This window comes from Carcharodon carcharias, chromosome 9 (genome assembly GCF_017639515.1).
Source record: "Carcharodon carcharias isolate sCarCar2 chromosome 9, sCarCar2.pri, whole genome shotgun sequence".
Lineage (NCBI taxonomy): Eukaryota > Metazoa > Chordata > Chondrichthyes > Lamniformes > Lamnidae > Carcharodon > Carcharodon carcharias.
The window spans coordinates 90819631-91107988 of record NC_054475.1 but is presented as its reverse complement, the minus strand read 5'-3'; the positions used below and the strand labels follow the sequence as shown (position 1 = coordinate 91107988).

Here is a 288358-nt window from a genome sequence, read left to right as displayed (position 1 = left end):
AATCAGGTTCCTACCCTACGGTGGCGGGAAACACAGCCCCCATTGGCAGGTGGAGCGGACGATCACAACCCCGTTTCATGATGGCATAACACTGATTTTTGGCCTTCTCACACCCACCAAAGCGCCCACCGCCAACGGGACCAAAATCACAGGTCCCTAGGTGGGATAATTTTGACCTAGATAGGATGGGAAATCGATAAACTGTTGTCAAACTTCAGAGATGGGTTTATCCTTATCCTTTTCCATAACTATGCTAATTCTAACCAAATTATGATCACTACCACCAAAACCCTGTCCCACTGATACTCACCCCCCACTGAAGGAAAAAACAGTAAAAATTGGGAAATAAGAATACTGGTCCAAACTGGTCTTGTATATCTTAAAATGGAACACCAGGTAAACTGGTCTGAACTGTTTTTTCCTTCTGGACCTTCCCTAAATCTAAGTCCAAAACTGTCCCCTTTCTTTGTGACCTTTCTACATATTGGCTAACATAGTTCTCCTCCAGGCATTTTTAGAATTCTATGCTTTACACATCTTTAACACTGATTGATTTCTGGAGATGAAACTTTCTGGTCTCAGACCTCTGAGAGAAAAGTAGTGTACTGTTGCTAACAATTTAAGTTATGGGATGGTGCAAAATTGCAAACTTTGACTATCCACCAATTTTTTCTGACTCTGAACCTTATCAGCAATGGAAGGCTGAAGTTGAAATGTGGACCCAGGTTACTGCTATACCCTGGAAGAAGCAAGGTATGGCTTTGGCTTTATCATTACCAGCCAAAAGCAAGATAAAGAGTCAAGTATTTTCAGAGTGAAAAGTGGATGATTTGGATTATGAAGAGGGATTGAACCGTTTGATACAATTTTTGGATGTTTTACAAAAAAGCTGAGTTATTGGAAGCGTATGAAACTTGGACGATTCTATCCCAGTTCATATTAGGATAGTTAAAATCAATTACTATTGTTTTTGCATTTCTCGCAATTTGCCTACATATTTGCTCTTCTGTCTCCCTCTGGCTGTTTGGAGTTCTATAGCACACACCCAGCAGTGTGATTGTCCCTTTTTCATTCTTTGATAGGTTTAGGAAATCAGATGATCAGTCCATGGAAGAATATATCATGGATTTTGCTAAATGGTACAGGAGACTACAGCGATTTGAACTTGAAATTCCAGAATCGACATTGGCATTTAAATTACTGGACTGTGCTCACATTTCCCATGTTGATAGTCTTTTAGTACTAACAGGGGTTCAATTCTGGGGGAAAGAATCTCTCTTAAATCAAATGGCTGCTGCCCTAAAAAATATTTCTGAGGAAACAGTCATTCCCTGTCACTTTTTTAGCAAATGTGAACAACTATGCTGTAAGACAAAGGATGGAGGATTCAATGGTGATTGAATTTTGCAGCCGACCAAATATTAGACGAGGATTCCAATACAAAGATGGGGTTAATGACAAGAGGTCTGAAAATGGTCGTAACTCTAGCCAATTTGAGAGTCAGGACAAAGTGTTTCTGGGATGGTGACCGGAGATATTTAAACCCAAAAAATGCACGGGGAATGGTTAATTGGTGTTTTTGGTGTGCTTCCCAGTACCATTATGCAATGAACTGCCCACAGCAAAGGAATTGTGTTTTTGAAGTGACCCATGAGATGGATTCATCTGAAACTGAAAATGGTGATGGTGACTGCCATGATGGAATTATATTGATCACTGAGAGTTTGAATCTGGTGATGAATATCTTGATGGTAGATTCCTTCAACTGTGCAGTTCTGGACAGTGGTTGCACTTCTACAGTGTGCGGCATGGACTGGCTTGACTGCTATCTGGAATCTCTCGATGCGGCAGACCAGCAGAAGGCCAAGGAGTGTGGAAGCTCCACCTGCTTCAGGTTCAGACTTGACAATACATTAACATCTTCCAAATGGTTGGTCCTCCCTTGTAAGATAGCAGGGATCAATCTGTTCATCAGTACTTATGTGGTTTCTAGCAAGATACCGCTATTGTTGAGCTGATCTGCAATGAAGGCTCAGATGGTGCTGAATATGAAGAATGATAGAGCAGTCAGGTTTGGGGAAAAATATGGGTCTACATTTTACTCAGTCAGGCCATTAATGCTTGCCACTAAGGAAGCCAGAGATTTCTCATCAAAAAGTTCATGAAGTTTTGTTAACTGCTGACAATAAGAATTTGATGGACAAAAGGATCTTGGCGCCACAGAAACTGAAGACTCTACTTCGAGATGCGGTAGTGGTTGATAAGGGATATGATGATCTTATTGAATAAATCACTGCTCCGTGTGAAATTTGCCTTAAATATCGCAAGACACCACTGTGACCTGTTGTGAGCTGCCACTAGCCAGGGAGTGTAACGATGCAGTGGCAATCAACTTGAAAGTTTGGGACAAGGAAAGGGGTATTTTTTTACTACACTTCATAGATATGGCAACCAGTCCACTGTGATACATGGTAAAGACAAAAGAACCATTGTTGATAAGGTCATGGAGAAATGAGTAGGAACAGGATTAGGAACACCAATGAAATTCCTCACAGATAATGGTGAGGATTTCGCCAATGAGGAATTTTGAGATATGTGTGAAAATTTAAACATCATAGTTAAGCACACTGCAGTTGAGAGCCCATTTAGTAATGGTCTTTGTAAAAGAAACCGTGCAGTAATAGATGTTACATAAAATATTAGCTGATCGACCAGGTTGTAAACTGCAAACAGTGCTAGCATGGGCGGTGCACACAAAGAACTCTCTGCAAATCGTTGGGGGGTATAGTCCATATCAGTTGATGTACAGAAGAAATCCGAAGTTACCTTCGGTGTTGTCAGGTGCTTCCCCTGCTCTAGAAGGGATAAGCATTAACTCTGCTTTTTCTGCTCATCTGAACACTTTGCATGCAGGCAGAAAAGCTTTCATTAAAGCTGAGGTTTCGGAGAAAATTCGGCGGGCCCAACGGCACCACAAGACCATCAAAAATACAGTTTAGACAAGGAGACATGGTATATTGGAAGAGGGAAGGCCAGAAAGAGTGGAAAGGACCTGGCAAGGTTACATGGATTGATGGGAAAGTAGTAATTGTGCAACAAGGTAATCAAACTGTTAGGGTACATTCTTCACAGTTAATTGGTACTGACTATACCTTTACAGGTTCTGGATAGGACATAGAGTGCAAGGAGGCACCATGCACTTAACATACACATACACTGGGTAGTTATGAGGAGCAGATGACGGTAGATACAGGGTTGACTGACTACAAACAAAGTAAAAAAAAAATCTAAAAACAAAAAACTGCGGATGCTGGAAATCCAAAACAAAAACAGAATTACCTGGAAAAACTCAGCAAGTCTGGCAGCGTCGGCGGAGAAGAAAAGAGTTGATGTTTCAAGTCCTCATGACCCTTCAACAGAACTGAGTGAATATTAGGACAGGGGTGAAATATAAGCTGGTTTAAGACGGGGGGTGGGTGGGAGGAGAGAAGGGGGGTGGTGGTGTGATTGTAGGGACAAGCAAGCAGTGATAGGAGCAGATAATCAAAAGATGTCACAGACAAAGGAACAAAGAGGTGTTGAAGGTGGTGATATTATCTAAACGAATGTGCTAATTAAGAATGGATGGCAGGACACTCAAGGTACAGCTCTAGTGGGGGTGGGGTGGAAAGACTAGCAGGGACAAAGTAATACTGACGTACAGGACAACGCTATTCATCCAAAAGGGATATTACCCCAATTAGGAACAAAGGTAACATACATGCCAGAAGGGACCAGTGTGTGGAGGGATGGCACCATCATTGGCAGAGCAGGAATGGCCACTCACTGCTAAATACAAACATTGGTTAAATGTGCAGGATGAAGGACAAGAGACAAGACCTATTAATTGGCAAACCAAGGTAAAGATGTGGAAACCCAGAAAGCGCAATATGAGTTCTGACAGTGGACCAGAAAGTGGTTATGACCCTAGAAAAAGATCACGGACTTTCGAACAGAGTTCTGCTTGCATTGGAGGATGATCATATAGTAGCTGGGACCAGTGTCCTTGCGGGGGCTTTTGCTGGTTCTGTTGGGGAGTATTTAAACTAGTGTGGCAGGGGAATGGGATCCCAGGAATAGGTTCAGATAGGTCAGATTCAGATCAGAAAAATGGAGGTAGAACATTAGCTAGGGACGTTGTGATAGAAATAGAGTTACAGGAGAAGCAAAGTTTAAAAAGTGTCCAGCAAGGGAAATTGACTGAGTTAAACTGTTTATACTTCAATGCAAGGAGTATTACAAACAAGATAGATGAGTTAAGGGCACAGGCAGACACATGGCAGCAAGATGTCATTGCTATAATGGAGACCTGGCTAAAGGAGGGACAAAACTGGCAACTAAATATCCTTGGTTATAGAGTCTTCAGACACAAAAGAGTAGGAGATAAAAAGAGGGGGTAGCACTAATGGTTAAAGAATCAATTCCAGTTGTGAGAAGGGATGATATATTAAATGAGTCAACAAACGAGGCTTTATGGATTGAGCTTAGAAATAAAAAAAGGGGCAGTCACACTACTGGGAGTATAATACAGACCCCCAAATAGTGAAAGGGAGATAGAAGAACAAATTTGTAGGCAAATTTCTGCTTGTAAGAACAATAGGGCAATAATAGTAGGAGACTTCAGCTATCCTAATATCAACTGGGATTCAAACAATAGAAGGGGCATTGAGGGAGAAAAATTCATGCAGTTTGTCCAGGAGAATTTTTTCAACCAATTAGTGACAAACCCAACAAGAGGAGATGCAATTCTAGACCTAGTATTGAGGAACGAAGAAGGGCAAGTGGGTGAAGTGACAGTTGGCGACCATATCAGGGACAGTGATCACAATTCAGTTAGATTTAGCATTACCATGGAAAAGGACAGAGATAAGGTAGGAGTAAAAGTCTTGAACTGGGGGAAGGCAAATTTTGCAGAAATGAGAAGGGACTTGGCTGAGGTGGACTGGACAGCACTGCTGGAGGATAAAACAGTGGAAAACCAGTGGGAAGCACTAAAAAGCGAGAACCTAATTGTACAAAGTAGACATGTCCCCAACAAAAATAAGAGTGGTACTGCCAAATCTAGACCTCCCTGGTTGTCTAGAGGAATACAGGGGAAGATCAAACAGAAAACGAAAGTGTACGATAGGCACAAAGAACTAAGCACTGCAGATAGCCTAGACAAATATAGGAAGTGCAGGGATGTAGTAAAAAAGGAAATAAGGAAATCAAAGAGAGGGCATGAAAAAAGGTTAGCAAGTAAAGTTAAAGATAACCCAAAGATGTCTTACCAATACATTAATGCTAAAAGGTTAGTTAAGGAAAATGTGGGATCTATCAGAGATGAAGATGGGAACTTGTCTGTAGATGCAGAGGTTGTGGGAAGGGTTTTGAATGAATATTTTTTCTCCGTGTTTACAAAGCAAAGGGAGGATGTAGATATAGTAGTCCAGGAGGAACACTGTGAGATATTGGACGGGATAGTCATAAAGAAAGAGTAAGTACTCGAAGGGCTAAAATCCTTGAAAGTGGATAAGTCACCAGGGCCAAATGGATTGTTTCTGAGGCTGCTGAAGGAATCAGGGAGGAGATGGCAGATGCTCTGAAGATGATTTTCCAATCTTCGCTAGATACAGGGGAGGTACCGGAGGACTGGAGAAATGCCAACGTAGTTCCATTGTTTAAAAAGGGATCAAAGGAAATGCCAAACAATTATAGGCCAGTTAGTCTTACATCGGTGGTGAGCAGGATCAATCCTGAGAGATAGAATTAACTTTCATGTGGAAAGGCATGGACTAGTCAGGGTTGGTCAGCATGGATTTGTTAAAGGAAGGTCTTGCCTCACAAATTTGATTGAATTCTTTGAGGAAGTGACAAGAAGGGTTGATGAAGGTAGTGCAGTGGATGTTGTGTACATGGATTTTAGCAAGGCATTTGACAATTTGACATGGCAGATTGGTCAGGAAAGCAAAAGCCCATGGGATTCAGGGGAATGTGGCAAACTGCATAAAAGGTTGGCTTTGTAACAGGAAACAAAGGGTAATGGTCGATGGATGCCCTTGCGAATGGAAAGTTGTCTCAAGTGGTGTTCCACAGGGCTCGGTGTTGGGACCCTTGCTGTTTGTGTTATATATTAATGATTTGGACGTGAAAGTGGGGGGCACGATTGGGAAATTTGCAGATGACACAAAGATTGGCCGAGTAGTAGATAGTGTAAAAGGATAGCCATAATCTCCAAAACAATATAGATGGATTGGCAGAGTGGGCGGTAAAGTGGCAGATGGATTTTAACATGGAGAAGTGCGAGGTCATACATTTAGGAAGGTCAAACATTTACAGGGATTACACAATAAATGGGAATATACTAAGATGGGTAGATGAAGTGAGAAATCTTGGCGTACAAGTACACAGGTCCCTGAAGGCAGCAGTTCAAGGAGACAAGGTTGTAAAGAAGGCATATCAAATGCTCTCCTTCACTGGCAGAGGTATAGAATATAAAAGTAAGGATATAATGTTGGAATTGTATAAAACACTGGTCAGGCCACAGCTGGAATATTGTGTGCAGTTCTAGTCACCACATTACAGGAAGGACGTAATAGCTCTGGGGAGAGTGCAGAGGAGGTTTACAAGAATGTTGCCAGGGTTAGAAAAGTGTAGCTACAAGGAGAGATTGGATAGGTTGGGGTTAATTTCCTTGGAACAAAGAAGGCTGAGAGGTGACTTGATTGAGGTGTACAAAAATATGAGGGGAATAGATAGAGTGGACAGGATAAAATTGTTTCCCTTGATGGAGAATTCTAGAACCAGGGGACATAGATTCAAGATAAGTGGCAGAAGGTATAGGGGGGACATGAGGAAGAACTTTTTTATGCAGAGGGTAGTGGGTGTCTACCGAGGAAGAAATGGAACAGTTAAGAAGTTTGACTGGGCAGTTGAACTGGTTGTGCACTCAGACTAGGCCTGACGCTAGTTATGATGTGTTGGAGCTGAGTACCATGATGAAACATGCTACAGTTGAGCAAGTTCTGAGAGCAAATAAAACACTTAAAATTAAATTCTGAGAGATGTGTGCTCAAGTTTCCAGCCTTGGGTGATCCAGAAGATATGAGGTTGGTCATTTTTAGTGATGCTTCACATGCCAATCTTCCAGATTGGTACTCTAGCACAGCAGGGTTCATCATATTCTTGGTGGGAAAGAACGATAAATGTTGCCCACTGCCTTTAGAGGCCAAGAAAATAAAAAGGGTAGTGAAAGCACCTTAGCTGCTGAAACGTTACCCTTAGTAGAAGCATTAGATATGGGGGTTTACTTATCCAATATACTTACAGAAATATTATATCAGGGCAATGTGGGAAATGTTTGCCCATAGAATGTTATGTTAATAATTGGTCTCTTTAGGACAATGTTCATTCCATGAAAAGTATCACAGAAAAAAGACTACAAATAGACCTAGCCAGCATAAGGGAGATGTTAGAGAAAAGAGAACTCTAAGATAAAATGGGTTGACACAAGTCACCAAGAAGAGGGGAATCCATTAGTATGGCAATCATCTTGTTAAAACCAATTGGTAGTTAAAGAGGTGATGGGCATTAATTATCCCAGCTGAATAGAATAAAAAGGTACAGCTGGAACAATTTTGTGTGGAAGCTACTGGTAAGTTAGTAGCACTGAGGGGTTGTCTTGGAAATAAACAGCTTGAACCAAGAGATGAGCCTGTATTAATTCTTCCACCACAACCTCTTATTGTGAATAACACATATGGTCTCATTTGATTATCCTTTTACCATATTATCCCTCCTCCTCAGTTGTTTCTTTAACCAATATTGTGACCCTTCCTCTCCTTTTCTATCTCCCTCTCTACCTCACCTGAAAGCCGCATAATCAGGAATGTTGAGCTGCCATTCCTACCCTTTAGGCCAAGTTTCAGTAATAGCTAGGATGTCATACTTCCAAATGTCTCTCCGTGCCCTCAGCTCATCTGCCTTATTCTCTAGACTCTTTGCATTGAAGTACATACCACCCAAGCACTGTCAAACTCCTTTTGTTTTTATTTTTTCTAGCCTTTGTTTCTCTGCCTTCCACACTCATCTCCTTATTTTCTGCATGCGAGTTCCAGCTTTGCTTCTCTCCTTTAAGAATCTATGTGCAGGTTCTCACCACCCACCCATCCCCCCACCCCTGCTAAGCTAGATTCACCAACAGCACTAGCAAACCCCTCCATGACAATATTGATCCTGCCCCTGTTGGGATGCAACCTGCCTGGCATGTACAGGTCCTACCTCCCTGCAGACTCAGTCCCAATGCCTCAAGAATTTAAAGCCCCTTAGTACTTTCGCAAGTGGCCATCCTTCACAAAAAGACTGATGGCAAGTGAGTCCAAGTTATTGAACCATGGGGGCCATCATAGCTAGGTCTGATGCTGTCCTCACCACGTTTTTACACATATACATTTTTCAGCAGGATCCATGGAATAACAAATAGAAACTTTTGTAGATTATTTCCTTTCGATTTTTGGCCTTCTCACATATGGTCCACTCACGCCCACCATAATGCCCTAAATTCTGATAATGGTAAATTACTGTCACTGCATGTGATAAGCTAATTCAGCACAAATAGCAGATCAAACCTAGGGATCTTCCTACCTGGCCTATTTCCATTCATTACATTTTACTACTGAGCAATGACTCTGATTTTTAAAAAGAAATTCTTGTACTGGGAGAAGACGACAATAACACAATGTCTAAGTACTGCCAATGATAATCAATGGTAAATAATTATCAAATTGAACTACTTACAATAAATGGCCGCAATGAATCTCTGCTGAGTATCTGCCAATGTAATTTTACAATTGAGTGCAAGCACAACCATCAGTGGAATGGTCTGAAAATCGCACTGTCTCAATTATTATGCATTGAGCCAACACATTTCTGGAGTCAACACAATTTGAATAATGTTAGTGAGCTCCTTACATGCAAATTCACATGTGATTGGGAGGTCATTCACTGGTATGTGGTGAATTGCACGCTGCAGCAGAATTTGATCTTCAAAGAGTTGTTATGACATGGCAGATGATGTGTGCCAGGTGGACCAAATCGACAAGGGAAGCCTGGTTGCACTATTGCATTTATTGTATTGTATTTATTATGAGATGTGTGCATTGAATTCAGAAGTAGTGAGTCTACCAAGAGCTTTGGAGATTTTTTTAAATATTTAACAAAACATTTCAAGCACAAGACTACCATTACTTACTACCACAACATATCCTAAAATTCCTAATTGACCTGACTCCCAGTTACCACCCCCTCCCCCCTTTAAGGCAACAGTCCAAAATAGATTTTATATTTAAAACAAAACCAGCAAGCTAACACAATACCCACTTGACAGTGGAATTTCAAATGGCTTTTCTCCAACTTCAGTTACTTTACATAGCAGACTTATGCACAAATGGCTGGAAGTTTCTTGAAAGCTGTTTCACACACTCCTGTTAGATCTTACATGGCCTTCTCCACATAGCCTTTCATTCTCCTTTATATATGTTTCTCTCTTTTTAATATGTAAATTCTATTGTTCCATATGTTTTTGAAACTGTATCTTCCTCATAATATAAAAACTTTCATGTTGCCAATATTGTCAGTAGCCTTTGGGAAAAATAAACACACTCCTTAGCCTTGCTTACCTGTCTAGTTATAAACAGACTAACATCCCTTTGAAATCCAACAATCCCTTCATTTAATCTAAAAATGCAAATTCCCTTTACACCTTATATCCTAAGCCAGCATCCATGTTTACTTATTAGTACGTCAAGCACATTTCTATAACTAGCTTCTTTTGATGATTTCAAGCTTGCAGTCTACTTGACTCCGAATGTAATATAATCACACCGACAGAACCACCTGTATTTACCCCTACAAGCCTATTTCACAATAAACCAGAAAAAATATTATGAAAATTATTATACTTTCATCACAGAGGATACTTCATGATTTATCAAATATGGACAATCGTATCAAGAAAAATCCAATGTGGAAGAAATCCACCAAAACAGAGTGCCCATTTTCACTGAAAAGCGAAGGACATAATGAGTGAGAAATCAAGCCAGATGTGCTTGTAAGAATTTTATCAACCGCCAAAATTTTAAAAAGAATGATCAAGAAACTAAGGTGAAGGGTCAAAGACAATGATGCTGGACACTGCAAAGGTTGAAAAGAGTAAAATAGAAGATGAGGCAAATCAGAAGTCAGTCTTTAGATCACACCAAACTTTGGTTTTGAAAACCTGAAAATGATGGGCTGAAAAGGATGGAGGGAAGTAAGGAGTTCTACAGTTTTGTTGGGAAAGAATTAAGAGAGGAAGACCATACAATCAACTTAAATAGTGAAGATATTGGAGTAATTCATACAAGATTTGGATGACTGTGAGCTCAAGTGAATCCTATTCGAAAACTTGCAAAAAGGGACTGGAAATGATTGTTTGCAATGTTAATGTAGGAACTTAACACTTTTTTGACATCATTCAGCCCTACTATAATGGATATAATAATCCATAGGTTTTTAATAGACTAGTATCTTCAAAATAACAGATAAGGGAATATAATACAATCACAAACAGTGGCCTCATGGTTGATGAAGTCAGTTTTAAGTCCCGGGTAGAAATGTGACCTAGAGAGCAACCAGATGGCCTTGGAATGCCTCAGCCAATTTTAACAGCAAGGCCTCATTAGCAAACTGCTTGCTGTCTATACAAAAGGGGAAGTTGGTGGAATGCAACAGCCCTGCCATTAATAAAGGGCAGCAGGAGATTGTCACCAGGGACTGGTCAAAACGGTTCCCAGCGCATGATAAATTATCAGGAGTGGGTTTAAATAAGTATTGCCTTCAGGGGAGAGGCGGGGAAGCCTGGGCAATGGAGACCTCTGATTAATATTGCAATTGATCCCCAATTATACCATTGGAACCCAGTGTGCATATTTAAAGAAAGATCCCACCAATTTTGGGTGAGTGTAGGGTGCATTTTTGGTGTCTGATATGTAAAATTACTGTTGGCCAGATCAAAGTGGAAAGTCATTGGGTAAGTCTCTCGATCCATTTTTAACTGATCCTTTATATTTCTAAATTCAATGTGATCCCACGACCTGGTCAAACCAAACTCCTTTCACAATGAAAATATTGTCAAGGTAAATATTTCAAATGTATGAAGGGCAATCAAAGAAATAATCCAAACAAATATTTCATTATGACGCTGGTTTCAAATACTAGGAGAGAAATGAAAAATTAGGAAAATAGGAGTAAGAATAACAACAATATGTTGCATCTATATATCACCATTAACATAGTAAAATGTCCTAAGAATCTTCACAGGAGCTTTATCAAACAAATTTGACAGTGCACCACATAAGGAGATATTAAGATGGATGACCAAAAGCTTGGTCAAAGAGAAGTTTTATGTAGTATCTTAAAAGAGGAGGTTTAGACTTAGGAAAGAAATTCCAGAGCTTAAGGTCTCAGCAGTTCAAGGAATTGCCGCCACATGTAAAACAGTTAAAATTGGAAATATGCAAGGCCAGAATTGGAGGAACATGGAGATCTCAGAGGGTTGTAAGGCTGGGGGTGATAACAGGCAAGGCCATGGAGAGATTTGAAAACAAAAGTGTTACATTTAAATTGGAGGTTTGCTGAACCAGGGACCAATGTAGGGCAGTGAGCACATGCATGAATGGAAGTTATTTATGTAGGGTGGAAAATGGAAGGCTGGCTAGGAGAGCATTGGATAAGTCAAGTATTTAGGGGAAACCTATTTTAACCCAAAGGATACAGATTTATGGCACACAATTTTAACTTCGTGCAAGTGAGCGGGTTAGCTAAAATCTTGTCCACGGAGACAATTAAAATCGGTTGCCAGAAGTAATAGTCATGGCCAAGATATAGGACTTATGTAAAAAAAACAGCTAAGTATTGCAATGTCTACATAGTAGAGTTGGTGTGGAGGTCTTGTGTTACAACCCCTGAGCCAGAAGCTCTGGGTTTGAGTCCTACTCTGGCTCTTGATGACCATGGAAGTTATGTTCATAATGTGGCCCAACAAATTGACCATCAATCTACAAGTACTTCCAATACATCCAGTGGTGGGCGGTAAGAGCGGGAGAGTTTCCTGGTCTGCTAGAAAATGCAGAAGGCAAAGACAAACCATGTAGTACCTTGCCAAGCATAACCATGGACCAACACATGGAAGTCCATGGTTGCCAAGGACCTCTTAGGGCAGGTACCTAAAGAGAGGAACAGTAGAATTGGTATTCTGGAAGAATGGCAGCAAATGGGCTGAAAGGCCTATTTCATCCAGACCATTCTTGGATTGGCTTGTGTCATGTTATAGATTTAAAAGAATGTTGAGAAATGGCAATATTTCAAGGTCAATCGAAAATTGTCATAAAATCTGCTATAATTTTCATAATAATTTCAAATAATTTGAGAAATTCTTGTTTTCATTGTTAATGCAGTAACCAAGGGGTTGAAATCGTGTTCTTATGCAATGGTGACACAGGCATGGAGAGAGGTGGGAATTCTGGGACAGAGACCTCATACTGTGACAGTACTGTTGAGGTCTCTGTCCCTTGCCCAGGAACTTTCCATCCCAGCAGCATTGGAGAACAGGAGGATTTTTCTGCTAAATGGCATGTATCTCATCATAGGACTGAAAAATTTGATAATGGGGGTCAAGACAACCTGCTCTGTCTTTTCCACTGTTTTAGACTGGGAACAAGTCATTGTCACAAATTTTGTTTTCTACTCTTAGGGTAGAATCTTCGGCTCGGCGAGCGGGGTGGGGCCTGCTCGCCGAGGCGTAAAATGACGCGCAGTGACATTGGGCGTGCATCCTGATGTCACCGCGCATCATTTAGATTTTCAGTTCGGCAGGCGCGCAGCTGTGTCGGCTGTGCACCCGCTGAACTGTCAAAGGCCTATTAAGGCCATTTAAAAAGCCAATAAAGCAATTAGCTGAGCTGCCCATGGTTGGCGGGTGAAGAGCCCAGGCGGCCTTCGCATTTTTCATTGAAGCTCATCCACAGGCTGGTTGAGGTTTCATGAACGTTTTTAAAGTGTTTGAAAAATTTTTAATAATATTAATGGACATGTCCCAGCACATGTAAGTTTCACATGAGGGGACATGTCCTTAAATTTTTTTTTAACCTTTATTCAATGTTTTATAAGTGAATGTAATCTCCCTGAGGCGCGACATGCTGGGCGGGCCTTAATTGGCCCACCCACATAAAATGGCAGCGCCAACCACCTGCATGCAATTAATGCACAATAAATATACAATGAACACCCAGTATGTAATTGTCACAATGTGCTTACTCCTATCAGAAAGCTTCACATATTTCTAACGCCTCAAGCAGGCATTCACCCTCTTAACAAAGGACCAAATGCCTGTTTCAGGTGTGAGTACGAGTTGAAAGGTTTTGGGGAGAGGGCGGGAAATTGGAATTGAGGCCGAAATGAGATCAGCCAAGATCATATTGAATGATGGGGCAGGCTCGAGGGGCTGAATTGCCTACTCCTGCTCCTAGTTCTTATGTTCTTATGTTTTTTGTTAAAGGTGCATTCAGGCAGCTTACATTCAGCCAGAAATGTGCACATTAGTTGCTTTTATTTCCAAGCCATCTAGAATAACAAAAGCAAATAAGAGGGACCCTGGTGCTAATCTCCAGGCAGCCAGTTGGTGAGGGATAGTTCTGGAGCCAATATTTGCTCAGTTCTATGTTTATTTACAGAGTTAAACATCACAAGGTTAAACCTTCGAACTCTTCAATAACTGTCTCTTTATATGTACTCAAGTGAATCCTGGTAAATGCTCACCACCTGCATGCGATTAATGAACAATAAATATACAGTGAACACCAGTGTGTAATTGCCACAATGTGCGTAGTCCTATCAGAAAGCTTCACATATTTCTTCTCTTCGCACAGTAACAAACCAAACACCTCCCAGGACGATATTTGTGCTTTTAATTTCCATGAAGAAAGTTGTGAAATTTGACACAATTAAAACCAAACTTGAGAAGTTGCCATCTCTTACACCTGTTGTTTGTCAATTGCTAATACTTCTTTAAAAAATTCAAGGAAGCTAGCGATTTATTTGGATTTATAGATAGGTCTGAGTGCAGTGGTTTTCAATTGTGGATCTAGTGTTTGAGTTTAGCTGTTAATCAGGCTGATTCCTCAAGATTTTTATTTTCATCTTGTAATTCTGAAGGCAATAAAAATGATATGTATAGTGCTAACTGGAATAATCCTCCTGGTCCCACGAGGAAAGCTTGTCCCCGCCCCAGGCACCTTCCAGCCCTCCACTCACAATCATGATGTCCTCCCAAATCCCATGTCTGTTACATAGCCGAGTACCCGGCAACCATTTGTCTCCTGCCACAACTCCCATCAGATAACTGCCGTTTCTCAGCAGTTTTAGGCAAACAACTGGCCAGAGGGATTGCAGGTGAGGCCTAGGAGTTAAAATCATCCATGCCTCATGCTCTGAGGTTAAGAAGATTTGCTGCTCATCTAGGCCCCCAGTTGCCCAAATCCAGCCTGAGTTGCAATCAGGGCAAATGTGTCTAATTTATCAATTGGATCTTCTGAACCAAATAGAGGGGGAGCTCTAGTTCTGATGGATGAGATTCTCAGAGCAATAGTGCAATGATACATTTACTCTGAACATTCCAGTTATCATTTTATTCCTATGTGCACATATTCTGATCTCTACCAGAGGGCCCTTAGGAGTGGATTGGATGAATACTGAACAACAAAGATATTGAATGAGAGAATCACAGAGATGAAGTAAAGCAATCAAAAGAAAACACAAAATATTTTTGTAATAAAAATTATTCTAAGCGCATGAATAAGAACCAAGACTGGATAGAAACAATCAATGGGTGGAATTTTCTGTGCCCGCTGGTGTTGGGCATCATGGCGGGCGTGAGTAGACAATATGGCGGGAAGCCCAAAAATTGGTTTCACAACTTCATGAAACCAGTTTGCAATTGTCTACTCTGCCCATCAATCATCCTCCCATGCTGGATCATCTGAATCACGCCAACGTGTTTCACTACAGCATTTATAAGGCGTGCACCTGGCAAGCTGCACTTTTGAGGGGAACTCAAAGGTGAGTGCATAGTAATGATGTGCAGCAATCGCGAAGCTCACCTGCTGGACCTCAAGAGTGAAGCGCTGCATTCAGCTGAGGGCACAGGCAAGTCACATTTTCCCGGCAGGCTGACAGTGCAACGCCAGGGCAAGGGCTGCACTGTGATTAATAATAGTGCACGAGCACATGCGGGGATGGGGGGTTTGAGGGAAGCGGCGATGCATTAGGGAAACCTTGTATAAGGCAACCATTCCTCCACAGCTGAGACAGTTCAGGCGCAGCCACATTGACATGCATGGAGTCAGGCCTCTAGCTTATCTGCCCACTTGAGCAACGCAGAGGCCTGAAAGTGCCACCAAGTGCTCCAGAGATTTTCACAATTCGGGCACAGACTGCAAACTAATGAGTGTTTTAGTGCACTGCAGGACAGTTGGACAACTGGGCACATTGTAAAATCTCCTTGCAAAAGCTGCCCATGGAGCAGTCACTGGTGGAGGTGATCACAGCCCCTTGCAATGTCATCATTTATATTTGGACCAGTCTCCCCTATGATTCAAGCTAACAGAGCAGCCTTGCAGCACGGGTTAGGAGAAAACCTGCACCTGAGCTGAGCGCACAGCATGCAGTCCAATGGGCAAAGCTGCTGCCAGTCGGTCAGGTGGAGTGGGGCGGAGGTGGGTGGAGTATTGGGCAGTCATGCAGTGCACTAAACTGTGGCCATCCAAGTGGTGGCCAGCACTATCTGGGATTCATTGAGGGGCCTTCATCAAGATAGGTTCTTAGTACACCCAAGCTAACCCACACATCTCTCTTTCATCCTACAGGAGGAGTACATCAGGCGCATGGAGCCTGGTAACCTTGCTAGGTGCCTCATGGCTTACAGGGAGCAGAGACAACGGAGAAGAGAGTGATTGGAGGCACCTGGCTGGGCAATGGAAGGAGCAGCACCCTCAAGAAGAAGGGACGGCTGGGTTTCCCGCCCACACCGCTGATGAGCCACAGCGAACATTCGCTGGTCGGCACCTAGCTCGACCCAGGGTCTGTAGATACCGCCTTTCATTCCTGCAGATGACCAAGAACCAGTGTTGCCAAAGACTGCGCATGTCGAAGAGAATTGGTCTATCACGTCAGCCAGCTACTGCAGGATTTGGCACCTTGGGGACAAGGAGGGTATCCACTGCCAGTGGCCCTAAAAATGACATTGACACTCAATTTTTACACCAGTGGCTCCTTTCAGGGCTCCACAGGTGACCTCTGAGATATCACAAGCCTCCATCTACAACTGTATCCATGAGGCCACAGGTGCCATCTTCATGAAGGCACACAACTTTGTGCATTTCGCCCAGGACCAGGAAAGCCAGGATGCAAGAGTGATTGGATTTGCCCAGTTCTCGGGTTTCCCATTGGCGTAGGGTGCGATCGACTGCACTCATGTGGAGCTCAGATCTCGGTGGCCAAAAGCGGTCAACTACTTCAACCACAAAGGCTTCCACTTGCTGAATGTTCATCTGGTGTGCAACCACCACAAACACATCCTGCAGGTCTGCACACGGTTTCCAGGGAGTGTCCACAATTCCTACATTCTCAGTCTGTCATAGATCCCTGATGTCTTCCAGGGTACAGGGAGGCTGCAGGGATGGCTCTTCAGGGTCATGGGCTACCCACAGAGGACTTGGCTGATCACACCCGTGCAATGGCCGCAGACTGCAACAGAGTGAAGGTATAACAAGGCTCATGCTGTAACTTGCACCTTGGTGAAGCAAACCATCAAAATGTTGAAAATGAGGTTCCTGTGCCTGCATCATCGTTACCTGCTGTGTCTTTCACAAACTGGTGCTGCAATGGGAAGAGGACCTGGCTGAGGAGATGCAAGATGAGGAGGACGTCAACGTTGATGAGGGTAAGGAGGTCTTTGAAGATGAAGATGATGGCGATGAGGCCACCGCACTGGCCATATAAGACAGGTGCACCCGGGTGGTCTCGTGCCTGCTAGATTCCTGGAGGATGATGATGACATGCAGTGAGGAGACACCATAGATCCTCACATTGCATCTGTAAATGTTTGACTCCTGTCTGGCTGATGGCAACACTGTGATAGGCTCCTTTCATGGAGACACAGCAGATGGCCATGGTCCCTACATTCCTGGAGGATGATGACAACATGCAATGGGGTCACGCCGTTGATCCTCACATAGATTATGCGAATGTCCGACTCCTGTCTGACTGATAGCACCTCGCTTGCGCTCTGTTAACAGGGTCATATCGTGGAGATGCAGCGGGGAATCTCTAACTTCTCCTAATCCCATGGCATCCTGTATGAGCTGCACCCTTCAGGACCACACTGTCACGGGACACACACATGCTGATGAGATAGGGGACCAGCCGCACCTCAAGCACACAGAATGATGGAACTCTGCCACAAGAATGTCCTGGGCTAGCAGCACAATGATAAACCCCATCGAGGCGCAGGCATGACTGATGTGTCCAGTAATTATCAGTGTACTGGGAAAGGTTGCACAAAGCACAGGAAAGAGGGCCTGAGCCGAGACACCTGGCTTTATCTTGTGCAGAGATCAAGGTTGTACATCTGAGTGACACAAACACTGCTGATCAGAACAAAGAGCCATAGGCAAGGAGACATTTTTGGGAGTTTATTAACAAAGTGAACATTTATGTACAAGTGATTAACAACCGTGCCCAGGCTGTGCAACTACATCTTCTTAACCTTCCTAACCCTGCGTTGGTGCTCCCCAGACAGCCATAGTGGAGATGGAGGCAGCCTGCTGTCTGCCATGCCCTGTCTGCGATGGCCTTGGCAGGTATCCTCTGGAAGGACAAGACCTGGAGGGCCCCGGCCTGCTTTCGGAATCCTACTGTGTGACAGCAGCACCCTCCTCTGCCTGTGAAGCTGGATTTGCCAGGGTTACAGGAGAAGGGGATTCATGGAGCCGGACACTCCTGGAGTCACCTGGGTGTATGACCCTGGGGTGTGCGCCTGCTGATCCTCCTCCCTTTGGGTATCCAAGGGCCCCTGATTGACTCCTTAAGGAGAAGGGGAAGCTGGAGTGAGATCAGGCTGCCTCGCACTGCTCTCGTACTGACACCATTGGAGGCCAACTATAGCATCAGCGATGGAGTTCAGCCTGCGCAGCAGCGCAGGACCAATGTCCTGGAAAGAGGTCTCCATGGCAGCTGCCATCCATCCAATAATCATGCCTTACAATCTGAGGATTGCAGGGAAGGTCTGTTCCTGATGTTCCCGAGCTTGCCTTAGCAACTGAGGTATGACCAAGTCCAGAGGCTCATCTGACTTGGGCTCAGCAGATTTCTGGTCTCCAGCAATACTGAGGTGGAAGTCCCTGCCTCTGCCTGCTGTGGATCAGTGTGCGATGTGCTCACCAGATTGTGACCCTGAGGTTACTCTAAAGCTGGGTCTCAGCGAGGTGTGTGTCTCTGCGTTGGCGGAGGATGTGGGTGAGCGCTATGACGGGTCTTCACTGAGTTTCAGCAGATTCCTCTTCTGAGGTGCTTTTTGGGCTTGATTCAAGGACCCGGGTTGTGGACTCCCTTGGCTGCTTCCCAGATATGCCTGCAAAAGCAAGGAGAGAATTAGTTCATGGCAGTGGCCTGTGAAAGAGGACACATCACTCAACACAGTTGTTTGATGGATGTTGCATTGCTGGATCCTCACTTGGTAGAGCACCGCCGACCTCACCATCAGCACAGGGATGATCCAGATCTTCACTGGCTGTGATTTCAGGCATTTCTTCACCTATCTGCAACCTCTCCCTGTTTTGTGTGCCAACTTGTCCTGCATGAATACAGATGGAGAGTGTAAGCAGGCACATACCTGGCCAAATAAGTATGCCTGGCATGTGTGGCTGCCATGGATGGGATAAGGACAATGAAGAGTGTAAATGGTGATGTCCCTGTGGATGTGTGATGCATTTGTGAGTTGAGTGTGATGAGAAGAGTGACTTACTCTGGCGGAACAGAGGAGATCATTCATCCTCTTGCGGCACTGGGTGGCTGTCCTCTTTTGCTGATGTTGGTGCTGGCCACCACTGCCACTGCCTCCCAAGCCAGATTGGTGACATTGCTGCCCCTCCTGTGGCCAGAGCAGGGGTACAGGACATCACAGCAGGCCTCCATTGCATCCAAAAGGCATTCCAGGGACACGACAGGGGCGCTGCAGTCTTTTGGGGACATGTCCTCTGTGCAGCAGGACTGGTCTGGAAGCACAGATTTCCTCGTGGTTGTACTTCAAATATTGTGCCCGGCGTGAGGAAGCGACGAGGTGACCATGTGGTGGACAGATCAGAGGCCGCGCGCCAGCAACATGGTGTGTTTCCCAGGAATGAATGATTTAATGAGATGGGATTGGGATGATACAGTGTAAAAAGCTGCCATTGCGGCCGGCGGGTAAAATGTTCTTTGTCCTGCCCGGACCACATTTAGGGCAAATCTGGGACAATTCCACCCAATGTTTTGTTGTTAAACTGTCTAATTATTTGCTACAATCTTAAAATTATGAGGGAAGTACTAATAGCCAAATGGCATTTGAAGAAGAGTAGAGGAGTTTTCCCTTTTGTCCTGTCCAATATTTATCCCTCAATCAACATCACTGGAAAACTGATTATCTGGTCATTATCACATTAGGTTTTGAGGAAGCTTGCTGCATACAAATTGGTTACTGCATTTAATACATTACAACAGTGACCATACATCAAAAGTATTTCATTGACGTAATGTACTTTAGGACTCTGAGGTCTTGACAGGCACTATATAAATGCAATTCTTTCTTTTAGACTTGTATTTCCCTTGAAATTAGAAAGTTATGGGGTGATCTACTTGAGGTGTTTAAAAAGATTCAAGGCTTTGACTTGGTTGGTAGATTGAAGCAATTTGTGCTGGGAGGAGAGTCCAGCACAAAGGGGTAGAACCTTAAAATTAGAGCGATGCCATTCAGGGTTGGGGTCAAAGGGGTAGTGGAAATCTGAAGCTATGCCCTCAAAGGCTGTGGATGTTAAATCAATTAAATTTCAAACTGAGATTGATATACTTTTGTTAGGTAAGGGTGTTAAAACTTATGGCATCAAGGCAGGTTGATGGAGTTAATCAACAATCAGCCATGTTGGAACAGGTTCAAAGAGCTAAATGGCCCACTCCTATTCCTACATTCCTTTGTATCTTAGCATATTCAATACAAAGAGGTATATTGAGAAATATTTGTGAGAAGTTTGGTCCAGATCTGTTGTGAAAACATAGAAGTCTCCAATTTATATGGTTTTTATTCTTAAAACTGCCAGTTCCAGGCAGCAGGATGATGAAAGAAGCTCCAGGATGTAGCATATTCGGCAGTTCCAATTTGCACAAGTTGAATATGGCATGACAAAACCTCACTGAGGCATCCCAAATTAAACTGAAAATTACAATATGAACATTGACTAGCTAGGCATTTCAGTTCTGGGGTTGTGCTTTCTATTTACTGATTATAAATACATTAAGTGAAACATTGAGGTATTCTAAGAAGAAATACGTATATGCGATTGTAGGTATTATTATCTCCACCCCACATTTTGATACCAATGCCCATCCAGGACCCTCCACCCCTTCCAGCCCTGGCCGTGTATTCGCCATACCCCCTGACCTTCCCCTCTCTGATGCTGAACGTTCAGTGCTCAGCAAAGGACTCAGTTTCGTACCTTTACGCCCTCATCTCAATGAATTCCGAGCTCGGCACGATGCTGAACTTTTCTTCCTCTGTCTCCGTGCTCACTTCTTTCGGCAGGAGTCCTCCTCCACCCCCCCCACCCCGTTCCATGGATCCTTTTACCACCTCCAGTATTCTCCCTCCACTTGGACCCCTCCCTCTGGCCTCTTACCTGCTCTTGATCTTTTCATTGAGAACTGTCGGTGTGACATCGGCCATCTCAATTTCTCTGCTCCTCTCACCCACTCTAACCTATCTCCTTCTGAACTTGCCGCACTCAGTTCTCTCAGGTCCAACCCTGACTTTGTTATCAAACCTGCTGACAAGGGTGGTGCTGTTGTTGTCTGGCTTACTGACCTCTACCTCACAGAGGCTGAGCAACAACTCTCAGACACTTCCTCCTACCTCCCCCTGGACCATGAACCCACCACCGAACATCAAGCCATTGTTTCCAGGACTGTCACTGACCTCATCTCCTCTGGAGATCTTCCTTCCACAGCTTCCAACCTCATAGTCTCCCAACCTCAGATGGCCCGCTTCTACCTCCTCCCCAAAATCCACAAACAGGACTGTCCCGGCAGACCGATCGTGTCAGCCTGTTCCTGCCCCACGGAACTCATTTCTTCCTATCTTGACTCCGTTCTTTCTCCCCTTGTCCAGTCTCTTCCCACCTACATCTGCGATTCCTCTAATGCCCTACATCATATCAACAATTTCCAGTTCCCTGGCCCCAACTGCCACCTCTTCACCATGGACGTCCAATCCCTCTACACCTCCATCCCCCACCAGGATGGTCTAATGGCTCTTTGCTGCTTCCTTGAACAGAGGCCTGAACAATCCCCATCCACCATCGCTCTCTGTCTGTTGAACTTGTGTTCTCACTGAACAATTCCTCCTTTAAACTTGTCTCGCTTCCTCCAAATAAAAGGTATGGCTATGGGTACCCACATGGGCCCTAGTTATGCCTGTCTCTTTATGGGGTATGTGGAACATTCCTTGTTCCAGTCCTACTCAGGCCCCCTCCCACAACTCTTTCGCCAATACATCGATGACTGTTTCAGTGCTGCTTCATGCTCTCATCTGGACCTGGAAAAATTTATTAATTTTGCTTCCAATTTCCACCCCTCCATCACTTTCACATGTTCCATCTCTGACACTTCCCTTCCTTGACCTCTCTGTCTCAATTTATGGTGATAGACTGTCCACCAATATTCATTACAAGCCCACCGACTCCCACAGCTACCTCGACTATAACACCTCAAATCCTGCTTCCTGTAAGGACTCCATCCCATTCTCTTAGTTCCTTCTCCTCTGTTGCATCTGTTCCGATGATGCCATTTTCCTAAACAGTGCTTCTGACACCCACAGTGGTTGACAGGGCCCTCAACCGTATCCGACCCATTTCCCACACTTTTGCCCTTTCATCTTCCTCTCCCACCCAGAAACATGATAGGATCCCCCTTTGTCCTCACTTTTCACCCCACCAGCCTCCGTATTCAAAGGATCATTCACTGCCATTTCTAGCATGATGCCACCACCAAACACATCTTCCCTTCATCTACCACCCCCCCCCACCCCATCAGCATTCCATAGGGACCGTTCCCTCCGGGACATCCTGGTCCACTCCTCCATCACCCCCAACACCTCAACACCCTCCCGAGGCACCTTCCCATGCAATTGCAGAAGATGTAACACCTGCCCCTTTACTCTCTCCCCTGCCATCCTCCTTCTGCATTGGATGGCCAACCTCTTCTGAAAGGCATTGGCATTGATCAGCACTGCCTTCACCTACCAAGCCAGAATGGTGAGATTGCTGGATCACCTGTGGCCAGAGCTGGGGCAGAGGACATCATGGTGGGCCTCCATGGTGTCCAAAAGGCATTCCGGGCATGAGTCACTAAATCGATTCATCTGAATCAGTCTTCTTGCCTTTCGGGGCCATGTTTTCTGTGCAACAGTCCTGGGCTGGAAGCTGAGGTGTGTGTGCGGCTGCACTTTAAATATGACACCTGGCATGTGAAGCAGCGTGGTCATGGTATGGTGGGTAAATGAGAGCCCGCCTGCCATTGAAACGGCATGTTTCCTGGGAAAGCATGATTAATGAGATGGGATTTAGGATGAAAAGTCACCATTACAGCCAGCAGGTAAAACGGTCTTTTCCCGACCCCTACCACACTTAGTGCAAATCTGGGATGATTCCACCCTAAGTCCTATGTTTGTTTCTATGTAAATGCAAAGTAATGCACTGGAGCAGCAATTAGTAAATGTATATCATAAATAAATCTTATTTTGAGATAGGCCAGTGTACAGACGATTGAATATTAACTGGGAGTATTATGGCACTTTCTCCATTGGAAAAGCACTGTAATACAGGTGAACAAATACACAAGGCTGGTCAATGTCAACTTGCCTTTAAAGCACAGATCCCTATGATGAATCATTATACTTAAAATATATCTACATTACAATACAGCACTTACTAGGGACATTTGAAGGTGTGAAAACTCTTTACACTTACCTTTCAGAATGTTCCAGACTCCTCAGGAGCCTTTTCCATTTTCTTCGCAAGTTCTCAAGCCTAGTATGCTTTTAGTGGACTTCCAAAACCCTATACCACATTCCCGACCCACAAGAAGGCCAGAGGAAAATGGCATGGGGTCAGGAATGTAGATGAAAATTGTATTTCCTCTGAAAAAAACTATGGGCAGTATTTTTTGGATGGCGGGGTTTCCTGCCCCACCAACCAAAGAATCAGTGGGGATCACAGCAGCCCCAGAGCCAGTGGCAGCAGTGGCCAGGACTGCCTCAAGCACTCCCTTGATTCTAAGGGCAGCATCTTCTGGTTGGCAAGCAGGGGTGGGGCCCGCTCGCCAATGCGTAAAATGACTCAGGGATATATCGGGCATGTGTCCCAACATCACCCCGCGTCATTTAGATTTGCAAAACGGCCTATTAAGGCCATTAAAAAATTAATTAAGGAGATTAATGGACCTGCCCGTCCAACCTTAAGGTTGGCGGGCAGGCCGGGAGCCCAGGCAGGAGGAGGTTTCATGAGAGTATTTAAATTTTTATGAAATGTTTCAATAAAAGTTATGGACATGTCCCAACTCATGTGACAGTATCACATGAGGGAATACAGCAGGGAAATGTTTTTATCATTTTTTATTTGAAGTTTTCAGTTGGAACCAATCTCCCTGAGGCAGCACTTAGCCTCAGGGAGATCTGTGCGCTCTTTCACACGCATGCTCCCGGCTGAGGGAATCCCCGCCCACCCGCACAGGGAGCACACAGCGCTCCCTGGCGCACATCACGCTGGGTGGGCCTTAATTGGCCCAGCCATGTAAAATGGCTGTGCCCCACCCCCCAACCAGGGGTGCCAACCGGAAGGCCACCCACCAGCATTTACTCCCGCACTTCCGCACTACCCGTTCTCCACACTACCCCTCCCCTGCCCCCCCCCCCCCCCCCCCCCCCCCACCACCACCCCCCCCCCCCCCCCCGCCAAGGTGGGGGAAAATGTTGTCCTAAGTCCGGGAGTCCAGATAAGTACAGTGGACTTCCTCATGACGGGAAGGGGAGGTGAAGGAGTGGGGTGTGGGGTGCCTTGGAGTGGTCAGGTTGGGGGGAAGCAGATCTTGAGGGAGATGCCATCCTAACCACCTTGCCCAAGGCCTGAGCAGGGTGACCTGCCGGCCATCCCCCTGCCCCTGAACTCCTCCCACCAGCCTCAAAATTGAAGCTGGTACAGGAAGCAACTCTCAAGTGATCAATAATTGGAAGGCTGCCTAGACCTCGCACACCCACATACACTTGGAGATAGCTCGAGGCCAGGTGGGAGGATGGCGGCAAGGCCACTCGGGTAATTTTATGGGCCCCCTGTCTGCAAACCCACCAGCAGGGAATTGTAAAATTCTGCTCTGAGTGTGGCCATCCACACACTGGAATGCATCCCCCAAATCCAGACAAAAATTCAGCCCCAAGAACAGTATTCAGGGTTCAAGGACAGGGGTAATTGAACTGTTTGCAGTGCAACACACGAAACATGGCTGAAATCAAGACACATGCCTCTTCTGGGTTGCAAATCACCATATAAAATATAGTTCCTCCTGTTCATGTGCAGTAGCAGGCCTTTAAATCTGGTGCTATGTCAGGTATCCACAAAGGGCTCAATGCATACAGGAAATGTAGCCTTTACAATTTGACGATCTAACACTGAGTTCGCCCTGTACTATTTTCCTGTGAAAAGAGCATGCATGTCAGCAGTCCAGGTTCCACTGCAGGAAAATCCAAAAAAAAACCGCCTCACATTTTTTAGAGGCTGAATGGTAGGACTGAGGGGCACGATGCGCTTCTTCCAGTGAAGTTCATTGGGATTTAATAGGTTTCATCTGGTAAGACAGCCATCCTACTTCACAATCTATAGGTCATCATTTGAAGTGCCAGAATTGTCTTTTGCACCAATCTATTAGGTTTCAGCATTTCTCAGCCATCATTAGGATGGAGCATCTTAGTAACATTGGAGGGCAGTCTCACACTGTTACGTAAAGCTCCAGAGTAGAATTTTCAATGCCCACAGCGAATTGATTGACTGGGACATCCTGCCATTCCAGTATTACTGTATCATTATGAATGAAGTGTTTGAGTAATAAATTCTGTATGTTTCTGCAATATGGAAAGCTCTTCGTACAACAGGGGCAGGTGGGTAAAAAGCAAATTGTCACTAGTACATACTGTTTGAAATGCAACACAAAAAATATTAAGGTCCAATGCAGTCGCATATGGATTATCCCAATAGCACTGAAAATTGCAAATATTCTAAAGCTGTTCCAAAGAGCTATTTGTACCAACTATGTCTGTCTCTTGACTGTATATTATATGGTGTATAGTCTATGTGATACCTCTTTTAATTCAGCTTCAGGACCATGTCTGTCAGCTGTGAGGATCTACCAAGAATTCCAGAAGACTTTTAAAACTTCCCATACTGGTGATGGCACAAGATCAAGATGGATACAAAAGACAAGACAGGTAGGATGAAGGTGTGTTCATGGATCAAGAAGTATTAACTGAAAGAAATATCAACTGATCAAAGAATGCTCGTCGATACAGGGGAACTATCTAATAAAGGAGTATTAACAGACTAAGGATTATTAATAGACACAAGAGCACAAACAAAGAGTACAAACAGATCGCATGTACAAGTGACAAAGCAGTCCTAATGAATAAAGCAAAGCCAATGGATAAAGAGGCACTACCTAACGCAGGTGACAAGAACACTTAAACCATAAAGGAGTATATTAAAAGTGCATCACATGATAAAGACATGTTAACTGATAAAGCAGTCTCAATGGATTTGTAATAAGTACTAATACGTTAAGTAACATAATGAACAATAATGGGTGGGAAAGGACCCTTTAGCTAATGCAGCTGGCATTGCACAATTTTGAAACGTTGGGTATCACAATATATTCACTCCTCATCTCATCTAAAATAATGGGCTAGATTTTACACTCCCCCACCGGCAGGCTTGAATTCCTCAAGGGCAGGGGGACCTCCTTTGGGGATCCTCTGTGTCCATCGGGGGCCACACCCACAAGATCACATTCTCCTCCCCCCACCCAACCCCTTACCCTCTACTCAAGCCTCTCAAGCCCAGCCCTCACCCCTCACTCGGGCTGCCAGCCTGACCCTGGTGAATTTCACGCCCCCCCCAACTTATATTGGTATCCAACTCCAGTGACAATCTCCACTGGGCACTGCCTGTAGCCCAAGCAGTGGACACCACTCCCACCTGGCACTGCGGGGACCACAGAGCTGGCAGCCATGCAATTGGCCAACAGCTCTCTGAAGCAGGATATCCTGTCCTTGAAGGCAGAGATCCCGTTTCCAGCCTATTAATGGCCAACTGACTGCTAAATGACAGAGGGGCAGCTGTTCTTTCCTTGGGCGGGCTCCCCGCTGACGTTTTAGCAGGGGCGGATGCTGTACAGGGTATCTGGCATAGCAAGGATTAATGTGGGACTGGGAAACAATACCGCCCACAGTGTGATGTAAATAGACACATGACCTGAGACTAGAGTTAGTTGTGGACTCGACAGAGACTTTGTAGAAGCAAGCATTGAGTTAGTTCATGGAATAAAAACAGAAAATGCTGGAAAAACCTGACAGATCTGACAGCATCTGTGGAGAGAGCAACAGAGTTAACGTTTTGAGCTGCCTCAGAGCTCTGAAGAAGGGTCATACAGACACAAAACGTTAAATACCTTTCTCTCTCAATAGATACTGTTGGACCTGCTGAGTTCTTCCAGCGTTTTCTGTTTTTATTTCAGATTTCCAGCATCCGCAATATTTTGCTTTTATTTGAGTTAGCTCATGGCTTGGGTGATGCCTTGTATACATGTACATAGTCTCGTTTTATCAATAAACACTTAATGTTCAACCATAAAAGACTCAATCTTTTCATGAGACCAAGTGAATATACAATATGGTATATTGGAAAAATATCCAGCAAATGGAAAAACCCAGAACCTCAGAGAAGCCGGAGCAGAAATTCAAGAGCTGGAACATTTAAAAGAGCAGCATTCTGAAATGACTTAAAGCAGCTGAAGTGAAGACATGGAGGGAGAAGAAAAAACTTCACTGTGCAGTAAAGGACTCGACAAAATCTCGGTGACATACATTACGAATGCTCACAGAGGGCAATGTCAAAGGAACAAGCAAAGGTGAGCAAAAAAAATTCAGTTCTAAGCCAGGGCTAGTTTAAAAAGCTTCAGTGCTGTAAAAACAAGTCAGAGCAGCTTATTTCTGAAAGCACCAGAGCCAGCACGGGTTCAGAATCGGCACCATAACACATCACAGCCGAGCTCATTGTAAGGGCATTTTTAAAAAAGCAGAAGGTTTAAAAACCTCAGCCAAAGCCGGAAATCAATAGTAAAATACCTGTAAATCCTCTGATATTGCAGGAAAGACCCCAAATTGTTGATTTAACAAGTCGCTACAAAAATCTAAACTGCAAAGAGGTCAGGATTGCCATCGCAGCGAGAGCCCAGCAAAACACGACAAGCGAAGACTATTTGGCTACAACAGTGCCAGCTTTAAAACCTGCACAGCATTTAAAGCTGTACTCCCCTGAACTTTAAAGCAACCATGGACACCAAATCATTACCAGACCAATCTGGACTGATCCAAGGGCCAGACAAAATTGGGGACTTGGCAAAAAAGATTCCGAAGAAACATGATAGCTTAAGAATAGATAAAAAGACAGAAGCTGAACAAGTGAATACATAACTTTATTTGGTAGGTCCAACAGCCAATGATATTATTACAAGGCAAGGAATAAATGAATCCTCAAATAAATTTGATACAGTTCTGAAATGCTTCGATACATATTTTAATCTAAGAAGCAGCAAAATTTTAGAGAGAGCGAAAATCATCAAACATGCCCAGCAGCCTGGAGAACCGGTTGACTCTTTTATAAATGAATTATATAGATTGGCTGATGGCTGTGACTATAGTGACCTTAAGTTAGAACTCATGAGGTACGGAATTGCTGTCGGAGTGGCTGATGATGTGCTTTCAAAACAAGGAAGATCTGACCCTAGAAAAGGCAATCCAAATAATCAGACAGACAATCCACCAAAGTACCAATCTATTTTATGTAGAGAAAGCAAGGTACATACCTAGCCCAACTCTCCAGCCAGTAAAGCAACAAAGAGCAGGGAGACTCCAGGCCAAGAAAGGCAATATCCAAACTGACCACAAGAGGGTGGGCAACCATGTAGCATTGGGGAGCCAAATGACCTCACAGTCAAGAGCAATGTCCAGCAACCTCAGCGCAGTGTTTCAGCTGCAACCACCTAGATCACTTCGGAAAGCTATGCAAAGCTAAATCACCCAGACCAGCAGAGGATCCCAATGCAATCTATGAGACTGGAGTACCACACTAACCATGCTTATTGGGTGAGGTCAAGGATCCTGGATTCTCTTTTTGGAATGCGGACATCTCAGTAAATGGTCGCCTCATCAACTTCTGATTGGACCCGGGAGCCAGTGTTATGGTCCTCTCGGATAGGGAACCATGGCAGAGAGACTTCTTGCTATGAACGACAGACACACCAGTCTACAGGCTTGGAGGAATCCGACTTCTATTCAAAGATATAATCCGAGAACCACTAAGGTATGGCAACAAGCAGATATTCAAAGCCATGTGCATCCTCTGAAATGAATCTTTTTCTCTCCTGAGCAGAGATGCCTGTGTTGCCCTTAACCTTCTTAAAATGGCAGAAGACATTAAGACAACCTCTGTCATCAATTACACAGAACTACAAGTTCCCACGGGGACCACCAGTAAAGAGATACTTGACTGGGACTCCAGCTCCGAATTGTCTTCGCTCTTTGCAGAGCTGGTTTGTCCAATTTCTTTGCAGGCAACAGAAGCTCTGTCGTCAGACCTGCCAAACCTTCAGATAATTACCACTGTACCTCGAGTGGAAGACACACAGGAAAATTACCAGCAACAGAAGAATGATCTCCAACCTCAGGCTCCAATGGTTGCTATCACACCACCTGTAAACACCAAGGCACAGACACTGCAGCCTCCAGCCAACCTGCAAAACTGCAAGACGATGCTGGAACAAGGAACTAGCGACCATCAACTCACCAGAGCACACCTCAGTGAGGCACAGAGACACAGAAAAACACAGCATTGCAATAAAATTTAAATTGCAAGGTGAGCCCACCAATGAGGAACATCCAAATGACAGAGAGTGACATCTTCAACTCCCACAAAGAACATGATGACCACATGGGAAAAGAAAACCATGTTCGTACCACAAATGCACGGAGTGAGCACTGTCTCCGGAAAGAAGGGTCAAGCTGGTGGTGCCCGAGCAGAGCAGATGGGGAATTGACAAAGAGAAGTTCAACTCCAAGGGGTGGAAAAATTGCATCAGAAGAAGTCAACAAAGTGCCAGAAACACAGGCTACAACTCAAACTCTGAATCAAAAAAAGGTTGTCCAAATCAGCAGGAGTCCACCATTCCTCTGAATGTGACCAGAAGGAGATCTGAAAGAATTGACAAGGCTCCAGACAATCTCAATTTATAAAAACAGAGAACTGAGGCAGTGGGAGGGGGCTGCGGATGATTGGGGAGAAGGGGTAGCATGATCATAATGTAAATACATTGAGTAAAGACTTGGGGGGGGGACGGACGGTGTAGTATAAGGGTATTTGGCATAGCAAAGGTTAATGTGGGACTGGGAAACAGTACCCCCACAGTGTGATCTAAAGAGACACATGACTTGATACTGCAGTCAGTTGTAGACTGCACAAGAGATCTGTATAAAAACAAGCATGGAGTTAGCTCATAGCTTGGGCTATACCCTGTATATATGTACATAGTTATGTGTTCTCAATAAACACTTAATGTTCAACCATACAGGACTCAGAACCTCTTCAAGACACTTACTGAATATACAACATACAACGGTGAGGTCCATAGCACCCTGTAAAATCCAGCCCCATGTGATTTCCTGGGAGATGCAAGGAAACAGATTTAAAAAAAACCCAGGGCACTTTGGGGAGAAATAATCTGGAAAATTCCTTTCCACTCACCATCCCTCCCATTGCCCCAGGCAAATGAAACAAATCCAGGAAATCAGTCTGATCCTGATAATTCCTTTCACTATCAAACTTTTACAAGAGATGCAGAGGGATCTGGGTGTCCTAGTGCATGAATTGCAAAAGGCTAGGAAGCATGTGCAGCAAGCAATTAGGAAAGCTAATAGAATGTTATTGTTTATTACAAGAGGAATTGAATACAAAAGTTGGGAGGTTATGCTTCAGTTATACAGGCCACTGGTGAGACCACATTTGGAGTATTGTGTACAGTATCGGTCTCCTTATTTAAGGAAGGATGTAAATGCGTTGGAAGCAGTTCAGAAAAGGTTTCTAGACTAATACCTGGAATGGGCAGGTTGCCTTATGAGGAAAGGTTGGACAGACTAGGCTTGTATCCACTGGAGTTTAGAAGAATAAGAGGCAATTTGAATGAAATATATAAGATCCTGAGGGGTCTTGACAGGGTGGATGTGCAAAGGATGTTTCCTTTTGTGGGAAAATCTAGAACTAGGGGTCATTGTTTTAAAATAAGGGTCACCCATTTAAAACAGAGATGAGGAATTTTTTTTCTTTCAGAGGGTCATGAATCTTTGGAACATCAAAAGACAGTGGAATCAGAGTCTTCAAGTATTTTTAAGGCAGAGGTAGAGCATGGGGGTGAAGAGTTATTAGGGTAGTTGGGAAGTTACAATCAGATCAGCCATGATCTTACTGAATGGCAGAGCAGGTTCAAAGGGCCGGCCTACTCCTGCTCCTAATTTGTATGTTCATATGTATGTATGTAGGTGATTCCACCCCAGCCAGAAACGGGCCTAGTTCTTGTTTGATGGAATTCAGTGAATTGCTGTCAATTGCATGAGCTGGTAGCCTGTCCAGAGAATCACCACTTTTCCAGGTAACCACCTTCTGGCGTCTAACTCAAATCTCACCTTGTGAAAATTAAAATGGTCTTTCCTAACCTATTTAATTGAAATAAACTGTCAACTTGAACACAATCCCTTCATCATTTTATAAACCTCAATCAGGTCACCCCTAAAACTAAAGTGTATTAACCTGACCTGATAAGTAAGATGCCTTAAGCTCGGAATAAGTCCAGCGGCCCTCCTCTGCACCCAATCCAAAGTCACCCACCATGTGAGGAGACCAAAACTGAACACAGTATTCCAACTCAAAATCAAAATACTGTGGCTGCTGGAAATCTGAAAGAAAAATAGAAAATGCTAGAAATACTCAGCAGGTTTGACAGCATCTGTGGAGAGAAAAACAGCATTAATGTCTCAGGAAGATGATCTTTCCAGCATTTTCTGTTTTTATTATGGTATCTTAACTGAGTAACATTAATTGATGTAGGAGCACTAATTGATGAAACAGAGCCCCAGTTATGGGGGACTGATAAATTGCTGTTAATCAACTGTTCGAAATTTGAATCTCGATAGATACGCCCTGGGGTGGAGTGGCCTGAGCATTTTACATTTGTGGGTGTTGATTGACCATAAAAGTGTCGGTAAGACAGTGTTATGTGGATAATGTTAATAGTAGTACCCACTTGTGACCAGCACTGAATATTCATGTTTTTCACAAATATACCTCTTCAATCTCTCTGACGGCAGCTCGGACAAACATGAATGAAAATGAAAACAAAGATGACAAACAAACAAAACTGCAATGGATGTTGTCGACAAGGATTTTAGTAAGGCATTTGACAAGGTTCCACATGGCAGACTGGTCAGAAAAGTGAGATCCCATAGGATATAGGTGATATGGGCAAGTTGAGCCAATTTTGGATCCAGTGACAGGAAATAAAAGCTAATGAATGATGGATGTTTTTGCGAATGGAAAACAGTTTCCAGTGGTGTTCCTCAGGGTTCAGTGTTGGGGCCCTTGCTGTTCATTATATATATTAATGATTTAGACATAAATGTGGGAGGTACGATTGGAAAATTTGCAGATGACACAAAAATTGGCCGAGTAGTTGATAGTGAAAAGGATAGCTGTCAACTTCAGATTGATATCAATGGTTTGGTTGAGTGGTCAGAAAAATGGCAAATGGAATTCAATCTGGATAAGTGTGAGGTAATGCATTTGGGGAGGGCAAAAAAGAAAGGGAACACTCAGTAAACGGGAGGGTACTGAGAGGGGTTGAGGAAGTGAGAGACCTTGGAGTGCATGTCCACAGGTCCTTGAAGGTGACAGGGCTATAGACAAAGTGGTAAAGAAAGCATGTGGAATGTTTTCCTTTATTGGACGAGGTATTTAATATAAAAGCAGGGATGTAATAATGGCACTATATAAAACACTGGTTAGGCCACAGCTGGGATTTTATGTACAATTCTGGTCACCACATCATAGGAAGGACATCATTGCTTTGGAGAGAATACAGAGGAGATTTACAAGAATGCTGCCAAGGCTTGAAAATTGCAGCTATGAACAAAGATTGGATAGGCTAGGGTTGTTTTCCTTAGAACAGAAGAGGCTGAGGAGTGACCTAACTGAGGTGTACAAAATTATGAGGGGACTAGATAGGGTGGATAGTAAAGACTTGTTTCCCCTAGCTGAGGGGTCAATTACCAGGGGTCATAGATTTAAGGTGATTAGTAGAAGGATTAGAGGGGACATGAGGAAAAATTTTTTCATGGGGAGGGTGGCGGGCATCTGGAATTCACTGCCTAAGTTGGTGATTGGGGCTGAAATGCTCAATTCACTTAAAAGGTACCTGGATCTGTATCTGTAACCCGCAAGGCTGTGGGCCAGATGCTGGAAAGCGGGATTAAAATGAGCGGAAGTTTCTTTTTCATCTTTTTCTGGCCGGCACAGACATGATGGACTGAATGGCCTCTTTCTGCACTGTAACCTTTTTCTATTGTTTCTATGGAGTTTTTTTCTACGAATTCTAATTCTACCTCATAGTCCCAACAAAAGCTCTTGCAGCTATCTCTTTAAAAGTATGACAGCACATTCCTTTCATTTGTTCATGAAATGTGAGTGTCTGTAGCAAGATCAGCATCTCTTGCCCAATTCAAATTGCCCTTGAGAAGGTGGTGGTGAACTGTCTCCTTGAACCACATACATCCATATGGTGTAGGTACAGCCATAGCTGTCAGGTATGGAATGCTAAGCTTTTAATCAAGGTGATCCTACATTCAAATAACAGATATCACGGATGTCAGAGCTATTACAGCTCTCAATGAAGAGAGGGACTCCTCCATCTTGAGCACAAGGGTGCACACTGTGTCTGGAAATTCTGACAGATGCCCACACATTTCTCTTTGCAGCCCCACAAGGACACTCTTTGTATATGACTCGTGAGGCTCAGCATCTGTGTCCAGGTGAGCTTAGGTGGAGATGTCCTCTGCCCTCAGATGGAGACTCCCCACAGCTGATCCTGCCTCCAGCATCTGATTTTGCTCACAGGTGAAGTGTTGCTCACCTTATGCCACCCTGTGATCGTGGGCTCCACTGATATGTATGTGTGTGTCTGCACTGGTGGAGGGTGTGCATGTGTCATGTCAAAGTGCTTCCTCAGAGTGCTGTTCCTCCTCGGAAGACTGAAACACCTCCTCATTCCACTCTTGTTCTACCAATGGCAATAGTCCTTTGGCAGCTGGAATATATCAGTTAGTCTGCACATGTGTAGCATTGCATTCATATCCTTGCACCTTGATGACCATACAATACCTTGTAATGGTGCCAAATGGACAGCTGGAGGTATAGTTCTATGCCACTTGGATGATTATTTCAATCACCTGATCTTGATCCTACCCCATCGCTCCTTAAGCTACCACCTGGACTACAGCCACCCTGCCAATTTGCAGGGTTTCCTTCTTTGTTGGCATTAGGATTGCCCAGGATGGCACTCCATCCCTGCTTTCCTCCTTTTCTCGTGGTTTGTGCTCTCTTCACCTTCAATGATAAAAGGAAGAGTGTTAGTAGTATGAAGGGTCACACCTGTGGTCCAAAAGGCAAATCTACATTTGAGAGGCATCACTGTGGGATGGGGAGCGCTCCATCAGAATGTTAGGATAAGTGAGCATGCTTTCTGCTTAGATGCTGTGTTGTGGTGGAGCCTTGGAACTCCTTCATCTGTTTGATGATAAATATCATGGCTCAGAGGATATCTGTGCAGGAGAATGCTAAAGAGATGAGAGCTTAATGGTCACAAGCTGGGACTTGTATGACACTCCCCTTGCCAGCCCTTAAGAGGTAATTGAAGTGCTCCCTGCACTGGATCCAGCTCCTCTGCACCATACTCCAGCTGTGTACCTCCTCTGCTCCCTCCAGCCATGCCTGTTTGATCAAAGGGGCTGACCTCCTCTTGCCACCATCAAGGAACAGCACCAGCCTCCATGCCTCGACTGCTTCCAACATGATGTCCAGGGATAAAAGCAAAATACTGCAGATGCTGGAAATCTGAAACAAAAACAAAAATAGCTGGAAAAACTCAGCAGGTTTGACAGCATCTGCGGAGAGGAACACAGTTAACATTTCGAGTCCAAATGACATGTTCTGATGAAGAGTCATTCGGACTCGAAACGTTACCCATGATGTCCAGAGAGCTGTCCATAAAAGTAGCAGCAGTCATTCCCTGCTGCCCTTTCATTTCCCTCTAAGTTCTTGCAGAACTGTTAGCACTGCAGAACTCTCTGTGCTGCCAATGTGAAGCCTGCAAGTGGCCCTTTAAATCCAGGTTGCAAAATCATGTTTCCAATGCATATTCCTGCCTGCTATCCTTAATTGGACAGCACTTTTGCAGGGGGGTTCCTAATTACTCGCTTTCTCGAATATGAGCCAGAAATCCAGCCACACTCTCAATCAGGTGTGTGACCCAAAATTGGGCCTGACCCAGCATGTGAAACTAAGGCAGTAAGATTCATGCTATGTCATCTTTCCAGAGCTATAGATTACTAGTCCAATAGTGTAACCCCTATGCTAATGTATCTTGCTGCAACCCATCTCTCACTCTTTACTTGAGATTGTTTTGTTCACAGCTAAAATAGGGTCAAAAATATTCTGCTGCAATGGGTAGAGGTGTTTTTACTTTCAAATCATTGCAGCATCCTTCCATCTATGTGAGCTGCTGGGTACACAGCAAATCCATTGGCAACAGGATGGTTTCACATGATGCAGTTTTGTTGATGGCTGAAGAGGCCAACCCATGAAAGACAGGTTCTGCAACAAGTGCCACACATGATGTTATCAAGTAGCATTATAGGGTATTGGCACCTGCTGTCAAGCTGCTGTAGCCAATGATCATGGCACATATTGACCCACAAATTAAATTACCATTTCCCTCTATTGTTGGCTAGCGTCTCCCATGTGCAGATTTTAACTTACATTCTGTGCAACCATAAGAGCCATATCAAGATGAATTGCTAGGCTAAAGCAGCAAGTATACAGCCTAAGTTCATACATGGATAAAGCTCCAGTACCTGTGGAAGCTAGGACACAGTGAGTCAGCATGCAGTGATTTTGAAATAAAAGGAGGAATTTTACGGTCCCTTGCCAGCGGTTATGCAGGTTGCGGGGGAGTATAAAATTCCTCAAATGGCCTTCCCACCTGCACCTACCTCTCTGCAATTTTAAGGTGGGACAGGTAAGACCAAGGCCAGCCCACCCTTGCTTCAATTGAGCTGCTTTAGGTGGGAATTATTGACCACTTAAGGGCCGATTCCTGCCTGGCCTCAATTTTGCAACAGGTGGAAGGAGAGTCACCCTGAGTCATCTGCTCAGACCTCAGATGGGAAGTTGGGAGGTGGGAGGTGAAGGGGAGAAGGGGGGGGGTGTCTCCATCAACAGCCTCCTTTCAACGTGGGGTGCCCTGGTCCCCTTCCCTCTCCTGATAAGGTCTAACCCCCACAGGTGCTCCCTCCGTCCTGTCCCTCCTGGCCTTTCCATCAAAATCCCCACACCCTCTCCACCATCTCCAAGGCACAGGTCAGGAGTGTGATGGAATTCTCTCCACTTGCCTGGATGAATGCTTCCCTAATAACACTCAGGAAGCATGACACAATCCAGATCAAAGCAGCCCACTTGATTGGTACCCCATCCACAAACATTCACTCCTTCCACCACCGATGCACAGTAGCCGTAGTGTGTACTAACTACAAGATGCAGTGCAGGAATTGACCAAGGCTCCTTAGACAGCACCTTTCAAACCCACGACCGCCACTATCTAGAAGGACAAGGGCAGCAGACACATGGGAACACCACCACTTGGAAGTTCCCCTCCAAGCCACTCACCATCCTGACTTGGAAATATATCGCCTTTCCTTCAGTGTCACTAGATCAAAATCTTGGAACTCCCTCCCTAACAGCACTGTGGATGTACATACACCACAGGGACTGCAGCGGTTCAAGAAGGCTCACCACCACCTTCTCAAGGGCAATTAGGGATGGGCAATAAATGCTGGCCCAGCCAGTGAGACCCACATCCCATGAATGAATTTAAAAAATACAGAATAAGCCGTATGGCAAATACAGTACAGCAATACACAACTGGCCAATTACAAAGTGCCTTACCATATGATGCCTACTAATTGATCCAAAAAAATAATTATGGGGTGACTCAGTTGTCAAAACTTTAAAAGAATTTAGAATACTGATCTTCATTCAATAATACGTGAATAAGACAAATCTTCACCCATTTCTTTCTTCAGAATTGTATGAAAAATTTCTGAAAGCCAGTAAATAAAACAATAGAATGCAAAACTGATATGTGTCGGAACTGTTGAGTTGGCCTACATTAAATAGCTTCTAAACTGCTTTCTAAGCAAATTGGTTTCCTCATCCGTTCAGATTTTTGTGCTATTTATTAGCTCATAAACTTTGTCATTTGCAGGCAACTCACTCAGACCTCTCTTGCAAGTCTTGCTCCATTAATCAAGGCAATAGCAATGTATTAGTTTTTGAAAGACTGAATGTCAAAAATGTGCATTGTTAAAGAGACAGTATTCAAAGAGGGTAAGAAGCACTGACTTGAGTAAAAAAGCCTGAAGTCTTACCATTGTGTAATCATTCTGCATTGATTGCAATAAATTACCAAAATAAGATGGAGTGATGTACTTGGCTTTTAATCAGTTAGAATCTGCCAAAAGATGCATTATGAGGGCTGTAGTATTTCACTGAGGAAAATGAAATTTGACTGAGAATTCCCAGAGGTGATGTAGCATTGTTGTGCTTTTTTCTGCTGATTAAGTTTTTCCATTCCTCCAAGTACTCTGTAGCTTTCAATTCATTGCTGATACCTAGGGAAAAAAAAATAGATTGGGCTTTACTCAACTCATGGCAGAGACGTTACATTTCTTACCATTTTGACCCCTTCCCTGTTTATTGTTTTTAACACTTGGAGCATAGTGTCCAGGGTTTGTATGTGATCAAGAGAAAATGCATCCTCAAAGCATTTAGACTTAGAAGATTGTGCTTGCCACAGTTTCTTGTTGTGATAAAGAATGCAATCTCACAGTATGGCTCAGATTTTGCTGCCAAAATAACAATAGTTTAATGGAACTGGCCATTATTAATGTGCAAATCATCTAAGACTAAACAGGCCATGAATTAGACCAATCTCTCATTAGCTTCGCAAAAATGGCAGTTCACCCTTAATCTCCCTGTGAGTTTCATGAAGTTGCTATATTTGCATATTAATTTCCAGGGCCGTTACTTAACAGCATGTGCCTTTAATGGGAAGGTTTGTGTCCCTGCAATCCCAATTAACCTCTCTGACCAAGAGAACAATTTAAACTGTGGAGTCTCATTCCTAAAGGTTATAAATGGTTGTTGGCATTTTTTTAAAATGTAAAATGTAGAATCTTTTTCATACTTTTACTTTATTTTTCTTTTTTTCCTTCTCAGTCTAATCTTCCTATCTCTCTCTTTATTCCTCTTCCCGTACCTGATTTGATTCTAATTCACCTTCATTCTTCATTGTTCCTCTGTTCCTTTTTCAATATCTAAATCTCATTGCTTAAGGAGATGCACTTTTGGTCCCATCCTACCATTCACTAAACTCCCACATGCCTCATAACCCTGTGCCATTATCAGCTCACACTTCCACAACTTACAGGACAAAAATATGGAGCTAAAGTGTGAGGGGAAAAAGCCCTGCAAGACACCCTGCCCGAGAAAGATCTAAGCTAATAAATGTAAAAGATTATTATTTATGTTAAACTGTAACTCCAATAACCAAGCTACAGCTCATTATGTGGAAGTAAGAATAGTTCTAGATTCCCAGGCTGATAATTACAGTTTGCACAATTTTCCAAAAATGAATTCCCATATAGCACTCCCATGGTAGCCAGAGAAGAAGATAAATATATCAGGCTCTTTGAACATTATTGTCTACTATGCACTGCTGCCATTCTGTCAACTGGAAGAGAATTCAATCCTCTGTGTCAGCAATTTACCTCAATCAACAACATACTTTATTCATCTAGCAATGAATGCAGTCTTTATTAAGAGAGGGTACAAAAGTCCAATCAGTCATTTAATTTTTTTTCCAGAAGTAATCTTCTACTTTTCTACCATGAGCTATTCCACTGGATGATGTAAGTTACTGAATAAAGCAAGGAAGACCCTAGGATTCGATTACATTGGAACGGATCACTGATACCAGAGAATCAATAACATTCAAGGTTTATTATCCATTTTTTCTTGACTTATGAAGTTTTTTATGTTCCCTTTGCTTGCCAGAATTTTAACTTATTGATAACTGTTGATTTGGAATTTCACTTTAACTTTATTGAAATAAGCAGCAAACATATCAGGTGGTCATTCATTGTTTAGCTTTCTGTAACATTTTCATCCTACCTAAAAGTAGATAAATGTTGTTTTACTAGTGCAGTGATTTATGGGTACTCTACCTCTAAATTAACAGAGGCACGTAGAGTTCATTGGCTGATAGGTTTTAAAGAATGAATTCAGTAAGTCCAATGCCTAAAAATGGATCCAGCCATATTGAAGATGTTCACGCCAGTCTTTATTAACTACAGTGTGAAATGATTTGTGTTCATTGCAGAGTGACCAACAGCATTCGAATTTATTCATGATTTTGGTCACCTGAAATTCAGCTTATCTAATTTCCAACTTGTGAAAAATTACTGATATCTAGCAGGGAAGTCCCCGATTCGCATACTATTGGACATACTATTCCTCAAAAACATTAGGGAATGAGAGGCGTAAGGTGGAATTTAATTTGGCGACTGGGGTCCTGCTTATCGATTGGAGAACCGATGGGAAAGTGGCGTCAATTTTCTTCGGGAGGCCTGATGCCATTTAAGTGCAATCAGGCACTTACCCGAACAGCATTGGGCCTCTCACTCAATCAAGGGTCCAGTCAGGTGGGAATCCTGCCTCTGAGAGCTGGTGGCTGGCCTCTCTCCATTATAGTCAGTGCCATTGGGAGCGGTGGTTGCTTCCAGTAATGCAATGAGACCTTCACTAGGGATCGACGCTGAATCCCAGGAGACAGGTAAGTGTGGACAGGATGGGGGGCTTCGCCGATGAAGGGAGGAAGTGGGTAGCGGATGTATAAGTGATGGCTTCAACAATTAAGTTTAATCCTTCATGGGGGGATCCCTCATTCACAGGGAGTTGTTACTCATTCATGCTTTGATATTGGCTAGGCTGTCTGGCAGCAGAAGGGAGGTTGTGGGGTCATGGGATGTGGATGAAGAGATATAGCCGAGTGTCATCATCATACATACAGAATTCAATTCTGTGATGACATCACTGAGGGGTAACATGTAAACAACTAAAAGAAGCTGGTCAAGGATAGATTCTGCAGGTGATGGTGTAGGGCAGGACGAGAAGCCTTTGTTCAGTCAGATAGGAATGCAATCAAACAAGGGTAACGCCATGAAGCTGAACAACTGAAGAAGAGGAAAATAACACGGTTAAGTCCCTCATAAATAGACATTGAAGAAGGCAATGGAGTATGGTTATAGTCATCAAGGATGTCACTTGAGACTTTGACCAGGATTCTTGGTTTTGTGAGAACTGCCAAAGAATGCTGGAAAAGCATTCTGAAAAGGGAATATTGACCTTTCATTGTTTGGTCAAACTATTATTCAATTTAATATCTTTGCTTTGCTTCTGGGAAATATTTTTAGTTGTTAATAGTGGCTAAACTACTGTAAAATGTATTAAGTAGTTTAACAATGTGAAATTTTGTCATCTCAATTGGCAGGGGACATCCTGGTGCATCTGACATATTCTCCAGTAAGCAGTTTACTGCTACCATATCTAGTGGGTCTATCTCTCCAATATCCTAGAGGGTCTACACACAGAACTTACCAGAGCCTGCTGGTGTGGCCAGGATAGCACATGGGCTGGAAGAATCAGACAGTAGGCCCCGCATCTGATTCCCAGCAGCAGGTAAACTGCCCCACGTTTAGTGGGGCAGGAAGGGCCCAATGCAGAAATACTGCCCACTGGTGGCAGGATGTCAATTAGGCTCATTAACAAGCCACTTCAGTGCAATTATCCCTGAGCTCACCAGGATTTAATGATGGCTCAGGGATTTAATGGTACTCTCATGGATCTCCCACACTTCTCGAAAGCCGCCCAGCAAACCCTGTCGCATTTTCCTGTGGCTTCATGGGGGGATCCCTCATTCATAGGCACTCAGTGCCCAATCGAGGGACCTGGCATCAGGTAGGGGGGGGTCCACTGAAAGCCACTCCTCGATCATTCCCTTCACCTTCTCTCCTTCCCATAGCACCTTTCCATGCAACACCTACCATTTTACCTCCTCTCTCCTAACTTTGTAAGACCCTAATACCCCTTCCAGGTAAAGCAGTGATTTACTTGTACTTCTTTCAATTTAGTACACTGAATATGCTGGTTGCCTCTAAATTGGGGAGGACAACACAGATTGGGTGATCGCTTTGCGGAACATCTTCGCTCAATCCTCAAGCATGATCCCAAGCTTCTGGTCGCTTGGCATTTTAATTTACCACCTTGCTCTCATGATCACGTTCCTTAGCCTGCTGCAATGTTCCATTGAAGCTCAAAGCAAGCACGAGGAACAACACCTCTTTAGGCATTTAACAGCCTTCTGGATTCAACATTGAGTTTGTTCCGAACTCTGATACTTACCTTAGGCTTGAATTGAAGTCGCAGTTTGGGAACTACAGTTCCTGGCAGGACTTTGGACTATTGCACATGCGCCAGCTGGGAAGTGGTCAGAAATGTGCAGTTGGTGTCTTTTACCGTCTTTCGTCAGGAACACGGGTCTTCTGTGCATGCACCAGCCAAGAAGTGACCAGACATGCGCGGATTGTTTATTTTCACATCTTTAGGTCGGGAACCAGCTCAGCACACATGCACAGAAGTAAAGGAAGCATGGAAGTGAAACAACATAAAACCTCATGTCAGGTAACCTGAACCAGACAGCCATTGTGCTGAAAGTATCCAGGGAGCAGGAAACAGTAGAAGGACAGGGAGAAGATCCCAAACCAAGAGGGAGATCCAGAACCATGGAGTGGGACAGAAAGAGGTCCCAGAAGAAAGTCCCAGGCAGGGGCAAAATCAGGGATCGGAGATAGATCCCATTGAGTCAAGAAAAATGACAGAAGCAGAGGAAAAGGCTCCAAGTTAAAGAAATAGCTGCAGGGAGCAGACTTGAAGTGAAGCAGGCTTGAGAAAAGTCTGAAGATCCAAAAGGGCACCCTAAGGTTGGTGACTCTGTGCTGTGGGCTATAAAGGCAAAGGGACCATTTTAACCAGTGGTGTTCTGTATGGCATGGCCAAAGACCTGAAAGTGTGAGTATACCTAGAGATCTAAGGGAAAGGAATTTCAGTAGGCAAGATTGAAACCCTGGAAGTGGATCTTTGTTGAAGCTGTCCAAGTGGGAGGAACGTTTGGAAGAATTCCAAGGCTTCAAACGTGGAGATTGGGAGCCCTTGTGAGAAAAACAGAATCTCAGTGAAACTGGTTGGCTCAAGGTGTGACAAGCATCTGGATGGGTTGTTCAGAAATCCACAGAATCTGCTTTGGTCATATCTGTCATTTACTTTGGACTCTGGTGTGTCTGCCCACAGTTCACCAATTGGTTCACATGTATTGCATACTTACCCTGAATATTAGAGCATAAGATAGATATAGTAAATTGTTATATCTTTCTGAATTTGTATGTAACTGTGAAGATAGCTGGGGTGAAGAAATAATGAATATTTGAATCATATTCTTGTGTTTGTATTGATATCTTTCCAAAATTTTTATCTGGTGTAATAAGTTCTTTTTTCTTGTTTAATAAATATTCTATTCCTTGTGTTAAAAGTTCATCAGCAGACTCCTGTGAATTTATTCAGTAACTTTCCTCCATGGTTTCAAAGAAAAAGTTAGGATCTATCTAATTAGGTTTCACTCCAAGATCTGATTTGCCCAGTATTAACATCACAAGTTCAACAACTTCAGACCGTGAACTCTGTCCCCCATTTTCTTTTTTTTTGCCATGTGTTAGTTTGAATCTTATTTATCACATTTTTGCTTTCGAACAGAACTGTTCATTATTCTGATGTTTACATTCACTCTGGACAAATATTTTGTCTCTTTACTACAACCATTACCACGTTACCTTTTGCTCCATGACATCTTTGTCATTTAATCTCTCTCACTTTCTACCCTATCCCAGACCTTCCCTTTTGTTCTTCCACCCCTCAGCTCTCCTGGCTGCATATAATCCATCATATTTCTACCCTCCTTCAGTTTTGAAGAAGAGCCATATTCAACTTGAAACATTAACTCTGTTTCTCTCTCCACAGATGCTGTATATTTCCAGCACCTGTTGTGTATTTCCAGCACTTTCTGTCTTCATTTCAGAATTCTAGCATCTGCAGTATTTTATTTCTAATAAAGGTAGAGACGTTGACTGGCTATCTCTGCTCCTATGCTCCAATCCATTCTGGCCACTCAGTCAGGCTGAAGCTGACTATCCATAACCTTGCCATTCTGTTCAACCTAGAGCTGAGGAATCTTATCTATCACCAAGATTGCTTACTTCTACTTCCATAACATCTACAGCTCTCTCAGCCTACTTCACAACAATTTCAATCCTCAATAAATTAATTTGTCACCTCTCTACTCAATTATTCCAATTATGTCTCTTGCCAGTCTCCCATTCTATATTAGCTCCAATTATTCCAAGCCTTATTCATTTTACCTGGCCAGATGATGAAATGTTCACGGGTTCCTCTGGGCTTTCCTTTATAAATGATTATATATGCATTTTTCGTTTTAAATATTGGCATAAAATATGACTCAAAATCATGACCAGAAAGTAGGTCTTATTGACAGGACATGTGTATATATACACACAGGCATTTTAATGCTGTGTGTTAATCTCCTATATCATTGTACAGATAGGGCCAGATTTACATGGTGTCAGGAAGGCTCTGCGGACCTTTTAAAAATGGCAGGCGGTACCCAGCTGCAGAAGTCCATCCCCATTTCCAACAGATCCAACTTTTGCTGGCAGGGGAAGGGGGTGGGGCATGATTCACATTGGAGGGAAAGCCGAACTCAGCAGGGCCATTTGAACTAATTGCTGAGTTCAGATACTTCTGGCTGTTGCAAACCACAGTGTGGGAGTCACAAGTTTATGGAGTAGACATAAACGCTCTTGAAGAGTGGCTAAGATCTTTATAACTGTCATGATCTGACATTTTTTAAATCCCCTGCTCTTTAACCTTAAAAAAAGGATACAGCTGTCAGAGAATTAAACCTCTGTTTGGCTGCTTTGATTGAAGAGCCATCTGGTACAGGTTATGCAGTTTCAGTATAGTTCTTTGTTGACATTTCCCACAGGGTTATTATTATATCAATGCTTGGCTGAGTTTCAAAAGCTACAATTATCTCAGCAGGGTATTCTGAATTAATAGTCTGATTGAGAGCTTAAATGTGCTATGAAAGAATTATCTGTTTTGAGATGCAGTTTGAATAGAAGTTTGTTTTTATAACAAGAGATTTAAAAGCTTTGAATGGGTTTTATGAATGGGAGGCTTGTTTGACGATCAGTTGTGTAGAAATTAGAGTTGTATTAGATTGTTAGAAGTTTATATTTTTCTCATCTCCACGCATCTCCTGACATCTGCCCATGGTGGATACTGGGTGTTTGTGGAATTGACATGGGTGGGTATGAGAGGCCATGGGGCAGGGTGATGACTAGCGGGCCTAACAATTTCTAAAACAACTAGGATGGATTTCCAGAGAACTGAGGCAGGCCTTCCAACCAACCCACCTCGGCCATTGCCTGACACCCCTCCTCCCCCCTGCCCCTTGCCACCTATATGCTGCTTCTGGGGTCAGCAGGCCTGAATCCCACAACCACAACTCCAATTGCAAAAATCATTCAGTTCAGAGCACTTTATAATCCAGGAGGGTCCGACAAGTCACCAAGTTTCCTGACTCGATCTACTCACCACAGTAGCCAAAATCGGACCCAGAAAATCAAGACCAGGCAAAGTATTTTTAAAAAGCAGTTTCAGAGGGCAGGGGATAGTTGGGCCAAGGCACTGAGACATTTAATTCAGCCTCTATTTCAAAGTCATACATTCTATCCTTATTTTTATATAATACTTTGATTTTATGTTATTATTTAAATATAAACAGCAAAATTTGGGGAAATTTTGGAAGCAGAGAATTCAAATTGCTTAGAGCCTTGCAATTATTCTGCAGCACAGACTAACAAGCTTGGAGATACAAAATTGAGGTATTTCAGCATTACCACGCAAGGGAGATTGTAATTATAGTGTGACATGCTTGCATAGGTAGTTTCCATTTTAATGTGGATTTATAATGGGGAAAAGTTGACATGAAGAAATAAGGTTTTATGGACAGGGAGTGCACACAGACCAGGAGTTTTTACATATTAGGGAAAGATAAATTTCAGCCTTTACAAGGGCAATTTGTGTAATGCAAATGCCTAGGGAAACCATATGAATATCACAATGAACGTTCAGATAAAAGGCAGCATTTGCGACCAAAAGATAAAGTGGCACCACACATCTGCCTGATCGCTGATGAAATTGAGGTGATGCAGATTGAGCTGGTAATGGGCGTGACCCTGCTTGCCTGCCATTCTTGTACACCCTCGCAGGACAGTTTTATCATCCCTTGAAAGAAGTGACAGAAGAGCACTTTAGCATAAAGCTGACTATTATGCCAGCAGTACAGCCAGCTGCTGCAGTTCTTACAACAGGTGGTGCAGCTATATAACTGAGTCTGAGGTTATATATCCAGTTCCACATGATCATTGCCAATTAGACATGCCTTTGTCTTTAAATGTAGTTGGAGGGTACTGGAGTGAGTTCAGTTTGTTTATGGTTCAACCAGGGGTGGAATTTTCCATGCCCACTGGCATCAGGCATCATGGCAGGTTTAAGCGGACAACATGGCTGGAAGGCCAAAAATTGGTTTCATGACATTGTGATGGCAGTTTGCAATCATCTGCTCTGCCCATCACTGGCAGGCCACGTTTCAGATGTTGGGAACTTCATTGTAATACATCTGCATATCATTATAAGGCCAGCTCACCGGAATCGACCTCCAAGCTGGATCATCCAAGTACGTTGGCCTGGTTGCACAACAACATACATAAGGGGTGCATCAGGTGAGCTGCACTTCGAGGGGAACTCCGAGGTGAGTGCACAGTAACATTGTGCAGTGTTGGACTTCAAGGTTGAGGTACCACATATTCAGGCGAGGGCACAGGCAATTCGCTCTTTCCCGGTGACGGAAGCACCTGGCTGGGCAAAGGGAGGAGCAGCACCCTCAGGAAGAAGGGATGGCTAGGGCTCCCGCACACGCCACTGAAGAGCTATAGCAAGCCATTGCTGGTCGGCGCCTAGCTAGACTCAAGGTGTATAGATGCCGCCTTTCATTCCGGTAGTATGATACCAGGGCAAGGACTACCCTGCAGTTGAGATGACTTGGCGGGAAGGGCAAGAGCTGCACTGCAATTGATGGTGGTAAACAAACACGAGTGGGGGATGGGGGAGGGAAGTGGCCACGCATTTGAGTAACCTTCTATATAGCGACCATTCTTCCACAGCCACATTGATATGTTTGGAGTCGGGCCTCTAGCTTGATTGCCCGCTCAAGCAACACAAAAGCATGAAGATACTATCAAACGCTCCAGAGCTTTTCACCCCTCAGGCACAGACTGCAAAATAATAATCATTTTAGTGGACTGCAGAACAATTGGATGATTAGGCACATTGTACAAACTCCTTGCTAAAGCTGGCCATGGAACAGTCACTGGTGGAGGCGCTCACAGCCTCTTGCAATGTCATCATTCAGATTTGGACCAGTCTCCCCCATGGTTCAAGCTAACAGTGCAGCCTTGCAGTGCCGGTTAGGAGAATGCCTGTGCCTGAGCTGAGAACACAGCATGCAGCCCAATGGGCAAAGCTGCCACCAGTCAGGTGGAGTGGGGCGGAGGTGGGTGGGGTCTCAGGTCAGCCATGCAGCGCACTAAACTCTGGCCATCCAAGTGGTGGCCAGCACTCTCTGGAGTGCATTAAAGAGCCTTCACACTCAACCAAGAGTGGTTCTTAGAACACCTATGCTAACCCGCAACATCTCTCTCTTCAGGAGGAGTACATCAGATGCATGGAGCCTGGTGACCTAGCTATACGCTTCATGGCTTATAGACAACAGAAGCGATGGAGAAGAGAGTGACGGAGGCACCTGGCTGGGCAGAGGGAGGAGCAGCACCCTCAGGAAGAAGGAACAGCTGGGGCTCCTGCACACACCCCTGAAGAGCTATAGCAAGCCCTTGCTGGTCAGTGCCTAGCTAGACTCAGGGTCTATAGACGCCACCTTTCATTCTTGCAGATGACCAAGAGCTAGTGTTGCCAAAGACTGCACATGTCCATGGAACTGGTCAGTCACATGTGCCACTTGCTGCAGGATTTGGCACCACAGGGACATGGAGGGCATCCATTGCCAGTGGCTGTGAAAGTGACCGCAGCGCTCAATTTTTACACCAGTGGCTCCTTTCAGGGCTTCACAGGTGACCTCTGTGGGATATTGCAAGTCTCCACCCACAAATGCATCCATGAGGTTATGGATGCCATCTTCTCCATGGCACACAACTTTGTACATTTCACCCGGGACCAGGAAGGCTAAGATGCAAGAGTGATGGGATTTGGCCAGGTGTCAGGTTTCCCCACAGGTTCAGGGTGCCAATCACTGCACTCACGTGGCACTCAGATCTCTGTTGCAACAAGGGGTCAACTATGTCAACCGCAAGGGCTTCCACTTGCTGAATGTGCAACTCGTGTGTGACCACCACAATTGCGTCCTGCAAATGTGCGCATGGTTTCCAGGGAGTGTCCATGATTCCTACATTCTCAGTCACAGATCCCTGACACCTTCCCTGGTCCACAAAGGCTGCAGGGTTGGCTCCTTGGGGACAAGGGCTACATGCAGACAACGTGGCTGATGACACCCACGCAGCAGCCTCAGACTGCAGCAGAACAAAAGAATAATGAAGTTCATGCTGAACTTGCACCTTAAGTGGCAAACTATCAGGATGCTGAAAATGAGGTTCCGGCACCTGGACTTGTCTGGTGAAGCCCTGCGATATAGTCTACAGAGGGTGTCATGCATCATCGTCTTTCAGCCTTTGAGTCCTTTCCAAACTGGTGCTGCAACAGGGCAGGGAGCTGGCTGAGGAGGAGATGAAGGAACTGGACATCTCTGATGATGATGAGGATATCAATGAGGATGAGGGTGAGGAGGTCCTCAAAGATGAGGATGACAGCAATGAGGCCATCGCACTGGCCAGACGAGTCAGGCGTGCTCTGGAGGCCCTCGTATCTGCAAGATTGGTGGAGGATGATGATGACATGCAGTGAGGAGACTCCACAGATCCTCACATTGCATCTGTGAATGTTTGACACTTGTCTGACTGAGCACACACACCCTCTATGATAAGGCTCCCGACATGGAGATGCAGCAGAGGCCCTAGTAGTCACTCGATTCTAGGAGAATAATGATGACATGCAGTGAGGCCATTCCATAGTTCCTTATGTAGCCTTTGTGAATGGTTGGCTCCTGTCTGGCTCAGGGCAGCCTGCTTGCATTCTGTTAAGACCTTGATGTCGGGCATTCCTCCACCAGTCTGCGACCTCTCCTACTTATTGTGTGCCAGCTTGTTCTGTATGAATACAGATGTAGAGAGTGTAAGCAGGACACGTGCCAGGCCAGGCCTGGCATTTGTGGGTGGTGAGTGGTCCCTTGGACGGGATGAGGACAATGAAGGTGTGTGTGAAAGAGTGAATGGTGATGTCCTTTGAACTGGCAGTGAATGAGATCCCCGTGGATGTGTGACGGATTTCCGAGTTGGTGATTTAAGAATGATGAGAAGAGTGACTTACCCTGGCGGAATGGAGGGGATCATTCATCGTCTTGCAGCACTGGGTGGCTGTCCTCTTTTGCAGGGTGTTTGTTGTGATCACCGCTGCCACCACCTCCCATGCTGGATTGGTAATGTTGCTGCCCCTCCTGCAGCCAGGGCACGGGTAGGGGACATCACAGCGGGCCTCCACAGTGTACAAAAGACACTCGATGGACACATGACTAAACCAAGGGGCTGCAGGCTTCTTGCCTTTCAGGGCCATGTCTTCTTTGCAGCTGGGCTGGGAGCACTAAGAGGTGTGGCAAGCGGCTGCACTTTAAATATGGCGCCCAGTGTGTTGAAGCAGTGAGATAATGGCATGGCGGGCAAATCAGAGGCCACCCACCATGGAAACAGTGTGTTTTCTGGGAATGCATGATTAATAGGTGATACTGAGACAATACAGTGTGAAAAGCCGCCATCGTGGCCGACAGCTAAAACTATCTTTATCTTAGTGCCCACTACCCGCACTTCGTGCAAATCTGGGACGATTCTGCCCCTGGTCTGCTTAGCATCCCTTTACGCTTTCCCTTTAAAAAGCATAAGTGAAGTAGCAATTCATATTCAGAAACACAATCATCAAAAAATGTCCATTTAATCAACTAAGTGGACACGGAAAACAAACAAAATAAATAGCAAAAAAAATTCAGAAATTGTGTGAAAATGTTGCTAGAAATCTTACTTTGGAATTCTTTAAATACATTTTTATTAACTGCAACCTGGAACTTGCAGGCGGTGGTGTTCCCAAGTACCTGCTGCTTTTGACATTCTAGATGGTAGTGGTCATGGGTTTGGAAGGTGCTGTCGAAGGAACCTTGATGAATTCCTGCAGTGCATCTTGTAGATGGTACACACTGCTGCTACTGTGTGTCGGTTGCGGAGGGAGTGAATGTTTGTGGGTGTGGTGCCAATCAAGTGGGCTTTGTCCGGGACAGTGTCAAGCTACTTCAGTGTTGTGGGAGATGCACTCATCCAGGCAAGTGGGGAGTATTCCATCACACTCCTGACCTGTGCCATGTAGCTGGTGGAAAGGCTTTGGGGAGTCAGGAGGTGAGTTGCTCGTTACACGATTCCTAGCCTCTGACCTGCTCTTGTAGCCACAGTATTTATATGGCTAGTCCAGTTCAGTTTCTAGTCAATGGTAACCCCCAGAATGTTGATAGTGGGGGTTTCAGTGATGGTAACACCATTGAGCATCAAGGGGTGATGGCGGATATTCTCTTGTTGGAGATGATCTTTGCCTGACATTTGTGTGGCATGAATGTTACTTGACTTGGACAATATCCAGGCTTGGGCTGACAAGTGGCAAATCTTGCTGCATTTGGACATGGACTGCTTCAGTACCTGAGGAGTCGTGAATGGTGCTGAACACTGTCAGCGACCCACAACACATCAGCGAACATCCCCACTTCTGACCTTATGATGGAAGGAAGGTCATTGATGAAGAAGCTGAAGATGGTTGGGCCTAGGAAACTAGCCTGAGGAGCTCCTGCAGTGATGTCCTGGAGCTGAGGTGACTGACCTCTAACAACCACAACCATCTTCCTTTGTACTAGGTATGACTCCAATCAGCGGAGAGTTTTCCCCCCGATTCCCATTGGCTCCAGTTTCGCTAGGACTCCTTTATGCCACATTCTGTCAAATACAGCCTTGATGTCAAGAGCAGTCACTTTCACCTTATCTCGGGAGCTCAGCTCTTTTGTCCATGTTTGAACCAAGGTTGGAATGAGGTCAGGAGCTGACTGGCTCTGGCAGAAGCCAAACTGGGCATCAGTGAGCAGGTTATTGCTAACCAAGTGCCACTTGATAGCACTGTTGATTACCCCTTCCATTACTTTACTGATGGTCAAGAGTAGACTGATGGAGCTGTAATTGGCCGGGTTGGATTTGTCCTGCTTTTTGTGTACAGGACATACCTCAGCAATTTTCCACATAGCCGGGTAGATGCCAGTGGTGCAACTGCACTGGAACAGCTTGGCTAGGGGTGCAGCAAGTTCTGGAGCACAAGTCTTCAGTACTATTGTGGAATATTGTCAGGGCCCATAACCTTTGCAGTATCCAGTGCCTTCAGCCATTTCTTGATATCACATCAAGCGAATTGAATTGGCTTAAGACTGGCATCTGTGATGCTGGATGATACGGTGGAGGCCGAGATGGATCATCCACTGGGCACTTTGGGCTGAAGATTGTAGCAAATGCTTCAGCCTTATCTTTTGCATTGATGTACTGGGCTCCCCCATCATTGAGGATGGGGATATTTGTGGAGCCACCTCCTCCAGTGAGTTGTTTAATTGTCCACCACCATTCACGACTGGGTGTAAAAGGACTGCAGAGGTTAGATCTGAACTATTGGTTGCAGGATCGCTTAGCCCTGTCTATCACTTGCTGCTTGGCATACAAGTAGTCCTGTGTTATAGCTTCACCAGATTGACACCTCATATTTAGGTATGCCTGGTGCTGCCCCACTCAGAGTACATTAAGCACCCTTGCCACCCTCAGTGCTCCCTCCAAGTGTTGTTCAACATGGAGGAGTACTGATTCATCAGCTAAGGCAGGGCAGTACGTGGTAATCAGCAGGAGGTTTCCTTGCTCTGCCTGATGCTATGAGACTACATGGGGTCCGGAGTCAATGTTGAGGACTCCCAGGGCAACTCCCTCACGACTGTGCCACCACCTCTGCTGGGCCTGTCCTGCTAATGGGACAGGACATACCCAGGTGTAGTGATGTTGGTGCCTGGGACATTTTCTGTAAGGTATGATTCCATGCAAATGACTATGTCAGGCTGTTGCTTGACTAGTCTGTGAGACAGCTCTCCCAATTTTGGCACTAGCCCCCAGATATTAGTAAGGAGGACTTTACAGGGTTGACAGAGCTGAGATTGCTGTTGTCATTTCCAGTGCCTAGGTCGATGCCAGGTGGTCTGTCCAGTTTCATTCCTTTTTTGTGACTTTGTAGCGGTTTGCTAGGCCATTTCAGAAGGCAGTTAAGAGCAACCACATTGCTGTGGGTCTGGAGTCACATACAGGCAAAACCAGGTAAGGACGACAGATCTCCTTCTCTAAAGGACATTAGTGAACCAGGTGGGTTTTTATACCAATCGTTTCGTGGTCATCATTAGACTTTTAATTCAGATTTTTTATTGAATTCAAATTCCACCATCTGCTGTGGCAGGATTCAAACCCAGGTCCCGAGAGCATTACCCTGGGTCTCTGGATTACTAGTCTAGCGACAATACCACTACGCCATCGCCTCTCCCCAAGTTTAGAGATGGAACAACAGGTTTGCATCCAACATCCCACAGAAGGTACATGGCAACCACCCGAGGTGACAAGGATTTGTTCGGAACCAAGATCCTCTGACGTCATTACACACAAAGGCACAACAGTGAGGGATAACTTAGGACAAATCAGATCCATTCCAGCTCCTCAACCACCATACAGATCCCAAATGCGACCAGGAACAACATTCAAGAATTACAACCTCACAAATCGCTGCGAACAATTGAAAAAACCTCCAGTCGAGGTTACCATTACAAGGTCTGGACATGCCAGCAGATTACCCATACACTTTAGAGGCTCATAGATTCAAGAGTTCTATACAGTTATGTAACTGTGACTAAGCATGAACATGTATTGTAAATAGTTATACTTCTCTGGAAGTGTGGGGGGGGGGTGTTGTATTTTTTTAAAAAGGGGATGTTGGAATATGCCTTTAAAGGGATAGCAGCATGCCATCACTAGAAAGGAAGTGTGTTCATGTGAGCCAGCCTCAGTTTCACTTTGGCCTGTGAGCAGAACACCACACACACAGCTCTGTTGCTGATGTCTTCAAGTTTTATACCTTTATATAAATGTTCTTAAGTGCCAAGTCTAAATAAATTTAGGGAAGGTGGTGGCATAGTGGTGTCACTGAGCTAGTATTCCAGAGACCCAGGGTAATGCTCTGGGCACCTGATAGGTGGTGGAATTTGAATTCAATAAAACTCTGGAATTATAAGTCTTATGATGACCATGAAACCATTATCGATTGTCATTAAAAAAAACTTTAAGAAAGGATATCTGCTGTCCTTATCTGGTCTGATCTACATGTGACTCCAGACCCACAGCAATGTGCATGACTCTTACGTGCCCTCTGAACAAGGGCAATTAGGGATGGGCAATAAATGCTGGCCTAGCCAGTGATGCCCATATCCCATGAATAAATTAAAAAATTGAACCCAGAACATGTTTACCCAATCTCTTTTGAGTGATTGGTGCCTTTATATCATTATAACAACAAAACAATATTCAGGTATAACAAATTGGAAACATTTATTTTAAGCAGTCAAATTTGGGTGAAATTTAGAAAACATGAATCTCGAAAAACAGGCATCTCACCTCTGTTTCTTACACCAATTACCTCAAATGTGTGTGTTCTGGTTACCAAACCTTCTGCCACTGGAAGCAATTTCTCCTTACTTACTCTTCCAAAAATTTTCATGAACCCAGGATTGCAATTCTATAAAAATTAAACAGTTTTTTCTTAATTGTCTAACGACATGTCTTGAGTCCAAGGTATGTAAAGTTTCTGTGTTTTCTGAATACAAATATATCATCTTTAAATGAGCCTAAGACCAAGAAGTGGAAGATAATTTCAAGAGGAAGTAATTCTTAAGCTGCCACCTGTTTTGAGTAATAAATGGTGGCGTGAAGCATTATTGACTATTAATCTCTTCATTTGCAGTCATGTGATGCAAGCAGTATCTCTCAATGACATGGAATGTGACCACCTATCTGCCTTAGCCACTCGACAAGTGAAGATTAAACGGGACCCTGTCTACGGTTTTGGATTTGTGGCTGGTAGTGAGAAACCTGTGATAGTGCGAGCTGTGTCACCAGGTGAGATATGAAAGATTTTTGAGAATTCTGTTTTTATGCTCAAATGTTTAATCAGTCTTTGTCTAGCTTACATCCTCAGCTATCAATGAGGATTTACTTGTTCCTCATCTTATTGAGTCAAACTGTGTTAAAAGGCCAGCAGTTATTCTTACTACATGTTCTCCATTTCTTTTACCAATGGCTCATGATATAGTGGAATCACATAGTCAATAGCTGCCCTCAAGTACTTTCCTCTAGTGGATGATGTTCATGAGTGAACCAAGTGAACGTTAGCATGATATTAAACCATGGGGAAACCACAAGCTCCAACTTGCCCTACCCATAATCAACAGTGGGAAACTTGACTTTTTCACACTAATATTTCCATTTACGGATTTAAATTAATGAGGTTTGGGATACTTTGCAAAGTATAACAGAACTTTATTAGATTTCAAAACTGAGTTCTACTGGTTGAGACAACTGTTGTATTCCTGCTGTTCTTTAAAAATCAAAGCTTTGATGCATGTTGAAAGATGGTTTACAGTGAAATTAAATAATAGAGCACAAAAGCTGAGTCTTTGTTATATTTGAACAGCCATGTTCTATTTTTCAGTAACTTCCTTCAATTTATTTTCAAACTTTGCTGACCTGTGGTATCGATTCCTTGCTGAAATACAGTTGCCTTATTCCAGTGCCAACATGTAACTATGTGAGCCTTGGCAGTGAGTGCTGCCAGGCGATTTCATCACAAGGGCTAGCACAAAGGAGTCCAACCCTGACATCACATAACATCCATAAACATACAATTGAAAGAGGAGTCATTGGGAGGTATGGTAACATATTGAGGATGTTATTGGACTTGTAATTCAGATGCCTGGACTAATAATCTAGCAACATGAGTACAAATCCCACCATGGTAGTTGGGGCTTTAAATTCAATTATTTAAATAAAATCTGGAATAAGCATGGTGACCATGAAACTACTAGATTATTGTATAAACCCAACTGATCCACTAACCTTGTTTGCAGAAGGAAATCTGCCGTCCTTATCTGGTTTGACCTATATGTGACTCAAGACCCACAGCAATGTGGTTGACCCTTAACTTCCCTATGAAATGGTCTCTGTTATATTCTGCTCACCGCCACCTTCTGGAGGGCAATTTGCAATGGACAATAAATGTTGGCCAGTGATGCCCACATCCCATAAATGAATAAAAAAAGTGGAATCAGGAGCTGGAATCCTGATCACTTTACTCCTTTATAATCCAAGTACACTTAAGTCAATTATAGCACCTTTATTGGCAGCAATAGTTAAATTGAGCCCGAGATCACCATGGTTCAATTAAATAAAAACAAAAAAACTGCGGATGCTGGAAATCCAAAACAAAAACAGAATTACCTGGAAAAACTCAGCAGGTCTGGCAGCATCGGCGGAGAAGAAAAGAGTTGACGTTTCGAGTCCTCATGACCCTTCGACAGAACTTGAGTTCGAGTCCAGGAAAGAGCTGAAATATAAGCTGGTTTAAGGTGTGTGTGTGGGGGGCGGAGAGATAGAGAGACAGAGAGGTGGAGGGGGTTGGTGTGGTTGTAGCGACAAACAAGCAGTGATAGAAGCAGAATATCAAAAGATGTCAACAACAATAGTACAATAGAACACATAGGTGTTAAAGATAAAGTTGGTGATATTATCTAAACGAATGTGCTAATTAAGAATGGATGGTAGGGCACTCAAGGTATAGCTCTAGTGGGTTTTTTTTTTTATTTTATATAATGGAAATAGGTGGGAAAAGGAAAATCTTTATAATTTATTGGGAAAAAAAAAAAGAGAAGGGGGAAACAGAAAGGGGGTGAGGATGGGGGAGGGGACTCACGACCTAAAGTTGTTGAATTCAATATTCAGTCCGGAAGGCTGTAAAGTCCCTAGTCGGAAGATGAGGTGTTGTTCCTCCAGTTTGCGTTGGGCTTCACTGGAACAATGCAGCAAGCCAAGGACAGACATGTGGGCAAGAGAGCAGGGTGGAGTGTTAAAATGGCAAGCGACAGGGAGGTTTGGGTCATTCTTGCGGACAGACCGCAGGTGTTCTGCAAAGCGGTCGCCCAGTTTACGTTTGGTCTCTCCAATGTAGAGGAGACCACATTGGGAGCAACGAATGCAGTAGACTAAGTTGGGGGAAATGCAAGTGAAATGCTGCTTCACTTGAAAGGAGTGTTTGGGTCCTTGGACGGTGAGGAGAGAGGAAGTGAAGGGGCAGGTGTTGCATCTTTTGCGTGGGCAAGGGGTTGTGCCATAGGAGGGGGTTGAGGAGTAGGGGGTGATGGAGGAGTGGACCAGGGTGTCCCGGAGGGAGCGATCCCTACGGAATGCCGATAAGGGGGGTGAAGGGAAGATGTGTTTGGTAGTGGCATCATGCTGGAGTTGGCGGAAATGGCGGAGGATGATCCTTTGAATGCGGAGGCTGGTGGGGTGATAAGTGAGGACAAGGGGGACCCTATCATGTTTCTGGGAGGGAGGAGAAGGAGTGAGGGCGGATGCGCGGGAGATGGGCCGGACACGGTTGAGGGCCCTGTCAACGACCGTGGGTGGAAAACCTCGGTTAAGGAAGAAGGAGGACATGTCAGAGGAACTGTTTTTGAATGTAGCATCATCGGAACAGATGCGACGGAGGCGAAGGAACTGAGAGAATGGGATGGAGTCCTTACAGGAAGTGGGGTGTGAGGAGCTGTAGTCGAGATAGCTGTGGGTGTCGGTGGGTTTGTAATGGATATTGGTGGACAGTCTATCACCAGAGATTGAGACAGAGAGGTCAAGGAAGGGAAGGGAAGTGTCAGAGATGGACCACGTGAAAATGATGGAGGGGTGGAGATTGGAAGCAAAATTAATAAATTTTTCCAAGTCCTGACGAGAGCATGAAGCAGCACCGAAATAATCATCGATGTACCGGAGAAAGAGTTGTGGAAGGGGGCCGGAGTAGGACTGCAACAAGGAATGTTCCACATACCCCATAAAGAGACAGGCATAGCTGGGGCCCATGCGGGTACCCATAGCCACACCTTTTATTTGGAGGAAGTGAGAGGAGTTGAAGGAGAAATTGTTCAGCGTGAGAACAAGTTCAGCCAGACGGAGGAGAGTAGTGGTGGATGGGGATTGTTCGGGCCTCTGTTCGAGGAAGAAGCTAAGGGCCCTCAGACCATCCTGGTGGGGGATGGAGGTGTAGAGGGATTGGACGTCCATGGTGAAGAGGAAGCGGTAGGGGCCAGGGAACTGGAAATTGTTGATGTGACGTAAGGTGTCAGAGGAATCACGGATGTAGGTGGGAAGGGACTGGACAAGGGGAGAGAGAAGGGAGTCAAGATAACGAGAAATGAGTTCTGTGGGGCAGGAGCAAGCTGAGACGATCGGTCTACCGGGGCAGTTCTGTTTGTGGATTTTGGGTAAGAGATAGAAGCGGGCCGTCCGAGGTTGGGCAACTATCAGGTTGGAAGCTGTGGGAGGGAGATCCCCAGAGGAGATGAGGTCAGTGACAGTCCTGGAAACAATGGCTTGATGTTCAGTGGTGGGGTCATGGTCCAGGGAGAGGTAGGAGGAAGTGTCTGCGAGTTGACGCTCAGCCTCCGCGTGGTAGAGGTCAGTGCGCCAGACAACAACAGCACCACCCTTGTCAGCGGGTTTGATGACAATGTCAGGGTTGGACCTGAGAGAATGGAGTGCAGTAAGTTCAGAGAGAGACAGGTTAGAATGGGTGAGAGGAGCAGAGAAATTGAGACGACTAATGTCGCGCCGACAGTTCTCAATGAAAAGATCGAGAGAAGGTAAGAATCCAGAGGGAGGGGTCCAGGTGGAGGGAGAATATTGAAGATGGGTAAAAGGATCCGTTGAACTGGGAGAGGACTCCTGCCCAAAGAAGTGAGCCCGGAGACGAAGACGGCGGAAGAAGAGTTCAGTATCATGCCGAGCCCGAAATTCATTGAGGTGAGGGCGTAAGGGTATGAAACTAAGTCCTTTGCTGAGCACTGAACGTTCAGCATCTCCTTTCTCAGTGACTGTCTCCGTCTCCGACTTACCCCACATGGATTTCAACTGAAATTCCACCCCTCATGTTTCGAACCCACCCAGGATTACAGGTATCTCCGGGACATAAAACGTTTCTCGGACTGCTGTTCCCGTCACATTCTGAAATCCACTCTCAGTGCCATGCGCCGCCATATGAACACACTCGACCTCTCCCTCCAGCAGCACCGCCGTACCCTTTTTCAAAGCTGCGCGTGCCCCCAGTTTCATTTTATCCTTCGGCTCATCCGACGCCTCAACAAGAAACTTTTTCTCTTTCTCTCAAGTGCTAAGGAACGCAAGCTCCAACAACTCATCGACACCAACACCCATCTAGGACCCTCCACCCCTGCCTGTCCCTCCGTCCCCACCCCATCTTCCAATCCCAACCCCAGCCGTGTATTCACTATACCCCCTGACCTTCCCCTCTCCGATGCTGAACGTTCAGTGCTCAGCAAAGGACTTAGTTTCATACCCTTACGCCCTCACCTCAATGAATTTCGGGCTCGGCATGATACTGAACTCTTCTTCCGCCGTCTTCGTCTCCGGGCTCACTTCTTTGGGCAGGAGTCCTCTCCCAGTTCAACGGATCCTTTTACCCATCTTCAATATTCTCCCTCCACCTGGACCCCTCCCTCTGGATTCTTACCTTCTCTCGATCTTTTCATTGAGAACTGTCGGCGCGACATTAGTCGTCTCAATTTCTCTGCTCCTCTCACCCATTCTAACCTGTCTCTCTCTGAACTTACTGCACTCCATTCTCTCAGGTCCAACCCTGACATTGTCATCAAACCCGCTGACAAGGGTGGTGCTGTTGTTGTCTGGCGCACTGACCTCTACCACGCGGAGGCTGAGCGTCAACTCGCAGACACTTCCTCCTACCTCTCCCTGGACCATGACCCCACCACTGAACATCAAGCCATTGTTTCCAGGACTGTCACTGACCTCATCTCCTCTGGGGATCTCCCTCCCACAGCTTCCAACCTGATAGTTGCCCAACCTCGGACGGCCCGCTTCTATCTCTTACCCAAAATCCACAAACAGAACTGCCCCGGTAGACCGATCGTCTCAGCTTGCTCCTGCCCCACAGAACTCATTTCTCGTTATCTTGACTCCCTTCTCTCTCCCCTTGTCCAGTCCCTTCCCACCTACATCCGTGATTCCTCTGACACCTTACGTCACATCAACAATTTCCAGTTCCCTGGCCCCTACCGCTTCCTCTTCACCATGGACGTCCAATCCCTCTACACCTCCATCCCCCACCAGGATGGTCTGAGGGCCCTTAGCTTCTTCCTCGAACAGAGGCCCGAACAATCCCCATCCACCACTACTCTCCTCCGTCTGGCTGAACTTGTTCTCACGCTGAACAATTTCTCCTTCAACTCCTCTCACTTCCTCCAAATAAAAGGTGTGGCTATGGGTACCCGCATGGGCCCCAGCTATGCCTGTCTCTTTATGGGGTATGTGGAACATTCCTTGTTGCAGTCCTACTCCGGCCCCCTTCCACAACTCTTTCTCCGGTACATCGATGATTATTTCGGTGCTGCTTCATGCTCTCGTCAGGACTTGGAAAAATTTATTAATTTTGCTTCCAATCTCCACCCCTCCATCATTTTCACGTGGTCCATCTCTGACACTTCCCTTCCCTTCCTTGACCTCTCTGTCTCAATCTCTGGTGATAGACTGTCCACCAATATCCATTACAAACCCACCGACACCCACAGCTATCTCGACTACAGCTCCTCACACCCCACTTCCTGTAAGGACTCCATCCCATTCTCTCAGTTCCTTCGCCTCCGTCGCATCTGTTCCGATGATGCTACATTCAAAAACAGTTCCTCTGACATGTCCTCCTTCTTCCTTAACCGAGGTTTTCCACCCACGGTCGTTGACAGGGCCCTCAACCGTGTCCGGCCCATCTCCCGCGCATCCGCCCTCACTCCTTCTCCTCCCTCCCAGAAACATGATAGGGTCCCCCTTGTCCTCACTTATCACCCCACCAGCCTCCGCATTCAAAGGATCATCCTCCGCCATTTCCGCCAACTCCAGCATGATGCCACTACCAAACACATCTTCCCTTCACCCCCCTTATCGGCATTCCGTAGGGATCGCTCCCTCCGGGACACCCTGGTCCACTCCTCCATCACCCCCTACTCCTCAACCCCCTCCTATGGCACAACCCCTTGCCCACGCAAAAGATGCAACACCTGCCCCTTCACTTCCTCTCTCCTCACCGTCCAAGGACCCAAACACTCCTTTCAAGTGAAGCAGCATTTCACTTGCATTTCCCCCAACTTAGTCTACTGCATTCGTTGCTCCCAATGTGGTCTCCTCTACATTGGAGAGACCAAACGTAAACTGGGCGACCGCTTTGCAGAACACCTGCGGTCTGTCCGCAAGAATGACCCAAACCTCCCTGTCGCTTGCCATTTTAACACTCCACCCTGCTCTCTTGCCCACATGTCTGTCCTTGGCTTGCTGCATTGTTCCAGTGAAGCCCAACGCAAACTGGAGGAACAACACCTCATCTTCCGACTAGGGACTTTACAGCCTTCCGGACTGAATATTGAATTCAACAACTTTAGGTCGTGAGTCCCCTCCCCCATCCTCACCCCCTTTCTGTTTCCCCCTTCTCTTTTTTTTTTTTTTCCCAATAAATTATAAAGATTTTCCTTTTCCCACCTATTTCCATTATATAAAATAAAAAAAAAAAACCCACTAGAGCTATACCTTGAGTGCCCTACCATCCATTCTTAATTAGCACATTCGTTTAGATAATATCACCAACTTTATCTTTAACACCTATGTGTTCTATTGTACTATTGTTGTTGACATCTTTTGATATTCTGCTTCTATCACTGCTTGTTTGTCGCTACAACCACACCAACCCCCTCCACCTCTCTGTCTCTCTATCTCTCCGCCCCCCACACACACACCTTAAACCAGCTTATATTTCAGCTCTTTCCTGGACTCGAACTCAAGTTCTGTCGAAGGGTCATGAGGACTCGAAACGTCAACTCTTTTCTTCTCCGCCGATGCTGCCAGACCTGCTGAGTTTTTCCAGGTAATTCTGTTTTTGTTATGGTTCAATTAAAGACTGGATAAATGCGCTGAACACATTAGGAAAGTTCTAGGTTGTTGTGTTCAAGTAGATTTGGAAAAATAGAACAGAGTGCAGATGAAAAATTAGCCTTGTTTTCTTTCAAAGTTATCAGTGTGCTTTCCCAAATACTCCACTATTAATTACACTGTCTAGAACTGAGTCATATAGGCAAGGCCAGATGCCAAGTTTGATTCCCTGTCTATGCTGCAAGGCTGATCTCAGCCAAGGAAGCAATTAGCCTATATAATTAGCCTCAGTATCCCTGACCTAGGCAGAGGTTGGGATGAGCCAATGGTCCCTCTCCTGATGGCTATCCAATATCTTCCTACTGGAAAATCTGTGCTAGCATGCAGGATCTGGCTCAGCTTTGATAATCCCCATGGTAAATTAATCTGATGACAGTCCCTGTAAATGAAGAATGGCTGCTTGGGAGAGGTATAAGGTATCTGCTGGTGCATGTGATACCATAGCCCAGGATCTTGAGACAAGGAGGAGAAACAATGGAGGGAAAAACTAGAGTGGTTTATATATCTTTTAATTAATGTTGTTTGAAACATTTTGGTGCAGTGGTGTGTGTAATGTTCCCAGCTTTGACTGGCATTTTGATCATGGCATGCAGGAAAAATGATGGATCTGGTACAAATAGAGCCAGCATATTCCTCTTACACATGTGCTGCTTCTGTGTAACCATTAGCTCCCAAGTGTTTACCACTAATAATAAGTGAAAATACAGCCTCCCATAATGCCAGGCCTAAAAATTCAATAACTTCACTCATCATACCTCTCTCAAATGATAAAATGTTAGTAGTTTTAGAAATAAAAAGTGTCATTTTATTTTCCACATGAATTAATTTATTTTTAAGTTGTATTAACTGTATGAAGTATAAAGTCTCAGCTACCAATCAGGTATCTAGAATTCACGCACTTAATAAATGGTAAGTTGTGGGAAGGCTAAATAGTACATATTGTGGAACACTACCAACACCACGGAATATTGCAGAAGTGTAATCTGATCTAGATGTTCAGATGATAGTTGGCTTTGTGATTTATGATGTTGATTCCTAATTAATTTACGTCATTGGAACCACGCCGCAATGTATACTATTCCTCATATAATGTAAAAAAAAAAGAATTGGTTTAACACTAGCTTGTTCCAAGACCAAGGCAAAGAAGCTTCGCCCTAAGATTCCCCACGCTCCCTGCTTATTCGTCTGTACAGTCACATGATCCCCACAACAGTAAGAAATGGTTTAACCTACAATTGTCACATTCCTCCCCCTTTAGTTTTGTTTTACCTTCTTATTTACCAAAAACAACTTAACCCATATTATATACAATTCATGCCATTATAAATTTAGTCTTTGAGGTTTTCAGATTCGAGTAGAGCAACGCAACTCTACAATTGGAGGTTTTTCCATTGGATCGATTTGAACAGGAACTGCAGCTTCAGAGACATCCCTAGGCAATGGCAGTTCAGAATTATTTACTTCAACAGAGACATCAGGTATGTCTATCCTTTGTCAATCTGGCACCTCAAGAGTCGAAGTCTCAGCTTCAATTTCAGGTGGATTAACTGGTTGTTGGAAGGTTTCTCGGCTTCAGAAATGATCCACGTGTTTCATAACAATCCTGTTTTCCACTTCTACTTGATAAGGTAAAGGTCCTGTTTCAGAGACAATTGAACCAGGGACCCATCTCGGTCCCGTTGCAAAATTTCAGACAAAAACTGTCTCTCCCATGGTAAACTCGCGACCTTTACTGTGAACATCATGATTCACTTTCTGACTACCCTGGTTTCTCTCCACCTTCCCCTCTAAATTAGAGAATAATAGACTCGATCTTGTATGAAGTCGGCACTTCAGCAACAATTCTGAAGGTGTTAAACTAGTGGTCACATGACGAGTTGTGCATTGCTGAACAGGAATCTTGAAATTCTTGTTTCTAACATTCCATCTGTTAGTTTCTTCATGCCTGTTTTAAAGGTTTGTACTGCTCTTTCTGCCAACCCATTGGACGAGGGATGATACGACGCTGATCTGACGTGTTTAATCCCATTTAGGCTCAAAAATCATGGGAATTCAATGCTAGTGAAAGCAGCACCACTGTCTGACACAATAGCTTCAGGTAAACTATGAAGACTGAAACTCTGGCGCAGTGTTTCAATGGTTGCGGATGAAGTAGGTGATCTCACTTCAAACATGTCCATCCATTTGGAATGTGTGTCGATAATCAAAAGAAACATGGTACCTAGAAATAGACCTACATATTCTATGTGCAGTCTAACCTAGGGTCGACCAGGCCACACCCACTAATGCAGTGGAGCTGAAATGGGCAACGTCTGCTGTTGTTGGCACTGGAGACAGTGCACTATGAAGTTCTTCTAATAATGGTTCTCTTCCTTGCACAGGGATAACGATGCTTACTCCCCATAACAAGATACCATCTTGACAACTCAGTTCGGATCTACAGGTAAAGAATAGTTTTAATTCTTCAGAGATTTGTGCATTTGACCATCCTTGGAATACCTGTTCACAGACCCTTGCTAAAATTGGATCCTGATTTGTCCAATTCTTTATCTGTCTTGTGCAGACTGGTGAGGAGTCCAGGAAATTCAATGCAAGTACCAACTCTGGGAGGTACTGGTACATGTGTAATGCTATCGGGCAAAGCGAGACAATTGAGGGCATCTGCATTCGCTATATGCACACCTGGACAGTGCATAAATGTGTACTCGTATGCCGAAAAAATTAAATCCGATCTTTGAATTCTAGCAGAGGCTATCAGCTGGATTGCCTTATCTTCACTAAACAACCCTAAAAGTGGTTTGTGGTCTGACGCTATGGTCAAGTGTCGACCGTGCAGATATTGATGGAACTTCTTTCCTTCAAATAAAATAGATAAGCCCTCTTTTTCAACCTTTCTCAGCTGCAGAAAAAGTTCTGGATACATATCCTACTGGCTTTTCAGCTTTAATTTTTTTTTTCTTTTTGTGTTTGCCACAGGGTTTTGTCTCATCCTTCATTTTGATTTCATAGTCGGCCAAATTGCTCTCTGGTGAAATCTTAACTTGGTTCAGTTCAGGGTTGAGTTACCCATTTGCAACTTGGAAAGTTCCATGACTTTTCCTTCTAACGTCTCTTTCGCCTCAACCAACTGATTCTTCAGTTCTTTGGTCTCTTTGTATCTTTTGGCTTCCTCTTGGAACACCGAACACTGTTGGGTTTTTTCTTCCAATTGCTATTCAGTTGGTTCAAAGTGGCACTGTATTTGTTTAGCTTCTTTTCATGACTTTCCTGTGGAACCAACTCTGATCTGTGGGATCCTTGTTTCCTGTGAAGGTCCTTCAGTTCTTCTATCCCAATCCAAAAGACACCATCATATTGCCTGGCCAACTCAGAATTTCTTCTTGTCCTGACCTGAAAAATTACTGATCAATTTAGTTTGATTTCTTTCAACCAATCACAGTTCAGAAGGCTAGGTCCTCCTCCTGTCACAATTACTGGCAGCTGAGCTGTCTGTTGTCTGTATGATACAGGTACAGAGGTGATGCCTTTCACCTGTATTGCTTCTCCTATATGTGTTTTTAACTGAGCAGTGGCTTTCTCCAAACTCAATGGCAGGGTATTTTCACTGAGATAATTAAAAATGTGCTCTCACACCACTATGGTCGATGCTCCTGTGCTGACTTCCAGGAGCAGAGGCTTTCCATTTACTTGAAGTGTAACAGTGATTAGTTCAGTTTTCCTGGCCTTCAGGTTGTGTAGGGAATAAACGTCAGCCTCAATAATTTCTGGCTTTTCTATGTTGTTCATTTCATTTAACTTGACCTGATGCCTGAATGCTGCCTGGTTGTAGTTCTGCACTGTTTAACAACATGTCCTTTTTTGTGGCAGTAGTAGCATTCTGCTTCTTTAAATCTACAGACTTTGGGTGCATGATTTCCCCCACAACAGTAACACTTTAACTTTTGGCTTATTGGTGAGCTGCTTTCAGAATTTCTTTTTTATTTTTCTACCAGTAGGGACCGTGCCCCCCTATCTTCCCGCCACGCCCGGCAGCAGATTCCCGCCCCAGCTGCAAAACGGCACCATGTTGCACACTCTGCTAAGCCTGCGTGTCCCTCTCAATACTCTCCATTGCTAGCGCAATCTCCATGGTGCATCTTCTGCAAGCAAATGGTGCTGAATGGCGTCGTTGTTTATGCTGCAAACCAAACGATCTCACAACATGTTGTTTAAAGCATCACCGAGGTCACAGTGCTCCATTAACTGTTTTAACTTCACAATGTATGGTGTGATTGACTCACTGGGGGCCCTTACTAAAGAGTTAAACTTGAGTCTTTGCATGATTACGAAGGGTTTAGGCTAAAATTGTCCCTTCACAAGGTCTACTAGCTCGGTGAAGGATCTGGAATTTGGCACGTTCGGAGCCGTCAAACTATGGATTAGATTACACGTTTTGCTCCCGCAGACACTTCGGAGAATTGACTTTTGTTTCTCCTCCGCCGTTATTTCGTTAGTCACGAAGTAGAAACTTAATGTAGATATCTATGTATTGACTCCAGTCCTTGACGGATGAGTCATGTGGGTTAATTCTGCCAAAGAGAGGTACTGCTGGTGAGCATACTTCTTTTCTTTCTTCTCTTAAAAAAGTCAAATTACTCACAGTCACAAGGCAAGGTGTCACATCGGTGCTGTTCATCCTCTTGAGGTGCAGCATGGGTTTCTTGGAAGAAACAGTAAACTTTATTTACAGACTCCTGATAAGACTACATGCTTGTTCCAAGACCAAGCCTAAGAAGCTCTACACCTAAGATTTCCTGCGCTTAGGGCTGATTAGTCATGATCCCCATAACAGTAAGGAATTGTTTAATTTACAATTACTACAGATGGCAATGAATTATTCAGACCTAAATAGTCACAGTTTCAGTCCCTGCCTGCAAGGGGGTTAGCTGTGCTCAGCTGTGGCAGTGGTTAAGGTGCCATCTTTGATTTCAGTGCCCTCTGTTAGGAAGGAGAAAGCTCAGGCAGAGATCCCACCCTTGAATGTTGTTTAATGATTCTTGCTGGAGCATATATATAGCTGTTGTGTAGACAGGGTGCACAGTGGGCTGGCAGCCTTCTGGCACAGCATGCACAGCAAGTCATGTTGGGATGAGGGCCCATGTGGGCGATCCTTACGTACACCAGAAGCAGCTGAATCTTTGCTATCCTGATGTCACACAACCTTACTAGTTGATGTGATGTCCATTACCCAAATTTGGACCTCACAGGTCCATTGTACGAATTTGTTCATCACTTAACAAAGAATAGGCATTCAGCTGCAAAAGATATCCAACACTAGCATTACCTAAAAGGTACAGGCACCCAATTTACAGCTAAGGTATCTTTTAAGAACGTCTGCTATTGCAAACTGTCTGGAAGTGCTCTGGAGCATTTCTTGAGGTGTTTTGGTGAGTTCCTGGATTTGGCAGAGAGTATTTGTTATCGACTTGATTTTCTAGACAGATTTTCCAGACATAAGAAAGTGAATTTTATAGGGCTTCAGCAGCAGTTACATGCTTCCATCATGAATTACAACTAGACACAAACACCGTGCCCTCCTCAACCCCCCTTAAGGGTCCCCTGCGCTTTGGGCTGATTTGTTCACACTGTCACGTGATACTACACAGTACAATAAGTCTTAAAGCTAAAGCTACTACATTCCTCCTCCTTTAAATTTTTCTTTTTACGATTTGTATTTACAAGAACAACTACATTGCGGGGAGGCGATGGCATTGTGGTATTGTCGCTGGATGAGTAATCCAGAGACCCAGGGTGCTGGTCTGGGGACTCAGGTTTGAATCCCGTCACGGCAGATGGTGGAATTTGAATTCAATAAAAATCTGTAATTAAAAGTCTAAGGGTGACCATGAAACCATTGTCAATTGTTGTAAAAACCCATCTGATTCACAAATGTCCTTCAGGGAAGGAAATCTGTCGTCCTTACCTGGTCTAGCCTACATGTGACTCCAGAACCACAACAAGCCATTTAGTTGTAATAAACCCCTACAAAGCCACAAAGGAATGAAACCGAGCAGACCACCCGACAACAGAGTTGCAGCCCCATCAATCCTGAAAAGTCCTCCTGACTAATATCTGGGAGCTAGTGCCAAAATTGGGGAGCTGTCTCGCAGACTAGTCAAGCAACAGCCTGACAATCATTCTCATGGAATCATAACTTACAGATAAAGTCCCAGATTCTACCATCACCACCCCTAGGTATGTCCTGTCCACTAGCAGGGCAGACCCAGCAGAGGTGGCAGCACAGTGGCATACAGCCGTGAGGGAGTTGCCCTGGAAGTCCTCAACATTGACTCCGGACACCAGGAAGTCTCATGGCACCAGGTCAAACATGGGCAAGGAAACCACCTGCTGATTACCATGTACTGCCTTCCTCTCAGCTGATGAAATAGTGCTCCTCAATGTTGAAAATCACTTGGAGGAAGCACTGGAGGATGGCAAGGGTGAAGAACTTCAATGACTATTGCCAAGAGTGGCTCGGTAGCGCCCCTACTGGCCGAGTCCTAAATGACATAGCTGCTGGACTGGGTCTGCAGCAGGTGGTGAGGGAACCAAGAGGGGAAAATATATTTGACCTCATCCTCATCAACCTGCCTGCTGCAGATGAATCTGTCCATGACAGTATCAGTAGGAGTGACCACGCACAGTCATTGTAGAGATGAAGTCCCACCTTCACATTGAGGATACCCTCCAGCGTGTTGTGTGGCACTACCACTATGTTAAATGGGATAGATTTCAAACAGATCTAGCAACTCAAGACTGGGCATCCATGAGGCACTGTGGGCCATCAGCAGCAGAATTGTACTAGAACACAATCTGTAACCTCATGGCCCGGCATATTCCCCACTGCACCATTACCATAAAAGGCAGGGGGTCAACTCTGGTTCAATGAAGAGTGCAGGAGAGCATGCCAGGAGCAGCACCAGGCATACCTAAAAATGAGGTATCAACCTGGTGAAGCTATAACACAGGACTACTTGCATGCCAAAAAGCATAAACAGCAAGTGATAGACAGATCTAAGCGACCCCACAACCAATGGATCAGATATAAGCTCTGCAGTCCTGCCACATCCAGTTGTGAATGGTGGTGCGCAATTAAACAATTCACTGGAGGAGAACATTCCACATCCTCAATGATGGAGGAGCCCAGCACATCAGTGCAAAAGATAAGGCTGAAGCATTCGCAACAATCTTCAGCCCAAAATGCTGAGTGGACCTCCGGAAGTCCCCAGCATCACAGATGCCAGCCTTCAGCCAATTCGATTCACTCCACGTGATATCAAGAAACAGCTGAAGGCACTGGATATTGCAAAGGCTATGAGCCCTGGCAATATTCCAGCAATAGTACTGAAGACTTGTGCTCCAGATCTTGCCACGCCCTTAGCCAAGCTATTCCAGTACAGCTACAACATTCTTATCTGCCCGGCTATGTGGAAAATTGCCAGGTATGTCCTGTACACAAAAAGCAGGACAAATCCAACCTGGCCAATTACCGCCCCATCAGTCTACTCTTGATCGTCAGAAAAGTAATGGAAGGATCTTCAACAGTGCTATCAAGCGGCACTTGCTTAGCAATAACCTGCTCACTGATGCTCAATTTGGCTTCCGTGGTTGTTGGAGGTCAGTCACCTCAGCTCCAGGACATCAATGCAAGATTTCCTCAGGGTAGTGTCCTAGGCCCAACCATTTTCAGCTGCATCATCAATGGTCAGAAGTGGGGATGTTCGCTGATGATTGCACCATGTTCAGCACCATTCACGGCTCCTCAGATACTGAAGCAGTCCATGTCCAAATGCAGCAAGACCTGGACAATATCCAGGCTTGGGCTGACAAGTGGCAAGTAACATTCATGCCACACAAGTATTAGGCAATGAGCATCTCCAACAAGAGAGGATCCAACCATTGTCCCTTGATGTTCAATGGCATTATCAGCACTGAATCCCCCACTATCAGCGTTTGGGGGTTACCATTAACCAGAAACTGAACTGGACTAGCCATATAAATACTGTGGCTATAAGAGCAGGTCAGAGGCTATGAATCATGCGACGAGTAACTCACTTCCTGACTCCCCAAAGCCTGTCCACTATCTACAAGACACAAGTCAGGAGTGTAATCAAATACTCCCCACTTGCCTGGATGAGTAGCAGCTCCCACAACACTGAAGAAGCTGGACACCGCTTGATTGGCACCACATCCACAAACATTCACTCCCTCCACTACCGACACGCAGTAGCAGCAGTGTGTACCATCTACAAGATGCACTACAGGAATTCACCAAGGCTGCTTAGACAGAACCTTCCAAACCCAAAACCTCTACCATCTAGAAGGACAAGGGCAGCAGATAGACGGGAACACCACTGCCTGGAAGTTCCCCTCCAAGTCACTTGCCATCCTGACTTGGAAATATATTGCTGTTCCTTCACTGTTGCTGGGTCAAAGTCCTGGAACTCCCTTCCAAACAGCACGGTGGGTGTACCTACACCAAATGGACTGCAGCAGTTCAAGAAGGCAGCTCACCACCACCAACTAGGGATGGGCAATAAATGCTGGCCCAGCCAGCAAAGCCCACATCCCATAAATGATTTTTTTTTTTTTAAATAACATTACAGATATATACACAGGTTATGAAATTATAAGTTCAGTCTCTCAGGTGGTTTTCTGATCCAGGTGGAAAGTTGTAGCTCCAGTCCTTTCCAAATCTCTTACTGAATGTTCATTTTCTGGAGCTGCAGCAGTGTCAGCTACCTCCTCAGGCACAGGCAATTCAGTGTTATCCACTTGGACAGAGACATCTGGTATGTCTATTCATGGTTGATCAATCACAACGGGGACTACAGGTTCTCCAATGGTTACAAGTGGAATATAGGGTATCTCCCTTCTTCTCAAATGATCCACACGTTTTCGGTGATCTGGCCCTCCACTTCTCCATGGTAGAACAACAGTCTGGTCACAGAAACCATTACACCAGGTAACCAACTCAATCCACCACCAAAGTTTCGTACAAATACACTGATGGTCAATTCTTGCTCCTAACTTTGCAAATCATGAGTCACTTTTTGATTCACGTGACTGTTCTCTACCTTCCCCTCCAAATTGGGAATTACCAGGTTTAAGCCCGTATGAAGGCAGCACTTCATAAGTAATTCTGAAGGTGTTTTATCTGTAGTAATGTCGGGGGTTGCTCACTGTCTTTTTTGAAGTATCTTCCATTGTCTTCTTCTGTCTACTACAGAGTTTAGTCTCACATTCATTTTGACTTCACAGTTGGCCAGACTTCTCTCAGACGAAGCCTCAACTTGGTTCAGTTCAGGGGTTGAGCTGCCCATGGAACCCACTTGCATTTTGGAAAGTTCTACAACTTTCCCTTCTAATGCCTCTTTTGTCTCACTCAGCTGATTCTTCAGCTCTTCTGTCTCCTGGCTTCCACCTGCAACCTTGGACACTGCTGTGTCTTCTCTGCCAACTGGTTCTTCAGTTTGTTCAGAGTGACGTTAAATTCATTCTGCTTCTCTTCATAATTTTCCAGAGTTACAAACTTTGACCCGAGGGATTCTTGGAGTGTGTGAAGGTCTTTCAACAGGAAGCTCAGTTGTTTCATCTTGAATTTTGTAATTCAACAGAGTCCCCATGAATTTCTTCTGCTGTACCCCCTTGCTTCAGTTTAAGACAGTCTTTATTTCCTCAGCAACAAAAACAAAAAAGCGCTGGAAAAACTCAAACAGGTCTGACAATTCGAAGAAGGGTCATACGGACTCGAAACGTTAACTCTGTCTTTCTCTCCACAGATGCTGTCAAACCTGCTGAGTTTTTCCAGCATTTTTTGTTTTTGTTTCAGATTTCCAGCATCCACAGTATTTTGCCTTCATTTCCTCAGGTTGCTGAATGGTTCCTTTTGCAGCCTTTTAAGGTCCTTTGACTTTCCAGGATCACTCAGAAGTACCTTACCTTGTTCCTTTTCCAACTCAGGAACTTTTCCGGCTTCCTTTTGAAATCTCACTGGCCAATCAAGGTTAATTTTCCTCAACCAATCACAACCGAGAAGGCTTGGTCCTTTACCTTCTACTACAATCACGGGGAGCTGTGCTGCCTGGTACTTGTAATAAACAGGTACAGTGGTAATAACTTGTATGCCTTCACCAGTATATATTTTCAATTTAGCTGGTCTACTCCACATTCAATTGTTGAGTACCCTTGTTGAAGCATTTGAACATGTGCTCCCCGACTACAGTGGTTGATGCACCAGTATCCACTTCCATATTTAAAAGGTTTTCCATTGGCTTGCAGAGTAACAGTGATTGGCTCTGTTTTCCCTACTTTCACATTAAATAGAGAATAAACATCGGAATTAGTGGTTCTGGTTCTTCCACATTATGTACTTCCAGCAGTTTAGTTTGCAGACTGGGAGTCTATCTCAATCTTTCTTTACATTCAGTATGTGCCCTCTTTTATGACACGACTGACACTCCACTTTAAAATGGCAAGTTTCAGGAATATGGTCCCTTCCACATCGGTAACAATTCATTTTCAGATTTGTTGCTGAGCTGTCTCCTATATACTTTTAAAAGCAAGGTAGCAGGAGCTGTCTCCCGCTTTGCCGCTGACTCCCTGGTTTTTGCGCCACACCAGGCGGTCTGTTCCCGCCCCCAACTGAAAAAGAGCACCATTTTGTGCACCCTGTAAAGCCTGCAAATCCCACTCGGTGCTTTCCATCGCAAGCACCATTTCCAATGCACTTTTAAAACCAATATTTACTTCAGCTAATAACTGTCACTGAATGGCATCATTGTGCACATCACAGACCAAATGATCCCATAACATATTGTTTAGGGTCTCCCCCAAAGTCACAATGTTCAGTTAGCTGTTTCAACTTCGCTACGTATGTTGCTATGGTTTCCCCCGGAGCTCTTACTCTCAAATTAAATTTGAACCTCTGCATGATTACAGAGGGTTTGGGTTGAAAATGACCCTGTACGAGGTCTACAAATTCGCTGAAGGTCTTCAAATCGGAAGCATTCTGGGCCGTCAAACTATGGGTTAAATTATAAGTTTTACTCCCATAGATGCCTAGGAGAATTGCTTTCCTTTTTTCCTACACCATTATTTTGTTTGCTTGGAATAAGAAACCGAGGCATTCTTATACTTTGACTCCAATCCTTTGTGGATGAGTCGAAGGGGTTGGGTCCATCCTGCCAAAAGGTGGCATACCTGGTGAGTATATTTTTCCTTTCTTCTGTATAAAACAAGATACTCACATTCATTGGGCGAGGGACAGCGCCGGAACCAATTTATCCTCATCGCCAGTTGTTATAGACTTGATTTTCCAGACAAGTTTCTCATAAGAAACAGTAAACTTCAGCAGCAGTTACACGCTCCCATCAAGAACCACAACTAGACACAAACTCCCCATGCTTAGGGCTGATTTGTTCACACTGTCACATGATACCACACAGTACAATAAGTCTTAAAGCTACAGTCACTACATTCCTTAAAGCTACAGTTGCTACAGTGTTGCTCACAGGGAAGGCAGGGGACCAGGTGACCTGTCCACACAAGGACTGCAACAAGTATGATGCTGCAGCATAACAGGAAGATGGAGCAGAGACTGCGGAGAGGGCAAGCTCTGTATGGTGTCCTCTGCCAAGTTGCAGCTTAAGTCTATACAATGACAGGAGACTGTCAGGCAGGCTAACAAATGCACCCAGCATCTCAGTGTGCATGCCCATTTGACACTCCCCTGTAGGATCAAGGCCCTCTCCTGAGTCCCCTGGAACAGTATTGGTCTGCAATCTTATCCTTTCAGTGGGCTGTTAAATGAACCATCCTTTACTCCTGGCCCAACTACAGCCAACATCCAATAACTCACCACATGCTGATCTCAACTGTAAACAAGCTTCCAGGGTATGTACAGTGCTAGTATCTGAGCGGTGGCTGAGAATGTCAGATTAAGTGACAACACATCTTCATTAATGGTGTGCTGTTACTCTTTCCTCCTGGGGCAGCTGTAGCTGCGCAGATGGCAGTTCATGGTGTCTGAAAGCAGAAAATCAGAAGAAGGTTGGCATGAGGAAACGAGGATGGGGAGGGACGTAAGAGGTCTGTGGTGTCACCAGCAGCAGCTTGCTCATCATGTCAGATAACAGGATGAGGATGAGCTAGAGTTGAGAAGGACAAAAGGCAGGACCACACTAACATCCTCAATGTTCTCAGTGACACCAGATGGCACAGGCTTTGTTGCAACCAATATTTGGAGAGCCACCTCTTCCATAAGGCTCAAGACATGCAGACATCTTTATTTCCCTCAATGTTTCCCTCCCTTTGCTTCTTTCTATTGTGTACCACCTTGTCCTGCAAAGGATAGAATGTCAATGATTCTGTTGCACTGTGTTTGGGTTTTATGCCTCCCAAAGCTGAATAGTTGAAGGTATGTGGAGGCTGCAAGAGATGGGTATGAGGCTGACAGCATTGGTAGGTATGTGAGGATGAATTATTTGGATGTTAAACAACAGTCCTAAATGCCAGGGGTTGCTGATGGGGGTGTGACACATGCATTGAACAGATTGAGAGGCTGGTGGAGTAGTGGATGGGAGATGTAATGTGAAGTTACATTCACTGACCTAGGCCTCCTGCAAGAAACCATTAGACTCCTTGTGGCACTGCGGCCTGGTCCTCAGGTCCAGACGCTGGGAATTGAACTCCCTGACCATCTGATCCTAATACCTTCTGAGGGTCTCCTTGAGGATCTCCTGACCCCCTGTGGAACTATGGCATTTCTCCTCCACACCACTTTCACCGCTAAAGCCTTCAGCACTTCATCTGTGAATCTGGAGCCCCCTCTCTGCTCATGTATTACATTTTCCTTGTCTAGAATTACAGCAATAGTATTAAACAGCAGCTTCCTCTCATTTAGTGCAGCTTTGCTTTAAGAGACAGATTGCCTTTAAGAGGAATAGATTGGCTGCATCAGATGTGATCCATAGGCAGCCAGCAGCATGGTAACCACAGGGCCCTATCATAGAGATGAGGTGGCAGAAGCAAATTTGTGTGCTGCCCACTTCCAAGATTGGTGCAGGCAGTTCAGAAGTCACAAAGTCCGCACACAATTATTGGCACTATCCTATTTTTAGAGCTGATGGTATATATCAATATGGAGAATGACCACTTTATCACGTTTCAAAGACTGGTGAGACCAGTTGTTCTTGCTGTGCCTCAACAAGAATTGGCATCTTTTGCAGAGGGCAGGAGAGAAAATTGAAGAGGAAATAAAAGTACTTTAACTAGAGAGCTGGTAAATTTAAAAACTGCAGATTATAATCAAATAAAAATGGTTGTCAAAAGATTAGAAGGCTGATAGTTTACTATAATCTGTTGGTGCATTTCAGGTAGGCAAGGCAATGTAATCTGGCAGTTTGGACAACATTTCCAGACCTCTTGGACAGTCATATACTCATAGGCATCATTTATTCCCTGAAACAAACTGCAACATATTTCTTCATTGTATCATAATTACAATTTTGAGCTATATAGGAGAATGTTTAATATATCTTTATTTCAGTCCAAAAATGCTACTCCATTTTTCAAAGGATTAAAGTCACTTGGATAGATTGTCAACTTGCCACTTAAGTGTAAAACAACTTTGCCAATCACCACCCATTATAGAAAGCAAAAGATTCATTTTTCCAGTTGTAAATAAATATTGGAAATCATTTCAGTAGAAATATAGATTGTGTTGTTTCTAGAATGGATGCCGATCTGTAAAGCGAGTAGCAAGTTGAATTCTACCCCAGTGTTTCTTAGCAAAAGTGGTTTGTTAGACTGTGACAATAGCTGTGCAGCTTGTTTGGTTAATAACTAGTTTGTTTGGTCACAAGGTAGAATGTAGCCCTTCGAGCCTCCTTCGTCATTCAATAAGATCATGGTTGATCTGATTGTGGTCTTAACTCCACTTTCCTGTCTGCCCCCCTATAACCATTGACTGACAAGAACACAAGTGATAGGAGCAGGGGTACACCATATGGCCAGTTGAGCATGTTCTGCCATTCAATACGATCATGGTTGATCTTGGGCTCCAAGTCCATTTTCCCATCCACTCCCAAAATCCCTTAATTCCCTAAGCTGGTAAATTTAAAAACTGCAGATTATAATCAAATAAAAAGAGACCAAACATCTGTCTATCCCAGCCTTAAATGTATTCAACGATGGAGCACCACAACCTTTTGGATTAGAGAATTCAACCCTTTGAGTGAAATATTTTCTCCCCATCTCAATCTTAAATGATTAGCCTCTTATCTGGAGATTGTTTCTGTTGGTTGGGGAGTCTAAAACACAGGGGCACAATCTCTCAACATCTACCCTAACATGCCCCTTCAAAATTTTGTAGGTTTCAATGAGATCACCTCTCACTCTTCTAAACTCCAGAGAATATAAACCCAATTTACTCAGCCTCTCACGATAGGACAATTCCCTCATTCCATCCACCCCAATTTAGTGAACCTTCATTTTACAGCCACCAATGCAAGTATATCCTTTCTTAAATGTGAAGACCTAAACTGCACATGTTATTCCAGATGTGATCCCACCAAAGCCCTGTACAGTTGTAGTAAGACTTCTTTTACTCCAATCCCTTTACAATAAAGGCCGACATGCCATTTGCCATCCTAATTGCTTGCTGCACCTGCAAGCTAATTTTCTGCATTTTTTTTATACGAGCACACCCATCAACACTTACAAGTTTCACACCTTTTAAAAAATATTTTGCTTTTCCATTCTTATGACCAAAGTGAATAACTTCACACTTCCCTACATTATATTCCATCTGCCATCTTTTTTGCCCACTCACTAAACTTGTCATTATCTTTGCAGCCTCTGTGTCCTCCCCACAGCTTACCTTCCCACTTAGCTTAGTATCATCAGCAAACTTTAATACATTACTCTCTGTCTCTTTATCTAAGTCATCAATATAGATTGTAAATAGCTGAGGCCCCAGCACTGATCCTTGCTGTACTTTACTGCTTGCCAACATCAAAAAGCCCTATTTATGCCTACTCTCTGCTTTCTATCCATTAAACAATCCTCTATCCTGCTAAAATATTACCCTCAACACCAGGAGCCCTTATCTTGCCTATTAACAGTTTTTTTTGTAGCACCTTTAGGGATGCCTTTAGGAAATAAAGTTATATTACATCTTCTGGTTCCCCTTTATTTTCCTTATGAAAGAAAAATTCTCATTTCTGTCTTAAAAGGGCAACCTCTTATTTTTAAACTGTGTCCCCTTGTTCTAGGTACCCCCACGAAAGGAAACATCCTCCCATATCAAGCCCCCTCAGCATCTTATATGTTTCAATAAGATCAAGTCTCATTCTTCTAAACTCCAACAAGTATAGGCCTAAACTGTTCAACCTTTCTTCATAAAATAGTCCTTCATCCCAGGAATGAGTCACATGAACCTTCTCTGAACGGCTTCTAACGCAATTATATCCTTTTTCAAATGAGACCAAAACGGTACAAGGTACTCCAGATGAGGTCTCACCAAAGCCCTGTACAGCTGCACTAAAACTTCTCTATTTTATATTCCATTCTCCTTGCAATAAACTCCAACATTCCATTTGCTTTCCTAATCACTTACTGTACCTGCATACCAACTGCTGACTCTGCTTGATTGTATTATGATCTCCTAAATGTCCTGCTACTTCCTTATAGTATCCTGTTTTCAATCTCCCTCTTTCCTTGAATAAAGATATTATATCTGTGATCTTCCAATCTGCTGGGACCTTGCCAGAATCTACGGAATTTTGGAAGATGATTAATGGATGTTTTTCAGATTGGAAGAAGGTTTATAGTGGAGTTAGGAAGGACAAAGATATTCAAATAAGCAATAGAGGGGAAAAAACACAATCTGAAAGGCCTTTAACTACAGAAAAGCACAATCCCCTAAAAGTAATACTTTTACTAAATATACATTTATGAAGATTGACTTAATACAACTTGAAGCTTGGTGATCCCACTGAATCTGTTATGAATTCTATTGTGCCAGTTTATAAGCATTTTTTAAAAAAATTTTAAAATAATAAAAAATTACTTACAGTTGACCTTGGATGAAGACAATCCTAGAACGAGTTCAATTGTTGCCTAAAAACAGAATTCCCATTTGTTCCCAATGTACCAAAGCATTCTTCATCCAAACTGATTGAGAAGAATTCTAATGGACCATACTATTTCCCATTCATTTCCATTGTTTGGTGTTCTAATTATCCACATTCCTTCCAATGTGCTTGCATTATAGACCAAAAGGCTGATCCTGCCATTGAGGGCTCCCATTGAGGAATGGTGTCCACAAGGAGTGCTCCAGGCATTCCATTTCCCAGCCTTTATTCCATGTCAACATCACTCCTCACTGGGAGCACTCAATTGCACTATCAGCCCTCCAATGTCTGCTCATTGACTTGCAATTGAAAAATTCCAGTGGGTCAAATCATTTCCTATTCTCTTCCTTTGAATAGAATTGAAATATACTTTATTATCCAAGTTTTCAATGTGATAATATTCAAAGCAATTTAAATAGCTTTTGTAACTTAAGATTTTAGACTTGGCTCAGTGACAGCATACTTGCCTCTGAATCAGATGATTGTGAGTTTAAGCTCTACACTTTAGACTTGATTGAGCACAGGATCTAGGTTGACAGTACAGTGCTGCATTATTGGAAGTGTTCTCTTTTGAAATAGATTTTAAGCCAGGCACTATTTGAGTTCGTAGATTGATACAAAAGATCTCATGACACTATTCGAAGGAGAGTTGGAAAGTACTCCAGGTGTCCTGGCCAATATTTATCCCTCAACCAGCATTACTAAAACTGATTACCTGGTAATTATCTCATTGCTGTTTGTGGTGTTTAGCTATGCATGTATTGGTGGCTATAGTTCTTTTCATTACAACAGTGACTACACGTCAAAATAAAAGCTTGAGACTGTGATAGGTGCTATATAATTTTTTTTTTTATCCGTTCATGGGATGTGGACGTTGCTGGCTAGGCCAACATTTATTGCCCATCCCTAACTGCCCTTGTTCAGAGGGCACTTAAGAATCAACCGCATTGCGATGGGTCTGGAGCCACATGTAGGCCAGACCAGGTAAGGGTGACAGATTTCCTTCCCTAAAGGACATTAGTGAACCAGATGGGTTTTTACAGCAATCGACAATGGTTTCATGGTCATCACCAGACTTTTAATTCCAGATTTTTTTATTGAATTCAAATTTCACCATCTGTTGTGGCGGAATTCAAACCCAGGTCCCTAGAGCATTACCCTGGATTGAATACAAGCTCTTTGTTATCTTCATCCTTGATATTTCATCGTATTTCTTATGCAAGAGCATCATCTTCCACAGTTCTAATCATTCCAGAATATAAATGTTCAAAGTCACTTTCTGCTAATGTACATTATTCTAACTTCCTGATCAAGTGAATCACATTCCAAATAAAAGATGAATTCCTACCAAGGGGTGAATCATTATCCATGTGATATCATCTCCCAAATCCATGCCCATCTTTCCCGTAAATCCAAGTGAATCTCTCCATTCAGATTTTCAATGCTGCCATAGCACAAGACAGTGCTAACTAAAATCACAACAGGGACCCTCTGTGACTGTGGTAGACTATCAATGCTAATCCTCCTTTACCCGCTGGAGCCTTTTAGACAGTCGACCACACCGAGATAGTGATTGCCTTTGACATCAAGACAGCACATGGCTGAGTGTGGCTCAATTAGCCCTATTAAATTCAAGTAAACAGGAGTTGGGGGGAAAACATTCCATTGGTTGGAAACATACCTAGCACAAAGGAAGATGATTGTGGTTGTTGCAGGCCAATCACCTCAGCCCTAAGACCTCACAGAAGTTCCTCAGAGCAGTGTCCTAGGCCTTACCATATTTAGTTGCTTCATCAATAACCTTCCCACTATCATATGATCAGAAATGGGGATGTTTCCTGACAATTGCGGTGTTCAGTTCCACATGTAATGAAGCAGTCCATGCCCTCATGCAGCTAGACCTGGACAATGTTCTGGCTTAGGCTGACAATTGGCAAGTAAAATTCATGCTACACAAATACCAGGCAATGACCATCTCCAACAACAGAGAATCTAACCATCGCCCCTTGACGTTCAATAGCATTGAATCCCCCACTATCAACATCCTGGGAGGCTTACTATTGAGCAGAAACTGAACTGGACCAGCCACATAAATACTGTGGCTACAAATGCAGGTCAGAGGCTGGTAGTTCTGCGGTAAGTGACTGACCTCCTGAGTCCGCAAAGCCTGTCCATCATCTACAAGGCGCAAATCAGGAGTGTGATGGAATACTCTCCACTTGCTTGGATGAATGCAGCTCCAAAAATACACAAGAAATTCAAAACCATCCAGGACAAGGCAGCCCTCTTGATTTGCACCCTGTCCACGGTCTTAAACATTCACTCGCTCCAGCACTGCAGTATGCTCTATCTACAAGATGCACTGCAGCAACTCGCCTGGGCTCCTTCGACTGCACCTTCCAAACCCACAACCTCTACCACCTTAGAAAGAAAAGGGCAGAAGGTGCATTGAACACCACCACCTGCAGGTTCCCTTCTATGTCACACTCCATCCTGACTTGGAAATATATCGCCATTCCTTCATTGTCAGTGGCAAAGTTCTGAGCTCCCTCTCTAACAGCACTGTGGACTGCAACAGTTCAAGAAGACAGCTCACCATGATCTTCTCATGGGTAATTAGGAATGGGCAATAAGGGATGCCCTTGCCAGCAACACCTACAGAGCATGAACAAATAAACAAAAATAATTTCCTGTCTAAACCTCTCCATCGTTCCATCTCCTTCTCCTCCTTTAGGATTTTCCTTAAAACTCACCTCCAGATATCACCTTTAGCTCAATAACCATTTATTTCTGATTACAGTTCACTGAAGTGCCTTAGGATGTTTTTCTATGCTAAAGATGCTTGTAAATTCAAGTTGCAGTTCACATTTGAATGCACATTTTATTAACTGATGAGGGTCCAGTACATACAATATCAATTTTAACAGTCAAAGTTATATTTCCTTCCAGTCATTTATGTTAGTAAAAAGTTTGGCATAATTATAAAGGGGGTTTCCTTGCTTTATGCTCATGGCAGGCTTCTGTTAATGTTAATGAAGAAAGCAAATATACCCTGAATAATTAAATACCTTACTGTATTAGATCAGTCTATTCATTTATATAAAAGTTCAGGCATAAGAAGATAAACAGGAGCAGACTATTTGGTGCCTGAAGAGTGTTCCACCATTCAGTAAGATCATGGTTGGTCTGATTGTGGCCTTAATTCTACTTTCCCATCTGGCCCCATAACCCTTGGCTCCCTTGTAGATCGAAAATCTGTCTAACTCAGCCTTGAATATATTGAATGACCCAGCCTCCACTGTGCTCTGGGATAGTGATTTCCAAAGAAGAAATTCCTCCTCATCTCCATCTTAGATAGGAGATCCATTCTTTTAAAGCTGTGCCTCCTTATTATAGATTTCCTCATGAAGGGAAACATCCTCTCAGCAACTGCCCTGCTAATTCCCCTTGTAATTTTATATGTTTCAATAAGTTCACCTCTCATTCTTCTCAACATCCATGAGTATGTGCCTAAGCTGCTTAACCATTCTTCAAAGACAACCCTTTCATCCCAGGAATCAACCCAGTGAACGAACTCTGAACTGCCTCTAATGCAAGTATATTGCTCCTTAAATAAGGAGATCAGAACTCAACACTGTACTACAGGTGTGGTCTCATCAATGCCCTGTGCACTTGTAACAAGACATCCAAGTAACAAGGAGCAGGAGTGAGGAGGACCTCGGGGCTGATGGCAGCATTTAAAGAGCAGGAGAGAGGAGAACCTGGAGACAGACAACAGCATCTAAAAAAGTGAGAGAGAGGAGGAACTGGACATAGACAGCAACACCTAAAAGAGTGGGAGAGAGGAGGGCCCAGATACAGACAGCAGGATCTAAAAGAGCAGGAATGAAGAGGACGTAGAGAGAGAAAGCAGGATCTAAAAGAGTAGGAGAGAGGAGGATTTGGATATCCAATCCAGTCCAATCCATGGCTTCAGAGTGGACTGACTGTTCTGGGAAAAAATCAAAGTGTGATGTCACAGGAAAACATTTACTTGATTGGCTGGTGAGTATTTTTCTCATTTATCTTTCAAAGCTTAGGTAATTTTAATAATTGTAAGATTTTATTAGTAATAGTAAGGCTTACTAATAGTAGTAAAGCTTAATAGTTTGACTGATGAATTTTTCCTATTTATCTTAACTAGGGAATTTCAATCAAGGTAGGTAGAACATTTAGTCCTGCTTGTGCTTATATTATTTTAATAGAGACATTAATTAAAATTAAGTCAGCAAAATAAAGGATGAGAACAGTACATTGCTGAGAAACGATCTTGGATCAGAAAATCAAGGTGTAGAATCTGTTTGAGTGGAGCTAAGAAACAGCGAGGGGCAGCAAACATTGGTAAGAGTTCTTTATAGGCCACTGGATGGTAGTGATTATGTAAGGTATGGTATAAATCAGGAAACTAGAGGTCCATGTAACAAGGGTAGTACAGTAATCATGGGGACTTCAAGCTATGTATAGACTGGGTAAACTTAATTAGGACTAATGCTGTGGAGGATGAATTCCTGGAATGTATACACAATTGCTTTCTAGAACAGTATGTTGGGGAACCAACTAGAGAATGGGCTATTTTAGATCTATTATTGTGCAATGAGAAAAGGCTAATTAATAATCTCATTGTAAAGGAACCTCCAGGAAACAGTGACCATAATATGATAGAACTATATCACTTTCAAACTTAATGTAAAATTCTATTAGGGTTCTGCTATCTTTACCCACCCCAGCAAGGTAAATTTATTCATTCGAATTTATTATAAACTCATGAATTCTCAATTGATAGAAATTTTAAATTATTAAAAGGGCTTTGTCAGTTTTTAGCCATTGACATGGTTTTAAAACAATCCATCCTTTCTCCCAGGAATACTTAGACTAAACAAAGTTATGTCAGAATAAAACGTATGTGGTATGTTGTACCAGTTTTGTCTATCTTAAAGAATCTCCCTTATCAGAACTTAGAGGCCAGAATATTGTTGTTAGCGTGTGGAGATGGGTCCGACATGCCCAACACGCATAATGACACGCGATGACGTCGGGTGTGCATCCCAACGTCATCGCGCTTCATTTAGGTATTTTATTCAGCGGGTGTGCGCCGGAGGCAGTTGCATGCCCGCCGAACTGTCAAAAGCCTATTAAGCTGATTAACAGCGCTACCTGTCCAACCTTAAGGTTGGCATGCAGGCAAAGAGGCCTTCGTGTTTTTCAGGAAACCTCCATGGATGGGATGAGGTTTCCTGAAAGTTTAATAAAATAATTAAATAAAATTTGCAAGATGCACAAACTTGTCCCAGCTCATGTGACAGTGTCAAATGTTACGGGGAGAAGGTGGGAGAATGGGGTTGAGAAACTTATCAGCCATGATTGAATGGCGAAGCAGACTCGATGGGCCGAATGGCCTAATTTCTGCCCCTATGTCTTATGGTCTTTATGGGACATATTTAAATAATTTTTCAGAACATTAATAAAATTTGTGCTGTCAACTTAATCTCCCTGAGGCAGCTCCATGCTTCAGGGAGATTCCTACACTTTTTCATGCGCATTTCAAGCGTAGGCCTTGACTCTCCCTCTTCCCCCTGAGCGCTACCGGTCGTGCGTCACGCTGGGTGGTCCTTAATTGACCCGTCCATGTTAAATGGCGACGCACTGCTGATCGTAGGTGGTAATCGGTTCCACGCCCGCCCCCACCTGCTCCCGCCCAGCCCGCCCGAAACAGGTAAGTTTCTGGCCAGAATCTTATAATTAAGAATTCTAGAAGAGTTGGGGTTTGTAAGGTTTACAGATTGAGACTACAACTCATTTAATGGTTACTATATAATACTTTATTATAAGCATTAAGTCTTAGATTATATCATGGTAATGTTTTGAATATTACAAAATGTAAATGCAAGATAAACTAAATCATCAAAATATAAGAGCAAACTTCAAACTCACTTTAGATAAGATCATTTTTTTTTCATTCACGGGGTGTGGGCTTTGCTGGCTAGACCAGCATTTATTGCCCATCCCTAGTTTCCCTTGAGAAGGTGATGGTGAGCTGCTTTCTTGAACCGCTGCAGTCCATGTGGTGTGGGCTGCGGTAGAGAGAACCATCAGTCTTCTCAAGATGCGCTTCCGATGCCTGGACCACTCAGGGGGTGCACTCCGATACCCCAAGATAGTATGTCACTGATAGTGGTTGCATGCTGCACTCTCCACAATCCGCAGCTGGAAAGGGGTGCCGCAGTGGGGTAAGATGATGTAGACACAGTTGCTCTGGCTGCACACGATGAGTCTAGCATTGATTCCGAGGATGAGCACTCACAGGAGAATGCTGAGGGGGTAGACACTGACCCGGGCATACTCCAGGGAGGCAGGGACACCTGGGAGGCTTTAATCCAATGAATCTTCAGCTAGCACACCACAGATGGACCTCCAACACAGGCTAGGGCTACAGGCTTGATGCCTGAGTGCAAAATCTGCCTGGGTAGGAACATTAACTAAGGACCCTGTCAATGAAGGTCAATGTCAACCAACTTACTCCTAACATCATGGATTTCCGTCCACCTGCAGAAGTAAGGAGTCACCCTGAGCCATGCTCACTTATCAAAATTTAATGATTTTACAAAATGAAGTACAGAAAAAAATAATTACAAAGGTGTTATGCATCAAACCAAGTGGTCATGAAGTAAAAGTGGAGCAACATAAAACCACCAGTGAGAAACCTGTGGTGTGCCTAAGATGCCTTAAGTTTACACTTGTGGATGCTACATCTAGGTGCTCCCCCCTCACTGGCACTGACATCTGAGACAGCCTGCTCACTGTGCTGTCCTGCTGGCCTCAGTGACCTTGGCGGATGTCCTCTGGGCCGTGGAGCCTCTGATGGCCCCACCTGGGATGGAGCATCCAGTTCCACAGCTGGCATCTCCCCAGTTGCTGCAGCCTCATTGGATCCCACGGTCACTGGCAGAGCGATGGAGAAGCTGCTGCCCTCATCTGGAGCGCCCTGCGAGGGGCCCACAGAGACGACAGGCAGCTTCTGCGCTGACGTGAGGTCGCTTCGCACCTCCCTGCTCACCATTGATGGATGGACACCGAGCTGGGATAATTGGTGGCCAAACCATCTCCCACACTGGCACTGACCAGCTGAGGTCAATGCCGCTGTGAGGGCTTGCAGGTTCAAGAAATCCCAGGAAACCCTGATTGCTCTACTGGAGGGGCCTCTCCACGAGAGTCGCCACTTTATCCATGGAGGAAGCTTGGTGCTCGGCCATGAGGCTCATTGCATCGGTGATGCTCCACATGGACTCCTCCAGCATGGAGATCATCTCCACCAGATCCTCCTGCAGACCCTGCTGGCTGCTGGTGCCTCACGGACGACTCCAGAGGCACATCATCAGCCACTGACCGAGCACGTGCCTGATCCCCTGCAGTCCTCCAACTGCCGGCGCCATGGGCACCCTCTGTCTTCACCTGCACCTCAAGCGAGTGTGAAGTGCCCTCACTGCTGTGCCCCGGGACACTGGCCGCTGATCTAGTTCCCACTGAGGTGCTAGTATCTGCGCTGGTGCCTGCCTGGCAGCGATGGTGTAATGCTAGTGAGTCCAACTGTTCAGGGGCCTTAGGTGTAAGAGGTGGCCCCTCTGCCTCCTCCTCCTGGCCCTGCTCCGGTGATGCTGAAAGGAAGAACAAGGACATTTGATTAGTTAAAGCGGAGACAACGTCAATGTGCATGCCTGTCCCCCGGATCAGTATGCGCTCATCCTTCCATAATCAATGGTCAACCCATGTTGCAAACTTCAATCACTGAGCATTCAGCAGTGCCATGGTTGCTGGACCACATACGGTGACCTCAGTGCTCGGCAATCTTACTTCCCCCAGGCACCCCCGTGGACCTGGGCACATGGCGCCTCTCCAGATCCATCACCTCCTGCTCGTAGCTAGTCACGATGGCCAACTGTGCCTGGCCTCCACCGGTCCGCATCCACTCGGCGGCATTGTGTGCAGCCTTCTCCTGAAAAGGAGAGAGGAGCATTGATTAGTCCACCCTGTACCTGGATTCCCATTGCATCCCTGCCACCCCAACCAGAGTGGGACATTACAGGGGTCCAGTGCTTCATCACCCTGCAGCTGCCGCACACTCACACAAGGAAGTCAGGGCTGACCCCCACTTTGCTCACATGCTGCCTCCATCACATTTGCCACCCACATGGTCTAACCTTGCAAAGCAAGGAGGCACAAGCATGTGGAACGCCAAGGTCAGCAGATGGATGGGTGCCCCGCCATCTGGAAGCTCCCCTCCCAGTCAGTCAGCAGCCTGACATTGACATGTTTTGCAGTTTCAGCACTGCGCTTAGGTGCAGATCCTTGAGGTTGCCCCCAAAACAGTACTCTGGGTGTCAGTGTCACACATGCTGTGTGTGCAGAACCCATCTTAGCACAACCCTCTCAGGATGAACTAGGCATGGGCAATATCTGCTGGCCCACCCAGCGAGGGACATATGCCATGAATGATTCAATACATGAGCTGCACTCGGAGTAGAGGTGGCGGGGGGAGAGCATGTGTGGAAAGGCTACCGGCTGTACTATGTGACTCCTGCAACATGGTACTCACCCTTCCCGAGCTCAAGAGGTCGTTGAATCACTTGCGGCATAGGACCCACGTGCGCTGCACCAAGTCATGGGAGCTGACTATCTCTGCCACCTCCTCCCAGGCACGTTTGGTCAGGTGGGGGGGCCTCCTCCAGGAGGGCAACTAGGCACTCATTGGAAAATGGAGGGGCACACTGCCCCACTCCCTACCCTCCAGCCTGGCCTGCTCTCCAGCAATGCTCTGGTGAGCCCTTCTACTGGCCATTGTGAGCAGCCTTTGTAAGGCTACCAGCGCTTCATTTAAACTGGCCGCCAGGTCGCCATTGGACCCAGCAATCATTATACTCCCGCCACCGCCCACCCACTCCTGCTATCCTCAGGAGCTGCGCGTCACACTGGGCAAGCCTTAATTGGCCTGCCGCGTAAAATGGCGGCACAGACCCGATTGCGGGTGGCAATCGGCTCCGCGCCCACTCCCGATGGCCCGCCTGACATGGGGAAAATTCTGCCCGTGTTTCTTTCTAAAATACAGGGGCAAGCGTTACCAGCTTAAGCGTGCTTCCCTATCAGAAAGGCCTGTTCTCAAGGCCTCTTGTCTGGGCCTCTCTGTGTATGTGAAACTAATATTTGTATGTCATTTTCACAGAGGAAATATTTTAGCTGTGTTTTATTCAAGTTAAATTTTTAACCATTTCATAAACTGAACCAAACCCTTAACAGTTCAATCGAAACTAGGGTCCTAAATCTAAACAAAGGAAACTTACATTTGAGGGACAATCTGGCTGTAATAGGTTGAGAAACTACATTAAAAGATAGGATAGTAGACAGGCAGTGGCTAGCATTTAAAAAATTAATGCATGGTTTACGACAAATTTACATTCCTTTGAGGCACAAAAACACAGCAGGAAAGGTGATACAACCGTTCTACCAAGAGAAGTTCAAGATTGTCTTAGATCAAAGGAAGAGGCTTATAAAGTTGCCAAGAAAGTATGGGAGCACTTTAGAATTCAGCAAAGGAGGACCAAGAAACTGATAAAGAAAGGGAAAATAGAATATGAAAGTAAACTAGTGAGAAATATAAAAATGGACTGCAAAATATTCTATAGGTGTTTAAAAAGGAAAAGATTAGCATAAGCAAATGTGTGCCCACTACAGTCAAAGACAACAAAAAATTGCAAATGCTGAAAATCCAAAACAAAAACAGAATTACCTGGAAAAACCCAGCAGGTCTGGGAGCATCGGCGGAGAAGAACAAAATTGACAGTTTCGAGTCCTCATGACTCTTCAAGAGAACTAAGTAAAAATAGGAGGGGTGAAATATAAGCTGGTTTAAGGTGGGTGTGGTGGTTGTAGGGACAAGCAAGCAGTGATAGGAGCAGATAATCAAAAGATGTAAAGCAGGTTTTAGTAAACACCTTGTCAAACACCAGGAGAGAAATGGAAAGCAATGAAGGTGAACAAAGCAAAAGAGAGATACGGAAATCCTGTTGGAGAGAAGAGCAATACTTCTTCAAGGTAGGCATTTCTTAGCAATACTTCTTCAAGGTAGGCATTTCTTAGCAATACTTCTTCAAGGAAATGCCTACCTTGAAGAAGTATTGCTCTTCTCTCTGACAGGATTTCTGTATCTCTCTTTTGCCTTGTTCACCTTCATTGCTTTCCATTTCTCTCCTGGTGTTTGACAAGGTGTTTACTAAAACCCGCTTTACATCTTTTGATTATCTGCTCCTATCACTGCTTGCTTGTCCCTACAACACCATCCCCCCCGCACCCCCCCACCTTCTCTCCTCCCACCCCACCCCCCCCACCTTAAACCAGCTTATATTTCACCCCTCTCCTATTTGTACTTAGTTCTGTTGAAGGGTCATGAGGACTCGAAACGTCAACTTTGTTCTTCTCCACTGATGCTGCCAGACCTGCTGAGTAATTCTGTTTTTGTTAAGTACTTTGTGTCTGTCTTCATGGAGGAAGATACAACAAAAAACCCAGGAATACTGGAGAACTAAGGGACTAGCGAGCATGAGGAACTGAAAGAAATTAATATTAGTATTAGTAAAAAAGTAGTACAGAGGAAATTAATGGGACTGAAAGCTGATAATACCCAGGATCTGATGATCTTCATCCCAGACTGTTGAAAAAGGGGGCTTTTTTTAACTGATGCTTTCCTGGGGTGTGGGTGTCGTTAACAAGGCCAGAATTTGTTGTCCATCCCTAATTGCTTGGCCATTTCAGAGTCAACCACATGACTGTGGATCTGGAGTCACATGTAGGCCGGAACAAGTAAGGATGGCAGATTTCCATCCCTAAAGGGCATTAGTGAACCAGATGGATTTTTTACAACAATCAATGATAGTAAATGTAATATCTCCAAATTTGCAGATGACACAAAGCTGGGTGAGCTGTGAGGAGGATGCAAAGATGCTTCAGTGTGATTTGGACAAGCTGAGTGGGCAAATGCATGGCAGATGCAGTATAATGTGGATAAATGTGAGGTTATCCACTTTGGTAGCAAAAACAGGAAGGCAGATTATTACCCTAATGGCTATAAATTGAGAGAGGGGAGTGTGCAATGAGACCTGGATGTCCTTATACACCAAACACTGAAGGTAAGTATGCAGGCGCAGCAGGTGGTAAAGAAGGCAAATGGTATGTTGACCTTCATAGCGAGAGGATTCGAGTACAGGAGCAGGGATGTCTTGCTGCAATTTTACAGGGCCTTGGTGAGACCACACCTGGAATATTGTGTGCAGTTTTGGTCTCCTTGTCTGAGGAAGGATGTTCTTGCTATAGAGAGAGTGCGGCGAAGGTTTACCCGACTGATTCCTGGGATGGCAGGACTGACGTATGAAGAAAGATTGAGTCGATTAAGATTATATTCGCTGGAGTTCAGAAGAATAAGGGGGATCTCATATAAACCAATAAAATTGTAACAGGACTAGACAGGGTAGATGCAGGAAGGATGTTCCCGATGGTGGGGGAGTCCAGAACAGGGGTTACAGTCTGAGGATACGGGTAGCCCATTTAGGACTGAGATGAGGAGAAATTTCTTCACCCACAGAATAGTGAGCCTGTAAAATTCGCTACCACAGAAAGTAGTTGAAGCCAAAACATTGTATGTTTTCAAGAAGGAGTTAGATATAGCTCTTGAGGTGAAAGGGATCAAAGGATATGGGGAGAAAGCGGGAGCAGGCTACTGAGTTGGATGATCAGCCATGGCGGAGTAGGCTCAAAGGGCTGAATGGCCTACTCATGCTCCTATTTTCTATGTTTCATGGTCACCATCACTGATGTTAGCTTTCAATTACAGATTTTATTAATTGGATTCAAATTTCACCAGCTGCTGTGCTGGAATTTGAACCCACACCCCAGAGTATTAGCCTGGCCTTCTGGATTACTAGTCCAATGACACTAACCCTAAGCCACCGTCTCCCCCTGTAGAGGGAGTGATATGTTGGTATTCAGATTGAAAGGTAGAAAATGTAACTCCACTGTTTAAGAAAGATGGAAGAGAGAAAACAGGGAACTACAAAGCTGTTAGCGTGACATCCGTAAAAGGGAAAATGCTAAGATCTATTATAAAGGATGTGCTAACTGGACATTTAGAAAATAATGGTAGGTGGGCAGAGTCAACATGGATTTATGAAAGGAAAATCATGACATATCATTTGACAAACTTCTTGGAGTTTTTTGAAGACATAACTAGCAGAATAGGTAAGGCGGAATCAGTGGGTGTGGTTTATTTGGATTTTCAGAAGGCTTTCGATCAGGTCCCAAGTTTAATAAACAAAATTAGAGTGTTATGGGATTGAGGGTAAAATACTGGCATGGATTGAGAATTGGTTAATAGACAGAAAACAGTGTAGGAATAAACTGGCCATTCTCAGGTTGGCAGGCTATAAGGCTATGACTAGTGGGGTACCATAAGGATCAGTGCTTGGGCCCCAGTTATTCAGTCTAGATCAATGATTTGGATGTGGTGACCAAATGTCATATTTCCAAATTTGCTGACTACACAAAACTAGATGGTAATGAGAGTTGCAAGGGGGATGCAAAGAGACTTCAACGGGATTTAGACAGGCTGAGTAAATGGGCAAGGACATGGCAAATGGAATATAATAGGGAAAAATGTGAAGCTATCCTTTTTGATGGGAGAAACAGAAATGATGAGTATTTCTTAAATAGGGAGAGATTGGGAAGTGTTGATGTCCAGAGGGAACTGGGTGTCTTTGTTCATGAGTCACTGAAAGCAAGCATGCAGATGCAGCAAACTGTTCACCAGTCCTCTGCCACCATTCCTTTCTCTTTCAATTTTTCTTTCCTTACATTTGTGGATACTAGAGCTTCTGCTATCTCCTGTAATTTCTTTGAGTATCTATCGATGCAATTTATCTGATCCTGGGGTTTCAACATCTTTTATCGGCTAGTTTGTCTAGTATCTACATTCGTATTATCTTAACAGTTATTATATCCTTTGGATTACTGTCTTTCATCTGTCCTCGTTCCGAGGGTTGGCTGCACTATGAACAATCTTCTCCAGTGAATTCTATTCTCTGCTGCCCTCACTACCTGTCCCATAGAGGCTTTGAGACTTTGCCTCAATTTTCACTGACAAAGAAGAAATTATAATAGTTATAGTAAAGAAGTTCTTGACTACTACTATTACAATTTCCTCTCTGTCAGTGAAAATTGAGGCAAAGTATCAGTTTCGTATCCCTGCTATTTTAATAGCATCTCCTTTGAGTTTAGCCTGTTCATCCCTTGGTGGCCCTATTCCCATGTTAATACTCCTTTTGTTACTTATGTGCCTTATGAATAATTTACTGTTTCTTTTATATTTTTTGATACCTATAATTTCATGTGCATTGCTTAAAAAAGAGACATGTCTGAGCTTTTCGTCTTGCACTCATCAGGACACTCGCAAGAATACCAATATAAGGGAGAATACAACAAATTATATTGTATGTGAGAAGAATGCTGATTGGTTGGCAAGTGGCACTACTGATGGTGACCAACAGTTAACTGCCAAGCATTGTTTGAAACTTAAACCACGCAGCTTGACCCTGATTGGTCAAGGCATTGCCTTGAGGAATGAATCAGCGCATGGCTATCACTTACTTCATTTAGCTGAAACAGGTGCAATGTGTGTACATGTTCTTTCTGTCTGCAAAGAACAGGGCCCTGTGTATTAGTATATGTAGCTTCCAGTACACGCAAATGCAACACATAGCAAGCCCGACTGACAATCTTAAATTGTTGTCAGCGTAATTCTTAGCACATTGGTCAACATTTGCCAAATAATCCTCAATCGTGGAATCACATCTAATTTTGGGCACTGTGTTTGAGTTTTACAAGCACGGGCTGGTTGGGTACGGTCTGTACCCTGCCCGTTGCAAACAGCGGCTAGGACATGCTGTTTGATACACTCCACCAGTCTTTGGGACTTTGTTGTTTTCCCCTTATATTGATCTTCTTGTAAATGTCCAGATGAGTGCAAGATGAAAAGCTGAGACATGACTTTTTCAGCAATACTCAATTTCATGTTTGCTCCTTGCCTTCCTAATTATCTTCAATCAAAATAAGAATTATGGGAGATGAAAAATGCACTGCAGATTCACCATCACCCATTTTACACTACTGCATAAAGTTTAAAGGACCCCAGTTAAGTGTTATACTAATATCGCACAGTGGAATTTCAAAACCTACATCATTTGATTATGGTGTAATATTCCACGGCAAGAGTCCTTGCTGTATTGAGTTATCGACATAGGAACCTACAGGTTTCTTTGGCTAGGAAGCACCTTTACTCATTTAACTATTTTCATCAGGGATCAACCCAATTTCTGTTTGGAGTAAATATCTGTATTTCTCTGATAGGCGGTCCATCGGAGGGCAGACTCATACCAGGCGATCAGATTCTAGCCATAAATGACGAGGGCGTCAGCAGTGCCCCGAGGGAAAGAGTCATAGACCTTGTAAGGTAATCATTTGTTTGTTCAGCCAGTTAACGACAAGTTATACTTGTATAAATGATAATTTACCTGCAATAATTGGGTCTCTGGGAATAGGTGCTAAGCTACCTAATCTTTCAAAAAAGTTGCATAAAATATTGTAAGACACTGATGATTTTAAACTGGACTGTCAAACCTCTGAGACCTTCAATAGCAGCTAGAAAAAAAATGGCCCGGAACTTCCGCTAAGTGGCAATCTTTATCGGATTGCCACACCGTTCCTACTTTTCTGCACCCCGATGCTGCTCCTCGTTCCTGGCCGGATCTCCCGAGGCTGGCTTCTTCAGCAGTGAAGAGCATATTTTCAATCGAAGAGCTTCATCATAGCCCTGGAGCATCGGGACAGTCAAACCACACCACACCCCCTTTTTACGGCACCAGCTGCCGTAAGATAAGTATGTGTCCAGGGTAAATGGATGAATGGGTGAATGAGGAGAGTGGTACAGTGGGTAGGTGGGTGAAGTGGGAAGTGGCAGGTGGGTGAGCGGGTAGGTGGGTCAGGGGCTAGTCAGGTTGGGTCGGGGGATAGTCGGGTGGTGGGGGCTAGTCATGTTGTGTTGGGGGGGGGCTAGTTGGGGGTTCGAGGGAGGAATTGGGGACATCAATTGTATAGCTACCCAGGAGGGGGACTAGAATTTTTCTGCCTAACATTACCTGGACAACTAGCCAGGTAAGTACGTTAGAACTATCTGAAGTCTCCGACTCTAACACGGGGTCAGAGACTTTTTCAGAGGGTTGCAGGGAGCAGGGGAATTGCCCTTCCAAAGTCCAAACTTCCGGGGCAATTCTCACAGAAGTGAGTGATGTCCCGGGTGGGGTCCTGATATGCATCTTGGATTGTACGTCTGGTCTTCAATGATCCGGAGTCCAGAAGATCTGAGCTAATGTTTGCGGTAATATCATAAAACAAATTGCTGTTTTATCTGCTGAGTGTTAAAGCTGGCAACCGTGGAGTATTGGGTTGAAAGAAATGGAAAATCAGGTAACATTTAGCAGCAAAGTTTAGTAGTGGTATTAAAGTTACTTTCAGTTTTCTGGCAATTTTCAAATACTGAGTATAAGTGCTAATGAAAATTTAAACATTTATGTATTAAAGCCTTGTTTATACTGCATAAACAAAGCTTAAAATGTTCTGCTCGGTGAAATGATAATTAGGTAGCAAGTAGGTCTCACTCAGCTTGAGTTAATTTACCTTCAGGATTGTAAGAGGAGCAGGTATCAAAAGTGGAATGATTCTGAAAAATATCAGGGTTATCTCAGTGTGATACCAGCTTGGTGTAGGGTTGACGTTCTATCTGGTAAGCTTGATACAAAGTCTGCACTGCTCCACTGCCCCAGGGAGCATGGCAAAAGCTACTACCTTGATCTCACAGGGAAATATTGTGTGATGAGGTTCAACTGCACACGGACTGATTCACAAGTTGTGCCAAATGGTTCACCAGGATATTTGGGAGGACACTCAGCCTTGTACCTGTGTTACAATGAAGGTCACTGTTGCCTTCAGTTTCCATGCTGTTGGAAGTTTACAGGCATCTATAGGGCATTGCACAAGGCATCTGCTATCCACTCACTGATGCATTTAGAATGTCATTGATGTAAAATTTACCCACGCATAAAGGTCCATCAAGTTCATCAATGACCAGTGGTCTTGGCTTGAAAGATAATGGCTGGAATTTTCCGGCCCCATTGGTGTCGGCCGTCATGGCGGGCAGAGGGGACAATATGGAGAGAAGGCCAAAAATCGGTTTCATGCCATTGTGAAACCAGTTTGCGATCGTCAATGGCGGACCCCGTTTCCCATCACCACACGTTGAAAACCTAATATCAATACTTTAGCATCTCATTAACAGCCCTGCGCGCCAGAACCGTCTCCCCACAACAAATATACCACCCTCATCAGCATGACTTCAGAACGGCTGTTTCACGACCGTCTTTAAAAGGTGTGTGCTTGGCAACCTGAACTTCAAGGGGAACTCGGAGGTGAGTGCACACAACCTTGCACAGCGCTCGTGACCATCACCCGTAGGACATCAAGGAAGAGGCACAGCATGTTCACAGGGGACATAGGCAAGTTACTTTTTCCCAGCTGGCTTTCAGTGCCAGAGCAAGGGCCCCAGTGCATGTTAGGCCAGGGGTGTTGGGGGCAAGGCAGCATGGACTCAAGGAAATACTTAAGCGCATGGCGGGAGGGTGGTAGAGGGGGTAAGAGAAGCAGCCGTGCACTTGTAAAAGCTTGTTAAAAGAGAGCATTCTTCCACAGCTGAGAATTCAGCAGCAGCTCCATTGACGTGCTTGGAGTCGGGCCTCTGATGCTTTTCTGCCCACTCAAGAAATGCAAAAGCATGAAAGTGTCAACAAGTGCTTCAGAACTTTTCACCTCTTGGGCGCAGACTGTAAATTAATGTGCGTTTTAGGGTGTGGCAGAACAAGTGGCTGACTGGGCACATTATAGAATCCCTTGCGAAAGGTGGCCATGGTACAGTCATGGCTCACAGCCCCTTGCAGTATCTTTATTAAGGTTTGGACCAGAATCTGTAATGGTTTAAGCTAACAGTGCAGGTTAGGAGAATGCCTGCACCTGAGCTGAGAGCACAGTATGCAGTCCAGTAGCCTAGGCTGCCACCAATCGCTCAGGTGGAGCGGGGTGGAAGTAGGTGGGGCTTCAGACAGCCAATGAGCACACAACACACTGGGCATCGAAGTGGTGGCCAGCACTCTCCTGCATGCATGAAGGGGCCTTCAGATTTAACCAAGAGAAGTTTTCCGGACACCTATGCTTACCCACCCATCTCTCTCTTTGATCCTGCCGGAGGAGAACATTAGACTCATGGATAAAAGCAAAATACCGTGCATGCTGGAAATCTGAAACAAAAACAAAAATTGCTGGAAAAACTCAGCAGGTCTGACAGCATCTGTGGAGAGAAAGACAGAGTTAATGTTTTGAGTCCTTATGTCTCTCCTTCAGAACTGTCCTAAAGGAGAGTCATCAGGATCATGAAGCCTGGTGATTTAGCAGTATACCTCATGGCTTACAGGGAGCAGAGGGAAAGAAGAAAAGAGCGGCAGAGGTGCATGACTCGGCAAAGGGAGAAGCACCTCCCTCAAGATGAAGAGGCGGAAGGGCCTGATGCGCACAAGTTGAAGATCCACAGCGAGCCATTATTCGTGGGTGCCTTGCTGAACCCAGGGTCTAGAGGTGCCGCCTTTCGTTCCTGCAGATGACTGAGAACCAGTGTCACCGAAGATTGCACATTCTAGGGAACTGGTCAGTCGCATCTGCCACATGCTGCAGGATTTGGCGCCAAAGGGTCATGGGGAGCATCCACTGCCAATGGCCGTGAAAATGACCATGGCACTCAATTTTTACACCAGTGGCTCCTTCCAGGTCTCCAAGATGACCAGTGCGGGATCTTGCAATCCTCCACACACAAGTGTACCTAGGAGGTCATGGACGCCTAAAATTAGGAAAGCCAGGAAGCAAGAGCGCTGGGATTTGCTCAGATCTCAGGTTTTCCGCAGGTGCAGAATGCCATCGACTGCACTCACATAGCTCTTATGGCAACATCCATGGCAACAAGCAGTCAACTATGTAAACCACAAGGTCTTCCATTCGCTGAATGTTCAGCTGGTGTGCAACCCTCAGAAATGCATCCTGCAGGCCTGCACATGATTCCTAGGGACCATCTATGACTCCTATATCCATAGCAGGTCTCAGATCGCTGACCTCTTCCAGGGTCCACAGAGGCTGCAGAGTTGGCTCCTCGGGGACAAGGGCTACCCATAGAGGCCGTAGCTGATGACACCGGTGATTGCAGCAGAGCAATGGTATAATGAGGCTCATGCTGCGATCCAAACTTTGGTGCAGCAAACGATAGGCATCTTGAAATTGAGGTTCCAGTGGAGCACTGCAATACAGTCCCCAGAGTGTGTTGGGCATCTTCATCACTTGCTGTACACTCCACAACCTGGTTCTGCAACCCAACCTGGTTGAGGAGGAGATGGAGGAACTCTACATCTTCTCGAATGAGGAAAACATCGAAAGGGATGACGGCAATGAGGCCATCACACTGGCCAGACAAGGCAGGAGCACTTGGGAGGCACTCCTAGCCACAAGATTTATGGAGGATGGTGACGAAATGCAGCAAGGACAGTCCTGACATCCTCAATTTGCATCTGTGAATGTTTGACTCCTGTGTGGCTGACGGCAGCGCATATACCCTCAGTGCTCAGGCTCATGTCATGGAGACGCAGTGGAGGCCCTAATAGTCGCAGCAGTGCAGGAGCAACATCCTGGACCAAGGTTTCCATGGTGGCTGCCATCCTACCAGTGTTGACCTCGGTGCATTGTCATGCCGGTGCTATCACCTCAGACTGAAGGTGGGTGGTCTCCTCCATCATGTCTTGCAATCTGAGGAGTGCAGCAGACATCCCTTCCTGATGTTCCTGAGCTTGCCATCGCTGTCCCAGCAACTGTGACATGACTGAGTGAGTCCAGAGGCTCCTCATTTGACTTAAACTCAGCAAATGCCTGGCCTCCTGCAGTCCTCCAAGTGCCGGAAACCTGGGAAGTCCCTGCCGCCACCTTCAGTGCTCACCAGATTGTGACCCCCGAGGCTACTCTAAACTAGGTCCCATCTAGGTGACTGTCTCTGCCTTGGTGGACGGTATGGGTGAGTGCTGTGACGGGTCTTCAATTAGGGTATCATCAGATTTTTTTTCTGAGATGTCTTCGGGGCCTGATGTCGGGGACCTGCTTGTGGATGCCCACGGCTGCTTCCCAGATATGCCAGCGAAAGCAAGGAGAGATAATTAGTGCATGGCAGGATCTACGGAACAGGGGAACTGACTCACAGCACAGTTATTTGATGGATCCTCACTTGGCTGAGCACTGCCAACCTCACCATCAGCACTAGAATGATCCAGATCACCGTGTGCCAACTGGATGACTCAATTCTCAAATAGAGGACCTTGATCTCGGGCATTCCACCACCAGTCTGCAACCTCTCCCCTTTTTGTGTGCCAGATTGTTTTTCATTTATACAGATGGAGAGAATGTAAGCAGGATGCCTGCCAGGCCAGATGAGAAGGATGCCTGGCATGTGTGGGTGGTGAGCGGTGCCATGGGTGGGATGAAGATACGATCAGCATGGCAGATGAAGGTGTGTGTGAGAGAGTGAATGGTGATGTCACTTGAACTGGCATGAGTGAGATCCCTGTGGATGTGTGATGGGTTTGTGAGTGTGTGAGCTGAGGGTGATGAAAAGAGTGATCCACCCTGGCAGAACAGAGGAGATCATTCATCCTCTTTTGGCACTGGGTGGCTGTCCTCTTTTGCATGGTGTTGGCGCTGACCACCACTGCCACCGGCCCCATGCTGGATTTGTGACCTTGCTTGCTGGTCTTCAGCCAAAGCGAGGGTAGAGGACTTCACAGCGGGCCGCCACTGTGTGCAGTAGGTGCCTGAGGGAGGCATCACTAAATTTAGGGGCAGTATGTTTCACCCCTTTGGCAGCCATGACTTTGCAGCAGTTTCCAATCCCTTAGCAAGTCCTAGCTCCGTGCAGAGATGCCCTTTACATATGGCACCTGGATTACTGAAGGCCTGAAGTGATGACAGGGCAGGTGAATCAGAGGCTGCCCTACCAGCAATCTGGTGAGTTTCCCTGGAATGCATCATTAATGAGGCAGGATGCGCCGGGAATGGGACGATGCGGCGTGAAAAACCGTCATTGCGGTTGGCGGGTGAGATGACTTTTTTCATGCCTGCTACCGCACTTAGTGCAAACCTGCGATGATTCCGTCCAATATTATTTTTTAAAGTGCTGTCTCCCTCAACTCAGCTATATGTTTACCTATCAATGATCCTATAACATCATATTAAGTAAGGAAAAAATGGAAAGGGAGTCTTACATTTATCTAATGCTTTCATAACCTCAAGATGCCCCAACGTGCCTTATAGCCAATGAAGTGTATTCACTATTGTACTGTAAGAAATGTAACAACCGATTTGCACACTGGAAGTTCCCACAATCAATAATATGGTAATGATCAGGTACTCTGTTTTTGTGATGTTGATTGAATATTTGCCAGGAGACTAGGATTAACTCCCATGCCCTTTTTCAAAATAGTACCATGGGGTCCTTTACATCCAGTTGAGAAAGCTGTCAAGACCTCCATTTAACGTTTCACCCAAAAGACTGTGTTCCATATTTTATATTTTTGATCTTCCACAGAACAGTGCAAAGATGACAATAGTTTCTAAAATGTGTGGGAAATTTTACAGTGTTTTATATAATGCTTTAAAATGTCTACACCATGCTTCAGCTATTCTAGTAGCTTCCATGTGTCTCTTTACTTAACTCTGAGTCAACACCCAGGCTTAACCAATCAAGCACAGTGAGCATTGATTAGTTACCAGACTCACATAATCAATAGTGAACAACTGAATGCTATGGGCTGGATTTTACAGCCACCAGGCATGCTTTCAGCAGTGGGGCACTTAAAATATGTCAGTGGCTAGCCAACCATCTTCTCGCCCACTCCCAGATCCCATAATACAGGGGTTGGTAAGGTGCCCACTAGCCCATCCACTCTTAGGCCTATTGAGGCCCTTAAGTGGCCATTAACTGGCCACTTAAGGCCTTCAATCCACTTCCATAAGCATAATACACTGGGAGTGGAAGGTGAGAGTGGGAATCTTTCACCCAAGTTGGTGAAAAGATAAGAAGGAAGGAGGGTACATCCCTTGTGGTTGTCCAGTGCAAACCCCCAAAGATTATACCCCTCCAAAACTCACGCTCCAACCCCTTCACTGCCACCCCCCCCCCCCCCCCCCCCCCCCCCCCCAGGATACCCAATCCCTCCCCACCCAAAAGGGCCCAATTTACCTTCTCCAGCATCCATAGCACTTCTTCCCAGAGCATCTTTGCTGTCCCAGCAGCGCCACTACTCTCTTCTAGCCCTGCTTGGACTGCAAAAGCTGACAGCTAATCAGATTGGCCAGCAGTTCTCAAGGGTGAGGCTTCCTTCCACTGAGGGGCAGAAGTCCAAACATTAGCTTGTTAAGGCCACCACAGTTTATCATCACTGCAGGGCAGCCTTTTCCAATTGACGTTTCTTCTATGATGTCAGGTATGTTGGCCATACGTCCCAATGATTGGCAGATCATTTCAAACAGCACGTTCCTTTGGCTGTTCGCAACAGGCAAAGTACTGCCCATACCCAACCAGCCCATGCTTTCAAAACTCAAAATATAGTGGCCAATATTATATGTGATTTCATGATTGGACAGCATTTTCTAAACAATCTTAAGAGTGCTAAGAATTACACTGACAACCAACTTAAGATTATCATTCAGGCTCTCAGTGTGGCTCACTTACGTGTGCTAGAAGCTTCATATATTCACACATAGGGCCCTGTCCTTTGCAGACAGAAGGAGCATGGCAACACATTGTGCCTTTTTCAGCTAAACAAAAAGCTTGGGGATAGCCATTTCTTGGTTCATCTCCCAGGGCAATGCCTTGACTGATTGGAGTCAACCTGCCTGGTTTTGACAATGGTTTAAACAAAGCTTGGCAGTTAACTGTTCCCTGGTGCATTCTCTATGACAGTGCCTCTACCAATTAGAGTCCACTTGCCAACCAATCAACACACTCTTCTCATGCAGTATAAATTGATGTTCCCTTTACAATTGGTATTCTTATGTATCTGTCATGATGAGTGTAAGACAAAAAGCTTCAACAGCATGTCTCTTTTTCAGCAGTAATTTTATTTTATTTTAAACCATCCTAAACAACAAACATCATCATTTCTTGGGGAAAACTGACAAGCTGAACTCTAAGAACAAAAATGGTCTTTGAGATATGAAATCCGAAGATGTTTGCGTTGAGATCTATAAACTTGAGGTAGAGAGTCTGCATGATCAACTTGATGATGAGGCAGCTGATCAACATCACAGTCGCTCAATCGGAAAAGATAATATATCCTCAGAATCATCGTCTTTGAATTATCTTGGTCTGCTATCAAGTATCTCACATTTAATTTGTGTTATCATTAAACAGATAAGCAACCGCTTGATCTGCTTCAGTGCTGATAGAGATGGTGCAAGTTTGTGGTCATGATTTTGTTGTTTGATGTGAACCCAATCTCCAACTTTAAATTGTGATTCCCTTGCACCTGTTCGCTTGTCAAATTGTGCTTTGCTTTACCTTGTTATTTTATGATTTCTTTTATTTTAGCTCTGACATTCTCATTGGGTAGTGGTGATGGCTTAAGAATGGTCAGCGGCATGCAAAAGTTGTGCCCTATCATAAGTTCAAATGAGTGCAGTTTGGAACTGAGTGTATACCTGGGAGTTTGGTAAGTGGTGGAGTTTGGTGATCGGGGAAAGAGGTGTTCCTTTCCTTTTGTTTTTTCCAACATTTTTACCCTGTAGGAGTTGGCATTTGCTCTACTGCGGGGAAGAAGCTGTTTGGTGAGTATCTGGTGAGTGGTTAAGATCTACTTTATTCCTAAAGTTTAAAATAGTACAGGAACTGGTAGTAAGGTTAATAAATATATAAAAAAGTAAAACTTTATTCATTTACGGATTGTGGGCATCGCTGGCTAGACCAGCATTTATTGTCCATCCCTAATTGACTTTGAGAAGGTGGTGGTGAGCTGCCTTCTTGAACCACTTCAGTCCCTGTGGTGTAGGTACACCTACAGTGCTGTTAGGGAGGGAATAATGTAATAATGTAATTAATTAAAACGCATTACAGCTGGCAGGAGATGTGATGTGTCATGGTTGCAGCATATGGGAGCTCCTGGATGCCAGCATGATCCAGGGCAAACACATCTGCAGTAAGTGTTTGCAGCCTGAGGAGCTTTGGCTCAGAGTCACTGAGCTGGAGGCCGAGCTGCAGACACTGCGAAACATCAGAAAGGGGAAAGTTACCTGGATGCTTTGTACCAGGAGGCGGTCACATCCCTTAGGGTAGGGTCTTCTCATTTGGTCAGAGTTCAGGGACAGAAGATTGTGACTGCAACTGAGACAGGTAAGGGGACCCTCTTTACAATTGTCCAAAACAGACTGAGACAGGAAGGGGCAAAGAGTACAAATCTGAGTAAATCAGCAGATAAGGCTAGAGGTTACAAAAATAATAGAAGGATGAAACTAAAGGTTCTGTATGTGAATGCACGTAGCATTCAAAACAAAACAGATGAACTGATAGTGGAAATGGAAAGAAATAAGTATAATTTGATAGCTATTACATAGACATTGCTGCGGGATGATGTACATTGGAACCTGGAGGGTACATGACATTTAGGATGGACAGGAAGCTAGGAAAAGGTGGAGGGTTGGCACTTTTAATTAATGATGGCACAATAGAGAGGGATGACCTAAGTTCAGGAAACCAGAATGTAGAAGCTGTTTGGGGAGAGATAAGAAGTTATAAAGGCAAGAAGTCACTTGTGGGTGTGGTGTACAGATATCCTAACAGTAACCACATGGGGTATAAAGGAAGAAATAATGGGAGCTTTTCAGAAAGGTACAGCGATAATCATGGGGGAATTTTAATCTACATATTTACAGGAAAAATCAGATGGGCAAAGGTAGCCTAGATGAGGGATTCATAGAATGTTTTCAGGATAGCTTCCTAGAACAGCACATTCTAGCGCCAACCAGGTTGCAGGCTATACTAGACTTGGTATTGTGCAATGAGGTAGGATTAATTAATGACGTCATAGTGAAGGCACTCCTAGGTAGCAGCGGTCATAATACGATTGAATTTTACATTCAGGGAAAAAAGAGTGGGTCAAGTATTTTAAACTTAAATAATGACAGTTACGAGGGCATGAAAGCAAAGCTAGCTAAAGTGAACTGGCAATTTAGGTTAAGGGATAGGTCAATAGAGATGCAATGGCAAACATTTAAGGGGATGTTTCAGAATAGATGCATTCCAACGAGAAATAAAAATTCCAAGGAGAGGACCCACCATCTGTGGTTAGCTTAAAAAGTTAAAGATAGTATCAAACTTAAAGAAAAACTATATGATTGCGCAAAGATGGGTGGTAGGTCAGAAGATTGGACAGAATATAAAAAACAGCAAAGAATGACTAAAAGATTGATAAGGAAGGAAAAATTAGAGTAGAAGAATAAACTAACTAGAAATAAAAGACAGATAATAAGGGCAGAATTTAGCCCTTGGCTGGTGGGCGGGCCCCCCACTGGCTCAGTGGCGGGCGGCAGCTGAACTCCGCTGTCGAAACGGGGCCCACCGCCATTTTGAGTGAGCGGGCCAATTAAGGCCCACCCAGCGGCATCCCCGACAGGGGCTTCCTGTGCAGGGGGGGAGGGAATTCCCAATTGTCAAAGTGCGCTCTTTCACGCATGCACGCTAAAGAGCACACTGCTCTCTGAGGCAAGGTCCTGTCTCAGGGAGTTTAGTGAAAGGTAAGTAAAGTCAAAAAATAGAGACATTTTAAAATTATTAACATGTCCCCCTCATGTGATAATGTCACACGAGATGGGACATGTTGATAACAAACTCATAAAATTTATTAAATTTTTAGAAAACGGTAATGAAACTTCATCCTGCCAGTGGATGAAGTTTCATTAATAATCTACAGGCCGCTGGGGCTCCTGGCCTGCCCGCCAGCCTTAAGGTTAGCCATTGACAGGTCAGCCGGAGGACAGCTGATTTCACTGCCGCCTGCCTTCCTTAAGATTTAAATGGCCTGGGATAAAGTTGGGGATTCGTCCCGACGTCATCCCGCATTATTTTCCCCTCGGTGACCGGGCCCCGCCCCCAAATCGCCAAGGGGAAAATCCTGGCCTAAGAGTTTTTAAGGATATTTTTAACAAAGTTAACAAAGTGAGCGTTGATCCTATAAAAAGTGAGTTTGGGGAATTAACAATGGAAAATTAGGAGGTGGCAGATGAATTGAAGAGGTATTTCACATCTGTCTTCACCAAAAAGGAACATCCCAGAATAGCTAGGAAATGAAAGGGAGGGAGAAGCTCAAGAAAATTACAATCACCAGGGAAGTGGTACTGAGCAAATTGTTGGAGCTATGGGCTGACAAGCCCCCAGGTCCTGATGGACTTCATCCAAGGGTCTTAAAAGAAATGGCTAGCTAATGTGTTGGTCTTACTTCTCCAAAATTACCTAGATGGTTCCATTAGATGGGAAAGTAGTAAATATAACTCTTTGATTCAAAAAGGGAGGGAGACAGAAAGCAGGAAACTACAGGCCAGATAGCTTAACATTTGTCATAGGAGAAACGTTAGAAGCTATTATTAGTGATGTTATAGCAAGACACTTGGAAAAATTCTGAGTAATCAGGCAGAATGAAAGAGAAATCATGTTTAACCAATTTATTGGAGCTCTTTGAAGAAGTGACATATGCTGTGGATAATGGGGAACCATTGGATGTCCCGTACTTAGATTTCCAGAAGGCATTTGATAAGGTGCCACATCAAAGGTTATTGTGAAAAATAAAAGCTCATGGTTTAGGGAGTAACATATTGGCATGGATAGAAAATTGGTTAGCTAACAGGAAAGAGGGAAGGCATAAATGGGTTTTTTTCTAGTTGGCAAGATGTAACGAGTGGTGTGCCACAGGGATCAGTGCTGGGGCCTCAACTTTTTACAATTTATATCAATGATTTGGATGAAGGGAACAAGGCATGGTTACTAAATTTGCTGATGATACAAAGATAGGTAGGAAAGTAAGATGTGAAGAGGACGCAAGGAGTCTACAAAGGGATATAGATGGGTTAAGTAAGTGGGAAAAGATCTGGAAAATGGAGTATAATGTGGAAAAATATGAAATTGTCTATGCAGGAAAAATTAAAAAGAAGCATATTATCTAAATGGTGAAAGATCTCAGAGCTCTGAGATGCAGATGGATCTAGGTGTCCTGGTGCATGAATCGCAAATGGCTAGTATGCAGGTCCAGCAAGTAATTAGGAAAGCTAATAGATTGTTATAATTTATTGCGAGAGGCATTGATTACAAAAGTAAGGAGTTTAGCTTCTGTTATACAGGCCATTGGTGAGACCACATCTGGAGTACTGTGTGCAGTATTGGTCTCCTTATTTAAGAAAGGATGTAAATGCATTGGAAGCAGTTCAGAAAAGGTTTACTTGACCTAATACCTGGAATGGGCAGGTTGCCTTATAAAGAAAGGTTAGAAAGGCTAAGCTTGTATCTGCTGGAGTTCAGAAGATTAAGAGGCGGCTTGATTGAAACATATAAGATCCTGAGGAGTCTTGACATGGTGGATGTGGAGAGGATGTTTCTTCTTGTGGAAAATCTAGAACTCTTCCTCAAAAGGCAATGGAAGCAGAGTCTGAATATTTTTAAGGCAGAGATAGATTTTTGATAAGCAAGGGAGTGAAAGGTTATCAGCTGTAGGCGGGAATGTAGAGTTGAGATTACACTTAGATCATTCACTTGTTGAGTGGCAGAGCAAGCTCGAAGGGCTGAGTGGCCTACTCCTGCGTCTATTTTGTATGTTCATATATATGTATGTTTATATGTAAATTCGACCAGTGTCCTTCCAATTAGTCAGTGTGGGGTGGATCGCTATGTGCAAAGTAGGATATCAATGGAGTCTTCAGATGTTTTCCACTCTGACATACAAGCTCTCAGGCTTTGCTTTATCACTCTGTAAAATTGTTTGATGCCACCATTGGATTGTGGGTTGCATCGCGGTCTCAGATGGTGGTGAATTCTGTAGCTTGCCAGGCACTCCATGAACTGACTAGAAACAAACTACAGTCTATTGTCTATAATGATAGTCTCTGGGAAACCCCATTTAGTGAACAACTTGTCTAGAAAGTCAATACCTGAAGTATGGCATTTGTTGTAGCAATTTCCAGCCATTTGCTAAGTAGACAATGGACAACAAGCAAAAAATGTTGATTCCTAGGGGCTACCTGCAGTTCTCCAAAAATATCTACTTAGAGTTGTCACCATGGTTTTGTTTAATGGGCTCACCATTTCTCTGGCACCTCTGGTGGAATGTATATCATTCAATCATTACTCTTTTCTTTGGCTCAAGTATTTTTCGAGAGCACTTACCACGTATCAAACATAGACATATCTTCTGTGAGCTGCTCAAATATTCTTCGCCCTTCTTCTTCAAGACAATGTATGAGTATCGCCTTCTTGTGAATCACTGCTACATTGGGATTGTCCATCCCTGTGGTGAGCAAATGGGTCTTGAACTCCAAAATCCATCAATCCCTTTGCATGGGTGTATCTCCCGGTGAAGAAAGGAAAGGTGCAGGAGTCTGTAAATTTAAACTTTTCTCCATCATTCTCATTGCCATTTTGTTGTATATTTTAGATACTGATTTTCCTCAGAGCAATATAGATGATACTATTTTTTAAGTGTGCAGGAACTGTATTTACAGTATTTTATACAATGCTTTAAAATGTCTACACCATGCTTCAAGTCTTAACTTCTAATAGCTCCTGTTTTTCTCATTACTTTTCTCTGAGTCAACACCCAGGTTTAATTAATCAAGTACAGTGACCATAGATCAGTTATCAGATTCCCTTAATCAAATACAGAACAAATGAACACCAGAGACAGCATTTCTGACAGTGCAGCATTCCTTCAGGGGTGTCAGTCTAGATTTTGGTTCTCAAATCTCTGGAGTGGAAACTGAATTGACAACTAGGCTTCTATTTCATCCATGTGTAAACAACACGTGACTACCAGCAAAAAGCTGTGCCTACCATTAATGCTTCCAAAGGAACGTTTACGATTCTTGCAATTAAATGCAGTCCAATATCACTGAAAACATAAGGCTACTCAGCAATATTAAGAACTTTAAGGCAAATTGTGAACAGTTCAAATGCCCAAAACACTGGATGAGTATTGCAAACAATTCCTCAGTGAGCATCCTTTGTCTAACAAAATTATTGTATTCGTTTGAGGAACTAATAAGTAAACCCTTGGCTTATGATGTGCTTACCCTATATAATGTACTCAAATACCAATGCAATGATGCAACTATGTGAACTAGGATAGTCTTTAAGCAAATATTTGGAGTGCTCAGGCAGTACTTCAGCTGCCAGGATTGTTCAGAAAACAGCTTACAATATACTTTAAGCAAAATAGTGACCCCCGTGCCACAGATGATTAGTATACACAAAAATGTGGACTTGACTGAAGGGCTGCAGCAATCCATGGAAAATCAAGAAAAGGAAGGTGCGAAACAGAAGTAAATGAGGGGCCATACAAGTGGACAAGTTACCAGAATTCATTTACAAGTGTCATACAGGGAACTCCACATTGAGATCCATGACTCACATGAAACATAAGCACAGTAGAATGATAGTGAAAAGAAAAAGAAATAGAACAGAAAGATTTGTATTTATATAAGCATCTTTCATGATCTCAGAATATCCCAAAGCACATTACATCCAATGAAGTAATTTTGAAGTGTAGTCACTATTATAATGTAGAAAACACAATGGCTATTTGCACGCAGGAAATTCCCATTTACAGCAAGATGATAATGACCAGATAATCTGTTCTTGTGATGTTGATTAAGCGATGAGATGTTGATTGAAGGATAAGCATTGACCCTGACAAATGCAATACCTGCTTTTCTGCTAAGTAGTGCCATGGGATCTTTTATATTCACCTGAGAGGGCAAGCAGGGCACCGGTTTAACATCTCATCTGAAAAACAGCACCTCCAATAGTGCAGCATTCCCTCAGCACTGCACTGAAGTGTCAGCCTAGATTTCTGTGTTCAAATCTCTAGAAAAGGGTTTGAACCCATAAACTTCTGACTCCCAGGCAAGAATGCTACTAGCTGAGTCACAGATAGTTACAAAGCTATCCTTGTGGCGAAGTTTTTTGTGATTAAGTAAAGTGATAGCTTTATGATAGCAGAAAGATGAAATAAATTATTGTATTCACAACTACAGCATTGTATATGAGCTAATAATTTTAACTGTGTCACTAATACTATGCTTCACTGACCACTGACCCATCGTCAACAGCTTTTTGGGGAGAGGACCTTCTGATTTGCACTATCCATTGTGTGGAAGCTTTCTGACATCATCACTGAACACCCAACTTTAATTTTAACGTTATTCCCCTAGTTCTGAACTGTCTCACCAGAGGAAATTTGTTTCTGTATCTACCTACCAAATCTTCTTGAAAATTTCAGTTGGATCACCCCTTAATCTTCTACACTTAAGGGAATACAAACCTAGTTTATGCAACTTTTCCTCATAATTTAATTTATTTAGCCGGTATCATTCTGGTGAATCTGTGCTAAATACTCTCGATATCCTTCCTGAGGTGCAGTGTTCATAAGTAACTAATCAGTACTCTGTACAACTGTAACATAACTTTTACTACTTTATATTCCAGTTCTCTTGAGATAAACACCAACATTCCATCAGCCTTTTAAATTATCTTCGTATCTGTTCATTAGCTTTTAATGATTTCTGTACTTGGATCCCTAAACCTCTGCTCATCCACAGTTCCCAACAGCTCATCTTTTAGAAAATATTATGATCTACTTTCTTAGTGACCATCCCTCATATTTCCCACATTGAATGCCTTCTGCCACTGTTTGACCATTAACTTAATATTTTAATGTCCTTTTGCAACTTTTTATTCTCATCTGAACTATTTAGATTTGCATTTTTCAAAGAACTAAGGATGGGAACCCTGGAGCTAGTATATACTTATATACTTCACTAATATATTTATGCATGATGTACACTTAATGTATAACAGCATTTATATATGTAAAACAGCTCTTATCAAAGTCACTAATGACACCCTTTGTAGCTGTAACAAATCTTCACTGGCACCAAATCCCGTTCCTTCACCACTCGAGTGCTTGTTGACCTACATTGGCTGCTGGTCAAGTAACATCTTAAAATTCTCATCCTTGTTTTTAAATCCCTCTGTGGCTTTGCCCCTCCCTATCTTTGCAATCTCCTCCAAATGCACAACTCTCTAAGCTATTTGTGCTTCTCTAATTCTGGCCTGTTGTGTTTTCCCAATTATATTTGCTCCACCATTGGTGGCCATGCCTTCAGCTGCTGAGGCCCGAAGCCCCTCCCTACACCTCTCCATCTCACTTTCCTCCTTTAAGATACTTTTTAAGACTTACCTCTTTGACCAAGCTTTTGGGTAGCTGACCTAATATCTCCTTCTATGGCTCAGTACCATACTTTGTTTTATAATGTTCCTGTGAAGCACCGTGTGGGCCCCTGACCCTCCCCTTTCCCATCCCAATGGAAATTGCTGGCACTGGAAATGGAGGCAGGAATCCTGGATTTGGGTCCTGCCTGCCATTTTTTAAAGCCTGCCAAGACACTTAGGCCCCACATTGGGATGGGAAAACCTGATCCAGAGAGTTAGATGAAGTAAAAAGAGAGCATATGACAGATGTCAGATTGAGAATACAGATGAAAACCAGACTGATATAAAAAGTATAGATGGGAAGTGAAAAAGGAAGTCAGTGGGGCAAAAAGAAAATATTGGAACAGCAAACATAAAAAGGAATCCAAAAGTGCTTTATAAGCATATAGGTAGGAAAGGGATAGTAAGAGGAGATGTAAGGGCTCATCAGAGACCAAAAAAGCAATTTATGCATGAAGCCAAAGGACATGGCTGGGGTGCTAAATGAGTATCTTGCATCTGTCTGGAAGAAGATGCTACCAAAGTCTTAGTGAAGAAGGAGGTGGTTACATACTGGATGGGCTAAAAATTTATAAAGTGGAGATATTAGAAAGATTGTACTTAAATTTGATAAGTCACCAGGACCGAATCAAATGTATCTGAAGATGCTGAAATAAGTAATGGTGGAAATTGCAGAGGTAATGGCCATAATCTTCCAATTCTCCGTAGATACAGGGGTGGGGTCGGTGGACTGCGAAATTGCAAATGTTGCACCTTTTGTTAAAATTGTGAGGTTTATAAGATTATTATGTTTTGGGGCTGTATCTTTAAATTTGGGGTAAATGAAGGGATCAAATGGCCTGTTTCACAGTCTATCTGACAGTAAGTCAAGATGGTTTGATTGTTAGAGATCACTGGAAGACTTGGATTATTTACTGAGAAGAAAGTGCAAGCTATTTGTGCTTGGAACCAATGATAGCAGTTTCTGGTTAGATTACAATGATTAGACTCTGGGTCTCCCAAAGTCCTAGAAAAATGTTTTTGGTATCAGGTTGTAAACAATAAACTGTCCATGTACTTATAAGATGAAAGGAAGTTGGGATCAAGGATCGTTTGTTAGCAATTTTACCTGGAAGCGAGGTTAATATGTTTCACCTTGCCCAGTGAACAAACATGTGAAGCAAAAAGGTGTGATCCATGATCTTCTTCTGACCTCAGTCTGCTGGTTCCTGCCTTGATGTGATTTCCTAGATGAAGTAAGAGTGGGGAAAACACAAAGAGAGTAATTTTGACTTTGGATGATTCAGCTGCCCATTATACATCTTTCCATGAAAGATGTAGTATCTTCAGGCATCCTCTGTCCCTCTAATGTTCCTCACCACCTCTTTGGGTGGGTGCACTGGAGAGCCCACTGCATAATCTCTTGGTGCTCCTTTGTGGCATTAGTAGGCTCCTGCTGAGAGACTGACATGAATGGATAATGACAGCGAACCCACAGAATGGTTTAGGGTTGCAGCAGGGTCAGATAGGAGGTGGAATTCCTGCACTAGTGAAACGTCGCACAAAATGGGAAATCCAGCCCACTATTTCATAACAGTACCTCAATAAGACAATCATTTACCGTGTTATTTCTTCCACTAAACTCAAAGGCCGGGATTTTCCATGCTCACTGGCATTGGGCATATTCAGTGGCATGAGCAGACAATATGGCAAGAAGGCCAGAAATCAGTTTCACGATGTCATGAAGCCAGATTGCAATTGTCTGCTCAGCCTGTCGACGGCAGGCCACATTTCTCACCATCAGATGTCAGAACCTCATTCTAATACATCTGCATATCATTATAAGGCCAGCCCACCAGACTCATCCCCTCCCCGCTAGTTCTTCCGGCCACGTCAGTGAGAAAACACGTGTTTCACGCACTTGGCAGGCTGCACTTCGCTTGGGACTTCAAGGTTTGTTTGCCTACCTTGCTTCAGTCAGCACTCGCAGTCAACAGCACCAGGCTTCACAGACAGTACCACATCACTTTTAGAGGGGCTCACAGGCAGGTCTATACCTACCAGATCAACCATATGTGGGTGGCCTTTCAACGGCTGCAGGGCTAGGGCTTGCTTGAGGAAGGGCGAGAAGTGGCCTCAGGCAAGGGAAGAGGCTGCAGGAGAAGGGCTGTATCCCAGGGTCTGTGTGGGGGCACATGTTGATCTGTGCAAATGGCCTCAAGATGGTGAGGGCTGAGGAGGCAGTCTCCAGAGGAGATGAGGCTATGTGAGCACATGAGGGTATCTGTGTGAGGATGGGTGGTGATGTCCCTTGAGCTGGCAATGCTTGAGATGCCAGTGAATTTGTGATGGGTTTGAGTGTGTGAGTTTAGAGTGATGAGATAGTTGCCATACCCTGGCTCATTGAATGAGATCATTCATCTTCTATTTGCATTGGATGGCCAATCTCTTCTGTGCAGCATTGGCATGGATCATCGCTGCCATTGCCTACCAAGCTGGAGTGGTAATGTTGCTACCCCTCCTGCAGCCAGAGCAGGGATAGAGGACATTACAACGGGCTTCCACGGCATCCAAAAGGTGCTCAAGGGCTGCAGTCCTCTTGCCTTTCGGGACCATGTCTTCTTTGCTGCAGTCCTGAGCTGGAAGCACTGAGTGTGACTGTACTTTAAATGTGATGCCTGGTGTGATGAAGTGGTGAGGTGATGACGTGGCAGGCAAATCGGAGCCCACCCACCATGGAAACTGTATATCCAGGATTACATAATTAATGCTGCGGGTTTGGGATGATACGGCATGAAAAGCTGCCTTTGCGGCCGACAGGTAAAGTGTCATTTTTCCCGCCTGCTGTCAACTTTGTGCAAATCTGGGACAATTCCGCCCAAAGGAACTGTTAATATTATGCACCACTTTCCAGAAGCACATAATAGTCATAACCTAGTAGACTAGATCAGACCTCCTCTCTTGAAAATAATATTATTCCTCACAATCATTACATCACTTGCTGATCAATAACCTTGTTAGCAGACCTTGCTTTCTGACTGTCTTACTGAGCTATTCATTTAGAATTATGCATTCTACTATGTAGATTAGGCCATTGTGAATAATGAGAAAGAGATTAGATGGCCAACAAGTCAGTTCAAATATATGACTGAAGTTATTGCCAGGCTGGCCAAGGATATTACAATAACAGGCTGCACTATATAATGCTTTAACAAAGAAAAACATTCCAAGGCTCTTTCACAGAGACATTATCAGAACAATGGGTACAGAATTAAAGAAGAAGATATTAACAGATTGACCAAAAGTTTGGTAAAAGAAGTAGATTTTTAAGCAAGGTCTGAAAGGAGGAGACAATGGTGGACAAATGAAATGATTTAGCAAAGACATTTCCGAGCATAGGGACCAAAGGTGGGGCAAAGAAAGTGAGGAATGTACAATAGGCCAGAGAGTGTGGAACACAGAATTCAAGGAGAATTGAAGGTAGACTGGGAAGAGGTCACAAAGGTAGAGAGGAACAAGCCTACAAAATGATTTAAGGATAAAGATGAAAATTTGAATTGTGACTTTGGGGGTCCCAGAGCCAATGTCGATTAGGGGTGGTAAAGAAGCAGAAGTCTTTTTTAATTCAATTATAGGATGTGGGCTTTGCTTCCTGGGCCAGCATTTTTGCCCATTCCTAGTTGCTCTTGAGAAGGGGGTGGTGAGCTGCCTTCTTGAACTGCAGTCCATATGGTGTAGGTACACCCACAGTGCTGTTAGGAAGGGAGTTCCAGGATTTTGACCCAGCAACAATGAAGGAATGGCAATATATTTCCAAGTCAGGATGGTGAGTGGTTTGGAGAGGAACTTCCAGGTGGTGATGTTCCCATCTATCTGCTGCCCTTGTCCTTCTAAATGGTAGTGGCCATTAGTTTGGAAGGTGCTGTCGAAGGAGCTTTGGTGAATTCTTGCACTGCATCTTGTAAATGATATACACTACTGCTACATTGTGTCAGTGGTGGAGAGAGTGAATGTTTGTGGATGTAGTGCCAATCAAGCAGGCTGCTTTGTCCTGGACAGTGTCAAGCTTCTTGAGTGTTGTGGAAGCTGCACTCAAGCAGGCAAGTGGGGAGTATTCCATCACACTCCTGACTTGTGTCTTGTAGATGGTGGACAGGCTTTGGAAAGTCAGGAGGTAAGTTACGCGTCACAGGATTCCTAGCCTCTGACCTGCTTTTGTAGCCACAGTATTTATATGGCTAGTTCAGTTAAGCTTCTGGTCAATGGTAACCCCCAGGATGTTGATAATGGGGAATTCAGTAATGGTAATGCCATTGAACATTAGGGGGTGATGGTTGGATTCTTGCTTGTTGGAGATGGTCAATGCCTGGCACTTGAGTGATGCAAATATTACTTGCCGCTTGTCAGCCCAAGTCTGGATATTGTCCAGGTTTTGCTGCATTTGGGCATGGGACTGCTTCAGTATCTGAGGAGTCGCAAATGGTGCTGAACATTGTGCAATCATCAGCGAACACCCCACTTCTGACTTTATAATGGAAGGAGGGTCATTGATGAAGCAACTGAAGATGGTTGGGCCGAGGAATTCCTGTAGTGATGTCCTGGAGCTGAGATGATTGATCTCCAACAACCACACCATCTTCCTTCCTGCTAGGTATGACTCCAACCAGTGGAGAGTTTTCCTCCCGATTCCCATTGACTTCAGTTGTGCTAGGGCTCCTTGATGCTACACTTGGTCAAATGCGACCTTGATATCAAGGGTAGTCACTCTCACCTCACCTTGGGAGATCAACTCTTTTGTCCATGTTTGAACCAAGGCTATAATGGGTTCAGGAGCTGAGTGGTCCTGGCAGAACCCAAATTGGGTTCAGTGAGCAGGTCATTGCTAAGCAAATGCCACTTGATAGCACTGTTGATGACCCCGTCCATTACTTTACTAATGAACGAGAGTAGACTGATGGGTCAGTAATTGGCTGGGTTGGATTTGTCCTGCTTTTTGTGTACAGGACATACCTGGGCAAGTTGTTTTGGCATAGAATATTCATAACTAAGATTGGATGAACTGAATTTACAGAGGGTGATGGATAACCAGGAGAGCATTGAAATAAAAAAAAAGATTGCACAGCACTTTTCATGACCACCAGATGTCTCAAAGTGCTTTCCAGCCAATGGAGTACTTTTGAAATTTAATCACTGTTTTATTGCAGGAAACACAGCAGCCAATTTTGCACCCAGCAATCTCCCACAAACAGCAAGCTGATGAAGACCAGATAATCTGTTTTTGTAATGATTACTGAGGTTTAGATATTGGCCAAGACATCAGGGACAACTCATCTGCTCTTCTTTGAAATAGTGTCATGGGATCTTTTACAACCACAGAGCAGGCACATGGGGCCTCAGTTTAAAGTCTTATGCGAAAATGCAGCATTCCCTCAGTACTGCATTTGGAATATTGAATGTTTCCTGTGAATTCATCAGGGGTTGGGGGGAAAATGTAAGAATTACTCTTATATCCCATTATCACAAAAGAAAATTAAAAATTGGACAGATTACCACTTCTATTCCTTAAACAGATATTAATAGGCAAAAGCAACATATGTGGGTGTTAATAGCAATTAAAAAGTTAATAATCTGGTAAGCAAAATGTTAAGAGTTTTCTTCTATTATTAACATGGGGCTCAGTTTTGCTGACAACCTGATATGTGTGTGAAGAAATTTGCAAAGAAAAAAATAAAGAAAAACTGCCTATTGAAGGCTTGTTAAGATCATAAAAGCCTCATCGATGGCCTATATTAAAGAAATATACAATTTTGCACTGAGGGGATGAAAATATAAGATATCCTGAACTTCCGTTTAGAACCGAGGTTAGACTTATGAAAGAAGGACAAGGTCAGCGCAGGTAATAGTTATTGTTGAAAAGGAATCATTAGAGGATTATCATGGTGCTGAGATTGCTGACTCATCACCCATATTAATTTACACTCCCAATATTTGCCCTCTTCACCTGGCCCAGCTCCTGTCAGTCTCCCTCAGCACAACCTCACTTTTGATGTCAGCCCTACTGTCCCAACCCAATACTCAATGTCAGCTGTCTTCATTCAGCCTAAGTTTCAATGGCCAGACTTCTCATTATATGTATTTTCCCAACTTCATTCCTCCGCACTCAATCTGACCCTTGATAACAGTTTGCAAGCTTAAAATAATTAAGATATGGCTCACAAGTGCACCAATGTTCATGTACAAATGTTTTTCAATGCAAATTAAATCACTTAAATTCTCTCAAATCTCAACAACTGAACTTACAGCAAAAACTTATACTGGCACTTATATCTTTGTTTCCCATATATGTCAAGCCACCCCATGTTAAGAGGGGTGTACATTGTACATTGATTAAATGAATGTGTGACCCTGCCATAAGGAGTTGGATCCAGTCAGGAAGGCTGGCAACACTGTCAGATTGAGTGAGGGGGGCTGACATCAGGAGTTGGATCAGATGAGAAGAGGTATCAGTTCAAGCAAAATCTTTAACAAAAACAGAAAATGCTGGAAAAACTCAGCAAGTCTAATAGCATCTGTGGAGAGAAAGATAAAGTTAACATTTCGAGTCCATATGACTCTTCTTCAGAGACTAATCATCATACGGACTCGAAATGTTAACTCTGCCTATCTCTTCACAGATGCTGTTAGACCTGCTGAGTTTTTCCAGCATTTTCTGTTTTTGTTTCAAATTCCCAGCATTCGAAGTATTTTGCTATTATCCATGCAAAATCTTTGCTGACTATTTTGACTGTTTTACTTATTCAGCAACTGTATAAAAGTTTTTGCTTTGGTTTTACGTATTAAATGTCAATTTAGGTGCTAGAAAAATGTCAAAACAGCATTAAAAATGAGCCATGATTTCTGGCTTTGTGCTGCTATTACTCTTGAAATTATGAATTCAATGGAAGTAAAATAAGTGTTGGCTGTCACTTATTAAAATATTGTACTAATTACAAAAGAACCTTGGGAAGGAGGAAAATATATCCCCACATTCGGCTGAATTAAATATATTTCTGTGCTTGTATTGTGCATTTAAAAGTGTACAGGATCATTGAATGGATATGACCTTTGTTTCCTATTCAGTGTGTCTTCTGATTTGAAATGTGAGAAGATTCTAATGTCTTCTCTGTCTCTTAGCTAAAGAGTGCTTGGAATTTTAAAACCACCACTTTGCAAGCAACAAATCTCGTAGGAGAATTTTAAACAAAAAATGGGTTTCAGATAAAAAGCACCAAACTCACTGCAAAAGATAGAATCCAACACATTAAATAATGAGAAGCTGCAGTTATCATACAAGAGTAGATGACCTATCACTCAGTTTTGACACTTGTTTGATATAAGAGACTGTTTTTGGATTGATGTGTGATGGCTACAATTGACCTTCTATAGTGAAAGGATTGGAGGCATTGATGGGAAGCAGTGCATTTTTATAAACAGATTTAAGGGGGCAGTCATCAGTAATTACTAGTAGAACTGTAGCAAACTGGTTGTTACTGGACTTGTAATCTCACCATGGCAACTTAAGAATTTGAATTCTGTTTTGAAAAAAAATTGGAAAAGTAACCATGAGTTGTTGGATTATTGTAAAAACCCAATTTGTTCATCAGTTGCCGTTGAGGGTGTAAATCTACCATTATTACTTGTTTTGTGACTCCTGCTGCACACAAATGTTCCTGACTCTTAACTGATCTCTTAAGTAGCCTACCAAGCCACTTGGCTTGTAACTTCTTCTTCTTAGACAGTCCCTCTGGATTGCGGATGACTTGTTTCCACTCCAGTTTGATGGATTCTGAGATGGCTAGTAAGTCCAGTGCGCGATCTGCAAACTCTGCCAAACGTGGGGCAGGTAGTGCTTTAAGGGTCAGAAAGATGAGGCGTTTGAGGTTTGGGCACTCTCCAGCCTCAGCTCTGCATGTTCCCAAAGAAGCCTCTCAATGTGTCGGTGCCTTTCCCAATGAACCTTCTCCATTTTTGTCGGTCACAAGCCAGGGACTCCCATGAATTGGCAGGGATGTTTTATCTCTTCAGGGATGCTTTGAGGACATCCCTAAAGTGTTTCTGCTGTCCTCCTGGAGTTTTCTGCTGTAATGGAGTTCCAAGTATAACAGAAAATGCTGGAAAAACTCAACAAGTCTGGCAGTATCTGTGGAGAGAGAAACAGGGTGTCATATGGACTTGAAATGTTAACTCTGTTTCTCTCTTCATAGATGCTGCCAGATCTGCTGAGTTTTTTTTCCAGCAATTTCTGTTTTTATTTAAGATTTCCAGCATCTGCAGTGTTTTGCTTTTCTCCAAGTAGAACAGTTGCTTCAGGGGTTTTGTGGTCAGGGATACAAACAACATATCCCAGCCAGCAGAGCTGATTTTACATGATTGGTGCCTCAATCCAGCAGGTTGGTCTGGGAGAGGATGCTGCTGGAAAGATAAGATACGAGTAAAGATATGTTGTGTTGCACTACTACAAAGGACTGTAGCAGATCAAGATGGCCCACCACCACATCTTCAGGCCAACTCAGAATGGGCAGTAAATGCCATCTTTGCCAGTTTTTTTAAAGAAATAAATCTTGGGTTTTAATTTTTAATTACTTTCTTCCTGCACCATTTTTAATAAAAAAATTCCCATTAAGTTCTCTTGATGGGGAAAGTTAACTCCTTCAAACCATATGGTCTTGAAGGTATCAAGTTCCAGCAAGTTCTGAGATCCATTATTAGATAAGCAATTAGGTTTCTACAATTGGTCTTGGTGTCCCTATGCTACAGAGCACAAAAGTCAGCCAAGGTTTCTGCTTCTTCTTTCTATCTAGTGAGCACTGCTGGAAATGGTGCATATGTAGCTATCACCTGAAGACTGAAACAGGCTAGATTTTGATGCCCCATTACAGTCAGTTATTCCACTAATTCCACCATTCCGCAGGGACCGTTCCCTCCAGGACACCCTGGTCCACTCCTCCATCACCCTCTACACCTCAACCCCCTCCCATGGCACCTTCCCATGCAACTGCAGAAGGTGCAACACCTGCCCCTTTACTTCTCCTCTCCTCCCCATCCAAGGGCCCAAACACTCCTTTCAAGTGAAGCAGCATTTCACTTGCACTTCCCTCAATTTAGTCCATTGCATTCGTTGCTCCCAATGCGGTTTCCTCTACATTGGAGAGACCAAACGCAGACTGGGTCACCGCTTTGCAGAACACCTTTGGTCTGTCTGCAAGCATTACCCAGACCTCCCTGTCGCTTGCCATTTCAACACTCCACTCTGCTCTCATGCCCACATGTCCGTCCTTGGCCTGCTGCATTGTTCCAGTGAAGCTCAACGCATACCGGAGGAACAGTTCTTCATCTTCCGACTAGGCACTTTACATCCTTCCGGACTGAATATTGAGTTCAACAATTTTAGATCATGAACTCTCTCCTCTATCCCCACCCCCTTTCCGATCCCCCCCCCCTTTTTTTTTCTAATTATTTATCTGGATTTTTCTTTTCCCACCTATTTCCATTATTTTTAAATGTATTTCCATCCATTGTTTTATCTCTACCTTTTAGCCGTTTTTGATTCCTTCACCCCACCCCCACTAGGGCTATCTGTTCCTTGCTTGTCCTGCTTTCTACCCTTAATTAGCACATTCCTTAGATAATATCACCACCACGGGACATCTCAAAGTGCTTTACGGTCAGTAAAGTACATTTTGAAGTGTTGTCAATGTTGTGATGTAGGAAACATGGCAGCTAACATGTGCTCATCAAACTCCCACAAACAACAATGTCTTAATGACCAAATAATCTGGTGACCACGACACCATGGATAACCTCCCTGCTATTCTTCAAAATGGTGCATGGGACCTTTTACATCCACCCATGCAGACATGTTTAATGTCTTATCTGAAAGAACATAAGAAATAGGAGCAGGAATAGGCCATGTGGTCCTTCGAGCCTGCTCTGCCATTCGATAAAATCACGGCTGATCTGACTGTGGCTTCCACTTTCTTGTCTGTTACCCATAACTTTTGACTTCCTTATAGATCAAAAATCTGTCTAACTCAGCCATGAATATATTCAATGACCCAGCCTCCAATCCTCTCTTTAGAAGAGAATTCCAAATATTAACAACCTTCTGAGAGAAGAAATTCCACCTAATCTCCATACCGGTTGGGAGACCCCTTATTTTTAAACTGTGTCCCCTAGTTCTAGATTTCCTCACGAGGGGAAACATCCTCTCAGCATCTACCCTGTCAAACCCCCTCAGAATCTTATATGCCTCAATAAGATCACCTCTCATTCTTAGAAACACCAATGAGTATAGGCCCAGCCTGGTCAACCTTTCCTCATAAGACAACCCCTTCATCCCAGGAATCAACACAGTGAACCTACTCTGAATTGCCTCCAGTGCAAGTGTATCACCCCTTAAATAAGGAGACCAAAACTGTATGCAGTACACCAAGTGCAATCTCATCAATGCACTGCACAATTGTAACAAGACTTCCCTAGTTTTATACTCCATTTCCCTTGCAATAAAGTCCAAAATTCCATTTGCCTTCCTAATTATTTGCTGTGCCTGCATACTAACATTTTGCGATTCATGCATGAGGATACCCAGATCCTTCTGTACAACAGCATTCAGCAGTCATTCTCCATTTAATGTAAATAATATCCTGCTTTTCTATTCTTCCCATCAAAGTGGACAACCCCACATTTTCTCACAGTATACTCCATCTGTCAAATTTCTGCCCATCCACTTAATGTATCCCTTTGCAGACACTTTGGGTGGCCCTTTTCCTACTGGCTGCAGTAGTGGCTCACTTCCCACCTCATTAAATATGCATCAGTAGGAAACACATTGTATTGCGGGCAGGCAGACTCTGATTCACCTATCCTACTGTGACCTCAGGGATCATTGTTCCGGGCACCATATTTAAACCGCACCTGCACACAGCTTTCTCATTCAATGTCTGCATCCCAGACTGTTCCAAGCGAGAGATGTCCCCCAAGCCAAGAAACATTCTGCCCTCAAGTTCAGTACCACCTTGCTGGGTCACCTTCTGGGCACCATGGAGGATCGCCGGAAGGTGCAGTACCCCTGTGATGGTGGGGGAGGAGGTCCACAAGCCTCTCAACTGCGGCTTGTGAGGTGGTGGCCACGCAGTAAGCACCAACACCCGCACAGAAGAGGTCAGCCATCCAGTGCAGAAAAAAGATGAATGATCCCCTCCGTTCCACCAGGGTAAGTCAACCAGCTCATCACTCTCAACTCTCACACTCACAAGCCCATCAGACATTCACAGGGTGACACTCCACAGAGATCTCACACTGCCAGGTCAAGTGACATCACCACTCACTCTCCCTCACACACCTTCACACCTCCATCCTTTGTAGCTCACGTCTTCATCTTCATGTGCAAGCTCCACTCACCATCCGCACAAGGCAGGCAACATTATCATCTGCCTTAGCATGCATTTTGCTCACACAATCTCCATCTATCTTTCTGCAGGACAAGCTCACCCACAATAGGAGGCTGAGGTCCCAGACCAGTGGTGGCATGGCCAAAATAAAATCCCTCACTCCCTTTGAGGAGCAAGCTATTGAGCTGGCCAGAGAGGATTAGAACCATTCATGTGGTGCGCTGGCATATAACGATCCTGCACCAGCTGATAACTCAGACCATGATATTTTGAGTCAATTGTCCTGGTTTTGAGTCACCTGCCATGCACTAATTTCCTCTGCTGTCATTCAAAGGGACCTATGGAAAGCACCCCGGGGAGAACACAAGCCAGCCCCTCATCTGCAGCCCTGAGGACACCACGGAAGAGGATGCTGAAGAAATTCATGTAGAAGACCCGTCAAAGCGCTCACCCATATCCTTCACCAGTAGAGTCATATACCTTGGTGGAGCCTAGTTCAAGAGCAGCCTCGGGGTCATAATCCGGTGAGCACAGCACAGAATCTGGTCCACAGCAAGCGGAGGCAGGGACATCCAAGGTCGCTGACACTTGGATGACTGCTGGAGCCCAGGATTCTGCTGATTCTGAGATGACGAGCCTCTGGACTTGTTGGTGGAGCTGCAGCAACAGTCAAGGGAATATCAGGAAGGGTTGTCAGCTGCATTCTGCAGATTGCAATGTACGATGGAGGAGTCCATCTGTGTTCTGTCTGAGGTTATAGTGGCGGCATGCCAGCGCACCAAGTTCAACACTGGCAGCTGCCATGAAGACCTTGGTCCAGGATGTAGGTCCTGCACTGTGCCAGGAACTGCACTTGATTGTGGAAGTGTTGGTGGCATCCATCAGCGGCTATGCAAGAGGGGGATGGGGGACCTTGATCTCACTCCAGCTGCTCCTTCTCCTCAAGGAGTTAGTCAGGGGCCCTCAAGCACACATAGCGAAGAGAACCAACAACTGGACATGCCGGGGCCATCCACCCAGGTGACTCCGGGAGTGCCCAGCTGATCCCAGTGCCATTTTCCTGTGACCCCATGATCTTCAGCCCCTCAGCAGGAGATCCAAAATAAGCCAGGACCCTCCAGGTCTCAGCTTTCTCCAGGTCTCAGCTTTCTACAGGACACCCACCAAAGTGATCACAAACAACAGGGCGTAGCAATCAGCAGGCTGCCTGTACCTCCACTGTGGATATTGGGGATGCACCAAGACATAGTGGCAGGGTCGGGAAGAGAAAGAAATATTAACAGCATAACAGGGGCAAGGATGTTCACCACATATATACACTTTTCACTATAAATAAAAGGGCACCCATTTCACATCACCTCTTGTGTATGCCTTGTCGTTATGCTGAGCTGTGTTTTAATCAATCAGGTGTAATACCATACTCCCTCCCTCCACTTCTCGCAGATGTCATTATCATATGCCTATGTTTGATGTCGTGTGCATCCGTCTCACCACAGTGTGTGTTTGTTCTCAGCTCATTTCTGACATCAGTGATGTCTCACCGTCAAGTGTAAAGTGCGCTTGTGGAAGGCAGCTCATTCACATGCTTTACTGGCTCATGTCAAGTTCATTCTTGGATACGTAAAATTGAGCTTGAGGTGTTCACTTGACTCATCTGCATTCTTGAAAGGTGAAGGTGTTTTGCGGAAGGAGAAATGCCGAAAGCCTGGAGAAGGGGAATAGTTCCTGGAACTCCATGTACTCCGGCAGTGTTTTTAATCTATGAGCCCATGCTCAAGCTCGTGTGCACTCCTGGTTGCCTTGTGTGTTTCTGACTCTCCATGCTAAGCTTGCCAATAAGTGTGAGCACTTTCCAACCTCAATGTGCCGGAAATATGCCCATCGTAGCCACATTATTGCCCTGGAAAACATTAAGCGTTTTCCACCTTTTAGTTGTCTGTATTGCACCTTCACGGCTCTCACCACAATGTAGGATTGCAGCACTGGGCCATACGTTCTGCTTTGTGTCCACTCACCTAAACACTCGCTGAAGTCAGTGATGATAAATCCAAATTACGATATGTTGTGGTCAGTCGAGCCTTTGAGCATGCTCTCTATGCGCTTACGTTAGCTTGATGGAAAGACAACATTGAAGGCAGCAATGGTCTAGGAGCGAGGATGTAATGAATCTGATGTGTGCTCATTATTATCAATGAGGCATCACCTTGAGGGCTCCATGGCGTGTTTGCATTTTCAAGTTTGCAAGGACCAGGGCTAGCCATTAGGAGAGACTGTTTGTGTTAAGGAGGAGGCATTTTCATGCTTGGCAGGCAAGTGTGTGAACATGGTCATCCTCAGGTGGTCCACCTCCATTGAAAGATCAGGTTAAATGCAGGCCCGCATCGCTAACTGAGAGTGCCGGATGTCAATGCAATGGAGATGAAGGTGACATAGAGGACTGGGTGATCTCAAATTGGATTTACACCTGCAGAACATCTTTGGCTACCTTGGCACTAAGTGTCATCTATCGGAATCACCATTGAGGTTACACAGAATGCATTGTTCCATTGCTGGAGATGGATCTCCTTGAAGAGCTTTGTCAAACTGAAGGCATACGAGCCCACTGAGTATTGTAGACCAGCTCCTGCCTCTTATAGGCTGCCTTGGCAACTGGCATCCTGGAGAGAACCTTGAAGAAGCAGCACCTTCTGACGTCTGATGTCGGGATGTCCTCCTCCAGTGAACACCCTGCCTTAGCAAGGATACATGCTCCCAAGGCTTCATCATCCTTCAAAGGATCAAGGCAATGGTGAGCCTCATGTTTAATTACTTACTCTGAGATTGAAGTGGATGAGAAGGATAGCAACGCAGGTGTTCATGTGGGCCCATGATGGAGGGCTCTTGTCCAAGAGGAAACTCAGTAATATTCCTCACCCTCCTCATAGAATCTGGTGGCTATGAGGGCCTCATGTGCATGCCTGCCTCACCTGGCCCATACTATGGGGTCTTCCCCTGCAACCTTGTCTTCCTCGACCTCGTCACCCTCATCCGTCTCAATGTTCTCACCATCGGAGGAGACATGCAGCTCCTCCATGTCAGCATCTGGCAAGTCCTCCCCGCTTTGCAGTGCCAGGTTGTGCAGTGTGCTAAGCCCCCTTGGACTGCTGCGCGTGATGTTACAACCATGCCCTGCAGACAACATGCTGGGCATGAATGACACTGGACTGACATGCCCTCCCTGGACTGGGACAGGGACAGTCTTTACGAGCTCAGCAATGTAAACTGAAGCACTTCTTCATTCCATGATCCTCCCATTCTGGCCCCAATTTCTTTATGTCCTTTTGTAAAAGACTCTTTCCCCATTGTGGCCGAGGACACTTACCCCACCGCAACACCTCCGCTGGTCATTGTCTGAGTGAAACCTTCCCAAGTCTCCCCTTCCCTTGCCTCTGTCTTGTCTTCTCCCCACCTGCACCCCCCACCCCCCCACCCATCCCCCAGTCGAGCCCTCATCCTCCAGCACATTACAACCTACCCCTGCCTTACCGTTGGTCTGGTAGATAGAACCTTGCCTCTGAAAGCCCCCTGAAAGCGATGTGCGAAGCTTGGCGCAGGGTCCAAGGTGCTGTGAGTGCTGTGTGATGCAAGGTAGGTGAACACATCTCGAAGTCACAAGCAAAGTGCAGGTTGCCAGGTGCAATTCGCTTCTTTTTGGTTGTGAAACATGCTGGTCTAATTAGACACCAGCGTGGCCTATTGATCTAGTGTACTTGATCTTGGGGTACGATTCCAGAAAACCGCCTTGATAAATGAGCATTCATGAGATTGAAATGAATGTTCCCAACATGGCACGGCAGGAAACACAAGTCACCATTGAGGTCTGGAGTGGACGATCACAACCTGTTTTTACACCGACAAGAAAATGCTTTTTTTACTCCCGTGATATTTTCTGCTCCCATCCGTCACGATGCCCACCATAGGTGGGAACAGAAAATCCCATCTCTTGTGTTCTCCTCACAACTTGCTTTCCTACCTACCTTTGTATTGCCAGCAAATTTGGCTACAATACACTCTATCCCTGTTCAATCCAGTGCCCTGGTTTGTTGGGACTAAAGGATCTGGGTTGCACACTTGTTTTGGGATGATTGAGTTGGTACCAGGACAAAGAAGATCAGTAGACTGTTCCTAGAAGAAACACATTCTGTTTATTTACAAAAGGAACTCAGCAGCTGCATTTGTGTGCTTACAACTCAAAACTCTGTCTTTGCTCTTCAGACTCTAAATCAAGACTATTGACTACAGAGGTAACCCACGCTACTCTGCTATTGGGTATCAAGATCATGTGATCTTACATTACAACATTTGCCTTAAGGGTATATTACACATCAGATTACTACATCCTTCCCCCTTTACTCAGAAATACATTTTACACTTTTTCTCAAAATATAAAATTATTCACAGATAAATAACTTACAAAGTCAGTCTTTCTAGGGATTTCCTTATACCTGTACTGTCTCAGCACTACAGCTTCTGATGTTTGATCTGGAACCTCCCTTCACTGTAGTCATCTAAGCATCTGGTTCTTCAGTAGGTACCTGCAAATCTGTTTCTTTAACTCTTTCAGGAACAGTCGGCCTGTACTGGTTGAGTTCTTTCAACAGGAGACGTTGATTCAGTCACGAACACTGGTGGAATCATTTCTGGGTATTTCATTTTGCCTCTTATATGATCCACATGTTACCGTATGACTGACCTTCCACTTTCACATGGTAGGAAGGAGGTCCCATTTCAGCACTTATTTCACCAAGCAACCATGTTGGTCCTTCTCTAAAATTCTTCACAAATACTTTCACTCCTACATTAAATGTCCTGTCATGACTGTGACTGTCGTGTCCAGTTTTCTGACCTCCCTGACTTCGTTCCAGGTCAGTCATCTCATCTCCAGGGCATCACTGCAGGAGTTCCTCAGGGTATTGTCCTAGGCCCAACCATCTTCAGCTGCATCATCAATGACCTCCCTTCCATCAAAAGGTCAGAATTGGGGATGCTCGCTGATGATTGCACAATGTTCAGCACCATTCACAACTCCTCAGATACTGAAGCAGTCCATGTCCAAATGCAGCAAGACCTGGGCAATATCCAGGCTTGGGCTGACAAATGGCAAATAGCATTCACACCACACAAGTGCCAGGCAATAACCATCTTCAACAAAAGAAAGTCTAACCATCTCCCCTTGACATTCAATGGCGTTACCATTGCTGAACCCCTGACTATCAACATGCTGGGGAGTTACCATTGACCAGGAACTGAACTGGACTAGCCATATAACTACAAGAGCAGGCAAGAGGCTAGGAATCCTGCGGTGAGTAACTCACCTCCTGACTCCCCAAAACCTGTCCATCATCTACACGGCACAAGTCACTTGCCTGGATGGGTGCAGCTCCAACAACACTCAAGAAGCTTGACACCATCCAGAACAAAGCAGCCCACTTGATTGGCACCCCTTCCACAAACATTCACGCCCTCCACCATCGACACACAGTGGCAGCAGTATGTACCATCTACAAGATGCACTGCAGAAACTCACCAAGGCTCCTTAGACAGCACCTTCCAAACCCACAGCCACTACCATCTAGAAAGGCAAGGGCACAGATACATGGGAACATCACCACCTGTAAGTTCCCCTCCAAGCCACTCACCATCCTATGGAAATATATTGCCGTTCCTTCACTGTTGCTGGGTCAAAATCCTAGAACTCCCTCTCTGACAGCACTGTGGGTGTACCTACACCATAGGAACTGCAGTGGTTCAAGCAGTCAGCTCACCACCACCTTCTCAAGGGCAATTAGGGATGGACAATAAATGCTGGCCTAGCCAACAACGCCCGCACCCCATAAATTGAATGTAAAAAAACCTTATCAAATGCCTTTTGAAAATCCAATTACACTACATCAGCTGGTTCCCCTTTATCCACCCTGCTTGTTACATCCTCGAAGAACTCTAATAAATTTGTCTCCAACATTTCCCCAATGATAGATGTTAGGCTAGCGAGCCTATAGTTTCCTACTTTCTGTCCCTCTCTTGAGTGCAAGTATTACATGTGATTTTTCAATCCACTGGGACTTTTCCAGAATATAGGGAATTTGGAACATTATGAGTAATTCATCCACTATCTCTGTAGCCACTTCTTTTAAGATCTTAAGATGCTGGCCATGAGGTCAAAGGAGCTTGCCAGCCGTTAGTCCCACTATCTTTTTATATTTCTTGTTCATTTACCCTCATATTCTAATTTCTCCCCTGTTTTTTTTTAGTCAACCTTTGCTGGTTTCTAAACCTTTTCCCAATCTTCTGGCCTACCACTAATCTTCACAATATTGTATGCCTTTTTTTTAAATTTGATATCATGCTTAATTTCCTTAGGGAGCCACAGATGTTGGATCCTTCTCTTGGAGTCTTTCTTTCTCAATGGAATGTACACCTTTGTTGAGACTTTTGAAATATCTCCTTAAATGTCTGCCACTGCTTATCCACCATCTTATCTTGTAACCTATTTTCCAAGTACACATTAGTCAATTCTGTCTTCATACCTTTAAGTTTAAGGTGCTTATTTCAGACCCAAGCTTCTCACCCTCAAATTGAATGTGAAATTCTACCATGCTATGACCATTCTTGGAAAGTGGATCCTTTGCTATGATTTCATTAATTAATCCTGCCTCATTATACATTGCAAGGTCTAAAATGGCTTGCTCTCTGGTTGCTTCCAGAATGTATTGCTCTAAGAAACTGCCCCAAATACACTCTATGAACTCATCCTCAATGTCACTTTTGCCAGTTTGATTCATCCCATCTACGCGAAAATTAAAATTGCCCACGATTATTGCAGTTCCTTTCTTAGAAGCCCCCATTATTTCTTGATGTATATTCTGTCTTACAATGGAGCTACTATTAGGGGCCTATAAACTACTCCCACCAGTGACTTCTTTCTCCCCTATTTCTTATCTCCACTCACACAGATTTTACATCTTGATCTTGTGAGCCAAGACCATTGCTCACTACAGTACTGATCTCATCTTATATTAACAGAGCTATCCACCTCCTTTTTCTTTCTTCCTATCCTTATAAAATGTCAAATACCCTTGAATATTCAGTTCTCAATCTTGGTCACGTCACAGAATCATAGAATTACACAGTGCAGAAGAGGGCCTTCGGCCCATCCAGTCTGCACCTACATGTGAGAAACACCTGACCTACCTACCAAATCGCATTTACCAGCACTTTGCTCTTGGCCTTGAATGTTATGACATGCCAAGTGCTCATCCAGGTACTTTTTAAAGGGTGTGAGGCAACCCGCATCCACCACCCTCCCAGGCAGCGCATTCCAGACCGTCACCACCCTCTGGGTAAAAAGGATTTTCCTCACATCCCCCCTAAACCTCCTGCCTCTCACCTTGAATTTATGTCCCCTCATGACTGTCTCTTCAACTAAGGGGAACAGCTGCTCCCTATCCACCCTGTCCATGCCCCTTATAATCTTGTACACCTCAATCAGGTTGCTCCTCAGTCTTTTCTGCTCCAACGAAAACAACCCAAGTCTATCCAACCTCTCTTCGTAACTTAAATGTTTCATCCCATGTGACATCCTGGTGAACTCCTCTGCACCCCCTCCAGTGTAATCACATCCTTCCTATAATGTGGCAACCAGAACTGCACACAGCACTCCAGCTGGAACCAAGCTGCCATACAACTCCAACATGATCTCCCAATTTTGTAATCTATGCCTCGATTGATAAAGACAAGTGTCCCATATGCCTTTTTCACCACCCCACTAACATGCCCCTCCGCCTTCAGAGATCTATGGACACACATGCCAAGGTCCCTTTGTTCCTCAGTACTTCCTAGTGTCATGTTGTTCATTGAATACTTCCTTGTCAAATTACTCCTTCCAAAGTGTATCACCTCACACTTTTCAGAGTTAAATTCCATCTGCCACTTATCTGCCCATTTGACCATCCTGTCTATATCTTCCTGTAGCCCAAGACACTCAACCTCACTGTTAACCACCTGACCAATCTTTGTGTCATCCGCAAACTTACTAATTCTACCCCCCACATTGTCATCTATGTCGTTTATATAAACGACGAATAATAGGGGACCCAGCACAGATCCCTGTGGTACGCCACTGGACACTGGCTTCCAGTCACTAAAGCATCCTTCTGTCATCACCCTCTGTCTCCTACAACTAAGCCAATCTTGAATCCACCTTATCAAATTACCCTGTATCCCATGTGCATTTGCCTTTTTTATAAGTCTCCCATGTGGGATCTTGTCAAAGGCTTTGCTGAAATCCATATAAACTACATCAACTACACTACCCTCATCTACACACCTGGTCACTTCTTCAAAAAATTCAATCAGATTTGTAAGGCATGACCTCCCTCTGACAAAGCCATGCAACCACTTTCTCTGCAATGGCTATCATATACCTGTTGATTTCTATTTATGCTCTCAATTCAAATATCTTCTTATGAACACTTCATACATTCAGATAAAGAGCCTTTATTTCTGTCTTTTTACTGTTTTCCCCTACTCCGACCCTGTTTACTGGTGCTCTTATGTATGTAGGTTTTGTCTCTTTCTCTCACACTCTGGTCATCATTATCTGTGTCACTACCCTTCCCTATTACCTCATCCTTTCTCGTTAACTTTTTAACTCTTGCCTCAAGAGAACCCTCACCTGCCCCCCCTCCCCCCAATATTTATTTTAAATAGGCAGCACCTTCTATACTGCTGTGCTCCCTCAGTACTGTTATGTCAGCCTTGACTTTTGCAATCAAGCCTTGGAGTGGGACTTGAACCCAGAGCCTTATGATTCAGAGATAAGTGTGCTACCTGCAGGGCCATGGCTGACTATGTCTGGTAATAAAGGCAGGTCAATCAGCAATTTGATGATGTGCTGTTGGATGTTGCTACAAATTATTTTACTTGGGTTTCAGTGAAAAACAAGGTATTTCCTTTTTTATTCATTTATGGGATATGGACATCAATGGCTGGGCCAGCATTTAATGCCCATCCCTAATTGCCCTTGAGAAGGTAGTGGTGAGCCACCCTCTTAAACTGCTGTAGTCCATGTGGTGTAGATACGCCTGCAGTGCTGTTAGTTCAGGGTGGCTGAGTTGTACCTTGAAGGTATAAATGAAAGCTACTTCCATAAGCACTTAGAACAGAAAAAAGTTAGTGGAAAATGGTTGTGTTGTACTATCTGATTGTGATACAAATTGTGGGTACTATGCACAGAATTACTGACCATGTACAGTGCTTTGCACATAGGATAATGTACTGGCTAAAGAGGATAGCTTACAAAGTGAGGCATATTATTTGTAACGCATGGGCTGTATGTATTAATTGGATCCTTTTATTTTTCTATCTGTTATATTGTAGAATCGAACTTTGTTCTCAGCATTTTCCTCCAAGGTTTGTGCTAGAGTATACCACAGCTATTGAGAAGGACATATGTTAAGTTCCCTCCCTCCACATTCTGCTGAGTTCCCAATAGGCGTTGCATCAAAAAGAGACCATGGACTTTTTTTCCATAGCTTGAGAATAAATCAAACAGGAATATCTAACAGCCAACCATGGATGCACTGCAAAGAACTTTTTAATTCCTGAAAGCTCTCAATCATGGCAGTGAAATATTGCAAAGAAAATTAATGCCAAATCAATGTAGAAACACGGACAATTAATCAAACAGAAACTATTAGATTTAAGTTCCACAACTAAAATAATTCCCTTTACTCACAGTTCCATTAAGATTAGCACTGAATAGCAATAATAAATCATTTGAACACCTTGACAAACATTAGCTCATTGGAAGATTGGTAGATGAGAACAGCATTCTTTTCCGTCCATTTATTGCAGCTGTATTTAGATTCAGACAGGGCAGTACTTATCAATGATGCTTCACTTTAACAGTGCCTGTTGCTGCTCCGTTGCTAGGTGACTTCAGTTTTCATTTGAGGGGCATTGCAAGCAAGCAGACTTGAGGGCAGCTTCTCCTGACTACTAATGGAAGTAGGTCTGTTACATAAGGAACATCAAGAGGAAGCAACACAGATAAACAAGAGACTGAGAGACAGGGAGAGAGAAAAATAGAGACAGAGAGGCAGGCACACATACAAATGTGAAAAAAAGAAATTGAGCATTTCAACTGAAACAGGTAAAAGAAGACATTTCCAGTTATTATTATTCAATTAGCCCTAACCGTTTTAACACAAAGATGACTTATCTGTTTGTAATAACCATTCATTATTTCATACAACTCTCACATTGTGTCGACTGCTTGCTGCTTGTAAGACTTAAAAGTTATGCATGATCTTTTTACTGCAAATGAATCCAATTAACAATATTATGATTGAAGTCAAAGAATAGGATGTAATCAGGATAAGTAATTTATGAGATATGGGAATCCCTGTGATGCTTTTAATTAAGTTGCCTCCCCTTTGATATTGTGCTCCTTTGCACCATTGCTACTTCTTATGTATAGAAAGGGAGCAATGTCTTCTCAATTTCTTTTCATTCACGCAATAAGATAACAATTTGTGATCCTTCTTTGTGCCAAAATGCTACTATATTCTTTAGGAAGTGGAACTGTACATGGAGCCAGTTTAGGATAAATTCTGCTACATTCCTGCAGTGCATTTTCTTGACTTTAGCACCTAACTCGCACCTTTTTTTGGTGCGATATAAAGGGAAATTGGCTGCTATCCCACAATGCCAATTAGTGTGCTTGACCTGGTTGGTACAAGTTTTGCTGGCACGAATGTGGTTTAGCCAGTGCCCGCCACCAAAATGGTGAGGAAAAATATTTATTTTCGGTTTGATGTGAAGCCAGAAGAAACAAGTGGTCCTCCCTCCATTACAGCATTTCTGCAATCAATTGCTTCAAAATTACACCTAATTTTGATCTTTTACCCAGCAAAATCAAAGTCTACAACCCATCTGCTCCAACTCATATCTTCCCATTGAATCTGGGGGATTCGGCAAAGGCATTGCTGATGGAATTTCTCGAGTGCTCTTCTGTGTCACAGATACACAGTCCAGCTCTCACTGCAGTTCAGGAGTGTGGTGATGACAACTGCTCTGTACATTAGGACTTTTGTTGACTTGCGGAGGTCGTTGTTGTCAAACATGCGCTGCCATAGTTTGTAGAAGGCTGAGCTGGTGCAGCTGATCCAGTGTTGGATTTCTTCATTAATGGTGGTCTTTTGAGAGAGGTAGCTGGCAAGGGGAAGTACTCAACAACTCCCAGAGTCTTTTATTTCTGATTTACAGCACCTGCAGTATTTTGCTTTTATTCCAGAGTCTCTCCTTCAACATATATGGGAGGTGGAATATTTGGCTGACCAGCTGTGGGCTGATATTTTGAATTGAAGAGATGAGGAGTGGTGCAGGGTGGGCGATGACATTGCAGTCATTGTAGATCATGTTTATGGTAAGTTTAGTTTTAGCAGGCAGGTTAAAGAGTTTTCCATCTAGATGGGATTTAATACAGCAGAGGTCAGTTGATCTTTGATGAGGTGAATAGCCACTGTCAGGTAGATTGTAAATAGTATGGGGGTTATCACTCAGCCTTGCTTGACACTGGTCTGGATTTTGAAGGGAACTGCTTCAGATCTTCCATTCAAGATAGCTATTGCAGTCATATCATCATGGAGCAGTTGCAGTATTCTGATGAAGCTTCTTGGACAACCAAATGTCAGGAGCACGATCCACAGACCCTCACAATTTATTGAGTCAGATGCTTTGTTCAGGTTGATTAGGGGGTCTCATGGGCAGGTCTCTACTTACGAGACTAGTCATAAGGCAGCAGGTGGCTTTTCAATGGCTACAGGGCTACGGCTTGCTTGGGGAAGGGGGAGAAATGGTCTCAGGAAAATGAAGAGGCTGCAGGGTGATGGCTGAACTGGGGAGGGGAGCTATCCCAGGGTGTGTGTGTGGGGACACATGTTGATCTGTGCATGTGGCCTCAAGAGGGTGAGGGCTGAGGAGGTAGTCTCCAGAGGAGATGAGGCCAGATGGAGATGTGAGGGTTTGATTAGTGCAATGAAGTGTTCCTGGTGGTGTTTTCAACATTTTTCTTGGATTTATCTGGCAATAGAGACAATGGACGGAATTTTCTGTGCTCACTGGCATCGGGTGTCATGGATGGTGTGAGCAGACAACATGGCAGGAAGGGCAAAAATCGGTTTCACACCATCATGAAACCAGTTTGCAATCGTCCGTTCTGCCCGTCAGTGGTGGACCATGTTTCCCATTGTAATATATTTGCATATCATTATAAGCCCAGCTCACTGGAATCATCCCCCCATGCTGGATTGTCTGAGCACGCCAAAATGTTTCACAGCTGAACATAAGCGATATACACTTGGTGAGCTGCACTTCATTCAGGTCTTTGAGGTTTGTTTGCCTACCTCGCTTCAGGCAGCACTCGCGGTCACTTTTAGGGGGTCTCATGGGCAGGTCTCTACTTACGAGACTAGCCATAAGGCAGCAGGTGGCTTTTCAATGGCTACAGGGCTACGGCTTGCTTGGGGAAGGGGGAGAAATGGTCTCAGGAAAATGAAGAGGCTGCAGGGTGATGGCTGAACTGGGGAGGGGAGCTATCCCAGGGTGTGTGTGTGGGGACACATGTTGATCTGTGCAAGTGGCCTCAAGAGGGTGAGGGCTGAGGAGGTAGTCTCCAGAGGAGATGAGGCCAGATGGAGATGTGAGGGTTTGTGTGTGAGAGTGAATGGTGATGTCCCTTGAGCTGACAGTGAGTAAGATGCCAGTGAATGTGTGATGGGCATGAATGTGTGAGTTTAAAGTGATGAGATGGATACCTTACCCTGGCGGCACGGATGAGATCATTAATCTTCTTTCTTCACTGAATGGCCAACCTCTTCTCTGCAGCATTTGCACTGACAACCACTGCCACCACTCCCAATTTGGAGTGATGACACTGATGGGCCTCCTCAGCCAGAGCAGGGGTAGAGGACATTGCAGCGGACTCCAATAGTGTCCAGAGAGCGTTCCAGGGATGTGTCACTGAATCGGGGGGGCTGCAGTCTTCTTGCCTTTTGGGGCCATATCTTTTGTGCAGCAGTCATGGAAACACTGAGAGGTGTGCACGTGCCTGCACTTTACATATAATGCCCGGCATGAGGAAGCAGCGCGGTAATGATGTGGCGGGCAAAGGGGAAGCCGCCCACCAGCGAAAGTGCATGTTTGCAGGGAATGCATGATTAATGGTGCAGGATTGGGAAGTTGCGGTGTGAAAAGCCGCCATTGCAGCCAGCAGGTAAAGTGTTCTTTTTCCCGCCCGCTGCCGCAATTAGTGCAAATCTGGAACAATTCCGCCCCATGTCAGAGGTTCCTCTGGGAGGTCTAAAAGTGCATTGTGTCTCTGGGAGGATTTCCTCAGCCAAAGGAAGTGGGTGATTCAGGGTATTACATGTCAGGATTTTCACTATATAAACAAGAGAAAAATACCTCAATTAGTTTCCACAGCATGATTTACCTTACTTCTTGAAGATAGTTACAGCTGTCACATTCCTGGGTTGGGGAGGGGATGAAGGGGAGTTAGTGGGCGAAGTTCCTTTTCCTCCCAAATTTGTAGGGTGAGCACATTCTGTCTTCATTTGAGCAAAAGCCCACCAGCTTTGAAGACCTCAGCTGGAATACCCTCAGGGTGGCAGGCTTTGTTGTTTCTCATCTGTTTGATTGCTTGGTGCAGCTCTCCCATTGATGGGGTTCACCCATGGATTCTATCACATGGCACTGAGGAATAGCCTGGAGAGTATCAGCTGCCACTGTGGATTCACAGTTGAGGAGTTATTGAAAATGTTCTTTCCAGCATTGATGAATGGCATTGTCATCCTTAGGAAGAGAAACATCATCCTATGAGCGAAGGGGATTTTGTCCATTTGTCCTTGGTCAATAGAGGGTGGCTTCAAAAAAGCTTCACAAGTCATGATGGCCAGTATATTGTTGGATCTCTTGGGCTTTCTCTTCCCATCACATGTCCTTTATCTTCTGCATTTAGCTTTGGGAATGAGTCTTGAGCTATTGGAATACTGCCTTCTTGACTTGTGACCTTGGGTTGTTATGACAGACAATGAACGTTGCTCATTTTTATGCTAGGATGTCACATATTTCAGTACTGTTTTCATTGAACTAGTCCTGGTGATGATGATGCATGAACCCAATGGTTTGGGCACAGGACTGTTCTGGAATTAAGTTGGATGTTTGCAGATTTTCCAGGTTAGCCATCAGCTACACTTGGAAAACCTCTCTTCAATCGGGCTGTTTTAGGGTTGAGACTTCTTCCTCTTGGACTTTTGGGCCCTGCGATGTGTTGGTTCTGGTGGATGTTCATCACCAATTGAACAAGCCTATGTCGAGTTGGTGATCCACGGAAACTCTGTGACAGAATCAGGGTCAAAGGCTTCTCTGACCCTCTGATACTGTTTCCTGGTATCCATGTGTGCTTGGGACACAAAGGTTCCAACTTAATGCTGGAATTAATCCTCAGTGAGGGTGGTTGTCTGTCCACGCATGCTCTATTGCGCAACAGTGGAGGTATGCACTCAGCGGAGATGAAGCAAGCCTGAGAGCCTGGGACACATACGCATATCTTGTTCCTGGTGACATCCTCAATGCCACTGCATGAACTCAACTTTGTGAGAACTAAGCAAACCAAAATCTGTGCTCCAGAAGACTGTGCTCATCTCTCTTCATTTGAACCAGCATATGATTTAGATAGAGAAGGCCATTCTGTACTGTGATGTTTAAATTGAAGCAGCCTAGACATGTATGACAGAAGTCCAGATTGACATGCGGCATAAGTTACTAAGAGCTGCACTAGAGACTCATATCAAAGCATTAAGCCCTACATTACTTGCAAAGGAATCTCATATGTTCAACCTGTGGAATAACAGCCATATGTCAGTATATGTCAGCTACAAACCCCCAAAGATTACAGCAGTTTCTTGTCCCCCCCCCCAACTTAAAAATCAGGCGCCATTAATCAGGATTGTAACTTCTGACAGAGGCCCCACCCCTTTCTTAACCACCTCCTCTCCATCCCATCTTCCCCATTGAACTTCCTGTCATAATCCCTCTGGGCTGGATGCAGTGGATGAGGTGATGCCCAGTCATTTGAGAGGGTGTGACAGGGAATGGACTGCATCCTCTTGAAGATATGCAGGAAAACAATTATTAAGTACAGTGTGAAGGTAATTTTTGAGCAATTTGGTTAATCATTTTAATAGTATGTGCTTTTCATGAGTAGTAGCTTTGAAACCAAAGCCAGAGATTTCATTATTTGGTTTTGTGTTGGTTATTCATGCCTCATTCACATTTAGGCATTTGGATATTTGATCATTTGACAGCTACATGGTTATTTGAACCGATCGCAGTTTTTTTGCATCACACTTTTGGGAGCATAACATGCTTGAGTTTACTTTTGCAGTAGCATTTTCTTTGAAAGGTGTGACAGAATGGACACTGCACATCTCCACTGGAGGAATTTGAAAAGAAATTTCTAACAATAGAGTAAGTGATTTTTAATCAGGAGGGGGCTTAATTTAAACAGCACTACTTTCTCCCCTCACCATCCATCCATAAGCTTCCCCCTTTATAAGTGGTGGCATATTTCCAAACCCTTCAGTTCTGGTGTGATCTAGTTTTCTATTAATAACCCCACAGCAAACTCGAGACAGGATGAACTCAAGGGGTTAGTTCATTTGTACAATCTCAAAGCACGGGAGGAGGGTTGCCATCCCTAAATACATCGAGGAATTTTTTAATGGAAAGAAAAAAATAAACAATTGCATTCTATTATGTTGCCCAATTGTGCTGGTTATTTAAAGATTTTTGGCCAGGATTTTCCCGTCTGTGATTTAGGGCCAAGGCCCAGTCGCCGAGGGGAAAATGACGCGGGATGACGTCGGGAGGAACCCCTGATGTCATCCCGGTCCATTTAAATTTTTAGGAAGGTGGGCGGACAGCGAAATCAGCTGTTCACCCGCCGACCTGTCAGTGGCCAATTGAGGCCATTGACAGGCTAATTAAAGTAATTAAAGACCTGTCCGGCCAACCTTAAGGCTGGCGGGCAGGCCAAGAGCCCCAGCGGGCTCTAGATTATTGATGAAACTTCATCCACTGGCGGGATGAAGTTTTGTACAAAATTAATGAAGTTTATGTGTTCTTTATTAACATGTCCCCTCTCATGTGACATTGTCACATGAGGGGGACATGTTAATTTTTTTTAATGTTTCTATTTTTAAAGTTTTTTTCCACTGTCAGTATTCTCCCTGAGACAGGACTTTGCCTCAGGGAGAAGTGCGCTCTCACGTGCACATGCACGAAAGAGCGCACTTTGACAGATGGGGAATCCCGCGCACCCCGGAACAGGAAGCGCATAGCGCTTTCTGTCGGGGATGCCGCTGGGCAGGCCTTAATTGGCCCACCCACTTAAAATAGCGGCAGGCCCCGTTTCAGTGGCAGGGGTCGGCTGTCCACCCGCCGCCAAGCCAGTGGGGCCCGCACGCCATCCGAGGGCAAAATTCTGCCCTTTATGTTTGTGATGAGCAAATGAATTTAATCATAAAGTTAAAGCCTAACCTATCGCAATTTCCACTGCAATTTCCCAATTGCGCCCAAAACAGAACCATACTTCTTAGAGTGTTTTCCTTACCTCATGCAGATAAATAAATAAATACATTTTTTCTCCTCAGGTAACACAATTTCACAAATGAAGGAGGGAGCAAATCTTTACCTTATTGTCCATCTGTCCAGGATGTGGGCTTTTCTTAATGAAGGCCAAGAAATATATATAACTTAAGAAAGTATGATACTAATTTACATAATTTCTTCTTTACAAAGTAACTCAGCAATAGTACCAGAAATTTTAATTTAAATTTACTTAATTTAATTTAAATTTAAGTTAATTCATGACTTTTCCAGATCTTCTCTATAAATTTGAATAACAATAGATTCCTTTCATAATTTGCTGCTTATATTAACTTTTGCTTTTGCATTTTCTTTGTAACACACAAAGAAATGCAGCTATTGTAATCGTTTAGAATATGACCTAGATTTTAACAGCTAGTGGATTTCTGGCATGATAGACCCAATTGATTTAAATGGCTTAGCCTTATTTAAATCCACCCGTAATAGGTCAAAAGCAACAGAGACCACCAAGAGGCCAAATGACAACATGAGGTAGATCAGCTGCCAGGCTGTCACTCGGGGTCCCACAATCAGGAAGGAGAGGCTTATGCATTCTTTATGAGACTTGATGCTGTAGAGAAATTAAAATCTCACCTTTTTGGACTTCTCCTTGCCTGGAGAGCAGGTGAAAATCCATCCTGGCAGTTCCCAGTGGTGCCAGAACAGGTAAGTGATTTGGATTATTTTAATTGCACACCCACCTATATTACAAAAATGAAAGTGTAAGCTACTTGTAAAATATGTAACCCAGTATAGGTACAGTCGCATAGTATTTATGCTTCTGGACTAGTAATCCAGATGTCAATTCCCATCACAGCAGCTAGAGAATTTAAATTAAGTTAATTAAATAAATAAGTAACCTGGAATAAAAGACTAGTATTAGTAAGGTGAAAAAATAACCTTTCTGTTTCCTATAAAATCGGTCCAGTTCACATATGAAAGGAAATCTGCCATCCTTTTGCAGTCCAATTCAAGACACAGCAATTTGGCTCACTCTTAACTTCCCTCTAAATGGCCTAACAAGACAATCAGTTATTACAAGAAACAATAGGATAAAACCAAACAACTGGCATCGACCTAGGCATGGGACGACAAAGGCACGTAAAGCCCAGTCGACCCTGCAAAGTTCTCCTCTCTAACATCTGAAGACTTTTGCCAAAAGTGGGAGAGCTGACCCAGAGACTATATGAGCAAAACCCTGACATAGCCATACTCAGCAAATCATATCTTTCATCCATAGACCCAGATGGCACCATCCCTAGGTATGTCCTATACTGTCTACAGACACATCAAAGCTGGCAGAGTGGCAGAGTAAACTACAATTGAGAGGGAGGCCCTAAGAGGTTTTAACATTAACTCTGGACCTCAAGAGATCTTGTGGCATCGAGTCAAACTTAGACAACAAAACCTCCTGCTGCTTTCCATCCACTGCCCTCCGTTACCTGATGAATCAATGCTCCTCCAAGCGAAACCACTTAGAAGAAGCACTAAGGAAAGCAAAGGCCCAGAACGTACTCCGGATGAGGGACCTCAATCTCCATCACCAAGAGTGGCTCAGTATTATCAATACTGACCAAGCTAACCAAGTCCTGAAGAACATAAGTACCAGACTGGGTTTGCAGCAGGTGATGGGAGAACTAACACAAGGGAAAAATCTACCTGACCCTATTCCCACCTATATATTTGTCACAGATGCATCTATCAATGGTAGTGTTGGTCAGAGTGACCAATCCACTATCCTTATGAAGACAAAGTCCCATCTTCACACTGAGGACACCCTCCACTGTGTAATGTGGCAGTTCTATTGTGCTAAATGGGATTGCTTTTTTCTTTCATGAGCTGTCAGCATTGCTGACTTGGCCAACATTTATTGCCCATCCATAATTTCCCCTGAGAAAGTGGTGGTGAGCTGCATTCTTGAATCGCTGCAGTCCATGTGGTGTAGGTACACCCACAGTGCTGTTAGAGAGAGAATTTTAGGATTTTGAACCAGCGACAGTGAAGGAACAGCAACATATTTCCAAGTCAGAATGATGAGTGATTTGGAGGGGAACTTCCAGGTGGGGGTGTCTGCTGCCCTTGGACATCAATGAGATATTGTGGGCCATCTGTAGCAACAGAATTATATTCCACTACAACCTATAACCTCATGGTCAGGCATATCCCTCAATCAACCATTACCATCAAGCCAAGGGACCAACCCAGGTCCAATGAGGACTACAGGAGAGAATGCTGGGAACAGCACAAGGCACATCTAGAAATGAGGTGCCGACTTGGTGAAGCCAGAACACATGCAACAGACAAACTAAGCCCAACATATCAGATCAAAGCTCAAAATCCTGCAGCATCCAGTCATGAATTTTGCAGTACAGTTAAACAACTAATAGGGGGAGAAGGCTCTATGAATAACTCCACTATGTAAGTGCAAGAGACAAATCTGAAGCATTTCCGTCTACCTTCAGCCAGAAGCTTCAAGTGGATGATTCACCTCGACCTGCTGCCAAAATCCCCAGCATCACAGATGTCAGTCTTCTGCCAAGCCGATTCGCTCCACACAATATCAAGAATTGGTTGAGTGCTTCATTAGCAAGGAGTTGCAAATGAAACTGAACACTTTGCATAGAACAGCAAAGCTACGATTATTATGCTGGACTTTGTGCTCCATAGTACTGCTCCCAGGTCAGCGACATCACTGACATCTACTCAACAACGTAGAAAATTGCCCAAGTATGCCCTTTCCATAAAAAGGGTAAATCCATTGATTTGGACTGCCCCAAGAGTCTACTCTCAATCATCAACAAAGTGGTAAAAAATGTTGTCACTACAGGTATCAAGTGGCACTTACTCAGCAATAACTGGTTCACCAATGCTCAGCTTGATTCGCCCAGAACCATTCAGCTCCAATCCCCATTAAAATCTCGGTCCAAACATGGAAAAAAGAGCTGAACTCCAGATATGAGGTAAGAGTGACTGCCCTTGACATCAAAGCAGCATTTGACTGAATGTGGTGTCAAGGAACCTTAGTAAAATTGAAGTCAGTGGAAATCAGGGGGAAAACTCTCCATTGTATGGAGTCATACCTAGTGCAAAGGAAGATGTTTGTGGTTTTGGGGGGCTGATCACCTCGGTACCAGGACATTGCTGCTGGAGTTCCTCAGGGTAGTGTCCTAGACCCAACCATCCTCAGCTGCTTCATTGATGACCTTCATTCTATCCTAAGTTCGTAAGTAGGGATGTTTGCTGATGATTGCATAATGTTTAGTACCATTCATTATTCCTCAGATAATAAAGCAATTTATGCCTCCATGCAACAAAACGTAAATAACATTCAGACTTGGTTTGATAAGTGGCAAGTAATGTCACACAAGTGCCAGGCAATGACCATCTCCAACAAGTGACAATCTAACCATCTCCTCTTGACATTCAATGACATTAACATTACTGATCCCCCCGCTATCAACACCCTGGAGTTTACCATTGACCAGGCTCTTAACTGGATCAGCCATGTAAATACTGTGTCTACAAGAGCAAGTTAGAAGTCATTATGCTGCAGCAAGTAACTCACCTCCTGACTTCCCAAAGCTTGTCCACCATTTTCAGAGAACAAATGAGAGATTTGGGGGAGATGAAGGTGTAGTGGTAATATCACTAGACTGGTAATCCAGAGGCCCAGCCTAATAGTCTGGGGGCATAGGTTCAAATCCCACCATGGCAGTGGAATTTAAATTCAATTAATAAATTTGGAATATAAAACTACTCTCGGTAATGGTGACCATGAAACTATCATCAATTGTTGTAAAATCCCATATGGTTCACTAATGCCCTTTAGGGAAGAAATTCTGTTTCATCCTTACCGGTGTGGCCTACATGTGACTCCAGACACACAGCAATAGGGTTAACTTTTATCTGCCCTCTGAAGTAGCCTAGTAATCCACTCAGTTCAAGGGCAATCAGGGATGGGAAACAAATGTTGGTTTTGCCTGCAATGCCAACATCCCATGAAAGAATAAGGAAAAAGAAATCAGAGATGTGATGGTATATTCCATTTGCCTGGATAAGTACAACTCCAACAACACTCAAGATGCTAAGTACAATTAAAGACAAAGCAGCCCGTTTGATTGGCACCTCATCCACCACTTTAAACATCCAATTCTTCCAACACCAGCACACCATGGTTGCAATGTATCATTTCCAAGATGCACTACAGTAACTTGCCAAGGCACCATCAATAGCACTTCTCAAGCTCATGACCTCTACTGTCTGGAAGGACAATGCAACAGTCGCATGGGAACTCCACCATTTGCAACTTGCCCTCCAACATCACACCCTGACTTGCAAATATTGCCGTTCCTTCATCATCACTGGGTCAAATTTCTGCAATTCACTCCCCAACAGCAGTATAGGTGTACCTGCACCACATGGACTGCAGTGATTCAAGAAGGCAGCTCACCATCACCTTCTCAAGGGCAATTTAGGAATAGGCAATAAATGCTGGCCTCGCCAGCAACACCCACATCCCATTAACTTATAATAGAAAATTAGAAAATAGGCTGCAATTAATTAAAACAACAAAAGAGTTGAAAAATTCTTGCTGTACTTTGTTTTAAATTTTTATGCAAGAACAGATTCTAATTACTTTCATGGCTCCCAAAAGTGATTTCACAACTGATTGATCTTGTCACTTGGTGTGTGACAGTGGATTACAAAAAGCAAATCCTGGCATACTCTGTGAATTGCCAATAACAACAGTGTATATGGAAACATTGGAACAGGAGTAGGCCATTTAGCCCCCTCAAGCCTGTTCTGCCATTCAATAAGATCATGACTGAGCTAATACTCCATATATCCACATTTGCCATATTCCTTAATTGCTTGGATTGACAAAACACTATCAATCTCAGTTTTAAAATAAAAAAAACTATCTTGCCAGTTGATATTTGCAGAAGAAAGTTCCAAACTTCTGCCACCTTTTCTGTATAGAATTGATTTCTAGCTTTACTCCTGAATGATCTGGCTCTAATTTTTAAACTGTAACTCCTGGTCCTAGACTCATCGATCAGTAAAAATCGTTTCTCTTTATCTTTATCTACTCTATCTCTTCCCCTTATATCTTGAAAACTTCAATCAAATCATCCCTTAACCTTCTCAACCCCATGGAGTACAACCCTAGTTCGTCTATTCTCACCTTGTAACTTAAACTCCAGAATCCAGGTATTATTCTGGTAAATCTACACAATGCACCTTACAAGTCCAATATATCCTTCTTAAGGTTTGATGACCGGACCTGCTCATCATAGTCCAGGTGTAGTCCAGGGTTTTATATAGCAGAAGCATGACTTCTAACACTTTGTATTCTAGATAAAAAGGCAATCATTCCATTGGACTTGATTATTTTATGTAACTGTTCATGACATCTTAATGGTTTATGTACCTTTGGACCCCTACTGTTTCTAGATTTTTACCACATGGAAGGTGTCCTCTTTTTTTTCCTTTTTAGGTTCAAAGTGGATAACCTGACATTTGCTTACATTGAAATCTATTTGTCACTGTTGTGCACATTCACTTAATATATCAATATTTCTTTATAATTTTATGCTTCAATCTACACTGCTCACAATACCACCAAGCCTGTCATTGGCAAATTTGGATATATGGCTTTCTATCCTATCATCTAAGTCATTAATAAATGAGACCCCAACACATTCCTACAGGATACCACTAATAACATACTGCCAAATAGAGTATCAGCACATTATCCTTTTTCTTTGTCTCCTGCCGCTCAGCCAATTTCCTAACCAAGGATCTCATTGGTTTGCCTTTTTTAATTGCTCATTGTTAATTACTTGTTTTTATATGTGGTAAGTATAACAGATAGAATGAGTGCCATACACAAGAATTTTAGTGTAGCCATCTTCCATGGTCTGGTTGATAGTGATTTGAAGGACATACCAATTCTTTAGCTGTGTTCTCAAATGTTAGTTATTAATTTTCTTTCAAGCATGAAATACATAGCAAGATGGCAGGAAAAATATACCAGGTTTGAGGTTTTATATTAGAACTTTGAAGGAATTATGGGTACTAGTGGAAGGATCTATGATTTAACAGGTAGGAGGAAGGGTTTTGTGATAGCAGCATTAAACAACTAGTCATAAGATTTAGTAGCATGTGGGTGTTAGTTATGTGATTTAGTACTTTTGGGGTTTTGAATAATCCATGGGTATTTCTGGTGTTTGAAGTATCATTGGAGGTGACTTAGCACTTTAGCAAAACTGGGGAACACCACCCTAAGCCTCAATTCTTCAAACAAGCCTCTTGTGAAATATCTTATCAAACAACTGATCACCCATATACAGTGCATCTTTTCCATTTCCTTTTTACTATCTGCTATAGATCACGGCATGTAAGTCAACCTTAAGGAGCCTCCAAAACTCCTTCTAAAAACAGGGGTCTACTTATACACCGAGTATTAAATGTGAACCACCAGTGTGGGTGGTTGTCATTTTGAAATATGGAAAAAGAAATAACATTGATAATTCATATTAAATTAGTGTAGTATGGTTTATTGAATGAATTAATTGTACAAATACACTCTTAACCGCAATCAAAGCCTTTTAAAACTGTTAAATTAGTTGGGCTGAATTTTACAACCCCATTGCAGTGGGGGCAGGGCCAGAAAATGTGACAAGCTGTTCAAAAGTCCACTGACTTCACTGGGACTGGAAAATCCCACCGGTGGGCTGGACTGGGCTGTAAAATTCCGTCTATTGTCTTCGGCTTCTGACACAAAGGGTTCATCAAATTCATTTTGAGTCACATTGGCTATATCCATCATCATAAGGATCTCACTCTGGATCAGATTTGGCAATTTTGCTTTCAGAACCATCCATCCACAACAAATTATCTTCCTCTCTATCCACTGAATTAAATATTCTGCATTTTTTGAATGATCTGATGACACTTGGTGCACCAATAACATCCCATGATTTGATAATAAAACCACACAAGCATCAAGTTGAGGAACATGCATACTTCCACTCTTTGCGAAGGTTGTTTTCTCTGTCAACCATCCACCTATTACATTTAGTGTGGACATGAACCTTGAATGGCTTGTTGGGGCACACATCCAAAGGTTGACTTACGGGCATTAGGCCTCAGGTATAACTGCAGTGTGGATGTTATTTCTTTGCAGGAACCTCTTGACCTCATCAGTTATATCAGATCTGAATCTGTCCCACACAAATAAGCTGCATTCTTTACCTAGACCACCAGGATGCCCATTCCACATATTCTTAATCAATAGCTTCACTCCATGCATCTACTGTCTTGGGCATGCACAAAAGCCCCTGCAGGGAGCTTGATGTTGATTTTTACATTTGAAAATTGCCATAGGTTTTAATTTTATTTCATTGGCTATACAGGCTAGTACCACCATGAATCTTGCCTTCTCATGTTGGATTCAAAATGGATTTGATGTGGCTTTGGTTATTTACCAGAATTTATTTCATATTCTAAATGTTCAGCTCCAAGGATTTTTATAACACAATAGGGAAAGGAAAATTCTTGTTTGTATTTTTGGATGTTCTCAAATACTGCCAGTGGTTAAATTTCCAAACTATGAAATCTGTACCTAATAATAACTGATAATTTATCTTTTCTAATAGGAATGGCAAGGATTCAATTATTCTGACCGTCCTTCAGCCTCATCAAGTGAGTGTGCTCCTTAATTCTGTCATGTACTAACGTTATGATCTAACAAGAGATGGCTTAAAATCCCACGAGCATCAGTTAGTAGATGCTTTTCATAGAGTACAGAAATATTCTAGATTTGATTCCTGATCTAAACAGAAATCTTCCATCTCAGCATGGCAACAGTTGGGTGCTGCAATTAAATTTATCATCTGCTTGGGTTTCTGCTCTTTATTATCCGGAAGCTTTTTCTAGGAAGTGTTTGCACCTTGGATGAAAATAGGCTTTAATTGTCTTCATGATTGAATACCTTCCCAACACTTCACCCACACTCACATGGAGAGTAGCCACATAGATGGAAGAATGCAATATATCCCAACATAAGTTACCACCTCATGAAAGGATAAGTATGAGAACAATTGAGGAGAAATTGGGGAAGGAGGAGGAGAAAAAAATGACCTTGGTTTAAGACTTTGCCATACAACATGGGTCTACTAAAATATATTGTCAATTTTACATATCCTTGAGCCTTCAATATATTCGTTACTTTCCCAAAATGTTTTCATAAAACATGGGCCTTATTTTTCCTTTGGAGACAGGAACCAGGAGCCCGGTTGGCTTTTTTTTGTCAGAAACCTACCTCCAATGGAAAACTGGCTGAATTTCGGATTTTCCCATGGGTGCACCCTTAATTTATATGGAGAGGGTTTCCTGTCCAATTACTGCTAGTGGGGGCAGGAATAGAGGCGGGCTTCAGACACTCAAGGCAGCCACCACTGAGGCTGCTGGTTGTCCCGAGGGAGAGGGTTTGTGCTAAAGCCAGCCACTGTACCGCAGAGACCCAAGATGGCACAAGGAAGCCAGAGGATAGGCACCCCTGAGAGAGAGGAGGGAGGTCCTCTTCCCAGAGGATGGCAAGAGGAAAGCCACCTCACCATGCAGCAGGGACACCTTTCTGTTCAGCATCATCTCCCTTTGCCAATTCCAATTCCTCCTCCTCTCTTACCTACTGTTTCTCCCCTTTTCAGGGCATCATCATCCTCAAAGTCCATACATCTCTGGGGGCCCATGTTATGGAGAGCACAGAAGACAGAGACCTTTGCAGGAGGGTATTGCAGGGCACCAACTCACCACATAAGGCACTAGACTCAGTGCCCTGTGAGTCCGCAATTCCCCCATCAGTTGTGATACCTAGGTGTTGCCCAGCATCGGTCAAGAGGGCATCTACCCTCTAGGAGATGTATTGGCGTGCAGCCACCTGTGAGACGCTGAAGAACTCCGCACTGACAATGACACGGATATCTGTGACTATCTGCCCAGAGAGTCACAGTCTCCTTTAGCACTGGTTCTCAGTCATCTCCAAATCTCTTTATCACTGCCTGTAGATCATGTGTTCAGATGGTGATTTCTTCTCCTTCATGCCAGGTGTCCCTCTTCTCTGGCCTCCTGATGCCTGGTGCTCAGCCCTTCCTGTGCAGACAACTACTCCTCATCTCCAATGGCCTCACTCCCTGAACTGGCAATGTTCTTAATGCCATCTTGATTTGGAACTGTATCACTGTCCTTCACCACTGCTGGGATAAAATCCTGGAATTTCCTTCCTAACAGCATGGTAGTTGCACTACACCATATGGACCATATGGACTGCAGTGGTTCAAGAAGGCAGCTCACCGCCACCTTCTCAGGGGCAATAAATGGTGGTTTTGCCAGCGACACTCACATCCCATGAATAAATATAGATTAAAAAAATGAATAAAAGAGTTTTATTTGGCTTTATTTTTTATGCACCCTTTGACCTGTGACCTCAGAGTTAAGCCTTTTAAACTTTAAAAAACATTTTTACTTACCTTGTTAAATTCTTCCTGCCTCCATGGCTTGCTCCAGACATGGTCCTCGCCACTATGCAGCTGGTCTGACACAAACAGCTGTTAAACTCTGACCCCCTCTTGGAAAATTCAACAAGTTGTGGGAGATGGGCTTTTAATAAGCCCACAACAGCGTCGAAAGGTGAGAACAAGTTCCGAAACCTGCACTTTCCCCTGTCCTTGCGAAAATCAGGGAGGGTGGAAATGGAGGTGGGACATCTGGCTGAGTCAGGTCATGGCCATATTTTTACTGGCCCGCCTCCATCCTGATCTGATTAGGACTGGGAAAATCGAGCCCAATTTTCATTATTATATGCACTTTGTTTAGTAATGTTTCAGGACGGTTACATGAGTGTTTGATTTTTCTATTGCCACCGAGGCATAAATTTTAAATCTATCCTGTAAATATTCACCAAGCCAAAAACCACAATGGCAGCCAAATAAAACTAATTTATTCATGTGTCTTTTTATATATTCATTCGTGGGATGTGAGCATTGTTGGCAATGCCAGCATTTATTGCCCAGTGGTGAGCTGCCTTCTTGAACCACTGCAGTCCATATATATGGCTACAAGAACAGGTAAGTATGTGGTACAGGTGCAATCACCATGCTGTTAGGAAGGAAATTCTAGGGTTTTGTCCCAGCAATGGTGAAGGAACAGCGATATAACTCCAAATTAAGATAGTGTGTGCAGTTAGTGGTGTTCCAATGCATCTGCTGCCTTGTTCTTCTAGGTGGTAGAGATAGTGGGTTTGGAAGGTGCTGTCAAAGGAGCCCTGGCAAGTTGCTGCAGTGCATCCTGTAGATGGTACACACTGCTGCCACAGCACATTGGTAGAGGAGATGGATGGGGTGCTGATCAAGCGGGCTGCTTTGTTCTGGATAATGTTGAGCTCCTTAAGTTTTATTGGAGCTGCACTCATTCGGGCAAGTGGAGAATATTTTGTCACACTCCTGACGTCCACCGCTTTTGGAGTGTCTGGAGGTGAGTTACTAGTCATAGAATTCCCAGCCTCTTACCTGAACTTGTAGCCATATATATGGCTAGTTAAGTAAAACTTCTGCTCAATGATAACCCTAAGGATTTTAAAGGTGGGGGATTCAGTGGTGATAATGCCATTACACATCAAGGAGAGATCTCTCTCATTGAAGGTGGTCATTGCCTGGCATTTGTGTGGCACAAATGTTGCTTGCCACTTATCAGTCCAAGCCTGATTCTTATCTAGACCTAGCTGCATTAAGGCACAGACTGCTTCATTAACTGAGGAGTTATGAATGGCTCTGAACACTGTGCAATCATCAGCAAACATTGGGGGGAAGGTCATTGATGAAGCAGCTGAAGATGCTTAGGCCTAGGACACTGTCCTGAGAAGCTCCTTCAGTGATGTCCTGGAGTTGGGATAATTGGCTTCCAATAACCATAACTATTTTCATTTGAGCTAGGTATGACTCCAATCAGTGCAGAGTTTATCGCCTGATTCCCAGTGACTTCAATTTTATGAAGGTTGCTTGATGCCACACTCGGTCAATGTTGCCTTCTCACCTTACCTGTGGAATTCAGCTCTTTTGTCCACGTTAGGACCAAGGTTGTAATGTGGTCTGAAAGCAAGTGGTCTTAGCATAACCCTAACTGAGGATTGGTAAGAAGATGATTTCTGAGTAAGTGCTGGTTGATAGCATTATCATCAACACCCTCCATCTCTTTGCTGATGATTGAGAGTAGATTGATGGGGCCGTAATTGGCCACATTGAATTTGTCCTGTTATTTGTGGACTGGGCAATTTTCCACATTATTGAATAGGTGCTAGTGTTGTAGCTGTACTGAAACAGGTTGACAAGGGACACTGCTAGTTCTGGAGTATAAGTTTTCAGAACTACAGCCGGGTGTTGTCAGGCATCACTTATGACAGAAGATGGTTACAAATGCAACAGCCTTCTCTTTGTATTCATGTGCTCCCCCCAACATTAAGGATGGGGATGTTTGTGGATCGTCCTCCTCCAATTAGTTGTTTAATTGTCCACCACCATTCACAACTTGATGTGGCAATACTGCAGAGCTTTGATCTTATCCGTTGGTTGTGGGATCACTTAGCACTGTTTATGGCAATCTCTTCTGTTGATTAGCATGCATGTGGCTGGCATCTCATTTTAAGTAAGCCTGGTGCTGCTCCTGACATGCTCTCCTGCATTCCTCATTGAGCCTGGATTGGTTCCCTGACTTGATGGTAATTGTACAGCAGGGCCATGAGGTTACAGATTAGAGTTGAATACATTTCTGCTGATGATGATGGCCCACAGTGCTTCATGGATGCCCAGTTTTGAGCTCCTGGATCTGCTCTGAATCTGTCCCATTTAGCATGGTAGCAGAGCTACAAAACACAATGGAGGGTGTCCTCAGTATGAAGGCAAACACCCACAAGGACTGTGCAATGGTGACTCCTATCAGTACTGTCATGGGTAGATACATATGCAACAAGTAGATTGGTAAGGGCAAGTTCAAGGTTTTTCCCATTTGGGCTTGCAGGAGGTAGTGAGAGACTGACCAATCTGTTCTTCTGGACTCAGCCAATAGATCAGTAATGGTACTACCAAGCCACTCTTTGTGATGGACATTGAAATCCCTCATCCAGTGTACATTCTGTGCCCTTGTTACCTCTAAGTGCTTCTTCCCAGTGGTGTTCAACATGGTGGAGCACTGATTCATCAGTGAAGGGAGGGCGGCAGGTGGTAATCAGATGGAGGTTTCCTTCCCATGTTTGACCTAATGTCATGAAACTTCAAGGGATCAAGAGTCAGTGTTGAGGACTTCCATGATCATTCCCTCCTGACTGTATACCACTGTGCTGCCACCACAGGTGGGTCCGGACGTACCCAGGATGGTGATGGTGGGTGTCTGGGATATTGGCTCCAAGGTATGATACAGTGAGTATGACTATGTCAGACTGTTGTTTGACTGTTCTTTGGGACAACACTCCAATTTTGGCATAGGTTCCCAGATGTTAGTGAGGAGGACTTTGCAGCATTGATTGGGCAGGGTGTGCCTGTGTCGTTTCCGGTGCCTAGTTCAACATTGGGTGACCCATCTGGTTTTGCTCTCATTCAACTTTTCTGTGATTTGATACAACTGAGTGGCTTACTGGACCATTTCAGAGGGCAGATAAAAATCAGCCACATTGCTGTGAGTCTGGAATCACATGAAGGTCAGATTGCACATATGTGTACAACAACATGGCAATAGCTGAATGAAAAAACGAAGGAACCCTGCAATAATCCTGCTGAATTGGAGTAGGTGTTCAACGATAGGATCAATTTTAAATCTGCCCATTTAGCAGAGGCTTTGCTTACCCTCCAAGCTTCAGATGATTAATTTAGCCTGCTCTTCTGAGCAATCAAGTAGGACATACATTAGAAGCCAGCAGGGTCCTTCTTTATATATGCAGATGGCACTGCGATATTTTAATTAGAGCCTGACTGCAATTTTAAACAGAAATCTGCACTGTGGCTTCCCGCCAGGCCAACCCAGCAGAAATAGAAGTGAGAGCCAAAAGATCCTAAGGTAAGTGATTTTCCTTCTCTTGCTCTTTTCCTTGTCTGACTAGGATGAGCAACAGTGCGTCTCCAAACCCCACACGGGTGGTTTTGGGGTTCCCTGCCCTGGATTCTTCCCCATTCCCCAACCTCGTTACACTGCCCCCTCCCCCCACAACACCCTGCCCAGCCATTTACCCAAGTGCTGGGGACTGCTCTTTCAGACCACAGTGGTGGCCTTCTGGTACCGATGTGTTCTTTCTGCCTATTGGCCCCAGCTACCACTCCGCATTGGATTTGGGCAGGAGTCTGAAGGGAGAGATTGATGTGGCCCCCCAGTGCCACTATAGGTATCGCCCTCTGGTAGCTGGGAGCCTTGGGGTCCCTTGTTGGCATGGCCATCTTGGTTCTTTGCTTTGTACAGTCATTTTGGTGGCTGCATTAAACTTCAACGTTTTCACCTTAAAACTGTTTGTATTGTGATCCTGTGTCTGTACCAAACTGAAAGGAAACACATCAAACTGGCACAGGAGTTAAACTCTCTCGAGCCTTGTGCTCCTGAGATAGGAATGGATTACCATCTATCTCATCCACAGCCTTCCCACCTCCTGCTTTGAGTTAAAATAGGGCCTATGTTTTATAAAAATACATAAGTACTCAGGCAAAGAAGCAAAACATGAAAGGTAGAAAGAAAGCAAGACAGGAAAAGATGGAGAAACTGTTTGACAGTATCAATGGAAGCTAATGGGAACACCTCAGTACAAACTCTTCATTATAAGATATTTTATTAATGTCAAATAAACAAGTGTCTGATGTAAAAAGGAATTTGAATAATTGACTTGAATAATTCAGTAAATGACTGCATGGGACAGAATTACTTAAAAGCTGGCTAGGTGTGTCCCGGTATTGCGTCTTCCCATATTCCTATAGCCAAGGGAATGAGTCACTAATCAGCTTGCATTCTGCCCTTCCCATTATTTTCTGACATGTTTGGTGTTAATCCTGCTCGCCACATTATTTTTTCCATTATACTGGTCTTATCATGGTGATCTAGCCATTCAAGCTGTCAAGCCTGGAAATTGAAATAAGTAATCTGCTCATTGAAATCTAGTTTCTTTCTAATGAATAGGCATTTACAAATTAAACTGCTGTTTTGTTGGAGTACAAAGGAAGTCTATCTGCCTCATTGTTCCTTAAAAGCAGAATATCCTCTTCTCCGCCGATGCTGCCAGACCTGCTGAGTCTTTCCAGGTAATTCTGTTTTTGTTTTGGATTTCCAGCATCTGCAGTTTTTTGTTTTTATCTCTTTGTTTAATTGACTGCCACTCCTCTTCAAGAAATACCAACCTTGAAGAAGTTTTGTTCCTCTCTGCGACAAGATTTCCGTTTCTCTCTTTTGCCTTGTTCACCTTCATTGCTTTCCATTTCTCTCCTGGTGTTTGACAAGGTGTTTACTAACCCGCTTTCACAGCCATATCTCCTTTCTCAGTGACTGTCTCCATCTCCGACTTACCCCACGTAGATTTCAACTGAAATTCCATCCCTCTTGTTTCAAACCCACCCAGGATTACAGGTATCTCCAGGACATAAAATGTTTCTTGGACTGCTGTTCCCGTCACATTCTGAGATCCACAATCAGTGCCATGCACCGCCATATGAACACACTCGACCTCTCTCTCCAGCAGCACCGCCGTACCCTTTTCCAAAGCAGCACGTGCCCCCAGTTTTATTTTATTCTTCATCTCATCCGATGCCTCAACAAGAAACTTTTTCTCTTTCTCTCAAGTGCTAAGGAATGCAAGCTCCAACAACTCATCAACACCAACACCCATCTAGGACCCCTGTCTGTCCCTCCATCCCCACCCTATCTTCCCATCCCAACCCCAGCCGTGTATTCACTATACCCCCTGACCTTCCCCTCTCCGACACTGAACGTTCAGTGCTCAGCAAAGGACTTAGTTTCATACCCTTATGCCCTCATCTCAATGAACTTCGGGCTTGGCACGATGCTGAACTCTTCTTCCGCCGTCTTCGTCTCCGGGCTCACTTCTTTGGGCAGGAATCCTCTCCCCGTTCAACGGATCCTTTTACCCACCTCCAGTATTCTCCCCCAACCTGGAGCCATCCCTCTGGATTCTTACCTTCTCTTCATCTTTTCATTGAGAACTGTCGGCGCGACATTAGTCACCTCAATTTCTCTGCTCCTCTCACCCATTCTAATCTGTCTCTCTCTGAACCTACTGCACTCTGTTCTCTCAGGTCCAACCTCAACATTGCCATCAAACCCGCTGACAAGGGTGGTGCTGTTGTTGTCTGGCGCACTGACCTCTACCTCGCGGAGGCTGAGCGTCAACGCGCAGACACTTCCTCCTACCTCTCCCTGGACCATGACCCCACCACTGAACATCAAGCCATTGTTTCCAGGACTGTCACTGACCTCATCTCCTCTGGAGATCTTCCTCCCACAGCTTCCAACCTGATAGCCACCTAACCTCGGACGGCCCGCTTCTACCTCCTACCCAAAATCCACAAACAGAACTGTCCCGGTAGACCGATCATGTCAGCTTGCTCCTGCCCCACGGAACTCATTTCTCGTTATCTTGACTCCCTTCTCTCTCCCCTTGTCCAGTCCCTTCCCACCTACATCCGTGATTCCTCTGACACCTTACGTCACATCAACAATTTCCAGTTCCCTGGCCCCAACCGCTTCCTCTTCACCATGGATGTCCAATCCTTCTACACCTCCATCCCCCATCAGGATGGTCTGAGGGCCCTTAGCTTCTTCCTCGAACAGAGGCCCGAACAATCCCCATCTACCACTACTCTCCTCCGTCTGGCTGAACTTGTTCTCACACTGAACAATTTCTCCTTCAACTCCTCTCACTTCCTCCAAATAAAAAGTGTGGCTATGGGTACCCGCATGGGCCCCAGCTATGCCTGTCTCTTTATGGAGTATGTGGAACATTCCTTGTTCCAGTCCTACTCCGGCCCCCTTCCACAACTCTTTCTCCGGTACATCGATGATTACTTCGGTGCCGCTTCATGCTCTCGTCGGGACTTGGAAAAATTTATTAATTTTGCTTCCAATCTCCACCCCTCCATCATTTTCACGTGGTCCATCTCTGACACTTCCCTTCCCTTCCTTGACCTCTCTGTCTCAATCTCTGGTGATAGACTGTCCACCAATATCCATTAAAAGCCTACTGACTCTCACAGCTACCTCGACTACAGCTCCTCACACCCTGCTTCCTGTAAGGACTCCATCCCATTCTCTCAGTTCCTTCGCCTCTGTCGCATCTGTTCCGATGATGTTACCTTCAAAAACAGTTCCTTTGACATGTCCTCCTTCTTCCTTAACCGAGGTTTTCCACCCACGGTCGTTGACAGGGCCCTCAACCGTGTCTGGCCCATCTCCCGTGCATCCGCCCTCACACCTTCTCCTCCCTCCTAGAAACATGATAGGGTCCCCCTTGTCCTCACTTATCACCCCACCAGCCTCTGCATTCAAAGGATCATCCTCCGCCATTTCCACCAACTCCAGCATGATGCCACCACCAAACACATCTTCCCTTCACCCCCCTGGCGGCATTCTATAGGGATCGTTCCCTCCAGGACACCCTGGTCCACTCCTCCATCACCCCCTACTCCTCAACCCCCACCTATGGCACCTCCCCATGCCCACGCAAAAGATGCAACACCTGCCCCTTCACTTCCTCTCTCCTCACCATCCAAGGGCCCAAACACTCCTTTCAAGTGAAGCAGCATTTCATTTGCATTTCCCCCAACTTAGTCTACTGCATTCGTTAATCCCAATGCGGTCTCCTCTACATTGGAGAGACCAAACGTAAACTGGGCGACTGCTTTGCAGAACACCTGCGGTCTGTCCGCAAGAATGACCCAAACCTCCATGTCGCTTGCCATTTTAACACTCCACCCTGCTCTCTTGCCCACATGTCTGTCCTTGGCTTGCTGCATTGTTCCAGTGAAGCCCAACGCAAACTGGAGGAATAGCACCTCATCTTCCAACTAGGCACTTTACAGCCTTCCGGACTGAATATTGAATTCAACAACTCTAGATCTTGAACTGCCTCCTCCATCCCCACCCCCTTTCTGTTTCTTCCCCCTTCCTTTTGTTTTTTCCAATAATTTATATAGATTTTTCTTTTCCCACCTATTGCCATTATTTTTAAATCTTTTATGCCCCCCACCCCCACTAAAGCTGTACCTTGAGTGCCGTACCATCCATTCTGAATTAGCACATTAGTTTAGACAATATTACCAACTTCAACACCTCTGTGTTCTTTTGTTCTTTTGTCTGCGACATCTTTTGATGATCTGCTCCTATCACTGCTTGCTTGTTCCTACAACCACACCACCCCCCTACACTTCTCTCTCCCCACCCAACCCCACCACCACCACCACCACCACCACCACCCCCCACCCCACACACACACACACACACACACACACACACACACACACACACTTAAACCAGCTTATATGTCACCCCTCTCCTTGGATTCACCCAGTTCTGTTGAAGAAGGGTCATGAGGACTCAAAACGTCAACTCTTTTCTTCTCTGCCAAAGCTGCCAGACCTGCTGAGTTTTTCCAGGCAATTCTATTTTTGTTTTGGATTTCCAGCATCCGCAGTTTTTTGTTTTTATCCTTCAATAGAGTTCAGTGCGGTTATCCTCAGTTCCATAGTAAATAGAAAAAGAAAGAAAAATATGTCTATCCTGTAGCAAATGCCTTATCTGAGGTTGAACTAGCAGATACATTCAATTATAATGTACTCTGGCTTATAAAGCATTGGAAGTCATTTGTGTTTTATCCTTAAATTTATTGTAAACACTGATAACAAATTACACAACTTGAAAGATGCAAAACTACATATTATCAACCACATGGAGTGAATAATGCAATACCCGACACCCATTTTACTGACATAGAGGCCTGAGTGCTTAAAACACTCCAGAGCAGCCAGCCACTGCAGTGTACTTTAGTACTCTGTGAACAAACCTCAGAAAGATGGAAATATTAGGGGACAATATAATATAACTGAGGGCAAGATTTTCCAGCCCTTCCTGCTGACAGGATCTTCCAGTCCTGCTGAAGTCAACGGGGATTTGAATGGCCCGTCGCATCTGCCTTGGGGAAACCCGTTAAGGCAGAGTGAGAAAATCCCAGTCTGAAGCATTTGATGCCTTATCGTCCATCTGAGCCTTTGAGAGCTTTGTGCACGGAGTCCGAAATTACTCTGTATTGACTGGCTGTATTGGACTGTTTTAAACACCTAGGCCTCTGTGCCCAGTAAAATGTCATGGCATTTGGAGTGGGCTTTGGAAGGGAAGATAGCAGAAAGATTTTTTTGTGGTTCCAGGGTGCTTCCTACCAACAATAATAACCTTGTTCCCTCCAAAGGCCGGAGAAAGGTGTGGTTTTGACTCATAGATGATACATTGGATAAAATGTGGTGGTTCTTCACAGGTGGCCTGCAGCCTTTCATGAGTTGCTGACATGTGACTTCTGGCCCCCAATTCACATGGGGCTCCATAAGCATCATGTGTTTGGACTGGCATCAAATTATGTAAACCAACAGAGCTCACATTGAGATGAGGACAGCTCATTTGGGTGCAAGTGTGGCCAGGGCCTCAGGAGCAGCAGTTCTGATGTCAGATTCGGGGATCAAGTTATCATCATCAACTGTAACCTATTTCCTGCATTACAAAACACTCACAGATTCAAATGTAACAACAATTTCAAAATTAATTTTGAATAAAACAAATCGACCTAATGACTAACAATATAGATTTTTTGATCGATCTTTTCCTTTAATCATCCATTCTCACCCTTTGAAGTTCATCCTTTTCTTCTAACTCTTCAGTATGCTTTCTCACCTTCTCAAAATTTTGTCTTACAGCATTCCACGATAATTTTCTGCCCATGTGTCACTCTAATGGGTTGAAGATCACAGGAAGCTTAGTACAGAAGTAAAAATCCCTGCCTAATATCTCCCAATTAAGTAGAGTAATGAATGATTAATGGTTGTGAGATATATGTGTCTGAAATCTATAATTAGCAACTACCAGGCACTGGTGGGTGAATAAAGGCAAACAAGTTTGCATATCTGCAAGCTTTTACTGTTGTAGTTTACATCTGGCTTATTTCATATAAGCTGGGAATAAACATCTTTCTATTTTAGCAGTCATTTTTCCTATTTTTCAAGTCCTCTATTTTAAGAGTAGGTTGCAAATTGGAAAATTAAAGCATTGTCTTTCTAATTTGTAAATAAATTGTAAAAACATTGACAAAGAAATCATTTAAGATTTTTCTGTAAAAGAGAAGACATTTTCGCCCTCGCTGATCAAGACAGCCATACATTAGAGTGTGAAGTTATAAAGTAAGAGGATGGAGTGACAAGCTAGAATGTCTATTGAAAGAACAAGCATACATCTGTTGCTGTTAACTGTTACTATTTCACATAGAAATTTCAAGGAAGGACTTCTAGCAAAGTCACCTACATGGTTTTTTCGGAACTGTTTCAGATTTTGCTAGCAATAGCAACTAGAAGGAGGTTAAGAGCTAATTTCTCTGAGGTAAAAAATACGGGCCAAGGTCAACAGAGGAGATGTTTCCTCAGAGCAATATAGACTGAATTTTTCAGGAGCTTTTTAAGATTTAATGTATCTTTTGTCAAAAATGTAACATTCATAATTCTCAACAAAACAATCATATAGCACAGGTAACTGATGAAAAGTGCTTGGGTCCTTCACGGACTCCCATCATAACATCATAATATGTCTGTTAAAATTCCAATCGCATTTCAGTTCTGAATTGAAAGGGCATTTTCTTGCCAAATCTGCAGGAAGCTGTAGGTTGTTCTTTAGAACTGAGATTAATATTTACTCATTCCATTTGTTTGGCTGAAGATTGTGGAATGAAGAATGTAAGGGGAAAAGATGAATAGCAGCAGTGGGTTCCCAACATCCTTTAAGAATGTCAGAATTTATGGGCCTTTCAGACTGATGGCAGCAAAAGGCATAAACTTACTGCTACTGTTAGGGATCAACTTAATGAACATTGTAGCACAAGTATAAAATATTACTACTTAATAGTTGAAGCTCATTTTGCACAAGTATGCATTGATATTAAAGTGCATATTTTAAAAATTGGCCAAACCAGCGTTATTCTAACTTCATGCAATCAATTCACAGGGAAGTTTAGCAGCAATCTCAAATTAATATTTTAAATTGATACATTTTTTTTTCTTTTTCCGGCATCAAAGATAAATCTTTCTATGCATATACATGTTAATATTCATTTGGTTAGGAATGCAAAGTGAGCAAAATGTAAAATGGAGCATTTCATATCGAACATAAGTTATATGATGATAAAATCTTTCATCCCTCCACACACACACCCACTGAGAAAAAGAAGAAAAGCCAAATACGACCATTTATGGGCATTAAACCTTCTGGGACTAAAATTCCTATGGATTTTGCAACTTATGAAGCAATCCAGCCAATAACATTATATTCTACATTTTTCTTAAAATATTGCAGCCAACTACAGTCCCAATCACCTATGTTGAGTACGTCAGATAACATCATGTACTGTAGCAGCACAGCTATCCTGAGATAGGTTTGCATCCTCCTTCCTCTGGAGACAGCAGAGTCAGTGCTACAACGGCAATTATTTTCTGGCCATGAGTAAGCCAAGTGTTTGCCATGACTTTGTAGACCAGCAGTGTAGTTTCTTTATTATTCAGCTGTATGGGTCTTCTTCATCCAATGACAAAGGCTCTGCATCAAAGATGCACATGCAAAATAACTCTTATTTATTTTGTGTTACTGCCAGTGCTCTGTGATCCTCTCTATAAGAGACTCCCACCCATATCAGCAGTATAGCTGTATTATCAAGGGCTTTCATCATAATTGAGATGAGAGTCTATCAAAGCAGACAATAACGAAAAGAATTTGGCTGGGCAGGTTAAAAATAAAAGGAAAAACAAAGTTTAGAAAATTAATTGTAGCTTTACTAAAAGGACCTGAAGAAAACAAATGAGCCTCAGATTACTTACAACTCACCATTGTTTTCTTTTCAAAAGTACACATTGTTGTTTTAAAAGGTTTAAAAAAACTTGTCACTGTTTAATTGACAACGTATTGGGTTGCAACTAGGATATTGCTTTAACAGTGATGTTATCTGGGGTGATGTTGTTTCTCTTTCAGTCTCCAAAATCTGCCTTTATCAGTGCAGCAAAGAAAGCACAGCTTAGGACGAATCCAGTCAAAGTACGATTTTCTGAAGAGGTCACGATCAACGGAAACACTTCCGTGAGTCCTTTTAATTTCTATGTCAGACACAGAAGGGTCAATTTTAAATCCTCCCATGCAACACACCTGTGATAGCAGTGTAGATGGGAATTAAGATAGTGGGGAGTTCTCATGCTACATTTCCACCCTCTCCATATTAACTAGTCTGAAATCAGGGACAAGAATGCCCCGTACAAGCTGGGTGATATAGGAATTGCTCTTGCTGTCCTGGCCCCAGAAGGCTACTTCAGGCCTCCAGTGCCCCTGGCTTCTTCCACCCCTCAACCCCTTCCCTGTTCTTTGACTTAACTAATTTCCTCCAACCATCCCCTCCCTCCCCTCACCTCCACTCCATCCTATTCCTGAATAACCTTTCCAGCCTGACTACCTCCTCCCACCGCCACTTCAGGGGACCCACCGAAACAACCTTTAGCAAAGTAAGTGGAGAATAGTTGGACTGATTGGGAAAATCACAGAATCAAAGCATTCAAATGAGATCCATCTGTTAAAGTCTTCAAATACAAGCTCACTATACAGTTCAACCCTCATGCACCATGATTCCTTCTTCCAAACTGATTCTTGATACATTTTTAAAGGGTCTATTGGTAGCATTCTCACCGCTGAGTCAGAAGCTGAGCGCATAACATTTTGGTACGGCAATGAGGAAATCAAATGCAACATTAGCCTGAGAGACCAATAGATTTTTAGGTAGATATAAAGGATCCCATTGAAAAAAAAGGAAAAACGAAGTTTAGAAAATTAATTGTTGCTTTACTAAAAGGACCAGAAGAAAACAAATGAGACTCAGATTACTTAGAGTTCACCATTGTTTTCTTTTCAAAAGTACACATTGTTGTTTCAAAAGGATTCAAAAAACTTGTTTGTCATTGGGGAATGCTCCCAAGGTCCTTCTAAGGATTCAACCAACACCTTGAAAAACAGATTCACTGGCAATTCATCTATGAGACCTTGCTATGCACAAATTGGCTGCTGCATTTGCCTACAAATGTTGACTATGCATTCAAAAAAAGAAATTAATTGACTATAATATTGACAAGCTGAATTTTGAGGCCTCCTGCATGGCATAATGTAGAGATAAAGGCATGGAAGAACTGTCCCTTCCTGCATCACTGTGGCCATCTTGTTGGATCCTCTGAATAGGTGTCCCAAGAGACTACCTGAAGAAGAGACACAGCTGATTTAAGTATTGAAACTGTCAATAAGGCTCCAAAGTTATTTTAGGACTGAGCTGAGTGGTCTGTGTGCTGTGAGCTCAGTATCAAGTGACAGCTGGCCAAAGGAGGAATTTACAGGTAAGTTTCATGTTATTTTCTGGTGCAGGAGTGCTCCTTCAACTCCACGAAACAGACTGGGTGGCACTTGCTATTAGAACTGTGCAATCTAACTTGTAAGTGAATGGGACAGGTTCCACAGCACAGACAGTTCCAACATAAGGGGGTATTAGACTGGCAGGCAATATATTCCATTGCTTTATTGAAACTTTATGGAACAATGAGTGTCAGTGATGCAGTTCTACCCCATTAGTAACATGGCAATAGCAGTATTAGCAATCACCACATTCTTCTTAGTTTACTGTGGATAGTTGGAAGTCACCAATTACCAGTTAACTTCAAAGGTGAATCAAAAATTCTAATGGAATGGTGGCTTTTATATTTAGAGGACCAGAATACAAGGGATTAGACATCATGCTTTAGCTATACAAACCTCTGGTTAAACTACAGAGTACTGGACAGCACTCCTTAGGAAGAATACATTGGCCTTGTATGGTGTGCAGTGTAGATTTACCAGAATAATACCTGGGCCTGAATTTTTTGGTCATCGGGCGCGCCCAATCGGCAGGTCTGCAAGTGGACGGGAAATAGGCCACCGGCCGCGATCGGCCCACAACCGCAATTTCACACTGGCTGGCCAATTAATAGGCAGCCAGTCTGAAATGCACGCTGAAACGCTCAGCGCTGCTGGGGTGGGGCAGGGAGAGGGTGGTTTAGTTTTAATTGCCATTTGCAGAAGAATATTACAAACTTTTGCCACCCTTTGTGAATAGAGTCAAGGCAAAAATGGAAGATATTGATTTGGGTATAAAAAACAGACCATGACAGGAAGGGGCAGAGATTGCATGTCTAAGTAGACCAACAGATAAGTCTGAGGTTACAAAAATAATAAAAGGACAAAACTTAAGGCTCTGTATTTGAATACACGTAGCATTCAAAATGAACAGATGGACTGATAATGCAAATAAAGATAAATAAGTATGATCTAATAGTCATTGCAGAGACAGGGCTGCAGGATGGCTTAGATTGGGACCTAAATATTGAGTGTTATGTGACCTTTAGGAAGGATAAAAAGCTAGGAAAGTTGGAGGGGTGTCTCTGTTAATTAAAGATGACATTAGCACAACTGAGAGGGATAACTTAAGTTTGGGAAACCAGGATATGGGAGCAGTTTGAGTAGAAATGAGGAATGATAAAGGCAAGAAATCACTTGTGGGAGTGGTATACAGCCCCCTTAACAATAATCACATGGTAGGACAGGGTATCAAAAAAGAAATAGTGGGAGCTTATCAGAAAGGTATGGTGATTATCATGGGGAATTTTAATCTACATATAGACTGGAACAACCAGATGGGCAATGGTAGCATAGATGACAAATTCATCTTATGTTTCTGGGATAATTCCTTAGATCAGCATGTTCAGGAGCCAACCAGGGAGTAGGCTATACTAGACCTAGTATTGTGCAACAAGATGGGCCTAATTAATGAACTCATTGTGAAAGCACCCCTAGGTAGCAGTGATCATAATTTGATTGAATTTTATATTCAGTTTGAGGGAGAGAAGACTGTGTCTGACTAGTATTTTAAACTTAAATAAGAGCAACAATGAGGGCATAAAAGCAGATCTAGCGAAAGTGAACTGGCAATTTAGGTTAAGGGATAGGTCAATAGAGATCCAGTGACAGACATTTAAGGGGATATTTCAGAATGCCCAAAATAAGATACATTACAACGAGAAAGAAAAATTCCAAAGGGAGAATCCACCATCTGTGGTTAACTGAAAAAGTTAGAGATAGTACCAAGCTTAAAGAAAAAGCGTATAATTGTGCAAAGATGGGTGGCAGGTCAGAAGATTGGACAGAATATAAAAAAATAGCAAAGAATGGCTAAAAGATTAATAAGGAGGGAAAAATTAGAATACAAGAGAAAGCTAGTTAGAAATATAAAGACACATAGTAAGAGTTTTGATAGATATTGTAAAAAGAAAAGAGTTAACTAAGTGAACTGCAGGTTGACAAGTACCCAGGTCCTGATGGATTTCATCCTAGGGTCTTAAAAGAAGTGCCGATGAAATAGTTGTTGCAGTGGTTCTAATTTTTCAAAAATCACTAGATTCGGGGAAGATTTTCCATTAGATTGGAAAACAGCTAACGTAACTCCTTTATTCAAAAAGGGAGAGAAACAGAAAGCATGAAATTTTAGGCCAGTTAGCTTAACATCTGTCATAGGGAAAATGTTAGAAACTATTTTTTAAGACATTATAACAGGGCACTTGGATAAATTCAAGAAAATTGGGCAGAGTTAATATGGTTTTGTGAAAGAGTAGTCATGTTTAACCAATTTGTTTAAGTTCTTTGAAGAAGTAGTAGATGCTGTGGATGAAGGCGAATCGGTGGATGTATTGTACTTAGATTTTCAGAAGGCATCATCAAAGGTTATTGTGGAAAATAAAAGCTCATGATGTAGGGGGTAACATATTGGAATGGATAGCTAAGAAGAAACAGAGAGTATGTATAAATGGCTAATTTTCTGATTGGCAGTATTTGATGAGTGATGTGCCACAGGGATCAGTGCTGGGGCCTCAGCTCTTCACTATTTATGTAAATAATTTGGATGAAGGGACCGATGGTATGGTTGCTAAATTTGCTGATGACACAGGTAGGAAAGTAAGTTGTGAAGAGACAACAGGAGGCTACAAAATGATATAGATAGATTAGGTGAGTGGTCAGAGATCTGGCAAATGGAGTATAAGGTAGGAGAATATGTGTTGTATGATATTGTATGTGCCTGTATGCCATTGTGATGTAAAGGTGCTCAGCAGAGCAAGGGTTAACGTGTGACTGAATAATAGCATCGCCAACTGTATGGTGTATAGTGTCACATGTTACTAGACTCAGCGAGAACATTCTGAAAGCAGTTGGCGACAGTTGGTAGCAGCACCATGCATGCCATTTACTGGGATCTGTACATAGTAAAAAGATTTACAATAATTGGTTCATGTTTAAACATACAAGTCTCAAGATCTCATCATTGAGACATCAAACAAACCCATAACACAACATGGTGCTCAGCAGTTGCACCATAAGACAACATAAGAAAGGTGGCATTTTAAACAATGAACCTAGAACAGTATCCCAAGTATCCCAAAACTAAAAACAGCTAAACCTAACTAAAGAGATGTGCACCTAAGAAGAAAAATTGAAGGGATAGTTGAAGGAGCTTTGCTATGGACTGAGAAGTTGAGGACTCTACCAAAGTGAGTAGAGAAGTCCATTGCAAGACCCTAAGTGGCACAGAGAAAAAAAGTACTCCGATCACAAGACAGGTGAGCAACATTACAAAAAACTCGCAAGACCCTGAGTGATGCTGAGTTAAGAGACACTTGGTTAGACCACAAGATGGTGAGCAAAACTACAAAAATTGCAAGACCCTGAGTGACGCAGAGCCAAATGATCTGTCTAGTCACACATTAACTCTTGCTCTGCCAAGCACCTTTACATCACAACAGCATGCAGGCACATACAAGATCATAGAACATACCCCTTTTTTCTCAAAAGAAAACTTTCTTCCCTTCCAACAGAGTATAACTATTTATGATGCAATTTTTACTTGCTATCCCTTCTCCCCTGCCTCAAGTCTCTGAATTTATAAATTTAGACAGTCTTGAGATTGACAGTTCTTCTGACAATGGTAGTATTACTCTGTGTTTCTGGTACTTAGTTATTACTGTTTGATTCGCTTTTTGCACTCCTTCAAGTTGCATTTCACTTTATTAACGGCTCATCTGCTTTTTTCAAAAAATGTGGGTTTGTTCCACTCCTTCCAATGGGAATGTGAACTCCATTCATTCCTAGAGTGGACCCGAATTTTCTTTTTCGGTGGTGTCTGCCACGTTCTTATTGGACGTATACATTTCACAAATGGAACCTTCATTTCCACTTGTTTCACAATTTCAGCCAAGCATTTGTTTGCTGTTTTATTTTAAGATCATTTTGCAAGTTTATGAATCTTTTCATTCAGCTCAGTGGTTCTCAGTATGTCTGAGACATCCAATGCCTTTTCTTCTCCTAGTTCCTTGTGCTTCAGTGATGGATTTATGTTTTCCAATCTTATTTCTGTCTTTTCTTTCTCTTCTGCAGCATAACTTTGTCCTTGTCTTTCATTTTGATTTTACTGTTGGCCAGGTCTATCTCTGGTGAAGTGTTAATTTGTTTCAGTCCTGTAATTGTGCTACTCATGGCTTCATTATCTGATCACAGCTTGGAAAGTTCTACAGCTTTTCCTTTCAATGCCTCTTCATTTTCATTCAACTGCTTCTTCAGCTCTTAAGTCTGTTTCTTGTAGCATTTGGCTTCCTCCTGGAAAATGGAACATTGCTGAGTCTTCACTGCCAACTGGTTCTTCGGTTTGTTCAGAATGATGTTAAATTCATTTTACTTCTCTACATTATTTTCCAAAGGAATAAACTTTGTCCTGAGGGATTCTTGTAGTGTGTGAAGATTCTTCTGCAGGTTTTCCTTTTCTTTGTGAAGCTCACTTGCTTCATCTTGAATTTCCTGTATTTCAGTAGTGTGTCCGCGAGTTTATTTTGCTGTGCTTCCACTCTGCTGTTTAAGACAGCCTTCATTTCTTCATGTTGCTAAATGGCTATGTATTCCATTTGCATTTGATCTTGAACAACAATCAACTGTTCTTTCAACTGTTTATTTTCTTGTTGACCTCTTACCGACTCACTCTGGGCTTCCGTGTATCATTTTGTTGCTACTGATAGTTCCAATGCAGCTTTTCCTAAAGTAATATTCAACTTCCTTTTTAGCCACTCATGTTTTTCCATGGCTACATATTGATTCTCCAAGAAGTCTTTCAGTGTCACAGCTTCTTTGCATGCCGTTTTTGCCTGCCATTTTGCCTGGCTGTATATCTAGTTGAGGTTTCCCAACTCCAATTGTCCTATAAACTAAAAATTGTCTCCTCCAAGACTCCCATTCTTAGGCCGTGTTTAACCCTTTCCGTAGCAAAAATGTGTCTGGCTCTTCTAATTTTCTGTCTATGGCCATTTGTTTTTTCTTGTAGTTACCACTTTAAATGTTGTTTCCTCTTTAAGACAGTCTGTGTAGTAACTCCTGCTTTGACTTGCCAACTGTGGAATTGAAAGTCATTATTTCCTCATGATATCTTTGTGTTGTCTCTGAAATTTGTTTGTTCAGATTTCGAAAAGCCTGGTTCATTGAAGACTTCAGCTTATCTTGCGTTTTCAAAGGTATATACTCAGCTTGAATCTTATGCTTCAACTCTTCCGGTTCAGCTCTGATGCAAACATTTTCCTATAGAACAGCTTCATTTCAAAATGCACTATTTTTAAGCTTTTCAGCTCCATCTCAGGCATTTCTTTCTTCTGCACTAAACTCTTTGGCTTGTGCATTTCATTGCACTGACATGGTCAGCAACGATCTTGTGATTTACTTGAATATTGTCTCCCTCACTCTGAGGCCTTCTGTTGTCCTCACTCTGGAGTCTTTTGTTGTCCTCGCTCTGGGGTCTTCTGTTGCCCTCAGTGCTTTATTGTGGGAGTGCTAGACTTTCTTTTAGGGTCTGCGCTCTCTACAACTTGGAGTTTAAAATATCTGTCAAAGACTTTTAATATCCACCAAATTTTTGTTGACTATTGATCTATATGTTGAATGTGGAGTTCTTCACCCACAAATGAGCCAAAGACAAATAAAAACTTATCAATTTGTACTTCTTCTGATTCCTTATTTAATGCTACAATTGTCCTGTAAACTAAATTGTCTTCTCCAAGACTCCCATTCTTTGGCCTGGTTTAGCCTTTTCCATAGCAAAAATGTGTCTAGCTATTCTAATTTGTTGTTTATGGCCATTTGTGTTTTCTTTTAAATGTTGTTTCCCCTTTAAGGCAGTCTGTGTAGTTGCTGTTTTTCTTTTCACTCAGGCTGTCTCTGCAGCTGTCAATTTTTTTTTCTTGGGAGTCTCCAGCACTATCTGGGTTTCGGCAGGCCCACTGGCGATTGGCCACTTTGTTTTTTTTACTTTTAAATTTGTAGAACTTTCCCCTTTTTCAAAAGGACAGCCACTGCAGTGATTTATTTTCTGGGTGATTCTTTCTCACCCCTCTTTTGGCTCTACAGGTCCTTCTTTATTGAACATCCCACACTCTGAGAGTTTTGGCAGATGCCTACTTTTTTTTTTGAAAGCCAAGAGCTGTCAACTCTGCAGGTTTTGTTTTCTTTCTTTATACTCTGTGTCATTTGTTTTAAACTCTTGAAAACAGCAGCAATTCTTTTCTTCTTCTCTACTGAAAAAGCTTTACTTTTCCTGACTGAAAGGGCTTCCCTGTCTCTGAAACTCTGCAGGCCTTTTCTTTTTTTTTAACTGTGCCTTGCAGGATTCTCTCTTGACTCTGCCAGGCGATGTATTTTTTTTACAGGATTGTTTTACTTGCAGCTGTCTTCCAGCTTCTCTATGGATATGCTGAGCCATGGGGACTGTTTGATGTATGGAGTCACGTGGTATTAGACTCAGAGAGAACATTCTAAAAATAGTTGGTGACAGTTGGTGGAAGTTGGTGACAGTTGGTTGAAGCACCATGCATGCCATTAAATGGGATCTGTACATAGTTAAAGATTAACAATAAATGGTTCATATTCAAACATACAAGTCTCAAGATCTCATCATTGAGACATCAAATGAACCCATAGCTCAACATGGTGCTCAACTGTGGCACCATAACACAACAATGTGAGGTTGTCCATTTTGGCGGAACAAATAGAAAAGAGGTATACTATCTAAATGGTGAGAGATTTCAAAGCTCTGAGATGCAGAGGGATCTGGGTGTCCTAGTGTATGTATTGCATAAAGTTAGTATGCACGTACAGCAAGTAATTAGCAAAGCTAATAGAATGTTATTGTTTATTGCAAGATTTCAATACAAGAGTTATGCTTCAGTTATACAGGGCATTGGTGAGACCACATCTGGAGTACTGTGCACAGTACTGGACTCCTTATTTAAGGAAAGATGTAAATACATTAGAAACAGTTCAAAGAAGGTTTACTAGATTAATACCTGGAATTGGAATAGGCTTATGGTCTTATGAGGAAAGGCTGGACAGGCTAGACTTGTATACGCTGGAGTTTAGAAGAGTAAGAGGTAACTTGGTTGAAACATATAAGATCCTGAGGCGACTTGACAGGGTGGATGTGAAAAGGATGTTTCCTCTTGTGGAAGCATCTAGAACTCAGGGTAACTGTTTTGAAATAAGGGGTTGCCCACTTAAAACAGGGATGAGGAATTTTTTTCTCTCAGAGGATTGTGAGTCTTTGGAACTCTCTTCCTCAGGAAGCGGTGGAGGCAGACTCCTTAGTAAATCTACATTGCGCGCCATACAAGGCCAATGTATTCTTCCCAAGGAGTGCTGTCCAGTACTCTGTAGTCTAACTAGAGCTTTGCATAGCTAAAGCATGATGCCTACCCTCTTGTACCTGGTCCTCTAAATATAAAAGCCACCATTCTATTGGCCTCTTTCATTATTTCCAGTACCTCTTCATGACATTTTAATGATATGTGTACCTGGACTGCCAAGTCTCTTTGGATCTCTTAAATAAAACAGAAAGTGGTGAAAAAAACTCATCAGATCTAGCAGCATATGTGAAGAGAGAAAGAGTTAACATTTTGAGATGAATATGATTCTTCTCATTCTTGACTTGAAACATTAACTCTTTCTCTCTCCACTGATGCTGCCAGACCTGCAGAGTTTTTCCAGCACTTCCTGTTTTTATTTCAGACTTCCAGAATCTGCAGTATTTTGCTTTTGTTCTTTGGGCCTCCACTTTTTCTAGTTTTTCACCATTTAGAAAGTACACAGATTTATCCTTCATAGGTACAAAGTGGATGACCTCACATTTGCCTACATTGAAATCCATTTGCAACAGCTTTACCCATTCACTTTATCAATATCTCTTTGTAATTTTATCCTTCTGTAAACACTGCATACAACACTGCCTATCATTCTGTCATTAGCAAATTTAGATATGTGGCTATTTATCCCATTATCTAGATTGTCAATAAATACAGTGAATAATTGAGGCCCCAACACAGGACACCACTAGTTGCATCCTGCCAATTAGAGCACTTCTTCATTATTCCAACTTTCTGTCTCCTGTCAATTTGTCAATCTGGTCAATAATTTGCCTTCAATTCCATAAACTTCACCTTGAGCTAATAGTCTTTTGTAAAGGACTTTTTAAAATGCCTTATGGAAGGCTACATAAATAACATCCATAGACATTCTGCTGTTCACCAATTTAGTCAACTCTTCAAAAAATTCAATCAGGTTGATCAGTGATGCTCTACCCTTTACAAACCCATGTTGTCTGTCTCTAATTAGCTGAAACTGTTCAAGGTGTTCAGTCATCTAATCCTTAATTGGAGACTCAAACAGTTTCCTGACAACAAATGTTAAACTATAATTTCCTTGTTTCCTTTTGTCACCATCCTTAAGTATTGCAATGATATGTGTAATTTTCCAAACTAAAGCAATAGTTTCCAAATCATGAGAACTTTGGAAGATTATAGTTTTGATTTCTGCAATGTTTTTACCTGTTTCCTTTAAAACCCTGAGATGGAATTGAGCTGCTCTGAGAGATTTGCCACTCTTTAACATCATTATTTTCTAAATTACTGTTAGTTTGCTTTCATTAATTTTGGGCATTTCCTGTCCCCCATTTATCATTGCTGATCATGTTCTGTACAACAACAATAACAACTATAACTATGTAGTGCCTTTAACACAATGAAACAGCCGCAGGATTGTTGTTAAAAAAAATTAGACACCGAGCTACATAAGGATATAGTTGGGTAAATGGCCAAACGTTTGGTAAATACTGACACAAAGTAATTATTCAACATGTCCACCATTTCCTATTTTCATTGACAGTATCAGCTTTATCAGTTTTATCACCCACCCTCTTTTTAATATAATTGTAAAAAAATTTTGTATTGATTTTGATATCCTTTGCAGGTTTCTTTTCATATTTGCTTTTTGAAGCTCTTACCATCTATTTTGCCATCCTTTCTTGTTCTTTGTATCTTTCCCTCTATGGGTCTGCTCTATTTTTTGCATATTTGTAAGCTTTTTCTTTTTGTTTTATGTTGTCATTTACTTCTTTAGTTGTCATTTTTTGCAAGTAGAGCTCTTGCCTCTTACTCCCACTGCTTCTGTTGTTTTGCCATTAAGAGATTTGCCCAGTTTACTCGGACAGTCTCATCCCATTGAAGTCAGCCTTATCTAAATCTGAAACCTACGTAGCTGTTCAATGTTTCTCCTTTTCAAACATTATGTTGAGCATGCTTGCTATTAGATGATTGTTCACACACTGTCAGGTTGTTAACTAAATCTTTACTCATTACTAGATCTAAAATGATATGGCCCCTTGTTGATTTTAGGAAATATTGCTGCAGAAAACTATCCCAGACATACTTAAGAAATTCACCGCCTTTCTAACATGTTTTAGACTTCTTATCTTAATCTATATGAAAGTTAAAATCCCCCATTAAAATCATTCTACATTTGCTACATGCCTGTCCAATCTCTGCAATTATACAATCTAGCACTTCACAACATACATGTTGTGAACAGCTTCCACTACAGTCTTAAATCCTCTTCTATTTTTTAATTCTACCAATAAAGCCTCCCTTATCTGCTTACCTCTTGCTACATCCTTACTCATCATTTGAAGTGATTTCATCTTTAATCACTAAGGTTACTCCTTCCCCTCTACCATTTTCACTATTTTTCCTGTAGGCGTTATAACCTGGTATATTTAGTTCTCGGCCCTAACATGTCTTGCAGCCATGGCCAGAATTTTACATCCCGTGGGTGGGCGCGTGCCTGACCCAAAAGGGCGTAAAATCGCATGAAATATTTTGCTTGCAGGCGTACCCAAAAGTCAGAAGAGCACCCGCTGACAAGCGGGCAATTAAGCTAATTAACGGCCCAATTGTAAGCAATTTTTCATGGTCCGTCCAAGCATATGGTTGGTGGGCTGGCCAATCAGCCAGGTGGCTTTACACTTTTGATAAAACCTCATCCAAGTGCGGGATGAAATCTCTGTTAGGATTTAAATTAAAAATAAGTATCTCGGAACTTTTTTTTATGAGGTCTGTCTTCAGGTGCTTGATTGCGCTGCATGGACATTTTTTGCAGCCTTTTTGTGCTTTCTTTTATTATTTCAGAGTTTGCAGCTCCCTGAGGCATCTGTCTGCCTTCAGGGAGCTCAGTGGAAGCATTCACCCTGCATCCGCAGTGATGTCGGCGCCCGCCCTCTTCCCGCCCCCACCGACAACGCTGAGCCTTTTTCAAGGCCCGTTTCGCTCTGGCTGGCCAATAATTGGGCAGCCAGCATGAAATCGCAGTCAGGGGCCAATCGCAGTCAGGGACAATTTCCAGTCCGCTCCCGGGCCTGCCAATCGCACACACCCGACGAACGCAAAATTCAGGCCCATGTCTCAGTAATGGTACCATGTCACACCCTCCAAATTGTATTTGCACCAGCAATTCATTCAATTTGTTTCTCGTATAAAGAATGCATATTTGGGTTGCACACCGTAACCTGTCCTGCTCCTTTAGTATTTTACTTTTCTTCTTTCTTGCTTCTGGTTTAATTATTTTACATCTTTTAGTTTTTCCTGTTCCTGTGGTGCTTAAAGCACAATTTCTAATGGTTACTCTACTCTCGCCCTTTTAGTTTATTTTGAACTATTATATATCCTACCTTTTCCATCTGAGCTCTCCCCCTTCATCATTGAACGTACCCCTCCCCCTCCCTCCCGTGCTCCCACCCACATACTAGTTTAAAGTCCTTGTGACAACCCTATTTATCCTTTCCAATAACACGCTGGTCCCAGCCTCTTTCAGAGGCAACTCATTCCAACAATGCAGTTCCTTGCTATCGCAATATTGATGCCAGTGTCCAATAAAATGGCATCCCTCTTTTCGAGACCTTCAGCCTCAGGTTCATCCCCCTGATCTGTTTGTCCCTACACCATTTGCAAGTGACTTGAGTAATAATCCAGGGATTATAACCTTTGAAGTCCTTTTCTTTAATTTTGCTCATAGCCCTGGTACTCTCCAAACAGAACCCCTTGCCTAGTCTTTCAACTCCTATCTATTTCCCGTTCACCACTAGAATATGTGCATCCTAATTATTACTACAGAAGCAACATGTGTAACTGAAGCTTTCCCATGTCCGTTTGCATACACACTTTGGCTGACAATCCAGATCTGAACCCATCACTTAATTTCCATTTTATTAGTTTTCTCCTCCTTTTACTTCATTTCTCTCTGCCCCTCCTAGAATTCTCTCTCATGTTATTGTGCCACTTTTCATTTCTCTTCTCTTGGGTATTTTGCTTTCCTAAATCCTTACCCCTAAGCCTTCAGTACTCCTCAACTTTCCTACTCCACCATCGCAGGTTTGACTTCCACTTAGGTAACCCTACAATTTGCTTCTGTGCCTCTCTTAGCAATCTCCAGAGAACTCATCAAGGCACTCTTCACTGCCCTCTCACAAGCAGCAACCAAAACTGTTCCATCCTACTCTCTCACTGACCTTCCCGCCCAGCAAACCTGCTAGGGCTGATCTTGCCAATCTTCTCCCTATCCAATTCTCCCTTCCCAGTGCTGACGCTGTGGACTCGGCCATTAATTCAGAGCTCACTGTCCCCCTCCGCATCTTCCTCCAGAATGTTTGTTCACTCACGAACAAAGCACTTGCACTCCACAATCTTATTGTGGATGATTACATCAACCACATGGCCTTCACAGAAACCTGGCTGAGAAGTGATGACACTTTCTCCCTATTTGAAGCCTCCTTGCCTGGCTATACCCTTCACCACTTTCCACCTGCATATCGTCGCAGTGACGGCCTGGTGAATATAACCAAAGTCACCTTGGTCTGTCCCCATAATCCTCTAGACTTTCTGCACCTTTGCGCATCTCACCTGGTTATACCCTCTCACCTCTCATTTAAAATCCTGATTCTGTACTGCCCATCCAAGTGTCATGCCAATTTATCCTACTGCTTTCCTCCCACAGCCTCTGTACCTAGGGCTTCTCATTTTTGGTGATGAGATCATTTTTGATTTTACCTTTGTCTCAATTAATCATGTTCTCTCTCCTCTGAGTTCATTGTCCTCTTCTCCTTTAATCTTCCTGCTCCAAGGTATGATGCTTCACATTCTGGTTGTCCATCTGACACTTTTTATCCTTAACCTCACGGGTTGGATATACATTGTACTTGTTTGGTAGCATCAGTTTCTGTAGGTCCTCATTCCCTATCTCACCTCTGAGCCCTTACTCATCATCCAGTTGGTCACACTAACCCCATTTTAAACGAGCACTTCTGTACAAGATGTGACAGAAGTCTGTGGAGCAAGCTGTCCAGATATTGCTCCCCTAAACGATAACACTGGGGAAAAAAGTTAAATGCTACTATTTATTCAATTACTCTCTAATTTTATCAGAAATAAATTTAAGATTTGTGCCAGATTTGACATAGAAAAATAAGTTCACTCACCAATGGCTCCTCCCCTTCTGCAGTTGCCACTTAAGGTACTCTTTACCTCTTTCCATGACACTTGCATTCCCTTACCTTGGGGCTCTCTGAGGCCTTTTCCATTTGATTCATAACTTATTTTTCATTCATTTTTGGAATGTGAGCATCACTGGCTAGGTCAGCATTTATTGCCCATCCCTAATTGCTCTTGAGAGGATAGTGGTGAGTTGCCTTCTTGAAAATCTGCAGTCCGTCACCCACAATGCTAATAGGGAGGGAGTTCCAGGATTTTGACCCAGCAAAAGTGAAGGAATGGCGATATATTTCCAAGTCAGGAATTTGAGTGCCTTGGAGGAGAACTTCCAGGTGGTGTTACCATGTGTCTACTTGCCCATGTCCTTTTAGGTAGAAGAAGTTGCAGGATTGGAAGATACTGTTGAAAGATCTTGGCGAGTTGCTGTACTGCATCTTGTCAACGGTACACCCTATTCCCACTGTGTGTGAGGGAACGTTTGGGGTGCTGATCAAGTGGGCTGCTTTGTCTTGGATGGTAATGAGCTTCTTGAGTGTTGGAACTACACGTATCCAAGTACTCTATCGCACACTCCTGTCATGCGCCTTGTAGATGGTGGCTTGTAGATGACTTTGGGGAGTTAATTATCACAGAATACTCTGCCTCTGACCTGCTCTTGTAGCTACAGTATTTATATGGCTGGTCTGATCAATGGTAACTCCCAAGATGTTGATGGTGGGGGATTCAGCAAAGGTGATGTCATTGAGTCAAGGGGAGATGGTTAGTTTCTCTCTGGTTGAAGATGGTCATTTCGTGGACTTGTGTGACGCAAATGTTACTTTCCATTTGTCAGCCCAAACCTGAATGTTATCCAGGTCTTGTGGCATGCAGACACAGAGTGCTTCATTATCTGTAGAGTTGTGAATGGCACTCAACTCTGTGCAATCGTCAGCAAACATCCCCACATCTGACCTTATATTGGAGGGAAGGTTATTAATGAATGAGCTGAAGATGGTTGGACATAGACATTGCCCTAAGGAACCGTTGCTGTGATGTCCTCTGGCTGAGATGATAGGCCTCCAAAAACTACAACCATCTTCTTTTGTGCTAGGTTTGACTCCAGCCAATGAATAATTTTCCCCCTGATTTCCATTGACTTCAATTTTGAATTACAATCAAGATCACTATACTTCCCTCTTGTTGACCCTACATCTCGCACCCCCCCCCACTTCCTGTTCGCCGCTTCCCTGTCCCAAAGCCTCACAGTCGGTGAGGGCCCATGAGATGAGCGGCAAAAGGCAGGAAGAGCAGCTATGAGTTGCAGTGTTGCAAAGGTAAGCCGCAAGCTGGAGAGGCGGCGAGAGAGATAGTCGGCAGCGACCGGAAGAGTCAGCATGAGGGAGGGTTGACAATGACTGGGAGGGTCAGTGAGAGGGAGAGTCGGCAGCAACCTGGAGAAACAGCGAGAAGTGCTGGCAAGTGGGAAGATCAGCAGTGACCAAAGGTTCGGTGAGGGAGAGTCAGCAAGAGAGAAGGTGGGCAGCAACTGGGAGGGTCAGGAAGCAGGAGAGACCTTCACTTCAAAATTGCACCAATCAGGTCACACAATCCTATGTCAGACCCAGTTTGAAATGATGTTAAAACAAAATTCCCAACACTAAATGTGAATATGGGTCCTATTTACTGACTGTTAAAGCAGGGTGGCTTAAATGGGGATACTTAACATGGAGGCATACTGTATGTCCTCGTGATCTTGAGCCACTCTTTGTCATGGACATTTAAGTCCCCCACCCAGCCCTGTGCCCTAGCTACCTTCATTGTTTCTTCCAAGTGCTGTTTAACATGGAAGAGTATTACTTCATCAGCTGAGGAAGAGCAGTAAGTGATAATCAGCAGGATGTTTGCTTGCCCGTGTTTGATCTGATATCATGAGACTTTGTTGGGTCCGGAGTCAGTGTTGAGGACACCCAGGGCCACTCCCTCCCTACTGTATACCATTATGCTGCCACCTCTGGTGGGTCTGTCCAGCCAATGGGACAGAACATATACAGGAATGCTGATAGAGGAGTCTGGAATATTGGCTGTAAAGTATGGTTCGGTGAATATGATTATGTCAGGCTGTTGCTTGACTAGGCTGTGGGACAGCTCTCCTAATTTTGGCACAAGTGCCAAATGTGCTGATATTAGTGGTTACTTAGGGTTAGTGATAGATGTTACTTTATGGGGTCAACTGGGGAAGGTGTTTTTTGGTCACTCCTGGTACCTAGGTCAAAGCTGGGTGGTCCATTTGATTTTATTCTTATTTGACTTTCCTGTAGCAGAATAAAATGAGTGACTTGCTCAGCTATTTCAGAGGGCAGTTAAGAGTCAATCACATTGCTGTGGCTCTGGAGTCACATGTAGACCTGACTGTATGGGTAAGGATGGCAGGTTTCATCCCCTGAAGTATAATGAACCAGATGACAATCTGGTAGTTTTATTAAAGAGATTATCATTTTATTTCAGCTTTATTAATCGAATTTAAATTTCACAGTTGCCATGATGAAATTTGACCTCATGTCTCCAGAGCATTAATCTGGATCTCTGGGTTACTAGTCCAGCATTGCCACTGTGCTATGGTTCCCTATAACTCTCCTTAACTCTTCTGCTGCTCTACTGCTCTGCTCCTGAACTCCCTCAAGACCGCTTTTCTTGACCTTCAGGCTCTGTCATTCTTTCTTGAAGCTGACCTTTGAAAGCTTGTTACCAGCCAATCTACCTCAGTTCGTGCTCTGACTTTCCACTCTTGCTGACTCTCTGTCACCAATTTTACTTATTGATCTCTTGCACTGTTTGGCCTCAGGCTTGCTCTGCAGTTTGAAGCAGGGCCTCAATTTAAGATTTCATCCAAAATCCAATAAAGCTTAATACCACAACCTTCTGACACATACCAACACAAACCATTAGGACAGCAACAGGGTCCTTATTTTACTTGTTGGATAAAGGATATTACAGAAGGGTATTGGAATAAATTCAACCACTTTCTATCTCTTTTAGGATCCTATGAAAGAGGAAACTCTGATGCTAATCTCCAACGTGCTGAATGTGTACCTGGAAAACGGTCAGATGAAATCGTTCACCTTTGACAGCAGAACAACCGTGAGGGTAAGAGCAACTGAGAAGAACACAGGAAACTTAAATCCATAATCATTTTTAACTAGCATACAGAATTGCCTGCCATCCCCATTCCACCTCTGGGCAGCTTTGAGATGGGTTGGGGTTGGATTTGACTTTTTATATCCCACCCAATCCCAACCCATTTGTTTTTGGGAGCCAAAATTAACCCCTAAGATTCTACAAAATGCACCAATTAACACCAAGTAACATGTCAAAGTAAACATTTTCAGTGGAGAGGTACTCCCCCCTCCATTTACACCCACCCACCTCCACCTTCAACTCTCACATTCAGAAATTTCAAAATTATAATTGTTAATTTCTAAATTAGCCGCTACCACACTGCCAGGTATTTTATTTTCATTTTTTATGTTATTTAGTGCTGGGTATATCTGCAGATAAGCTACACTTTCATATAATTATTCTTATGTCATATATTTCAGGATCTTCTGATAATTTTTTGCACAGAAAGGTTTTGAAAAAGTTATCTTTAAATGTTGTATTTTAAACCATAGTACATGCACATGTTAAAAGGTTCTGCAACAATAGGTAATTAGGATGCTAAAGATTTCACTTTGATGTTGTTTTCCATAGATTGCAAATATTGAGCAATTTGATAACCTGTCTTGGAAATTGAATAACAATTCATGCTGTGGTGTTGGAAGTCATTGATGCTTTCTAATTATGAACAAAGGAAGATAAAGCACTAAGGAATAAAACTTTGACTTTTGTGATAATATAAAATGGGTGATAGCGAGCTGATTATCACCTCTCAATGGAAATAAAAATTGGGGAGAGATGTAAAATGAGCTGCTAACTCATTATCATACATCTAACATTATTTCACAAAGTAAGGATGTACCTTAAAAGCAGAGACATAGGCCCAGATTTTCACCATGACGGAGAACTCTATCATGGTGAAAATGGCAAAAGTGGCCTAAATATGGCAATTCCCATTTTCACAGGAGTGGTAATGGGGTTGGGGTGCATTTAGCACATGTGTGTTTTAAGGAGGCAGCTGGCTACTTAAATCATTGACTGCCTGCACTCAGTTGGGATTTTGGTAGTCTTGGAGTGTGAAACCTGAAGTGTGAAGAGAAGCGAGATTTGGCAGGATTTCCTGCACCCGCCCGCCGCCGCGATCTTCTGGTCCCACCGCAAGTCAATGTGCTTCTGGCTGGGGCGCCGCCTTACCCTCGGCGGGTCCCACCTACGACGGAGCTAGAAAATCCCGGCCCTAGTATGAATTTTGTGGATTAATTTGGATAGCCAGGGTACTCCTTTGGAAAGTAAATGAACCCTTATAAGGGATTGTGAACTTGACTGAAATCTTTGCTGTTAAAGGCTTCATTTAGTGAAAGATTGTAAATGTAGTAAACGACTTTTCATAAATAAAGGTTTTTTTTTTCAACAATACAGACTACAATAGAACTTGGAACTTTATTTTATAAAACTTTTATTTTATCTCATCTCTGCATGAGTCCAGAGGTCTGCCCATGCTGGATATTGAGTGAGTTGGCATGGTAGGTATAAGGGCAAAGGGTGGTGGGTGTGGGCATGGGTTGACATGAGTTGCCACTCAGTTGGCATAGATGCTATAAAGGACCATGGGGGTGGGTGGAGGGGCATAGGTAGGTATGGAGGGTATGAGGGACCATCGGGTGGTGGAGGGGCTTAGGTTGTCTTGGAGGATATAAGGAGTTATGGAGTGGTACAGGGCATGAGGTGGCATGGATTGGGGCATTGGGAATGTGTGGGGGTGAGGGCTGGAGGGATGTTTCATGATTTATTCTTTATTTTTAAATTTTGGACACAGTGCTGGATCCCCAAGCCAGGCCTTCCACCCACCCCGCCTCTTCAGTTCTTCCGGGGTCACCCACCCTGACTTTAAATCCTGCCCTAAGATAAAAGCAAAAAACTGCGGATGCTGGAAATCCAAAACAAAAATAAAAATACCTGGAAAAACTCAGCAGGTCTGACAGCATCTGCGGAGAGGAACACAGTTAATGTTTCAAGTCCATATGACTCTTCAACAGAACTAATGAAGCAGAAGGAGTTAACTGTGTTCCTCTCTGCAGATGCTGCCAGATCTGCTGAGTTTTTCCAGGTATTTTCATTTTTGTTTTAAATCCTGCCCCTTGGACCAAAAATCTGATATTAAGGCAGACATTTTTAAAGGTCGGGTTCGTGAAGCATGAGTTCTCCTGACTTGTGGGTGAAAATTTGGGCAATAGACAACCGTTTAGATTTTTAAAAAGAAAGCTGTGTGACCCTTCGGTGTGATTCGTGAAGTTGGAAATGCTGGTGTACGGTTAGAAGCCATTTATTTAAGTCAAGTAACACAACCCACTGATGTGGAGAAATGCGGCATGTTCTGTATTTTGTATCATTATGCAAAGATAAGTTGTCCTGATTGAATTAAATTAAATATACTCTGTATATTCACCTTACTGTGAAATAAAGCTGTCTATTGATTTGCATCTGACTTTGTCTCACCAATTGCTTGCTTGGTTTCCCTTTTGAGAAATTGAAGAAGCACATGTGCAGAGAGCATGAATATTACCATTATCATACAACTACAAGGGTAGTGTCAGTCCATTCCCATAAAATGATGCTTGGACCACTTATGGGATCAATGGATGCTGCTAAACTCAAGGAGCTATCAATGGAAGGCCTGAATTTGCAACATCAGCTTTTTTAAAACTTTGTCACATTTTGCTAGCTTCCTAGGTTTGTATGTCTGAAAATAAGAAGTGAGATTAAATAGGCTTGCTTACATGTTTTGTTTCAGCCTCACCAGAGGTGTTATACCTCTTTATGGAATGTGGGCTCTTTAAATAAATTATTTCTGAGGCAGTAGATTTCTCTTGGAGCTTCCATTGTTGTGCAAGTGTTCAAATAAGGAAATAAATATAGTATAGAATATTAAAACCAAGCAAGATCACAGATTCAGTTCCCATTGATCCTATGTTAGCACTACTGCCTGTGATGAAACTGAAAATTTGTTCTGTCCACTGGTTTAGAAGGTTTCAGCATTTACACTAGTGCAAAACAAGGTTCTTCTACTTTACACGCACCATCCTACTACTAATTCACAGGTACGAGTTTTCATAGGTAACAGCACAGATAAAGGGAGAAGAAAGTTATGATGCAAACATAATTTCAAGTATCCATACCCGACTCCCTGCTGTACAAAAATGTTAATTTAAATAGTTCTTCAAAATTAAAATAATGCAATTAATCATGAAAAGTTGTCAATGGAATAAATATTATGGGGTTTCCTCAGAGATTCCATTACTCTTCCGCTAAAGTTACAGCAGACAAACTAGAAAACTTCATCTGGAAACTCCCCTGTATCCTTCTACAACATCTTAACACTCAAACATTGATGTTGAATAATATTGACTGTTTCTCCTTTGTGAACTCTATATTGGAAATTTGCAGCTTCTGACTTACACAGTGTTATGCATTCGTAGGACGTGATTCTTACGCTGCAAGATAAGCTGTGTCTCAGGTGCATAGAACACTTTGCCCTGGTACTGGAGGTGGGCAATGAAGGGCCAGAGAAGAAACTCCTTCTGCTTCATGAGGCAGAGACTCTGATACAGGTCAGTACAAACAGCTGTTAATACTGCTCTGACATTCATGTTTTAGCAGCTGTTTCTTTTTATTTTTCTTTTGATCATATTTCCTTCTAATTTTCCTCCATAACATCATTTCTCCATACATATAGTATTACGTAGTAACATATCTTAGGATATGATTCTCTGGGTGTGAATGGCCTTCTGCCTTCGTGCATTAGCTTGGACATAACTATTGAGTGACAGGAAGGATGGTACCACCCCCATTCATATCTGATGCCCTCCTCACCTGATTGACACTTGCACACTTCTGACAGGAATGTTAGATAATGATTGGGAAAAGGAATCCTGAACCTTTTGTCTTTCTCTACTATTCAGAGATTGGTGGCAGGAAGACTTGGAGTAGTGGGCTGAGATTTTACAGGCAAGATGAAGTGGGTTTGGATGTGTATGGGGTTTGAGTCCCATAAGTGACAGCTGGTTGGAAGCCAACATCATCCTGTCACTCCTGGGTTTTACCTGGACGGGTTTGAAGGCAAGTGGGGAACCCCTGTGCAGCTCAAAAACAGAATTCCAGCATCCGCAGTTTTTTGTTTTTAACCCCTGTGCAGCTATTGGGTAAAGCATTTAAATATTCTAATAGGCAGTTAAGTAATATTTTAACCAAGGTTTGAGGCTATAACAGCCAGATGACCTATTTTCCATGCTGCCAACAACTCACCAGAGTCACCAAGGCTTCTTCGGTGAAACTGGCAGGCTGCGAAGCCTTTGATCAGTAAACTGAGGAGCTGTTCAAAGCACTTCTTTGCTCAGAGAGTGTTATCACTGCTTGACAGGTGATTGCCAACTTCTTGCCAGTCACTTCACCTGTCTAGCACTTCAGTCACCATCAACTGCACTTTCCTGCATCCACCTTCACCATGGCATGAGAGCAGAGAGAACAGGAGGAGCAGCACCACTAACAGCACCAGCAGCTGCAGGAACAACACCAGCACCATTACCAGCTGCCCTCTTCTCAGCTGTATGCCCACCCAGAGGACAGTGTGAATGAAACAAAGATCCAACTGGAAGGAGATGAGGCCCCCATGCAGGCTCTACAGCCCAGGATCAGCTCTATGTGACATGTATGAACACCACTGTTTCAGGAGGCTTGGGTTTTCATGACTGATCACTGCTGACTTCTGTAGTCTCTTGGAGCAAGACCTCCTCCCAAGTGGAGCTGCGGACAGGCATTGCCAGTGGCTATCAAGGTGCCTGTCACTGGAGGGCCATCCTTACCCCAGGTCTCTGCCTCATCCAAATGCTCTGCATTCTCTTCTGCAGGCTCAAAATCCATGTGCATTTCAGCCATTCTAATCCATGCTGGGTTTCTTTAATTAGAAATCCTTCCTCTGACAGATCTGGTGTATCAGCATGCCTGCCCTCTATGATTGACTGGGAAACCCAGAAGCAAGATGTTAATACCATGGCTCAATTAAAGAACCTCAACAAAGCCCACTGGAGGTTCCAGTGGGTTCCTGACCCACTAATTGTCCTACCTTTCCTGCATGGACTAAGTTTGGAAAATTCAGCCCTATGTGGCTGGTCCTAGCACCATTATTATACTGGAGAATGCATCAGCAGAACCAGAGGTCAAATTTGAGATAGAAGAAATGAAGAAGTAGATTATCCAAAGGATCAATTTTAATCTTGTGAAACCAGGTGGGTGGGCAGTTAAAATTTTTCAACCAACTTACCCGTACTGATCCCACCTCCTGCGGAGGAATGTGTTACAAAGATGTGCTTACGTCAAATATTGATTTTTAATTCATTGGCTAGAAATAAGAAATGGACTTTTGCAAAGAGATTTTTTTGAAACAGACTAAAGTGATTTCAATCTACAGCAAAGTAACTGAATCTAATCTACATCACCATAGATCACACAGCTAACCAGTCTAAGAAACTCACTTCAAACAATGACACTCCCCTGGGAATTGTAAACAGCCCTCTTCCAGCCTTATCAAAGACATAACAAAAACAGAAATACCTGGAAAAACTCAGCAGGTCTGGCAGCATCGGTGGAGAAGAACAAAGTTGATGTTTTGGGTCCTCTATCAAAGACATCTCTGGCAGCCTACAGTAGTCAACAATTGGAAATGAACTATTCAGAGACTGATTACTTGAACAAAGGTCTTTGATACTAAGATAACATCCAGACTTGATTCAATCAAATTATAGCTGGAATATACAATGATTGTTTGAAACTGGCAGTTGGAGAGGGACAAGCCAAGCTCTATTTCTGTGTTTTAAGCTTGTAGTTTGCAGAACATCACAGCAGTTGAACAAAGGAAATCCTCCTGCTCTCTCTCTTCCTCTCTCTCTCCATGGAAAGACTGAGCCCTGTCTACTAAATTTGGTTTATCTTCAGTGCTGCAGTCGACAGAGAGTTTTTAAAGGAAGACTTCAGTTTTGTAGCAGCATCTCCAGAGAAGAAGAAAACACCAGACATAACTTCAAACCGCCTCAGCGCTGAAAACAAGGCCCTCAAACGCTAACTGCAGTCAAACAAAAATGCCAGCTACAAACCACGAACCTTGTTTATCTTTTTTATGCACTCTATTTGGCCAAATTTATCCTCCACACCTCTTCATAACAATTGCAATTTTAACCTGCCCTTCTGAACAGCAAAGAGGCACCCTGGAAAAAGCAGGGTCCTTCTATAAATATGTAGATTTCATCCAGGCCTGACTGTAATTGAAACCTGAAGCCTATGTGGAGAATGCATCGAGGGTTCCTCACCATACCTGCCTGACACTACGGTGGGGCTCAATTATTTATTGTCTGCCTCAGCTCCCACCGCTCTTGCTAAGAGTTAAATCAGCCATCAAAAGCATATCACTTTCTGAACAAAGAATTTGCTTCCATCCTCTCTTTTCAACGTACTTTACTTTAATAATAATTTTATGTCTTTATTACCCACTGGATTGATTTACTCTGTAATATTCTGGGGCCAAGTCATCTAGACTATTTAATACCAGTTGATTTCCCATAACAATGCACATGGAGTTTAGAAGCAGAAAATAATTACAACAGGACCAAGTGCATGCTGAAGATCAGAAGAGGCTGGGAAAGAAGGTGAAGAAGAAATAGACACTTTGGGAAAAGCCCATGGATAGGAGGAAAGTAAAGGGTGATTAGAGGCAGGGCAGATAGAGGAGCACCTCCCAAACCCACAATCTCTGTCACTTAGAAGAACGAGAGCAGCAGACTCAAGGGAACACCTCACCAGCAAGTGTTGTTCCAAGTCAAACATGATCCTGACTTGAAATACATTGCCGTTCCTTCACTGTCATTGGGTCACATTTGTGGAATTCCCTCTGTTATGGACAGGAGGAGAATTGATTTGAACAGCCCTGATTTCTCTTGTCACTACCTGTCTGTAAACAGAAAGATATTTTTGATTTCTGATTTCCCCCCTTTTAAGTGGCAGAGTAGTTTCCCCAACCCTTCAGTTTTTAGTTATCCAAACTTCTATTAATAACCCCACAGCAAAGTCAAAATAAGGTAAAATAAGAGGGTTGGTTTATTTTATACGCACACAAAACACGAAAAGAGGTTTTGCAACGTCCACCCCATTTACACTCATACAATAAAGGAGAGATAAGGGAAAGAAAAGCATACAGGGCAAGCCCACAATAAAAAATAAGAGTGATGGTTTCACGTGAGTCCAGATCCAGAATCAAAACTCCAATGGTGTATTCTTTCAGAGGTTAGCAAGCTAAAACTGTTGCAGGGCGATCCATCTTTCCAGAAGCGAGGACTTCCTAGATGGAAGAGGACTTGTGCAGATGAATTAGTCTTAACTGCCCTGATATAGATGTTCCGATGTTCTAGTAGTTCACAGTTTGGATGAGAGCCAGGCAATTTACCTGGACAGAGCTCTTTCAGCTGCTACCTGTTAATGTCAGTTCCACCTGGCAATATTACAGGTTCTAACAGCTTGGAGAAGGTCATGTGACATACCTCCCACTTCTTCTCCTGGGTGTTGGACAAAGGATGTATTTTCCCAGGTCTGGAACTGAGAGGTTTAATAGAGGAGTCAGGGTTCCTTTTGTCCTTGCAGACATACCATCTCTGTTGGCCAGAGCCCTGCCTTATAAATGTAAAGGGTGTTGGTGCATTTCTTTGGAATTTGATTTTCTGCAGACACAGGGAGCATTAACGCCTCTTTAAAGATAATGAGGTCCCTGCTAGTTTCTGATGGTTAGAGGTTCCTCTGGTATGAGTCAGGCATTTCTGGGTAAAGCCTTTGTCCACTTTAAAAATAAAATAATAATCTTATGAAGTAGCCAGGTTGACAAAGATATATATTTTCCTTCTTACCATCTAGACGGGACACCTCCCTTACAGCACTTTGGGGTATACCTACATCACATGGATTACAACGGTTCAAGAAAGTAGCTCATCACGACCTGCTCAACAGCAATTAGGGACAGCAATAAATATTGGCCTACAGCAATGCTCACATCCCATGAACGAATGGAAAGAAGTTTGATGTCAGTAAATATATTGGACAAGATGCAGTGGAGTTAAAGGGTTGAGGATGATAGTTACAGTAAGATGGGGCAGGGGCTAAGGGGAGAATCATAGGTCATGGTTAGAGTGCAGAGTAGGCAGAGATAAGTTAGATCAGGGTTAGAAGCAGGAGTGAGGGGAGAAAGGGGACATAGAAGATATTGCAAATAAATGTGAGCCATTTTATGATGGACTTTCCAACGGCAGAATTTTCAAAACAGCACAGCACGCATAGAATGTGCCAGATTTAATAAATAATAGACCTTCTTGAAGGTTACTCTCATTTTTCTTTGCAGTTTATCCCACTTACACAATGGTCATTCATATTGCTCTTTTTTGTACAGTCACCAATGCAATAAGGTTCCTTTGAAATCTTTATTTATTTGGCTCACTATCACATTATATGGTGTATTTACCCACCGAAGCATAAGAGCCTGTTTTTTAAAGATTGTATGAAACCATTTTTTGTAAGGAAGCAAATGTTATTTTTCATTTTTATTTCTTCTCCTTTCGTTTTTTTTCATCTCCTTAGTCAGGCCAAGTCCCAGTGTGCCTGGTAAGGCTGGTGCCCAGTGCACTTTCTGGGCGGAGTTTTCTGCTCTCACTGGTGGTGAGCTTGGAGGCAGGAAGGGCATTTACTTTGCTGGGGTAGCGGTATATTCGAACCCTGATGCCTTCCCGCCTCCACCAGAGTTAAGCTCTGGGTGGAAAGTCATATGGTTGAACTCCCTGCCCTACCACCAATTGAGGCCTTTAAATGGCCAATTAATGATTTTGTTGCCACTGTTGTTAACCCAGCAGCATGAAGACCTATTGTCATGCGGCAGTATGACAGGTGAAGCTGTGTGGGATGCTTGTCACCTCAGGACGTTGTCCCTCAGTCAAAGATACAGTGCCTGATCAAGGGACTGGACATTGGGAAGGGGGTCTGCTGAGATCCACCCTCAGCCCTTGCAACTGACACCTCTCCCCCATCCCCCTGCACCCCCAACCTGCAAAATTCCCCTCCCGCCTCCCCACACGTTATGTACCTGTAGCCTGAGTCCTCCTCAATCCCAGGACTCAAGGGGGTGTCCTGACAGTAGCCACGGCCTCCTGAGTGGCACTGCTGACTGCAAGAGCTGCTGGTCTCTGATTGGTCAGTAGCTCTCGCTAGATGAAACTTCCACCCCCGGGGTCTTGATTCCAGGAGAAGGCCTGCCGGTGGCGTTGCCATTGCCTTACTGGCATGTGATTCAGCAGGTCTTCCTGAAAAGAGGCACCGCGGGGTCTCTTGCCAGCTCTCCAGCCGGCAGGTGAGACCCCACACCACAACAAGATTTTATCCGAGTCAGAGGCAGGGAAGTATAATAGAGGCCCGGTGATGATGTCTGTGCAAATGTTAATCCTTTTTGTGAGAAGGCCATGGTCTCCACTCAATGCCTTGCTGTCACAACATAGCTCACATTGAGAACTGAGTGCACAGTTCTCACGAGAACAAATTCCTGTTCTACTATCCATGACACTGGTGCTTCAAGTTGCACTGATTCCATACTAAATCAGGTACATCTATGCTTTTCAAATTAAAATACATCTTTATCACTTACAAAAAGACTTTTGACTAAGTCTTCTGAAACATGTACAGAAACTCACTCATTAAGACATGCGCGACTAGGTAGAAACATTAAGGGTCTTTGTTGCAGTTCACCCTGGCTAGGGTGATGCCACTGTGATCTTCTTGTGTTCTATAACTGCTATAGAATTTTCTGTAGGTAGAATTTGTGCTCAAATCGATAAGTGACCTCTTTCATGTTTAGAATAGCTGATTTGAGGTTTTATATGCTCATCAATGAAAATCAAAGTTATAAATATCAGGATGAGCATAATTTTTAACTTTGCTACCTAAGCAGTGCTGATTCCATTAAAATCAATGGAATAAAAATAGTGTGAGCTTTATAACAGGTGAATGATTGGCTCTGCCAGTTTGCAGTGAAGTTGAACACCTCCCCTGCTGATCTCAACCCTGTCTCTAATGTCCATATCAAGCATTCCCATTTCAGGAGTAATATGAGTTAGATACAGAGTGAAGCGTTGCATACACTGCCCCATCAAGCATTCATAGATCATAGTCAGGTGCACAATAAAGCTACTCTACTCACTCCAGCAATGTGCCTTACCTCTTCAGAAAAGTACCCCCATTTTGCACCCTTATGACATTTCCCCTCTTACTCCAGCCACCTTTGTGGCCTTTTTATGCACAATTGTGAAATTAGTACTAACTTATTGCCAATCTATGCTGAACTGTGAGCATTTTTCTGATCCTGGTCAGTTGAAACAAGTTGTACCTGTAGTAGAAAGATCTGGTACATACGGGGTTAAAATGGGTCTGAGTACAATACCATCCACACAGTGATGTAAGAAGGCACATGACCCAGAGCCAGGGTCAGTCTAGAGATGGACAGAGATGTGTAAAGGCCTAGGATGGAGTCAGCTCCATACCTGTACGGTCTACTGGATGTTATGTATACAGTTATGAGTTGTTAATAAAGACTGGCTGTTGATATACTCAAGACTACAAAGTCTACTTCATGGTGTCCGAAGCAGGATTCTTCATGGTGGCAGCGTCCAGATCAAAAGCCCTTAACCTCTCAAGAATGCAGACAAACTAAGGAAAAGGACACTTTCAACAGATTCTGAACTGAAACAAACTCCCAACTCAAGCTACAGATGAAGAGAAAATTCACCAGAAATAAAAAGCCCCAGAGAGAGAAGAGCCTGGAAACAAAAAGATAAAAGTTTTACTCCAGCAAAAGACTCCATTGAATCTCCTTTGGAAGTCCAGCTTCAGCAAGCAGAGCTCATTGCCTGCAAGGGTGAGAAAAAGTATTTTAAATTCCAGGCCAGCCAGTCCTAAGAAATCTCTTTTCATTCATTCAGTCAGAAGCGCCATTTGAAAGAAACCTTTCGTTAATCCCAATCCCCAACTCCGAGTCTCAACAAGTGGCTCCTGAGTTTGGCAAAGAAAATAACTAAATAAATATTTTTGTCTACTTCGGGTACCTCACAACCATCTGATTTCCTAATCACCATGCCTGCGGTTCTTTTCTACGCGTCCTGACTCACAACACGATACCGCTGATTAAATTAAGTCAGCAGTTAGCAGACCCACACAGACATTCTTTTTTGCAGCCTCTTCTTTTTCAGGCAGAAGCACGCTGCCACCAATTTGGAAAGCCCACCAAAAACCAACAAGTGCAGGGAGATCTATTGTTTGGCGGTGAACGGTGACGCCATCTTGAAAGCCTGTAATCCCTTAAAGCTGTACCCACACTTTTAACATTTTCAAAGTGGATCACAATTCCAGGCTTCCAACTCCACTGGGATTCACCCATAGTCCAGACTAGTCACAGAACTGGAGTCTTTGGAGGAAAAGAGTTTTAAGATACACCATTGCTATAGGTCTAAATAAAAAATCAGAAGCGGAACAAGTCAATGTACTTCTTGACTTGATTGGGCCAACTCCAGTACTAGTGTGATGCTAGGTATGTAGGCCAGATGTCCCAAAGACTAGCAGATCATATCAGCGTGTCCCAGCTGCTGTTTGCAAGGGGCTGTACAGACCGTACCCAACCAGCCCATGCTTGCAAAACTCTAAACACGGTGTCCATCATTAGATGTGATTCCGTGATTGGACAACAATTGTTAAATAATCCCCAATGTGCTAAGAATTACACTGACAATCAATTTAAGATTGCCAGTCAGGCTCGTAGTGTGGCACATTTACATGAACTGGAAGCTACTGTTCTTGGCAGACGGAAAGAACGTATACACACATTGCTTCTATCTCAGCTGAATAAAATAAGTGAGTCATTTGCTTACTCATCCCTCAGGGAAATGCCTTGACCAATCAGGGTCGAGGTGCCTGGCTTAAATTTCAAACAATGTTTTGCCATTAACTGTCAGCCACTATCAGTGGCACATTCTCTATGGCAATGCCCCTACCAATCAGAGTCCACTTGCCAACCAATCAGCACTCTCTTCGCATACAGTATAAATTGTTGTTTTCCCTTTATATTGACATTCTTGTGGTGTCCTGATGAGTGCAAGATGAAAAGCTTTGACATGTCTCTTTTTTCAGCAATATTCAAGTTCTGTACTACCAAACAACTAAATTTGATAATGTTTTAAAATCCTTCAACATTTATTTCAATCTGAGATCCAATAAAATATTGGCGAGAGCTAAATTTAATAGGCAAGTGCTACTGCCCAGGGAACCCGTCAATTCCTCTATAAACGATCCCTATAGGCTGGCAGAAGGATGAGAATATGACGATTTAATGTCTGAGCTGATTTGAGACAGAATCATGGTGAACTTTGCAGACAATTTGCTCTCTGACCTCCTACAAGCTAAAGATGATCTTACCCTAGACAAGGCAATCCAGCTAGTCAGACTGCCTGAGCTACAGGACCATCCTAAGGGGGGAGAATACAACATAGGGTGGAAACCAACCCTCACTCCAGCTTATCAGGTCACAAAGATGCAGGGCCAACCCAAATCAGGGAATGCAATTTCTGAACCGCCCCGCAGAGCGACCTTGCCATCACTGCGGTGTGAAGCACCCTCACAGGAAAGATCGGTGTCCTGCGAGCATGTCCGAATGCTTCCACTGCAACTGACAGGGGGCACTTTGCTAAATTGTGCAAGTCAAAACCCAGCACTGCACTGATAGCTAAAAGGTAATCCACAAGGTTGAGACCGAAAACCCAGAAGACACACAACCATGCTTTTTGAGTGAGATCAAAGAATGTGGTTCTTCTTTTTGGAATGCTAACATTCTGGTAAATTGTTATTTAACAAATTTTAAAGTAGATTCAGGAGCGGGTGAGACAGTCTTGTCATACAAGAAACCAGGGCTAAAAGACCTCAAACTTCAAACAACGGACACTTCATTCCACACAGCAGGAGGAATTTGCCTTCCAGTAAAAGACACCCTGCAGCCCACTCTGCAGTATAAGAACAAAATGATCCAAACAACCCTCTTCATGGTCCACAATCAGGATTACTGTCTCTTAAACCATACGCCTATATCAAGCTTAACATCCGGCAATAGATTGGTGGTCAACCAGCAAGTGCCTGGCTCCAAATACAGACGAGTTTCCAAAGCTTTTCACAGGACTGGGCCGTCAGAAAAATGCTTACAGAATCACGCTCAGGAGTGATGCCAAGCCAGTGTGCCTTTTCACTCCACGAAAGGTCCCTCATTCCTTCATAGAGGAAGTACAGCAACAGCTGGACGCCATGGTGAACATGGGAGCCATTTCCACATTCAAGCCTGGGGATGATCTAGTCCCAAAACTGAATGGGTCTCTCCTTATCTGCGTGGACCTCACACAGCTTAAGAAGGCAGTAGCCAGGGAGATCCATCCGAAGTCCTCAGTGGACAAGAGCTTAACCAAGTTTTCAAGAAGCACAGTATTTTCTAAACTGGACACTAACAGTGGTTTCTGGCAGCTCCCCCTCAATGAGGACTCCGAGCTCCTAACTACATTTATTACCCTCTTTGGCAGACTTTGCTTCAACTGCCTGCCCTTTGCGATTACATTAGCACCTGAGATATTCCAATTGTCATGAGGGGAAGTGATGGTATAGTGGTATTGTCACTGGACTAGTAATCCAGATACCCAGGGTCATGCTCTGGGGACCCAGGTTTGAATCCCATGGCAGATGGTGGAATTTGAATTCAATAAAAATCTGGAATTAAAAGTCTAATGATGACATGAAACCATTGTCGTTTGTTGTAAAAACCCATCTGGTTCACTAATGTCCTTTAAGAATAGAAATCTACCATCCTTGCCTGGACTCCATGTGTTTGACTCTTAAATGCCCTCTGAATTAAGGCAACTAGGGATATGTAATAAATGCAGGCCTGGCCAGTGATACCCATATCCCATGAATGGAAAAACCAGCTGGATAAGTCAGATCCTAGAATGGAACTTGGCTTGATAGGCCATAATTTTTTTTGTAAAACCAAGGAGAGTACTTGCTGAAATAGGTTCACAGAAGTTTAACAAAATTGAAAGATTTATTAAACAAGAAACATAAACTATATTACACAAGACAACAAAAAAGTTGGAAAGATTTCAATACGGACACCAAGGAAAAAAATGATTCAGGCTCACGCGATCCCTTTTATCCCATCAATACCCTGACAGACCCAACACTCCATTGAAGAGGTACCCTATTCCCACACAAGGGGTAGAGATGATTTAGTTGCAAAGCGGTTTCTTTCCAGTAGGCTTCTGGACATTCACTAGAAGCCCTTCCACAATTAGTATCTTCCTTGAGATATCCAGAAAACTCATTCTAAATTGACTATTACTTTAACTTTAGAGCAAAAGAGTTCCTTAAAGCATTTCCCCAGCAATCTGGCATCATTTCCAGCTAGAGAGTCTTAGACCCTTTCTCTATTCACTCTGTGGTATACCTATACCAACTGAACTAAAATCTGCCTTTCTGTCTCTCCTGTATCTCTGTGAGTCTCTCTCTCTGATCCCCTGTTGCTAGGCAACAGCACATTTTTTTCCTACTTTTTGTGTTTGTTTTAACTTATCTAAACTACTAACACCTTGGTAACCCTTCTCTTCACTTCAAGAGACAGAAGACCTCATTAAAAATGCAAGTATACAAACAGCGCCTGGAGACTTCCCAGCTCCACCTCAAAAAAATTTTTATATGAAACGAAACCCAGGTTTCACCTATCTTAACACACAAATAAAAAATGTAATATCTTGTTCCTACCGCCCACAGATACAAATATAACTTACTTAAAACTATATCTAGTTACTAACACAATGCATAATTATCAGACATCCTGCATGGCCTTCATGGAATCATTTGCCACATGGGCAATGTCCTGGTTCATGGGGCCACAGCGGAAGAGAATGACAAAAGGCTCACAGCAGTCTTGGAGCAGCTGCAAGGGCAGGGATGACGCTGAACAATAAATGTGAGTTTACCAAAACCTCCATCTGGTTCCTTGGTCACGTCATCAGCACAAAGGTATCACAGCAGGCCCACACAAAGCCAAGGTGATCAACGACTTCCCCACTCCTTCCTCCATCCCCAATTTCCAGCATCTCCTAAAGATGGTAAACCAGCTTGGCACAAGTTATGGTATCATTGAAACTCATGAAAGACCAAGCATAATATTGGGACTCCCTGCAAGACCATGTGTTTGCTTGTATTAAGGAGATGTTGCTCTCCACTGACATTCTGGCCCACTATGACCCAGCCCCGCCCACCACAATAGCAGCCGATGCTTCATCCACAGGCCTCGGGGCAGTCCTCTTTCAGGAGCAATTGAATGGCACACGGCGACCCATCTACTACACTTCTAGAGGACTATCAGACACAGAATCCAGGTATGATGCAATCGAGAAGGAAGCTCTGGCAGTCACATGGGCCTGTGAGAAGCTCTCTGACTCATCCTTGGCCTCAAAATCGTAATTGAGACAGGCCATAAACTACTTGTCTCCTTGTTAAATGAGAAGGAGCTCACAAAGATGACCCCTCGGACCTCAAGGTTTTGCCTACACCTCATGAGGTTCGCATACGTGACTGTCTATGTCCAGGGGAAGAATCAGATGACAACAGATGCACTTTCAAGGCAACAATGGGACTTCCACCCGAACACGATTTCACCTTCCTCGCTGACCTGGAGGCCTATTCTCAGACCACTACCAGACACCTACCAGCCAGCATGACCAGGCTCCAACAGGTCTGCCAAGAGCAGCTCCATGATGAAGAATGTGCCTGCATTCACACCTACTGCCAACAGAGATGGCCTCGTCACAAACCAAACGGTGCTTTGTCTACACTGGCAGGTCCTTCCTCATTACCGTAGACTACTTCTTTAGATGGGTGAAGGTAAAACAACTTCATAGAACCACCACAGAGATGGTCATAAAAGCAGTCAAGGAGATTGTTCATAAGCCATAGCATCCCAAACGAGCTCATATCAGATAACGACCCTCAGTTCTCTAACGAATGCTCCGCGTACTTTGCAGCTGTAGCTGGCTTCCATCACCACATGTGTTCCCTAAGATACGTGCAGTCAAATGGTGAGGTGGACCAAGAAGTCCGTATGGTGAAGGCCCTTCTGAAGAAAAGTGAGGACTTCACCACCGCACTGCTCACCTACAGGTCCACCCCCTTACAGTGCAGCCTGTCCCAGTTTGAGCTGCTGATGGGCAGGAAACTTTGTACACAACTCCCAATCCTGCCAAAGAAACTGCCAGCTTTGGTTGCCAAATTCTGCCAGGACGTACAAGCAAAAGAGCAGTCCTCCAGACAAAAGCAAGCTTCTGCCTACAATAGACAGCATCGCACAAAACACTTGCCACAGCTGCAGCAGCATGAGAAGGTCTGGATCCTGGAGCTTGGGAGACAAAGGACAGTCCTCTGCCAGAACGAGGACCAATCCTGCTCTGACCAGATTGGTACGCAAGAGACAGAGTCAGACAGAACAGAAGGATTCTCCACCCTCTCCCTAGACAGGCTCCTTCCATTGCACGATGCAGGACTATTGATGAAGATGCCCAGATTCCAGTCCAGCCTCCAAGCCAACAACAAGAACCAGACCAACAGAGCCTACCACTTTCCCAACAGAACAGCAAACGAGATGTGGAAGCGTTATAAGACCTCCAGATGAATTTCCAACTTCAAGGATTTGAAGAGGGGAGATGGGATAGTGAGAATATTGTTAATATTAATACTGTAATAGCAATAATGTTGGAATAGCATTAAGGTTGTAACAATAAGGTAAAAGTACAAGACATAACAATGTAAGACTTGAAGTAAACTAAAGTAACTCTATATACATGTGATAAAGACTTGGGAGGAGGTTTAATAGCAGGGTCTGGTACATACAGGGCTAATGTGAGACTGAGTATAATACCGCCTACACAGTGATGTAGGAAGGCACATGACCCAGAGTCAGGGTCGGTCTAGAGAGGGACGGAGATGTGTAAAGACATAGGATGGAGTCAGCTTCATATCTGTACCCTCTACAGGATATATGTACATAGTTACAAGTTGTTAATAAAGACTTACTGTAGATATACTCAAGACTATGAAGCCTACTTCATGGGGGAGAATTTTCTCCCCATCGGGGGAGGCTGAGCGGGAGTGGACGCGGGCAGGCGTGCAACCGATCACCGCCCACGATTGGCTGCGCGCCGCCATTTTACGGGGGCAGGCCAATTAAGGCCCACCCAGTGTGACGCGCACCCGGAAGTGCTGGGTGTTCCCTGTGCAGGCGGAGGGAGTAGACTGAATCGGGGCATGCATGTGTGCGAAAGAGTGCAGAAATCTCCCTGATGCACACAGCTGCCTCCGGGAGTTCAATTTCATTTTTCAAAATGTAAATAGAGGAAAAAAAATTCAGACAAGTCCCCTCATGTGACAGTGTCACATGAGCTGGGACATTTCAAAGAATTGTGATAAAAAAATTTATTGAATTTATAAATGCATCATGAAATCTCACCCCGCTCTTGGATGAGGTTTGATGATAATTGCGAAGACCGCCTGGGCTCTTCGCCTGCCCGCCAACCTTAAGGCTGGACGGGCAGCTCCGTTGATTGTTTTAATTAGTTTATAAATGGCTTTAATAGGCCTTTGACATTTCGGCGGGCGCACAGCCGACTCCGATGCATGCCCGCTGAACTGAAAATCGGAATGACGCGCGGTGACATCAGAACGCACGACATCACTGCACGTCATTTTACATGTCGGCGAGCAGGGCCTGCCCCCCGCAGGCCGACCCGAAGATTCTGGCCATGGTGTCTGAAGCAGGATTCTTCAGCACCTATTTCATTAGGATGCTTATAGTTGGCAGTGAGAGGAGAAGTTTAAACCATCAGCCAGGGATGGTTTGGACCCTATTTGATAGCAGTGAAAGAGCAATATGCAACCCATGAAATTGCTGAATATCCTGCAAATATCTGTTCTAATTTTACAACCAAAATTTAATATATATGTCATTACACATCTACAGAGCATAAACAGGCTAAACTGACATTGACCTATGTAACATATGCTCTTAAAGTTTAATATATTCATGAATAATTGTTTAAAGTTGCAATTTTATGAACTAACTTGGCTAACTTCCTTTTATTATAAAGTGTGAATTGCTTGGCTTTAACATTTTTACTGAGACTCAAATGCACCTATTCGGTATTCAATTTCTGTTCTGAATCTCCTTTAGGTTGTGCAACGTAGTCACTTCAACACCATGAAATGCATCCTCAGAATCACCTTCTTTCCAAAGGACCCTGTGGACCTTCTGAGGAGAGATCCTGTAGCATTTGACTACCTGTATGCTCAGGTGAGCTAAGTAAGGGAGTGGGGGTTCAGAGGTTTTGGGGAGAGGCTATGGGCTAAATTAAAGACTGCAGACATTCATTGAGGGCATGATAACACAAGAAAGCTTGGGTGAGAAAAGTCCATGGGGCTCATCAGGTTTAATCCTCTATAAATCATTTCTATTATAAAATATATCTGACCCATTTAATCTCCTGAAGGTTTCTACTGTTTCCACCTGTTCCCCAAAGCTAAATTAGACAAGATTTCTGAAAAACTAATTTAATATTATTTCAAATGGTTAGGAAGGAAAAATAAGAAGTAACAAAAAAATTCAAAAAACTAAATTCAAAAGAAATGGATGATGTAGAAATGCTAATAAAAATGTTCTATTGCAGCAGCAAAAAGTAAGTATATTTTAGGGTGTTGCACTAAGGCAGAAACAAAATGCATAAAATTAAGGAATAGGAAGGGAAATTTCGCAATTCTTACTGGTGCCATATAGGTAACCAAACAGAGGGATGTGATAAAGAGGAACATTCATAAAGAATGCGGACAGATGTAAGAACAACAGGGCTATAATCGTGGACTATTTTAGCTATCGGAAGATTATTATCGGCAAAGGTAATGGGCCACAGTTTTCTGACAAAGCTAATGGCACTCTATATTATAAATGCACAAATTGTACAGCAGGTTTAGGCAAGGGCAGCTGTATAGTTAAATGCGAAAATCCCAAAGCTGTTTTCTGAGATGTGTTGCTCCAGCATTAAAACAGTAGCTGGAATTTTTTGGACCCTTTGGCGATGGGCTGGGAGACAGAAAGGCTGGCCAAATGGCGAGGAAGGCATCCAGGAGCATGGGGACCCTACTTTATGGGCACACCATGGGCCCATACTGGGGTCCCTCACGGCAATGGCACTGTCAGTGCTTCATGACCTGAAACCCCCACTCCCTTCCCCCACCACCCCCCAAACAAAGCAGGGGTCTGCCGGCCTGGCTCTGGCATTCCTCAACCCCACTTACCTTTCATCGAGGGTGCCCGACTTTTGAAGCACCCTCTCCTTGGAGCTGCAGTCTTAGCAGTAGTCATTGCTAGCTGTGGCATTGCTGAGGCTGCTGAGCTGCTGGTCCTCTGATTTGGACAGCAGCCCCAATAGCAGCTCCCCGTGTTCCATCTTCAACCAAAGCGCCTGCTTTCAGCTCCATTAGCAGGACTTCTTGCCGCCTCCACAAACTTTAGTCCAGAATCTTGCTATGTGGCTCACCATTGAAATGCATTAAATAGCGTGGAGTTGCTGTATTTACGCAGCAGGTACGAACTAAACTTGGCACAAAAAATTAGGACTGGTGTGAAATGCAGGAAGGAACCAGTCTTGGATCCATTTAATGTCCTTGCATATTCAATTAAACCTCGATTAGCTGTCAGAGATTTTTTTAACAATGTGCTAAATGTTTATTGCAGCCCAACAACCTCTCTAGCACTGAAAGTTAGCTGTTATAAATGTGGTGTCTCAGTCCTTCAGAGTTTAATTGTTTTTGGAGATTTTGTAAATTTAAAGTAAGTAAAGTTTCTTTTCTGTCTCCTTTTTCTCTCTTCTAATTCGATTTTTTCCTCTCTTTATTTCTCTTTCTGTACTTGAACTGACATTGAATTCATCCACTCTAAGTTACATTTCCTTCTCAGCCTCTGTGCTGTTAATTTTACAATCCTTTAGTCTGATTGGTTAAGCAGATACACAACTGTTCGCCTTGTTCTCTCGAGTCCCAGGTGCCGAGTTTCCTTTGGCGCATTGTTATCAGCTTGCACTTGCAGTGTGTTGCAAAGTATCATCAGGATTAAATGGGCAAATTTAACTGAAGGCAGATGCCATTCATTGCTCTGCTACAACAAATTATGGCCCAATATATTTAGTCAATGTGGAAAACATGCTATAAAATACATCATGGTAATGTTCCTCAATCACTGACTTCAATTTTAGTCCCACCTACCCACCCAAGAATAGGAAAACATTGGACAAGGAATTGAAATGGCAATCCTGCCCCAAACCCACTGCTTTCCTGGCCACCAGAATGTTAATGGCAGCAAGTATCGGGGGTGGATTTCTCACTAAGGAGAGACAATATGTGTAAATTAGAGTCCTATGATGCAATGAGGCCCAATGTTATTTCAACATGGTGCAACATGGGAAACACAGAGGTCGAGAACCTCATTAGGGGAGCTCTTGTAGGATTGGATTGGCTACCACGAAGAGAATACTGCTGCAACAGTTGTCATTTGCTGCATAACAGCCTGTGACTTTGTAGTCAGTGTTGTTTTTTTGGAATTTGACAACTTCTTCCTAAAACCTCAACAGAGATCAGCTGGGGAGATATCTCTTAGATGAATATTTACAATTCAGTTGAGTAGCTCCATCTTGCATGGTTGATGTGCCAGGCCAACCATGTTGACCAGAGAGGGAATGGTACCAACATGTCATCTACAATGTAATGTTGTGACCCAAGGGCCAAGCAACATGGGGAAATAGCCCAGATTACTGTGGTGCTATGTCTTATGCTATGTAACTAATTTCTTAGGCCAGGATAATCTTCAGAATAGAATGCAGTGAATGCTGAGGCAATATCCTTGTTCTCTATATGAAGACTGATTGCTGGCAGTCATAAACAAATACTCACAGGCAGTGGTCTAAATAGGGTGCAAGAGGCATAGCCTATTGGAATGCAAGCTGGAAACCAGTCTTCCATATCAAATAAGTGGATGATGTTATTTCAAATTGTCTCTTCAGAGAACCTAATTAGAACTCTATGATCTGCTGCTATCATTCAGCCCATTAGCACAACTGAGCCTGTGCCAGCACTGTAAGGAGCAGCAATAGATGCCATTGCCACTTCTGGCAGTGACAATGCCACTGTATCATTCTAACCCCTTCCAAAGCCAGAATAGGAGGAGCTTTTTCATCTGGGCTTGGTAGGCATTGGATGCACAAGCAACATGGTTGTTTTCTTTAGAATACAGGAGTCTTAGAGTCAGAGTCATAGGCCCTTTGGCCCATTGAGTCTGTGCCGACAAACAAGTACCTAACTGTTCTAATCCCATTTTCTAGGACTAGGCCCATAGCCTTGTATACCATGGCATCGCAAGTGCACATCCAAATACTTATTAAATGTTATGAGGGTTTCTGCCTCTACTGCCCCTTCAGGCAGTGAGTTCCAGATTGCCACCACCCTCTGGGTGAAAAAATTCTTCCTCGCATCCCCTCTAAACCTCCTGCCCCTTACCTTAAATCTATGCTCCTTGGTTTTGATCCTTCCACCAAAGCTCCTTCCTGTCTACCCTATCTATGCTCCTCATAATTTTGCACACCTCAATCATGTCCCCCCTCAATCTCCTCTGCTCCAGAGAAAATAACCCCAGTCTATCAAATCTCTCCTCATAATTAAAACTCTCCAGCCCAGGCAACATCCTGGTAAATCTCCTCTGCACTCTTTCTGGTGCAATCACATCCTTCCTATAATGTGAATTCCAGAACTGCATGCAATGCTCTTGCTGTGGCCTAACCAGTGTTTTATACAGTTCCAGCATAACATCCCTGCTCTTATATTTTATGCCTTGGCAAATAAAGGCAAGTATCCCAAATGCCTTCTTAACCACCTTATCTACCTGTCCCGCTACCTTAAGGGACAAGTGGATATGCACACCAAGGTTCCCCTGATCATTGGTACTTCCCAGGGTCCTACTATTCATCGTGTATATCCATGCCTTGTTTGTCCTGCCCAAGTGCATCACCTCACACTTATCCGCATTAAATTCCATTTGCCACTGATCAGCCCATCTGACCAGCCCGTCTATATCCACCTGTAATCTAAGGCTATCCTCCTTATTACCTATCACCCCACCAATTTTCGTGTCATCCGCAAACTTACTGACCAACCCTCCTACATTCAAGTCTAAATCGTTTATATATACTACAAACAGCAAGGGACCCAACACAGATCCCTGTGGAACCCCACTGGACACAGGCATCCAGTTACAAAAACACCCCTCAACCAACACCCTCTGCTTCCTGCCACTCAGCCAATTCTGGATCCATTTGCCAAATTGCCTTGGATCCCATGGGCTCTTACCTTTATTATCAGCCTCCCATGCAGGACCTTATCAAAAGCCTTGCTGAAGTCCAAGTAGACTACATCAAATGCATTGCCCTCATCTACACATCTGGTCACCTCTTCGAAAAATTCAAATTGGTCAGACATGACCTCCCCTTAACAAAACCATGCTGACTGTCCTTGATTAATCCCTGCCTCTCCAAGTATAGATTAATTCTGTCCCTCAGAATTGCTTCCAATAATTTCCCCACCACTGAGGTTAGACTGACTGGCCTGTATTTTCCTGGTTTATCCCTTCCTCCCTTCTTGAATAACAGTAATCTGTAATCTGATTACTGGCTGTCCTCCAGTCCTCTAGCACCTCTCCTGTGGCCAGAGAGGTATTGAAAATTATTGCCAGTGCCCCTGCTATCTCCTCCCTTGCCTCACTCAACAGCCTGGGATACATTTCATCCGGGCCTGGAGATTTATCTACTTTTAAGCCTGCCAGACCACTTGGAACCTCCTCCCTTTCTATGCTAATTTCCTTAATTATACCACAGTCCTTCTGCATGATTTCCATACCCACGTCATCCCTTTCACTTGTGAACACAGACAAAAAGTATTCATTTAGAACCCTACCCACATCTTCCAGCTCCACACATAAACGATCACTATGGTCCTTAACGTGCCCTACTCTTTCCCTAGTTATTCTCTTACACTTAATGTAATTGTAAAATAACTTTGGATTTTCCTTTATTTTACCTGCCAATGTTTTTTCATGCCCTGTTTTTGCTCTCCTAATTTCCTTTTTAAGTTCCCCCCTACACATTCTATACTCCTCTAGGGCTTCTGCAGTTTTGAGCCCTCGGTATCTGCCGTAAGCCTCCCTTTTCTCTTTATCCAATCATGTATATCCCTCGACATCCAGGGTTCCCTGGATTTGTTGGTCCCACCCTTTGTCTGATGGCTGATTTAATTGAGGTATATAAAATTACAAGGGACCTAAATAGGATAGGAATGACCTAATTCTATTAGCGGAGATTTAAAGTAATTGGTAGAAGGATTAGAGGAGAGATGAGGGGAAATGTTTTCATCCAGAGGGTGGTGGAAGTCTGGAACTCACTGCCTGAAAGGGTGGTAGAGAGACAAACCCTCATCGTATTTCAAAAGTACTTGAATATGTACTTGAAGTGCCGTAACCTGCGGGGCTATGGTCCAAGAGCTAGACAGTGGTAAAACAAGAAAAGCTGGAAAAACTCAGCAGGCCAGGCAGCATCTGTGGAGAGAAACAGAGTTAACATTTCAGTTCAATGACCATTCATCAGAACTGAAGAAAGATAGAAATGTAAGAGCATTTAAACCAGCCGAAGGGGAGAGGGAGCAGGGAGAACAAAGGAGAATGTCCGTGAGGCCAGGGGAGATTAAATAACAAAAGATTTCATGGTGCAACAGCAAAAGAGAGTGGTAATGGATATAGTAGAGAAACAGAGTTTGTGTCCAAAAGAAGTGTGAACTGAGACATAAAAACTATCTGAGTGCAACTTGAAAAAATAAAGAAAGAAACAAGATGAAATCAACCTTGTGAAATCTATTACGTAATTTCTCCTTTGTCCTTCCTACTCCCTCCACCCTTTACTGGTTTAAATCTTCTTACATTTCTAACTTTCTTCAGTTCTGATGAAAGATCATTGAACTGAAACACTCACTGTGTTACTCTGCACAGATGCTGGCTGACCTGTTGAGTTTTTCCAGCTTTATTTTCTTATCTCAGATTTCCAGCATTTGCAGCATTTTGCTTTTGTATTAGGTCTGGAAAGTAGTATTAGGCTGGTGGATCTTTTTCAGCTTGCATAGTCAAAATGAGCCAAATAATTTTCTGTACCGTAACTTTTCTAGTTTCTATGTTTCAATGACAGCGAAGCAGGTCTGTCAAGGACATTGGCTTCACTGAATTGATTGCCACCTCAGTCTTTGACAGCTCCATCGATAAAGTTCCAGCTGCAAATCTCGCAACGTCCTGAAACTGAGGCAGCAGCACTGCACTTGTAGTAGGTTAGGATCACACATTTTAGGCACAAAGGACAGTCATGATGATGAGGTAGTAGCAGTACAACACAACAAAGGAATAAGATGGCAGGAAACATGTACATTTCTAGCGATTCTGGTTTGTACATCTCTTCCAGTGATGCTTCCTGTTTTCCTTACTTGGTGATTGATGTTTGTAAGTGTCATCTCCCAGTGAGGATAATACAAGTAATACAGATTAGCTGAATGATTATATGAGAGCAAGACAACGAATCCTGAAGAGCTTTATTGTGTCATCCAGGTCAAGGGTAATATTTTTATTGAAAGAACGAGATCATAATACTTGTATTATCCTCACTGGGAGATGACACTTACAAACATCAATCACCAAGTAAGGAAAACAGGAAGCATCACTGGAAGAGATGTACAAACCAGAAGCGCTAGAAATGTACATGTTTCCTGCCATCTTATTCCTTTGTTGTGTTGTACTGCTACTGCATGATGACATGTGATGCTGACAGTAAGATGTCCAGCCCACCACTTCTTCATCATGAGCAGCACCTTCTCTCTCTGCACCTTCTGTGTTTGAAAGGCCCACTCACTTGAAAATTACTAAATTATGGATGATGCAAAACGCCACTACAATTTGGGAACACGTGCTATACTGTACTACAGGTCTCCTTCTGACCGGTCCAGGGACTGGAAATGGGACCTCAGCATCCAGTTGGTCTGTTCCCATGACCTGGTACTGCCAAGGACCCATTGAGAACTTTTCAGCCTCCATTCTTTGATTCTAAAACCAAGGCTAAAACACCCGGTGTCCCAGGTGTCCTATCAACCACCCTGTCACATTGCTTTTTGAGCACTGCGGGTAACTTGGATTGTCTGAAAATAAATGCATTTTGGCAACTCCACAAGTAGTTTGTATTGAGAGAAATAATGAGGTGGACTGCATCACTCATTATGTAGACATCCAGGGAATGAAACCTTTTCTTTTGTGATAAAAGCAAAATACTGCGGATGCTGGAAATCTGAAATAAAAACAAAAATACCTGGAAATCTAGATTGGAGAGACCAAACGCAGACTGGGTGATGGCTTTGCGGAACACCTTCAGTCTGTCCACAAGCATGACCCAGGCCTCCCTGTCGCTTGCCATTTCAACACTCCACCTTGCTCTCATGCGCACATGTACACCCTTGGCCTGCTGCAATGTTCCAGTGAAGCTCAACACAAACTGGAGAACAGCACCTCATCCTCTGACTAGGCACTATACAGCCTTCCGGACTTAATGTTGAGTTCAACAAGTTCAGATTATGAACTCTCTCCTCCATCCCCAGCCCCTTTCCAATCACCTTTTTTCCAATAATTTATAACTTTTTTAAAATATATTTTTCTTTTCCCACCTATTTTTAAATTTATTTTGATCTATTGTTTTATCTCCACCTTTTAGCCCATTTCGATCCCTTCCCCCCACCCCACCCCCCACTAGGTCCATCTGCCACTAGCTTGTCCTGCTTGTTACCCTTAATGTCCCCATTAGCACATTCCTTAGATAATATCACCACCGTCAACACCCCTTTCTCCTTTTGTCTATGACATCTTTGGCAATCTCTTCTTTGTCTCCACCTATCACTGGCCCCCTATCAAGCTCTACCTGTCCCACCCCCCTCTACCAGCTTATATTTCACCTCATTTCTCTATTTCGTTAGTTCCGACGAAGAGTCATATAGACTCGAAACGTCAACTATATTCCTCTTTGCAGATGCTGTCAGACCTTTCTTTTGTGAAATTGACGAGGATTAGAAATGCAGCAAAAACAAAAATAGCTGGAAAAACTCAGCAGGTCTGACAGCATCTACAGAGAGGAATACAGTTAACGTTTCGGGTCCATATGACTCTTTGCCTCAGGAATGACATGGCATGGAATCTTACGCTTGAAGGTATACAACCATTGATAAGAAATTAAAGGCTCTCTTGTTCTGTAAATTTCCAAAGATTGCACAAAGAAATGGAAGTTCTCCCAACCAAAACAGCATTGTAGAATTGCACACCAATGTGAGCTTTCACCTTCCTTATCTCTTCCACGCTGAGGGGCTACCATTACAGACTCAGAATCACCACCTTTATAGCGGCAATAATTTTCTGGGATGGTAATTGAGTGCAAATGTAAGAAAATCCTGAGGGAACTTGGCAGCACTCTCCTGCTTCATTTAAATACATTTGGGTATGCACACTTCTATCAGGCAGATCAGTGGGGTCATAGGAAAGAAAGAATGGTGGATGTTTTGGGGGTAGAGTTTTGGTGAAGGCCCCCTCTACCCCATTTTATTGCAATACCACCTCTAGGCAGCCTGAAAGTGGAGGGGGGGGTGATGTTTGAAGGAAAATCCAGGCTAAAAGTCAACAAATCTTTAAAAAAAAACAGAAAATGTTAGCAAGTTCTAAGAAGAGAATCAAGGGCATTATTTTCCTTGTTATTCCTTAACTCAGTCTATGTTATGCATGACCTAGAACACCCTTACATGCCAATGACATGATGGAATATTGTATTAATACTGCTACCCTATCCCTCTTTTTCTCCCTCCTACCTCAATGTTGCTGTTGCTTTGAGTGATGTCAACCATTGCATATTGCAGGTAGAAATTCATGTTCTGCCAAGAATTCCACCCACAGTATGCAATGGTTCACAGCAGGATTTATGAGGGAGCATTGTTGAGGGAGCGCAGTCCCAGCCTGCACTTAGTTTCGATCACAAATTTTGACACATGGACCAAGCCCCTAAAACAGTGACAGTCAGCATGAAACCAGAGTAGTTGACTTGTATGACGTTCTGGTCTGTATAGTCACATTTATTTGCTTGAATATTGGTTAGGGGGAGGTGCTTACTCTCTTTTGTTGAGGTGATAGCTTGACTGTGTGTGATAGGTAGTATAGAGATAGCTTTACAAAAAGAAGGGATGCTTTCACTTTAATGTATCACACTTCAGTGGTTATAAGCAGATAGTCACAATGAGGCTGTACGAGAGCTGCATTCACAATTATCTGTTCATGTTCCATCGAACTGGACTTCTACACTCAGAATACTTAATGTCTTAGCAGAACACTCTGAATTTGTGTATGATCGATGCATTTACTGCCACACTCAGCTCCTACTTGAATTAACTACCTTCTCAACTTAAATAGGTGTAACATTATCCATCCTGTTTCCAAACTCTCTATAGTAAAGCTCTACAAAGAGATTTGTGCATTGATAGGTTCATTCATTTTCACCAGATCAGTATCAGTCCCCAATATGGCAACTCCTTCCCAAAGGCTTAGAAAGCACTTAATCAAAGTAATCAATTATAGAGCAATAGTTTATGAAAAGGCACAATTAATCTACCTTGTATTATAGTCATGACTATTACATCACTATAATGATGCATCTTTTCCAGATTTGAACAATCAATCTTGTAAAGTAAGAAGTATTTCCAGGAGGTCTGTCTACATTTACAGCATTTATGTGTGCTTTGACCAAAGGCAGGTCCTTAGCTCATTGTTTGCTGATGCTGCACCCTGAATCATTTTTGGCAGAGGCAGGTTGGTTTTGTTCGTGTTTGTTTGCCATTGCCTCCAGGGAAGGTAAGCACCACAACTGCCTCAGCTGGAGCAGAAATTGAACCTGCAAATTTGGCATTATTCTGAACCAAATGCTAGTCATCAAGCCAACTGAACTGAACTGGCACCATATTTACAACATACCATTTTTTTATTTTTGAAATTTCTACCAGTTAAATTATATCTTTAAGTGATATAGTAAATGTTCCTGATGAAAATGAACATTTTTATTCTTTTTAGACACATCTCTCTTGAAAGGCTCTTGAAATTAATGTTGCACTGTGATAAAGAAATCTATTCCCTTACCTCAAGTTTTCACTCATTCATGCTGAGATATCAGTTCCATAGGTAATACCATGCAACTGACATTCGAACAAGTGGTAGTGTTCATTTGTGACCCTAGAAATTTAAGCATTGTCAAAAACAGACATGCAGGGATGACCCCTGTGCCTGAATGGATAAGCCCAAGGTGGTTGTAATATTGGGCATTTAGCTTCATTTTCATCAAACCAGCAAACTGTGAACAAATAATGACCATTCCCAGACAGCTCACCAGAGAAGCGGACTTGAAGATCAGGCCACATCATCAATAGCAGACGGCCGTTAGGTAGGTCATTAAAGGGGCCCAGGAGAGACTGTTTTGCAGGAAAGTGGCAGCGGTGGGGATTGGGAGAAGAGCATCAATGGTGATTGGGAGAGGGTCACTGTAACCATGCAACATATGCCATATACCTGGTGTCAATAGCACCAAATATACTCACACAGGAGAAGATTGTAAATGTGGCCTGACTATAGAGATGATGTCAGAAGACTGGTATAAAAGACTCATTGTAATCTTTCTCCAATGGTTGAGTGGAAAAATGCACTGTCTGATATGGCAGTAGGTCTTGCAATTCAGGAAGGTGCCCAAGTTCAAACTCTGTACTGTGCTGAGTTAGACAACTTCAGCTGCAGAGTCAGTGATATATTTTGTAATGGTGCACCTCAGTGTCTCTAGGCTAGTGATCAGTAAATTATCTCAATTTTCTGCTCTTATTTGCTGCCTTTTGACTGCTGCTCAGAAATGCATGTGTGTGGCCAGTAAAGATAGGACTGAGATGCTCTTTCCCCTGCCCACCAATACCCCCATGCACCCCGCAACATCCTCCACTGCCTTTGGTCAGATAGCCTGGCAAAACTCACTGTCTGGGGTTCACATATGAGAAATGCTTACTTGAAAAAGGTACCAGCAGGCAGCCATATCCAGGAAGAATCAACATTTTCATAAGAAGAAATGAGAAAATTGGAAGCATGAAAAGATATATAGATCCATAGAGCTCTTCTTTGTTTTTAATATTTACTAGATAATCTCAAGAGTTATTGCTTTCCTTCTGCAGAGCTGCAGCGATGTGATGAAAGAACGCTTCAGTGGTGATCTAGCAGATGATGTAATGCTCCAACTGACTGCACTGCACATCTACATCACAGTCTCCAATGCAAGAATCAGTCAGAAAATCACCCTTAGGAATATTGAGTAAGTGACCAGCTTGACAATAAAGTACAGTCAGTAGAACATATCTCACTGAGCATGGGACAACTGAGGATTCTGATGAGGTAGATCCTTTAGGCTAAATTCACTGTGCAAAGTTTGATATTTTTTCATTTGTTTTTATCATGGTGAAGTTGTCTAACATTTTTCGAAAAAATCTTCTAGAATTCTCAGGAAACAGAATATTCACTAGCTATAAAAGCATACAAGGTTAATTGGTATGTTTATGCTCTTCCTCTCAAAGCTGTAAAGACTAAAACTAGAAGATATAGTATTGTAGTACTGTGCTTTCCCAAGAGAAGTTAAGCAAAGGAGCCCAACAGTCAAACTATATCTCAACAAAGGAATCCCTAGACCTAAGGGAAGTCAGATCAGGAAGAGCACAGTCTGAGGGTACCTAATTAAATGTGTTGCTACTATCTGAAGGGAGTTCAGCTGTGGAATCGGAGCCTGGGTGAAAATCCAGAGTACAAGGGAAAATGGTAATATGTGACCCAAAAGGAAGCATAGGAGGAGTCAGCAGCATCCGTGTTGGAAAAATCCAGGAGAAATAGTGAATAGCCAAAAACAAAATGGTATATGGAATTTTTGGTTGAGGCAACCTGTCTTAGGCAATCATGGACAAAGAAATAATAAGTTTATCTGAGATCTTCTACATATAATAGTAAATCTGACATATAGGAATTCTTAGCAAGAGGGGGAGTGGAGGGCCACATAAGCAATTAGCATTTTGTGGATGTTATTCTCTTGTCTGCATTTAGGAGCAAAAATCAGCCCTACTCCTAGAAGCCTCTCAATGTCCCTCATAATTCCTCCTCTCAAAGTTACTTTCGGCCTTACCTCTCAATATCCATTCCAGCTCCTACCTGCTGCTGCTCTGTAACAAAACAGGCAGAATTTCTTACATAGTTTTATTAAATCAGAAATTTCTACTCACACATTAAATTTCTCAAAAGAGCATTAGGTAGAAGCTAGGAAAGGTATTAAGGCACAAGTGAAAGAGAAAATAGCTTGAACCAAGAGGAAACAGAAGAAAACATATTAACATGAAATGCAGAAGAGGGTAAGAAAATGATTCCCGCATGATCTGAGAGTAAAGGGAAAACAGTGCTGGTTTCAATGCTTGGGGAAAACACCAGCATGCATTGAGAGAGGAGAAATAAATTACATACCAACCATATAAACTGCATGGAATTGTTCCGCTTGAACAAAAAGCAGATCCACTGCTAGTTCCCCCTCAGAAATACTCATGGTTCCCTCTTCTGTGCCAATCCCACTTCTACCTCCTCAGTGTCATGTGAAGATCCGTGTGAACTATGGGGTAGTTGAGGAGGAGAAGAATGCCTCTGGGCCTCGCTAATGAGGCGGGTAGCTTGAATCAGGGGTAGTGGATGCAGGATAGATTTGGGCCCACTGACCCAGAAAGCAGAGCATAAGCAGCCACCGGGGCAGCCAAGTGGCTAGGTGAGCTGGTTAGAAGGCCCACCTTGGTTCTCTGGGACTTTGTTCAGTTGTATTAAAGGCTGTTAGGCCCTCTAGTTCTTACCCTCATGCCCCCTCACTCCCCACCCACGCCCCATGCCAATATGGCCCCTTTTGGCTCCATGCCACCTCATGGCCCTTTCTTCCATGCCCATTCAGCCAATAGGCAATATGTACAGAACCAATGAACCATATAATTGGCATGTGTAGAAGGGCTCAGAAAAAAAACACCCATTCACAATTTTCTTTTGAAAAATGACTGCTTTTCTAAAAACCCTATAAAAGTGTCAATCAGACAAAGGCTTTAAAGTATCAATAACAGAGGCTTCAAACACTTCACATCTCTCAATTTGGTGCAAATAGACATTGCAATATTGAAAAAGGAGATCACAGAAAGAATAACTCATTATGACCACTTAAAGATGTCAATTTAGCAAATCCAACACCTCTCCAGTTGTCAAAACAGAACTTTCTGCAGAGGTAATCCTTTTTTGAGTCTGGGCTGTCAGGTCAGCATGCTTAATAAGGCCAACCAGGACTACTGAAGAAGTTCTTAACCTTTCTTATTATGCATGCTTGGCTGACAGCCCAAACTGACATCTTTAAGTAATTATAATGAGTTGTTTTTCACCCAGAGGGTGGTGGTGCCTGGAATTCACTGCTTAAATCAGTGGTTGAGGCTGAAATGCTCAACTCATTTAAAAGGAACTTGGATCTGCATCTGAATCTCTGTAACCTGCAAGGCTATGGACCAGGTGCTGGAAAGTGGAATTAAAATGAGCGGCAAGTTTCCTTTTCATCTTTTTCTAACTGGCACAGACATGATGGGCTGAATGGCCTCTTTCTGTGCTGTTACTTTATCATGGTTCTATGGTTCTGAGTTGTTGTTTCTGTGATCTCTTTTGTTAATTGTGCAATGTTTACGTGCACAAGATCAAGAGGTTTGAAGTGTTTGAAACCTGTTAAAGATACTTTAATAGTCTGTCGCATTGACACTATTATAGGGGTGTAGGAACAACAGTCTTTTTTCAAAAGAATATTTGTGAATGGGTAATTTTTTTCTGAGCAGTGCCACAAATGTCATTGTTACTTTATAACTCATTGATTTTGTACGGAGTGTATACTGGCTGAATGGGTGTGGAAGGTTCATGAGTTGGCATGGGGAAGGAGGGTGTCGGGGCATTAGTTGGAATGGAGAAGCATGGGGGTCATGGAAGGGGCATGGGCAAGACTTTTTGAACTTACTTTGAACCAGACAATGGTTCATGAGTCCTCTGAAGACCTCAAACCACAAGTCATCCAGAAGCTGGCCCAACAAAAATTGCAGGTGGGGTGGGTGGGGGGGGAGTGCCCAGCCCCGCAATGGAGCCTGTCAGGTTGGGAGTGCAAAATGTGGGCTCACAAAGTACACCCTTATCCCATGCCAATGAAAATTGGGCGTGCTGGAAATGAGGGCAGGAATCCACAAATCAGATCCTGCCTGCCATTTTTAAATGGTGCTGGAGTTATTCCAGCTTCACAAAAATCGGAGTCGCTGTGTCAATACACCAATCGCATAAGCAAATTTAAAACCAATTTCACAATTATATTGAGTACCACTTGTCCCATGTCCTATTTCCGTTTAATCGCTCTTGCTTTCCATCAATCGCAGACTTTCCCTTTTGTTCTTTTCTCTCCTCCCCCTTTCCCTGTCTCTGAACTTGCTTTAAACTTGTTCCAACGTTATTTTTTTCCAGTTTTGATAAAAGACCATTAGCTTGAAACATCGGCTTTGTTTCTGCTGGTGTCGCAGGGGCACTCAAGAAAGTGAAGTTGGGAAGGAAAAATTGGAGGCTAAAGATGGGAATCACAGGGAAAGCTAAGGGTCTGAGGCTGGGGGTCAAGATCTGAAGCCAGAGGTCAGGATTGGAGATCAGGAAACGAGATTGGAATCTGGGGGTCAAGGTCTGAGGCCAGAGGTCGGGTTTGGAGGTTGGGGATTGAGATCAGAGGCCAGGACTCAAGACTGGAGGCCAAGGATCCAAGATCCAAAGCCAGGATTCAGAATTTGGGGCCAGGGATGGGGACAGGCCTGAGGTCAGAATCAAAGGCGGGGTACAAGATTATAGGTGGGGGCCAGGTTCAGAGGCAGGAGTAATTGACCAGATGAGAATTGGAGACTGGGAGTCAAGAATTGCGATGACTTGGGAGTGGTTGGCAGCAGTGTAAGGCTTTATTTAAATGTGATATTAAATGCAGCACTGCGGCGACTCCAGGCTCAACTTTGAGGTAAGTAAATTTGAAAAACTTATCTTGTTGGTAGCAGGCACGTCCCAAAGACCATTCGCCTGAAATATCAGCCACCCCTCCTGACTACCTTCATGACCGCCCGACTTCCCTCTGACTACCCCCAACTCTCCCAACTATCTTTCTGACCCCCCAACTACCCTCCTATTTCCCCTGATACCCCCTGATTAACCCCCACCCCCGACTACCCTCCAGACCCCCGGATGATCCCCTCCCTGCTGACTACCCAACCCCCCCAACTCCACTGACCACTTAATTGCCCTCACCACCTCCCCACCCCCCCCCACCCTTTTTATGGGTTCTCTTCATCTTGACTGAGAAGTTAAGCTGAGAGTATAGGCAGTGTGCACTCCACCCAATAGGACCCCACGTTTCATGGATTATTAGTTCATGCAAGCCCATGAGCCATCCAGCAGATGGCCCAAGTTAAAATAGCAACAGTTTGGAAATGTGAGACCACCAGTTCAAATCACCATTTTTCTGGCAGGCATTACGAGTTAAAATCTGCCCTACTACATCTTCAGCTAAAAGTTTATAATTACCTAGGCCTAGCTATCTTCAGCTGCTTCATCAATGACCTTCCTTCTACCATAAGGTCAGAAGTGGGAATGTTTGCTGATGATTGCACAATGTTCAGCACCATTCGCAATTCCTCAGATACTGAAGCAGTCCATGTCCAGATGCAGCAAGACCTGGATTGAAGTTGGGTTGACAAGCATCAAGTAACATTCGCATCACACAAGTACCAGGCAATGACCATCTCCAACAAGAGAGAATCTAACCATTGCCCCTTGACATTCAATGGCATTACCATCACTGAATCACCCACTATCAACATCCTGTGGGTTACCATTGACCAGAAACTGAACTGGGCTAGCCATATAAATACTATGGCTACAAAAGCAGGTCAGAGGCTAGGAATCCTGCGGCGAGTAACTCACCTCCTGCCTCGCCAAATCCTGTCCACCAGTCAGGAGTGTGATGGAATACTCTCCACTTGCCTGGATGAGTACAGCTCCAACAATAGGCAAGAAGCTTGACGCCATCCAGGCAAGCAGCCTGTTTGGTTGGCACCCCATTCACAAACATTCACTCCCTCCATCACTGATGCACAGTGGCAGTGGTGTGTACTTTCTACAAGATGCACTGCAGGAACTCACCAAGGCTCCTTAGACAGCACCTTCCAAACCCATGACTGCGACCATCTAGAAGGACAAGGGCAGCAGATACAGGGGGATACTACCACCTGGAATTTCCCCTCCAAGCCACTCACCATCCTGACTTGGAAATATATCGCCATTCATTCACTGTCACTGGGTCAAAATCCTTGAACTCCCTCCCTAACAGCACTGTAGGTGTACCTACACCACAGAGACTGCAACAGTTCAAGGAGGCAGCTCATCACCATTTTCTCAGGAACAGTTGGGGATGGGCAACAAATGCTAGCCTAGCCAGTGATGCCCACATCCCATGAATGAATAAAAGAAAACTTGTGTTCACACGTTGGAAAGTATGGAACTATGCTGAATAAATATTTTACAGAGGGGGGTATATCTGGAGTCGGTCTCACCAATCTATCCAGAGTTTCCAAGTCTAGAGCTGCAACTTATATGCCCTCATAAGAAACTTATTTCCAAAATGAATCTCATTGGGAATAATAATTCTATTTATTATGAATCTTAATGAATAACTTTTTTTCTAAATATGGTGTAATGTATTTTAAACGTATCAACAGTGTATTTTCAAACTGCAAAGAATTTCTTCAGGCAATGCAATATCACGGAATCTTTACAGTGCAGAAGGAGGCCATTTGGCCCATTGAGTCTGCACTGGCTCGCTAAAAAAGCATTTTACCTAATCCCACTCCCCTGCCTTATCCCCGTAACCTTGCACATTCTCTTTTTTCAGGTAGCAATCCAATTCCCTTTTGAATACCTCGATCTGCCTCCACCACCCTCTCAGGGAGTTCGTTCCAGGCTCCAGCCACTCTCTGGGTGGAAAAAAATTTCCTCACATCATTTCTGTTCCTTTTGCCAATAATTTGAATCTATGCCCTTCTTGATGCTGCCTTGAGTGAGAAGAGTTTCTCACTATTTACCCTGTCCATACCCCTCAGGATCTTGAATACCTCTATCAAGTCTTCTCTCAGCCGCTTTTTCTCCAAGGAAAACAGACCCAACCTCTCCAATCTATCGTCACAGCTACAGCTGTTTATCCTGGAATCATTCTTGTGAATCTCCTCTGCACTCTCTCCAATGCCTTCACATCCTCCCTCAAGTATGGTGCCCAGAACTGGATGCAGTACTCCAGATGAGGCCTAACTAGTGTCTTATTCAAGTTTAACATGACCTCCTTACTCTTGTACTCAATGCCCTTATTAATAAAACCTAGGGTACCATATGCTTTATTAACTGCTCTCTCAACATACCCTGCCACCTTCAATGACATACACATACACTGAGGCCCCTTTGATCCTGCACCTCCTTTAGAGTTTTTTCCTTTATTTTGGCTGTCTCTCCACATTTTTCCTGCCAAAATGAATCACCTCACACTTCCCTGCATTGAACTTCATCTCATATGTCCTGGACCATTGCCAAAAGCTTATTCCCAAACCAATTCGAAGTACATAGGAACAATAAACAGTAATTTAACAGAGCTTGCACATTTTTAATTACAATAGCAGCATCATGTGACCAAAATACCATTGAAAACATTTTAAATTGGATCTGGAATGGTACACAATGCCCATTATGTGAGTCACTGACCTAATCTGCATAGATCAGGTGGGTATCTGCACCATAAACACTGTAACTAAAGTGCCCGGTTCAGGTTGTAAAAAGGAAACCTGTAGCAGTCCTGACCACAGTCTCATTATAGTAGACCGATATCTTTTAAAACTTTGTGCTTCTGTTGCTTTGCAGTCAATTGCAATAGTGAAATACTAGTCTTTTCATTATTTAATGCTTTTGATGCTTTAGCAATGTTGTGCTCTTGCAGTTAATGTTTCTAATAGTGTAATTGAATCACAAAACATAATTCCTGCATTTGTGAGTGAGCATATTACGCATCCGCTACAACATGGGCCAACAATGATAATGGGCAGCAAGAAATTCAGGGAATGAAGCCTGCCTAAAATCTACCCACTCCCACACAAAAAGCATCCCAGATGTGCTGAAAACATAATTGATTGTCAAGTCTATTGCACTGAGAGGGAGGCTTATGAGCTAAACAGTTTATATATTGTCTCTGTAAGTTTATTGATTTCCTAGTGTTCATCTGCTGAGATTGGCCCCCGAGCACTTCCTCACAATTATTAAAATTGTATTGAGATGGTGGAAAACTACAATGTCCAAGATCCAAAAATGGAAGAGTATGAAGGCACAAAGCCTTGGTGTATCAAAACTTGTATCTTTGTTCTACCCATTTCTTTGATGAACCTGTCAGAATGTAGTTGCTTGCACAGCTTCTCAGGGCACATTTCTTTCTTACTTCACCTATGAAGAATACAATAGTTCAGTTTGTTTCTTTGTTGAATCATCTAGGAAGGACTGGGGCCTAGAGATGTTCTTGCCATCATCTCTTCTGCTGTACATGAAAGAAAAGCACAAACGGAAAATCCTTGCACATCATCTCAAAGCAACTCAAGCCCCAGGCCCTTCAGGCAAAAAGGTAAAACAAAGAAAAGCTAAGTTCATTGCAGGGCACTCAAAACAAGACGATATTTTATTTTAACTCTATTGGATATTTGCATTCATTGTTTAAAGAAAAAGGGCCTATTTAGGAGTCCAGTGTGGCAGAAGAGTAGATGTGCAATAGGGAAAATGCTGAATTGGGAGAGCAGACTGTGCAACAATATCTTTCTGGATTGCAATTCAACTTCCTGCATCTCCTGAAGGGAAGTATTTGGATCCATTTAAACATCGCTTGCCATCCTTATGCAATAAAATTCTATCACATCCAATCTTGAAAATTTCAATGGACCCAATATCCACAGTATCTGAGGGGAGTGACTTCAGATTTCTAGCATTGTTTGTGTGAAAAGTGCTTTTTGATTTCACTCCCAATTGATCTGTCTCAAATTTTCAGATTATGCACTTTTGTTCTGGATTCCTAAACCAGAGGAAATAGTTTTGATGGACAGAATCTTGTGCTCTCACCAGTGGCAAGCTTGGAGGCGGGAAGGGCATGTACTTAGGTGGGATGGTGGCGTACCAAAACCTCACTGCCTTCCCGCCTCTGCCAGTTCAAGGGCAGTCAGGAATGGGCAATAAATGCTGGCAACGCCCACATCCAATGAAAGAATAAAGAAAAAAATGACCACATAAGAGTCTCATCCAGCTGCCTGTTCCCACTGCCACTGATATTTACCTAGTGACAGGTAGGCCTGTTAACCCACTGCATGCACAGCAGGTAAAACTTTGTGGCCAGCTTTTCACCTCCGGGGATTGAAGGCAATGATGGGCGTGCCCCTCAATCAAAGACACTCAGTCCCTGATTGAGGAACTCAACATTGGCTGAGAGCCACCTCCATGCCCTTGCTGCTGACCCCTACACCCCTCTCCCTGCAACCCCCACCATGTGAACGCCACCCGGCCCCAACCCCCACATTACTTACCTATGACATGGATCGTTCCACGATCCTGGGAATCCGATGCCTGTCCTTCCAGGAGCATCCACCATATCTCCAGTTGCCCTGCTGAGCATAAGAACTGCCAACCTCTGATTGGTTGGCAGCTATTGGCAGGTGAGACCTCTGCCCTCAGGGTCTTGATTCCATTGGAAGGCACACTGCTGGTCTCGCCACTGCCTAATTGGCTTGTGGTTGGGTGGGCCTTCCCAAAAAGAGGGCAGTGCTGGTTTCTCGCTGGCTGTCCAGCCCCTAAGCGAGACTCCCGATGCCTCAACAAGATTCCACCCTATGTATCTGCTCTATCAAACCCCTTTAAATATTTTGATTAGATCAACCTTATAAACTCATGAGAATACAATACCTTTCCTAATTTAATACTTTATGCCCCTGTATAATTCTGGTGAATCTGTGCTGTACCCCTTATGAGGCCACTTTTTTCCATCCCAAGATTTGGTGGCCAAAATTTATTACTCCTGAGGGGGCCAACTTCAAGTTAGATACTATAAGTTGATGGAGGCCATGCACAGTGGCAAACATATATGTCCATAAGTGGTTGTGCATCATGCAGCTAAGCTATCTTACAATGATTATATGTGTAAAGTTCCTTAAATGTATTAGCGCATCAAGGGATTCAATTTTAATGCGCGGCCAGTTCCAGAATGGGATTTATGTGCAAAATTTAATTCTGGTAACAGGGTCTCACCTGCAGGCTGGAGAGCCAACAAGAGCCCAGCATCACCACCTTTAGGGAAAGCCCACTGTTTTATTTGCCAGTCAGGCTCATATGTGGCCAACGAGGGATCTTCCCCAGGATGGAAATTCAGCACCTCCCCCAACCCTCCAAGAATTGCTAGCCAATCAGAGGCCAGCAGCTTTTCATTTCAGGCAGTGCCACCAGGAAAGCGGTGGTAGCTGCCAGTAATGCAACCACCAGAAGCCCAGGATCAGCAAGGGACCCAGGTCACAGGTGATGAGGGCTCAGGATAGAGGGGGAAGGGAAGACAGAGGCGAGTTGAGGGGATGGCTCATGGCAGGCTGCCTTGTTCTAAATGCTGAGCGCCTGACATGATGCTTCCCCTCACCCACGGGAGCCCGCTAGCAAATACACCAGGGTTTGCTTTTCACGTTCCCTGCGCGGCGACTGCCCTGCCTGCCACTGGCTGAATACCAGCGGTGCGAGATGAGGCTCTTAAGTGGGCACTAACTGCCAACTTAAGAGCCTCAACTGGTGGCAAGGTGGGAAGGCCATCCATGAGGCTTCCCACTTTGGCCTTAACCAGGGTAGAGGAGGGAAGGCAGCACAGTCCCCATCCAGCACCATTCCACCTGATTAAATACACCCAGAACTTCAAACTCGCCTCAGCGGAAGGCATCAAATTCCACCAAGTGTGTAGCCTGCCATGGGCTAGTAGTAAAGTTGCAGAACTTGATAAGCAGTACTTAGCAGCCTTATATACTTAGGCTATCTAGCTAATAACTGATACCATTGAGTTGTCTTCTCCCTCAAGTGTTCCCAGGTAATAATGGTAGCTAGGTCACGTACAAAGCATTAGCTACCACCTCCTGTTAAATAAATTGCACGTTTTTCCTGTAGAAATGGTGCAAAAATGGCTTGAAAAAGAGTCCATTGAATCTTCCAAGGGCAGAATATTACAGGAGTTGGGGGGATGGGTGAGGTGTGGTGTGGATGGCTCACCACCCCCACCCCACCAGCACCAGAAACAAAATTGATGTGGAGCCAATCCGTTCCAGACCACCCCGTCTGCAGCCATAAAGTGCTGCGGGCAGGCTAAACAGAGGCAGAAGCCAGACTCCCTTCCCTCACTAGGAAGGAAGTCCTGCCTTTGGGAGCTGCTAGCCAATTGGATTGGCCGGCAGTTCCATCAGTCCTGGCAGCACCAAGAGTGCATTAGTGGACGCTGCTGGGACTGCAACAAGGAAGCAGAAGAAAGCCCAATGGATCCCCGGAAACAGGCAAGTCTGGGATCCTGGGCAGGGAGAGTTTGAGCATGTCAGGGAGGGGGTAGGTGTAGGTGGGTGTAAGGCAGCAGTTGGGTAGGAAGAAAGAAGGGGTTCTATCCTAGGGCGTCGCTTCTGATCCGCAAAGAACAGTCCCCGAAGATAGAAACCCCCATCCTTCCCGCCCTTTGAAGAATTTTTTTAAATCGGGCTGCCCACTCCCACTCGACTGCCCATGCGAACCATTTTATGGCGTGGCTAGCGTATTATCGGGGTCAGTTAGCTTGGCAGATGGGCTGCCAATTTCAGCTCCCGCCCAACTCCTGTATTATGGGAGTGAGCTCGGTGGTGGGTGGGAAGGCAGTGGGGTTGGTAGCCATCCTATTTTATGTGCCTTCCCCTCCAAAAACACACCTGGCAGAGGCGCAAGAAATACAGCCCCTATTATGCATTGTAAGTGAATTTCTGTACCCAGCCCATTTACTATCAACATTATATATAATATATCAGACTTGGCTTAGTGTTAGTACCCCCTTGCCTCAGACTCAGAAGATTTGGATTCAAGAACCAATCTGGAGACTTGAGCATATAGTCTAGGCTGACACTTCAGCGCAGTACTGAGGGAGTGCTGCATTTAGAGGGTGCCGTCTTTTGGGTGACAGGTTAAATTGTGCCTTCCTGCCGCCATTTTAGGTAAGTGTAAAAGATCCCATAATAGTACTGGAAGAAGAGCAGGGAAGATCTTTTCTGGACAATATTTAGAAATCGACGTCCTCAAAAAAGATAATCTGGTCATTTATCGCATTACTGTTTGTGGGATTTGTAACTTTGCTCTGAGCATATTGGATGTTGTGTTTGCCTACAATACAACAATACATCAAAAGTATTTTGATAAAATCAAAAAACTGCGGATGCTGGAAATCCAAAACAAAAATTAAAATACCGGGAAAAACTCAGCAGGTCTGGCAGCATCATTATATTTCACCTCTCTTCTATTTTTACTTAGTTCTGTTGAAGAGTCATACGGACTCGAAACATTAACTGTTCTCCTCTCCGCAGATGCTGCCAGTTTTTCCAGGTATTTTTATTTTTGTATCAAAAGTACTTTATTGGCTATGGGACTTCCTGAGGTCATAAATGTTGTTATCTAAGCACAAGTTCTTTCTTAACTGGACGTAAAGGTAACTCAGCATCTAGCAGGCATAAAACATCAAGATATAGCATTCAGGAAGAAATTATGTCTCTCCCCTCTCTTTAATATTGCAATCAAAACTCCCACTTTGGAAGCTTCTTGCCCCTGTTTTTGTTTCCTGGAAATTCACCAGACAAAATGGGCAGAGATTTGATGCAACAGATCTTAAAACTGAGCACATCCGATCAGATAAGCTTTAATTAGAACTCAAGCCATGGACCCCCGACTTTGCCAAACCTCTAAAGTGTTTGTTTTGCACTTGTCAAGAAGGGGCTGTCACACTCCTGCTATCTAATTTTATTTAAATACAATGTTGCATGCAGAAGAATAATGTTTTGTAAACTATTTTGCAGAATGTCTTTCGTGAACTAAGTTTTAAAATGTTTTATATTTAATTTATATAAATTAGCAGAATGATTGACATAAAGTTTGGAGCATTTTAAAATTGTATTTGTTTCCAGAATTGATAAAAATGCTTATTCCCACAAATAACTCCGCAAATGGCTTGGTTGTTTAGCATGGATTTCTTTAGACTTCATTCATTTTCTGATGCAGGTAATAATTTGCTGAAAGCCTCATTGATGCATTATATATTTCATACAGATCTCTGCAATACAAGCCAAACTGCAGTACCTGAGGATCCTAAACGAGCTCCCATTGTATCCAGGGGGACTTTTTAACTCTGTTGTGCTGGTAATGTTACCAATAAACCATCTATTCATCTGTTAACTCCTAACAAATAACACAAACTAGAAATTTACTCCAATCCAACTCTCTTGGTGGCTTAATCTGGTTGAACCATTTTAGTCATAGCTTAGCTGTACAGGCCAAGAAGGTCCCCTGATTTGATCAAATGTTACGCTGTGTTATCAGTTCTCAGTTGGAGCTACTATAGAGGTGTTACAAATGGTCTCAGTATTACTAGGTTCAGGAGGAAAAAAAGCTTCTGTTGATAGCTCAGAGGCCCCTGCTGGATGTGAGCATCTATGGACATTAGGTGAAAATAGGAACAGGTTCATTGGTGATACCTCCAATGTAACATACCCTGTCAACACTCTCTACTTCAGCCTACATATGAATAAAGGTAAAATTATACCACAGAGGGATAAACCTGGTAACTGCAAGCCAGTCAGCCTCACATCAGTGATGGGGAAACTTGTAGAGCCCATAAAACATTTTGGAAAAACATGGGTTGCATAATGATAGCCAAACACAGATTTGTTAAAGAGAAGTCATATCTGATAAGTTCAATTTAGATCTTAGGTGACATAACGGAATGAGTCGACAATGGTAATTGATGTGTCCGTAGACTTTCAAAAGCATTTGATAAAATGCCCAGTAATAGACTTGCTTGCAAAATTGAAGCCCATGGGATTAAATGGGCAGTGATGACATGGATACAAAATTGGCTAAGAGGCAGAAAGAAGAGAATAGGGGTGGGTGAAAGAGTGCAGAAATCTCCCTGAGGCATGGAGTAGCCTCAGGGAAATTACTTTGATTTGGAAAAGTTGAATAAAAGAATTGTAAAAACTTTTCAGACATGTCCCTTCATGTGACAGTTTCATATGAGCTAGGACATGTCAATGAATTGTAATAAAAATTTTTATTAAACTTATAAACCCTTAATGAAACCTCATCCCACCCGTGGATGAGGTTCCATGAAAAATGTGAAGGTCGCCTGGGCTCTTCGCCTGCCTGTCAACCTTAAGGTTGGACGGGCAGCCCAGAAAAGTACCTCAATTAGTTTAATAGTGGCCTTAATAGATCTTTGACAGATTAGCGGGTGCGCAGCAGAGTTGGCTATGCGCCCGCTGAACTGAGGATCGGAATGACTTGCGGTGACGTTGGGACGCATGCCCAACGTCACCGCGCATCATTTACATGTAGCACCATAGCCCACCCCAACATGCTGACCAGAAGATTCAGGCCATAATAATTGTGGGAAATGAGTTTGTAGAATGCTTTCATGACAGCTTCCTAGAACAATACATTGTGGAACCAACTAGGGATTAAACTATTTTAGATCAGTTTTGTGTAATTAGGCAGTGTTAATTAATATTCTCAAAGTAGAAGATCCCCTGGGAAAAAAATTGATCATAATACAATTGAACTCCATATTAAATTTGACAGCGACATACTCGAGTCCAAAATAAGAAGCTTAACTTTAAACAATGTCAATTACAAAGATATGAGGGGAAAGCTGGCTAAAGTTAATTGCATAAATAAAAGTTACGGCATTTAAAGAAATGATTCTAAATATTTAACAATAATATGTTCCATTAAAAAACAAAAACTTAGCAAGAAAGATCCATCTATGGATTACTAGGAAAATTAAGAATAGTATTAGATTAAAAGAAAAGGCTTATAATATAGCCAGGAGTAGTAGTAAACCTAAGGATTGGGACAGTTTCAGACACCAGCAAAGGGTAGCCAAAAAGTTGATTAAAAAGATAAAACAAAAGAATATGGGAGTAAACTTGCCAAGGATATAGAAACAGATTGTAAGAGCTTTTACAAGTTTATAATTTTAACAAGTGGAGAGTAGCTAAGGTGAACATTAATCCTTGAGGAGAAGAAACAGAAGAAATTATTATGGGGAATAAGGAAATAGCAGAGATATTGAGCAAGGAGTTGAAGAGGGCCAAGAAGTTGATATTGATCTTGTGTACATGGAATTCTAAAAGGCGGTTGATAAATTGCCAAATAACAGGCTTTTCAGCAAATTTGAAGCCTGTGGAACTGTGGACACACAGTTGGCTGAGTGCCAGGAAACAGAGAGTAATGATGAATAGTTCCTTTTGAGACTGAAGGGGGGTATATAATGGGGTTCCCCAGGGCCAGTATAAGGACCATTTCTTTTTTGTTCAATATTAATGATCTAAATTTGTGTGTGCAGGGCACAATTTCAAAATTTTCAGATGACACAAAACTTGGAAGTTTTGTGAACTGTTAGGTGGATAGTGATAGACTTCAAGAGGACATAGAGAGGCAGGCAGAATGGGCGGAAATGTGGTTGATGAAATTTAATTTAGAGAAGTGCAAAATGATTTAGTTTGGTAGGAGTAACCAGGAGAGGCAACATAAACTAAAGGGTGCAATCTACAGGGGGTACAGAAGCAAAAGGATTTGAGTTATAGATGCACAAATCATTAAAGATGGCAGGGCAGACTGAGAAAGTGGTTCATAAGGCATAAGAGATCCTAGGCTTTATAAATAGAGGCATAGAGTACAAAAGCAAGAAAGTTATGATGAACTTTTATAAAACACTGGTTTGGCCTAAAATGGAGTATTGTGTCCAATTCAGGGCATGTTACATTATGAAGGATGTAGAGGCAATAGAAAAGGAGAAGAAAAGATTTATGATAATGGTTCTAGGGATGAGGGACTTCGGTTACATGGATAGATTGGAAAAGTTGGGGCTGTTACGGACAAGGTAGAGAGACAGACTGATATCCCCCCTCTTCCCCACCGCAACACCCATCCACCCCCCACCCCCCCCCCCACCCCCCACCAATTCTTCTTCCATTCTGTCCATAATCAGGATAGATTAATTGTGATAAGGCTAAAGTGTGTTCTCAAGCCCCCACTTTTTTTTCCTGTGGTCAGTTTTCCAAAGACACCAGCAGCAAACTCTCATGGATTTTTAAACGAAGAACATCATTTATTCACACACACTTTTCACAGCAAGATTTATTGCTGCTTCATATATATTATATACACACAAAAAAAATACAGTAAATGAAAGGAGGTTTCACTGCTATAAAATATTAAGACCAAATAGTTAACATTTCACATGATTGTAAGAATCCAGTGAGGGGGGAAGCTTTTCCACTCTGAAGTTGAAGTTCAGATAAGTCCAGGTAGCTGAAGACAGGATTCTGTGGAGTTTCTTCGGAATAAGACATGCACAGCAGGTAGGATAGGCAACCTTGGTAATTCTTGTAGCTGGAGGGCAAGTTTCTTTTTCCAGGCGAACTTGGAATCTTTCAGATAAAAGCAAAGAACTGCTGATGCTGGAAATCCAAAACAAAAACAAAAATAAAAATACCTGGAAATATACCTGCCAGCATCTGCAGAGAGGAATATTTTTGTTTTGGAATCTTTCAGAACAGGTTTCAAGGCGGCTTTAAACTTTAAGCCTTGTAGCTCTGTAAAGGCCAGTAGTTATACCTGGTTTCTGCAGTGATATTTCTTCTGTTGTTAATTCTGCCAACTGCTACAAAACAAGCAGGACTTTATAATAAAGGGCTTTCAAAAATCAAAGAGTTTCACTCATGTGATGACTGACCATTGATACACAATGGAAAGCAACAATATTAACGAAGCAGCTTCCACCTCCCATGATCAGAACTATTGACATTCAATCCAGGCAGTTAGAGGTCCTTAGCATTTCCTTGTGCATAATCAGTTTTGTTACGTTTCCTTTGTTACCTGGTAGTCCTGGAGTCAGAAAGTCTGGAGCTTGTTATCCTTGTTGTTTTGGGGTAAGTCCTGACAATGGCAGGTGCAACATTCCACAAGGATGGTGTCTCGGCATGTCCATTACAAGTGTCCAGAAGCTTGGCTAATTCACTGTTCCAAATGTCAGGTGATCTGTGCCAGCCATCTTAAAGATCAACAATGTCCTTTTTAAAGAGGATATACAGGGTTTTCTTTTAAATTGTAATGTCTGCATGTCTGCTTAACATGACAGAAGAGAAGGTGCAGAGGAGATTTGATGGAAATAAAATTATGAGGGGTCTGAACAGGTAGTGAGAAACTGTTCCCTTTGGCAGAAGGGTCAAGAACCTGATGCACCAATTTAAGGTGAATGGCAAGAGAGGCAAAGGTGACATGAAGAAAAACTTTTTTATATAGCAAGTGGGTTATGAGGTGGAATGCGCTACCCAAGATTGTGGTGGAGACAGATTCAATCATGGCTTTCAAAACAGAGGTGGATAATTATCTGAAGTGCAAGGGGGAAAGGCGAGATAGAGGGACTAGCTGAGTTGCTTGCGCAGTGAGCTGGCGTGGGCAGGACAGCCAAATGGCAGCTCTCTATGTTGTAACCATTCTATGATTCTATTCAATATTTTGTGGCAGTTTTCACAATAGAAGACATAAATTACACAGCAGAAATAGAGGGTAACCTAGGGGGTTATAAGATTGAGTAACTTAAAATAATTAATATCAGCAGATAGAAAATAATAGACAAGCTTAAGAGCTAAAGACCGACAAATCCCCAAGGCCTGATAGCCTACATGAAAGAGATAGTTGCAGAGATTGTTGTTGCACTGGTTATGGATTTCCAAAAATTTCCTAGATTCTGGAACCATCCAGCAAATTGGAAGTTAGCAAAAGTAACACTGCTTTTCAAGAGAGGAAAGAGAGAGAGAGCTAGCTTAATGTCAATCATCAGGAAAATGCTGGCATCTACTACTAAGGAAATCTTAACAATGCACTCAAAAGATCATAGTATAATCAGACAAAGTCAACATAGTTTTATGAAAGGAAATCATGCTTGACAAACTTATCAAAGTTTTTTGAGGATGTAACTAATAAGATAGTTAATGAGGAGCCAGTAAATGTAATACACTTGGATTTCCAAAAGGCATTCATAAGGTGCCACACAAAAGGTTAATATGCAAGAGAAGAGCTCATTGAATTGGGGTAATGGATGGAGGATTGCTTAATGGCAGGAAGCAGATAGTAGGGATAAATGGGGCATTTTCAAGTTGACAGGCTGTAACCAAAGGAGTACCTCAAGGATTAGTGCTGGATCTCAGCTATTTACAATCTATGTTAATGACTTAGATGAAGACACCCAACAAATCTTTCTGTGCTGTAATCATTCTGCGATTCAATGAATTCTAAGTTTGCTGACGATACAAAGCTAGGTGGAAATGTAAGCTCTGAGGCTGTCATCAAGAGACTGCAAAGAGATATAGGACTAAATTTTACACGAAGGCGGTGGTCTTGCCCACCAACTGGCAAGCCTTCCTCTGTTGGCCCAGGAAGTCACGACTACATTTTACAGCTAGAGCAGACGTAACTGCTGAGCCTGCAGTCAGTCCCCAATGATGAACAGCGATGGAGACTGGAGACCGACGTAAGTGGGGCAGCCTTGCAGTGCTTGTCAGGCAGAACCAAGCGAGATCCCGACAGCAATCATGAGGCCGGGTGGAACAAGCAGGGTAGCTATTTTCATTTGGGGAAGCCTCCATTGAACATAGGATGCCCACACAGGGAATCACATAAAGCCCTGGCAGGACCACCACATGACGGGGCAACCCCACGACCGGTAAAATACCAGCAGCAAAGGGAAGAGGCCCTGGGCCATCTGACACCTATGTAAAACACCAGCCATTGACTGGGTAAGTGAGTGGACAGCAAGGTGACAGATGGAGTATATTGTGTGAAAATATGAGGTTATTCACTTTGGTCATAAGAATAGAAATGTAACCCAGGAAGAAGCATACTGAATGCATGAAGGTTCCGGTTCAGCAACTCTTCATACCTCTGACACCAAACACTTTAATTTAAAAAAGGGTTATTTTAAGGTTAGAAAAGAATTTAAACATGTTGAGAGCTCACTCCCTGATCTGAGCAGTTCTGAGGCAGTCAGCCTTCTGTTTTTCACACCCAAAGCATTGGCTCCACCCATAGCACTAGGCCCCAGCCCCTCAGGAGCCTGCCAAAAATGCTGTCCAATTCTGAAGCTGGCAGGGTTGCATCTGACCTGGCTGACAACCACTAGGGCAACTTTGGCGTCCAGCATCCAAGCCCATGAAGAAGTCTGAAGTTTTTTTATATTCATTCATGGGATGTGGGCATCACTGGCTAAGACAGCATCCCTAATTGCCCTCGAGAAGGTGGTGGTGAACTGCCTTCTTGAACTGCTGCAGTCCCTGCAGTGGTGTTGGTACACCCACAGTGCTGCTAGAGAGGGAGTTCCAGGATTTTGACCCAGCAACAATGACGGAACGACGATATATTTCCAAGTCAGAATGGTGAGTGGCTTGGAGGGGAACTTTCAACTGGTGGTATTCCCATGCTTCTGCTGCCCTTGTCCTTCTACATGGTGGCAATCGTGGGTTTGGAAGGTGCTGCCTGAGGAGCCTTGTTGAGTTCCTGTAGGGCATCTTGTAGCTGGTACACATTGCTGCCACTGCGCATCAGTGATGAAGGGAGTGAATGTTTGTGGATGAGGTGCCAATCAAGCGGGCTGCTTTGTCTTGGATGGTGTCAAGCTTCTTGAGTGTTGTTGGAGCTGTGCTCATCCAGGCAAGTGGGGAGCTTTATAGTACACTCCTGACTAGTGCCTTGCAGATGGTGGACATGCTTTGTGGAGTTAGGTGAGTTACTCAATACGGGATTCTTAGCCTCTGACCTGCTCTTGTAGCCGCAGTATTTATGTGGCTAGTCCGGTTCAGTTTCTGGATAATGGTAACCCCCAGGATGTTGATAGTGGAGGTTTCAGCGATGGTAATGCCATTGAATGTCAATGGGCAGTGGTTAGATTCTCTCTTGTTGGAGATAGTCACTGACTGGCACTTGTGTGGTGCAAATGTTACTTGCCACTTGTCAGCCTAAGCTTGGGTTTTGTCCAGGTCTTGCTGCATTTGGACATGGACTGCTTCAGTATCTGAGGAATCGTAAATGGTGCAATCATCAGTGAACCTTATGATGGAAGAAAGGTCATTGGTGAAGCAACTGAAGATGGTTGAATCTAGGACACTACCCTGAGGAACTCCTGCAGCGATGTCTTGGAATTGAGATGATCAACCTCCAACAATCACAACCACCTTCCTTTGTGCTAGGTATGACTCCAACCAGCAGAGAGTTTCCCCCTGATTCTCAGTGACTCCAGTTTTGCTAGGGCTCCTTGATGCCACACTTGGTCAAATGCAGCCTTGATGTCAAGGGCAGTCACTCTCACCTCACCTCTGGAGTTCAGCTCTTTTGTCCATATTTGAACCAAGGCTGTAATAAGGTCGGGAGCTGAGCGGCCCTGGCAGAACCCAAACTGAGCATCAGTGAGCAGGTTATTGCTAAGCAAGTGCTGCTTGATAACACCGTAATGACTCCTTCCATCATCTTTACTGATGGTCAAGAGTAGACAGATTGGGCAGTAATTGGCCAGGTTGACTTTGTCCTGCTTTTTGTGGGCAGGACAAACCTGGACAATTTTCCACATTGTAGGGTAGATGCCAATGTTGCAGCTGTTGGGACAGCTTGGCTAGGGGCACGGCAAGTTCTAGAGCACAAGTCTTCAGTACTATTACTGTAATGTTTAAGGATTCAAAACCTTTGCAATATCGGGTGCCTTCAGTCATTTCTTGATATCACATGGAGTGAATCAAATTGTCTGAAGACTGGCATCTGTGATGCTGGGGATCCCGGAAGAGGCTGAGATGGATCATCCACTCAGCTCTTCTGGCTAAAGATTGTTGCGAATGCTTCAGCCTTATCTTTTGTACTGATGTGCTGGGCTCCATCATCATTGAGGATGGGGATATTTGTGGAGCCTCCTCCTCCAGTGAGTTGTTTAATTGTCCACCACCATTCACAACTGGATGTGGCAAGAGCTTAGATGTGATCAGTTGGTTGTGATATTACTTAGCTCTGTCTATCGCTTGCTGCTTATTTTGACTGGCATGTAAATAGTCCTGTGTTATAGCTTCACTAGGTTCATACCTCATTTTTAGCTATGCCAGGTGCTGCTCCTGGCATGCCCTCCTGCACTCTTCACTGAACCAGCATTGATCTCCTCGCTTGGCAGTAATGGTAAAGATGGTAGAGTACAATTCTGCTGCTGCTAATGGCTCACAGCCTCATGCTTGCCCAATCTTGAGTTGCTAGATCGGTTTGAAATCTATCCTAAATAGCATGGTGGTAGTGCCACACAACACGATGGAAAGTATCCTCAAAGTGAAGATGGGACTTTGGTCACTCCTGCCAATACTGTCATGGTGAGGATGAAGTCAAGTATGTTTTTTCCTCTTCTTGGTTCCCTCACCTGCCGCAGACTGAGGTAGCAGCTATGTCCTTTAGGATTCGGCCAGCTTGGTCTGTACTGGTGCTACCAATCCACTCTTGTTGATGGACACTGAAGTCCCCCACCCGATGTACATTCTGCACCCTTGTCAGCCTCAGTGCTTCCTCCAAGTGGTGTTCAACATGGAGGAGCACTGATTCGTTAGCTGAAGGGTGAAGCGGGGGGCAGTAAGTGGTAATCAGCAGGATGTTTCTTTGCCCATTTTTCATCTGATACCATGAGAGCTCATGTGGTCTTGAGTGGATGTTAAGGACTCCCAGGGCAACTCCCTCCCAATTCTATAACTGTGCCGCCACCCTGCCGATGGGATGGTGATGGTAGTGTCTGGGACGTTATCTCTAAGGTATGATTCCATGAGGATGACTATGTTAGGCTGTTTCTTGACTATTCTGTGAGACAGCTCTCCCAATTTTGGCACTAGTCCCCGTATTTTATTAAGGAGGACTTTGCAGGATTGACAGGGCTGAGTTTGCTGTTGTCATTTCTGGTGCCTAGGCCGATGCCAGGTAGTCCGTCCAGTTTCATTCCTTGTTATTGGCTTTTTAGCGGTTTGCTACAACTGAGGGGCTTGCTAGGCCTTTTCAGAGTCAACCACATTGCTGTGGGTCTGGAGTCATATGTAGGCCAGACCAGGCAAGGATGGCAGATTTCCTTCCCTATCAGTGAACCAGATGGGTTTTTACAAAATCGACAATGGATTCATGGTCATCATTAGACTTTTAATTCCAGATTTTTTATTGCATTCAAATTTCGCCATCTACCATGCTGGGATTTGAAGCCAGGTCCCAAGAATTACCCTGGGTCTCTGGATTACCAGTGGACTATGCCATTGCCTCTCCTTCCAGGCCCATGCATAAGTCCATTCAGAAGTCAGGAGTCCTCCACTACTCACTCCCCTTATGAGTTGCTGTCCCAGTAACTGTACATATCAAACATTTACTGCTTACTAAGCAATTGCATAATTACCAAGTTCTATTAATGAGCTATGATAGCTAAAACATTCAAATCAACATCAGTGACAGCATTTTCTTCAGTAATCACAGTTATGGCAAATGAGAAGGATTAGGATGATATCTGGTGACCTTCTTAGTCCATCATCTGTGCATATTGTGGGAGTATCCGAGATAAAAAAAACACAATAAACTTCTTGTTTCTTGATAGGACCTAGGCTAGGTGGTGAGTCAGCCATCTTAGGGTCTAAGTTGTTAATGTCTTCAGGAACTTCATGAGCAGGAACTCTTGTTGTTTCAGCTGCAGTCTCACAACAGCATCTGCATCTTCTTCAGGTACTAGAGTAGGTCTCCTCACACTAGATATGCCCTCTGAATTCACAACACACAGGTCATTACAGGATTCTTCATCACTTGAGCCACTGCCAGCTGGCGCTTCAGATTCGGCTGCACCATTGACTATGCTGCTTGTGCCCACATCATCTACAAGGCCTTTGGCATGAAGCAGCAATCCCTCGGTGAAGCATCTTCCGAGGTTGCCCTCCAGTTAAAGGTTCTATGACCTAAGTGTAACCACCAGTGTCAAGTCGCTTAACATCTTTGTAAGCTTCAGGATCCCAGAAATCTTGTATCTTATTTCAATCTTTTATGTTCCTATACCTGGGCTATCCTCTTACACCAATTGGGAGATCAATGACATCAACCTTGTGCTAATATAGTGCTTTTCTTCTCACACTTTTTTTGTCTTCTTGAATGCCACCTCAAACACATTGGTCAGGATTTTTCACTGATCGGGCGGGCGTGTGCCCGACTTGCTCGAGTGTAAAATGACACGCGATGATGTCAAGCAAGCGTCCCGATGTCATCATGCACTAGTGCGATATTTCAGTCGGCGGGAGCGTGCAGGAGTTGGCAGCACGCCTGCCGACAATTAAAAGGGCTATTAATCCCATTAAGAATCTAATTGATATAAATTTTTTGCTGCACGTCCAACCTTACGGCTGGTAAAAGGGCGAGGCGGCCTTTGCATTTTTTGTGAAACCTCATCAGACGGGATGAGATTTCGATCTGTCTTTTAAAAAAAATTAATCCTAATTTATTTTGAAAACTGTTCATCTCCCTGAGGCAGGAGCTTTTAAAGCATGCACTCATATGCATGCACGAAGTTCACGTTCACCCACCTCCCCCCACCACACAGGCAGTGATTAGCACTGCCGTGTGTGTTTCACGCTGGGGGGGGGCCTTAATTGGCCCCCCAGCGTGAAATCGCAGTCTGACCCCAATCTCAGGCGGCGGTCAGCTTCCCGACCACCCCCCACCGAGCCCACCCACAAGGGCAAAATTCTGCCCCATGGTTTAGCCTTGTATGATGCTCAGTTATCCAATTGTCAACAGAAAATGCTGGAAAAATTCAGCAAGCCTGACAACATCTATGGAGAGAGAAACAGAGTTAACGTTTCGAGTCCATATGACCCTTCTTCAGAGCACATACGGATTTAAAACATTAACTCTGTTTCTCTCTCCACAGATGCTATCAGGCCTGCTGTGTTTTTCCAGCATTTTCTGTTTTTATTTTAGATTTCCAGCATCTGCAGTATTTTGCTTTTATCCAATTGTCAACTTGGTCATCATCTTCAGAATGTGTGTCAAGCCCAAGCAGACAGTCTCTTGGAAGAACTGGGTCTCTCCCAAAGAAGAAGATGTGTGGAGAATAGCCTGTTGAGGAATGTTGGGTACTGTTACGTGCATAAGCCTGTTCTGGAAGGTACTCAAGCCACTTCTGTTTGCTCTCAGAAGGTAGGGTGTGCAATCTGTCATGAAGAGTACGGTTGAATTGTTCGCATTGTCCATTATCCTCTGAATGATAGGGGGTAGCGCTACTCTTGGCAATACCATACACCTTACAATGCTCTTGTATAATGTTGCTCCCAAAGTTGCGTCCTTGGTCACTGTGTATGCTGTATGGAACACCAAAACAGACAAACAAATCATGCACCAGAACTCGAGCTATAGTTGACGCCTTCTGATCATACATGGGGAATTGCCTATGTAAACTTGGTGAAGAGATCTGTTAGTACAAGAATGTATTCAGTCTCATTGCTGCTGGGGTTGAAGACTGAAATCCATAGTGAGTGCTTCCAATGGCTTAGTAGCAGTTAGGATCTCATGCTGGTTTGCAGCCACTTCCCTACTTGGCCAAAGCCCACCTCTCTCAGTTCTGAAGATAATTGGAAATATTAGCAGCCATTTCTGGCCAGAAACACTGCTTTCTTGTCAGCACAGGTGTCTTTTCCGATGCTTGGTCCTTTGCCTGATCACAAACTGCTTTCAACACTTCGGGCAGATTTTTTGCCCTCGTCGGGCAGCCTTGGCGGAGGCGGGCGGGAGCAACTGTGAAAGAAACTGCCACCCGTGATCAGGGCCCGACCGCGATTTCATGCTGACCGTCCAATTAAGGCTCAGCGCTGCCTGTGTGTGGATGGGGGGTTGGAGGGCGAGTGTGGAAGTTCACACATGTGTGCGGGAGTGCACAGGAAAAGCTCTCTGAGGCACAGAGTTGCCTCAGGAGATCAAGATTTCTAAAAATAAACAAGATTTTTAAAATATTAAAAACATGTCCCCAGGGACATGTTTGAATGAAATTTAAACATTTTTATTTAATTTTTAATTGCTGTTGAAAACCTCATCCCGCCCCCCGCACCACCACCCTCCCGTTGATGAGGTTCCCTAAAAAATCCAAAAGCCGCCTGGCCTTTTCGCCTGCCCATCAACTGTAAAGTTGGGCAAGCAGTGAAAACTTGAACTTAATTATTACTTTAATGGCCTTAATAGGCTTGTTAATTGTTGGCAGGCGTGCTGCCAACTCACATGCGCACCTGCCGACCGAAATATCGTGCGAGTGCGCAATGACGTCAGGACGCTCGCCTGACGAGCGAAAAATTCTGCCCTTGAGGTTTGAGACTGCTCGGAAGGATAAGTTGCTTCACCTCCCTTTCATTGTCAGAGACCAGTTAATAGGGAACACCATCCTCCCTGATTCTTTCCCAGCACCTCAACAGTTTACATAACTGTTTGGACTCCTTCATTAGGCAGGGTTGGGTAAGTGGATGTTTAGTTTTCCAGTAAAAGTGAAGTCTATTGATGCTTTCATCAACAAGTTGAAGCTGTCTGAGGTCCTCTTTTGGGATAGATGGCAAAGGTGAGACTGCTTGGCTCTACACTTATGAATCTGGCATGGATCTCATTCATAAACACTTTGGTGACACTTCGAAAAATCTCTGGTCAGACTTCATGGTGGATAGGGGTATGAATGCTGTCATTTGCTTGAGGCATTGGACATGGCGTTAGCCATAATCCCCTCTAACCTGGTAAAGGTGAGTTTCCTTCCATGGTCAGTCTTCCAGCTGAGAGCATCAGCATTTCCATTACTTTTGCCGGACCCATGTCTTATTGGGTGAGGGAGGGGGGAATGCAGTTGCACTTGATGGGGTTTCTGTTCCTGCTGCCTGTAGGGTCTGTGGTTGCTGAGGGCAGTCTCATTTAAAACGTCCAACACCAATGAAATTCCAGCACCTCTTTGAAGTATACCTTGGGCATGATCGACCTTGAGGCTTGTTCTGGTGCTAAGACAGCAAAGGTTGGATCTGAGCTTGCTGTGTAGCAATCTGCTCCACTTGTCTCTTCAGCATGATGCTTACATCCCCATCAATATCAACAGTCACCTCTCTGGTAGTAGCCTCCTTCCTGGTCTTAGTAATCTTGTCTTTTCCCATGATCTTGAGAATGTGATCACATGCATCAAATAAGGACAACTTTGGCTTATCACTGATAAGTCTCCTTAGCTCTAATTGGACATTTACATGCCTCACCATTTTAATTAAGTGATTATTCAACTGAGTTTCCCTTGTTGATTTGAAAGAGGGATCCAGGAGGATGATTCACTTGTCAGGACTTCAAAGATCAGTTGCGGGCTCTTTTGGGAATCAACACTCTCCCTAGTATTTCTCTAGGAACTTTTCTAAACAGATGCTTCATCAGAATGCCACTCGCTCATCCTCATTGAGGCACTTGGATGCCATGACCACCTGAGCATCCTCAATCCAATCTTCAGCCAAAGGAATGCTTGACATTTCTAGTCTCCCTCCAGATCTATCCAGCTTCCTTTCAGTTGGTAGATAGAGCATGTGTAAAGAGATACTCCTTCCTTCTTTTTCTGAGTTAAGGGAGGACATATTGGGAGCCCTTAGAAACTCAACTTCATTCCTCAAAGCCTGTTTGCCTCCACTAGAGCTGGAGCTGTTTCGGCCTCATTCATCAGCATAGCCAATTTCAGATCCTCAACCAAACTTTCCACCTCTGTCAAGTGTTTTTCCATCTCCTCAGACATGATTAAAGACACTGAGAGTTACACAAGGTGTTTAGCTATGAAGGCGTCACTTATGGCGTCCACTGGAGAGAAGTGCTGTCCTGGATCTAATCAACCACAAAAAACACAAAAAAAAAACTTGCTAAGATTTGGTGCCTGCGTTATGGAATGTTACTGACTACACCAAAATATAACACTGGAAAAAGCACACTGAATGCACGCAGGTTCCATTTCAGTAGGTCTTTACTACCAAATATATTAAGAGCTATTTTAACGTAGCAAAAAATTTAAGCATGCTGAGAAGCTCACCTCCTGATCTGAACAGCTCTGAGCCAGCCTGCCTTCTGTTTTTCACGCCCAAGCCACAGGCTTTTCCAGTAGCACTGGTCCCACCCCTTTGTGAGCCTCCCAAAATAGCTCTTCAATGCCTAAGCCACAGGGCTGCACCTGGCCCGGCTAACAGCCACTATGGCAACCACGGGGTCCAACATCTAGGCCCGCACAGAAGTCCGAAGTCATCCTGGCCCGTGCAGAAGTCTGAAGTCGTCCAGGCCCATGCAGAAGTCCGAATTTGACCAAGCCCAAAAGTACAAAGTCAGGAGTTGGAGAGGACAACCCCCCACTACAGGATCACAGAATGTTTTTTAAAAGGCACAAAACTTTTAAATGTTGATGTTCAGAGAGACTTGGGTATACCTGTATAAGAAACACAGAAAGTTAGCAAAGAGTAGGGGCATTTTCAAGTTGGCAGTCTGTGACTAGTGAAGTGCCACAAGGATTATTGCTAGGGCCTCAGCTATTTACAATCTATATTGATGATTTAAATCAAGAGACAGAGGGTACTACATCTATGTTTGCTGACAATATAAAACTAGGTGAGAATATAACCTGTGAGGAGGACACAAAGAGGCTGCAAAGAGATACTAATAGGTTAAGTAAGTGGGAAACAAGATGGCAGTTGGAGTATATGTGTGAGGTTATTCACTTTGGCAGTAATAATAGAAAAGCAGCATATTTTTTAAAAGGCGTGAAACTGTAAATGTTGATGATCAGAGGGTTTTAATTACGTATACTCGTACAAAAAACATAGAAAGTTAGCATGCAAGTGTAGCAAGCAGTTAGGAGGACAAATGGCATGTTGGCCTTTAATTGCAAAAGGATTGTAGTATTAGAACAAGGAAGTCTTGCTACAATTGTACAGGGCTTTGATGAGACTGAAGGATTATGCACAGTTTTAGTCTCTAAATCATAGGAAGAATGTACTTGCCTTGGAGGCAGCAGCAAAGGCTCACTAGATTGGTTCCTGAGATGAGAGGGTGTGTAAATTGGCCCTATACTTTCCAGAGTTTAAAAGAATGAGAGGTAATCTTATTGAAACATACAAGATTCTGAAGGGTCTTGACAGGGCAGATACTGAGAGATTGTTTCCCCTAGTTGGGGAATCTAGAACACTGGGGCACAGTCTCAAGATAAGGAGTTGATCAGGTTGTGGATGTTCTATCGTTGAGTATATTCAAGGCTGAGGTAGATAAACTTTTGATCTCTCAAGGAATCCGGGGAAATGGGGAATAGGCAGGAAAGTGGATTTGAGGCATAAGATCATCCATGATTGTACTGAATGGTGGGACAGGCTCGAGGGGCCGTGTGGTCTACTTCTATTCCTATTTCTTATGTTTTTATAGGTGTAGAGGCACATAGGTGTACAATTTATAGTTGAAAATCCCACAACTCCAACTTTTCAATATTTTACAGTTGAGCATAAGTAACACTACACCAGAGCAACATTACAGCAAAGTTAAGTAATTAAATACTCAATCATAGTTTCAGTTTAATAATTATCAATATCAGCTGACTAACACATATATATATATATCAAGCCAAAATATCACACTCTTCTAAATATATATATTGTTAAAAATCAGCCTTATATAGAACATTGGCACCAAGTGTACAATGCAGTCTGTACCAGTGGGTCTGTGTGTAACAACACAGTGCAGCAATCTCTACCAACAAGATGGCACAACGTATACATGTACAATGGGTAGAGTGTGTCACAAAGTAAAGCAATGCAGTTTGATATTCCAAAATCACTGTGATGAACTTTTCTACTACTATTAATGTCATAGCATTCACTCATAATGGGAATGGATAAGAAATTAGCTGAAGGGTAGAAAACACTGGCTGCTTTTTAGAGAGTTATGTTGCCTTGAACAAGAACTGAGTAAAGTATCCAGGGGATTGTGCTGTTTCTGATTTACATCAATGACTTGGATTCAGAAACTCAATGCAAATTGGTCAAATCTGCAGTTGCTACCAAACTAAATAGAGTAATGGATTTGGAACACTTTGCTCTGAAATTATGTATAAAATATCCAAATGAGCATAATAATAGATGATATTTGGAGTGAATAGCTGTATTGCACATAGAAAATACGAACATATAAACATACGAATTAGGAGCAGGAGGAGGCCACTCAGTCCCTCAAGCCTCCTCGGTCATTCAATAAGATCATGGCTGATCTGAATGTAACCTCGACCCCACGTTCCTGCCTACTCACGATAACCTTTCACCCCTTTGTTAATCAAGAATCTATCTAACTCTGCCTCAAAAATATTTAAAGAATCTGCTTCCATCGCCTTTTGAGGAAGAGTTCCAACAACTCACAATCCTCTAAGAGAAAAAAATTCTCCTCATTTCTGTCTTAAATGAACAATCCTTTACTCTTAAACAGTGACCCCTAGTTCTAGATTCTCCCACAAGAGGAAACATCCTCTCCACATCCACCCTGTCAAGACCCCTCAGGATCTGAAAGGTTTCAATTACTTTTCTGAACCATAAACTTCCTAAGCGATGTTGAAATTGCTAAGGATAAAGTTGAATAAGACATAGGAATGTAGCTAGACTCAACACTCAACATGTACACCAAATTCAGATTAACTTTGAACAAAACCAATAGGGTGATGAAATACATACCAACAAGTCAGTGGGAGTCATTCCTAAATTGGTTTGGGTCACCAAGACACATAGAATAAACATTCAAGCATTTGAGACAGTGCACAGAAAGGTTTTGGGGCATATCTTTAACATCAAAGATTCGAGTTTTGAGGAGAGACTGGAGAAACTTGGACTTTTCAATGTAGTACAAGGAGATAAAGATTCAGACTTATCAAGGCAGATTTAGGACTTTTTCACACAGAGAGTGATGACAGTTGGAATAGGTCCAGACTGCATTGTGGAGGCAAAACCCTGAAATTGTCCAAAAACAAATTGGATCTCTCAACGGAAGAATTTTTGGGCCTTTTTGGATGGATGAGCTGAGATAAGCTGAATGGCTTTCCTCACCCATAATTATCTTGTGAAAAATTTAATGCTGATGAAAATTCTTTGTAATTCATTTATGAATGGAGTCCTGATGGCAATACACTAGGTCTGAAAATCCAGGAGCCTGACTTCCCAGTGTTAGGATATCCTGGCCCACAACCTCCATGACTGACCCTGTTTAAGTTGAACACCTAAGTTGATAGGGTCAGAGAGAGATCACTTAATTGAAGTAAGACAAGCAACTATTAGTGGTGTTAGAGGTGTATTCTAGGTACCCACCTGCATATAGAGGCTGCAATTATGGAGGAACAGGGTTCTGGAGGAAAGCTTCCTACAAATGTTCAGAGGGTGATGGGAATCTGGAACTCACTGCCTGAAAGGGTGGTAGAGGCAGAAACCCACGTTACATTTGAGAAGTATTTGGATGTGCACTTGCCATGGCAATACAAGGCTATGGGCCTAGTGCTGGAAAATGGGATTAGAATAGTTAGGTGCTTGTTTGACCAGCACAGACTCGATGGGCTGAAGGGCCTTTTTCTGTGCTGTAGACCTCTATAACTCTAGGGATACAGGCTCCTGCAATGGATAAGTCCAATATATCTGTTTCCAGTCTAATTTGCAACTCTTCCATGAAAGGTGCAAAGGGAATGCACTGGAAGGGCCAAACATTTTTTGCCATCTCCTTCTTTGCAAGTGGTGCTAATGGTGCAAACCCACTTTAAAATGAGTCCTTGTTCTTAGACTTTGGCCTAGAAATTTCCTCGGAGCTGATCCAGCTCCATTTCTCTATCTTCTCTGCAAGTGTGATGAAAGCCCCATTTTTGTGTAATCACATTTTCTGCAACAGTGACTACAGGCTGAACTTTCCAGAATTGCACTAAGTGCATAGCGGGTGGGTAAAATGGAGTCCTACCCGCCGATGAAAATGGCAGGTTTTCACACCGTATCTTTCCGAGCCCGCTTCATTCTATATTCACTTCCACAAAACACAACGTTTCCATAGCAGGTGGACTCTCATTTGCCCACTCGCCATCACCCCTCTGTTGCATCATGCCGGCCGCCATCTTTAAAAGGCAGCCACCAGCAAAGCGCTCATCGCCACCAGCTCACCACTGCTGCCTGGGAGACATGGCCTGCAAAGGCAAAAAGACTGCAGCCCCCCGCTTCAACGATGGGTCCCTCGAGCAACTGCTGTATGCCATGGAAGCCCACTGGGATGTGCTCTACCCCACTTTGGCTGCAGAATGAGTAGAAATTTCACCTACCTGGTTTGGGAGGCGGTGGCAGTGGTGTTCAGCACCAATGTCCTTCAGAAGAGGACAGCCACCCAGTGCCGCAAAATGATGAATGATCTCCTCTGTTCCACCAGGGTAAGTCACACTTTTCACCACTCCCAACTCACACACTCACAAACCCATCACACACCCACAGGGCTCTCACTCATTGCCAGTGCAAGGGACATCACCATTCAATCTTTCACACACATCATCATTGTCCTCATCCCATACATGGGACCACTCACCACCCACACAGGCCAGGCATACTTATCATCTGGCGCGGCAGGCATCTTGATACCCTCTTCCCATCTCTATCCATGCAGGGCAAACTGGCTCACAACAGGAGGTTAAGGCCGTAGACAGGTGGAGGGATGCCAGAGACCAAAGTTCTCACAGAATTTGAAAGCAGAGCCATCCAGCTGGCCAGCGATGACCAGAACCAGTCCTGTGCTGACGGTGAGGTCGGCGCTGCTCTACCAAGTGAGGATCCAGCAGTGCAACATCCATCAGACAACCATGCTGTGGGTGATGTGTGCTCTTTCACAGGTCACTGCCATGCACTAATTATCTCTCCTTGCTTTCATGGGCACAGCTAGGAGGCAGCAGACAGAGTCCACGACCCAGAGCCTCCAAGCAAGCTCCCAAGAAACCTCTGAAGAGGAATCTGAAGGCACCCTCCCGGAAGTCCCGTCACAGCGCTCACCCACATCCTCCACCAGTGGAGACACATACCTCAGAGGACCTAGCTTTGGAGTAGCCTCGGGATCACAATCTGGTGAGCACATCACGCTTTCTGATCCACAGCAGGCGGAGGCAAGGACTTCCCAGGTCTCCGGAACTCTGAGGACTGCTGGAGGCCAGAACGTTGCTAACTCTGAATCAGATGATGAGCCTCTAGAGTCGGTCATGTATCAGTTGCTGGAGCTGCAAAGGCAAGCTCAGGAACATGAGGAAGGGATGTCCGCTGCACTCCTCAGATTGCAAGGCACAATGGAGGAGTCCTCCGTCATCAGGCTGAGGTGATAGTGCCAGCATTGCAACGCACCGAGGTCAACACTGGCAGGATGGCAGCCGCCATGGAGACCTTGGTCCAAGACATCACTCCTGCATTGCTGTGCGGGCTTAACTCCATTGCTGATGCCGTAGTTGGCCTCCGACAGTGTGTACACGACAGCGGTGCTGGGCAGCTTGATCTTACTTCAGCTACCCCGTCCACTTACAAATTCAGCCAGGGGCCCTTGGGCACCAATAGGGAGGAGGCCATCCTGGGAATGACCGGTCCATCTGACTATCCCCTCTTCCTTTCACCTCCACAGATCCAGCTTCACAGGTCAAGGAGGGTGCCACTGCCACACAGCAAGACCCCAAAAGCAGGATGGGACCCTCCAAAGTCTCGGCCCTTCAGAGGACGCCTGCCAAACTCACCACTCATCACAGTCAGCAGGCTGCCTCCACCTCCGCTGTGGATGTCCAGGGAGCACCAAGACGTAGCAACAGGGTTAGGACAGTTAAGGAGAATCAGTTGCACAGTCTGGGCAGAGGTGTTAATCACTTGTACATAAAGTTCACCATTGTCAATAAACTCCCAAGAATGTCTCCCTGCCTACGGCTCCTTGTTCTGATGAGCAGTGTTCTTGTCACTCAGATGTGAAACCTTTCTGCACAAGATAAAAGGCAGGTGTCTCAGTCCAGGGCCACTTCCCTGAGCTCTATGCAGCCTTCAGACCACAGTGATAATCCAGCCTCACACTCCCTGGAAACATTGCTGATAACTGTACCTCAAGTGGTGCTGGTCATTGCTGCCAGAATTTGGTGGGCAGGTACCATAAAGTTCTCTCATACTCTCTGTGTGCTCTCAGCACCTTTAAGGTGGGGCTGGCCCCTATCAAACCAGCATCTGCAACCAGTAATGCCATGCACCAGCTCTTGAAGGGTTGAGGTACTGAAGACGGACACAGCATCAAATGCATCTAAAGTTTAATGGCTGCGTCTCTGAGATGGCCCCGATCATGGAGCGCAAGCAAGCTGCCCTCTGCCAGACAGGAGTCAGACATTCTCAGAGATTATGTGAAGATCTATGGAGTGTCCTCACTGCGTGTTGTCATCAGCCTCCTGCGATTGAGTGACTATTAGGGCCTCCACAGCATCTCCATGACAGGAGCATTCTCTCAAAGGGTATTGGCGCTGAGATAAGCCAGACGAGTCAAACATTCACAACTGTGATATGAGGATCTACAGGGACACCTCACTGCATGTCATCATCATCCTCCACAAATCCGGCACCTATGAGGGTCTCCCAAGTGCGCCTGCCTCATCTAGCCAGCGCAAGAGCCTCATCCCCATCGTTATCACCACCAAGGACCCCCTCACTCTCATCCCCATCAGCGTCTTCCTCATCAGAGGAGACACGCAGCTCCTCCATCTCCTCCTCAGCCAGCTCCACACCTCGTTGCAGCGCCAGTTTTTGAATGGCGCAGCAGAACGACGACAATGCGTGACACCCTCTGCGGACTGTATTGCAAGGCTCCAACAGATTAGTCCAGGCACCGGAACTGCATCTTCAGCATCCCAACGGTCTGCTCCACCAAGTTGTGAGCTGCTGCATGAGCTTCATTATAGCATCGCTCTGCTGCAGTCTGAGGCCGCCGCACGGGTGTCATCAGCCACGGCCTCTGCTGGTAGCCCTTGTTGCCAAGGAGTCAACCTGCAGCTTCTATGGAACGTGGAAAACTGCAGGGATCTGCGAGCGACTCAGGATGTAGGCGTCATGCACACTCGCTGAAAACCGTGCGCATACCTGCAGGGTGTGTTTCTGGCAGTCGCACACCAGCTCCACATTCAGTGAGTGGAAGCCCTTGCGGTTGATGAAATCCACTGAGTGTAGCAATGGAGACCTGAGCACCGCATAAGTGCAGTCAATCGCACACCGCGCCTGTGGGAATCGAGGTCAGGGTGAATCCAATGGCCCTTGCATCCTGGCTATCCCAGTCCCAGGCGAAATGCACAAAGTTGTGTGCCATGGAGAAGATGGCATCCGTGACCTCATGTATGTATGTGTGGGTGGCAGGTTGTGAAATCCCGCAGAGGTCACCTGTGGAGCCCTGAAAGGAGCCACTGGCTTAGAAATTGAGCACCGCAGTCAATTTCCCAGCCACTGGCAGTGGATGCCATCCATGTCCCCTTGGCGCCATGTCTTGCAAAGTGGCAGATGTGAGCCACCAGGTCCCTGGACATGCGCGGTCGTCGGCGACAGTGGTTCTCAGTCATCTGCAGGAATGGCAGGTGGCATCTATAAACCCTGGGTGTTGCTAGGCGCCGACCAGTCATGGCTCGCTGTCGCTCCTGGGCAGTGTGTGCAGGAACCCCTGCTGCTCCTTCTTCATGAGATTGCTGCTCCTGCCTTTGCACAGCCAGGTGCCTCAGTTGCTCTGCTCTGTCTTCTACGGTCTCTGTAGGCCATCAGGCACACAGCTAGGTCACCAGGATCTTTGATCCTGACGTGGTCTTCCTGCAGTATGAAAGAGAGAGAGACATGGTTATCATGGCTGTAGTTAGCACCTTTCCTGGGTCTGTGTGACTGCCCCTCAATGCTTCCCAGAGAGTGCTGGTCACTGTTTGGATGGCCAGAGATGAGTGCACTACATGGTTGCTCTGTCAACCTGCGACATGGGGGACACTGGTCCAAACCAGGATGCTGAGATTGCAAAGGGTCTGTGAGCACCTCCAGCAGTGACTGTTACATGGCCAGCGTTTGGCAAGATTGTACAACGTGTGCAGTCCAACTGCCCTGCAGTCCAATAAAGTGGCGGTCGACTCAAAGTCTGTGCCGGGGGTGGGGGGAGGCAGGGAGGCAAGGTAAGGAGCGCTTGGTGGCCCTTTGGTGCCTCCACGATACTTGCATGGGCGGGCAGGCTAGGAGCCCCCGGCGCCCCTGAGGCCTGTAAACAATGGGTGCACTGTGGAGAATGCTGCTGCTCACTCACCTCAGTTCCCCCAAAATGAAGCAGCCAAGTGCACGTTACCTGCGTGCTATTGTGAAACACATCGGCGTTCTTTTCCGCCGACATGGACAGATGATATGGTGAGGTTTCCAAAAGCCTGGCGGGATGGCCTTTTAATTATATGCTAATGTATTACAATTAGCTCCCCGCCGACCGCTGGTGGGAAACGCGACCCGCCGTCAGCAGGCTGAGTGGAAGATCGCGACCTGCCTTCACGCCGTTGTGATGTGGGTTCCGCCATATTTTCTTCGCATGCCACCTACCACACCTGCCACCAATGGGCTCAGAAAATTCCACCCTACATTTCAAAAGTACTTCTTGGCTGTAAAGTGCTTTGTGATGCCGAAGCTAGAAAATGGGGTTCCATAAATGCAACTTCGTCCTGTGTTAAATCAGGGTCTCTGTTGCACTGCCAGCAAAGTTACAAAAATGAAGTGGGGCAGCTCCAAAGAAATTCCTATCCTTTGTTTTTAATGTTTCTGTGGTTTCTTCATACGATGCTTGCAAAACAAAAAGTTGAAATGCCAAGAAATTACTGTTGTTTCTGTTTGTGGACAAGTGTGGGGATCATTATCATTTTGGATCCTGCGGAGCAAACTGGCCATTGTGGAACTAACACCGAAGACAATGGAAAGTTGAATTGGACAGGGTGTGTAACAGGTAGTCAGTCAACAACCATCCATTTCACACCTGTGCCCAAACTGAAAATGACCCCCTTAATGTTGTCAATTTATATACTGGTATGTTACTTCAGCAGTAGTATTAAACCATTTAAAATAAATTATCTATTGACTATGTTGACATTGCAATCAGAGAAATTCATACAAATATTTTATGTATTGATGTGCTGTTATCGCCAATAAAATTTGCAAAGCTAATATCATCAAACATTAAAACCATAAAGTGTTCTTATGTGATTGGTTTACTGAAAGCTTTTTACATTATATGTAATATGAACTGTACGGTGTTACTGACTCATCCAGATGACATGTGTAATTTGCTGCCTTTCAGGATGCAAAACAGTCAGAAATGACACTGCTTGTTGGGCCACAGCACGGCATCAGTCATGTTATAGACCTAAAAACAAATCTCACCACCATTCTGACAGAATTTGGCCGCGTGAGCCGAATCCAGTTGTTCAGAGAGAAAGAGAACATAGCTCGGGTTGAGCTAACCATATCAGAAGCGAAGGTATGAGATTCCATATAACATTTTTATCCTTAACATCACAGCCATAATGTAGAATTTGTATATAAATAATTGGGCCAATAATGCAGAGCTGGCATATACACTTACAGAGCTATGAGCTGACCTCACACTATGATGTGAGATCAACTTTTTTTGCATAATACCACAGAACTCTCAGTATTAGCAGCCAGATGCAACTTGTAAATGGCTGCTCATCATCATATAGGTGTATTTTTCTGAAGGGAAAAGCACCTGCAGCAAGATCGGTGTGACAAATGAATACTTTTCAGGAGGCAGATTTGGATCCTCCAGCAGAAGGTGCAAGCGAGAGTGCCAAAGTACACACACTTCTGAAGAGGAACACTATCTCAGCCTCAATGGAGATACCAGAAAGTGTAAACAGTGTCTCACCTTTACCAGATCTGGAAGCAGATGAGGAAGAAATTTGCTTGGCTCAGAAAGGTGCCAAGATAAATATAGTTTATGCTTTGTTCAATTTGAAATGCTGTTTTTACTATGTTTAATTTTCACAATATTGCCTTACCAGGCATGTTAAAAGCACTTTGCTGTAAAGTTGGTGGTGCAGCATAAAGGGAGAATGCTCAGAACTCTTCCATTTGTTCAAGTACTGTCCAAATAACAGGCTTCCCCTATTTTAGTGCTCTGTATTGCTGCTGTGTTAATGTGATTTTCCTGTTGTACAGTCATTGGATGCATTTAAGGCTCTGATTGACAGATTTTAGGACTTTAAGGAAATCAAGGGATATGGGAATTAGGCAAGAGTTGAGGTTGAGGATCACCGATGATCTTATTAAATGGCAGAGCAGGCTCAAGATACTGTATGGTCTACTTATTTCTTATGTTCTTATATTATTATGACTCATGAAATGTGTCAAGGAATAGCAAATATCCTGCATTTAGAACATGATACCTGCACGCTGCAAGGTCACAGACTCACAAAAGGTGGCTGGTCATTTTCTGCCACTGGGGTTTCATGGTGGTTGCCCTTTGAAGGGTGAGATTATGTAAGGCACATCAGGCCACTATCATCTTGAATAACTAGTCCAGGCCATTTGACTCCTTTGATCCTGCCCCTCTTTCTTCAGAAAAAGAATAGTTGGCAAGATACCCATTGTTCTTATTTAGTCAGAGCTCGATTTCAGTTTTCTTGGCAAACATCCACAGAAAATGCCAGCTATATTCAGCAATTCTGACAGCATCTGTAGAGTGAGATGGAGATCATTGAAGATGGTAGAGCATGTTGAGAAAGCAGTTAATAAAGCATATAGTATTGTGGGCTTTATAAATAGGGGCATTGAGTACAAGAGTAAAGATGTCATGTTGAACTTTTATAAGACACTAGTTAGGCCTCATCTGGAGTACTGCATCCAGTTCTGGGTGCCATGCTTGAGGAAGGATGTGAAGGCATTGGAGAAAGTACAGAGGAGATTCATGAGAATGATTCCCAGGATGAAGAATTGTAGCTATAAGAATAGATTGGAGAGGTTGGGTCTGTTTTCCTCGGAGAAAAAGGGACTGAGAGGAGACTTGATAGAGGTATCCAAGATCCTGAGGGGTATGGACAGGCTAAATGGTGAGAAACTGTTCCCACTCAAGAAACATCAAGAACTAGAGAGCACAGATTCAAACTAATTGGCAAAAGGAGTAAATGTGATGATGAGGAAATTTTTTTTCACCCAGAGGGTGGTTAGAGTCTGGAACAAACTTCCTGAAAGGGTGGTGGAGGCAGGTTCAATCAAGATGTTCAAAAGGGAATTGGATTGCTATCTGAAAAGAAAGAATGTGCAACGTTACAGGGATAAGGCAAGGGAGAGGGGTAAGGTGGAATGCTCCTTCAGAGGGCCAGTGCCAATGGGCTTAATGGCCTCCTCCTGCACTGTAGAGATTCTGTGATACTGTGAGTGCAGCCCCATATCAATTCCATCACAAGGGCTGTCTACTTCCACCTCCATAGCATCATCTATTTCTGCCCATCTCAGCACAATCATTGCTAACAGCCTCATTCATGCCTTTCTCACTTCTATGTCAGATTATTGCAATGTTCTCCTGATTAATCTCCCATCCTCCACCTTCTATAAACTTCTGCTCATTCAAAACCAATACCTTATTTCTCACCAACTCCAAATCTCCCATTATCCCTTTGCTGCTGACTCCTTTCAGTCTCCAATGCCTCATATATATAAATTCTCAGCATTATGTTTCAATGCCCCTTCCTATATCTGTAATTATTCCAGTGTATAACCCTCTGAGAACTCTGTATTCTACCAATTCTGTCCTCTTGTGCATCCTAAAATCCACTTACCCCCACCATTAGTGGTCATGTCTTCAGCTTTGTAGCCCCTAAGACCTTTAATTACCCTCCCAAGCCACTCTGCCTCTCCACCTCCCTCCCCTTTTTTAAGATCATCCTTAAAACTCAGCTCTTTGACCAAACATTTAGACATTGCATCATGACGATGTGACATGTACATGTGGAATATTTATCTTTAATTTATTTGGTTGGTCAGATATATATTAAAACTCTTCAACAAAACTTTTAAAGGAAGCAAAGACACTGACTTAAGTTGGCTGCCACAGGTCAACTGACACATCTGCAATTACAAGTTGGTCAGTTTCTGGAAGTTTCCAATGTGTATTGGCGAGATAAGCTTCCTAGGAATTTCACATCAGATGTCAAAAATTACTTCAAAGGTGAACTGAAGCTTGTAGCTAGCTCTCAACATTTGCAATTTTATCAAGCTACATTTGAAGCCATCAGGCAGAGACAGAAAGTCCACAGGGACAATGGCTATATAGAAAGTGTTGATATGGTCTTCATAGCTCATCACAGGGAAGAAAAGCCCATTCAGAAGTGATGGTTGGGACAGTTAAAAAAACTAATCACCTAGGTCATAAAAATAACCAAGGTCTGTCCAAACATGAGCTAATCAGTTATCTTCTGTGGAACATTCAAATCATTATGCAGACGGAGGTCATGTCACCACAATCACCATTTTGAATTTTTTTTACAACACCCTGGTTGTTTTTGGCATTCTGAAGAAGAAGTCTACAAGTGGACCAGTATCTCCCTCCCTCAGTTCTCAAGTACAAGACCCTATCTTTGTTACATTTTGGAATCCATCACAGAGATAGAGAGTTTCAATCACAAGAAACCTCAGGTGCAATAGCATCCACTTTTGAAAAAGACAGATTATAATTTAAAAGAGACTGTCTCCATAAATTGCTGTTTGCATTGGTCACAACCCCACTGGAATTTCAAGACCACCATTTAAAAAAAACAGCCTCAGCCATGAACAACAGCAAAGAACTCATAAACAGTGAAATCTCTGTTTTTTGCATTTTATCATTGAATCTTAATTTGTCCAAAAGTTAACCTCCTCTACTGTAAGTTACAATTTTGCATGTTTATGTGCATGTGTTGCAAAGGTTGGGATGTGTGTTTACCTTTTTTAATTATGTTTATTTCTTTGCTTGGTTGGGTTTTTGACTCAAGTAAAAATGAACCCCTTTGTGTTTAAATTCAAGAAAATCTGTTGGACTGAGTTCTTTGTTATCAGCATGTAAACAGTTAAGTATAGACCGTCATCCTTATAAGTTTCAAAAAACCTTGTTAAGATCAATCGAGAAGTGGGAAAGAAAGGGCTGGCATGTGTCCTCACCTGGTCATAAAAATTGGTCCTAATATTTCCTTTGACTCAGTGTCATTTTGTGTCTGATTATGTCTCTGTAAAGTGCCCTAAAGAATTTCTTCTATGTTAGAAGTGCAACATAAATGCAGTTTGTGGTTATTATTTTTGTTGTGCTCCGTATTTGCATAAAAAACAGTGACTATACTTAAAAAATAATGGCCCATACTTCCGTTCTTTGGGGTGTTGTACTTGGATTGTACCCCAAAGATGCGCTGGGGAACCCCCGTCAGAAGTCCCCACGTAAGGATTGCATCACAATTTCCCAGGAAATTCAAACTTCCATTGGGCAATTGCCCTTCAATGGTAACCATCTGATATCGTGATTTGAATCATGAACTTCAGATGGTTCTAACTGTCATACAGTATAGTTACCTAGAAGAAGTTAGAAGAATTAAAACAACTTCTATCTTCTAGGTAACTATAGTACTGAGCCCCCCTTCCCGGACTCTCCCCAACTCTCGGCACCCCACAGGACAACTCTGACTGCCTTCCCCACCCACTGACTACACCACAACACTCTAACTGTCCCCCCATTTCCTGGAACCCCACTGGACCTCTCAACCCACCAAGGGACCCCCCCAATTACCCTCACCTCCTCTCGAGTACACCCCTACTCGGAACCTCCCACTGCGACTCCCTGACTATCCCCCGATCCCCAAATACCCTCCTCCACACCCACAACTGCCCTCCCCACCCCAAGTCCCCATGGCACCCCCTAACTATCCCCCAATCCCCAACTACCGTCCCCACCCCCCCAACTACATTCCCATCTCATGACTACACCCTACACCCCCAACTGCTGTCCCCACCTCCTCATAGACCAACCCCTCCACTGATCATCACCCTCACTGACCACTTCCGCCATTAACCACCTGCCACCACCCCCCCCTCCCCCCCCCCCCCACCATCTCCACCCCATGACCACCCGAAACCCTCTCATCCTACTTTACAAACTTACCTTCTCCATGGCTTCTCAAGTGGCTGGGCCTTCAAATTTACCTGCTTTATGGCGGCTGGTGTCATGATAAAGGGGGCATGGTTTCCTTATCTCCACCTCTCCTGCCTTCAACACCAGGCCTCAGGAACACACTGCACTGCACTGTTCTCGCCCAGCCAATGCAGGAAGGTCAGGCAAGAAAGGAACATCTTCATTTTAAGGTCAGTAACTGGGAGAGGAATGCCACTTCAAGGAACTTCAGGACCAATGTGTTTAATAAAGATATGCAATGCTAAGTAAAGGATTAATTTTCACACACTTAATAAACAATTGTTTGTACATTTAATTATAGCACTAGCATTGTTTTTGGTAAATCAATTCTAATAGCTGTTATTAGGTGACTTTTTTCTGTTTTTTTATGATAGGGAGAAAGTATTTTGTAATTAATTCTGATGTCAACAAGTAAAACCAACATTCAACTGATAGTTCCACTACTATCTCCCTCTAATCCTGCTGTATGACTGGTTTTAGACTTAGCTGATCATGGCACCAAACAGCAAATGATTGGCAGATTTTCAGAAGCATCAACAGCAACGTTTACTCATACAACACCTTTAATAAATTGTATCCCAACAGGTCGGTGTGATGCATCTATTGTGTGAATGAAGAGAAGTAGCACACTTCCCACTTTTGTGTGCTAGGTTTCTTCTCATTTTCAGCAAACACCACTGGCTAGCAGCAATGTGAAAAAGAGAACCAAACGTGTAATGTCTCTCTGTCAGTACACAGTCTCTCCATTGGCGAGTCCTGAGCTGTGCCTCCTCATGGTGACACACGGAAACTGGTTCCCTTGCAGTCCCAAGCTAAAGCTTCAGAGGAACTCAGCAGAGGTTTGGGCCCCAAACATGCAGTGTCCAGGGCCCACTGGCATGTGGACACGCCCTGGCCCTCATGAACCAAACTTGCAGCTATGAGCAAATAGCTCCACTGCTTGTGGATATCTCGGGAGAGTTGAATGCTAAGGGAGTAAACCCTGACAAATTCTGCAGTAGAGCCCAAAGGCAGATTGATGTCTAAATATGTCATCTTTCCAACAACTCCTGCCACCAAGGCGGTGCCAAATGTAATGCTCTGCATTCCTTTGGACCCAAACAGGGGAAGTCAAAAGAGAAACCTGATGTTTGGCCAGCCCAGGGTCACCATAAATTTTGCCCAGGCTTGCACCCTGGAGAGGACAGTTCAGTTTCGCTGCAGAGCAATAACACAACACAGAGGCAGCAGTGATAAGCCTAACTCGAATGGCATAGAGAATGGGAGTTATGGGCTGTGTCTGACAGTGGGAAGACCATCAGGTCCCACTGGTCAGTCACTGCCTACTTCAAGTCGGGCCGTCCCCATTCTCCCATGGTCCATCTGCTTCAATGGGCACCTGGAGCTATGTGTCTCTGCACAACAAGTGGACCAAATCTGTCACACCTTGCAAACAAACAAAAAGAAAGAAGATGCCAGTTCTTTGATTGGCAAACTGGAATGTCAGGACCATGTGCACAAGATTGACAGATGGCTTTCACCTGGTTGATAACACACACAATACAGCTGTGATCAACATGCAACGTTATAGGCTGAACATTGACATAGCTTCCCTACAGGATATCAGGCTTGCCTAGAGTGGATCACTTAAAGAAAAACATTACAAGTTCATTTGGCAGGGGAAGAATTCAGTGGAAACGCATGAGCAAGGTATAAGCTTCGCTGTAAGGAAATGATAGAATTCCCCCACAAATGGTTCAGAATGTGCTCTCACCATCTGCCTCTCAAGTCAAACAGGGCCAGTTAACCTCATGAATATCTGTGTTCCAACATTGTGCTCCACTACAAAAGTGAAAGACCAGTTCTATGAACAGTTTGACAGTGCTATGAGCAGAATTCCTAAATCAGAACATCTTTACCCACTGGGGGATTTTAATGCAAGAGTGGGCACAGACATGAGGCATTGCCCTCCTGCCTCAGACATCATGGCTTGGGAAAGATAAATGAGAACAGAGAAAGACTTCTTGAGCTTTGCCGCTACCAGAGCTTTGTATAACTAACACCTTCTTTCAGGACCAACCATGCCACAAGGTGTCTTAGAGAAATCCAGGATCAGGGCATTGGCATCAGCTGGGTCTGATCATCACCAGACATGGCTCCCTGAACAACATTCTCAGCACACGCAACTACCACAAGACTGACTGTGATACAAAATGCACCCTGGTGTGCATTAGAATTAGGATGCAACCTTTGAAATTTCTTCATTCAAAACAGAATTGCCATCCTCATATCAATGACAGCCAGACTGCCTACCCAGATAAAAATCAACAGTTCTTCGACTTAATTGAACAGGCAGCCTCTGACATTCCCACACAGAGTGCAGGAGCGAAATGGAACACACTTTGAGACACCATCTAAAATGACATATTCGCAACATCTGGGAAGCAAGAGGGGAAAAATGCTAACTGGTTCAAGGCTAACATCACTGTGATGGATCCTGTCATTGAAGCAAGCAGTCTGATCTCATTATTACAAGAGAGATCTGAGCGAGAAGACTGAATGCACTAAGGGCCAGTTGAAGTAAAGTCCAATAGACTGCTAAATTGTGTGCCAATGAGTACTGGTTACAACTTTGCTGGAATATCTTGATGTCCTTTGACATCATGCTAGGGCATGTACAAAGGGGTCAAAAAGGTTAAAGCTCATCTGGAAAGAAAGCAGCTCCATTGAGAACAAAGGCCGGGGAGGTCATCGCCGACTGCAACAAGCAGTTGAAGAGATGGGTGGAACACGACATTGAGTTGTACCCTAAGTAGAACACTGTCACTGAGGAAGCTCTCACTACCATAGAGAATAGAGAGCCTGCCTGTGATGGCAGAGCTGGATATCGAACTCAAAGTGAAGGAGCTTGCCATAGGGGAAGCTCCAGGTGTTGATGATATATCACCTGAGCTCATCAAGCACGGGAAACTGGCACTCCTGCAGCATCTGCACAAACTTCTCTGTCTCTGCTGGAGGGTGAGGGTTATGCCCCGGGCTAAGTGTGATGCAAAGTTTAAAACCCTGTACAAGAACAAGATTAACCTCAGCGATTGCAACAACTATTGAAGCATCTCCCTACTGAACATTGTGGGAAAAATATTTGCCCATGTTGCCCTTCCTTGTTGGACTGCAGATCCTGGCTGAATGCATCTTCTCCAAATCCCAGTATGGATTCAGAACAATTCTACAATTGACATGTTCTTGTCAGTCCGGCAGCTGCAAGAGAAATTCTGTGAACAAAAGAGACTTGCCTTCATCTCACTAAAGTGTTTGATCATGTGAGCAAAGGAGTTCTATTTAAGCTGCTGGTAAAAATTGGCTGCCCGCCGAAGCTGTGATTTCCTCCTTCCATGACAACATGATGGGTAAGGTCAACTACCACGGGGCAACGTCAGAACCTTTTGCAATCCGCATTGGGGTCAAACAGTGTAAATTGTTGTTGTTGATGCTTCTGAAAATCTGTCAGTTGCTGTTTGTTACCATGTTCAACCAACACTCTTTGGCCTATTCTTCTCTTTGCTGCTGACATATGCCTTCAGGGCATCCACAGAGGGGGCCCACTTACATACCAGAACTGATAGAAAGCTGTTCAACCTTGCTTACCTGAGGTCCAAGACAAAGGTGCACCAAGTCCTCAACTGTGATCTGCTCTATGCTGACAATGCTGCATTAGCACTCTATACTGAGGAACACCTTCAACGGAAAATATGGAAAGACTCTCATTCCTGTAAAGAGTTTGATTTGACTATCAGAATCAGGGAGACAAATGTCACTGTTCAAGACATTGCCAACCATACTGTCATCTAACAGCATTGACAATATGACGCTGGATAGCCTTGCATATCTAGGCTCCATGATCATGACAATCAGTCACTTGATACTGAAATCAATACATGCATCACAAAAGCTGCAGCTATTATGTCCAAATTAAGTAAGCGGGGTTGGAGCAATCTGACTGAGACCACCAATCTACGAGTCTACCAACCCTACTCCACTACAGTACTGAGACCTGGTCAACACATGCTCAGCAGGAGAAAAGGCTGAACAGTTTCCAACTTTTCTGCCTCAGACATATCCTCGACATCTCTTAGCAGGACAAGTTCACCAACTCAGTGATCATGCAGTGTGCTAATTCCATCAGCATACACTGATGGCTAAGCCAACAAGGTGTGTGCTGGCTCAGCCTTGTTCATGGAATGGGTGACAGCTATTTACTCAAAGTCTTTCTGTACGGTGAACTGGCTACTTGGTCACAACCTCCAGGGCATTCATACCTCCACTACAAGGATACCTGAAAGCAAAACATGAAGATGGCAGACATTGACACTGGCAACTGGGTACAGTCGCCAATGGCTGTGATCTCTGGGGGCAGACTGGAGGGACATTGGAAGAGCTGAGCAGAAACAAAAAGCTCAGCTGGCCGAGAGAAGGGCCCAGAGAAAATAAAGGTTTTACTCAGCCCTCTGTCTCCCTCTGCAGCAAATGGCCGAGACTGTCATGCCAGAGTGGGGCTCCTGTGCCACACCAAGCAATGCTAACACAAAGTTGATCACCATAGCACAAACCATCGTCTTACAAGACAGAAGGCTACCAATGACATAATGACAATATAACAAAATGTCCCATGGCACTTTGAATGTGGTGGGTCAAGTTGATCAAGGCTGTTAAACAACAACAACTTATATTTATAGGTGCCCCTTAATGAATGAAATGTCCCAAGGTGCATAAAAGGAGCATTCTAAAGCAAAGTATAACATCGAGGCGCTTAAGGAGGGATTAGGTCAGATGGCCAAAAGTTTGCTCAAAGAGATATGTTTTAAGCAGCATTTAAAAGGAGAAAAGCGAGGTAGAGAGACAGAGAGGTGTACAGAGAGAATTCCAGAGCTTCGGGCCTAGGCGACTGAAGGCAAGGGCACCGATGGTAGAGCAATTTAATTGGGAATGCAGAAGAGGCCAGAATTAGAAGAGGCCAGAATTAGAGGAACGCAGCTATGTGTGGTTGGAGTAGATTACAGAGACAGGGAAGGGCAAGGCAATGAAGGGATTTGAAAACAATGATGAGAGTTTTAAAGTCATGATGTTGCTTGACTGGGAGTCAATGTAGCGAACACAGTGGATAAGGGAAGAAGACTTGCTGCAAGTTAAAACACGGGCAGCAGAGCTTCAGATGACCTCAAGTTTACAGACTGTGAAATGTGGGAAATCAGTCAGGAGTGTGTTGAAATGGTCATGTCTAGAGGTAACAAAGGCATGGATGAGGGTTTCAACAGTAGATGACCTGAGTCAGGGGAAAAGTTAGGCGATGCTATTGAGGTCGAAATAGGTAGTCTTAATGCTGGCACGAATATAAGGTCGGAAGCTAATTTTGGGATCAAACGTAACACCCAGGTTGCAAACAACCGGTTTAATCTCAGACAATTGCCAGGGAGGCAATCAACATACTTATAAATGAGAGTAAACTTCATTTGTAACAAAATGTATATTAATTAAATCTGGGCCATAGAAAGAACACTTTTATAGCAATTTAATGTTTCATCTCTTCTACCGCATGTGAAATGCTCATAAATTCTATTTTTTGTAATAATCCAGTAACGACATTTCTAGGCAATGCTTCAGTTCCTCCTTGTTGTTATCTGTAACATTATCACAGTTTTGAGTTATAGTCCTTCAGGCAACTTCAGAAAAAGTTAATGTGTATTGGTGGAAAGGGAGGGGAAAATTGGATTGTGCTGAATGTTGGCTTTTGGCATATTGCTGAGCCAACATCAGAGCTTCCATGCAATGTCAGGCTTGTACAATCTTCATTATATTGAACTACAAATGGAAATGTCTTGAATCTACCACAAATATCCATGCAATGCTCCCAGTGTAAAGACAGTGATGGGAAAGTTAATATGTTACAGATGCAGACAGGTTGTTCTCCAGTGCTGAAGGAATTATACAATTCTCAGTTTAATGAAGCCATAAAATAAGCTCCTTGAGTTCAAATGTTTGAACACTTAATGTGTTAAAATAAACGGGCCAACGTCTCTCTTAAAATAGAAAGATGTGAAACTTTGGAATTCCCCTCCAAGATGAGTAGTTGATATAGAAACTATGGGTAGGATTTTTCGGCCCCTCCCACCACCGGTATCATCCGGTCCTGCTGAAAGTCAATGGACTCTTGGCTGGGCCGCCGAATTTCCCATGGCAGTTCCCACCACAACGACCAGAAAATCCCGGGATGTAGCCTTGAATTTCCTTAGACTTTATTGACGCTACTCCACTGTAAGTCAGTTGGAGCTGCAACAGCATGGTTCAAGATTAGATTGGATAGATAGATGTAAGGAAAAGGAAAAAAGGGGCATGGAAAGAGGGCTGGCAACTCATGATTCAGACTATTTACTTGCTTGAGAATAAATGCCAATATGGATTTGTTGGGCTGAATGGTTTGTTTCTGTGTTGTAATCTGTGTATTTATGATTATTTGTTGGGATCAGAATTTCATCAGTGATAATTCATAGCCAAGTATACCATGTTGCTGAAATGCAGAAATGGGCCCCAGCTAGAGTTAGGTCAGGATTGTGTTTGGACCTCCAAAGAAAATAATGTTTTTTTTAATATTTCATTGTGACTCCATTATAAAGGGCTAATGGCAAATTATTTTTGCGGTAGAGGCCTGTAGCCCCTGGACTGGAAATTTGTCACCTCAAAGTGAAATCAAATTCACTAGTTGTGCCTAAGTTATATAGGCAAGCTGCCATTGGCATTAAAATAGAAAAAAAAACTTTTCTTACATGGCTGATGGCACGTGGGGAGTTTTGGTGGTCATGTTTTCCTCGTGACCTGACTGAATGGGATGGACTTGATAGACCAGATGGTCTTTATCTATCTTTCTTTTTCATATTTCTTGCTCCACAAATATTGGTGAGGTAAGCAGCTGGGATCCCAGATTCCTCCCTCTAAATTTGGCTCTAGTATGTCTACCAAAAAGCAGCCTAGTGAGCCAATTACACAGTAAAATGCTTCTCTCTTTCCTCGTTGCACTATTCAGTCCTTCATCCATGTGGCCATCCATCAAGCATGAGCACAGACAATAGCTATTCAAATGTTGGAATGACAGGCAGCACTCATAACCAAAACTTAATCCTGACAATGTCCAAACACACACACACGCACACATTTGCAGCTGCTATTACTGGATAGCCCTTAATGGCAATAACAAGGGCTAATGTATTTACTTATTAATGCTGACAAGGTGGTTAATTGTAGAGCCTCTATTGCTGCACCTGAGTTGTTCTAACCTAGTACAGACAAGTAATTGAATCTCAGCCTTTGCTGATCAGCATGGCTTAGTACCACACAGGGCAGTGCACTTGTCCATGGGCTACTCAGTGGGAACCTAAAATACTTTTTTACTTTCTTTTTCAGCCTATTGTGTTGCTGATGGAATCAACAGAAGCTGTAAACTTCGCTTGTTTGATAGCCGGTTATTACCGGTTATTCGTTGATGCAAAGAAGATGATATTCTGTAGCGCCAATGTTCAGCCACAAGTGAATAAGGCAGGTATGGTTGGTACATTAACAGTTTCAATACTGAAGTTGCTTTGCTGCGTACAGTCATATCTTATGATAAGGATTACAATGAGCAATGTAGTCATTGTGTCACAGTGATTTGAATAAATGAAGTGAATTGATCCAAACTCTGCCCACTTAAATGTAAAAGTAATCACACTGGCTGAGGTGTTTAGCTCATTTGATTTAATTTCCCTAGGCTTTGTCAAAATGTAGTAGTGATTGTTTGCTGTCTTAAAAACCTCACTAGATGCCATTTTGCATTAACATTGTATGCTGCAGTTGTAGAAAATTCTGCTAAGGTCTTGGCATTTTGTCCAGTTATTGTGTTGTCTCCCCTCCTCTCCAGAAGATAATGATTCATGCTTGTGGTAAGCTATCAACTGTTCCTCAATTGGTGGCATACTTACCTCTGAGGCCATAAACTGCAGGTTTAAGCCTCAATCTAGAGACTTGAACACAAAATCTAAGATGACAGTTTAGTCAGTACTGAGTGAGTGCTGCATTGTTGAAGGTGACACCTTTCAGTTGAGATGTTAAACCAGGCCCGTTTACACTTGCAGATGGATGTAGAAGATCCCATGGCACTATTTTGAAGACGAGCAGGGGAGTTCTGCCAAGTGTCCTGTTCAATGTTTATCCCTCAACCAAAATCATTAAAACAGATTACCTGACCTTTTTCACATTGCTGTTTTGGGACCTTGCTGTGCACAGATTGGCTGCTGTGTTATTTACATAACAACAATGACTACAATTAAAAAGGACTTAATTGGCTGTTAAGTACTTTGGGATTCCTGACAAGTGAAAAGTACTATATAAATGCAAGTCTTTCATTCTTTTTCCTGGCATCAACAGAATTGTTGCAGTGTGAGAAAATGTAAGAATGCTGTCTGACTGCATTATGTGCATAGTTTGCATGTTGCCTACCTAGAGGACTGCTCTAAGACCACGATCCCCCTACCACACCTCCCAATCCCCAGTATCACCAAATTTACACTCTGACGGTGTTTCTATCAATGATTGCTAACTTGTAAACTCAATCTGTTAACACTGCTTCATTAGCATTTACATTTAACTAGTCTTTGGTGTCAGATTAGGTGTTTGGAACAGATGGAGAGTTTTTAAAGATTCTGCTAAAATCTTGGCATTTTGCCTGCTTCTTTTGTTTTCTCCTCTCCAGGATAGATTCTGCATTCACACTGTGGTAAAATTCCAGCCACTCACTGGTGCCTCTTGCAAGTGGCCGTTCTTCAAATGAACCTGACAGTGAATGTTGTCAGGCTACTTCACAGTTAGGGCTTGGCCTAAATAGGCAAGTAGTTATGGTACTGGGTTTGTAACCCCAAGATCAAGAGTTCAGATCTCACAGTGGCAAACTATGAAACAATGTAACTTCATCTGAAACAGATGGAAACATGTTTGTACTCGAAAGAGGTGCTTCACAGCTGAGCCTGGTCCAGTTCTCATTGCTATTCACACATACACCCTTCCAGCTGGGACTGCAGAATAATGACCAAGCTGAAAACCCTTGACTAACTTTTCCATCTCTAGCCAAATGTACTGATGTCCCATAGCCCTGATGACATCACCTATCACAACACAGACCAGCAATTGAACCAAGGACTTTGCTGTTTGTAGAGTTCTGTTATACATGGGTTGATGCATTTAATCCCGGCAAGCTTTTTGATTTTCTTTTTTCCTTAGTTTTTGATGAAGGTGAAAAATCATTACTGAATCAATGAAACCTGCATTGAAATTAAGCAATCCTGCATTGAATCATGTTATTACATATACTTTATTACAAATCTTAAAATAATGGGCCAAATCTTCTGGTCTCGGGATTGTCAGAGACCTGACTTATGACTGAAGATGCACATTGGGATCCTGCAGAAATGCTGATCCTCAGACCTATATGGGAATTGCTTCCGATAGTCAAGTCCCCCACTCCCCTTGACTCTGCACGAATGTCTCCGACTCTGAACTAGAGTCGGAGACTTCAGACAGTTCTATGGTGCTAACCAGGGTAATTACCCAGGAAAAGTTAGACAGATTAAAACCTAGTCCAACACCTGGGAAACTCTACAACTGATCCTCCAACCACCCATTCCCTAACTACCCCCAATCACCTTCCCCTGACCCAACCCAACTACCCCCAAACATCAGACTACCCCTCCAACCATTATCCCTTCCCATCGCCTATATACCCTCTTGACCACCCAAGTACCCTCCCAACCCAGCCCAACTAACCTCCCAACCCAATCCAACTATACCACCCCCCCTAGCCTGAATACCGACTGCCCATTCACCCACCTACCCACTCTACCCATTTACCCACCTACAACCCCAGCCACCTACCCACTCAACCATTCATCCAGTCATCCATGCACTGGAGCAACTCACCAAGCCTCCTTTGACCACACCTTCCAAACCCACGACCTCTACCACCTAGAAGGAGAAGAGCAATAGATGCACGGGAACCATCACCTGCAAGTTCTCCTCCAAGTCACACATTATCGTGACTTACAATGATAATGCTGTTCCTTCACTGTCAGGGGGCCAAAGTGCTGAAACTCACTTCCTAACAGCACTGGATGGACTGCAGTAGTTCAAGAAGCCAGTTTACTAGCACATTATTAAGGGCAATTAAGGATGGGCAACAAATCCTTGCTAGCGATGCTCACGTCCGATGAAATAATTTAAAAAGTCAATCGTTTAGGAGACCCAGAGAAACAAATTCTTCAATGCGGATGTTAATATCCCACCACAATTAAAGAAGAGCAAAATGGTAGTGCTTCAGAGGCCTCCTCTTTGCTGGCTGCTGACACCCAATACTGTGGCCCTTGACCAACCTGGCACTCCCATCATGTCAAGGGCATTAATATAAAAGCAAACTATTATGTTTGCTGGAAATCGGAATTAAAACAAACAATGTTGGAAATATTCAGCCCGTTTTCAACATCTGTGGAGAGAGAAACAGAGGGAAATTTTGAAAAAATGCCTGCTTCCCTCTGCACAGATGCTACCAGACCTGCGGAGTATTCCCAGCATTTCTGCTCTTTTTTTCAAGGGCATTATTTCAAATTTTCCCTCTGTTCTTTCTTTTGGGAATCTTTGGGCTGCTGAGCAAAAAAAGCAGCCAAATGCCCTTCAGTTCAAGAATGTTCCCACTGGCTTTGGAAGCCCAGAAGGGAAAAGCAGTTCAGACCAGTACTCTTATTTCCCAGTTTTACTGATGTTCCATTTTAAGGCATACAAGACCAGTTCAGACCAATATTCTTATTTCTCTGTTTTTACTGTTTTTTTTCATTCTGGGAAAAGATGATACTTAAACCTTTTATGGTCATCATGGATTTTCTGGTCAGAAGCCAGGTGGATCAGCAGTTAAAATCACCCAGAAAAGTTACCCCCCAATGCTGTCTTCCTGCAGTCTTCATTTGAACCTACTCTTATCTGAGCTGTTGCCATCTCTCTCAGGATTCAGTAGGCCTCGCTTCAACTGGTTGTTAATACTATTACAAGCATTCAAGGACTTAGGCAGTGCAAAACCTTTATAGAACACACATCAGTTCCCTCCTAGGACTCACCCAATATACCTAAAATGGTTGAACCTTGAAAATGGATGAATTCTGGCAATGTCAAATCATTCTCTTAAGTAAATCGCACTGCTTGACATATACTAAGTCAATGGCAGGGAGAAAGGTTAGCTCCAGCCACTCCCAGTTTGATAGGAAATCTTTCACTCACCAAGAAGGAAATGAAATCCTGAATCGTGTGACTATTATAAGTACAATGATACCACCCCTGCATGAGTGACACAACATGCAAAGATTCGCAAACCACCTTCCTTGCAAAAATACAATAATGTTCATAAGATTTGGGGTGGTAAACTCTGTTTTCACAGGTTTAGAGATTTACTTTAGGCCAAAGAACTTGACAGGTTCATTCAAATCCATTTCTTTATTAAACCTTGACCAGTCACTTATCTGAGTTCGTGTCACATTAATATTGAAAGGATTCAAATTCACAAATTGCAACAATTGTTTATCTTTAATATATTTTTCAAAATTACATCTGTGCACATTTTCTGTCAATTTTTCCAATAAAAATTCCAATGCAGGTATTTAAAATGGAAGCTGCCTTTAATAGACTTGTTACAATATAATTATATCCTTTTGCCAATGATTTACAGAGGTAGCATCCAATCTAAATTCTAGTAATGGACAGAGACAATGGCAGACAATTTTATTTTGATGTGTTTTGAGTGATTCAATTCATTCACTTTTGTTCAGTCAATGGAAACAAAGTGTAAATTTACAAATTGCGGGTTAGAAATGTAGATATTTGGGAGGGAATTATATATGAATGAGTGAGCCTGTGAGGTGAATCACAATGTATAAAGAGCAATTCATTTGCATTCTATAATAGATTTTTCATTAAATTGTTTTAAGTGGCTTACTGTAATAGAAGACAGTTGTTAATGATTTCCTGGTGATAATATCATTATTTTTCAGTCAATAAGTTCACAAAGTTGTCAATTGTGTACAAGTCTGTAATCTCATCAAAGTTAACCACAAAAAGCTTCATTAAAATAAATGAGAAGGAATCCAAAACTAAAGTTTTGGCACAGAGAAAAAGATCTCTGAAAAGTTTCTTATTTCAGAGAGGCTTTGCAAAAATATTCCATACTAGTGGAATTTTGAAGATTTTAAAATTACAAAAGGACAAAAACACAAAAACAATCTGACATTTTGTTTCCTTACTGCATGTGTGGTCAACCTTTCAAGTTCAAGAAATTGTACACCAACTGAAAGCTTTAAATATAGCATGGCATGCTTACTGACATCTGACAACAAGCCTGTCTGAAATTCCATCCCTGACATTGATGAACTTACCCTTTTGGAAAACTCATAGACAGCTCATCTGTCATAGGCCAATGAGACCCAACCACAAAAATAGGCCGAGACTCATTCATTTTTCATCAGAAGGACAGTTGTCCTGACTATCAGCACCAAATTGTAACCCAGTGCCACCCAATATAGTCCCTTAAGGGGAATGGAATATAAAAGTAAGCAAGTTTTACTGCAGCTATACAGGGCATTGGTGTGACCACATCTGGAGTACTGTGTACAGTTTTTGTCGTCTTTTTTGAAAAAGGGTATAATTGCATTAGAAGCAGTTCAAAGAAGGTTCACTGAACTCACTGCTGGGGTGAAAAGCTTATCCTAAGAGGAAAGGTTGAGGAAAGGGCCTACACCATTTGGAGTTTAGAAGAATGAGGTGACCTTATTGAAAAATACAAGATCCTGAGGGCACTGACAGGATAGATACCGGGAGGATGTTTCCAATTGTCGGGGTGACTAGAACTAGGAGACACAGTTTAAGAATAAGAGACCTCCCTTTTAAGACTGAGATTAGGATTTTTTTTTTCTCTCAGAGGATCGTTGGTCTGTGAATTCTCTTTCACAAAAAGCAGTGGAGGTTGAGTCATTGAATTTATTCAAGGCAGAGTTATTCAGATTTTTGATAGACAAGGGTAACGGGGTGGGGGTGGAGGGGGCAGACAAGAAAGTGGGATTGAGACTACAACTAGATCAGCCATGATTTTATTGAATGGTGCAATAGGCTTGAAGAGCCAAATCGCCTACTCCTGCTCCTAAGTGCTAAGTTCCTGCATTCCTATGTTCCATTGCTTTTGAGTTGAGCATAGTTGATGTAACCATTTTTCTTTCCAGTCAATTCGATTATTACGTTGATTTGAATCCATTCATCTTCTCCTATGCAACTCCAAGTATTTGAATAAAAGCTCCCATGAAAATTTCTTGATATGGGATGGAAGGGGTATGGGTGAGAGATGTGGGGAGGGTGGCTGAACATCCTGTTCTCCTGTGACTGACATGATTCCCAATCCAGACTTCTATTCGTGGAAGACCAGTGGAGTGATGGGTTCTCCTAAAGCTTCATAGCCAATACTTTGTTTTATTTGAGCGAAGATCATGATAAACTAATAAACATTGCTGCTACAGTATTCTTTCTTTTAGCATTCTTTCCATTGATATATTTAAGATAGTGACCAGGACTTCTATAAAATTATAAATATTGTATAGAATAAAGGAAAAATATCAAAATATTTGGCAATCATACAGACAGACCAACAAAATGTTGACTGAAACTGAAAGAAATTGAAATAATAATTATTTACAAATATAGTATTAGATAAGTGCATGTAATTACAATGATTTGTATGATTTTTATCTACTTTTATTTCACAAGTAATTTTTATCTGACCATTGAAGTAAAGAAATTTATTTTATAATTTTTGCCCTGAATGTCTTTGTTACCATTAATGCCAGTTTTTCAAATCCACTTTGTGTACAGATTTAAAAATTTAAATATTCTTAAATTTTCAATCACTCGTGGTTCTTTTTCATTCTGTAGGTCCTTCTTTCCTTAATATATTCATATAGAAAATAGTTAGACATGTGACATTGATAAATTATTCACATAAACATTGCACTTACATCCATATTCATGACAGCAGTTCAGAATTATAAATGAATACAATACAAAATGAAATGAATTTGTCACTGCTTATTGATGTGGGAGAAAGAATCGCAAATGAACACATGATGCCCCCACATACATTAGTATGCTCTACAGAGTTTTTTTTCAGATGTTGTAAAACTGCCATTCTACTAGTTTTAATCTGAACACATAGCTAAGGTTTGGTCTAAGCATATTTATGATAATGGTGAAATTTGTCATAAAACTATTTAGATATATATTGGTAAGCATATATTGATATATATTTAGATAGATTTGTAAATGAAATATATAGTGCTCAGTATTCCTCCTGAATTGTGCTGCTTCATTACTCTGCAAAGCATATCAGGGATGTGCCTGTCACCCTCAATCGAATAGTGCTCCAATAGAAAAATGACATGCAGTGCAATCCAAGGCCATTGTAATTACCTGTGCCCAGTTGACAAATGCCCAAAAATGCGTAGGATCTAATCCAGAAAGTTAGGCCAATATTGTACCCTATCACACAGACCTCACCAACATTGGCAGGGTAATGGGAGAGCAACTCATTTGCACAGGCCAGCAGGCACCCAGACTGCAACAGACTCAGCTTGACTACCCATCTTCTATATGCTGCCTAAAACTTTCATTTTGGAAGAGAGGTGCCTAGGCTTTTCCCTCTAAGACCCCATTTCCCTTTCCCTTTGCACAAAATAGAATACTTTCTGAAAAGAAATTACCCATTTTTGGAAATCAGATGACTCCCCTAGTTTGGACATCCCCTTGTCTTTGATGGGGCCATCTTTGACCCTACTGAAAGGCAGTGCATCTCATTTCACATGTTGCATTAACCTCCAGTCATATACCAAGTCCTTTATGGGGTAATTGGGAAGCAGGAGCTCTGTATTACCCCTGTCCTCTCTTACATGCATGGCTTATCAAGGGAGAGGTGAAGGCTCCACCTATGACATGGCTGACTGGGATTTCTAGGCTAAGGTGGGGACCCAGCATATTTAGGTCTTAGGCTTTTTCAAACAGTTCAGCCAAACTTCCACCAAAGTTACAACAGGAATGCAGCGAAATTGCCAAGGAAAGTCATTCAGTGGATTTTAACTGCTTGCCTGTCCAGTTTCTGCCTGGTGGATAGGGTTAAAACTTGCTCCCTTCTTCCTTCTCAAACAGAAGAAAAAGTCAAACATTTTTCATAAAGACAAGGATAGCAGAATTTATTATTGAAGATGGTGATATTTTTCCTTTTTGTTAACAGACCACAGAAATATACCAAACATTCTGCAACCAGAATGGACTATTTCGTCATCAGGTCCTGTACTAAAAACCGAGGGAAGAGGTATGAGTTGTCCTCACAATCTCCCACACCACAATGAGTTTCAGACTCCATGCAATCTGATGGCAAACACCCCAGAGTCCAATCTGGTAAGATTTCATTTTTTAAGAATGCAAGAAAGAAGAAAGGAATTTGAAAATCAGATCGATGTTAATGAAAACCTCATCTTCTTTGAGGAGTCAAGACCAAGGACAAAGTCTGACCCCACACCGAATACTTCAAAAATTGGGCCAAGCAACTCTGACATCAGGTGTGGTTCTGGGCATCAAGGATTTCTGAACAGGGGAAGAGCTAACACGTTGGACAGCCAGATGAAAATGGCAATTGCTTACACCACTGACCACCATAGTTGTATTTGTCCGAAAATCCCAGTGCAGCTATCAAAAGTGAATAGTACTAAAATCCTTCCCATAGTTATCACAGAAAATGATGATTTGCTTTGTGATGCTTGTAAGGTCAAAATGAAAGGCAATATTATTCCCAAAGGAAGCAGTATAGAGAAATGCTTAAACTCATGCAATTACCGGGATGACGTGATCGACCTGACAACTCTGCCTCTGCCAGGAAGTGATGAGGAACATGAAGGAGATGAATGCCATTCTCTACTTCCTACATTGGCTCCTCCGCCACCAGGTTTCAGGGATAATAGTTCAGATGAAGATGACTCCAAGCGAAGGACCAGTCAATGTCTCACGTCTAGTCGACAGCCTTATGAGATACACTTCAATGACATCCCAGTGTCACTAATTGATGGTGTTCAAACAAGGACTGTCAGACACAGGGCACAGGAACTGGATGATGCTCTGGTTTCCACACTCCAGGCCCTGGAAGCTTTAGCTGCAGCTGAAGAATGTCCTCGTAGTCAACCACAAGAAGGTTCAGGTAACACCATAACCAGATTTTGGTTGACTTTTCAAAGCTTTCAAGTTTCAAAATTGAATTTCAATCAGATCACAATTCACTATTTAACCAACATTTTTTAAAAAATTGGCTGTAAGTAATAAAGCTCTTCTCATACTTTGTCAAGCATCAGCTTCATTGTATCAAACTGTTAGTGTTTCAGGATTTAGTTATAAACATTCTTACAAAATGTGTTCACAGGTGACGTTTACAAGAGAAAAAAGTTGAACTGCTTTTTTTCCAAATTGTCCTCTTTTTGAATATAAGATGGTAATGGATGGACCATGAATTCCTTTACTATTCAAAAATGACAGTTTTATCATTAGCATAGATGGGTTTCTCTCCCTGCAATGCCATTCTGGTGATATCTATCATAGGGAACATCTTCATAACGTAATCCCATTTCAAATAGTGGAGGCTGCAACTTCAAATGCCTGAGACTCAATTTAGGTTTGCACAATGCCAAGAAACAATGCTACAAGTAATATTTGATAACTGGGTTTTAATGGCATTTAAATGGTATAATTTTTCAGTGAAATCATCACATCAGTTTAACATCACGCTCTAGCTTTCTGCTGAATTTGCTAATGTTATATATAAATCTTTGTGGTTGCAGCTTTTTCTTCTGTGAATCACAGCATTGATGAGTACCAGAGAAATTGTACTACATGTTAGGGTTTCCTTGGATCTGGGATAGATCTTCTGCTTCCCATCTCCCCTCACCCAAAGAATTTTGGTTAGTGCTACACAGAATCAAAGCATTTTTGCTTAGATGTAAAAACAGTGCATAATTGGAAGTTAATGCTCGTTAAATTTTTAGTTACTTCACAGGAATGCACAATTTTATTGGATGTACTAAAAGGAACTCTTAGCTATGTAGCTAATTCAGAGTAATGTGGAAGAATGCTGCTGCACTAACTAATTGACTAGCTAAATAATTCTCTTAACTTACACAAATGGCATACTATCTAGGTTACTCTAGCTGTGGAGTGCACACTTTCAGGAGATGATAAAGGAACAAAGTAGACAGTGGAAGCTGAGATATACTTGTGAAGGCCTTCTGCTTAGAGTTAATAATGTGAAACAATGATGGTGCAGAAAGCCAGGTCATTACTAATCAGAGGGTCAGACAAGCATTTGGAGCCATTGCTCTGGTAATGAACACAGAGTCAAGCATCATCAGAATCTTGGATGGATCCCAGAAGGAAAAAAACAGTTTGGACCAGTACTCCCATTCTGCAGTTTTTACTGGTGTTCCATTTTAAGGTACACAAGACCAGTTCGGACCAGTCTTCTTATTTTCCAGTTTTTACCTCCTGGGATCCATCCAAGGTTCTGATGATGCTTGACTCTGTGTTCATTGCCAGAGCAATGGCTCCTAATGCTTGTCTGAACCGCTGATTGGTAATGAACTAGCTTTCTGCACTATCATTGTTTCACATTATTGGTCAGAATTTTGAGTTTGGCAGGCGGGCGCGGTTGGTGGGCCCAATAGTGGGTGGGAAATCCTGCTGCCCGCAATCGGCCCCTGACCATGATTTCACACTGGCGGACCAATTAAGGCCCACCCTCCATAAACAGTGGCTCCCAATGGTGGGGAAGGAGTGGGCTGGAGTGGGGTCCTGTTGGCCATCGGGTCCAATGATGATCCAGCAGTGGGTTTAAAACCGGCACACTCAGGCCCTGGAAGACTGCCGGTGAGGAAGACATCTTCAGCGTTGTCAGCAGGAGATTAAAAATTATAGATTCCAATGTGGTTGTAGATGCCAGGTAGGAGGGCAGGTCATGTGGGTACTCAGCGCCCTGGTTTTCAGATGAGTGCTTCGCAGTCCTCCTGGAGGAGGTGGCTACAAGGAGGGACACCCTTGCCCCTAGGGATGAAAGGAGGAGGCCGCTGCACCTAAGAAAAAGAGCTTGGGAGGAGGTGGCAGTGCTGGTCAGCAGCCATGATGTTGTTCAGCGCACCTGGATCCAGTGCCACAAGAGGTTTAATGCCCTGCTGCATTCAGGAAGTGAGTACCATGTTGGCATGGATCAGTGTGTTGAAGTGTTAATGGCTGGCCATCCCCCCCATGGAGCTAAGTGGCGTTAGAGTCTAAGTGCCAATTGTCAATGACACCAGAGCTGGCCAAGGGTGTAAGCCCTGGCTGCTTGGACCGAGTGCCTTGCAGCTCGAGATCCACAACTTGGATGTGCCCTGCAAGGTGCTCCTCGGGTGAGGTTGGTCGGGCTGTAATGGCGCTGCAGGTAGGAGTGGACTAATCAGTGCTCATCTATACTTTCAGGAGAAGATAGCCCATAACAACATTGAAAGGTCATGGATCAGCCGAGGCCCCGCTGACATCCTAGTCCTAACCAGATTCGAGCAGGATGCCTTGGAGCTGGAGAGGCACCGTACACCTCGGTCAACTGGCTGCAGAGAGGCTGGGAGGTGAGACAAAGATAAGAGTGCAGTGCACAGAGGTGAGAGTTTTAGATGCTGCAAACATTCTTCTGTAGTCTCATCATTAATGGGAGCCTCAAAACTGGATTCCCATTGACCATTGAAAGACAATGGCACCATGATACAGATCTCCATTGTCTCACCAGGGTGACTGGCATGCACAATGGCAGTGTGATGATTTAAACTAATGACGTCATTGTTCTCCCTTAGATTTGCCACCGTGCACGCAATTGCAGGACCCCGAAGACTCATCCCGATGCCAGAGGACCGCCAGGCTCCAGGTGGACCTGCATCACACCCGCTCTCTAAACCAGGCACCAGCACAGATACCAGCACCTCGGTGGGCATTAGATCTTCGACTAGAAAGTCAGTGCATAGTGGTGAGGGCACTTCACACTCACTTGAGGTGCAGGCAGAGGCAGAAAGTGCCCATGGCGCCAGCAGTCGGAGAACTGCTAGAGACCAGGGCGATGCTCAGTTGAAGGCAGATGATGAGCCTCTGGAGTTGTCCATCAGGCGACAGATGCTAGATGTCCAGCGAGATGTACAGGAGCATTTTGCAGAGATCCATGAGCATATGTGTGCCATGGTCTCCATTATGGAGGAGTCCATGCGGAGCATCAGCACTGCATTGATCCTAATCACCGAGCACACTGCCTCCTCCATTAAGACAGTGGCGACTCTCATAGACAGGTGGCTCCAGGAACAGAATCAGGGGTTCTTGGGGTTGCGCTCAGACCTGAAAGCCCTCAGGTGGTCAGTGTCTGTGTGAGAGATGGATGAGGTACCCAGTATCCTAGCTAGGTGCCATCTATCAATGGTGAGCAGGGAAGTCCAGAGTGACCTCATATTGGCGCACGAGCTGCCTGTTGTCTCTGCAGGCTCCTCTCCAGGCATTCTGCATGACAGAAGCAGCTCCTCCGCCCCACTGCCAGTGACCGTGGCATCTGATGATGCTGCACCGATTGGGGAGATGCCAGCCGTGGAACTGACTGCTCCCTCCCAGGTAGGGCCAGCACAGGCTCCATTGGCCAGAGGATGACGTCAAGGTCATTGTGGCCTACAAGACAGCAGGATCAGCAGGCTGTCTCTAATGCTGGTGCCAGTGAGGGAGAGCACCAAGACGTAGCACTTAAACTTTAGGTTTAAGGCACCATGAGCACAAGAGGGACTGGTCATGAGTGATATTCTGTTGTGCGATGTTTTGTTTATTTTAACTTGTCTGGGGCTGAAGACCAGAGGAGGTTCTGTTAATTTGTTTTGACTGTAAACATGAGATAAATTTTCTTTTATCGTAATGGCCTGAGTATGCTTTAACTTTTATTACTTAATGTGATGCAGGGTACGCCAGTATGTAAAGCTGGATGTGGGTGGCTCGAAACTTTATTGCTCAGGCACTGAGTAGACTTTGGGGTCAAAGGAAAAGGCCTGAGACTTCCAGGATGGAGGTAGCAGCTCTGGCATGTACCTTTTTGACAGCCTAGCTGAAGGAGCATTGGATCAAGGCATCCCTGCCTCCCTGGAGGTTACAGAGGTCTGCCTCCACGCCTTCAACGTTCTCCTCCCCATGCTCCTCTTCTGATTCACTGCTGGATTCATCATCTGTGGCCTGTGCAGATTCATCAAGATCCTCTTTCTCCAGTGGGCCCCACCCTTGCCAGTGCTAGACAGTGGAGAGCACAGCATGTGACCACTATCAGTGGCACCTGCTCTGGGGAGGGTATTGTAATGCTCTCCCTGAATTGGCCAGGCATTAGAAGCGAGTCTTCAGAAGACCTATGGCTCTCTCTATCACCGCCCTTGTGGAGGCATGGCTCCTGTTATACCACTGCTCTGCCTCTGTTCTTGGGTGGCGGAGAGGCATCATAAGCCATGTTTTCAAGGGATAGCCCTTGTCATCTAGTAGCCATCCAGCCAGTCGGGCTGGAGCACTAAAGAGCCTCGGCACCTGGGAGTGTCATGGGAACTGCCTGGGTACCTTGCACAGATTTGCAGAATTTGCATCCTGTTGTCACACAATATCTGCATGTTCATGGACTGGAATCCCTTCCTGTTGATGAAGGCACCGGACTCACCTGCTGGCACCTTGATGGCCACATGTGTGCAGTTTATAGCACCCTGGATGCAGGGGAACCCAGCAATTGTTGCAAAGCCTCTGGCTCGCTGTGTCTGGCTGGTCTCGTCTGTAGGGAAATGAATGAAAGTCAATACCTGCCTGAACAGAACATCTGTCACCAGCTTGACGCAACTATGGACTGCTGATTGGGAGATTTCACACAGGTCCCCCACTGACCCCTAAAAAGTACTGGAGGCGTAGAAGTTAAGGGCCACTGTGATCTTCAGAGCCACTGGCATGGGGTGTCCACCCACATAGTCAGAGTTGATCTCAGGCCCAATCATCTGACAGATGGAGGTCACTGTCTCCTTTGAGAGACGGAGCCTCCTTCGGCATTGCACCTCAGACATATTGAGGTAGCTACATTGCTGCCTGTAAACCTTGGCAGCAGGGTAGTGGTGCACCTTTTGCAGCCCTTTCCACTTTGCTGGCCCTGCGCCCCCTGTGTCTGTGCCTCTCCTCCCACAGGTCGCTTCCCTGGAAGCTGCATCGAGCCACCTGGCCTCCTCTCCCTTCTGCCCCTCTCTTCCTCCTCAGAGGAGGTGCCTCCAGTGGAGACCACAATCCCCATTACCAGGGTAACAGAAGGCTGTCTGATACCTGGCAGAGTCCACACAGTCTGAATTCTCCAGGATCCTTGAAGACACAGAGGTCCTGAAATGAAGCCTAGAGGTGCCAACAATGAAGCCCCAAACATAGATGAAGCTGCCATATACCAATAAGTAAGCAGCAGCAAACTGTCTACCAAACTCCTCACTACTCACCCTGGCAATGCTGCTGACCCTTTTTATCCTGCCCATGATGAGATTTTTGAAATTGTCAGCTGGCCAGCTGCCCATTTTGCCTGTGCGACTTGCACAAAATCACACGGGCAACGAAAAATCAGCATCAATTGACTTTTTATTGGCCTTAACTGGCTTCTTAATTAATGACGGGTACGGCTCTGGTGCCAGCCAAGTGAAACATTGCGTGAGCAGATGATGACATCATGACACTAACCTGACGTCATTACATGCTATTTTACACATGCAAGTGTTGGGTGCGCACCCACATGCCGAGTGTAAAGTTCTGCCCAATAGTGTGAAACAATGATGGTGCAGAAAGCCAGGTCATTACTAATCAGAGGGTCAGACAAGTTTTAGGAGCCATTGCTCTGGCAATGAACACAGAGCCAAGCATTATCAAAATCTTGGATGGATCCCAGAAGGAGAAAGCAGTTCAGACCAGTGCTCTTGTTCCAGTTTTTACTGGTGTTCCATTTTAAGATATACAAGACCAGTTCGGACCAGTATTCTTATTTCTCAGTTTTTACTGTTTTTTCCTACTGGGATAGCTTAAAGAAGGTGTCTAACTGGAAGAAAAATGCTACATTGAAGTAAGAGAATGCCAATGGAGAAAACAGCTAACCTGTATAATTTTAAAACTTTGCGCCAACTATACTTTGAGTTCCAGGACCTGATTAGTGCTGTAAGCAGATTAGTCCCCTGTGATCAGGAATTTACTACCTAATATCTAGTTAAATGTTAACATTACCAGGGAATTGTAATATAGAAACCTTGTTATGAGCATAGTAATTTTGTATGTGTTATTTCCAATTTTTAAGGAAGGTAAATTGAAAAACACATTGGCCAGGATTTTCCGGTTGTCAGGCAGGCTTGGTGGGGGAAAGCAGGAGCGGCCACGATTTGGACCACCGCCTGCAATCAGGCCGCGACTGCCATTTCAAGCTAGCTGGCCAATTAACGGCCAGCCAGTGAATCACACGCTGCAGCGCTCAGCGCTGCCTGTGTAGGGATGGGGAGGAGGACGTGTGCGGAAGTTCATGCGGGTGCTCCCTGAGGCACAGAGCTGCCTCAGTGAGCTGAAGCTTTTTGAACATAAAAAATAAATAATTTAGAAATGTTAATAACATGTTCCCTCATGTGTCACATGAGCAGGGACATGTTACAAATTAGTTTGAAAAATCTTTATTTTTTTTTTCAATCACTGATCGAAACCTCATCCCGCCCGCTTGGCCTTTTCACCTGCTCACCAACCGTAAGGTTGGACGGGCAGTGAAAAATTTCATTTAATTAGACCTTTAATAGTCTTAATAGGCCTGTTAATTGTCAGCGGGCACGCTGGAACTCCTGCGCACTCCCACCAACCGAAATATCACGGGAGTGCACGATGAAATTGGGACGCTCACCTGACGTCAATGCCCTCATTTTATGCACATTCGGGTTGGGCACATGCCCGCTCAATGCGCGCGATATTCTGCCCACTAAGAGGTTAAGGCACAATTGTAGACCAACATAAAATGGATGAATGAGCAGAATGGAGTTTTAACGGTGAAATCCGATGATTTCTAGTCATTCCTTTTTGCTTGAAAAATGAGAATACAACTTTGTCACTATTCTACTTGAAAACACAAGGTAGTTGAACTCAAAGCTTGGATTACAAGAAGTATGAGTTCGCTCTACCATTCTGGTGTTTGTGAGTCTGGCGAAGGGGAGATGTAGAAAAAGAGAGAGAAACAGTCCTTTGGCCCATTACTTAATTCTATGTTGAGCAATAAACCATCAAGCAACTAATCAAGGGTTGCTTTGTCCCCGAATTGTTTCCTTTGATATGGAATCCACTAACACCTGGAAGTCTGCTTGTGGTGAATATAATTTCAGATGTAATTAATCTACATTGAATATTTCACACTCATTGGGGCCAATCTTAATTACTTCTTCTCAGTATAAATGAGATGGTAGCAGCATGAAAATAGTGCTGGGTTGCTTTCTGTCCATTTACACGAGTCTAGTCACTCCATTTTGGGTAGAGTCCTGAGAAGGGCAACCAGAGCAGTCATTTGGTTGGGGTGGGAGGCCACTTTCAACATGTTACTGACATTCCACCTTGGTGTTCTGGCATTCAGCAGCCTAACCAGCAATCCTTAAATGGAACCACAATAGGGTTCCCCTTGTTCTCGCCTTCCACCACACCAACCTCTACATTCAATAGATTATCCTTCATCCTTTCCGCCACCTCCAGTGCGATGCCACTGCTAAACACATCTTTCCTTCCCCTTCCCTTTCAGTATTCCAAAGGGACTGTTCCATCCGCAACATGCTAGTCCACTGCTCATTCCACCCCCAGCATCCCCTTCTCTTCTCAGGGCTTCTTCCCATGCAGTGCAAGACATGCAATACCTGCCCTTTAATTTTTTTATTCTTTCATGGGATGTGGTCATCGCTAAATAGGCCAGCATTTGTTGGCCATCCCTAATCACTCTTGAACTGAGGGTCTTGCTAGGCCATTTCAGAGGGCAGTTCAGAGTCAACTACATTGCTGTGGATCTGGAGTCACATGTAGGCCAGACCAGGTAAGGATGGCAGATTTCCTTGCCTAAAGGGCATTAGTGAACCATATGGGTTTTTACAACAATCGATAGTTGTCATGGTTACCATTCCCGAGACTAGCTTTATATTCTAGATTTCGGAATTGAATTCAAATTTCATCAGCTGCTGCAGTTGGGACCTATGTCCCCAGAGCATAGTCTGGGTTTCTGGATTACTAATCCAGTGACAACGGCAACATAAAGCCATCTCCTCCCTTCCCACTGTTCAGCATCCCAAACACTCTCTTCCAGGTGAAACATCTGTTTACTTCTTTCAATTTACTGTATTCACTGCTCATAGTGCAGTCTCTTCTACACTGAGGAGGCCAAATACAGATTGAGTGATTGCATTGTGAAACGCCTCTGTTCAGCCCACAAGCATGATCCTGAGCTTCTGGCCGCCTGTCATTTTAATTCTTGGCCCCACTCCCACTGTGACCACTCTGTCATTGGCCTCTTACACTATTCCAGTGAAGCTCAACAGAAGCCCGAAGAATAGCACCTCATTTTTCGAGAAGATACTTTGCAGCGTTTTCAATAATTCAATAATTTCAGATCATAGTCATTGTTCCCATTTTTCAGGCAGCAACTGTTGGTAATGATTCTGCTTTTGCCATTTACAACTCCTATAGACCCATATTTTATTTCTTTACTTATCATATTACTACTCACTTTTGTCTTGCGCCATCATCCTTTTTATCATTTCAAGTTAACAATTTATCTGCCCTTTTTTGGCAATTTGTGACCTGACTGTGCTGATTCACAAACATGGTTCTCCAACCTCATTTACCTGATTGTAGCATGGGAGTGAGTGGGTGGCTGTTGGCATCCTCTTTCATTGTCCCTGCACTCAGCAGGGCTGGACAGTGTTGCGCTGAAAGCATGTGGTGGAGTCAGCCTGCCCTTCTTAAAGGGAAACTGCAGTGAGTATTGTTACTGGAATTTAAAGCATGGAAATGGAACACCGGAGCAGAGAAAGGATTCTGTTTTTATTTCAGACTTCCAGCAGCTGCAGTATTTTGCTCTTGTGAAAGTGTTGGAAGAGCTTTGTTGAATACCTAAGTATACTTAACCTAGATTGATTCAATAGCCAGTTGCGATTGCAACAGAAAAGGAAATATAAAGATGCTTGAAAGCTAGTACAGCAGAACAAAAAAGAATAATCTAGCATGATGCAGCTGAGAAAGACTGAAGACCGACAATAAGTATTCATAAGGATAGATGACAATTAGAGTAGACTCAGTCAACTCTTGTATTTTCTGTAAGCAAGATACTTGGCAATAAGCGATGTTTAAGGCCATAAAACAACCACAGCCTGGAATGTGCAATACACAATATCTATTCATTCAACGTAAAATCTTTTTGTCCATACAGAAAAATTCAGCGTACAACTAATGGCACAGAGTGCAGATAGGTGAAGGTTCTCAGCTATCCAATCTGCTCACTCCCTCCATGAAGACTATAATGCAAGTCATCAGATGGAAATCAGTTTAGAGCATTGGTGACATACAAGCTGGAGAGAAGGAATGCACTTCCTGGTTTGTGCAACTGAAATTGTGTACCTATCTGTCCAATGGTTTCAAATGAATCAATGAATGCTTTTTGCTGTAAAATGTGCTATATAATTCCTCTGCAACTACAACATGACAGTAGTGCTTATGTCTCCTTTCTTCCTTTCGCAGGTATGATGTAACCCCAAGAGCAGCAAGACGGAGTCCCTCAGCAACAAGGTACATCACAGCACCCTGCATCATCCTCACTTGAAGCATGCACCAACCAGAGATACAAACAATGTGTGAGGCATTGCAGAATTAGAGGAAGAACTTTGCACAGATGTAAAAGGGGCAGACCTGAAGACTGAAGAAGGCTACAGAACTAAAGACCTAGTATCATCACAAAACCAGTTGAGTCACCTTGTGATTCAGATCAGCTAGCTGTACAACTGAGGATATTACATAACATGTTTGGATGCACTATCCACTTACCTTATTACAGAGTACAATAAAACCGTTGGGCAGTGTCATGCCTCAAGAGATTTTTGCTGTGTAGACTGCATTTTTAGTTCATTTATGGGATGTGGGCATTATAGCAAGATCGGTATTTATTGCCCATCTTTAATTGCCCTTGAGAAGGTGGTGGTAAAGCGGTCTTTTTGAAGTACATGTGGTGAAGGTCTTCCCGTCGTGCTGTTAGGGAGGGAGTTCCAGAATTTTCACCCAGCAACAATGAAGGAACGTTAATATATTTTCAAGTCAAGAGGGTCTGTGAGCTGGAGGGGAACTTGGAGGTCATGGTGTTCCCATGCATCTGCTGACCTCAAACCTTGTTGAGTGCTTGTAGCATCTGCAACTGAAACCTCAGGCACGAAGCTGTAGTATCTCTTAACATGTTGTCAAAGTATTGTCATTTTGACAGATCTGGTAATTAAATAGAAACGTGTTTGTAGATCTTGGCTGAATTTTCCTGGCCCCAGGGAGACGGGGTTTAGAGGTGGAGAGGCCATGAAAATGGGAGCATCCCACTTTGGAAAGGCTCCCTAATGCATTCCTGCCTCTTGGGACTTTCCCAGGGCTGGGCTGGGAACTGGATTGGCTGCCCACTCCACAGAGGCGGTTAGCCAATTAATCCAATAAGAGCTCATTTTGCACAAGCACAACTATTTTACTGACATCTGAGTGGCCCCCCTGCCATGTATGGAGGTCGCCGGCTCAGTCCAGGTGGCCTTCCAACAGCAGACAAGGCAACGAATGGAGCCAGAGGCTCCATGCCCTAATGTTGGAGCCCCAGGAATGAAAGGCTGCAGCCCCATCCATGAATAGGCCTGCAGAGGTATTTCACAACCAACTCATTGGCCATATCTGCTTTGGGCCTTTAATTCACAACTTCAATACAGGCAGCTGAGGGTGCCTCTATTTTGGGGGCTGCCATCCTTATATCGTTGTGGTCCTCCGATTGGATCAGCAGCATTGAGACCCCCCATCATTCTTAATAGGATGGCAAGGGTCAAGGGCCAATTAGGAGGCCGCATCCCAGAAGGTTGTTCTGGAGGGCTCACTGAAGATGAGGGAAGCTTGGAGCCCTGGATGGCCTTATGTTGGAGCCTTGATATCCACTAGAAAATACAGACGTTCAGGAACCGTTTTTATTCAAGGGAATAGTGGTCAACATGCATATTCAGCCTATAGCACCTGCTCAGGCGCACAGATCAGGCAGTCCCTCCCAAGTTATTGCTAGTCCTCTGTCTGCCTCTGTCTCTAGATAAGTCATAGGAAAAACTGTCAACCACAAACAGTCTACCCAAACACCCTATCCCTACAACTAGAATATGACAGATGACTCCTTCACAGATAGGACTTTCAGGGTCAGCAACATGTAGGTAGGTGGTCCGCTAAGTCTGACCTGTATGTATATAATTAAAAGTTTTGTATTTAGAACTTGTTCTGATATGTTGGGAGAAGGAAAGTGAGTGATTGGCTGAAATTAGATCATATCTGTAATATTACCAATCCAGTTAACTAAAGATGAAGAAATCAAAAGCAGTTTGCTTGAGTCAATAAGTAGCAAGGAGGAATGAGTGTGTTGTAGAAAACTAATTAAATCTCTGAGAAATGTTTTCTCCAAAAGGAAAACAAATTATAACACTTTTCATATCCTCAAGAAGTCACAAAGAGCTTTACACCTAATGAAGTACTTTTACAGTGTGATCACTGTTGTAACATAGGAAACATGGCAGTCAATTTGAGCACAGCAAGTTCCCACAAACAGTAGTATGGCAATGACCAGAAAATCTGTGTTCTTAGTGAACTTGGTTGAGGGATAAATATTGGCCAGGACACCAGGGACAATTCTCCTGCTGTTTTTTTCAAAATAGTGCAATGGGATCTTTTTACATCTTTTACATCAGTTTAATGTCTCATCTGAAAGATGGCTCCTCTGACAATACTGCAGTCCCTCAGTACTCACTGGAATGTCAGCTTTGATTCTGTGCTCAAGACTGTGGTGTGAGACATGAATACACAACTTGATGAATCAGAGGAAAGAGTACTGCCAGTGAGCCATGGATGGCACCTATATTAAGTGTCATGACCACGTAAAAGTGGTCCTTGAGCTAAGAATTTGTGTGTGCGTATGTAGCCCCCTTTTAGTTTACGAGTGATTCAATTTAAAAATAACCCAGCAAACAAGCTTTAGTATTAAACAAGATAAAGATTAGTTTGTTACAAAAATTATTGCAAGTTACTTAGGTAAAACTGATAAAGTTATTAATTAAAATTCAGATACAAAGGTTAAAAGCAGATAAAGGTAACAAGATGCTTTAAGATGTGATTCCAAATCAGTCTCTGTGAGATATTATTGCGGGCCTGTTGCTTGAATTCCTTCTTTCCGAAGCGAAGGGTTGAAACTTGAGGTTCAGTTTGGCCATTGTGATGGCTTCTGCAGCCAACTATTCAGAGGTTTGCCTTTTCAGGTAGACTCAGAAGGTCAGCAGGTTTTGAGAGAGAGAAAAGGTGTTTATTCCTCATTATTCCCAGTTACAGCACTTGATGATTATCTGGACTTTTTCTGAAGAACAACTGTTGATTTCTTAATATCTTCCTCTTTGTCTTCCTTTGGCCAAGAACCCTCTCTGAAGTTGTTTCTCAGAGTTCTCCCTGGGGTTCTGCACACAAGATAGCTGTTCGCAAACAGACATTATACAGTTCCTCAACTTAAAATAGCTGTTATGTTAATTTCAATTATGCATTGTTCCACCAGGCAAAGAAGTTAGTTATGTTGAGATCCTTTGACGTTCTTTCCTGTCTCCTGTTCCCCCAGAAGTTAGAGTTTTTCACACCTTTTAGAATTTAATGGACAATTCTGGAGGGGTCTTTGCATTTTTAATGATTCTTCATAGCTAGCTCGAGAAATATGAGTCTGCCAAGATTTCAATAAACATTAGAAGGTGCCATGTTGTCTGTCCATACTACCATTTTGAAAAAGGCTTTTAAACTCAATGTAAAGGTTTGTAAACAGAAATGTGCCTTTAAACAATAGTCCTTATGTTTGTGACATAAGTCATGATGAATCAAAACAAGAGTACATAGGAACATGTGAAAATGACCAACACAAAAGCCCAGCTAGCCCCAAACAATCCTGTTTCAATTAAGTATCATGACATCCAATGGTCCCACCTACCATCAGCCACATCTACTGGAAGAGGCAGGGATCAAAATTGATAAACACAGACTAATTCAAGTTTGAGCATTTGAAATTCTGGTAATTACCTTTATAACCTTTAAAGATGATCAAAACAAGTTCCAGGAAATCACAGTGATCGTGAGGATTATCACTCAAAATCTCTCCTCCCCTTTATACACAATGATATCAGTCTACAGGAACTCATCTACATCCTTTTTAACATTTGCAGTGCCAGTAACTTGTTCCAGAGGCCAGCGACCTTCCATGAAAAGAAAAACTTGCTGACATCTAACCAAGTTTCATTCTTAGGTCATATATAAATATATATATATATATATATATATGTAAAATATGGTCTTGCCAATGATACGTACAATGAAAGAATAAAAAACAAATATATGCATGTAACCTGCTCACCCTAACCAATATAATTCAAACAGTATATCCTCATGAATACAGTCCAATCCCTTCATTATTTGAAATACCTCATTCAAGTTTCTTTCTTTAAAGGTTGAGGTTTAATTTCAACAAGGAACATAATGACAATAATGAGCATTTCTTCAGCTAATATGTTCCACACTTGCTACTTCAATATCATAAGATACTTTTTTTCTCTTGATATCCACAGGTTTGATTGTATTGGCAGCTATGACCCCAGAGTCATCACTGGATTCCGGCCATGAAACAAACTCTTCGGAAATGACTGACATATCTGAAATGGTCTCAGCATTCAAACAGCACCATTTACTTGCTTATCACGGAAACAAAACTGGTCTAATTATGAAAAAAGATGTTCCCTTGAGTACTGTTAGATGCTGTGCACAAGCTGCCTTCAAAGGAGTTCCTTGTCCAAAGAGGCATTGTGAGGAAGCAAATACTTTATCTGCAGTTGCTTCATCCAAACAGAGTCCCTTGTCTGGTCCTATTCGACTCAAACCTGGACATGTGACAGGATATTGTACGGTTCACATGAGACCTCAGGCATTCACTCAATCTAATGAAACCATAAACAGGCCAGATAATGTTATTTTAAAGCCTGTTTTACAACAGAATTGTCCTAGTTGTCCAAAAATTGTAGAAGAAAATATGTCTAAACAACAAACTGCTCAATCCAAGGAAGACCCTTCCAAACTGACTTGTCCTGAAGAAATAATAATTCAGAGTGAAGACAGATCGTTTCTTCATGTTGGAGATGACGCAACATGTATCAAACAGTTGCTGAATAGCAGGAACTCTGGAAATAGCCCCAAGATCTCAAGGCCTGAAACAATCCAAGAAAATTCATTAAGTTATGGCTCAACAGATAACACCCCTTCTCCGATTTCCATGTACACAGATAGCTGTGCTGAATGTGATTCTTCAAAAAATGAGCATGTCAAATTTGAAGGAAGCATGCAAGGAAGCTCCAGACCATGTGAATGTAATTTGTTGAAATCTGAGGTACCTGCGCAAAGACAAATGGATTCTCAGGGCCACAGAACAACTGTCTTCCATACTTGCACACTAAAGAATAATGAAGCAGCATATGTAAAAGTAAACAATAGGAAGTATCAGCCAGCAACAGGTAAGGAAATCTCAACATTATTCAAGAATGATCTTATAGATTTGGCGGACGTACCAACTAGTCAAAAGAATAATCACAACAAACCTGAAAAGGAAAGTCAACCCAAGAAAACTGGTTCCCCAAATCAAGAGTGTTATCTCAGTCCTTATAGGTATCCTATTGCTGCTTTGGGACTAGATAACAACATAAAACAGCAAGGTAGTACTGAAAAGATGAAACGTCAGGGCCACTCATGTTCTTTCAAAACCAATATTAGTTCAGAAAAAACTGCTGACATCCCAATGTGTTCCAAGCCTTCCAGTCTAAGTGGTGTTACTTTGACACATGTCACATCATCTCCAGAAAATGTTGTTGATGCTAAACAACACACGTCTCTTATTCCTGATAAAGCTAAGTCACAAAAAGGCTCCTTGCTGAATTTTAAAAATCTTTTCTCAGCTACTTTCCCAGTAAGATTTAAGAAAGAGAGTGATGAGAGGCAGGAGCAACTTCAAAAAGTGAAACAATATGAACTCGAGTTTCTCGAAGAATTACTCAAGCCCAAAACCAAAGTTGATGTATTTGCGGAAGATTACTTATATCGCATAGCATCTGGACGTTGCCCTTGTCAAATCAAAAGCAGCCCAGTGGGAAACATTCCAGGATTGTCCCGAGAACAACGTCGTAGCTGTGACTGTAAACGTCGAGGACTGGCTTGTAACTCAATGTGTTTTCCATCAATCCCTAATACTATGGAATCACAAAGAGCAGAGAGAGCCAAAGGGGCTTGTGTTCACAAGCAGCCTAAAACCAGTGTTGTCCCTTCTGCACCCAATATCAGCGCCAAACAAAAGGCTGTTCGGAGGCGTACCTCAAGTCTGGAGTCCAGTGATTATAGATCTGCACAGCAGCCTGGTGTGTTTTGCATGATGACACGAGGTGAATGTCTGAAAATGCCCCCAGGCAGGAAACTGGAGCGACACCACAGTGCCACCAACATAGTCTCTGAGGCAGAAATAAGTGAAATGATGTCAGAATGTTCAGAAAACAGTACAAATATGGCCACTTCCAAGACAGAAGAATCTAGGAATATGGAAAAAGGGAGTGAATTTTTAAGAAAAATCCTTAAAAACCAGTATCAAGAACCAGCACAGTGTGATGACCAATCTCATGTAAACATTTCCAATATAGACAAAAAACAAAGGTCTCCAGCAATTTTCTCTATTCAGGGAGACTTCAAACCATCAAGGTCAGTACCACTTCTCAAAGAAGACATGGGCAGCAATGACAGATGCTGCTCCTTTAGGTACTGTTTTTATTATAGAAATTGTGATGTCGCTGATGACAGCAGTGATAAGGATGAACTTTCATATTCAGTACCATTGCAGCTTCTTCCAGACCTGAGGTCTGACAGTTCAGTGACACTCAGTGAAACATTAGCTAAGACTTATCAAATGTCAGACAAAAATGTTTCCAATGGCAGTGGGGACAATGTACAACAGGAGGCAGTATTGAGTGATACTGATAGCAACATAACCAGAATTAATGCTCTGCGGAATAGAGCCTATATGTTACCTGATGGTTTTTTCGCCGCCCAGCAGGACACTAGTGAACTGCTATCCATCTTAAGGCAGTGTACAGCGAACCGTGGAAACTATGGTCCTAAACTTTACATGTCTCACCTGGATGAGTACAAACAAACACTCACACAGAAGTTTAAAGAGCTGCGAACTGCATGTAGGAGAGTGGCAGCAGTGGACAAAAGCCCAACACACATGCTTGCAGCTATCTCAACTAGCTTTCAAGTGCTCTGTAGCCTGATTGAGACCTTTGTGCATTTGGTTTATATTGTGCGCTCAGAAAGGCAGTGCAAAGAGCTCCTCTCAAAAGTGGAGGAAGTGTTGATCAACTACACGTTTTTACTCCGAGCAGCAGAGGAATCATCAAGTAAGACATCTGCACATCATTTAACAAAGCAGTCAACATCGGTAGCTACAGTAGTGAGCACATTTACTCACTCTATTAAAACATTAATGAATAAATAACTTCATAAGCTATGCACCCATCATTTGTGTACAAATTACAAAAAACTGTCTAAATACACTCCAGTGTCCTGTGCTTAGTAATCATTTATACAAACAGTATCTTATCCATTTCCCTCCTGCTTTATTCCCACATTATTTGTCCTTGTTACCTTAATGTATGCGCTAAGTCTTCCTCCTGAACACAGCTAAACCTGTCTATTCTATCTTACTGCTTACAGGCCAACCTTGTCTTTCATTTTTGACCCTAAGCTACTCATCCCCATTCTTATGTAAAAATTATTACTGAATTCAAATGTTTCAACAAAAATAAGGTAATCATCCATTTTCAGGAGTAAGAATGGTTGAGAAGGATTGGTAGAAAGAGAAAAAATGTGACTAAGTTAGGTGTAAGAGGAGTTAGTTGGGTTGTGTAGAACTGCAAAAGCCTAAGAGACTATTTAAGCCAGAGTCTCAGGCAAGGGTTAACTAATCAAAATATTATCACTTCTTTATAAAATGTAGTTTCTAATTTTATTTCCATTTTAATTTACTCTACAACTATAAACTATATGGAATAAAATGATTCGCACCTGATCGAGAGCTCGCATTCTATGTTGCCTCACAGTTAAGAGATTCTGTCATCCAAAAGTTGAAGCTTTTGAAGATTTAGCATTCTCTCAATTCTTGTTAACTATTAGGATTGCAGAATTATTTCCTCATCAAAATAATGAGAAATATCTAAAGCAATTTATTTAAAAGAATATTACAAATTGAATTGTTCTGTGTATTTCTTTCATTTAACATAAATAGTAATACAAATTCAAGATCATTTTTCCCAGCTATATGATAGAAAAATACACATAAATTGAGTGCTGCACATGACTTTGTTACAACATTTTGAATATTCTTACAATGAAAGCTCATTATTATTGGTAGAGGTCTGCAGGTTTAATGACATTACAACTTTGAATCTTGATAAGAAAAGCAAAGAAGGCCCAGAACTAAAACTCAAAAGTAAGACCTTTGTTTAAGTCTCAAGGAAAGCACTTCATACAGGTTTACTATATTTCACATGTAGCACAATTAAAGGAGTTATGTCAAGTGAACTAAGAAGCTACTGTAAACCTCCACAGCCAACTCTACCCCCACCCTCCCACCCAACACAAACACACACACACCCCCACAGGAATTGCTAATATTGGAGCAGATTGGTTGCTGTGAGGAAACTCATACGGTGCTGGCATTTCTCCATCATTTGGTCAATGCCAAATAAACACATAACTAGGCCAAGCATAATTCTGTTCCTCTCTACAGAACCATTCAATCCTATTGTATAAAATTCCAATAACTCAAGCTCCTACCTATTCATTCCCACTGTACTGAATTCCAGTGAGTCCTTCTCTTTTTGACCCTGCTGTAAAGACAACTAATATACCAAGCTTCTTCCCATTCACTCGTCTGATATTATCACGGAGGGGGAACAGCAGCACAAGATGATAAAAAAGGAAATTCAGACATTTGCCATGAAAGGCATCATGACACACATCACACTGAAGTATTCTGTGAATCAACGGGGGGATTTTAACTCCCTCCACGCAGCTGAAACCAGGCTAAACAGATGTTAAAACCAAACAATGCTATCACACCTGTGCTTCAGTAAGTAACCATTCATCATGCAAGTAGATTGTGTTGTAAGGAGTTGATGTGTGAAGTTCTCAGAAATATGATTGTGGAAAAGCTTGAATGTGTGTCATGCTAAGATATAGGTATGTAAAAATGACAATGACAAAGATGCATGGTTGTGCAAGGTTTATGTGTGAGAATTAATCATGAAACAGGTTTAAAAGTAAAACACTCGGCCTAGAATCTTAAGTCATTTACCTGGCACATGTATTATTGTTCAGTGGTCTTACCTAAAGTGGTCCTTAAAGTATGCTAATTCTCCTCGATTTCCATGTCTGGCAGGTCCTGTAGAAGTGTAGAGCCTAGCTGTCACTTCTTGCCAGTCATGGTATAATGTCATTACCCTGGTGAAAGTCCTTTGGAGTTCCAAATATGACAACCTATCTCACATCCATCTCACATTCATTTCAAAGCCATCAAACAGGGGGATGAGAGCCACCCTACTATCTTCTCAAGCTCCATTTCAGCCCTGCACATTGTTTTCTGTCCTTTAATTTTCGGCCATATCACTTTGCCTATAAAACCTTTGTAAAGGCTGAAAATGTATCAAAACACTATTGTATTCCCACAAACAACCATTTATTTTTCAATGATCAGGTCTAGTTCATTTTCATCAGCAGACCTTTCAGTACTGTATGTTTGCATAATTTTCAGTCCACTCCATGCATTGGAATTCCCTCTGCAAGGCACAAATGGTGCAGAGTTTTATCAAATAATATTCATAAGCTGAGGTTGTCAAATATACAACTTTGCACTGCAAAAGGATCATGCAGGAAAAGACAGGCAGCTGAAACCAGAAGCAGAAAATATCCCTGACTATGAGATAGTAAATTTGTCTGCACAGGAAACCAGTCATTCAGCAAGAATCATATAGAATATATAGAGAGAACTTTGACCTTGAAAATCCTTGAGGGGGAGGTGAAAGGGGTGGAATCTCAATGTAACTTTCAAGATGTGCACATCTGGGACCTATGCCACTGATCACATCAAAGTTTGCATATTCACAGAGGGATTGGGGAGTCCTCTAAATCCCATGGGAATGGCAGATATCCATACTACTAGAAGCACATCTCAGGTGCTCACCAGCCTAACCACTGAAGTGGCTGGGAGGATGTCAGGACCAGAAGGATACTACCCACAGTAGCTCCCTTGGTAAATTGAATGCTTTAAAGGAATTTAAAAATAAATAAAAAAACCTTTTTAGCAAGTCTAGGCGGATTCAACTTCCATTGTTTGTCCATTCACAATATGCGTATCTCTTGAAATCTCAATTTATTCCAAAACACTTTATAGCCAATCAAGTACTTTTGAAGCGAAGCCACTGCTGTAATTTAAGAAATGCAGCATCAACTTTGTGCACAGCAAGCTCCCACAAACAGCAATGTGATAATGTGTTTTGTCATGCTGATTGAGGAGTGAATATTGACTAGGATATTAGGGATAACTCCCTTATTCTTATTTGAAATAGTGCCACGGGATCTCTTACATCAACTGTGAGGGAAGACAAGGCTTCCGTTTAACATCTCATCTGAAAGATGGCTTCCCTAACAATGTAGCACTCCCTGAGTACTGCACTGGAGTGTCAGCCTTGATTTATGTGCTCAAATTCTGGAGTGGCACTTAAACCTACAACCTTCTGAATCAGAAGCAACACTGAGCCACAGCTGACTCCTAAAAGCAACATAATAAACTAGGAAAAGGATTGAACAAATACTGATGCATGAAGTTGAATGAGAGTTTGGTGGAACAATTTGTCTTCATAGTTACAAGGTATGCATTATTTAGTCCAGAAGTCTTGCAAAGTTGCGCTGTTGAATTGCTGCTCTTTAGAAGTTGAGAGGACAAATGGCTCTTTCCAGCAAGTGGCTTTGATAATTTTGTGAACCAGTTTAAACCTGTGTATTTTCCAATATAAACAACAATTAATAACCTGAAAACAAAAGTGGTTCACTATTTTATAGAAATAAATTACACAGCAGTCAACCATAAAATGCCAAAAAATACATAACTTAGTAGAGAATTGTCCAAAGCTGGGTCAAGTAGAAGCGCAAGGAGGTTGAGTGTGATGTATGAAGCATGGTTGGGTGTCAAATTAATCTGTTTTAAAACGTACTGGATGATCTCCCGTGGTATTGCACATGAGAACTGAAGACCAGCAGAATTTTGTAGTCCCTTCACGGCAGAGATGGGGCCATAAAATGCATCGAGCCATTCAACAGTCCATTGACTTCAGCGGGACCAAAAAAATCCCGCCGGCTACAGGGGTTGTAAAATCCCGCTGGCTGGAGGGGCTGTAAAATTCCGCCGAGTATAGTCTTCAAGGTGAAGCTGAATTAGACAGCAGGGGATAACTGGGCAAGTGCATACTGATGTAAGATTTTTAATTTCATATACCCCCTGTTTTGAGTCATATATTCTTACTTATTTCTGAATAACTTTATTTGATGCTATTGCAGTTAAATAACGGACCATTCGGCAATCTGGGAAGCAGAGTAGTTAGAGCAAAGTTGTCTCTCTACAATACATGCTGAGGAGTTAGGAGACACAAAACTGAAGTGTTACATCATTACTATCAATGAGTGGATTACAATATTACAAGTTGACATAGGCAGCCTGCAGCATACATCTACACAAAGAAATTTAAAATGGAAAAGATGGCTGCAAATGTGTGTTAGAGAGCATGATAACGGGAAGTTTAGTTGTATATTGTGTAAGTTCATGCAGACATGGATTTATAATAAGTTATATATACATTTTATGATTGACTCAAGAGTCATTGTATAGGTGTGAGCAAATTAGAATTCCAATATAATTATCAATGACTTCGGGAAAGAGAGAAATATGATACCTTGCAGTTTTGTCATTAGTACATTGGCCTCTCAACTGGATGAAGTCAATCAGGTGAGCTGTAAAACATGTCTAGACTCAAATTTTCCCATTCTTGCTTGGTGGGTTATGTAAATTTGCACCCAAGTTTTTTAAAAATCTAAAAATCTAGAGGTTCTGTTTGCCCAATGTGAAATGCACACTCTTCCATCATACAAACAACTCCCACTTACTTAAATCCAGATCATTTAGTGAACTGCTAGAATTTAATCAACAAAACATATCCAGCTCACTGTAAGAGAGTACTAGTAAACATCTACAACTAAGACTGCTTTAACATTAGGACATTACTTTGCAAAATAAGCTAGCATTATTTAGGTAGAAACTCAGTCCCTATTGACATGTCTATTTCTCCAGGTCCTCTTAAGAAGACACGCTGGTCAGTCAACCATCAACAATTCCCTACAGTACTATAGACTGCAAACCTCAGATATCAGATTGTCAGTTCAGATACACTCACCTCTCCTACTAAAGGGATAATTGCAAGTTGGTCATTAGATAACTGGTAAAGGTGAATCTGATGTTTTACCAGGTGACCATTAAGTACCAAGTGCATTCCAGTTGCAACACGGCGAACAGTGCAATTCGCCATAAAACATGAAAAGGTTCAATGATAAAGAATGTTGAATGGTGAAAAGTCAAATTATGTCAAAAAACTAATTAGCATAAAAAAGGAATTAAATCCAGTACAAGACTAGTTAAGTGTTAAGATTTGTTTCTTAATTTTCAATTAGAATACATTGATATTTTATAAATATTCTCACTATTAGATAATATAAAAAGTAATACTGCCGGGCAGGCTGACATAGATTTATGGTTTTGAAAGTTTTCCGGTGGGGACCTCCCTGAAAATATTGCCACACACATAGTGCAGGACTTTCAGCTCAGCTTGTGGGCATGCGCCCAGCACACATAGGGCAGGACTTTCAGCTCGGCTTGTGGGCGTGCGCCCGACACACACATAGGGCAGGACTTTCAGCTCAGCTTGTGGGCGTGCACCCGACACACACATAGGGCAGGACTTTCAGCTTGGCTTGTGGGCGTGCGCCTGACACACACGAGCGTGAAATCACGGTTGGGGCTCAATCGCAGGCGGCAGACCATTGCGTGGCTGCTCCAGGACCCACCCAACAAGGGGAAAATCCTCCCCATAGGAATTCTTGTCCAAGCTGCTTAAAGAAACACAGTGCTGTCACTGCACAGAAATATTTTTTTATTTATACACAACAGAGAGAATATGCTAGTAAATCAACAAATAAGGTCAAACATTTCAGTTTGAAAATATATGATTTAAAAATATATAATGTCAGTGCCTACCAAAGACTTGATAATAGCATATACGATAGGCTTTGATTTTGAAGAAAACAAGTTTATGAAAACTTGTGACATACAGTCCTTGCTGCAAGCTTACTGCCATCAGTGAGCGTTATCTTGCAATGGTTTTGAAAGTTTGTTTTATTTCTAACTGATAAATCTAGGTGAAAGATTAAAGTATATGGTACTCCACAGGAAAGCATCAAGGTTATAGAGTAAGACAAAACACAAGATTACTTAAGGTAGTGACTAGAAATGCCATATTTAAATTTTGTAAGTCTTCAAGTTGCAGCAGAAGGGCAGATTGAGGAAGTTATGGAGCTCCACGGTGTTAAGGTCCAAAAAAATCAAAATCCACATAGACTTAAACACAGTGATGATGCAGGGACAAGCCAACAGGTATATTTGAAGCTTAGGAGAAATAAAAAAAAAAGAAAATTAAAAGCTATAATGACTAGCATCAATAAAATAGAGAGCCCAGGAACCCACATAGATAGATCACTATTTATGTCAGTGTTCCTGGAATTTTCAAGCTTACATTCAATGACATTTGCAAGGTTTTTGGAGGTTTACCATAGTAGGTATTGTGATGTTGTTAACTTACATTTCATCCCAAATCTATTGTTATCTAAGTTATCCTGCACCAAGATTTGATAAGATCAGAACCCAATCCAATATCCAATAAGCTACAATTACATTGCTGTCTTATTATCGGCTTTTGATAAAGTAATAAATGTCATGAAATTAAATTGTTCAAAATGGTACATATATGGCTACAGTTGACACTGGATAATCACATTACTCTCTTTATTCTACTTCATTTCATAAAAAAATTATTATAACTCCAAACAGGAAAAGTCAAATATTTAACGATTGATAATCAATATTTAACCATTTTTGAAAATACTTAAACATTGTACATCCGTTTACCAATTTGCATAGTTTTTGTATGTTTTTAAACATATTTTTAGGAAGATGCATTGAAAGTATAGTTGTGCATAATTGTACAGTAATTTTATAATCCTCAGACTCTAGCTGGTCATAGTTGGACAAGCAGTCTGTACCCACTTTTTATAATCAACAAAAGCCCACCTCATTAAACCCAGAACACACATTTGCACAGGAAGCTGATGCCTAACACAAAGTGGAAGAACACCATTCAACAACATACCAAACTCCATTGACTGCCCAAACCCAGCTGTTCCTGCCTATGGCTGACCACATTGAACTACTGTACTATTAATTTATGCAGATGGACCAAACTACTTCCCATTTATTCTCATTGTAAACCATCCCATTATCTAACTATGGTTATAATATTTTGCATTGTGCAAACTTGGAGTTGGGATTATACTTCCAAAACACAATCATGTGTTGGTATAAGTGAGCAGTAGTTTCCATGTTACAAAACTACATACTATGACTACATAATCTCATGCACACATTTATTCACCACCATGAAAATCTGTAGCTTTGCTGATTCTGGTATGGTTTTCCTTGTTTTTAATCTCCCTAGTATCATAAAGCATGTGAGGATCCCGAGCCAAACCACATCATACAATGCATGGTATCAGTCTATACAGACAACTGATCTTCTACATAGGTTGTTCCATGGTTATTATTATGATTTTAAGTTGGGGTACAAATCAAAGACTGAAGCAGGAGGTGATTTGTCTGCACCACCGGAGCATGAGGCCCAGGAGATCTTAACTCCAGAGCCTCATTAACATGCTCCAATACCAACATCTGCTTGGCCCTTGGGAATGACACCAATGTCAGCAGGCAAGGTTGAAAATCATGTGGGAGGTGTCAGGGGCCCATAGAAACACTCCTGGAAAGGTGAATGAGGAGGGGGTAGTGTTCAGTTAAGTCCCTGATTGGGGAGGGTATGGTCCAGGGCAGGGGAGGTACAAGATATTCTTGTGCTGCCTCACAAGCAACCTTTGAAAAGTGAAAAATAATGAATTTACCTGGGCCTGTGTTACCAGGGTTACTGCTGCCACCAGCTTTTGCTGACAGGTTCAAGACTGTGCTGGTGTTAGTCATGTCCGTTTCTAAAGTGGCATGTTTGTCTAGTTGCCATTATTGGGGTGTGAATCCACCATTTAAATTATGCCCCCCCCCCCCACCCCCCCCAACCCCTCTGCTGGGGTAGTTGACCATCTAATGCCAGAATTGAAGCAAGTTTCCACCACGCCTTAGGAAATTTTGCTTCAAGATAGCAGTTCCCATGAATTATATTCAAAAACATATCAACAATAGAATTCAATAAAATATTTCAGCTTCATAAACTTCAGCTTTAATTAACATTGACACAGTGTCAGAGTATGATGGATGCTGTCCTCTCACTAGCTTTTTTTGTCAACGTCATTATACATTATTAGATCTTTGAATAATGTCCAAGATCATGGGGACTCTTGTGACAAGATGTATCTGTTTGGATGATGTTTAAAGGACTTGGGTGGGGGTGTCAGTGAAAATCTCCTTTGAGAAACAAGAAAATTTCTCCTTTTAAGTCACTATTTGGAGATTTTAGGAGTGATTTTTTTAACTGCTAGCCACCTGGTGGTGCTGGGGAATGGGGGTGTGCACCTTGGCCATCCCATTAATGCCTAAGACCTGCCTCATAGCAGTTTTCAAATGGGCCTGTAAATGGGCAATTAGCCTGTCTCCCTGAATGCTTAAATATGCACATCATGGTCCTGTGCTGATTGAAGGACCCTGGTTGCAATATTCAGATACAATGAGTGATGCATGCATCACTGTCGCTTGATTCAGGCAGTAGCAGCCTAACTAGTGATCCTTAAAGGGACAACTGTGGGCCATTCATAAAACTGCCCAGAAAACTTATACTTTTTCTGGGGTAGTCTCATGTCCCTTCATTTCATCATCTGTTTTCTACATAACTAATGGACAGATAACAAAATCACATCTTCAGAAAAGGGGCCTTTCAAAGTGACAATTCTCTCAGACAGCAGATTATTGACTACAGAGTTACTCCAACTTTTTGGTAAAAGAGGAATTTCAAGCCAATCTGGAGTGTAGATCAGAGCATCTAGAAACTTTACAGGATCAGTCTGATATCTACTGTTTCTTATTCAACATCACCACTTCTACATTGCAATCACTCCACAGCCATCATGGCTCATGCTATATCTTGTGTAAATTCAGGCTGGTTCACCCCAGCAGGGACCATCCCATCCATACAGTACTTGGGAAAGGCTTGAGTCCTGTCTACTATGGTCCTAGTAAAATCCCCCTCCCTTATGTGATATCAGCTGTAATGTATAATATGTAATGAGAGGCTGATAAGAAATGTATTCATGTATTAATGTAGCAGAATTTTCTGTAAATAAATGACAAAAGGTGTGTATTAAATATTAATTTATTTCGATTATAAAGTAGTGGTCTCTTATCTGTTGTCCATTACTGCAGGCAATAAGTCATTAAGTATCAAGTTGCCTTACATATTTATGAAAAAAATTTTTTAAAGGTCCACCATCTGCCTCGTGGAAGGTGCTAAACAGGTTTAGGTTTGCGTGAAGTGGGTAGCCTGTTCTCAAACTTTCATTTTGGAGCCATAATGTTAATGCTGGAAAGGTTTGTGCATAGCTGCAGTGGATATTTGCAGTATGGTGGTTTTATGCAACATGATTTCTGCAGGGTATTGATAATTATTCATTTGTTTTTTAGCTTTCCTCTAGAGACCTATTCAGGGATGCAAATCATGTTGGACAATATAATTTCCATTGTGTAGCAGTGATGTTCTTATAAATATCATCTACTGCTGTGAAACTAAGAGAAGTTCAAAGCCTTCTGCCTCTGGTAGAACATTGCTCATTAACGCTGGCATCCAGAGAAAAACAGAAAAGGTTTTGGGATCCCTTTTGGACCTGATACCTACTGTTCCTTATTTAAGATCAGCACCTCTATATATAGTCACTGCAAGATAACCAAAATGGATGTGTTTTGACAACTTTTCAGGAGTCTTCATTCCAACTGAACCATCTAGAGCAGGTTTGTCCAACTCGTGGCCCAAGGGTCATACCCGAGGCCTCTGGGCTCGGCCTGCTAAGCTTGTTGGACATTCAACTGATGTACATTTGAAAAATGCTGTAAAGCTGCTTGTCCAATCAGAAGCTGGTTTCTCCCTGTATTAGCTGCTGATAGGCTCACTGGTAAGCAAATGCAAGAAGAAACCAGCCTGTGATTGGATGAACAGAAAACAGTTGGTAAGCAAGTTGTCAAGGTAAGTTCCAGGGTGAGGGTGAAAGGGAGAATGGGCCACAAAGCAAGAGGGTAAGCAGACCTTGGAGCAAGAGGCTGACCAGTCCTTGGAGCGAGTGGGTGAGAGCAGGCCTTGTAGTGAGAGGGAGACCGGGCCTTGGAATGAGAGTGGGCCTCAGACCAAGGGGGAGACCAAGTCTTGGAGTGAGAGCAGGACTCGGAGTGAGGAGGAGAGCGGGTCAAGGGGAGAACGGGACCTATTGAGAGAGGGGGGAGAGTGTGGGTGTGCGTGTATGTGTGTGAGAGAGAGAGAGAGAGGAGAGTGTGTGAGGTGAGTTTGTGTGTGTGTCTGAGAGAGAGGTGAGTGTTTGAGAGAGAGAGGAGGGTGTCAGTGTGTGAGAGAGAGGAGGGTGTCAGTGTGTGTGAGAGAGAGAGAGGAGGGTGTCAGTGTGTGAGAGAGAGGAGGAGGCTGTTAGTGCGTGAGAGAGAAGAGGAGGGTGTCAGTGTGTGAGAGAGAGGAGAAGGGTGTCAGTGTGTGTGAGAGAGGAGGGTGTCAGTGTGTGTGTGTGAGAGAGAGAGAGGTGAAATTGTGTGTGAGAGAGAGGGGGAAGAGTGTGTGTGTGAGAGAGGAGAGTGAGTGATTGAGCCTGTGTGTGAGAGAGGTGAGGTTTTTTTTCATTCATG

At 43.4% G+C, this 288358-nt stretch overlaps 1 protein-coding gene across 1 annotated transcript; it reads left to right on the top strand.

Moving 5' to 3' along the window:
• The first annotated feature begins 53610 nt into the window (after positions 1 to 53610).
• frmpd3 (FERM and PDZ domain containing 3) lies at positions 53611 to 277585 on the top strand. Its single transcript, XM_041196152.1, has 14 exons — positions 53611 to 53758; positions 91570 to 91672; positions 143694 to 143739; positions 157345 to 157449; positions 174339 to 174446; positions 177932 to 178063; positions 192835 to 192954; positions 204015 to 204151; positions 211477 to 211603; positions 216319 to 216408; positions 239680 to 239859; positions 251986 to 252121; positions 259916 to 260875; positions 274626 to 277585. Exons 1-14 carry the CDS (start codon positions 53611 to 53613, stop codon positions 277583 to 277585), a joined length of 5352 nt encoding a protein of 1783 aa, XP_041052086.1.
• The last annotated feature ends 10773 nt before the right edge of the window (positions 277586 to 288358 follow it).

What these genes read in the sequence shown, in the direction of transcription:
- frmpd3 (XM_041196152.1), top strand. Translation starts at nt 53,611, where the DNA reads ATGCAAGCAGTATCTCTCAATGACATGGAATGTGACCACCTATCTGCC. An exon ending in CCGTCCTTCAGCCTCATCAA is followed by an intron (nt 143,740 to 157,344) that starts GTGAGTGTGCTC and finishes TTTCTCTTTCAG; the next exon opens with TCTCCAAAATCTGCCTTTAT. An exon ending in TTGACTACCTGTATGCTCAG is followed by an intron (nt 192,955 to 204,014) that starts GTGAGCTAAGTA and finishes TTCCTTCTGCAG; the next exon opens with AGCTGCAGCGATGTGATGAA.